The following is a 242,592-nucleotide window of genomic DNA, read 5'->3' on the forward strand; positions in this document are numbered from 1 at the left end:
GAAAGAAAGAAAATCCCTCTTCATAGAAATCTGCAAAGAAACATCTGTGATATAAACCACCGTGATAACAGCTAAGCTCCACCAAAAGGCTGTTTTCTTATTAATCATCATGCTTGTGTCTCTGTACGGGAGTCTGCCAGGAATGTACAGTACAAGACGGCTTTTGCAAGAGCGACACGGACGTTCTTTGTCAAACTGGATATGTCAGCTTTAAAACAGCCTCTAAAAAGAAAAGAGACAGCTCCTGAGAAGATCTCTCCCCATGTGCTTATAGCCAGACTGTGGAATTCTGCTCCCAGGACTCCCAACACACACACAGAAAATAGATGAATTGTCCCCTTGTTCACCGCAAATTCAATGACATTGCATGAAACGATACATTATTTGTAAATCATACAATTCCATTATGTGACCATACAAAATACATTTTGGGGAGACTTTGAAACATGATGCACATTTCCGCATAGAACATCATATACATTTAGAGGAACCACGTTTATTCAGAGAAAATCATGAACCCAATACAAAGCAAGTCTCCTGAATGCAGATGCGGTTCTGGGCTCGGCCCGGCCTGAATAGTACTAGACCCCTGACACGCTGGCGCTGTGGTCATGGATACAATCAGTGTGCACCGGGTGTGCTGAGTGCCAAAGTGCCATACCCGCAAACGCCTCCGGTTCCCATCGGCTCCCTCCGCATCAACAGCACCGCATCCAGGTTACAGGACCGCTGGAAGGTTGTTCAGTCGGCCCATTATATTTCTAATGAAAGAAACCTGACATTGATTTCCAAAAAGCTCCAAAGCCGAAATAGGAAGAAATAAATGGGCTCTGTATTAAGCTTCTTCGTCTCACAGCAGGCAGAGCTGTCTCATTGACTCGCCTGCTTAGAGAATCCTCCTAAACTCAGAACTCCTCTTCCTAATTACAGAAGGAATAATGCATTTAATCCAGTTTTAATGAAGAAGGGCATTAGTGAGGGAGGGAAGGGGGTGATAGAACATTAGGAACTAGGATAATCAACCTGTTTAATGTTGTGATCCTGTTGGCGCTAATGCCACTTGTTGTTTCCAGTATTTCCATCCTGTTGTCAAGAGTCACAGTATTCTTTTTTATTATGCTTTCATTCCTTTGTTACCAGTCAGTCTCTCTCACATAAACATGCTCTCGTTATTATCAAAACCACACAAGGCCTAGCACGATATTTGTCTTTTGAAATAAACTGGACCAACATATGCAAATGCCCTGGATGGATTTGAAACATATGCTGGCTATATACACCGAGATATGATGATGATAATGTATGTATGTGTGTACAGTATAGTAGGCCACCTGACTGTATGTATAGGACGCCCCGCAGTCACACATCATGCCGCATACACATACTGTATCCTACATATACACATACACACACTCATCTACACACACACTCTGCATACTCCCTGAATACTGACCGCACTACATTTGTACATTGTTCTTTTATTAACTTACCTTGTCCAGTTGTCACTCCCTCCCTCCCTCTTTCCCTCCCTCCCTCTTTCCCTCCCTTCCTCCGTCGTGTTGTTGACCTGCAGTTCTATGTTGTCACCACAAAAGGCAGTGGTCCCAGAATATCAAAACAAAAACACTATGACACCATATATTTTCCAGATCCTTGGTGGTGTAGTGGGTAGTTTGTCTGCCTCCCATACCAAAAGTTGTGGGTTCAAGCCACTGTGTGGATGATATTTTGTCACTGGATGTTATAGAAACTATGAAAAAATGTGGTTACCTGATGGTGCTATGTCAGTTATTGAATTTATTTGCAGTAATTGAACATTTGAAATACTCCTGTTTTGATAGTATAGTATAGGTGTCTCAGTAATTACCCATTATATATTAGGCTATACTTTGCATATATTTACCGGGTAAATGTTTTGTTTTTTCAGACGGATGGAAGGCCTTCCTAAACCCTCAGACCCCTCGGTGGTGTAATGGGCTAAGCACTAGACTCCCACGCTGGAGTCCAGGATATGATTCCCGTTCGGGGACTTCTAACCATGACATCTCTTTTCCTCCTCTCTGTTCCCCTGTTTCAGAAGGATGGAAGAGAATGTACGTAAACAAAAAGCCCAGACCGTCCCAAACCTAAATATCTGACTCCCATGCTAGAGACCAGGGTTCGATTCCCGGTTAGGGATGTCAAGAACAATGGCATTCTTGGTTCTAGCCTGGACTAGGGAAAACTCACAATTCTTGCTTTCTTTTCTTTTCCTTCCCTTATGCCCTGACCCAGTTGGTTTTCTTAGTGCCTTTTCGACTGATAGATCTTGGGACCCAAGAACAGCTATTATGGCACCAAAAACCATCACTCCCCATTGTCTGTTTTTTAATTCCCTTTGATCATAGAAAAAATCAAAAATATGGAATTGTTTAAAGACATGGACCTGTGCCAATTCGGCCGGAGGTCCGCCAGCTCGTCCATCGGGGACCCGCTGTAGGTCCACTAGCCTTGTGTTATATTCCACCGGAGGTCCGCCAGCTCGTCCATCGGGGACCCGCTGTAGTTCCGCTAGCCTTGTGTTATCTGGGTTTATCCTTTACCTTTATCCAGAAACAGAAATTGAACCAATTGCAGCAAAATAGCTAATGTTACAGGAATCATCAGTGTAACTGCTTTAGCTACTGACCGCTACCATTGGTATTATGGAAGCTGCTGCTAGTTGTTGTGAGCTCATGAGCTAACTGGCTATCCCGCTCTTATTGTGCTGGATTAGCATTGGAAGCATTGGAACTGATGTGTCCAGGTGACAAGACCCATCTTAATTTATCAGACATTATTTCATGTCATTTCAATTCACAGCTATTTCAGTGGCATGACTAGCTTCCGTCCTACCAGTCCTGAACAGAAAGCCAGCCATGCACATAAGCCAGGCTGGACCTGGCCTGTTTTGCACTAGCTTTTGTACTTGCCATTTGCACTGTCCTGTCTCGTTCCTGCACCCTGTCCAATGTTGTGTAAATGTTATGCACCTTGCCGGAAAGCAAATTCCTAGCACGTTGTAAAACTGCATGACAATAAACGGTTTCTGATTCTGATATGAGACTGGAGATGCCTGAAGTAGCCACAGGAGTGTCACTCTCTTGGGTCAGTTTGAGAGATAAGCCTACCTCAAGGAAGCAGCTCCATAAATTGATATAAGGTGATGGCGAGCCAGAATAACAAGACATTTAGAATTTAACTGACTCTAATCAGAACTGACATATGCAGAGCAAACCCTGGACCCCCTAATATCATTTATATCACATTTTTACCCGCCCAGATCATCACATTAGAAACCCAGGCAAAGGCAGCAGCATGTCAATAGTGAAAACACTTTGAGCTTAAAGCAATACATTGCGATATTTGGACCTTTACAAACATGTCTGGTGCTAATTCTCCAATTAGATTTACTAAAAGTAAGCTGAATCGTCCAAACAGTCTACTCAGAAAGATAATACATTGACATTTATTACCTTTTAAAACTCGCGCCCTCGGGACGCAGCATTCAGTCGAAGTGCGCATGCACAATGTTGTCCTTAAACATACAGTAGTAGCTAACTATTCCGGCATCTATGGATATCATTTTTAGCTCAATGATATCATGGCGGAGGTGAGAAAACCAAAGCGAAACATCACGGAGGAAGCCAGAAAAATAAAAAGACAATCTGATAACGTTACGACAGTACGACAGTACACTTTCTCGCAGAGCCTGTGGGGGCGCAGTTCCGAGAAAACCGGAGAAAACGCTATGTATTGCTTTAAGAGAGATTTTAGCTGATTTGTAGGTGCTGTGGATTTGGAAGGAATCCAATAAGCAAAGAATGCAACTCACAACTGAAGAGTCCGAATCAGATTGGTTCATTGACATTGTCTGCATACACAAGGCACACAATCTTTGTAGTTAACCAATCACCAATGGGAAGTTGCTTGATACCATAAGTGTGGTGGATGCTGTGGATGTCTCTAGTGTGTGAACACTGTGCAGGGCTCGCTGAAACACAGCAGGCTTCATCCCCAGAGGATGTGCTGCTCATCCTGCCACATGCACAGTTTTGGCCCAGCCTGGGATAAAGACAGTGACGGAGAATAAAACTGACTCACCTGTTTGCATTCTCTTTAACGAGTGAGGCCCCAGGTGGCAGACAAGACCTAGACCTCCCAGCTGTGGCTCTCCAGGATCCAATACAGGATATGTTAGACATACTGTAGGCCTGCATTACCACAGTTCTCCTAAGGGATGCTGACAGAAGCACTAACACAACTACCACCACAGCGAGCAGGTCTGCTCAGCAACTCCTAGTCTAGGCCTATTAAAAGAGGTGAAGTCAGGACAGAATGGTTTTAAATGGACAACTGACTTTAAAGGACTGGCCACCCAACCACACACACCAAAAAAACGGGTGCAATAATTTCAGTTTGCAATTGGGGCACATTCTATTCAATCAGACGGTACAATCAAGAAAGGGATGACCGAGCATTATTTCGTTCCTGTTGGGTCAGTCTGTGGTGTTCCTGTGGATTACTGATGACATTTGCGAGAAAACTTGGAGCTGATCCGAAACTATTGGCCTACTCCACTTCCAGTCATCCATCTTAGAGTCATCGCTCTCCTGCCCCAATAAAGACCTGTCTGTTCCAGTGGAGCAGCGAGCTTTTACAGTAGAAGATTCATTAAACTCCAGCCGGCCGGTGCTTCCCTAAGGGAATGGACTAATGTGTGATAACCCACAGAACAGTATTGGGTTAGCATCTAATCGATCATGAAGCAAATCATTTGTGACCTGAATCGTTGCGTACAAAGCCTTCCAGCTATCATTAGGCCTATTTTTGACTTGATTGTATTGCTTTGCTTTACTGTGTTACAGGGTGCAGTGTACTGTAATGTATATGGTTTGCTGGACATCGGATCCAATACCAGTCGGTCAAACTCGTGTCTCTTTGAATACACAGGACACATCATTGATATTGGTTCTACCTGTTTGACAGATCTATCAACACAATGCCATCAAGGGAGACTGAAACAATATTCAATCAACAGATAAAATATGGAGAAAAAAAAACGAAAAAAAAACTATTTGATGAAGTTTTTATTGTTCATGTTGGTCGACACAGTTTTACATGTATTACTGTGGATACAACTGCTGTTTTTGTGGGGCTCAGCTGTCAATAAGATGGTAGAGGGTAGCACAGGATATTACATCATCCAGTCATATAACACTTACAGGGTCTGGGCAATGGCTGCCATTTAATGTGTAGGCACTAATGTCATTAAATACTTCCTAGGTTAAATAAGGCTACGTGAGTTAAATCATTGAACATAAATAGTCTTAGATTAGATTATATAAATATAATATGACAACATAGAATGTGCTGATATTGATCCACAATTCTATTCACACCAATCAGTGTTTCATGCCTTCTGATTTGATTGTTTGGGGCAAATCAGAGAAATCGACGAAGATATTTGGGAATTTGGCAAGCAATAAATACATTTTAACATTACAGATGCTTTAGTAATATCCCTTTTGTTATGTATCAGGGCATCTTCATACTCAGTCAATAATTGCTGTGTTTTTATGAGCTATATGAAGAATATTATCAAACCAATCATGCACTGTCAAAATATGCAAAGTTGAAAAGCTGCTTATCACTGATATTACTGACAGAAGGAATTCCCAAAAGAACAACAATACGCCTGCTCATAGAGGCAGTAGCAACATGGAGAGCACTGTTGACTGAAGTCATTCTCTCAGTGTAGATGATGATCTCTTCCCTTGGTTTAGGTAGTTTTTTTCCCCCAACATGCAGATACGTATGCACCCAGTGAGCCAGGAATGTGACATAGCCACTCAAGATGTCCCACCACTTTGAAAGAAGCCGCAAATTTGAATCTGCGAGGGGGTGTTCGATCTCCAGCTTTGAGATGCACCATTCAACAAATGGTGTACTCTCTCTCTCTCTCACACACACACACACACACACACACACTTGCACATACACACGCTGTCACACACAAGCGTACATACAGTACAGTACAGTACAGTACAGTACACACACACACACACACACACACACATACCCACATGCCCAGAGTGTCTTTGGTAGTGCCCAGCAGTGCGGACCTAGAGGTTCCATCCCAGGCCAATGTGAGTGGCCAGCAGGTAGCACATTCCAATGGTGCACGTCATGAGCATCATGGGAAAACCTAGCCTGTGAGAGGAAACAGAACGAGGCTGTTAGAAACCATGCAGACAGAGAGTGGTACAGAAAGGACATCACTGACCCGCTGTGACATGCTGCGGTTATATAAAATCTCACTTCATTTTCATCTCATCATTACACCAATGAGATGGTCTTAAATGGGCCACCGCTTTTTGAAAATGGACCATTAGGGGTAGTTAAAGGACTGTAGAAGTGCTGATTGGCCTCAACGCTTTGGTGGAAACGGGTCTGGGAGTAGTGGAGGCCTGATGATCTCGCTGGGATCCCTTCGACTGACATCACTGCTCCCTGCCAGCTTCAGTGCAAGCTTCCATTACCTCCACGCCTTGTTCTAATAGAAGGCTTTAGGGTGCGTGTCCACCGGCAAGCTGTATTTTTGAGCTGACGCTGTTTTCTCGTAGTTTACAATGGGTAATGGGCTCTAGGGCGCTACACAGATGAGAGCTGTGTCCCAAGTGCTTTTTAGCGCTATAGCGCCATGAGCTCTAGGCTTTTTTTTTTCCAGTTGAAAAAAGTTGAACTTTTTGGGCTAGAACGCAGGCTATAAAAAGCTGTTCTGATGACGAGGACGTTTGGTTTTTGGCAAAACGGCAGAGACAGCGAAAGTTAGCACTAGCTAGATATCGTAACTTAACGTAGCTTAGTTAAAGGGGAACGCCGCTGTCATAGCAAGTTTAGCTCAAATGTCGCTTTGTCCTCAATGAAACCGATCCGTACACACAAACATTTAACCGATCCGTGCAGTAGCAAGCTAGCTCCTTTTTCCTCCGTGCGCGTACCCCCTTTATAATGGAGGTCTATGGGCCTCTGCTAAAAACAATGATAAACATGCATTTTCAAGGCATTTGAGCTCAACTTGCTATGCCAGCGGCGTTCCCCTTTAATCTGCAGTCTGCAAAAACATGGCACTGGTTGCTAACATACTTTAGGTGTAAAGTGTCGGTAGCCTAGCCAGCTCTAAACTCCAGCTCTAGTGCAGTCTAAGCAGCTGTAAGCTTGGTGCTGTTCAGCTACATACAGCGCTCCGGTGGACACACAGCCTTACTGACTATGTACCGGATGTGGGACACGTCCTACACCAGCAGCCCAAGAGTTTGAGCCCTGTGGCCCCTCACGTTTGGCCACGGAGGGGCAGTCGTGGTCCCCTGACCAATCATTAACCGGGCCATTCAAAGGGCGTGGAACCAGGAAACAGATTTGGCCCACACCAGCAGACAGAGATGGCACGCGCCCTTGTGTGAGCACTGTACAGTAAGCAGCTTTCCTGGTTGAGCCAGCTCCCAGAGGGTGACATGTCGGTTTGTCGGCGACAAGTCCTTTATCTGCTTGATTGTACAACATCCATCTGGAAAAAAAAGCTTTAACAGAGTAATTACAGCGATTCAGCCTGCTAATCCCGGGCACCCTGTCAGCGCATATCAACAACCTCCTGACCTCCTGACCTCCTTTCTCAGGCTGCGGTGGCATTGTGCGACTCCACCCCTTACCGGTTAGAAGCAAAACAGCTGTCTGAAAACCAATCAGAGATTGACGTCAGCCAGATACTAGACTTGTTTGTTCGTCGACTCACTGTGGTCTGGTGACAGCTTCCTTGTACGGATGAAATGAGATGGCACCAATTACACTCCTCAAAGAATGTAATTACACTTGAAATGCCAGTAGCAACTGAGTAGAGTATACTCTATATTTAGTTGATACAGTACTTAAAAAAATGTTTCATCTTTCATGTTAGCTGGTTGCCAACACAGGAGGCCATGTTCCTGAAGCCCCACGATTCCCATGACTGCCTCTGCTCCACCTCTCAAACTAGCTGGTCACATGACCGCCTGGTCTCAGTTGTGGTGAAAATTAGATATCTATCCTCCCATTCTCTCCGTCCTGTTCCCTCCCTCTCCATCCTCCCCTTCCCTCTCCCCTTCTCCAATTCCACTCTCCACCCTCCCACCCCCTCTCACACACACACACACCTCTCTCCATCACTTGCACTGAGGTCACACATCCAGTGTGTTATCTGGGAAGTTGTTGTAATCGGACTGGAATGGCCCCGTGGACACTTCTGCAGAGCGCCCCTGACTGGCCTCTGTGATGAGCGTTAGTGTTTGATAAAACGGCAGGGCGCTTAAAGAGAGTTAACCCCACTAAATCCAGTTGGCTTGAGCACACACACTGGACAGATAGCCTGATCATCTGAATGCAGGGCAGGCCAAGGGGGGTTAGCTAGGAGGTGATTAGCCAGCTTAGCAGTTCCACAGACAGAGGGGACCAAGGGGATCAAACAAGGGTCTGTCAATCATAGCGAGAGGCTCCTCAAGTCCTCAAAGGCAGAAGCTAAGGGGGTCAAAGCGAAGAGGCAGCTTGGCAGAAAGAGGAAGTGTCAATGTCAATGATTTATTTGAAACTTACAGGAAGTGTGCTCGGAGGACGACGACAAAAACTCCTATGGTACACATGTACTCAATCACGTCTCCAACTTGTTTGGTCATATATTTTTGGGGGACAAAGCTGGCAAACAACCCCATGAACTAGAGCGAAAGGAATTGGTCTGTACCCCCCGACAGGTGTGACAGACTGCACGGTAATAGTTCATTGGCTGAGAGGGCCTGGTTTGGAGTGTCAAGCAGAGATCTCTGTCATGCTCCGCAGCCCTCTGTCAGACCCAGCTTGTTACCCAATGTTTAGGGTAAGAGTGAGGAAAGGCGTGTGGCAGGCTGATAACGCAGGCAGGCCTGCAATACAATGTGATCCAGGCCATTTGAATCAATCTGCGAGCAGCTGGCTGGCTACAGAAAGCCGGTGCCCTCTGTGAAGTTGCCCTTTACTGGGGCCTGCAGCACTCTGATAGGTACAGTAGGTACAGGAAGCACGTGGGCACTGTGCAGCTGACCGGCACAGAATATGATCATATAGAGAATATGATCTGTACCACGTCTGACTGAGACACAAACGGGAATGTGGTGTAAAGTATATAACGTCCAGTAGATTGTTTACTGTCATAAGACATTACAGATGGTTTCCAGTGAAAATCGTGCATGGTGCGAGAAGCACACTTGAACACTACCGTGTACCATACTGTAGATAACTCAGAGAATCCCTCCAGAACACAATCAGAATGAACTTCTCCAAATACATCATTAAACAGTGGAGATCGCAGTGGTACAGTAGGGTGAGGTTTGGTCTAGGGTCTTTGGATATTATGATACTATCTGGCAGCTAGAAAAGGCTAGCGCTTTTTTTTTTCTTTAACCTTTATTTAACCAGGGAAGTCCTGTTGAGATTACCATCTGTTTTTTGAGGCACCCCTGGCCAAGACAGCTGCAATAAATGTGGAACATCAAACAATAACACTAATAAAATTTCAAATAACATGTTACATTAAAAGCACATAATATACAACACAATGTACAGTAGTAGCAGCATTAACATGTCAACACAGCATAAAACAATATTTGAAGCACATAATGCACAACATAGCAATTCATGGAGACATAATACATATGCCTAAAGAGGAAAAGACAGACAGGAGGAGATGGGATTTAGTCAGGGAAGCCACTACACGCTCCAATTGATTTTGTCTCTAGCCCCTTCACTACATTTTTGAAGGTCCTAACTGGGATCAACTCCCTCTAGCTGTAGGTCTGTGTGCAAGGGGTTCCAGGCTGCAGGGGGGTATGGTCATTCAGACAGACTTGTTAAGACGTAGTACTTGCGCCAATCGTACGTTTCGTCGTTGGTCTAAATTGAACAGACGGATTGGTGTAACAGATTCTCCCGTTTCGTTCCGTCTTTTGAGGTAGTGATATTCCTGCAACGGCCCGACTCCCCTTTTCGTCTGAATGGTGCGTTTCGTCAACACGGAAGACTACTGACAGCATACCTGTCAACACTCTCGATTTCAGCGTGATTGACAGACCTTTGTTTGATCAACTCAGTCCCCTCTGTCTGTGGAACTGCTAAGCTGGCTAATCACCTCCTAGCTAACCCCCCTAGGCCTGCCCTGCATTCAGATGACCTTATAAATAAATATATACCAATGAGTCAGTCTGCGCAAGGCCAATGAAGGCCACTGAACTCTGTCATATAGGGTGCAATGGTGAGTAAGAGCTTTGCCGCCTGTGACAAACCTCGGGGCATTGTGGTACACAGTACCCTGCCGATGCTAGCGCTGGGCGGAGGCATGCCTGTACTGTACCAGATCACCCTCATTAAGCAAGGGAAGGGATGTAGCCTCAACCATTTTTTTCCAAGCAGCATATGAGAAGTAGGATTTTGCTCTTAAAATAAAAACCCAGCCTGAACGCCGGTAACCACGTCAAAAAGGCCATGGGGAAGTCACTAGTTCTTCACACTTGTGGTTAATTTTACAGAAAGACAAACAATAAAATGTTCTCAGGGTAGGATACAAGAGGGCAGAAAGAGACACAATAGGGGAGAGAGAGAGAGACATGCCCTGACAAACCCTTAAGCAACAAACTAGAGCCTCTCCAGGGGGCTGCTCAGCTCCTGTCCTTGCCAGGTCACTACAATAGGTACATGTACTTGTGACACTAGTTCAATCTGACTGCCCTGCAAGGGCATATATGTTGTGTGTGTCTACCGAGATGAAATTAGGCTCCACACGCTCTGGGCCATTGCTAGACTCTGGGACTAGAGAAAAAAGATTGTTGACTGATTAATTGGAGTGTGGACTGGGTGTTTTTTTTTATGTTGATAGTTAGATGTTAGTGTCTGCCATCACTCTGTCATATGTTTTTCCATGGCAGTGCTGCAGATGATTGGTTATTTGGAGCTCCACCATATCCTACAGAACATGGACACATGGTGTCTTGCTGGGCCAGAATTCTCCTGGCTCCTTCTCTCTGAGAGATGGGGAGCTTATGGAGCCAGAGAAACTAGTGAGAGGGAGGGAGGGAGGGAGGGAGGGAGGGAGGGAGGGAGGGAGGGAGGGAGGAAGGAAGGGAGGGTGTGTGTGTGTGTTTGTGTGTGTGTGTGTGTGTGTGTGTGTGTGTGTGTGTGTGTGTGTGTGTGTGTGTGTGTGTGTGTGTGTGTGTGTGTGTGTGTGTGTGTGGGCGGGCGGGAAAGGGTGTGTGTGGGGCAGTGAGCGAGAGAGAGGAACAAATTAATTGGGACCTCATTGAGATAGAACAGTGAAGATGGCTGTCGAGTGCTCCCGCCCCCAATACCTCCCCATCCCCTCCCACCACCCACCCGCCACACTGAGCAAGACCTCTACTTTTATCTTAAGACATTTCCTAGAAACTATTAAGAGAACCTTTTAGCAGTGCCCCGGCTACCTGTGACATTCTCTTTCTCTCTCTCTCACAGTGCTGTACATAATGGTGTCTGAACCCATTTAAAGGACCATTTAGGTGCAACCTTTTCAGAAAACCTTATTCATGTAAAGTATACAGGAAGTTTACAAGCTCTACAAGAAAGAGTTTGTGCCAGTGTGTGTGTGTGTGTGTGTGTGTGTGTGTGTGTCTGTGTGTGTGTGTGCGTGCCTGTGTGTGCGTACCTGTGTGTGCGCGTGTGTACATGCATATGCTAGTGAGTGTGCATGCCTCACACATACTCATATTCACACAATGAACACTACTAGTTTCATCTGTTTGATTTGCATGTGGAGAGGTCATAATATACCCTGTGCATTTAAATGGTAATAGAGTGAAACATTGAGTGGTCCTTTAACTTCAGTCCCAAAGGACAGTTCACCATTCGCACAACAAAGGTTTGATCGGGGCAAATATAGGCTAGACTGATGCACCAGGACGTACGTGTCAGGAATGGGGAAGACGTTCTAATAGAATAGGTGGACGTATCTCTGCTGATGAGTCAGTCCAGCATTTTAACCTGTCATTCACTAGCGCTTATCTCTACGAACGAGGGCAAATAACGTCTGAACCTTTTGCTTTCTTCGTTAAACAGCATTTCGCCTCCTACTCCCTATTTTTGGCCTCCTTGAAGTTCTGTTCCACAAGAAGATTGTGCATTTGAAATACACTACACAAGGCTGTGAAGTGGAGTGTGTTTTCAAACCACCGTCTGTTTTTGAAGGAAGGTTTAGTTGTTACGGCCCTGGCCCTTTCTGCCTGCTCGCACCTTGCTCTCGGTCTGAACCATTAAAGGGCTACTTCACCGATTAGTATTAAGCCTTGTATCATTCCAAAATGTGCAGTATGTTACAATGAATGTGCTTGTAAAGTATTTTTCTGGAATCGGACATACGTAGCTATCTGTATGAACCGGAATACAGCGAGGAAGAGTTGAAACTTATTGAGGAGGAGGCCAATGCAGCTGTGGCCGCAAACTCAGCTCTGTCTGTTGGCGATGTTGAGGAGCCCAAGCAGGCTCGAGCTGGTTTGAGGTGGTGGTGTCGCTGCTTGCGCCAGTTTCTTCTTGAAGAAATTGCTGAACTGGCAGAGGCAGGGGCAACAACCTGTGTAACATTACATCCAAGCTTTGTGGCGCATATGGACAGATGGGTCCTTGAGACCTATTTCAGGATCTAGAAGGTGAACTGGAAATGCCATCCCAAGCCAGCGAAGAGAAACAGACGGTTAAACATGGAGTATGTGTTTTATTACAAGCACAGCAATTTAGAAGTCATCATATATAATAGGAATACTGGGCTCGGTTTGAATTTAGTGAACAGAGGTGAACGTTTGTGGCTAACATGTTAGCTATAAACAGAGAGCCCTTCTGTGATCAACGATGATTTTCGGCTGATATATTTCGGATCTAGTAGCCTACAACAGCACACAGTTACAATTAACAGTGCCTCAGGAATTCAGTTCATTCAATCATACACATCACATTTCTCTCAGTCCTGCATTGTTGTTCACTGCAAAGTACCTTCCCAGACGGTTGGCTTGTGTTTGCCCCTGGACTCTCAGGGCCTGATCTACTAAGATCCCAAATAAAGAGCGCAAAATTGTGTGTGCAGTCCTTCAGATTGCACGTGTAGTTGGAATGTGTTTTGCGGGTGCTCTATCAAAGATAATTGCATGAATGGCAACAGGTGCAAAAGTGTGAAGAACACCCTATTTAAATTAGGGCTTTTGCATGTTGTATCCCACAATTGCACTATGGAAGAGGAGCGCAAACGCAAAAGTAAATTTGACGCAACCGAATTAGAGGTTTTAGTGGACGAGCTGGAGTCAAAAGGAAGGGCTGTAGAAGATACGCGTTATCACCTAAAAGGAACATGACATATGAACTGAGATGATGCTTTGGGTCTGTTTGAGGGGCCAGGTTAACCGACTAAACATTAACCGAACCTAAAACGAAACATCAGGAAAACAGTGGTCTATATGAGACTGGATTCCCCCCTCCCTTGGATCACACACACCCATTCATTTATCCCGACCCACACCTGGGGAAAAAAACAAAAGTTAAACAGGCCTACCGTTGACTGTGAAGCCTGACGAATAAAAAGTTTTGCAAAACGAAATAGTTAAGCCTACTGCAGCGTACAAACATAAAAAGAATAGGCCTACAATTATTCCCTCTAGCATGAGAGCTTGGCTCGGCGGTAACTTTATAGAACCACACCACACACTGGAAATAACCCAGATCTCCTGTGTGGGAAAATGATTAGGCTAATTTAAAACGAATGAATTAATACAAAATAAAGAGCACATAGTAGACTTTGTAATTTTATAGACTCTGGGGAAACCAGCTACCGTGTAAAAGCCTTGCTTGGTTTCGGTCAGTGCGTCCTGGGTACGGGGAAACTTTATATACTGGCCAATCCTGCGCAACATGACATCCAGTACTTGGGAAAGCACAGGTGAGAAACTGTTTTGGGAAATCCCAGCACCGAGAGCTACTGTACGCTGGAATGAACCAGTTGCGAGAAAATGGAGAGTAGCCAGAAGTTTGGTTATTGCAGGTATGGCATGACTTCTTCTTATGACTGGCTCGAAATCAGCCCTTAATTAATCTAATAGCTCCAGAATGGAATTGCTAGATAAGCGATATGTTTGGATTATCCTCTCCTCTGACATCCCAAACATTGTCACATGGATGGAGAACACCCGTTCTCAGCGTGCTCGCCTCCTTTGTCTTCTTCTTATAATGGCCGCCATGTGTGTGCGCAATGGCACGGAGCCAAATAGTACCTGCCCTTCCAAGGTACTAAATTGCAAACGCAAACGCCACCACTCAATTAGCTTTCAGGCTTGATAAGTCACAGTGCGCGTGCTACAATTAGGTATTTGCATTTTCTCCTCCCATATTTTGCACGCTAGGGGACGCACGACCCTTATTACATATTTATTTCGGCTAAACGTACTAATTGGATAGCACGTGTTAATTTGTGCACTTGAAGGACGCAATCCCCCTTGCACACCGTTCATAGAACACCTTGCATATTTCTTTGCGGGTACTAAGGCATTTGCACACGTTTTTATATGTGCAAACCTTTAGTAGATCAGGCCCTCAGCCCCTTTTCCCCCACGCTCGTCTCCTGCCCCGGCCGACCTCTCGCCCCTGCCTCTCCTCCCTGTGACTCTCTGCCCCTGACTACTAGTGTATGGTAGGCATTAGTTACTTCTGCCCCCGAGGGCACGCAAGTAGGGCGTTCACTGCTGTTTGTGTGTGTGTGGGTATATGGGTGGGTGGCATTTAGTTCACACCATAGCTCGAAAACAAATAACCCTATGATGTCCATACATGGTACGTATGCTCCGCCCTAGGTACCCTGGACCTGATTAGATTTTGGATCGGATCTGAATTACAGAGCAGATCCACAAATTATTTTTCTTTTGTTATAAAAGTATACTTCCGACCCACTAGAGGGGAGCAACGACTACTATACCACTCTACATTGCATGCAATTGCATCCAAAATATAACTCATAATCCTATTTCTGTCCATGTGAACAATATTTTTTTCCAGCGGATATCTTAGTTAATACAAGATTGATCAAGGAAAATCAGTTGTGTGTTCATATGTGTGGTATTTATTCACTTTTGGAGACTCCTGTGACCGCCATAAGCAGCACTCAACAAGAAAGTGATTTGGCATGACAGCATGAATTTGCAGATGTTAAGGATCAGTCTGTAATGGAAAAAACAAAATCGGCGAAAATCTTGTTAATACAAGGTTGACTGATCTAGGAAAGCAGGCTTGTGTTTGTTTTTGTTCATGTATGATATTTATTCATTTTTGTGATTGCTCTTGAGTAGCGTGAGGATGGGAACTCCTCTAACAGTGTTAAACAGGAAACCCCCTCTACAGTATATGACATCACAGGCGTTGCTATGAAGACCAATACATTTAGGGGAATACTATTTTGCTGTGCGCAGTGAAAAAAGTAGCGGAGGGGGATCTATTAACGCCATCTCTGAGGTAACAATGTCACATTTTTTCCTAAAAACGTAAATGTAATAAAACCAGACGTTTGGTGACAACAATGTAGCTTACCCTGTAGCTCAAAATGTCCTCTAAACAATTCAGTTTTTCAAATCTAACGGTGTTATGTCGGTTTTAAACTGGGTTGCTAATTTTGATGATAGCACTGCAGTTCGGAATCCTTTGAGAGGAGCTGTATTAACGGCATCGAAGTCATAGACATTATGAATGGAATGCTCTCACAATGACATGGCATCGCCGAGCAACATTTTCAGGGTGACACTTAACAGAATGAATAGTTATGATTTGAGGTCGTTTTTATACAGTTATATGCACATAAAAGATGCCTCTATGTCTGCATCCTTGGGTCCAACCTCCTACAAACCCTAACACTAGTGTGTGTCATGGAGGATGGCTCTCTTCCTAACAAGTGTGCCTGCCGCCCTGGGAATCTCTCTCCCCGGGCACCCCCCCAACCCCTGGACTGCCTGATTGGAGCCACACTCACAGGGACCCCCGCACCCCCCACTCCACCCCACCCCACACACCTACACGCACGCAGTCAATTCAGCTCTTAGAAAGAACTCCCTGCTACGGCTAGAAAATGGGCCTCGTGCCACCTAGCCGCAAGGTACTCACCAGACTAGGCCGAGTTCCAAGACGTCTCTACAGTACACTCGGTGCCAAAACTGAACCTCCCGGGGGCCCATGTAGCTTTCGACGGCTTGTCTCACGGCACCACTGAGGACAGGATGGTAGGGAGTGATGACACTATATGTGGTTGACGCGAGTGAGACCCGGCAGGTCCAAATGAGCTCCGTGCCCATTTGATCCCAATGCCAAGGCGGGGGCAAAACGTGCCCCCATTTAATTACCGCATGACTGACGTGGGGATTCTGGCCAACGTGCACAAGGCTAAACAGCTGAACTAAGAATAGACTGGGAATCTAGGTCATTCCCATCCTCTGTAATAGTGTCCTTGAAAACAGCATAGGAGCCGCAACCTGCTCTGTTCTAATGCATGATTATAGGAGACATTACGGCTAAACTATGCTGTCATACAGACACACAGGCCCACAGCCTAACGATCTGTGTTCAGGGGTCGATATAATGATCTCATCAAGGTATTCATGAGCCACGCATCGTTCGTGAATCAGTAGACAGGCAGTATTACTGAGTGTGGCTCAGTTTAAAGTGTTTACCATTTACATATTGCTTTGCACAAGAAGCCAACTTAAGGCTCTTCTTGCAAAGGCCATGCATCCCCTGCGATATCCTGGACTGCACACACCTCTCTCTCTCTCTCTCTCTCTCTCTCTCTCTCTCTCTCTCCCTCTTCTCTCTCTCTCTCTCTCTCTCTCTCTCTCTCTCTCTCTCTCTCTCTATCTCTCTCTCTCTCTCTCTGTCTGTCTGTGGACACACAGGATGGTTCCTGCCCAGTCAAGAGCCCCTAAACTCTTATCATGGCGCTCCAGACCGAGGTCACCCCCAGACAGGTGATGCCTGTTCTGCTGAGCAGCACACTTTTACCCAGCATGTATGGGCTTTGAAAGGCATGACAAGGTAGAGGACACAGAGGGAAGTACAATGCCATGGTGTCGGATAGGGGGTGGGGTGGGCGGTTAAGGTTCACCTTGGCTAAATAAAAACCTTTTTGATCTCATGCTGTAATTCAATTATGATTGAGGCTGTTTGACAGTCCTGATGTAATGTCCATGTCTCTCCTCAGGTGAGTCCAGAGGAACCTCCAGTACCGCTCTGACAGAGGCCGTCTCAGGCGTCATCACATCTGACCCGCAACCCCACAAATTGAGCATTGGGACTCTGACAAATTGGTCGCTTACTGTAGCAAGTGAACAAATAACAAAACAAAAATAGAGAAAATGCAAGATTCAGTCATTCAGATCACTTCTGTGCCTGCAAATTCACAAGGACATTTTCTTGTGTTGGTCTGGGTACTGAGCAGCGTGATAGCAGATTGCCTCCTGGGCTCGTGTTTGATTTCTTGCCAACATGGAGATAGTGCTCCTGTAGTCCCCCTGCGGTGCACCATTGTCCGCAGCACATGGCAGGCGCACGGGGCTGCAACCATAAATGGGAATATTAATGCAGTCACACAGGCAGACTCCACCGGGGGAGGGGGAATCAGCACTCCTGGTGCACAGGGCGTCTCTCTTCTAAATCAGTTTCGTTTTTGGTCTTAATGCTGTTTTGTCTTAGGTCGGTTTGTTTACTAGGTAAACAATGCTCCATAAATGCCCCAAGAGATCTGCTTGAATGAAAGGAGAAACTATTCTCAGTCCCAGACCATGTGGCCCTGCGCCGTGAGACGTTATCCAATCTATTTACTTACACAGGGAGTGATGAGAGTTTTTACTGTGTAAAACCACAGGACTGTCATTCAGCTCTTGCCGACGTCCCCCACTAGGGACCGTGACATCACCGACACAGAGACCTGGAGACGGATGACACGTAGGGATGACACGTACATCAACAGTGTCAACGTGACCTGTGTAAAAGAGATCACTCCGTCCCCGCCTTGAACCACTGAACCACCGTCACCCCTACAACAACTACCCCCACCCCCCTACAACAACCACCCCCACCCCCCCACAACAACCACCCCCCCCTACAACAACCACCCCCCCCTACAACAACCACCCCCACCCCCCTACAACAACCACCCCCCCCCTACAACAACCACCCCCACCCTCCCACAACAACCCCCCCCTACAACAACCACATCCACCCCCTACAACAACCACCCCCACCCCCTACAACAACTACCCCCCCCCTACAACAACCACCCCCACAACAACCACCCCCACCCCCTACAACAACCACCCCCACCTCCTACAACAACCACCACCCCCCTACAACAACCACCCCCACCTCCTACAACAACCACCCACCCCCCCCCAACAACAACCACCCCCTCCAAAATCACCTCAGCTCAGAAGGAGCACCGACACGGAAGAAAACTCAGTGGAGGAAACGTAACAGATACTGAGGGAGGTGAAAACGTTCAGTTGCAGGTTCGAACTGACGATGCGCTCGCAAGCCGCTTCACCTCGAAGCACATGCAGAGCTAAACCTCGCCCTGAGCCCCCCAGCACAACCACCCGCAACCCCCCGAGGAGACACACAAAGTGTGCGGTCATGATGTGCTCGTACGTCGCCCCCCCCCCCCCCCCCCTAGGGGAACAGGAGTTTATTCAGGGCAGCTCATTATCCCTCATACAGCAGGTACAGGAGGACGGGGTTTGGCTGCCGTCCCGGCGGACCCATCAGAGCACGGGGCGAACGCCACCGCAGTCCTTCATCCCCTCGCCGCGGGACTCCAAACGAGCCCCACGGCTATGCCATCTATCAAAGCAGCGTCCCTGGCCCACGATGGGGGGGGGGGGGGGGGGGGGGCAGAGTGAGGAGAGGAAGGAGCGCCAGCATGCGGAGGGTAAGAGCGAGGCTTCGTCTGGACAGCCCCTTGGCTACTTGGTCCACGCCGTGCCGTGCTGTCTGTCAGCGCAGCCCTGCTGGCATTTGGTATCGGTGATCAGTGGGACAGCCGGCTCCTCCGGCCGTAATTGGGGAGGGCGAAACAGGGAGGGAGGGAGGGGGAGAGAGGGGGGGGGGGGGGTTAATGATAGATGAGCAATTACCCAAACATCTGCTGTCTCCCTGTTTGTTTTTCTGTCTCTGCCAAAAGCTCTTGAGGCAATCCCACCCTCCTGCCCCCCCCCCCCAGCACCACCACCCACCCATACCTCCGGCGCCCCACCTCCTCCGCTCCCCCAGCTGTTCCAGCTACCTGCTCTGCTCCCCCCAGGCTCGGGGAGGCAGTGGGAGGCGTAGGAGACTGGGGGGGGTTGGGGGGACGCCGGGGGTCCTGTGTGTGTGTGTGTGTGTGTGTGTGTGTGTGTGTGTGTGTGTGTGTGTGTGTGTGTGTGTGTGTGTGTGTGTATGTGTGTGCAGCTGTGGAAGTGTGGAAGAAATACTCCAATCACAGGCCTGGCAGAACATTCAGGGTCAGATCTGAGGTTCCGATGGAGAACCACTGCAGGCAGAGTTCTACAGTACTGTATGCCTGCCCTACCACAGAGCTCTGTCTTAAGTGGAACCAAAACAACAAGCCTTACCCCTCCAAAAAACAGGAAGGCTGCCTCTCGAGGTAATCACCGGCCACATCCAAAGCCAGAACGAAAAAGATTGTCTGTAAAGATTTGCCAGGATTGATCATGCCTCATCTCCCTGTCAGCTGATAAATTTAAACCAGGCTCCGGCCCCTCTGTCTGTCACCGCACAGCTCCCTGGCCCTCATTTACTGCCATCGATCTCTCAGAACCTTACAGCCTTCAGGCATCGCTGTCTCAGTCAGGTTCACGTGTCAAGATCACGTGTCATTCAGTCTGAAGCTGAGACACTTCCAGTACAGCCAGTATAATGCTGTATTCTGTACAACAGAGAACAGCATGGAGAGGGGCATTTATTGATGTTTTCTGTGCCCTCTCTACCCCCCACCACTCTCTCTCTTTCTCTCTCATTTCTTTTCTCTCGCTCTCTCGTTCTCTATTTTTTTTCTCGTCTTCTCTCCTTCTCTCCCTCTCTTTCTCTCTCTCTATCTCCACCAATCCTCTCTCTAGAAACACCATAAAAGCAAATCAAAGACTATGCCACCCTTCACAGAGGGCATGTATGGACTAATCAGGTCTATATTCAGGCTACAGTATACCCTCTACTCCATTGGTCTTCTCAAATTGGGGAATGGCAGATCTGATATCAGAGAACCATATGCCAGGGAGCAGGTGGCTACTTGAGAGCAGAGCAAAATCTGCTCCACATGACATACAAATCATGTAGAACATGCAGCTTCCTAACCAACCTGCTTGAAAGAAAATGTGAGGGGTTTTACCATTCATGTTAGCATTTTAACACAGTAAAGGGTTCTCAAATCAAGCCATCTTGAGTCTTCCACTCAGCCCCAATTCAATCAGTCGCATCTCATTCGGCAGATGGTTTATTTTTAAGGGTCCGAGGTATCACATTTCCACACTGTGGCATGCTCATGTTTTGGCACAACACAAAGCTAAAATGCCCCCCATTCAAGATTCACAAGATGCACGTGAACCTGTTACCATAATGTTATGTGCAGTCAATCCCCCACTAGGCCTGTTATTAGTTAAATCCCATATACAGTATTGTATAAAAGATCGCATTAGTTTGTTCCCATTCCCTTCGTTCGAGCAAGGAGCGTCACAGTAAGCAGCAGCAGGAAGTGACAGTGTCAGGCTGCGCATGGAGCAGCCAGGCTCGCGGAGAGTCACGAGGACGCTGACTAACTTTTCCCAGACGAACCTTTAGCCGCTTTCCTGCCTAGAATTGTACTGTAGATCTTTGTGAACCGTTTTTTAACCCAACCTGAACGAACTGCGAGACGACAGAGCTGGCCCAAGACAACGGTGAGGTTGTGACACCGAGCAGGGATGCCAGAGCGGATGACAAACCAGGTAGGTACACTGTCTCTCAGTTCTCCCGTTGGGTTTGCCAGCAAATGTGTGCTTCTACCTAATTGTACCGTGGTGGAGGAAACTGGGGGTCTCAGAATACTTGAATCATGGGCACCCCGGTAGCTCAATGGGTTGGGGCGCGTACCATATAAAAGCTAGTCCTTACCGCAGCAGCGTGGGTTCGAATCCAGCCCACGACCATTGCTGCATGTCTTCCCCCCTCTCTCTCTCTCTCTCTCTCTCTCTCTCCCTCCTTTCCTGTCTGTCCTTACACTGTCCTATCCTAATAGAGCAGAAATGCCCTAAAAATGTCTTTAAAAAGAATACTTGTATCATTCCCCTAGACTGACCTAGCCTGGCCTTTGTAGGTGGTTTCAGATAGCAGGCTAGCCACACGGCATGTTCTGATACAGGAAACCTACAATATTCGTAGACATGTAGAGAGCCAGGCTTGAAAGGAGTCTGTGTCCTCCACTAGCTCAGTCCCATCCTACAGTATATGCCAGGTTGCTGCCTGACTCGGCTAATTGACAGAGTGGAGCGCCATATGCTCCCCGGGGGGTTGGGTCTGGGGGTCGTCCCAAAAAAGCCACGACATCCTGGGCGTGTTCAGACCGATCGATCTGTCTCAGTACTCCCGCCTGTCTCTTCACACACAAACCTCTCTCCTCGCATGTAAATCTCACACACAAACTCCTCCTCACACACAGCCACACACAATCATGCCTCCTCCCGACATACATACCTCTCTCTTCACACACAAACCTCTCCTCACACACAACCACACACAGCCCTCCTCCAGCTAAATTAGGGCTCCAACTCTCCCGAAGGTTGCTGTAAACACAAGCCAGTGGCGAGGACCCTGGGGCAATCTTGCCGTTTGCACTGAGAGAATACATATTTAAATAAGAAAAATATTCCTCCTGTCGCCCGCCCCCCCCCCCCTGATAAACTGATAAACATACAGTACAGTGCAGTAGAGGCTTCCCCAGCGTCGGTATACTCTACACGCACTTGACATGTAGGGTTCAGGGCCACACTGTCCAGAGCAGCATGACAGGCAGTACTCATGAGACCGAGGACACGCTGTACCACAGACACAGCCTCGGGCCGGACCAGTGCCTGAGGACCACTAGATGTAGGAGAAGTAGACCCGGTTGGTCCCCAGCAGGGGCGGACTGGCCATCGGGAGCACCGGGAATTTTCCCGGTGGCCTGGCGCGCCAACTGGCCTGGCCCGCGGTGAATGGCCTGCCCCCCGTCAACAAATCGCGCAGCACCCCCCCCCACCCCGTCAACAAGTCACGCAGCACCCCCCTCCCGTTAACAGGTCGCCCCCCCCCCCCCCCCCCGCCTGTCAACAAAACGAAACTGAAGGTGTTCCATCTCACCGCGTCGGCTCGGCTCTTGGCCTGAGGGGGGCTACATTTCCCGGCAGGAAATATTCACCCAGTCCGGCCCTGGTCCACAGGGTGTCTCAGTATTGAAGGGGCTTTTAGATTCTTGCGGGGAGGGAGTGTGCCTTACCTGAAGAACTCCATGAATGAGAATCCGTAGCCATGCTGCTCAGCGATCCCCGCGCACACCACGTTGGCCGACGCGCCGATCAATGTGCCATTTCCTTCAGGAAAAAAAGAAGTTGTGTGAGTTGTGAGTGAAGGAAAATTCCAACAGTGAAACATCTCTAGTGCCCTAAAAGCAGTCCTTGTATGGTCAGTGTGACCCAATACATCCATGGTGTGACCGCACAGCTCAATACAATCATGAGAGGCAGAATAAACTCTACAACAATGAAGTTAATGTAGGAGACCTTCATCGCGCCGGTAACTGAAAGGGACTTCTACAAAACACATCCTGCTCTGCTGATTGCAATCGGAAACGTTTGTGAGAGTGCAATCACTCCTGAACAGTGAACAAGGTCCTTCGTACTTTACAGTACATTGCTGAGTTTAAAGTGCAATAGTGCATGAGCACTGGAAGCCAAAGCCAGCAGGAACAACTTCCGCCCCTCACCAAACAACCAGCAAAACAATAGGGTTTTGATTAAATTCTGATTAATGGCACAGGGGTTGACAAAACACATGGCAGCACTGTGTATCTTGAGATTGTGACACGCAGATACAGCTGTCATGGTCTGGTACTGTACCCGAGTCCCTTCCAGCCATCACAATAACAGTCAGGCTGGACTGCTCAGCTCTGCTTTTAAGCTGCGTAGTAATTGCACACACACGCACACACATACAAATGCACAGACACGTACACACACACACACACACACACACACACATCAGCTTGCAGTAAAAAAGTGGATGTTGGCAAACCCGGAAGGATAGAGACTTATCTTCTATAGGAGGGTCTGTCCTTCAACTACTCTGTGTGATATGTAATTCTGAAATTGCTGTATTTATCGCTCCTGCATTTGTTAATGCCTAGTCTCTCTCTCTCTCTCTCTCTCTCTCTCTCTCTCTCTCTCTCTCTCTCTCCCCCTCTCTCTCTCCCTCTCTCTCTCTCTCTCTCTCTCTCTCGTCTATGAAGGCCGCGTGACAGAATCATATCGCCGATCGATACAGTCCTGTCACACCACAAATTTGATTGGACCGGAGCGCCGCCACAACTCTTTCGGTGTCCTTCCTTCGCCCACCCAAACAGACCCATGCTGGGCTCCGGAGGCGGCCCGCCCGCCTGGCCGGTCTGTCGCGCAGGCTGAACGAGCCGTGTCTTTACGGAGGAGCTATGGCCCCCACAAGGCTTAAGTTCCTCTCCCCGGGGAGGGAGGAAGAAAGCAGCCGTGCGGTGGTGTAGGCAGACAGGCCTAGCGGGGTGGGGGGGGGGCAGGCTCGATAAACGCTCCTCCCAGCATGGGGCTCCCCGCAAAGGCTGCCAAGCTTCCAAGGAGACCGCCGAACGACAAACAACATCACCGCTTATATAGTGTGTGTGTGCGCGTTTTTGTGTGTGTGCGTGCACGTGTGTGCGTGGAAAGACTCGGATATTTGTTTGTGGTTCAGTATATCTCAGGGATGGTTCAGTCTATCTCAGCCCATTTTCTATCCCCGGTATCCTTCTGCCTGTGTCTGTTATTGGAGGTCAGTGACCCGTCGCCGTGTGGAAGCCGGGATGGGAGGAGTAAGGAGGATCTTGTCACTCACCTCCTAGGCAGGCGCCCATGGCCAGAGAAAAGATGAGCGGCTTCACGGGCAGGTTCACGTCCGCGTCCTGGCTCAGGTTGATGAGGACGGGGATCTGGGATTGGAGTACGCAAACAGGCAGGCAGAGAAATGAGGAAATAGCAAAGACAGCGTCAAAGTCAGCTCTGAGCTTTATTAAGTTACCTCTAATACTGTGCGGTCGTGATATCATATTGAATGTGACCTGTATGGTGGAGGTGTACTGGTATGGTAATTCTGTGCATCACAAGCGCATTATTGTGGTAAACATTCCATCGCTAGGTAGCTGGTGAAAGAAGAGAAGAGAAAGAAGAGAGTAATAAATATCCGCACTCTGTGTCCTCTCTCTCTCTCTTTTTCTGTCTCTCCCTCTCTCTTTCTCTGTCTCTACCATCCCTCTCTCAAGAAACACAATACAGCAAATGAAAGAGGCAGTATGAGGCCTGTCTTTACAGTATGCCACAGAAAAAAAGAAAAAAGAAGGGACCAAGAATGTAATTACTATCCTGCAAACAACAACAACAATAATCATATTGGACTGACCTACAGGGTGATAACAAAAGGAATGGAGACATGAGTGAGCATAAATTAGGTGGGACCGCATGGTTTATGTCCACTCTTGATTAAGATGGATGCATAGATCAAATCTGCCGTGTGAAGGTTCAGCACAGAGCCTGTGTGTTCAACTCTGATAAGTAAACCCTGTCTAATGGGGTCACCATTGTTGTGATAGACTAAGTCACTGTGTTCTCACACAGATCAAACAAGGGCTGTCTGACACACGCACACAGACGCACGCACGCACACACACACACACACACACACACATATTCACATATTGTACTGTACGCATTCCCTGAGAGACAGATATGGAGATGTGGTGAGAATGTTTGAACCTGTCTCCAGCATGAAGCATTCAAGTACAGTATTGCGTGTGAGCCATGCAGTCTCTCTCCCTGAGTCATTTGAGAGGACAAGCCGAACGCAGAGTTTATCAGGAAGCTGCAGGCAGCCTCCTAGCAAAGTGGACTAACTCTAGAATATCCTCCGCATACCCTGGCTGTGGGTCACTACACGCTGGCTGCTGGTCTCACTGACCGCCAGACTTTAAAGGAGTAGTAAAGGGAAAAATCATGTTTAGCCCTGTTTTAAGGTTACTTATGATCATATACAATGGTTCAGATCAAAACGTTGACAAAAGTAACACTTTTGAGAAAGTTGATAATTGCTCTACCACCGTTTAGGTCATACAATGGATGTGGGTGGGCACCGTGAAAAATCATTCAAAAACATGTTAAACTCTCGATTTCAAAGACAAGAAGCTCACCGAGGGGGTAATTGGTGTTTGTTGGTGTTCTGACATCAAAGTATGAATCCTGTAGGGTTTTATTGATCATTTTATGAAATCCATTGACTTGTATTGACGCAACCGTTGTAGATATGTAGATCAATCCGCAGAGGGGATTCAGGAAGCGGAACTACTTACGGTAGCTATTGTTATTGTTTATGTTGCTAGGCTACCTAGTTTGCGGAAGTTTACACATGTATGTGCTAAATAGTTCTATGCTAAATATTTAAAAAAGCCTTTCCAGATGAACTAGAATCTTACTTTATGGCGAATTATATGTCAGAACGCCAACAAACACCTCGTGAGTTTCTTGTCTTTGAAATTGAGAGTTTAACATGTTTTTTTGAATGATTTTTCATGGTGCCCACCCACATCCATTGTATGACTAAAACGGTGGTAGAGCAATTATCAGACTTTCTCAAAAGTGCTAGTTTTGTCAACTTTTTGATCTGAACCATTGTATATGATCATAAGTAACCTTAAAACAGGGCTAAACATGATTTTACCCATTACTACTCCTTTAACGTCAAAGTCATTCCTCAGAGAGAGAGAGTGGTAGAAAGAGAGAGATGGGGAGAGAAAGACAAAGATGGAGAGAGCAGGGGAGAGAGAAAGAGAGAGAGAGCGAGCGGGGGAGAGAGAGAGTGGGCGTGGGGGTTAGAGTGGGAGTGGGGGGGGTAAGTTAACAGCTTTTCACAAATATTGGGTACTCTGAGTCTATAAGCAGGAGTCCAGTGGTAGGGTTCAGCTGTGTCTCATAGCAATCTGCAGTACAATGACATAGCAATTACTGCAATGCCAGCCATAGGGGAACAATGGACAGGTTTTTTTTACCAGAGCCTCGCTGGCCGAACGCTCCCTTGTGGGCACAGCGGTTTGTTTACTTGTTTGTTTACTAGTGCTGCGCACACACTGCCGTGTGCGTAGCTCCAAGTGACAGTCTACCACCTCGTGTCGACATCTAGATAGGGGCCAAACCCCTGTAAGCAAGAGGGGTTGAATAACCTCCTTGCGGAACCCGAACTCGAATGGATTACACAGCGCAACAGCGATCACGTCTCTCTGCCACGCTGACTGCTTGGTTCTTTTGTCTGAACTGTAAACAACTGAGCTCAGAGAATACAAAAAACACCGTAATGGCCTTGCTTTGATGGGAACATGTCTTCTCACAAAGACCATCCACTGCAACCAAGGACACAGGCGTTTGAACGCATGTGAAAATGTTTTACGGGAACAAAGCATCCCTTTCGAAGCTACTAGCCTGACTCATCACGTGTACTATGGAGGGCCTCCGTGAGCACGAACGTCCTTGGACGTGCCATAGCGGACAGCCTCTACTCTATAGCGTCGTACTGTATAAAACAACCTACAGTAACAACCCCACAGAGAACCCCTGAGTGGGTCCTGGATCAGCTGCTTGTCTCATTTCTCATTCCTCCTCCCTCACTATTATGATGTGTTTGCATGTTGTCTCAACGTCATTCCCGCTCAGCATGGTTCAGAATTCATCATGATCAACACCTCTTGATATCCGTACATGCGAGTCTGGACTTCACTGTCACTGTACACTTGACCTGGACCAGATACAAAACTACCCATTTGCGTGCATGGTTGTGTGTGTGTGTGTGTGTTTGTGTGTGTGAAGCAGAAGAGGGTGTGTGTGTGAAGCCTCTTACCATGGTGGCAGTGAAGGGGATGTTGTCTATGAGGGAGGAGGCCAGTGCGGAGACCCACATCACCAGGATGATGGCTATGGCCAACCGCTGGTCCTCTGGCACCGCCTGGGAGAGATTACAAGAGTGTCACATCAGCAGATTAGACACACACACTCACACACACATACACAGACACACACACACGCAGGCACACACGCAGACACACACACGCAGACACACACATTCACACACATAGGCATACATACACACACACACGCAGACACACACACGCACACACACAGAAACAAAAACAAAAACACACTCGCTCTAACAGTGCTAAATCAAACGGGCCAACTAAAGTCCACGCTTTGGACCCGACCCCATCTTCAGAGTGGAGAGAGTAGACTGAGAGGAATAGATTGAAGGGCGCTCCAATGTGTGTGTTGGATGTGTGGCGCGGCCGCAGGTGGAGGCCGGCTCCTCTGGGCTGTGTCACGCCCACGGATTGAGGTCAATCCCCCCCGGGCTGCACGGTGGCCAAAGCACGACGTCGTTTACACTCACAGACTTTTGTGCTGCACTTAGCCCAGGGCTAAAAGCATTCTTAGCCCCAGCCTAAGGGAGCTGTTAGCCCAAGGCTAATAACATTTTTGTAAATGGCATAATCCTGCCATATACTACCAATACTGTCCCTCTGAGCCTGTCTATATACCTACTGTACCTCTGAGCCTGTCTATATTCCAACTGTCCCTCTGAGCCTGTCTATATTCCAACTGTCCCTCTGAGCCTGTCTATATACCTACTGTCCCTCTGAGCCTGTCTATATACCTACTGTACCTCTGAGCCTGTCTATATACCTACTGTCCCTCTGAGCCTGTCTATATACCTACTGTCCCTCTGAGCCTGTCTATATACCTACTGTACCTCTGAGCCTGTCTATATACCTACTGTCCCTCTGAGCCTGTCTATATACCTACTGTACCTCTGAGCCTGTCTATATACCTACTGTCCCTCTGAGCCTGTCTATATACCTACTGTCCCTCTGAGCCTGTCTATATACCTACTGTCCCTCTGAGCCTGTCTATATACCTACTGTCCCTCTGAGCCTGTCTATATACCTACTGTACCTCTGAGCCTGTCTATATACCTACTGTCCCTCTGAGCCTGCCTCTCAGTCCACTCCTGGCCCTGTCTCTATTAGTATAGTCACTGGAGCCCTTCAAGCCATTGATCCTAAGAAATCCACTGGTGAGGATAATTTGGAACCTTATTTTCTTAAACTCTGCCCTTTTAAGGGCAATTAACTTATATGTTTAATCTCTCTATTTCTACGGGGATAATTCCCAAGGTCTGGAAAATAGCTCACATCCTATCCTTGTTTAAGGGTGGTGACAAGAGTGACCCGAATAACTATAGACCAATCTCCAGACTGTCTTGTTTGGGGAAAATTCTGGAATCTCACTTTGCTTTTTTTATGTACTGTATATCTCCAGTACAATATTTTATTAAATTGTCATTTTTACACTGCATTTTATTTGATTTCTTATATTTATCTCTTATTGTGTTTTATCTTCCATCTTTGAGCTGCATTCATTTGTATTTAAGGTGCTATAAAAAATAAAGTGTATTATATAATTATAATTATAATTATAATTATAATTATAATTATAATTATAATTATAATTATAATTATAATTATAATTATAATTATAATTATTGTTGTTGTTGTTGTTGTTGTTGTTGTTGTTATTACTATTATTATTATTAATATTATTATTACAGTCCCCAACATACAGCAGCTCTAGACCATCTGTTACAGTTTCCAACATACTGCAGATCTCTTTCTCTCTCTCTCTTTCTCTCCCTCTCTCATTCTCTTACTCCATCTTTCTCTCTCCCAATCTCTCCCATGCCCCTCTCTCCGTCTCTCTTGCTCTCTTTTCCTCACCCACTCTCTCTCATTCTCCCTCTCTCTCAAAACCAAACAACTTCTCAATGCCACCCCACCCCCCGACCACCCCCGCCCCCACACACACACACTCCCGATCTCCCTCTCGTCTCTTTAGGCTGGTTGAGTGTGAGACAACAGGGACGTTGGGAGGGGTGTGTGGGGGGGTATCAGCACAGCACACACACCAGCTGCCATGTTTTATTACCCAGGTATAAAAGTCCCGGTGTCCAAACACGAGCTGACGCGTACATCAGCGGGTAATTCTCTGCCGAGACGGCTCGACCGCATAATGCACACTGGCTGTAAGATGGCCTGGGCGCCCCCCCCCCCCCCGGCGGGATGGGAGGTGCAGCCCACCGGGGTAGCTGCTACCCCTGGGCCCCATCAGCCCCGCGCAGAAAACACACTTGCATGCAGTAATTGAATTCAGATCTGTGCAGAACTATGGGGTAATATGCATGAAATTCAATAATATCACCATCATTTGTGCACCACTGTGACATATGTCGGCTCCATGACACTCACTCGGTTGGCAGTTTGAGGCTCCGGGAATAAAAAAAGACTCACTTTTATAAGATGGGCCGTCTGTGCGCCAATGTAGTCGATAAGCTGCAGCTGAGCCAGAGCCTGGGAGAAACACAGAGGAGAAATGTATTTAATTAAAATAAGATATTAAGGATCACAGAAGAGAGCAAATGGCTGGCTCAGGTACTGTTTGAGATCTGTGCGCAAATCTGTAAACAATACTGCATTTGGACGGCATATTCCATAATTTTATATGCAGAATCTATTATACTATTATACTGCATATTCACGCAGAAGTGTGGACTTTTCCTTCTGGAAAGCCGTGATACAGTATGGTTTGTTTTTCACTACTGGGCAATCTGAGGCCAGCACAAAGCCCCAGCAGGGTTAAGGGTAGTGTCTCTGTGTGAGATTGTCAACCCTACAAAATGAAGGATTAGAATAGTGAAACAGAACAACTAACAAAGCAATTATTCTGCTGACCCCCCCCCCCCACACACACACACACACACACACACACACACACACACTTAATGGCTTTAGGATGAATCGCATAATTAGGCTAATTCTCCTATTCATAGCAAACAAAATCCCCCCTCCCATCACTGTCCAAAATACAGCCATTACAAGGTAATACTGTTAACTTAACACTTACTTTTACTCCTACTCACTTGGGAGAATGTTATCTGGAGGTGAGGTGTATTTGAGCCACAGTGTGAGCAGAGAGGAGATTCAGAGAGGGTCTCTGCCCTGTATGCATCAACTTAAGTGTTTACATTCAGCTTGGAACTAGGCTTAATATGGGTTTGTGTGTGTGTGTGTGTGTGTGTGTTTGTGTGTGCGTGCATGTGTGCATGTGTGTTACAGGTGTCAGTTTAACTTGATGTTACAGTATGTGTGTATGTGTTCGTGTGAGGGAATGTATGTGTGTGTGTGTGTGTGTGTGTGTGTGTGTGTGTGTGTGTGTGTGTGTGTGTGTGTGCGGGCATGTGTGTGTGTGTTTCCAATACCTCCATGAGAACAAACAGGGCAGCAAAGAACAGCAGAGTGGCCCACTCCACTCGGTGCAGGATGATCTCAAAATCCTGGATGTCAGCCAGAACCAGCAGCCATAGAGCCCCCAGGATGGCTATCCAACCTGGGCCGGGGAACACAAGACAGCACCCTTAGACATTTCTCACTCAGCCAGCCTGCCTAACTTCCTGCTTGTCTGCCTGTCTGTCTGTCTGCTTGCTTACCTGTGTGAATGAATTTCAAGTCTCAACAAAGTGTTCTGTTTTCCCCCTAATCTGTTATTCTAAACTTTGTAGTTCGTTCTCATTGATCAGTCTGTTAGAACTACAAATCCCTCCCTGTGTGACATCACTTCCCTGTCTTCCCCCTGAAACTGTCACTTCCTCTTTCACTGTATAAACCAACGACCCCTCCTCACGTTCTTCACTCTTGCCTGGATTCACTTCCGGTGCGAGGGTCCGACTCTGCAGAATCGTAACATAGAATAAAGTATTGTACTTTGTTTAAAACCAGCTTGAGCGACCACTCAGCGTGTTCTTTGACAATCTAACTAAAATAAGGATAAAAATCCTTCACACCTGTCTGCCTGCCTGCCTGCCTGCCTGCCTGCCTGTCTGTCTGTCTGTCTGTCTGTCTGTCTGTCTGTCTGTCTGTCTGTCTGTCTGTCTGTCTGTCTGCCTGCCTGCCTGCTTGACTGTCTGTCTGTCTGTCTATCTGTCTGTCTGCCTGCCTGCTTGCCTGTCTGTCTGTCTGTCTGTCTGTCTGTCTGTCTGTCTGTCTGTCTGCCTGCCTGTCTGTCTGTCTGTCTGTCTGTCTGTCTGTCTGCCTGCCTGCCTGCCTGTCTGCCTGTTTGACCAACTGAGCATGAAAACACCTTCAAATAAGGCAGAGCTGCTAACAGAAATCTTTTGCAAGTGGTGAGAGCGTGGGAAGGATTTGAAGGCGGGCTCGTAAATGTGAAAATTAATTCTGCAACAGATAGAGTACAGTTCCATCTGTCCTCTTTTTTCTCTTTTTTTCTCAGTTGAAATCACAATTCTCTGAACACACATTTTTTCTTTAAACTATGACGCAGCAATTTTTAATCAGATTTGTTACATCTACAGACTGTAGCTACTGTGCAGTGAAGCGAGCATAACATGTTTATTGAGCTGATTTCAAAGCAGCACAATTATAATTTTCTTCTCTGTGCAATATCTTCTTTTTCATTTTGCAGACATTGTATGTGTTTGGCAGCTTGTTTGGGCCTGCCAACTAGGTCTGAAGAGCGCAACTACAGTAATAGGAAGCGATTTGATTTGAAAATGTCAAACCATATATATAAACCATATAAGTGTCTTCCTACCATGTGTGCACATCCTAAATGTCAGCCTGTGGCCATGGTAAGTAGATGTGACAGGACAGCACTGGGACCAGTGACGCCGTACACATAGGAACACAGAACAGGATTCACTCTACATTATCATTCACTGGATGTTCCTCTTTGGATAGGTGAGGGTGGGGAGAGGTACAATAACATAAGTAGGTTCAGGCTGACTGATAATGTGTGTGTGTGTGTGTGTGTGTGTGTGTGTGTGTGTGTGTGTGTGTGTGTGTGTGTGTGTGCGTGCGTGCGTGCGTGCGTGCGTGCGTGCGTGCGGGCGTGCGGGCGCGTCCGTGTCCATGTGCGTGTGTGACATCCAGAGGATTTCACTTCCATCAGAGCATGCTCTCCATGCTTTATTTCCCAATAATCAGATGGAGTCAAGTGCCTCCACAGAGAGAGTGATGGATAATGTAGCTGGTCAAGCTTGGTAGGTTTAATCAAACACTCATTACCAAAGCATCTCAGATGTAACACACATTCCAGAGTGAGGATTAAATTTGGGCACTGGCATGCCAATACCTGGAATTACCCTTTATCTGGAGAAGGAGGGAGAGTGCACATCCACTTTGAGCACAATTTGATTAAACAGGTGAGAGTAAGTAATTGCCTTGGGGAAATCATTTCACAACTGATGAAAGCTAGAGACAAAACAGGCATGGGAGGGCAGACAGACAGATAAAGGGGGGACGAGAGGGGGAGAGAGAAGGGAGATATAGAGAGAGAAAGGAGAAAGAGTGCACAAGTGAGAGAGGGAGAGAGAGAGAGGAGAGAAGCTAAGAAAGACAACAGACGAAACCAGAAGGTATTAAGGGAGAGGGTTTTTATCTACTGTACATCTTTAAATCCTGCTCAGCTTATGATGTGTGTGTGGGGGGGGTTGTTCAGCCCTGGTGAGGCTGCTCCTGTAGAGACGCTAATTGCAAATTAGGGACAAGGCCAGGTGGTCTGACTCCAATGATGCTTCTGTGGCAGGCAGAGAGGGGCTGCTGGTCTGGAGGCCAGACACACAGGGATTCACAAATGGACTGAGACCAATATTTCCTATGGGAAAAAATATATTTTAACGTTTACCGTTGGTAGATGAAAAAGACAGCTTTGCCTGTTTTTGTCCGCTGTGTCGCAAAATGAAATGTTGTTGGTTTGAGGAGGCGGATAGGATGAATGCGTTTTTTCCAGCTGATTGTGTTACAGAACCTTAAAGCAATACATCGCGATATTTGGACCTTTACATGTCTTTTGTCTGGTGCTAATTCTCCAATTAGATTTACTAAAGGTAAGCTGAATCGTCCAAACAGTTTACTCAGAAAGATAATACATTGACATTTATTACCTTTTAAAACTCGCGCCCTCGGGACGCAGCATTCAGTCGAAGTGCGCATGCGCAAAGTTGTGCTTAAACAACACAGTAGTAGCTAACTATTCCGGCGTCTATGGATATCATGCGTTTTTTAGCTCAATGATATTATGACGGAGGTGAGAAAACCGAAGCGAAACATCACAGAGGAAGCCAGAAAAAGACAAAGACAATCTGATAACTTTACAACAGTACGACAGTGCACTTATTCGCAAAGCCTGTGGGGGCGCATTTCCAAGAAAATCTGAGAAATTTGTCTTTTGAAAAGTGCCTAGAGTAGCCTAGGAAAAACCTTCAGAAAAGGTTGTGGCAGTAGTCTGATCCCCTAGGAAAGTCAACTAAACTCTTAGTAAATAACAATCTGATAGCATTTACCATAAACACTCGAGTCTTGCTACACAGACAGGAGGTAAACAAACTGGGTAAATTCAGTGGGCAGAATATACGAGTCCGGATGGCTGGAGTTTAAAAAAGAAGAAGAGCAGCACGGAAACTTTTGATTTCCTCACTGCATTGATATTCCCTGTGGCTCCCTCCTAAAGTGCCGGAGAAGCTAACGGCAGACAGCGGTCAAAAAGAGCTTTCCAATTAAAACGAGCCTTCAGAAGAGTGTAAGCAGGTTGTGATAGGCTCATTTATCATACACGGGATGCCGGCGTTCCGAGTCAGCAAGTGTGTCGCGAACAATGTCTCATCGCGCTTGTTTATCTAAAGCCACTGTGTTTGTTTTCCGAGCGTTTGATGCGCAGAACAAAGTGGCTGAGCGCAGCATGGCCAGGGCCGCCAGATAAAGCATCATGTTTACCTGAGCATCTAGCTGTTTAAGATTACACTTGTAAGGTCATGGAATGAGTCTCCTTTCTAATAGATAGCAACCAAGAAAGGTAGGGAGGGACTACGGCTGGAGCCTTTCAAACATCCATTTTGCAGCAGGTTAAGGTTTGAACTCCAGCCAAGCTGCGCAGGTTTTAACTGTTTCTCCAGCCAAACACAGAGCAGGTTTCCACTCCAGTAGCCTATTACTGTACAGTTGTCTCTAATTAGGGGGCCAAGCACTGTAGTGCGAGGCATCCTATTGTAATTGGTAGTATTATTATTCTGCAATGGAAGTCTATGGCAGCCCCTATAACGACAGGTCGCTTTTTACGAAACTTTGCACAATGGTAGAGGATCATGCGAAGAGGCCATGGAACAAGTCTTACATCCGATGTAATACATCGATTGGCCAGAGGGCGGAGCTATAGCAACCGTTTGAAATGGCTTTGAACAGGCATATCTCACGCTAGAAGGTTTTCACGATGAGTCTGGACTTTCACCTGCCCAGTAGCCTCGCGTCACCAGTCTCTCCTCAGGGAGAAGAGCCTGGTGTCTATTTACTTCACTGCCTTAAGCCCGACCCGTCATCCGGCTCGAGCCTGTAGAGCCCGCCTCCAACATCCGCTTGCTTTATTTTTCCTTAACCGGTAGTACTCCTCGCAACTTCTTTTACAATTTTTGTCGGTGTTATGCCTGGTGATGCCATCGCAAATGTTATCTACACGACACTTCACCATGTGCAGCCTACAGTAAAAACATTACTACAACTGTTCTTCTTCCGGTCCAGACCGGATGATTATGCGATGCTTCATCGCGCTTCCGCTCTAGCTCACATAGAGGTGTCTGACCTCTTAACGGTTTGACTTCTGACGGAACACAACGAAATGTTGTAGTAATTTTGCATATCACCACCCATAAACGGAGGTTAAATGTCCATTATTGACCCAACCAAATAAAATGGGGGCACTAGAGAGCTCATTTCCACTTTAGGTCTAACCGTTTTTTCCGAAACTGTGTACAGTGGTGGAGGGGCATGTCTAATTTTGATTCGATTCGATTTCGATTAGATTTTTATATCGATGTAAGCAGTTTTGTAAAGTTTCGCTTGTTGCCTTTGTTGCATTCATTGCGCTTGGCCCCCGTTATTGCTGCTTGCAGCTATATTTGATTTTGGACTTTCTCAAACATTCTCTGTTTCTTGTGATTTAAGACGTGCACCAGATGTTTTTATTAGTTAACTACTTTTCAGCACCATCTAGGCCTACGGAGTGACTCATCAAAATCCATAAGAAGACCAAACTACCCAACCCTGGTACTGTACCAGCATGTGAGGAGGGCTCTGTTTGGCATTGGTTTCCTGCCGGGCAGGAAGTGTACGTATGTATGCTGTGCATGCAGCACATGTGTACATCACAGTGATTAAATGACCAGGCAATACTAAAAGCCAAATTAAATCTGGCCATGTCAAGCTAATGAAATTTTAATGATGCTCGGTTTACAAAACATCTTCTGCAAGTGAATAGATTGGGCCCGCAGTGCTCAACCCTGACTGTGACCTGCATGTATTAATGAGGAGTGTGTGTGTGTGTATGTGTGTGTGTGTGTGTGTGTGTGTGTATGTGTGTGTGTGCATGTAGATGCATGTATGTATGCGTATCTGTGTGTGTGTGTGTGCATGTACAGTATGTATGTATGTATGTATGCTTGTGTGTGTGTGTGTGTGTGTGTGTGTGTGTGTGTGTGTGTGTGTATGGATGCGTGTCTGTGTTAGTGTGTGTGTGTGCATGTGTGTATGTATGCATGTCTGTGTTAGTGTGTGTGGACCCCTAGCTCTCCACAGGGAAGGGGGATGTGATGATGTGGGTCATCCCCTTTTAATCAATGTCAGCCAAAGGTAAACTGAGAGAGCTGTGCAATTAACTGAACGTGTCTGGCCACCGCACAGAGGCAGAGGAGGAGAGATGAGAGGACGCGAATGAAGCCATCTTCATTTGTGGACTGAGTAAGCCATAATGGGATAGTGGTTAAAGTCAGCTGCTATGGAAACATACAGTACATCCCAGTCATCCCTGTCAGAAGCATTAGATTGAGGAACAAGATGTAACCCTCACCCACACGCACACACACACACACACACACACACACACACATACAGTAGAGACATACAGTACACACACAAACACACATAGAGACATGTATGCACAAGCACACACACATAAAGGCATACACACAAATACACACATAGAGACATGCATGCATGCACACACACATGCCCACACAGACACACACAAACACATACATACACACACACATACGGTAAAGACATACACACACACTGACAAACTGGATAAAGCCAGACTGCTCAGACACGGCTCTCACTGCACCCTCGGGGACATACTCACTAAGATCATCTGGTACATGCTTTAATTGGAAATCATTGAGAAGTACTATCGGATGATGGATAAGATCTACAGTAATTCAATAGGAAACGCAAAACAAGAACTCTGATTTCCCAGGGAGGGTTTATAGGATGCTACTGTAGATGTCTTTATCTACTGAATATAAGCGTACGTCTGGACACACCATAATATATACGGGTAATGTCCAACGAAAATGTCCAATTCACTTCATATCATCTGTTTCCATACTAGACCCTTTGATTCTCCATCCCTATTCTGCTCATGTAAGTAATTAAAATGATAATAATCTCTAACAATCTATAATAGTAATTTCTCGGTTACTTTGATAAGTGGCAATTATGTTGCTAAATAGGTTACCATGTGGATGTGGACAAAGGCTTGTCTATACTGTAAATATATCACTGTTATTATATTAACAGTGATATATATCATCCACCCACACTGGGAGGGAATTAATTGTATTGTTTCACTATCTCTTCTATCCAAACAAAACTGATTAGTGTACACATAAATTACCTTTCTTCATCTGTAACGGGATAAACACGATATGTTCTTAAGTTAAGCACTTAATGTGACCTAATGGCATGCAACAACACAACGCAGTCCCGAATACAGTGCATAAATATTTGACAGGTCTAAAAGTAGCACGGCCTCCCATGTAATTTCCTGCCTGAATGTCTTTGTAAGGCCATTATTTGAACTCATTTCAAATGCAGTGTGTGAGGAAGGCCTGCCCTATAATTACACAACTGAACCTACAACTACTCATTCGGGGCCTGTGCAAACAATGAGATGATTCTTAATCATTACCCCACTAATGAGACACTGCGCTTACCCAGATCAAGATGGATGCTGGGTATAAAGGAGCTGAGGAAGAACATGAAGATGACGACTCCCAGGACTGAACCACACTTGACCAGGAGGATTTTGTCGGTTATTCTGTGCTGTGAGGGGAAGGGGACGAGGAATTACATCATCATGTGAGTATTCACAGACTAAGTCAACTTCATTAGTGAGATAACGTCTACTTATAGCCAGGCTGGATAACATCGGAGCTACAATGGCTCAGAGATGATGTGTATACTGTAGTGTAAGGGGAGCAGGGGTCTCATATGACATCATGACAAAAGTTTTGAGCGCTCAAAGTACCTTTTTCTGCAACTCCTGAATATTCTGTTCCCAGTTTTTATCCTCCTGGGATATTTGCCTGCAAGAAACGGTGATCGGGGCGTTACTCATCAAGTCTCTGTAAGCATTCATCCACACCTGGGCATCTTCTTTAAGCCCCCCCTGGAATGCATAATCAACCTCTACATCGCTATCACTCGAGCCATGTTTATTGATGATTCTCCCTCCCTACTGGGGAGTGCTTTGCAAGCCAATTCCAAGGTTGCGGTGATGTCTTCCTCAGCACCGTGATAAAATACTGAGAGCTTTAATGGGCTCATTTCACACAACAAGCTCTGCTAATGTAGCCTTTGACACACATAGAGAATATAAGCAGCAATTATGAAGAGGGATGGTTTTATGAAATGGCCGCAGAGGGACGTTGGAGCGAGTCCCCCAGTGATCAATGCAATACGACTGTACTCAGCATGACACACTGGGCAAGAGCCGCCTTGCTCTCTGAAACGTATAATCAAACTTGACCGGCCTGGACCGCCCACTATGCCCAACAGCAGGTCCACGACACACCTGGATATGGCCTGGCCTTCTCTGAGGAAGCCTTGCCTATGCGAGGGAAGGGAGGGGGAGTCTATGTGACAGTTTTCTCTACCTCTGGAAGGTTTTCAGCTTCTTGCGGAGCAGGCTCTCCAGAGTGAGCACTTTCTGCATCAGGAGGCACTTCACGGCCGTCTCCTCTCGGCTGGCCGGGTTGATGCGCTGGGCCGTCTGCCGCCACACCAGGATCTCGTGCTTTAGCTCTGCGGAATGGAGCGCACACACAGACCAGGGGACAGGGTCACACACACTCTCAGTCTCTTACCTGACCACCTGGAACGGCCAGAGGTAGTCCACTATGGTTGTTTTTTTTTGTGTTTTTTGTGTGCATGAGGCTGCAGCGGGTCGTCTTGTCTGGCCCGACACTTTGATCTCAGGCCCGTCCACCATGGCTACATCCCACACAGAGGGGGGGGGGCTGTTTGTAATTAATGCGCGGCTGGCTGACAGCCCCTGCTGGGAGCTTAATCCAGCCAGGTGGTGGTGGGGATTGACTGGCCCTGGAGTGGCCACGGGGCTGGAGCTGAGACAAGGGGACTGGAGGAGGGGGAGCTAGGAATGGGGGGGGTGCGGGGGGGTGTCAGCTGGATGACTGCGTAGGTAGTAGTGGGTGCCATCCGTTGACAGGGAGGTTGCTAGGTTGCCTTTAATGGGACCTAATTGGCGTAGGAAAAACACTCCTGTTAGCGAATATGTGCAATTACCAATCACGGCGTGGGCCTTGAGCCGATTGAGCTGTGTGCTCTCTCTCTCTGGGAGAGGAGAGGAGGCAGGAGGCTCCATAGGGTAGGGCTTTATGGACTTGCTATCGGCCCGGCATTGACTGGTTTCCAGGGAGCCCAGCGGGACACTTCCTCTCAAGGCCCAAGGATACGCTGTGTCCCTGCAGCCTCCGGAAGGCAAGTCTCCCTCCCTCCCAAACACACACAGCCTAATGGTGCCCGGCTCTGGCGAATGCTGCGGTCCTGGAGGCCCGCTGGGGCCGAACTCCTGGGGGGGGAGAGGGGCTGGGCAGTGGGGTGGGTAAATACTGATAAAGATGTGGCGTCCTGCCTCTGGGGGGAGAAGGGGGGGGGGGTTACGATCAATTCTGTAGAAATATGCCCCACGTACTGGTTTATCCATTATCTACTGGCTGGAGGGCTGCAATTTAAAAAAAAAATTGTACCAAATGAGTTAAGCATGGGGGTTACAGTTCCTATCCAAATTAGGCAGATTGCAGACTGTTTGCTAATTAGAAATGATAAGCCCACCTCTGGGCAACATGGTGTATCAATCTGGGTGGTATGAACAGACTCTTGTGATGGAGAGATGAGGGGAGAGAGGTGAGCTGTAACGATAGTTTGGGACAGTCAGGAGGTCGTACTGTAGGCGAGTATGGGTCAATGACGTACATATGTCATTCATTACATTACATTACATTACATCACAGTCATTTAGCAGACGCTTTTATCCAAAGCGTCTAACAATAATTGCATTTAACGTACAGTAGGAAAAGCCAATGTACTACTACTTGCCAGAACTCACAAGTGCATCTCCTTTCTAAAACAAGTGACTAAGCATAATCTAGTGCTGAAGGCAAAGTGCAAGAATAGCAATCTAAAATACAATAGGTGCTTAAGAGGGAGGATAGTTCTTCTTGAAGAGTTTTGAGCCTGCGACGAAAGATGGGCAGCGACTCTGCTGCCCAGAGAGCCAGTGTAGGGAACGGAGAAAGGAAGTTGTGTGGGAGAACTTGGGGTGATTGAACACCAGGCGAGCAGCAGCTTTCTGGACAGGTTCCAGGGGTTTAATGGCTGACGCCGGGGCCCCAGCAAGGAGGGAGTTGCAGTAGTCCAGGCGGGAGATGAGCAGGGCCTGGATGAGCAGGGCCTGCGCCGTTTCATCAGTGAGGATGATTGTAGAGAATGAATCTGCAGGAGCGTGTGACGGATGTGATATGTGCGGAGAACGACAGTTGGTCATCCAGGGTCACACCCAGATTCCTCGCAGTCCAAGTCGGCGTCACCACTGTGTCTTCAATTATGGTGTGAGCCAGCGCACCTAGGATAGCAAATGTCCAGTAGTCGTCCCTCCCCGTGTGCCTCCGTCCCGTTGTTGACCTGCAGTTCTATGTTGCTACCACAAGAGCATTTACTGTTTTTGGCCACAGAGCCCCTGAGTGGGCTAGAGACACACTTGTTTTCACCAGTGGGGGCAGGTGGGTAGCCCGGAGAGGGCTCCAATGCCCCCGACCCAGTATGACACGAGGGGGCGGAGTCTCGCCACCACGCCACGGACCCCACAACTCAGCCCTTGAGTGGGCTAGAGACACAGAGTCTTCACTGGTGGGGGCAGGTGGGTGGTCCGGAGAGAGGTACACTATCCACGACCAGCTCTGACGCGAGGGGGCGGAGTCTTGCCACCACGCCACTGTCCACGCCACGGACCCCACAACTCAGCCCCTGAGTGGGCTAGAGATACATTTGTCTTCACCGGTGGGGGCAGGTGGGTAGCCCGGAGAGGGCTCCACTGCCCCCGACCCAATATGACGCGAGGGGGCGGACTCTTGCCACCACGCCACTGTCCACGCCACGGACCCCACAACTCAGCCCCTGAGTGGGCTGGAGACACACTTGTCTTCACCGGTGGGGGCAGGTGGGTAGCCCAGAGAGGGCTCCACTGCCCCCAACCCAATATGACGTGAGGGGGCGGAGTCTCGCCACCACGCCACGGACCCCACAACTCAGCCCTTGAGTGGGCTAGAGACACAGGGTCTTCACTGGTGGGGGCAAGTGGGTGGCCCGGAGAGAGGTACACTGTCCACGATCAGCTCTGACCCGAGGGGGGCGGAGTCTCACCATCACGCCACTATCCACACCACGGATCCCACAACTCAGCCCCTGAGTGGGCTAGAGACCCAGAGGTCACTATACAGCACTCAATCAGCTCTGACCCAAGCGGGTGGAGTCTCGCCACCACGCCACGGACCCCACAACTCAGCCCTTGAGTGGGCTAGAGACACAGGGTCTTCACTGGTGGGGGCAAGTGGGTGGCCCGGAGAGAGGTACACTGTCCACGATCAGCTCTGACCCGAGGGGGGCGGAGTCTCACCATCACGCCACTATCCATGCCATGAACTCCACAACTCAGCCCCTGAGCGGGCTAGAGACACACGGTTTTCATCAGTGGGTGTATGGAGATTGCCCGGAAGTAACTGCACTACACCTGAACCGCTCTGACGCAAGGGGGCGGAGTCTCGCCACCATGCCACGGACCCCACGGCCAATGGGCCTAGGATATAGACAATTAACTACCAGTGGAATGGTGGTGGAGCATCCATTGGGGACGCGCTGTAGGTCCGCTAGCCTTGTGTTATATTCCACCAGAGGTCCGCCAACTCGTCCATCGGGGACCCGCCGTAGGTCTGCTAGCCTTGTGTTATCTGGGTTTATCCCTTACCTTTGTCCAGAAACAGAAGTTGAACCAATTGCAGCAAAATAGCTAACGTTACATCAATGTAACTGCTTTAGCCACTGACCGCTACCATTAATGTTATGGAAGCTGCTGCTAGTTGTTTGAGCTCATGAGCTAACTGGCTATCTCGCTCTTATTGTGCAGGATTAGCATTGGAAGCATTGGAACTGATGTGTCCAGGCGACAAGACCTATCTTAATTTATCAGACATAATTTCATGTCATTTGAATTCACAGTTATTTCAGTGGCGTGACTAGCTGCCGTCCTACCAGTCCTGAACAGAAACAAGCCAGCCACGCACATAAGCCAGGTTTGACCTGGCCTGGTTTAAAAAAAATTGGTATTCAAAATAAAATAATGTCATTTTTCCTGGGTGATTATATTTCTGCCAGTCTACACATGTATATATAAAAAATGACATGGGAAACTTTTACGTCATTGACCTGTATACATTCCTCTCCTCAGGCCCTTCCATGGGGTGATTTTGGGCGTGGGCCAGGGACGAGCGGACATGTCACAGTCTGTCCAGTGAGCAGCTCTGCTGAAAGCCACGGTGGAGCCATTAGCACTTCACGCTTGACCATGTGTCCACTGCAAGGTCTTCTTCAAGCTTAGCCACAGTCCCTTTACCGGTCATCCCAACTGGTCAACTAATGACAGGCTCCCACTACAGGATTTTTGGGCCGATTTATCCCCGATTCACCCAACAATCTGGTCTGGAACATTGGTCGGTACCGATGTTCGGCCCAGATTATCTTGTAATGTGAGGGGTTTACAGATACAATCTAAAACCTCCCGATCGGCTCGCAGACCCATCGGGGTGGCCCCGATAATATCAAACATGTTTGATATTTAAGATTATTACGTCACTACTTTACAAGCGAGAGAGGGGTTTGTTGCTCCCTCGGGCACGATAATATCCTGCGGTGTGTGATGAGCCATTATTTTCAAATCTTGTAGTGTGTGCATGTTTGAGATTCCAGAGAACATCTGTTAAGATTCTCATGTGCGTGACGCCACCCGTTTCCATATTGGTTAGGATTTTAAATATCCTGTAGTGTGAGCCCGGCATAATGGTCATCAGGATCCCCTGTCTTCTTCTTGTAACGTAAGCTGCAGTTTACTGTATTCTGCTGTTAAAATCCCAGAATTCCAGAGTCTCTGGGTGCATGGATCATAACAACATAAAAAAAAAACATCAGTGTGTGTTTGAGGGAGCAGCACACTGATCACACTATCACACCATAACCACAGACACATCCCTCCCCCCCCAATAGCCCACTTCTCGACACACCATAATATACAGTGACCGGGTTATAGCTGGGATGAGATCATCGGATTAGGTATAATGGCAATAGTGGTCATATTACCAGAGAGGTGGGGGAAGAGCCTAGTCTCTTCGCCACCCAGCGGGCTCTTTAGCATATACGTCACACTGCTGAGCGAGAGAGAGGTCACGGTGCGTAATACCAATTTAATTACACTCTTCCACGGTCGTCGCATCCACCGAGAAAGGTGAGCCAGCAGCTCACACGCCAGCTAAGAGCTCTGATGAGGGTTTAAATATGCTCTGCGGCAATAGTGGAGCTTTAATAAATGATGCTAGATTGTAACACACGCTAGCAGGCTCACCTCTCACCGAGAAGGAGAGAGTGGGAGGCGAGAGAGAGGTCAAGAGGTCAATACCTTACTTCAGTAGAAGTTATCTACTCTTAGTATTACTATATTTTTTACTCCCTATTGCTCCAATTACAGCGTATCTACTGTATTGTTACATGTGTTGTTTTACTGTAGAACAGAAACCTTTTCGTTTGTCAATGAGGCAAAATCCAACAGATTTCGTTTTATTGGATTTGGCTATTGTCCATCCACACTATTTTGTTTTGAAAGGAAAAGCAACTCACCAACAATTTCAATGGATTCTTTGTTGTAGAGTTTTTTGTTCCAGTAGAGCATCCGTAGAAAAGGAAAGGAGGTCAGAAGGACAAGGCATATTCCCAGAAACATATACCCTGTGAAACCAGCAAAATCGATTCCCTGCAAGACAGAAAAAACAACAAGTTATAATCTTCACTTTTATAAACGCTACTAGAAACTATCAGTCCACTTCTCAGTGGATGAGGACTTTTATTTCTGACCAGAAGCAAAGGTCATGATGTTTTAGCGATGTACTATCATGGCCTGTATCTGTAAAGTTCTACTTTGAGATATTGAAATGTTCCTGTGTTGTACAACTGTTCCATCCTGGTAACTCAAGTGTCCTCTTCAATAGGTGACAAAAACAAAAGGCTTAGCACAAACACAATGGTTGTCACTGTGTTTCTAGAACTCATATCACCAGGGGGAGTGTCCGATGTCATTACTGCACAACAGAACATTGAAGTGTGGAACACTAATGACAGTAAATGTCAGCATCCGGCAGCATTAATATGCAATTCAGATAATCATTCTCTTACAGGCCTGGCTAAGAATGGTGATGGTGGATGGTACATTGTGGTAATGAGTGGTTCTGTTTGTAAAATTAGAGATTTATAACTGTACTTCCTCAGGAAATGGCACGGGGAAAGCTATGAATCTCATCAGGGAGACAGTGGGGTGGTGGTATTTGCATCCTTATTGTAATTCAGCTCCACCAAGCTGGGGTTTGGCAGAGATCCAGGTCCCATTTCCAGGCAGGGGAAAAGCTGCTCTTGGGTCCCCTCTTAAAGAAGATCGCACTGCAAATCCTTTAACACAACACCGTCATGCTAGGAACATGATTGAAAGTGCGTACAGCCTAGGTGTCCTTGTGTGACATCATCTACACAGAGTGCCGTTTCTAAAAAGGAAAATAAACTTGGAAGGCTGACAGGTCATTGGTTAATTTGCACTGTGGGGGATCCACCATAACAGCCGTATGGCTTGAGAGATGACATGCAGAGGAAGACTGGCTAACAGTGACCTCTACAGGATGAGTCACTTCTAGTTCCAGTCAGAGGATGAAGTGACCATGGATGGAGAGAGGGGAAGAAGGAGGGAAGATGAAAGCATACAGTATGCACTGCTCAAACGCAAGGTAGCTGGGAAAAGAGTGGAAACGCATTGAGATAAAGAGGAGTTGTAGGGGACAGATTTCTGAAATCAGAACAGTGTGTCAGTGAGTTGTAATGGGAGGAAAACAGCCAAAGGGCTTTTGAATTATCCTGCAGTGATTACAGCCATTTTCATACCACAGCTGGACTGGAGGCACTGTTGTTATGACTTAGTTTACATTTGACGGTAATGATATTAACAATAAAAAGGTCCTAAGCCTTTGAGTACAGTTACAGCTCACGTGTCACTGTAGGTCAGTTCCATGAAGCACTTCATTAATGAATTGAGCCCCATTCAGTACAAAGCCCTGCTGAGACCTTACAAGCTGATTGACTGCGAGAGTCTCCGTTTATAGATTCCCTCAGAATGCTCTACTAATTGCGCATCCCAAACGGCAGGCTCTGTCTCTCTCAGCTTTGTGACCCTTCAGGGCAGCTTCGTTGGGGTGGTGCTGACGCAAACTTGGCAAACAAGAGAAATCTGTCCTGATGAAGGTGGCAACACCGAAACGTTGTTAAAAAGATTAAAGCAGAGAAAAAGTGTGTGCGGGAGTCTTGTATTTCTCATTTGAAACAAGAGAGTGAAATCATCATCTGTTGTTCCTGCCCCACTTCCAGCAACAAGTCAACTAAAAAGAAAAAAGAAAAACTAAAATAAAGTGGTTTGTATAGTAGCAGCTTGGTACTGTATGTGTAGTCAGAGTTGTCTGCCACTTCCTGGGTTTGTGTATCAGTGTTCAGCGGCCCAGAGGAGTGACGCTCTGATTGGCTGCTCTCGTAGCACCCGTTGATGGCAGATATGCAACAGATGCTCGGGGACATGACACCCATATGAGCCAGAAACAAAGTTTCTATATGCTATCATCTCCCTGTACACACAGTCCATCCTACCAGGACAACCAACCCCCTGCCCATCCCACTGCCCCCCACCCACCTCTCTCTCTCTTTCAGGGATGACCCAGATGACCCCTAAATCCCTACACAAACAAACAAACAAACAAACACATTGCCAAACACACACGCGCGCACACACACAAGCTGTCCCTATCAGAGTACAGTCACGACTGAGCGGACTCCTGTGTCCCTGCTGCTGGTCCGTCGCCTGGGAAACCCGGCCAAGAGGAGCTGGCGGGGGGGTTGGGGAGGGGCGTGGGCGACAGGAGCTACAGCAGGAGCCCCCATGGCAGAGACCGCGTCCAGCTGCACCCACACAGACACTCTAATGTCACTCACACAGTCCACACACACAATTTATTTATGTCCACACAGAGACAAATACATACAGGGACACAAATACTAAAGGTGCAGACAGTATACAATCGAAATTCCTGGATCAGCGGCATAACTTTTTTTTCCACACATCTTTCAAGGGTACAAATAGCAGCGTCTCCTCCATATATGGCGCCTGCCTATGACAGAGCAGTACTTAGCAAAGCATTTAGCCCTCTTTTTGGGCATTCCAGTTGTTGGAACCCTCTGACGACCAACCTAAGTGTATGTCCTAGGTTTCCAAATATGAACACAAGTAGTCTGCATCTGTACCCTAGCTCTGAGATGGTATTCAGGTGGTTTGTACTTAATGACCTTGGATCATGAAGACTTCCTCTAGGCTAGGGTCTAATGTGCAGGCTACCCCCAGAACAAAAACCTCTCTGGGTACTTCACTGATAACAACATCTGATCTTATCAGAGCAGATAAGTGTCTAAAAGTGTCCGGGTTACTGTAGAGATGGAACATGGTAGGATTGACATAGGAATGTTTGTACTGAGGTTGTTAAATTAGATATGTATTTTACTATCAAGTCCACTATTCCATCATGGCGTGCTATGTACATTCCTTTGTAAGCATAACAGCCATTCAAGATGTGACATTGACTCGGTGACCTGTTTTCCCTGAAGATTTAGTCCAGTCCAGTGTTGTTGTTGTAGATCCATGGTTCGCCTGGCTCCTGCAGGTGTTAGTAGGTGACTGTGTCCACCATATGAGGCTGTTGCCTTGACATGCATGTGGGGGTCAGTTATAATGTCCTCTGAGACCCTCACAGTCCAAGAGTCAGACCACTCCAGGGACACTCCTGTGCGGACGCAGAGATCATTCAGATCTGGCCAATCTGACCAGACCCCAAAACCAGCAGAGCAGGTGTCCAGTTTCCCGTTGGGTTTCCTCCTGAATCAGTTCAGCTTGTAGGAAAGAGAGAGGATTTCCAAGAGGATGTGTAGGCTATAGATAGATAGTGAATGGGAGGGGCTGATGATGATGTAATTTTGGGCGGGTTATCGGTATATCGGTTTGTGTTTCTGGACCACTCCTTGAATCTCTTTGTTCCAGTTCTCACAAGGTTAGACATACCTGTAAACTTACAATTACAATTACTTAAATGCATTTGGTCTCTGGAATATTTGTTCAAAGATTGACCTGAAACCATCAATCTAGAACTAGACTTTTGAGGTCAAGAAATAATCCTTAACAAGCTCTGAAAATGTCAGGTTTTGTTTTTATGTTTTTGACGACGTATCCCAGATCTAAAAAGGCAGAGGTTTTTATGAGAAAGAAGCCCATTTGACTTTTGAGTCCTATGCATGGACATTATTTAGGTAAGAGTTATACTGCAATGTTCTCCATCCATGGGTGTACAGAGGGAGTTTGCTTCTCTTCTCGTCAGAATGGAAGATGTGAGTAACGGCCCTCTACACTGTTGTTTCTATCTTCACTGCAGGAAACACCTGAGTGGCTTAGAGAGCAGGCAAGGTGCAGCTCTGACACTGTTGCCGCGGTCTCAACCCCAAAGATGGTCTGGCTGCCTCAGATTATTATCAGAGAGCTGGAAGCGATGTTTGGGTTGCGTGGTTTCCCAATCAGTTGCATCATCCTACCAGAGCGCCATGTCTCACCCGCTACTTCAAACGTCTCCACGTCTCAAAACATGGAAGTCGTGACAATTAAAATGGAACTCGTTGACATGTCAATTTAACAGGTAAGTGGATAAAGGAAAAGTTCTGTGATTGGCATGAAGCAGGAGTCTCTGGACTGGCAGATGGGATTTCTCTTGTGTGTGATACTGTACATGTATGTTTCCTTCACACACACATACTGTATAGCTTGTTCTCTGATTATGGAGCTCTGCTTACAGTACAGTAATTAGTATACTGATAAATGGCATAACAGGGTAGGCAACAGTACATGGTTATGTTAATCATGTACAATGGGTACAAAAACATTTTCAATAAAAAAAAGTGACTATGGGAAAATTGCTGAACCTGTGTATCACAGTGGTGTTTTGAAACAGGGAGGTCATGCTGTTGTTGCTGTTTTGACACTTTTAATTCTTATGATTTATGATGGCAGCTGCAGAAATCTAAATCGGTCTCTGCTATTACCTCTCCATTCATCACCTGGATATCAACACAAACAGTGCTGCCACAGTATGTATGTGTGTGTGTGTGTGTGTGTGTGTGTGTGTGTGTGTGTGTGTGTGTGTGTGTGTGTGTGTGTGTGTGTGTGTGTGTGCGTGTGTGTGTGTGTGTGTGTGTGTGTGTGTGTGTGTAAACACACCGAGAGGGGTGGTGTGGAGCAGAGATAACCAACAGAGGATTGAAACTGTGGATAGTGTATTTAACATATTGTATGCAAAGCCCTGCGTGATGAGCTTCTGTGGATGTGTGTGCAAACGTTAGATTAGATGCTACATGCTTTCATACTGCATCCTGTGCATCGATGAATCTGAAGCACTTTGTGAGGTGAACTCTAGGGTTAGGCCAGGACACCTCGAGCCCACAAGCTACCCACTGTACAGGACTCATTAACCTTTATTTATACAAACTAATTAAGAAAAATGGCTTATGCACAATCACAACCTACAGTATTTAAAAAATAAAAAAGGGGGCAAAATACTATCTATATACAAAATTCATTCAACAGATTCATGCTGCCTACACAGTAACCAAAATATTCAGCAGTTGGTTTTGCTCAACAGGCACCCTGACTTCTCTTTGACCTCAATCAAAGAACATAAATACTAACTTTTGACTTTTGACATGGTCACCATCATGCACTGACACCTGTTTTGTCCACCAAGGACATGTTCTTCTCATAATTCTCAGTAGAACTCTGAATAACCTTTAGTTTAGCCCAGTCTTAAGAAAAATCATGGTCTGTACTGTCCTGAGGCCATTTTAGATATTTATTCGATATATTTAACCGTGCCTATGTTCTAGCTATTTAACCATGACTATGTTGGTTAATCTCTACCACACCTAAATCTTAGCCCACAGCGACGACGGTCTCAAACATGGTAAAGAAAGCCACAGCATGAAGGAAGGTGCCACCAGCCAGACGCACAAGACAGACAAATCAGACCTGCAGCTGTCAGTATACAGACATCGACACACACGTTTGAGAAAACATGTATATTTCCTCTGACCTGTGACATTCTCCACCGCCATGTCACCGAAAACAAATCTCCAGTCACTCAGATATACATGAATGCGCCTCCGAAGCAGCAGCAATCTAAGATCTAAAGCCCCCAGACATCTGGGGAGTGTGTGTCTGCAGAGCCTGTGCTGTCCTCCAGCCCCTCTCCTAAGCCCTTGGCATCACGGTCTGGGAAGTTTACGAAGCTCAAGAGCTGGAAGCGCAAACATGGTTCATCCTTCCTGCAGCCATTTTATTGTCCAGATTAAGAATTCACGACCTCTTCACATGTGTGTCCGTGTGTGTGTCCGTGTGTGTGTGTGTGTGTGTGTGTGTGTGTGTGTGTGTGTGTGTGTGTGTGTGTGATGAAAGATGAATGAATGAGAGAGAGAGAGATTTCAGCACAAGTAAGTACCATGGAGAGAGTTTTATCTGGGACTGGTCATTCTGGAGAACTACGCACCATGTGCCACTGATGTGGTGAGTGATCTATGCTGCTTGGTAATGTGTCACTCTTTTATACATTTTGGGGGTATCGATTCCATTTCCATTAGGGGTAAAGAAATATTTCATTCAGGAACATTCACGTCAGAGGTTGGTTACCATTTATTGCCACAAATGGAATAGTTAAGTTAAGGCACTGATGGCTCCGCTCTAAATGGCTCTCTGGATTAGCCAAGCAGCATTCCAATCTAAAACAGGGAGCAAGCTACAGTACAAACCCACATCCGAATCATGGGGTGGGTCCATGAGCTGCCCAAACATGGCCGGCCATTTACCTCCATTAATGAGGTGCGTAATGAGGTGAACACCATAAAGCATAAAGCTCTCGACCTAATGAATGCAGCAATACCAACATGTCCTGCTCCAAGAAATGCATACATGGGCGGAGTGGTATGATGGTGTCGATGTGTTTCATTACTAGTTTCTCTATGCACTTCATGTTGCTGCCTATTCTCCCCACCTGTGGTCTGTCCGTGAGGAAGTACAGGGTCCAGTTGCATAAGGAGCTGCTTAGGCCTACACCTCTCAGTTTCGGGACCAGGTTAATGGGTAGTATGGTGTTGAAGAGAGAAATGTAGGCCATGAATATCATGTGTTTTTCTTGTCCAGGTGCTCCAGCGCGAAGTGTAGGGCCAGTGAGATGGCATCATCCACAGACCTGTTGGCTCTGTAAGCAAACTGGTGTGGGTCTAGTGAGTCTGGTATGATGGTGTCAATGTGTTTCATCACTAGTTTCTCCATCCACTTCATGACCACTGGACCACAGGTACGTTACCTTGTTTTTTTGAGTACTGGTGTTATTGTAGTCATCTTGAAGCACATGGGGTCGACCTGCTGTAACAGTGATGCATTGAAGATGTCCATGAAGACAGGAGCCAGCTGTGTGGCACACATTTTGGTGACTCAGGGTGGTATGCCGTTGGGACCAGCAGCTTTGCGGACATTCACCCTCCTGAAGGACTCGCGCACCTCAGTCTCAGATAGTTACAAAACCATGTTTTCAGGTTCCCTGAGGTCCTTGGCTGGTGGGCTCTTGTTCAGTGCATCGAACCTTGCATAGAAGGTGTTGAGCTTGTCTGGGAACTCTGTCAGCTGCTGCGATGTCTGCGGGCCTTACTTTGTTTGTAGTTTGGTCTGTGATGGTGATGGTCTGTATAGTAGGCCCTGCCACAAGATCCTGGTATCCGTGCCACTGTACTGGTTTTCCAGTCTGTCCCTGTAGTTCTTTCTACAGGGACAGTTCTGTGCCGCCTGACTGGTGAGCAGTCCTCCCCTTCATTTTTGTCCTGATGTCTTTATTCATCCATCATGTCCTGGTGGGGATGCAGCTGTTAATGCAGTCCCTGACATGGTTGATGGCAGATCGTGCCTATCCGTTCAGGTCTGGGGTGGATGTTTTGTAGTAATCTCAGTCAGAATTGTCCATGCTTACTTGCAGTCTACCCTGGTTCTCCTCAGACCAGATTTGGCTAGTTCTGAGGGTGAGCAGAGCCATCTTCAGGCTCTGCTTGTAGGCTGGAAACAGTGGCACAGAGGCGTGGTCTGAACTCCCGAAAGCCGGACGCGAACATGCGTGATATGTCCCCTTGATGGTGGTGCAGCAGTGGTCCAGTGTTTTGGTCTTCCTGGTTGCACAGGACACATGCTGAAAGTACTTTGATAAAAAATGTTGAGGTTACAGTAGTTGAAGTCTCCAGCTATGATAGACACAGTCTCTGGGTAGAGGGACTCGTAATTGGCTATCACTCCCAAAGTTCACATAGCGCAGCTTCCCCATCTGCTCATGGGTGGATGTTTACAGCGGTGACTCCAGCTGTGAACTCCCTCGGTGCATAGAATGGCCTGCATTTGATGATACGTGCTCCAGGTCTTTCGAGCATGAGCTAGACAAAGTCTGTAAATCCCTGCTCCAATCAGTTTATCATGAGGCACACGCCCCCTCCTTGTGTTGTCCCCGTGGCGGCATGGTCCTGTCCTGCCTGTGTAGGCTGAAACCGTCTGGGCAGGTCTTGTCAGGAATGTTCTCATTAAACGACGTTTCTCTCAAACACAAGGCAGAAATGTCTCTGTACTCACGTCCAGAAAGGCAACACTTTAGTTCTTCCATTTTGTTGTTAAGGGAGAATGCTCTTTTTTGATAACCTGGACCTTATTTACGGCATATTATAAGACGTTTGACTCACCGAGATAACTTTGGTGTAATTCGGAGGCCTGTAGAAGAAATTTAAAATCCAGCGTGAGCAAGTATATCCATGTAATGGCGGCAGACGGGGCACCGAGAATGCAGCTTCTAAAAAAATTATTTTCTGCCGCAAAACGGTTGTTTTCATCAATCTATTTTTATGAATCGCTAGTTGTGCTTCCATAGAGCGAGGGCTTGTTGTGGTTTTCACATGCCTCTGTAATATGATCTTTAGAAACGTCTTTAGAAACAAATAAAGCTTCCCCACTTGCCGCATGTCCTCCCCTCTCTCTCTCTCCCACATTTCCTGTCTCTCTCAACTGTCCTATAACATTAAAGCTGAAAATCCCTAAAAAATATCTTAAAAAGGAAATACTGGAACAGCAATGACCTGTGTCAGTGTCCCATGTGCAAAATTACATTTGACAGGAGACCAGATCTCTTTATCAATGCCTTTATTACTGAGATGGCCACCCGGTTCACAAAATCAGTTCAAGCTACAGGTTCAGACCAATGCCCAAACCTGGAGAAGTATTGTGTGACATCTGCACTGGGACAAAGATACAATACAGGCCTACGTCCTGAATATGTCCTGCTTGGCGTGTCTGACCTCCTTCTGTGAAACTCACCTGGAGCCTCATAGAACCTATAGAGAACCTGGAGAACAGGATGTGTAAGACACATGAGAGACTCCTAGAGCTGTTCTGTACGACTGTGCAGACATATGTGTCAGTTCTGCACTGAGACAGACCACAAGACCCAGGTGGACGTGACTCTGGACCCTGACACAACACACCCCAGTCTCATTCTGTCTGAGTGAGACATGGAGACAGAAAGAAGAAGGAGAGGTTTAGATGAGTTTACAATGTCCTGGGAAAGCAGGGCTTCTCCTCAGGGAGGTTTGCTATGTTGTGCAGGTTGAGGGGATAAATTGACTGGGTTATAGGAGTGGCCAAGAGAGTCCATGGGCAGGAAGACGAGTACCCACATGGAGCCCTTTAGACAGAGTCAGGGCCATACACCTGATGGGTTTAGATGAGTAGACCCAGATGGTAGGGGTGCTTGTGGATAATTATGAGGTGGGTCAGGTCTCCTTCTATGATGTGGAGGCCAGGTCTCATATCTACTCTTAGACTGGCTGCACCTTCACTGAGAAACTCCACCCATTCTCCAGCCTTTGTCATAATGGTGTGATAAAGGTACAACCTCTGCCCCCCTGACAAACCCATAACAACAGAGTGCAGAAGGAGAGGAGGGTCCTCCTAAATAATTTGATGACAAAATTAAAACAAAAACTAAACACACCTTATACTGTTTGTATATGTGGCCAATTCAATAACAAACAAATTATCTGACTAATTTTAGCAATAATTAAAGTTTGATTTTGTCTTAACTGCATTAGTACAGTAAGCTACTGCACAGAGGAGTTTTTCAAGTGATGTCAACAGCGCCCCCTTGTCTAAACACTCAGGCAGGCCACTGTACTAGTTAGGCGGGTGCCTCTCAAAACCAGACTAGATCTATGTGCATTCTAAGGACTAGATGGACACATTGTAAAAATGCCAGTTGATGGATATTCTCTGTTACATTCAGATTGAAATGAGACCTTTTTCCTCCAATCAGAACTCACAATGATGCTTAGAGCAGGGAACTCGGACAGCGAGCGCTCGATTGTACTGTTGTTATACTGAGCTGTGTTCTTCCATAGTGTTTTTGTTCAGCGCAGCCTCTATATGTACTCTAAAGGCTGTGTCTCCTTCTCTCCCTGCGAAGTCCCCACCTCCCGGCGGCAGGTGACACCAAGTCAGTGTCCGGTAGCATTGGCCTCACCCTCCATCTCCTAAAACCCTGAGTAGATTAAAAAAAAAAGTGCTTACTTTCTTGCGCAGGGCCTGATTTGACACTATAATCACGTTAGGTGGATCTCCGACAGCTGTGGCAGCCCCTCCGATGTTGGTGAAGATTACTTCTGCAATCAGGACATGTCTGGGGTCCAGATTAAGCACCTCGCACAGCCTGTCCAATCAGAGAGAGAGAGAGAGAGAGAGAGAGAGAGAGAAGTCCTTTAACTCTGATTAGATTGAGAAAAATTGTTTATTTATTTATTGCAACTTGATTTGAAAGCACTCAGGCTACCTTAAGAGTCCCGAGTCAGACAGACAGTTGCAGGTGTACTCAAACATGTCTGTCTGGCTACTGCTGTGGCTCCACAGGCCATTATTGGCCAAAAGTCCAAGGGGGCAACCAGGCTGTTAAAGTCTCTGTTTGACTTTCCCAGAGGGAAAGTTTGAAGGAGGAACAATGCTCCATTGCCCTGACAGCAGTGAACATGTTCAGGCACAGGAGAAGAGCACGAAGAGAAACACCAAGACAAAGGAACGCACATGAACATATCGCGAAAGAGGAATCTGCAAAGGTGTTTGCTGCTATTAACAGGTGAAAGAATAGCTAGGATTATCTAAGAGGATTAGATAATAATAGTTTAATAATAATACACTTTATTTGTATAGCATCTTTCATACATAAATGCAGTTCAAAAGTGTTTTACAACAAAGAAATTACATGCATAGAGTGCTTCCCATTAAAATGGAAATTAAGATGGAAGATAATACTAGAAATGGCGCTCCGAGAGCACAGACCTCTGCCCCCGAATCCATTTTGTGGATCTGTGCACACTAAAATGGAATGGATTCTATATTGGCCCATGCTAAATCCCTCCACCAAGTTACATGAAAAGCAATCTGGTAGTTTTTGCATAATCCTGGTTCAAACAAAGAATGGAGTTCATTGGACGGCTGTTTTTGGGCAGCCTGTGGACCTGACCCGTGGTTCGGATCTGCTCCAAGATTTAATGGGTTCTAAGTTGGATCATGTTACACCCTTTCACCAAGCTTCGTGAAAATCGGTCCAGTAGTTTTTGCGTAATCCTGCTAACAGACGCACAAACACACGCACAAACGCAAGCACAAACGCATGCCACCAAAAACATTACCTCTCACCCTGCACTGTCTCTTGGGCAGAGGTAACAAACAAACAAACACATCCCACTGAAAACATTACCTCTCTGCTCTCGCCCTGCGCTGTCGCTGGGGTGGAGGTAATGAAGTGCGTGGAATCATAAGATGGAAAATAAAAAAAACTAAAACCCACGCCTAATTAATGATAGATTTGTTAGTAATATATTTCTCTATTCCCTGAATAGTTTTTCCCATCCCCCAAACAGTTTTTCCTTTTCCCAAAATAGTTTTTCTATTCAAAAAACTATTTTCTCCAGATAAGTTGATTCCTGAGACAGGTGTGAGAAAGTTATACAATAAAGAAATCAAGTAAAATACTAGTTAAAGGATAAAGTGAAGAGATATGTTTTTATCCTTCTTCTAAAACTATTTAGTGAGCTAGTGTTATGATTTAATTTGATTTAGCTCCCCTGCATTTTAATCATCTCATAATATTGTAATCATAATCATCATATGGTATGATTGTTTTAGACAGCCACAACACCAAAATGTTGCAACAGAGATCTGCTCAAGAGTAATACCAGATGTGACCACTAGATGTAGCAATAATAAACTGCTCAATAGTAATATCAGATGTGACCACTAGATGTAGCCATAGGAAACTGATCTGTCAAAAGTTGAGTTATCTACTGCTGAGGCTAGCAGTTTACGGCTGCTGGAATAGTCTACACTCTCCACTGACCGCTTAAATTCCCCATATTTGGGCATAGGCCGGTGCTGAGTCGGTATATTGGACGCCATTGGATTCGTGCCAAGTTAGGGGTGGGTTTTGGAAAATGGGTTGTGGCCAAGATAGAGGCGGGGATTACGGTAGGCTATATAAGACAGTGCACAGATGACAGAGTTGTTGTATCGTCGAGGGGCCCCTGAGGACCAACCGGTTTTTGATGCTGTTTTCATTGAAGGAGCAATAAAAACCTACTACAACGGACTCTGTTTTCTTCAAGTGCCTTTTTTAGTTGGACTCTAAATTATGTTAACTTCTGATGGAGAACTTAGATATTTTTTACACAACACTAGCAACATTTTAAAATAAGTAAGTGCAAAAGGAGCTAGTTAAAGGCTAAAGTGAAGAGATAGGTTTTTAGCTTTCTTTTAAAAAATATCTAGCGAGCTGGCTTCCCTGAAATCTACTGTAGCTAGTGGGTTCAATAGCTTTGGAGCATAACTGACAACGGCTGCACTCCCGATTTTCTTTTGACTGTTGTTAGCCTATGCGTAATGTATATGTTTTAACTGTACGCTGTCCCTTTTAAATAAATAAATGAAATAAAACCTCTAATAAACCAGCAGCAGATTATCGCAGTTTTTTGGGAGGCCAGTGAAAAGTGCATTAATTGAGTCGGCTTGAAATAAGGGCATGAATCGGTTTTTCAGCATCGTTTTTATTTATAAATGGTCATACTTTAGCTATATTTCTAAGGTGGAAAATTATGTTTTCGTCACCTTGTTAATATGGGACTTGATGCAAGACTTGTAACCTCAGGTTACAAGATGTCAGAATGTCATCGTATCTAGGATGTCAGTTTCCCCAGAATATTAAACAGCATTTCTCTTTTTGTTTTATGGACGATCAGTAGGATTTCTGTTTTGTCCTCATTTAGCTTTTAAGAAGTTATTGCTCATCCATTTATTTAATGCTAGAAGACAGGTAGTAATGGGGTTTATAGCTGCAGCATAATTTGGTTCAACAGAGATGTACAGTTGTGTATCATCCGCATAACTATGAAAACATACATTGTGCTCTCTAATGATATCCCCAAGTGGCAGCATGTACAGTGAGAATAGTAATGGACCAAGGCAGCCCCCTTGTGCAACCCCAAAGCAGGTGTCAATGTTTCATGTTTCTCAGACACATGATCTCCAAGCCTGACGTAGAACTTTCTCCCTTTGATGTATGTTCTGAACTCTTTCAAGACGATTGATTAGAATGTCATAGTTGATCGTATCAAATGCTGCTGTTGAAGGGGGGGGGGGTCCTGTGCATCGCTTCTTTCACCAAAGGCACTGGGGTTTTCTCAGAGGAGAGAACCCTGAGGATTCCTTTCAGAGGAGATTATATTTTCAAACATGGCAGCTAATTTAACGTATAAAGAACATTTAATGCTGTGCACAGTTTTCATCATATTCTGCAAATTGGACTAATGAGAGAGAAAAAAAATATGAAGATAGACTGTGCTGTGATCCTGCAGTACTGTATAGCTAAATTGGTTTGTTTGTCTCCAACTAAATGCCACATACCACAAAGACTGCCATGTACCACAGAGAGCTCTGGCCCCAAGGTCAGAGCTCTACTGTATCTGTTCTGAACCTTGGCTGCTGATGCTCTTCTAAGCAGCCATACAGTTCTTAAACACGAGTCCCTCATCTCAACTGTGCTCTTCTCAACTGTGCATAAGGAACAGCACATTGATGAATAGACAAGTAGGAGACAAATTTCACTTGTTTGACCCACATAACACATGACAATAAAGTTGTATTGCATATTGTATTGTGGCATACCTACCTTATGGTGACAGGGGTGAAGAGCATCATGGTGGTAACATTGTCCAGGAAGGCAGACAGAATCGCTGCGATGAGGCAGAGGATTGTGATCATGGGCCACACCCTTCCTCTGGACATCTGGTAGGCCTGCAGGGACAAATACACACACGCATGCACGCACGCACACACACACACACACACACACACACACACACACACACACACACACACACACACACACACACACACACACAAGTCCCAGACAACATAGCTGAGAAACTGATGTAAAAACCATTCTCTCTGTACTGTATGTGACAGATGATGAAAGCTAAGGCAGACAAAGGATTCTGTCGCAGGGGTTATTGAGACTGAGATGTTGTTCAGATACAGTATGTCAGGGTTGTTTTCTAGGATTAAAGTATTTAGACTTAAATACAGTAGTAAAACATAATTTTGTCCCATTGAAGGAAAAATCAAAAGCTTCAATCTAAACCACCAAAGGGAATACATTGATTAAGTCTCATGACCTAAAGTTAATGAGTTTAATTAAGCTTTAATGCTGCCATGAAAAATAATGAGTGAATACCGGAGTTTGGTTTTAACATCTGTACATACTGAATGAGTATTTATGGAGCCTGCAGTCCAGAGCCCTGCTCTGGAACACCTGGCTGGGATGACGCTGTGCTTTAGAACTCCTCCTATGGCCATAAATCATCCCTGGATCATTACTGGTGGGTCCTAGGCCTCTGGAAAATACTCTCTCTCTCTCTCTCTCTCTCTCTCTCTCTCTCTCTCTCTCTCTGTCTTGATTATAACTCTAACAAACAGACCACACCCGATGTCCATGGCAACCACTATCAGAGGACCCAGAGCACAGCTTCAATACAGCACGGGGAAATTTGCTAGGCTGGAGGTGGAGGATGTGTAGTCATCCTTTGCCTTCTCTCCCTCACCCCCCCCCCCCCCTCTCTCTCTCTCTCTTTCCCCTTTCCTCTCCCCCCTGTCTCAGGAGTGGCTGGGGGGGTGTTCACCCTTTGAATGTAAAAGCACAGTGTCAGAGGCAGCAGGCTGTCTGTCTGAGAGAGATATTTTAATTTGAGGTGGCCGCCCTTGTCCTAGAGCCACTTAAAATTCATGAGCCCCCATGAACCCTGTGTCCCCCCTGGTCTGGGAGCTACTGTAACTGAAGGACACTTTCCTCTGCACTCCCTCTCTCCTTCCCTCACACCCGTAATAGTGATTAAAAGAGGTGAAAATCACTATTACTCTGGCCATGTTGAGAGCTGCAGCTATGCGAAAGGAGAGTTAGTCGGTTCTGTAAGAGCTGGCATGCGAGATCGGCTTTACAAGGTTTTGGTGAGTGTAAACGGGTGTAATGTCAGCCAGCTAATATTAGCTAACTTTTTTTTATTATTTTATTAAACCTTTATTTTACCAGGGAGTTCCTTTGAGAACAAGTCTCTTTTTCCAATGAGCTCTGGCCAAGAAAGCCGCAATAAAAGTTACACCAGATTAAACAAGGTTAAAACAACACATAACATACAAAGCCAATACAGTGACTCAACCAAAATAAATACAATTAATAAGTACAGAAAGAAGAAAGAAAAGAACACTAAATACAATACACACCATCAGAATGCAAAAACATAATTTTGGAAACAGGTACAGGTAACTTGTGAGTTAACCGAGTAAAATGTATGTTTTAAATTGACAAACATCATATGTGATGTCATGGTACAATTCAATCGGGATCAAGAAATTATTTTTCTCATGCTGTCCACAACCACTTATATTTTTTCCAATTTAAGGTCCCATAGAGGTTTTCTCTTCCTGCTTGCGCTTCTCTCGTAAGTTTTGAAGGCCATTGTTTAATTTTGTTTTATTCAGGTGATGATTTTGTGATTTCTATCAGGTAGTCCTGCATTGTCTCTGACATCTAACTCACCTTGACGGCACAGTAGTCAAAAAATCCAGTATCAGAAAAGATGGCCACCAGAATCATCTACATGGAAGAGAAGGACTATTCATTATGAAGAATGAGAACAGTTCAGCAAATCTCTGCCATGGCACACTTAGGAACAGTTTATAATCCATTTATAGATATTAGGTGCCTGTCACAAGTAAAATGACTATAACCTTTGTGTGAAAGTTATATGGACCAACAGGGCTGTGAGTCATGAATAGAAACATGTCCCTGACAGGCTCTGAGAAGCTTTACACGACTGAGCCGTGACCCCACTGCTTTGGAGAGCTCATCCTCTTCTCTTCCACACGGCTAACCCCTCCCCTGTGAGTCAACTTTCACAGGGTTTCTGTATTCCCCTCTCCCTTTCTGCCTCGGACACTCTAATTACTACAATTTATGACAAGATGCCAAACAGCATCGTAAGTGAGATCTGACAGGTCTACAAATAACAGTTATGCAACTGTCTGCCAGGTCTGCCGAGTGTCACAGGCAATTCCTAAATTGAAACACTCTCAGGGCCAAGGTGCACTGTCACATAAAAAGGATGAAATATGAAAGATGAATGGAATATAAGACGACGTATCGTGATGATTCATGCACAAGGAGATAATATGAATATTTCAGTACATGTTAAGGTTAACAACATTCTAAAAATACATCGCTTTTTGAGATAGATGTTGCTTAGAAGTGAAGATACTGTACATATTGTGTGGTATAGCAAGACCCGCCTACAGTCTATTCAACACATTTTTCAATGTGATTACAAAGAAAAAAGCTTGACTACAGCGTTCCACCAACCCTAGTGAAACATTGTTCTGTCTATTGTATTGCAGATTCTTTTGTGTTACCTACTTTGTCATAAGTGTGGCATTCTGCCACTGTGCCATTCTGCCCATCATCTATTGCTTGTCAAACGCTGTTCTCTTTAATTTGTTCTCTTTAATTTGTGGCGTATTCAGTCATATTTCATGATAACTTAGTCTCACAAAGTCTCTCTGCTACTTTACATCAGACTTGATTAGATATGTTTGTTTCCATGGAGACAGGCAGGATCACTAAAGACTGGCTACAGCCATAGAAACTGGATTCTGTCTGCGGCTACAGCAGGGAGAGGATGTGGACATGGAAGGATACAATCGTATAGTGGAAAGGCCACGATATGGAGCTTTGAAATGTAAAAGAAACACATGTACTGTACATCTCATTATATCACCTCAAGTATCAGTGAAGCTTATTTTAGCTTCTTTCTGCACTGTATCACCCCGAGGACTCCTAATGACAACAGCTGAAGTGAAGCCCGGTTGCGAATGGTGGGCAGCTGGTCAGTGGGTTTGATTCCAGAACACAGCAGGTGTCGGTCACTCACCATGCCAAACAGGAGCGCCAGGGTCTCATAGTCGATCCACTCCACCACTGTCTTCAGGCTGGGCCTCTGGGGGGATTCAGGGCCACGGAGAGGAGGACAAGTAAGTAACAACACAAAACCTCTGTCCACTGGGAGACATCACACTCTCACTTAAGCAATAAACCACGAGAGGCCGTGTGTTATAGTGATTTTATAACAGCTAGGGGGCGTTGTTAGGCACGACACGAAGCAGAGTGCCTAAAATCCCCCTAGCTGTTATAAAATCACTAAAACACACGGCCTCTCGTGGTTTATTGCTTTTATACAACGGTTACTACATCTATTAGTGTAAAATAAACACACAGCAATGTAAAATATTAAGATTTATTTAAAACGAAGCATCATTCCCTCAATTCCGCCGAGCAAAATAGTTCCCCTAACAAAAGGGTTGCCAAGCAACAACAACAACTACAATGCATTAGATCAAATGGGAGGTGCATTAATACTGAAAATGGAATGATATGCGGTCCCAGGTGTGTGTTACAAAGTATTTTAACACGGCTTCCAGCCAATCAGAATCAAGAACCAGAACTAACCGTTGTATAAAGCTGTATGAACAACATACTACACACATACTACACATGCTTTGTGGTGTGAGGCTTATACTATACCGGGGTCAGTTTTAAGTATTGATACTTCACACATACAGTTGTGTGCAGCTCACTACAGCAGCTGAAAGTCATACTGTAAGCGATCCAGGAGGGCGGCTTACATCTCCGATGATGGCCAAAGAGGCTAACGCAGCTAGGGAGCCCAGCATGGCAGCCAAAGTACGGTGGACAATCTGAAAAACAAAAACACATACGGGTTGACCTTGCCTGTAGAGGAAGGAATAAATATCTTGCTCTAATTGAGTATAGTGGTGGATCTCATGTTCTCAGATGGGGGAGGCTTAGTTCATTTAGCATGGAGCGGATGACAAGGATCATTCAATCAACATGAGTACGGCGGTGAAAAAAAGAATGGATACACTAGAACTGGCAAATTTAACAATTAATTCTCTCTAAATTTCTCTCGCCCGCTGTCTTTATCTCTCTCAATTTAATTCAACTTATTCATTCATTCTCTCTCACACACACGCACGCATTAAGAGACATAGCTAATCATTACGTGGAGGCCATGCAGAGAGAGTGAGGGTGGATACTCAGTCCTGAAGGCAGGTGAATGAAAACAGCCTCTTTATCCCTAATCATGTGTCAGTCTTGTCATCACTGCATTCTGCTCAACTAGGGGACAGTTGTGATTAGAGGGTTGTGTTGCTGGGACTGAGACTCCAGGATTAGACAGACAGGTTACACACACACACACACACACACACACACATTTCATCGATAAAAAACATATGCTCCGTACTTCCTGGATTTGCATGGAGATTGAGACTGTGATTTCATCTCATCATGTTTGTTGGTTTGTATGCTTAAAGCTACACTTTTACTCAAGTAAAAAAATGTCTCCATGCTTTGGTCCCAAACATTATAGTCAGGATATCTGACAAAAACTACAGCCTGAGATTAAAACTGACAGTTACGCATTGGCCCTTTTTCCTTGCGTGAAGTAAACAGGAGCGTGCCTATACAGTACGAGGAAAAGAGGGTTCTGGAAAAGATATTGCAGACAATTTATTTCCCTGGGTTCTTTGGAGCCGCTCTGATCCAGCGGGATTTCCCACCACAGTCATGTAGTATGATGCATCCATTATTAAAAATGGAGGACTAGGATAAGTGTGTGTGGGGGGTCAGGGTGTATGTGTGATTGTTTGTGTGTGTGTGTGTGTGTGTGTGTGTGTGTGTGTGTGTGTGTGTGTGTGTGTGTGTGTGTAATCATTCAGTAAAGCCTCGCTGCTTCCCAGACATCTTTATTTCATCGCAATACATGTCAGGAAAGTAGGTCACCCTGCATAGACCACTTAGAACCAGGGGCACTTGTCATTGGTGAGCAGGTGAGGAAGGCAGGTGGGCGTGCTCGGTAAGGATCTCGGATTAGGGGCTTTGACCTTTACCTTAATATCAAACCAGATGTATAGGGCTACTGGGGGATATACAGAAGGAACTCTCAGACTCTGCCAAGTCCTATGCATGACAGTTATTGCATTTCACCAGAGTATTGTCTGTGGCAAGGTCCTCACGATGCGATACAGGGGTCACCATACGATACGTATCATGATACACTGCGATATGATACGATACAATACATACAGTACTGTAATACATTGCGATATTCTACATAATGTACTGAATTTTTTAAGATACAGCTGAAATCTATCTATCTATAATCTATTCCCTGTCTCTCTGTGTTTCAAAATTGAAATCAATACAGTATCTCGGAAAAAAAATATTGTGATGTACTGTATTGCTGTATCGATTTTATTGCACAACCCTATTCACAATCAACTCTCTCTGCAATGCAATACTGCAGAAGCACAAAGTAACCTGAAGTGAGAATAGCCGACTTCAAAGACAAGCATGGAGAGGAGAGGAGTGTCTGAGAGAGTGGAGGTAGAGAGGCAGCACAGGGTGTGAGGTATGAGTGTGAAGAGCAAAGAGTCCAGAAGGTAATCCAGTCCGTGACCACACTGCATTGTGGTCGACAGTTGGGACATAATTCATCCCGGACCTGCTCTCTCTATTTGCCCTTTAAAATAAAGGCCGTGCAGACGAGAGCGCTGTGTTGAACTCATCATTGCCTCTCAGAATTCTTCGCCACTTCACTGGTTTTTAGACATTTGTGCTAATTTATTAAAAATCGAAATGTAAAATATCATATGTACACACGTGTGTACACCCTTTGTTATGACACCCAAAAGTGAGCTGAGGAGCATTTTGTTTCCACTGATACTGCTTGAGATGTTTCTACAACTTAAGTGGAGTCCACCTGTGGTAAATTCAATTGATAGGACATGATTGGGGATTGCCAACACCTGCCTATATAAGGTCTCACAATTGACCTCAGATGTCAGAACAAACTCCAAGTCATGTGGACAAAGGAATTATCTGCAGACCTCAGAAACAGGATTGTATCAAACAGCATAGATCTGGAGAAGGGTACGGAAAAATGTGTGCAGCTTTACAGGTCCGAAAGAACACAGTGACTACTGTACCATCATTCAGAAATGGAAGAAGTTTGGAACCTTTGGACCTGGCCGTCCGGTGAAACTGAGCATTCAGGGAAGATGGGCCTTTGCCAGGGAGGTGAGCAGGAACCTGAGGGTCACTCTGACAGAGCTCCAGCGTATCCTTGTGGAGATGGGAGAACTTTTCAGAAAAGCAAACATCCAGGCAGCACTCCACCAATCATGCCTTGATGGTAGAGTGGTCAGATGGAAACCACTCCTTAGTAAAAGGCGCATGACGGCCTGGTACATGACGGAAAGGTCTATTTGGTTGCACGGCTACAAAGCTAAGAGCCTCTGTCAACACTGTCTGTGCAATCACGTCTAGTATTGAAAGTGCCTTTTATTTTTCAATACGGGACAATCCCGTATTAACGGCAATGACTTGCCTACATTACCATTGCAAACGTGGCATTGCATAATGTAAACAAACCAGACATGTTATGTTTAGATAAGTTAGGGTTCAAATAATTCTGTTATCAATTTGTATGCAGCAAGTGCACAGTGGGCCAAATGCATGATCATCAGTTCAGGAGGTTGAAGAACCAGCCATCAGGATAATCAGATCTGACTTAAGATGTACTGTATGCTTTTTTATTTTATATCGTGCAAAAAAAATTCTGCTCGCTCACATTACATGTCCCCACCAAAGCTTTAATCAGAAATATACCCTTGCAGCATCATGATGTGGGGATGTTTTTCAGCAGCGGTAACAGGGCCTCTAGTCCTGATGGAGGGAAAGATGAATGCAGCTAAGTACAACGAGATCCTTGATGAAAACCTGCTCCAGAGCGCTCTGGAGGTCCAGAGCGCTCAGACTGGGGCAAAGGTTCACCTTCCAACAGGACAACGACCTGAAGAACACAGCCAAGAGAGCGAAGGAGTGGCTTTGGAGAAAGTCGGTGAATGTCCTTGGGTGGATAAATAGAAAAGGATAATCGCACAGAGAGCGCCGGATAATCGCACACTCCCAACAATTTATTTAAGCGACGTTTTGACCCACAGGGTTTTCTTCAGGCAAAATGTCAACATGACGTGTGTGTGCGTGCGTGTGTGTTGAGCCAGTGACATCACATAAATATCACTGTCAACCAATTAAGTAGGTCATGCTAGGGAACAGGAGATGCAGTAAAGCAAGTTAACAAGTAAATTTACAGACATATCACAATCCATAACACACATAACAAGGGCATAGGGGAAAACATGATAATAAGTGGACAATATAATTACATTCTCATATCAAAACACATCAATCATGATCAAATAGGCCACTTGCTACTACAGCTGTAAAAGTGTTGGGAGCTATAATCCAGTGTGCGTTATCTTTTTTTCCATTTATAGATTCACTTTTTTCTCCTGCACCTGGTCTAAAATATAGGTTGGATGTGCACATACCAACTTCACTTTAATGTCCTTCAGTGCCCAGCCAGAGCCCAGACCTGAATCCAATTGAACATCTGTGGAAAGAGCTGAAAATGGCTGTGTACCGACACACCCCATCCAACCTTGACAGAGCTTAAAAGGATATCCAAGAGGAATGGACAAAAATCTCCAGAAACAAGTGTGCGTAGCTCCTTTCCTAAGACGCCTTGAAGCTGTAATCACTGCCAACGGTGCATCAACCAAGTATTCAGCTAAGGGTGTGTACAGATATGTACCCCATAAATAATCTATCTTTGTCAGTAAAAAAATATATATTTTCTAAAAACCTGTTTTCGCTTTGTCATTATTGGCTATTGTGTGTAGATGTTTGAGGCAAAAAATTGACAATGTATTGTAGAATAAGTCTGTAGTGTAATAAAACGTGGAGAAGGTGAAAGGGGTGTGCAGACTTTCTGGCTTGACTGTACCATTTATTACAGCATTTCTTATTTGTATACATTTACATAATGAGTACAATGTTATCTCTGTTTTGTTTGTTATTTAATTAGTTCTCTGCTTTCGCAATATTTACGTACTGAGTATTTCCTACCAATAAAGCTTATTGAATTGACTCAGGCAGCCTCAAAGCACTCCTCTGATGAACTCAACCAGGATAATGGACGAATGAGAACAAGTAACCTTCAGTGCGTATAGCTCAAAAAAAGAGGAATAATTTCATGATAGTCATCTGAACTTCTTACAGCACGGATAGACCTCCCCATGGACCAGAAATAGGCTACAGGCTGTGATGGTTGGGGCGGGGGTGAGAGGGAGACAGAGAAATGACTGTTAATGTGTCGTGCTCCATCAACTACTTAAGAAACAGTTAAAAGGGGCATACATAACATTCTAATAGGTAGAAGATACTTCCTTTTCACCTCAGATTTCAGTTCAGTCCATGGGGTTAAGTCCTCTGAGTGAGGAGGAGACACAGCAGGGAGGAGGGAACTCCTACATCACAGTGGAGCTAGAGGAGCTCCCCCTAGTGGACATCTAAATAACTGCTCTCTGACATCTACCAAGGGCAGAACAAAACTGAGAGCATCTGCTTCTTTGTCTCTGCTGTTATACATTATTCTCCTACTGTCCCTGATGACCAGTAGACCCAAAGACTGTATGGATGTGTAAAGGCAAGTGTCTGCTGGAAGGTGTAAAGCTTAGCCTCTTCACCCCTATAGAGGACAAGCTAGCTAGGGAGGGATAGAGCAGGTCTGTGATGTCATTGCATAGTGCCTGACCGCTGTGGTGTGGACACCTGACCTGTGGTGGCACTGTCCCATCCAGACCGGATTAGAGGCGTTCCCCAAGTAAGGATCAGGGAGATGAGCCCTTCTAATTTAAACTACACACACACACACACACACACACACACACACACACACACTCTTTCTTACACACGCTGGAAACCTACTGAAAATACAGGACAACAGTACGAGAGGGATTGAAATGTATATAAATAGGCTGCCTATTGATATAAATAGGAAGTGTTTATATTTGGTCACTGGCAGAGATATTTCTGAGCACCCACACACAGAGCCGAGCTAAATATATGTCCCTGTGTGGGTGAGATGGTAAATAAAGCAGTCGGGCAGTGCGGGCTGCATCTCTCCTGGGTGAATAAACAGCATATGAAACAACACAGCATTGGCTGAGACAAGAACCTGAAGGGTGAGTGGGGGGGGGGGGGGGTTGAGGAGACAGAGAGCGCCAGAACAGCACACAGAGAGGTTGACGTTGCACCAATTACCTCGAAGATGATGAGCACGTAGACGCCCGCCAGGATGACGGCAGCGATGACCACCTGGGTCTCCACGGTGACGAGGAGCGACTGGTGGGTCATGGAGAGCGGCACCACCTGGGTGTCCTGGAGGAAGGCCTGCACCGTGATCAGGATAGGCTCACTGGCGGGGAGTAGGGGAGGGGGGTCACACACAGCAGCAATGTGTCACACAACATTCTATGTCTTTAGGCCTATACCTCCATCAGGTGTTACAGTATAAATTACAACTGGTGACCTGAACCCTGACACAAAGATATTTCCTGAATATCTCATGGTCTTAGATCCACGTATGAAATGTAATATGAGGTCTGTTGGTTTACTCGTGTGGGTAATTGGCATGGAGTCATACATGGTGTGTGTCTGCTGTGCTGTGTGCTGATATAGGGACCACAGTGTTCCACAGGTTACCTGCTTCGCATCTCAAATGTTCTTGTCGTCAGAATCTGGTCACTCCGTTCAGAATGAAGTGGGATGGTCCAGTTATATAACACCTGGTCAAAAACAATACATTAATGGCAATAGGATCTTTGTACAAGCTCCACTACTTACTGAAATTCTTCAGGCATATTTATTTCCTGTCCTATACCATTGGATGGAAGTGATTAATCAGGTGTGATCAGGTGTGCCGCACACCTGATTAATCACTTCCATCCAATAATATAGGACAGGAAATAAGGATGCCTGTAGAATTTCAGGAAGTAGTGGAGCTTGTGCAAAGAGCCTATAGTCACACATGTCACAAACACCTTTGTATTCAGCTGCGAAACACAACTGCCCCGATGTATACTGGGTTTGCCTATTTTGTATGTCATGGCAAGACAGTGTATCCACTTATTAACCACAAGATATTAGTATACCCACTATATTAGTGCACAGTATACAGTACACACTTTCTTAAATCAGCACTATGCCAGTGAACACATGCAATGCGAAGTGGGATAGGGAAGGCCCCAGATCAGGCCCAGAGACAGGAGTGGAGCCCGTTACCTGCTGGGCACGCCTCCTCCTTGGCCCCGCCTCCTCATTCTGCTCCACCTGGATCAAGATGTACTCCTGGTCGGTCAGATCCACCATCCCTCCAGCAAAGGGTCCTCCCACCTGCAGCTTTAGTAAGGCGTTGTCACGGAAATCCGTCAGGTTCATTGCTATTGGACAGAACTCTGTCAAGGGAAAATTTTCAGCTTGAAGGTGATATTGGAGTAGGTTCTAAATGAGTAATAAATGATCTGGTATTCAACAAAAAGGTGTGCTATCAGACAGGACAATCGGTTTGACCCCAGGGAATCTGACTCTGTTGTGTGCTCTGATCAATGAGTGAGCAGGTGACAGGGCAGATATTGTTATGAAAGCTCAGAAATTAGTATCATTTGGCAGGTTTAGAGTCAGACCGTAGTATAAGATACTCAGATTAGTAGATAAGTTAACAGTACCAGTCCCTCCCCCTGGCCCAGGATAGTTTTGTCACCCAAAAGTGGTTTATATACCATTTGTATTGGTTCGGTAATTCTTTATTTTCATTTTTTTATTGGATTGTGAAGCGAGACGTCATCTTCAGACGCTGCAGAGTTGTATATTGTTTCTACACATGTGCTTTTCCCTCTCTTTTCTCATGGACTCCAATGACAATAGTCAGAGTGGTGTTTGTATACAAGTGCCTACAAGAAGACAGCTAAGTACATTAGCTAACAGTTTATTTGAGTAACTAATAGTTCAGACAGTTAGTCTTTAGTTGCTTACAGTCAGAGTAATGTGGAGTGAGTTAAGAGCATATAAAGAAGTTTGTAGCAATCTCGTTATAACTAATTAGCCAACGTGGATTTGCCATGTATTTGAGCTAAGAAGACGTTCACTTATTTTGCTAGCAAGAGCATGTAATTCGACGTGCAAATAGTGGACTTGGACCCAACATTTGAGATAATTTCATGGGTTCATCATCCAAGAGAGCAGCCTATGTGACCGTCTTTGATCAAGAAGAGGACATCAGATTGCCATTCTTCCGCCTAGACCACGTGCATAAGAGCCAGCAAGACCATCAATTAATCATCATTCATCATCCCCACATTCGGGCTCCCCCCATAAAAGAGCGCTCCAACTGGTACAATTAGCTATAGGATTTAGATAGGAATTTAGTATCAGACATTTTAGATTAGTTTTTAGGCCAGTTTAGGAATTATTGTGTTTAATTTGCGTATTAAAGTGCATTATCATTGTTCCCATGACCATTAGTTATTATTGTCCACATAATTGTTAAGGCTATCGAGGGCTGCCTGGTGATGGTGGCCAGCCACTTTAGTTTAGTTGGTATAGATATTTAATATTAGTTTAAATAGATACAGAATAGGATTCTAAATGACAAATTCTTCTATTTGTTGCCACGGGTACAGATATGATACTATATGTACAGCTTCACCCTTGCAGCCTCAAAGGGTCACCTAGCAGCAACTATGTAAATACTACATTTAAATCAATAACGCCTGGGACCCTGTAGTACTGTGGTGCATCAGAGCTGAGGTGATGCCAATCCCAACTGTACAGGTCAGGATACAGAAGCTCTCTGTGGAAGTCACTGCTAGCATCTTCCAGGGGTTGTCTCGGTCAGGATACATGCTGAAGAACAACTGAAACCAACACAGACTCCAATCACATTTAGAGATATCCACAGCCACATCAACAGGTATTGGGCAAGGCCAATTCCCTGTTCTTTTCAAAGTGGGCTAATATGAATCGAAATGGAGGGTGTATGGGAGGTATGACAATGTCTAATGCATTTATCATGATATAATTCTGCTACATATACACAAAGAATCACAGCACAATTGATCTACTTACAGAAGACAGGACAACTACGCCAAATATGCAAGCTATTTTGAAGAACCTCAAGCAGCATCTGAACGAAAAATAATGTTTGTTGTTGTTAGAAAGGCCCACAGCAATCTTTTACATGATCTAGAACATTCTAAATGGGGTTACATTGAGAGTCATCATAAACAAATAAATATTATCACAATGCTATCGAATCATTTTACACAACACTGTCTATCAGCATCCAAAGCGCATTGGCGAGGTCTGACTGTAGTGATATTATTGCTAGTATTGGGCATCAGCATTGGAGTATCGGAGAGAGAGAAATCACCTCATGTTACTGGAAAGTTTGAAGTTCAGATGGTCTAGAGGGTCATTCTTCTCAGAGGAAGAAGACAGACCGTTCACTTCACTGCCCAGACGACACCTCCTCTCCAGTTCTATGGAACTGCAGTCCCAAGGCTCCACCCCATCCCCAAACCCCTGGTCCTGCATGGTCCTGTTGGAGAAACCAGTTTCTCAATCATCACCCATCTCTGTGAGTTGGTCAAATGTAAATGTCAATAAATACATTTTTAAAAAGTGATGACATGCCATGATAAAACACATTCGCGTTATGTGAGAGATGTAAGATCCAGGACATATAAAATGCAGGTCATTTGGGAAGTGCAACAGCAGTTTAAATCAGTTTTGGATGGACAATCAAGATGGGGTTGGTTAAATAACAATGCCAACAATTAAATAAGATCACATTATTTTTTGATTTGTCTTTGTCATTGTCATTGCAGATCTGTGTTGATTGACCCACCTGTCATCTGAAGTGAACATGAGCAGAGGAGATTTCTCTGTGTAGTTGGCCTGGTTGGTTTTCCCCTTGAGAAAGTTAACCGTGCTGAAGTTGTGTCTGAAATAAAACAGGGATGTCAGAGTGGTTGCAGTGATTGTTGAAATGTTTGGAGTGATTGGAGACATATCTCCCCTCACTTCACCAACAAGAAAGGGTGCTCCTCATCTGTGAACTTTGACCCTGTCTGCCTGCCTCTCAGCAGCCCTCCTGCCTGCTGTCTATCTGGTCCATCACAGGGGCTCAACAGTGGGGGGGGGGGAGACAGGCGGGGGAGGGTGTCACGCCCCCTGGAGCACAGGGTACCAGCGAGGTGGGTGAGCAGCTGGTCACCCCTGGCACCCGAAGAGATCATTAGAGCATCTGAGTCACCCCCTGCTGCTGCACACAGTCCTGAAAGGCTCCTGCATGCTCCCGACGTCTGCCCCAGAGCATCCATACAGCTGGGGCCTTCTCTCACACTGTAGGCTCAGACATACAGTACAAACCTTTGTCTGCTTCAATATTAGTTTATTCGTCATGTATATGATTTACACATACTAAGAATTTGACTTGGATAATGGTATATGCTGATGAAGATGACATAGGACAGGGTGCAGGACAGGACAAGACAGTGCAAAGACATGATGGTGCAAATGCAAATACAAAATACAGTGCAAATACAAGATACAATATGTAACCAAATGCAAATTACACAATATATGGGTCAATGACGTATAAGGTTTTCAAAGTAGCAAAAATTTTAAACTGAAATTACACTTCCCTAAAATGATTTTTATGTTCATTAGCGTGTTACCTATGCCCTTATATTACTTATTTTCAAGAGTTAAGACAATAATTAATTTTTATTGTGATTCATATGAATGTACCCTCATAAAATGTAATTCAGTGTTTTTTCAACAACAAAAAAAATGTATGCCCATTTTTCATAACTTTCAAAAAGTTTATATATCCATGCGTAGACTGGCAGAAATATAATTACCCAGAAAAAAATGACATTATTTTATTTTGAATACCATATTTTTTATGTCATGGGTACAACTGAACATTTTTTACAAAAACTTTCAGCCGTAAAAAATAAAAAAATATATAAAAAAAGTGAACATCTAGGAACATATCTTTCACCTCATCCTTTGAGATTTATTTTTGTCTCTCCAAGTAAAAACAAGATTTTTGTATTTTAATATAAAATATGACAATACTGTGTTACACTGAGTGACACATAGCCTATTACTACTGCCCATAAATATTGATTAAATGTGATTCCTTCAGCAATAACAATAATGTCCCTATGAAATATTATTAGCTTCAGCCAAAAAAAAACAGGATCAGATGTTTATGTGCATGTCAGCACTGCGCCATAGTGTCCCAAGATGTCCAGCAGATGGCGGCAGAGTGCACCGTACTTGGATTTTGTGGACTGATTTGGGCTTGGCTCACCCTAAGTGGGTTCACCTGTTTGGTTGCTGATTGCATGCACCTGTATTTAAGAGGTGTCTGTGTTTTGCCATGCATTCGAGCCTCATATGTTTCTAGGAGACTCCTGTACCTTTGTCACCCTTTGTGGGACCTTCTTTTGGATTAAAGCAAGTTTGTTTTTGGCTCCTATGCTCAGCGTCCTGTACTTAAACTCAGTACTCTTAAGTTAGCATCGTGACAGTAGGCTCGAATCATCAACATGAGTTTAACAGGCGCTGAAGGAGCGGACATCAGCCTATCCCAAGTGCTCGGAGCTTTGAAGACCCAAGGATCCTCAATCCAGCAGATCCAGACCTGGATAACACAGCAAATGCATCAACAGAACCCCCCAGGCGGCAAGACATTCCTTCAGAAACCGGAGCGGTATGATGGCATCCCAGAGACCTGTCAGGGATTTTTGACTCAATGTGACCTGTTTTTTGTTATGCAGCCAGATCAGTTCCCCTCAGAAAGAGCTAAGGTCGCTTTTATGATTTCTCTGCTCTCAGGTAAAGCTCTAGTGTGGGCTACTGCCCTGTGGGAGGCTAGTTCCCCACTTTGTGCTAATGCAGCAGAGTTCTCTAAAGCACTACGCCAGGTTTTCAACCATCCTGTGAGTGGCAGAGAAGCAGCACGCCGCATCAGCACGCTCCGCCAAGGGGCCAGAGCCGTTTCTGAGTATGCTATAGAATTCCGCACCTTGGCAGCTGAGAGTAAATGGAACAATGAAGCACTTTTGACCACTTTTTATAACGTCCTGTCTGAGGCGGTCAAAGATGATTTGGCTAGTCGGGAGTGGGGTGCCACTTTAGATGAGCTCATTACCACCTCTATCTGCCTCGATCAGCGCATACGCGAAAGGAGGCGTGAGCGCAGGCTTCCCAACTCCGCACAGCCCCAAGTGTGTTCGCCACAGAGCGCGTCAGCTCCCGCTGCTCAGCCCACTCAAGCGGAGGCTATGGAGATAGGCAGGTACCGCATCACACCTGCTGAAAGAGAGCGTCGCCGCAGAGAGAGATGCTGTCTTTACTGCGGTGAGGCTGGTCATTACAGAGACCGATGCCCCCAGCTGCAGGGAAACGAAAACGCTCATTAGGGGAAGGGGACAGCTTAGTGAGCAGTTTGGTCCGATCTCAGTCCCCCAACCCAGCTAAGCGCCTATCCCTGAGTGCTCAACTCACCTGGACCCCAGAGAACCCTGAGAACATCCCAATCACTGTGCTGATCGATTCCGGTTCAGAGGAGAATCTGATGAACTCTGCTCTGGTCACACGCCTCGGTCTACCGGTCATGGCTCTTCCCAATCCTGTGAGAATACAGGCACTCGACGGACGACCCCTAGGCTCCGGTAAGATCAACTACATGACGCGCCCCTTATCGCTACAGATTGGTTCACATAAAGAGACTATCTCTTTGGCTTTAGTCGAATCCCACCATGACATGGTGGTACTAGGGTTTCCCTGGCTCCAGAAGCACAACCCCCTAATCAATTGGTCCACTGGGGCAATTTTGTCATGGAGCTCAGAGTGTGTTTCAGCCAATCATTTTACACCTGTGATGGAGTGTTCCGCTGCCTGTTCATCTCCTGAGCTCACTTCAGTCCCTGCCGAGTATCATGACTTAGCTGAAGTGTTTAGTAAGACTAGAGCTACAGAACTACCCCCTCACAGATCTTATGACTGTGCCATTGACCTGTTGCCTAACACTATTCCCCCCCGGGGACGATACCCTCTCTCCGTCCCAGAGACTCAGGCCATGGAGGATTACATTAGTGAGTCCCTTACCAATGGGCTTATTAAGCCCTCGACCTCACCCGTGTCAGCAGGATTCTTCTTTGTACCCAAGAAAGATGGTGGTCTACGACCATGCATAGACTACCGAGCACTGAACAACATCACAGTGAAAAACAAATATCCGTTGCCACTCATGTCTTCTGCTTTTGACCTCCTTGGAGGAGCTACAGTGTTCACCAAACTAGACCTGCGGAACGCTTACCATTTGGTCCGCATCAGAGAGAATGATGAGTGGAAGACTGCATTTAGCACCCCTAGTGGACATTATGAATACTATGTGATGCCGTTTGGTCTGACTAATGCACCCGCTGTGTTCCAAGCCTTTTTAAACGACGTGCTCAGAGACTTCCTCAACCGCAGTGTGTTTGTTTACCTCGATGATGTGCTCATCTTCTCCAAGTCCCTTACAGAACATCGTCAGCACGTCCGGCAGGTCCTACAGCGGTTACTGGACAATCAGCTGTTTGTCAAACTAGAGAAGTGTGAGTTCCATGTTACACGCACCTCCTTTTTGGGGTATGTCATCTCCCCTGACGGTGTGATCATGGACCAATCCAGGGTGCAAGCAGTACTGGACTGGCCGGTTCCTACCACTCTCAAACAGGTACAACGTTTTGTGGGATTTGCTAACTTCTATCGTCGTTTCATCCGAGGTTTCAGCTCCATTGTAGCACCCATCACAGCAGTGACCCGTGGAGCACCGACCAAACTCAGATGGACCCCAGAGGCACAAGCGGCATTCGAGCACCTCAAGGCTCAGTTCACGTCGGCTCCCCTGCTGAGGCATCCTGACCCTACCCTACCGTTTGTATTGGAGGTGGACGCGTCCGGTTCTGGAGTTGGAGCCGTGCTTTCCCAGAAGTCAGGTATGGACAATAAGACTCACCCGTGTGCCTTTTTCTCTCGCAAGCTCAGTGACGCTGAAAGGAACTACGACGCCGGTGACAGGGAGCTGTTGGCCATCCTACGGGCGCTTGAGGAATGGAGACACTGGCTAGAAGGAGCACGCCACCCATTCACTGTCATCACGGATCATAAAAACCTCCAGTACATCCGTGGAGCCAAACGCCTGAACCCCCGACAAGCCAGGTGGGCTCTGTTTTTCACCCGATTCAGGTTTATCATCACGTTTCGCCCTGGAACCAAGAACGCCAAGGCTGATGCCTTATCACGACAGTATGACATTGATGTTACTGACCCTGTCCCCGAGTGCATCATTCCCCCCAGCTGTGTGGTGGGACAGGTGACGCTTGCCCTGGAGGACGCCATCCGGCGTGCGCAAGAGGAGGATCCGGGTCCTGGTGGAGTACCCCTGGGCCATCTGTATGTCCCACTCAACGCCCGCTCTGATGTTCTACAGTGGGGGCATGACTCACCAGTGACGGGGCATCCGGGGACTGCCCGCACGGTAGAGCTAGTTAGCCGCCACTTTTGGTGGCCGCGCATGAGAAGCGACATTGAGGAATATGTCCACGCATGTACAGTCTGTGCTACACAGAAGTCAGGGAACCAAGCCCCGGCAGGCCTGCTTCACCCCCTGCCGGTCCCATATCGACCATGGTCCCACATTTCGATGGATTTCATCACAGGCCTACCACCTTCTGATGGCAACACTGTGATTTTTGTAATCGTGGACCGGTTCTCTAAAGCTGCCCACTTTGTCCCTTTACCTAAGCTGCCTTCAGCGAAGGAAACCGCCGATGTGGTGGTCCGGGAGGTGGTGCGTTACCATGGCATCCCAAGTGACATTGTCTCTGATAGAGGCCCCCAATTCATGTCCAAGTATTGGTGTGCATTTTGGTCCTTGTTTGAAACATCTGTCAGTCTTTCTTCAGGCTATCATCCCGAGAGTAATGGACAGACGGAACGTGTGAACCAGGAACTGGAGAAATACTTGCGCTGTATGGTCTCATCCAATCCGGGTGCCTGGAGTCGGAAGCTGGTGTGGGCTGAAATCGCCCACAACCAACTGAGTGGGTCATCCACCGGTATGTCCCCTTTTGAGGTTCAGTATGGATTTGTCCCACCGTTTTTTCCCTCTCAACAGTCCGAGTCTGCGGTTCCCTCTGCGGATGCTGCTGTGGCCAGGTGCCGCCAGGCCTGGAAAAAGGCCCGTGCTGCGCTTACGCGCACCACCGAACGCCATCGAATCCAGGCCAATCGCAGGAGACGGCCTACCCCGACGTTCCGCCCTGGACAGAAAGTGTGGCTCTCCACCAAGAACCTGCCTCTGCGCACAGCCACCAAGTTCACTCCCCGGTTCATCGGCCCGTTTCCTGTGGAGAGGAGGGTTAACCCGGTGGCTTACAAACTCAGACTTCCTAGGACTCTCCGGGTGAGACCGGTGTTCCATGTCTCCTTATTGAAACCTCTATTCTCCTCACCCTTGTCCAGGCCTGCCCCGCTGCCGCCCCCTCCGCGGGTCATCGCTGGTGGCCCGGTCTACACCGTCCGGAGGCTGCTGGATTCCCGGCGGTGGGGGCGGGGCCTCCAGTACCTGATAGACTGGGAGGGCTACGGCCCGGAGGAGCGCTCATGGGTGCCCTCCCGGCACGTCCTGGATCCTGGCCTCATCCGCGCCTTTCACCGCGCCCACCCTCTCAAACCTGGCCCACCTGGAGGTGGTCGTCGGGAGGGGGGCACTGTCAGCACTGCGCCATAGTGTCCCAAGATGTCCAGCAGATGGCGGCAGAGTGCACCGTACTTGGATTTTGTGGACTGATTTGGGCTTGGCTCACCCTAAGTGGGTTCACCTGTTTGGTTGCTGATTGCATGCACCTGTATTTAAGAGGTGTCTGTGTTTTGCCATGCATTCGAGCCTCATATGTTTCTAGGAGACTCCTGTACCTTTGTCACCCTTTGTGGGACCTTCTTTTGGATTAAAGCAAGTTTGTTTTTGGCTCCTATGCTCAGCGTCCTGTACTTAAACTCAGTACTCTTAAGTTAGCATCGTGACAGTGCAGGCTTTGATTCCATTATCCAGAATAATGTGCCTTGAAATACTGTACCTATCTGTTCAAAATGACAGTATTCAATATGGTAATATTCAGTATTCATACAGGGGTTTCAAGGTTATTTGTCACCTTGAATACATTGCTAACATCAGAAGACAAATTATAAACCGTGGTTACAATAGTTACTGTATATAGCTGGCTATTACCAAGCTAATGTTAGCTTGCTAGCAACTAAAGCAATAACTCATGAGAGGGTGTGGTATATGGCCAATATACCACGGGTTGTGCTGCGGTCATATAGGCACGATCTCAACCCGTGGTATAATTAAGCAAATGACCATGAGAGGCAGTGGGTTACACAGGATTTTCCAACAGCTACGGGGTGTTGTTAGGCCTGAAGCGAGTTATTGCTTTACGGTTACGTCATCAGTAAACATTTATGGGATAAATACCTACTATTTCAGTGTCTTAGGCTGTATTTCAAACCGAAGGGCTCATCCCTACGGCCTACACCCTACGGAGTGTCTTCCCTTCATAGTGAGCAGTGTGAAGGGCATAGGGAGTAGCCTAGGGTGTCAAAATAACGCCCGTTTGGAATTCCCTTCAACATCATTTTCAGGGCTGACGCATGTGTCAACAGCCTGTCACAAGCTATGGCTAACCATAAGCATTGTTAATGAATGAATCCTATTTTAACTGAAGCTAAGCTTTTGGTCTGGAAAAGTGATGTGTCCTGAATTCAAGCTGTGTCCGTGATGAAATCACAGAGTCTGGAGGTGTTTGCCTCCCACTCCACACGCCAGATGTGGTCCGCCCATCCTGCCTCGTTGATGTTAAGATCTCTGCATTGCTGCAGGAGATCCTGTGCAGCAGGCACAAAAGGGTGTCTCGACTTGAGACGCCGGGGAGGCTCCGCTGTTGTGGAGCAGGTGGTAAGTTCCACGGCCCGGCAGGCGAGACGTGCTGTGCACGTGCACGTGCTGTGGTTCTTGTGCGGTGGAGGCATGGACAGATTATGGGGTGTGTGGGCCCCTAGGCCAGGTGTCCGTGGAGGGCCCCCCCTTCCCTCCTACCCACGACAGCCCAGTCACAGCATTTTTCTATAAAATTATTATTATTATTATTATTATTTCTCACCAGGATTTAGGCTACAGCATCAAAATAAAAAATTAAGTAACACTATCGCTACACAACACAAGAAGGTAACAGCACTGTGACTGCAAGAAAATTAACTGCTTGTGTCACATAAACATAATAAATAAATCAGCTTCAGTACGCAGTCTATGCGTCCAGCACCAGTAGACATTGTGTCATGCAGGATTTATATGATATGTTTACAGCATATTTGGTATTAATATTTGCTTGTAATTGACTATTATACAACACCAAGACAAAAAAGGAGAGAAAACTGTTTTACAATATTTTTGGTCGCTGGCAAGATACTGAATAAATGTTGCCTCTTGGCTTGACATAATGGTAACAAGGCAATCAGGTGTTCTCCTACCACTGACAATTCGAACTTGATATTGTCATATAGCCGAACAACTGCACTCAGGCCGGCTAAGCAAGTTAAACAAATTGATGGAGAAAGGCAGTACTGGAGGGAGGTTTTAAGAAGAGTTGTGGCCATGATACAATTTTTAGGGGAAGAGGGCTTGCTTTCAGGGGGGATGATGAGCTACTGGGTTCATCTCACAATGGAAATTTCCTGGGCATCCTAGACCAATGGGAAAGTTTGATCCATTCTTAGCTGAACATCTTATTGCTATGGTGGACAGTCTGGGGCTGGACCTGTCCAACTTTAGGGGCCAGTCATATGTTAATGCAAGTAACATATCTGGAAAGTACCATGGGGTCCAAACACATCTTTAATGAAAAAACCCACTGATCCATTATGTCCCATGCACAACGCCTGAATTTCTCCCTGAATTTAGTTGGCGTCAATTATAGACAGTTTGGAGACATTGTGCACAACTGAGAGAGGTCAGAGGGCTTTTTAGGAGGGCTAGGGGCACTAGAGCCCTCTGACTACCAGGGCCCCTGGCCCTCCTATAAAGCCCTCTGACTACCAACACCCCCGGCCCTCCTATAGGGCCCTATGACTTCCAGGGCCCCCAGCCCTCCTATAAAGCCCAGGGCACCTGGCCCTCTACTGCATTGGTCTCCAACCACCGGGCCGCGGACCGGTACCGGGCCTCGGCACAGGTGCTACCGAGCCTCGGAAAGTATAGCCTAAAATTAAAAATGAATTTTTTTTTTTTTTTTTTTGTAATACATGTATTACATTGAACTGTGTTCAGTCTGTTGGTCATTTTTTCACCAGTAACCACTATCTGTGAAGCCCACAACAATTTACTTTCCGACCCGGAAGTTCCAAATAAAGGAGCACTTCCGAGTTGATCTTGAGCTAGCCATGTGAACTGTGTCTGTGTGTTGCCTGCCTTGGTGCTCTTAGCTAGCTAGCATGGAGAAAAAAAGACATACTTCATTGCAGAGCTTCTTCGGAGGGGGTAGGGGGGAGAAAAGGCCCATTGAAGAAGTGCAGAGACAGCAGAGCCCGAGACTGCAAAAAATAAGAAAGCTGAGCCCGAGACTGCAAAAAAGAAGAAAGCCTCATTCAATAGGAAATACGACGGGTCCTATCTCAAATATGGCGTCATTGCAACAGGTGATTTGATTGCTCCTAGTCCCCTGTGTGTAGTATGTGGAGAAAAGCTGTCTAATGAGGCAATGAAGCCCTCAAAACTCTTGAGTATTTTGAGCGAAGAAAATGTGAACAAGAAGGACAGAAGAAAGTATTGAAAGCCACCACATCAACAAACATGTCTGCACTGAGAGCATCATATTTAGTGGCTAGCCGAATTGCTAAAGCTAAGAAGCCTTTCACTATTAGCGAGGCGTTGATTCTACCTGCTGCTAAGGATATTTGTCGTGTCGACACCATCTTTGCCTCGCTGAGCTTCAATTTCCATTTCCGGAGGTATATCGCATGTCCTGGCTCAGTGTCTCCTCCACGGCCTGCCAGTCTCCAGCTGAGTACACCAGCGCAAGGTCGTCTGCATACGCATACTTCTTGGACACTGTGGTCGGCAGGTCGTAGGTGTAGAGGTTATTAAGGAGGGGGACCAGGACAGATCCCTGGGGGACGCCGTTCTTAAGGCGTCGCAACCTGCTTTGCTGTCTGCTACCAGTGGTGAGGGTGAAGCTGCGGTTTCGGACAAGCTCCATGATCATGCTGACCATGTGCCTGTCCGGAAGCAGGCGGAGCAGCTTGCAGGTGAGGCCGCGTTGCCAGGCAGTCGTCCGGTCTATAAAGACGGCTCCAGCCTCCTTTTTAGCCGAAAAGCTGTCCTCAATGTCTTGAGTCATCAGAGTGACTTGATCTACGGTCGATCTCCCGCGTCAGAACCCGGCCTGCTCCTGTGGGAGCAGCAGGTCGATGATTGGTTCAACACGGGCGTAGATGAGATGCTCGAGGATCTTGAAGAGGATACATAACAAAGAGATGGGGCAGTAGCTCTTGGGGTCCCCTTCAGGCTTGTTCAGCTTAGGGATCGCAACAACTAGGGATCTTCTCCAGATTTTGGGGATCTTGAGTTGGCACAAGCAGGAAGAGAGGAACACTCTTAACCAGGACTTCAAGGCAGGTGCGGCATGGAGTATAAGCTCCGGGCAGATAGAATCAGGCCCCGGAGCTTTCCCTGGCTTTACATGCTGGAGTGCAGCAGCGAACTCCTCCGGTGTGAATTGCCCGGAGATGTTACCGCCGCTAGGAGCTGTGGCCTTCCAGAGGTCAGACACTTCTTTTGCCACGAGACGTGACAATTCGTGGGCTTTGCCCTTGTATGTCCCACTTTTCACAAATTGTGATTTTGTTTGCAGAGATGGGGCAGTGACGGGCGCGGTGTCTAGACCTACCAGTGAGGTTGTTAAGTATGCTCTATGCCTTGCGGCTGGAGTGTGAGAAGTCGATGGAGTTAATGGCCTCTTCCCAGCGTTCTTGTCTCCTTCGGCTGGTGGTTACAGTTAATGTAACCACCGTTTTAGATGTATTTTGATGTTGATAGCTATGTAGCTATGTCTGTGGACAGTTCTAAATGGACAACCAGCAATGACATTCAAGTGAAACAATACCTTTCTTTTCTTCTGACTAGCTAATCTTTCCTCACTAGAGACTGGATCTGCATGTGCCGTGCAGCCCTCTCCTTATGCTGGCTATCTGGCTATCTAGCTACCGTAGGCCAATAAAGATAATGTGCCTTGAAATACCGTAAAATGCCATAGCTAAAATAGTTTAAAATGACAATATTATAGTATTCATATAACACGTAAATATGAATTGCATGATTAAATGTTGCAAACTAGTGAAAATGTGTTATAACAAAGCTACTGTCAGCATAATGGGTGACATTGAGGTATAACATGAAACTTGAAGGACTAAAGCGTGATACTGAATGACAGATTTCCTACATAAACATATTTAACAGGCAGTTCCTTGGCCACCTATATAAAGTAATGACCTTGACCTATAAAGATTATCATTACCTTTCATATTTAATATGGCTTTTTATAAAATATTAACATTAAATGTATGCTTTCTGTGTTGTACTGAATTACATGTATTTTTGTTCCAAAGGTTAGAAAGTGAAGAGGTGAAATCATCAAATATTTCAGTGAGATTTTCTGACCGCATGTACATTGATAGAGGGACTTCCAGGGTCCTTCTTTGAGATACCAAACACTAGGCTATTACATGATAACCATAATGTGATATGCTTTAAAATAGCTTTTTTACCTTTGTTATACTGAATGACATTGATGAAGTGAGAAATTTAGGGACAAAAGTTATTCAAGTTTTTAAATATTTTTAGATACAGTATATCACCATTTTTCTATGTTTTCTATATCTACTAACACAATTATGCCATGGGTGTTCATTTAAGTTTTGAGGATGAATTTATACATTTTAATATCACTTTTGTCATTATTTTTTTTACCGGGACAGTTATACTGAATAACATTTTTACACTTTAGAGCTCAATAGCTCCCTTAATTTAATACTTTGCAACACAAATATTTCTGGATCAAAAGAAGGGTAAGAGTTGAGTGATTTACTATTATATTTACATATGTATCTTTTTATGTTAAATTGATGGCCTCGGAACAGTGTGATGAGTGTAGTGTGATAGATGAGCAATGTTTTATATAATGTGTGCAATGTGTGTGCTGTCTCATCATGCGTGGTGGAGGTATGGCTCCTCTTGGCCCTGAAAACAGCCCGTGACTCACAGGTGTTCCAGTCCTGACACTGACAGGAGGGCTGAAGAGACTACCAGAGGCACACCAGAACTGTCAGATTAAAATGCTGAAGGAGGAGAAACTAATATAAAAATATATTGGAAGTTACTGTATGATATGATGATAAATACATAAACATTGATGTTGATGAAATACACTTACACTTATAGTATACTCAATTGTGTATTAGTCTTAACTTTTCAACTGGCACTGGTGGAAAAATGCTGATTTCAAACATTTCTCAAGGAGCTCTATCATGACAAAGGAGCTCTATCTATGACGTATTTTGTCTTAAATCCCTTATATTTTCTCTTAAAATGCAAGGCTTAGTCGGTTAAAGCCCTTTAGCTTAAAGTATGTGTTGTTAGCCTATGTATTGAACAGTATTATTGTTATTGTAAAGCTAAGCCTTATGGGTAATCGCTTTCGGCAGAGTGAAAAGTGATGCCATGCATGTACAGTAACATGCCAAACTCTTAAACCTCTTTGTTGTTATCAAACACATTTCTCAGTCTCTGCCTCGGTTCCCCTGGGAGTATATGTCTAAAAAGAGTACAGACATAACAGTATTAGTTGAGTTCAAAGATGAATCACTCGTCTACCTTCACCTATCTACTAAACAATAGGGTACTGTAGATACAGAGACTTACTCTGAGTTGTATCTATTTAAAGCGTTTTATCATGCTGAAATAAACTGATGCCATAAACTATTTTATAGGGCCTTTTTCAGGCGCAGATTTAATCCCAGTCCTAGATTTGAAAACATATCAATGCAGATTACTCATGGAGAGAGGGCCTTCCCTTTAGACTATGCATCTCTTTCTAGAAAACCTCCGTTAGTCTTTGGTTAATTCACTTTTACTTGGAGGCTTCTAGATATGGACAGCTTGGACAGTCATTGAGAATGACTTGGTCAATTCTTGAATATAGTCATTGAGAATGACAGACACATTATGAAATAATCAAGCTAAAAGCACAATTAGATTAACATTTTACAAGCTATAATGAAGGCCAATTAAAAGTCCCTCTCGGCTAATCTGTTCATCCTGAATGGCTTTCATCCCCTAGCTGTCAAAAGGAATGTATTGAAATGAATTTTTATTTGATGTGAATGCACCTAGCATTTGTCCCTAAATCTCTGCCTCTCCTATTAGATCTGTGAACTGCATCACCTGTAAAATATGATGCATTACAGTATATGATTATTCCATTCAATACTACAGTCATTTAGATCTCCTGTGCCCCTTCTACTTCTAGCCCAGCCTGGCTCTGTGCAGGTCAGGAGGACTAGAGTTGTGTTCCTCTGAACTTATAGTCACTAGTGCAGTGCCCATTCTGGACTACGTGTGCCTGTGCCCATACAACTCCTAACAAATTCCTTATAAAGGTTTTTGCAATACTGTATTACACTTTTCTTAAATGCACTAAATAAAAATAATTTACTCATACAAAAAGCTACTTAAAAAAAACTCCCCGTTCTTAATAGTCTTTTGAGCAAATAAACTCTGATATTTTTCCCAAGTCCATTCAATTCACTCGATACCACATGTTTGTAATGTAGGTATCAAACATATGCTGTGTTCTATTTACCGCGGAAGTCGGAGCTGGGAAAGACGCCAAACCTGAGTTTACCGCATTTACAAACGGTCAGTTCGCTCGGACAAGCCATCTCTTCAGTCAGAGCACCCAGTGCAATTCCCGAATGACCAGAGCGCTCCGAGAGCATTTCTAGCAATACCATTTCTACAGGTAGCTAAGTTAGCCATTGTTAACACAGTCCCTGATTGGTTCCCGTAGATGATGACTCCTGTATTTCGCGTCAGCATCTACAGGAACCAATCAGGGACTGGGGCCAGAACAGCAGTTAAAATGCAGTCTCCTGATTGGTGCCCCATTTTCTGGGAAAACTCAAATCGCTCGGGCGGCTGAAAGTCCAGACTCATAGTGAAAACGTCAACAACAACAAAAATTGGTTTACCAGGCTACTGTCCACTTCCGTTGTAAAGAAATTTGAGTCAGAAGAAAATGTCGATCTAGAGTGATCAGTGAAATGATGTTCTCTATGTTACCGCAAATAGGACAAAATGTCAAAAATAGACTATGTGTTTTTTTAAATGACACATTTACGCCTATTTCTCTTCGTTATGACTCGCATATGATCATTTTCCTCAAAATACAATCATTTTAAGCCTCTGGTATGATACTTCAACATTTCCCATCTGTCAACAGTGCTGAGGCAACTGGAATCCAGCATCACATGACAGCCCTCACAGACAGCTGGTTAGCTTTGTTAGCTTAGCATAAGCACAATTTGTTATTTGTATACTTCCCTCTGAACCTATTCATGAAAATACACATTCATACCAAGTATAGTATATATAATGTCTGTTACCTAGGTTTCCCCACAATATAGTAAATACACATAGGCTATAGCTAAACACTGTTTTTGTAATCAGCGCCAGCTAGCTTAGCTACATAGCTAGGCCTACCGTTAGCTAAAGCAGATTTCTCACAAACCGCTCTGGGTCCTAGACCCACTTCCTTGGGTCCTGAGCAATTACCTGCCAAATGTCAACTTCATACAGCACCCAGTTTTTGAGATAATCGTGCCGGAGACATCGACAGACAGAGGTTTGTGGCCTTATAGTTAAATCACCATCATCTTTTTTTTATTTACCCTTTATTTACATTTGTATTTATATATTTTTTTATATACCCTATTCAGTACTGTAATGAGATTTACTGCCAATTCCAAATCTTTCCTTGTCCTGACTATCTAACAGAGGTGAGAGGAGAGGCGGGGATGGGTGGAACCACTCATTAGAATGCAAAAAGCACAACAGAATAGGAAAGAGAAGAATAGTACAAGAAATTACCTTATGCCAGACACCATGAATGTTTACTAAGCTACACCACATCTAAGAGTAAATAGATAGTAGTTTAAATGTATTCAGCAGCCTATACAGTAGGTCACCTGATGCCATTACACTTTCATCTAATCTTTTTTTTTTCTTCCTTCAGTACCTGCTGGCTTTGTTGACCAACAACCTGACAGCATTCCGACTAGAAACATACTTCATGCATCCCACACAGAACAGCTGATTAGCCCCGAGTTGAATATTTCCACTTGACTGAACATGGCTGTGAGGTCTCACCCCCTGAAAGGCCTCTGCACGGTTCTCCATTCTGAGTAGAACAAAAATTCCAGAATTAACTCTCAATAAAGTCACAGCCACAGGCCAGAGATTAGCAACCCCCCTCCATCTCTCACAAACACATGCACACTGGGATTTGACAGAGTACTGTAGGTGTACAGTAATGTGATTTTGCATGTGAGGTAGGAATACTTCCTTCCACTACCGACACACAGTTTCACCCTTTAGTGCTCATAAGTAAGGGAAATGTGAGTGAAACGTAAAAGATATCATGCCCAAGTATCCGCTTCCCTATAATTTGTGGCCTATCTGTGTACGTCTGTACAAGAGGAGAAATAGAGATCCCCCTCCTGCATCATTTCTGAGGGTTTACATATCCAGAACCAGACCCAGCCCTGTACTCGACAGAGCCTGCAAATTTAACTGCAGATCCAGCCTTGTACTCTACAGACCCTGAGAACGTTACTGCCCCAGACCCAGCCTTGTATTCTACAGGTGTGCTTCCTTTCTTACCCGTCTTCCTGGTGCACCGGTACCAAGTCCTCAGCGCGGATCACACAATTCCCAGGTGGCAGGGCCGCAGCCTGCTGGAGCTTCTGGGCCTCCCTCCTCCCGGAAAAGCTCTGCAGCAAGCGTAGCGCGCCGAAGTTCCCCGCCATGGCCTCCGAGGCCCTCAGAGAACTCCTGGCGGGGTGTCCCTGAGCGGCCGTTTGAGACAGCTCTAAATCCAGGTTCCCCTTGTTCTCCAGATACATGCTGAGACAGATATGTCCACGCCCGGCCTAAACTGAGAGGGATTGAGAGGCAGATTTGGATGCAAAACTTCAGAGTTCATAGTGTATATTGAGAAAGCCTTGCATTCGTGACTGGTCTGCATTCTGTACCGGGTTGGTTGAAGTCGTACCGTGTACAGCACAGCATAAAATACACAACGTGTAGATAATAAGGTTCATTCTATTGTGAAATCGGCGTGTGTAGAGACAGTTGGTTCACGATGGCCCCTCCCAGACAAGTCTAGTGTAACAGAGAGGCCTGCTGTGTAAAGAAGAGAGACATCCGTTCGATATGTCCATGGTCCACCTCCTGCTGACCTCTTCCCTGCAGTGACAGATTGAGAGACCAGAGATCTCTAATGGATAGTCAGCTGCTCTATTTGGACAGAGACCTGGTCTATCTATCTATCTATCTACAGTATACATCTAGTATGTCAACCAATCCAATGCGTGTTATTGTTTGTGAATACTTACTCCAGTTAATGAGGTACAGTACATCACATACTGTAAATGTACATATTTATATCTGAATACTTAACCACCCCAAGGAGTTAACATAGATGTGAATACGTGGCTGGCGACATCAGCGTGGTGTGATGCTCATAAACTGGTGCATGATGGGATATGTACAGTATGTATTCAAACATATGATGGCCACCATCACATCACTCGCCTTTCCCTTGTGTTAAGCTCACATTCTGTGAATTCATCAAAGGGATTAATGTTCACGTGTCGACAGGCTATAGGGTCATTCACGTGCACCGAGCCCCTTTCTACTCTGCTCTCACGAGGAACAAGGCTCACAAACTGGTTTGGGATTAGCTAGCCTCAGAGGAAGTGATACCAGAGCCAAGGGATGAACTGACCAAGCTATTGTATTGTTTGGAATGCAAGACCATGATTCAATATTTCTGAAAGCCCCCGGGCCTTTGAGTTATAAGACGGTATCAGTAATATCATTTTAAGGAATTACTTTCTATTTGATAGAAGAGATGATTCATAGATGTCTGATAAAGACTGGCCAAATTGGATGCTGAAGGCTATGCCCTTACCCCCCCCCCCCCCTTAGAGATCACACCCAAAGTCAAGGAGTCGCATGTGACATCCTTTTCCTCACAGTCAAGTCGATCTTTTAGCTGGCTGGTCTAACCTTCATTCTGGTTGTTTCTATTATCCTTATCCAATCATTTACATGTACATCTTTTTCAGATGGATAATTGTGTGGCTTGTGGTTGCCTGCGTGTGTGTGTGTGTGTATGTGTGTGCGCGTGCCTGTGTGTGCACATTTTTCTTCCTAACAAAAGTGTCTTGCCTTGTGAAAGAGATGCACTGTAACTCACACTGAGAGGTCTACAACGCTACAAAGAAAGAGACAGATTAAGGCTCTTCATTGTTTCCTTTGTAACAGGATTAGTGGGGAACTGTTCATAGATTAAGCTAGCAGGTCATATAGTTATACAGTGACCTGTTGTATAACTGGGGGGGGGGGGGTTAAATGTGTCAGACAACCGCCCCCAGAGATATATGTCACGCTAGAGGTGTTTATTTGATTCCAGTTTGTGATGTTGACCAAATCAAATACATCTCTCTGTGTTGAGGAGAAAACAAGCCTTGAGCTAATCTCCTGCGTAGAGAGACGGATAATTGATCCATTTAAATGTGTTTCACACTCAGTTGACACACCCCAACAGGACAAGTCAATGAATCACCAGTCCTTTTTTTTACTGATAATTGTCAGTTGTTGTTGAAAAGTATCACAATAATTATTATACTAAAGTGTTTCAGTAGTCCCTGTTCATTAATTGTACATCTCTCTGCATCCATCATGGGAGTGAAATAAAAGGTTGTGTGGATGCTGAACCCACAACACTCACCCACAACACAACTTCAATCCACAACACTCATTCACTTGTGCAGTGCATTCATTGACTTGTGTAAATCCTCCCTTTCAAAGAAACGAAGGAAGATAAATGCTAATTGTCAAATATTGTTTCCTTAGACCTCACACAAGTTAGTTCATAGTAATTTCATAGAAATGCAAAAAATATAAATTCAGATATCAGCATCAAGACAATGATCAGTAGCTCTATACTGTATGATTGCTATGCATTTCTATGCAAGTGGAATCTAAGCAAATAAAAATAACTTACTTTTGAAATTCTTTGCAGAGTGGAACAGATGGTTTTGATGATGATGATATAGAAGAAGATGAAGAAGAAGAAGAAGAAGAAGATGATGATGATGATGATGATGATGATGATAATGTTAGGCAATGATGATGAAGGTGACTGCTAAATCTTACAGATACTATCTGGTCTGTCTTATGGAATATCAAGGCTATTGTGATGTGAAGATCAGGGATCTGATATTCCTTGGAGTCGGACGGCTCTGTCACGTATTCCTCTAGAGAGAGAGAGAGAGAAAGAGAGAGAGAGAGAGAGAGAGATGGAGGTCCTACTGCAGGAGAAGTTGCTCAGCAAGGTCTGCAGTTGGTGGGAGTGGCAAACTCCTTACTCTCCTCACTGTGTGGAGCTGGGCAGAGAGATGGTTCCTTTCCTCCCACCCCCACTTCTACCCTCCCCTTCAAATCCCTGTAGTCCCATTTTCATTGCCAGGCTTGTAGAATACAGACACACCCTCCCTCCACAGCCACACACACGCACACACACACACACACACAAAGCCTGGTCTGTGATGGCTTAGTTACTGTAGCTGCATTGGTCTGAATTGTTAATGCTTTAAAGGTGCTATAGAATAGATCATATTTTTAGATATAAATCATAAAAAACTAAACAACAAAAAAACTCAATTTATTATTTAAAAAATGTTGACGGGTCCAAAATTAATGTTTCGTTTATCTGTCTGAGATGTCTGAGGTTCAGTTCCCACCTCAAACTAGGCTTGTGAGCCAATGGCATTACGCCTCCCGACACAGAGATACCACGTGGTACCAACGTCGTAATACTACTGGCTTACAAGCGTTGTTAGAGATGGGAAATGAATCTCAGACAGATAAACAAAACATTCATTTTGGACCTGTCAATATTTTTAAAATAATAAATTGTAATCAATAACTTTCTTTTAATGATTAATTTACACAAAAATGTTCACCTTTAATATCTCAGAGTATAAGGGAACCTTTAATATCTCAGAGTATAAGGGAACCTTTAATATCTCAGAGTATAAGGCAGCACCCCAAACAACAACACTGAATTTCATGGGAAGAAAATGTACAGTATGTATTACACCGCCATGTCATAGAAGGCATGTCCTTGTATGCCCCTTGGCCATAACCCAAAATGTTCACTCTGAGTCACCATTTTGATTTTCATATTTTTTGTTCCTTACTTTTTAATTAATTAATTTTTTACTTTTTTTTTACTAGCAGTAATCAGGACTCTGTCTCCCCCTCCATGCTAAAGTACTGTGCTGATCAGCTGTCCCCGGTGTACACTAACATCTTCAACACCTCACTAGAGTCATGCCATGTTCCAGCCTGCTTCAAGACCTCCACCATCACCCCCGTCCCCAAGAAATCAAGGATCACTGGCCTCAACGACTACAGACCCGTCGCCCTGACCCCTGTAGCAATTGAGGTTTTTGAGCGCCTTGTTTTGCAGCATCTCCAATCCATCATTGATCCCCTCCTGGACCTCCTGCAGTTCGCCTACAGAGCCAACAGGTCTGTGTACTACACAGTTAACATGATCATTCACTACATTTTCCAGCACCTTTTTTAAACAATATATCATAATTTGTATATTGCACTGTATTTTGTGTTTGTACTGTTTTTGTACTGCATTTGCACTGTCATGTCTTTGCACTGTCCTGTCCTGCACCCTGTCCTATGTCATCTACAACAGCGTGGGCCTACCCTAGTCAAATTCCTAGTATGTGTGAACCATATACATGGCAAATAAAACGGATCTTGAAACTGATTCCCTTGATCTTGGTTAGGGAAGCATAGATGTAAAATCCAACCATCAACGTGTTCTCTTTTGATGATATACACATTGTAGACTGGTGTTTTCTCATGACTAATGACTGGATGCAGCTACATTTCTCGTGGTGGTTCCTGTGGGCCATTATCCTGTGCATAGTGCTCTAGGAAACCATTTGTGACAGAACTGATCGCCTCCACAGATTTAGGGTGTGAAGAGAGGTCAGACAGGTCAGAGACGACAAAGCTTAAAGAAAAACTCTGGCATCTAATGTCGTTTTTGGCTTAAGGCCTGAGAGTGACCCTAATGTCTTGGAGGTATGTAAGCCATTCTCTCGTCTGATTTAACTAATTATTAGGTGGGCTAGCTTGCAAAAGCTAGCCCAACTTGTGATATTCCCACTATTTCTTTCTTTCTTTCTTTCTTTCTTTCTTTCTTTCTTTCTTTCTTTCTTTCTTTCTTTCTTTCTTTCTTTCTTTCTTTCTTTCTTTCTTTCTTTCTTATTATTCTCCCCAGTTTTTGTCTTCTTAACTACTTCTTCATACTTTGTGCTAGAAACTTCCCTATGTTGGGTGCATGGAGATTGCCCGGATGTCAGTGCACTGCCCCCGACCTGCTCTGACCGGAGGGGGCGGAGTCTCGCCATCATGCCACTATCCACGCCACGGACCTCACAACACAGCCTCTGAGGTGACTAGAGACACACGGTCTTCATTGGTGAAGGCAGGTGGGTAGCCCGGCATGGCCTACACTGTCCACGACCGGCTCTGACCCAAGGGGGCGGAGTCTCGCCACCACGCCACTGAACATGCTACGGACACCACAACTCAGACCTTGAGTGGGCTAGAGACACACGGTCTTCACCGGTTGAGTCAGGTAGGTGGCCCGGAGAGGGGTACACTGTCCCTGACTGGCTCTGACCTGAGGGGGCAGAGTCTCACCCCCACGCCACTATCCACGCCACGGCCCTACAACTCAGCCCCTGAGTGGGCTAGAGACACATGGTCTTCACCGGTGCGGGCGGGTAGGTGGCCCGGAGCGGGGTACACTGTCCTCGACCAGCTCTGACCTGAGGGGGCGGAGTCTCACCACCACGCCACTATCTACGCCACGGGCCCCACAACTCAGCCCCTGATTGGGCTAGAGACACATGGTCTTCACCGGTGTGGGCGGGTAGGTGGCCCGGAAAGGGGTACACTGTCCTCGACCAGCTCTGACCTGAGGGGGCGGAGTCTCACCACCATGCCACTGTCCACGCCACAGACCCCACAACTCAGCCCCTGAGTGGGCTAGAGACGCCGGTGGGTGCATGGAGATTGCCTGGTCCGTAGTAGTTCTAGCAGTAGCTGTTACATACAGCTGCAGCAGCTAGCCCACCTCACATTTTCTCCAGGAAATGTACTTTCTAGTTTAAAGTATAATTCGATGTAAGGGAAACCACATCACACCCATACCAATTCTTGTCTTGGAGAGTGAACTTAAACCCAGCCAGCCTGCACCATTGTCAGCCTATTGACTTAAATGATCTTGCGAGGGGACATCTTAGTGGTGGTTGTTAATGACACGAGTGACTTATCAAATGGCCTTCATGGTAAGGTCCATAAGAGAAGATCATGATGGATAAGCTGAACATTTGGCACCTCCCCTTTCTGTCTCACCTTCCATCTCTTGCATTGCATTATTGATCCTGACTAATGATGACAGGACAAAACTAGGATCAGGATTTGAATGAAGGTCAGTTAACCACACTGACAGTGCTGAAGTACAAGTGACTGTCAGGAAACCCTCTGGCGTCTACGCGTTTCGCAACCCAGTTTAGCGATAACACCATTGAGTTTAGGGTTAAGGAAGACCCTAACCCCTAACCTTAACCTAAACCCTAACCTTAACCCTCACCCTAACCCTAACCCTAACCCTACACTTGACCCTCACCCTAACCCTAACCTTAACCCTAAACTCTATGGTGTTCTTGCTAAACTGTAATCTCGCAACCCTCTGGTTCTACAACACATTAACATTTCCATTGTGTACCAGCTTTCTAATGGCCAAATGTTAATTGTAACAGATATACTGTATCTCTGTGGAGTAGCCTACTAGCAGCACTCTCATTCATGCTTGTTGGGTTTGGCTCAGATCGCTGCAAACACAATGCCCCCCTTTCAGCTGGAGTCACCTGGTATGCATTTATGACTGCCTCTGAGACACAGAGCTGTGATGAGAGGATGTCCAGCGGGTACTTTGCTCTCTGATTCTATGGGTTTTACAGAGACACCAAGACGCAAGACGGTCTCATGCTTACTTGGGTCTGGGTGAAATACTGTTTGCTAATAGGTGTGCGCCTGGTTTATCTTACCCAGTGAAATTAAAGCAATGGACTGGTCCCATAAGTGCCGACTGAGAGGCAAATCAAATGCAACCTGTGTCAGCAGCATCAACTCAGACAATTATCCATAATCAAAAAGTTTAAAAATAGTTAAGAAAAATCCATAATTCAAACCAATTCTGAGACCTGTTGTCTAAGGACAATGCTATTAGCAGATGCACAGTGGCACGGTACTTTGCACTGTCACCTCACAGCAAGAAGGTCCTGGGTTTGAATTAGGGGGTGGATGGATGTCGGCACTGGGGAGATTTCCTCCCCATGAATGTCAGGTACTCCGGTGGGGTATCTCTTGGGCTCTGTGTTTCCTCCCAAGAACCCCAATATAAAAACATGCAGAAGAACAGTTTGCTCTTCGGTCTTGTCCCTGACCAGGACCTGGACTGAGCACTTGGACTTGGACCCCGGTTGCCATTGTCGTTGGCTGCCCATGGCTCCTGGCAACCCCTGGAAGAGGACAGCTTGGATGGATCAAATGCAGGGGACACATTCCACTTGCGATCGCTGGAGATGCGTGTGTGTGTGTGTCATTTGCCGCGTGGCTAAGATCCTCGAGGTCCTGTAATTATTGTGAATTGTATGAGTGTGTGCTTCAGTGTGACCCATCACAAGGACCATGGGAGTGCAGCTCAGGGTGAGAGAGAGAGAAAGAGAGAGAGAGCAGGACCTCAGGGGTGAGAGGTGGAGGCAGCACACCCTCCTGGTCTGATGCTGCATGTGATTGCATATGATTGCGTGTGTACAGCTGTAGACTCTACAGTGTGTGTGTGTGTGTGTGTGTGTGTGTGTGTGTGTGTGTATGTGTGTGTGTGTGTGTGCAGGTGTGGACTGATTGCGTTATCCCTTATTTCTAAACCACAACTCAACGTTAGATCTTAGGTCAGCCGGGATTACCTTGGCTGTCTGCGTGGTACTGGGGCGGACTACTCTTCATAACTGGCGTACCATACAGATCCAAGCTATGCGCAAATCTCTGGCTGGAGACTGTGAGAGCCAGTGAACAACACTAGTACTCATTCCTGGAATGAGGAGTCTTGTGAATGCTCTAGGGGTGGAGGAGTGAGGGAGAGTAGAGTGTGTAGTTGGGGACTGGGGTGGGGTAGAGTGAAGGAGCAGTAGGCTACAACAAAGCTGGGATTTCTGTACTTTAGACAGCACATGACCGCTGGAATCTGGCACAGTATAACAGCCCCCCCCCCCCCCTCCCCCCTCCACCTCCTCGGTTAGGTACTGGGGCATACCGGTCACAGCCTCAAGCTCAGCCTCTCTGGAAACTGGAAAAGTATGTGACCTACAGTAAGTAGAATTCTTGAATTCTGGTGCTGTTTCTGTCCGATGGACAATGGACTGTGAACGTATGAGCCATCTACTTGGGTAGACGCTCACTCATGTATATACAAGAATGTATATGGACCCGTTAGAAAGCAGCAAGATACCCCAACAATAACAGTATTATGAATTAGAATACTAGTCTTTATTGTATTCTGTAATTTTATTATATTCTAAAATTAGATTATACAGCAAGCACTAAAACTAGTGATGGTACAGTCAGATATCGCTGAATGGTGGATAAGTGAAATGGCTAATTACATAAATGAGCATATAAATATAGTAAGCCTGCTCCAGAGATGGGAGGGACTAAGTGGTCTCCAGCCCTCACTCCCCTCTCAGCCTCCAGGGTCCAGAGCTGCATGAGAGCAGCACCTGACTCACCAGCCCCTGATTAATGCTCTGTGATTATTTGAGAAAAAAGAAAAGAAAAAAGACTAAGACTACAAAGAATGCATTTTTTTTAAGCCAGAGTTAAGCCGTCATAGAAAACTTTTTTTTCTTCTCGTGCTAAACTGTAAATAATCCTTTGAACTAGACGAAACGTGTATGATTTCACGTTTTTGGGTGAAGGGAGAGTAGAGGGGGGACCGGGGGGCTCCAGACGCTGACTACAGACGGGTAAACAGAAATGCTTGTGAAGGATCCCAGACGGGGTGTGCAATGGATCTTAAAGAGAGGCCCATTTTCCAGCACATGAGGGGGGACATTCCTTTATGATGCTGGGGGAAGCTGGAGCAGGGCTGGGCTGGAGAAGGCTAGGGACAGAGCTGGACTGGGACAGGGACGGACAGGGACAGGGCTGGGACAGGGACAGGGACAGGGACAGGGACAGGGACAGGGACAGGGACAGGGACAGGGCTGGGCTGGGCTGGGCTGGGCTGGACAGGGACAGGGACAGGGACAGGGACAGGGACAGGGACAGGGACAGGGACAGGGACAGGGACAGGGACAGGGACAGGGACAGGGACAGGGACAGGGCTGGGCTGGGCTGGACAGGGACAGGGACAGGGACAGGGACAGGGACAGGGACAGGGACAGGGACAGGGACAGGGACAGGGACAGGGACAGGGACAGGGACAGGGACAGGGTTGGGTTGGGCTGGACAGGGACAGGGACAGGGACAGGGTTGGGCTGGGACACGGACAGGGACTAGGGTGGATTGGGACTGGACTGGGGTGGAGCTGGAGCTGAGCTGGGACTGGACTGGGATTGGGGCCAGACTGGGGTGGGGTAGGGCTGAGGCTGAACTGGGATAGGGCGGGGCTGAACTGAAATAGGCCTGGGGCTAGACTGGTGTAGGCCTGGGGCTAGACTGGTGTAGGGCTGGGGCTAGACTGGGGTAGGGTTCAACTGGAGCCGGGGCTGGGGCTAGACTGGGGTAGGGTTCAACTGGAGCTGGGGCTGGGGCTAGACTCGGGCAAGGCTAGGGATGGACTCTGGCTAAGCTTGATGAGGCCCCACTTAGGTAATTATGAAAGATTATGAAATATGTTATTAATCCTACAGGGTTTAAGGGAATGTCTATCACTAGCATCACATAATCAGTTTACCACTATGGTGCCATAACCAATTATGACATAATAATATGCTATCAGAATACTTTTAAAGCCTATTTTATTATTTATTTCCAGTGAGGAAGCCCCACATACAGAGCACAGTAGAGCAGCAACCCTAATCCAAGCTATAGCCATTTATGGAAACAAAAAGCTTTGTGATGCCCCCATTTATTAATCCATGAAAAGGATCAGCATTTCAAAATGAAACCTCATTTCACTAAATGTATTAACAGCATAAATGTTTCATTAACATATATGCAGAAATGAGACCTTTCATGAATACATGGCTGTTAGGAAGTCAGACCAGAGCGGCAATGAAGTAAGAGGCAGATTGTTTAGATATAATAATAAAAAAAGGTGGTTTATTCACCACAAAGTGACACCGGCGGGGTAACCAAAGACTTATACAAAAACCAAAAGGAAATAAACAGTCAAATTGGCTCAACTGAACAAAACTGTACTCAAACTGTCACTTAACACTACATCATATGCACACAGCTACACTCTGATGCCCAAAAGTAACACAACTTAAATTAACATCCTGTCATGTGCACACATCTACACAAACATCTTACCCTCCTACAGCCAAACAGCACTGCTTAAATAGCCCCTTAATCAATCAGTAAGCCAATCATGGTATGCTATACCATCCCTGCAGGTAAAACCCCTGCCTCTCCTAATCACGGATAAGTGATAGTTATTAATTACTAACCTGCTCACTTAAACCAATTCACATAGCTAGCAATACTGCAATATATATTTGTCTATATGTATTAGTCTATAAATATAGGAAGAAGTGGGGCGTGTCCTCCTTTTGTCTCTGGCCCATGAGTCTGGTACATATGGTGAACACAGAACAATTAACTCATCGCAATGTTGCAAAGTACCGACACAATTGGGGACAAGTGGTGTGCTCTCACCCACTTTGTCACAATGGCACAATCATATTATACATTATTTTCATAGGACAGTGCAGCACATGTGTTTGTGTGTGGGGGGGGGGTGACCCTCCAGTGGGTTCTGATTGATAAGTGTAAGAAAACACTGACTCTTAAGTTAACTCGCGCTTCTGAGAGGCCATGTGACTGAGGGAATTTCTACTGACATCTGTACTGCGTGCATTTGTCCATCAGAGGACATTAAAAACATAAAATTGCCATCGCTGGAGATGCATGTGTGTGTGTGTCATTTGCCGCGTGGCTAAGATCCTCGAGGTCCTGTAATTATTGTGAATTGTATGAGTGTGTGCTTCAGTGTGACCCATCACAAGGACCATGGGAGTGCAGCTCAGGGTGAGAGAGAGAGAAAGAGAGAGAGAGCAGGACCTCAGGGGTGAGAGGTGGAGGCAGCACACCCTCCTGGTCTGATGCTGCATGTGATTGCATATGATTGCGTGTGTACAGCTGTAGACTCTACAGTGTGTGTGTGTGTGTGTGTGTGTGCAGGTGTGGACTGATTGCGTTATCCCTTATTTCTAAACCACAACTCAACGTTAGATCTTAGGTCAGCCGGGATTACCTTGGCTGTCTGCGTGGTACTGGGGCGGACTACTCTTCATAACTGGCGTACCATACAGATCCAAGCTATGCGCAAATCTCTGGCTGGAGACTGTGAGAGCCAGTGAACAACACTAGTACTCATTCCTGGAATGAGGAGTCTTGTGAATGCTCTAGGGGTGGAGGAGTGAGGGAGAGTAGAGTGTGTAGTTGGGGACTGGGGTGGGGTAGAGTGAAGGAGCAGTAGGCTACAACAAAGCTGGGATTTCTGTACTTTAGACAGCACATGACCGCTGGAATCTGGCACAGTATAACAGCCCCCCCCCCCCTCCCCCCCTCCACCTCCTCGGTTAGGTACTGGGGCATACCGGTCACAGCCTCAAGCTCAGCCTCTCTGGAAACTGGAAAAGTATTTGACCTACAGTAAGTAGAATTCTTGAATTCTGGTGCTGTTTCTGTCCGATGGACAATGGACTGTGAACGTATGAGCCATCTACTTGGGTAGACGCTCACTCATGTATATACAAGAATGTATATGGACCCGTTAGAAAGCAGCAAGATACCCCAACAATAACAGTATTATGAATTAGAATACTAGTCTTTATTGTATTCTGTAATTTTATTCTAAAATTATGGACATTAAAAACATAAAATTGCCATAAATTCTATGGGAAATAAAGTCTACTGCAACGGATGTCTACACACCTGGTGAAAACTCATGATCAAAAAGCAGACCAGTGAGAGGCTTTGATCGTTTTAATTTAAATTTATTAACAGAAATGTTTTATTAACATAATATGCAGGAATGAGACCTTTCATGAATACATGGCACAATCATATTATATATACATTCTTTTCATAGGACAGTGCAGCACACGTGTGTGTGTGTGTGTGTGTGGGGGGTTGACCCTTCAGTGGGTCCTGATTGATGCGAGCCGAGTGAGAAAACACACACACACGTGACACTTAAGTTAAAAAGGTTCTTATAAAGAAACACTGTTAAGAAGAAAAAAAAAATACTACCAATTTGTCGTACACCCTTTGCATTATACAACAAAATACAGACATTTCACACAAACCAACGGGAGGAGTCGACCACAGTGCTAGGCTAAAGGCCTGGTTATCTTACCGCCGTAATGTACATGACTTCAGGAAACAACGACCACATGTGCAGCTCACCTCCCCATCATTTTGTTTTTAGAGACTAAATGAGAGCAAGACCTAGAGTTCTTCTCCAGCTTATAGAGTGCTTTCAAAGCTAATTGCACATATCACATTTTTTTCTCCACATAATGTTTAGTCTTAGTAGAATGTGTGTATATGTATGTATGCATGGATGGATGGATGGATGAGATTAAGGTGAGATTAACACAGTTGTCTTTGATTCAGTCTTTGCATGGCAGTTTATTACTGGGCCCCTTCCCAAAGCCAACCAGCGAGCGGCCTAGAGTGCAGGGGTCAGGGATTAGGGGTCAGGGAGTCAGGGTCAGTGCCCTGTTAGGTAATCCTGGGTGGAGTCGGAGGCGAAGGAGTCTGCGTCCTCGTTGTCCGAGTCCTCGCTGCTGTCGTCGGCCGCGGGCTCCCCGGTCAGCGCGATGCGGGCGTAGTCATCCGTGTCGATGGACTTGCAGAAGTGGATGGCGTACTTCAGCTTCTCCTCCAGAACCTGCTTGCAGGAGTACCTGGGCAGCTTGAGCAGGAAGAAGCAGGTGTAGGACTCGGGTAGGAAGTGGTCCGGGGGGTTGTACTTATCCAGCACCTGGGGACAACACAGGATCACACCTGAGAACGCTGATAATCACGGCTGATGGTACTGGAGAATGCTTTACACCAAGAAGGTTCCAGCTGTTCTTCTCTGCATTATGTCTGCCCAAGGTACCCCTACTGAGTCTGAGGCCACATACAAATACATAGATATCATATCATCTTTTACATTTTATATTGATCACCTTGTAAAGCTACATGAGATATCTCGGCACTTTGGCGGCCTCTCTGGTTGTGATAAAATCGGCACTGTTTTTTAAGAACCACACTTTCCACAATTCCCCACTCACTGGCTGTAATGATGGGAAAAAAATATGATAAATGTGCGTGGAGCAGACTGGATTGGAAGATTGTAGCTATTTCAATGGACTTTCTCGAAGGATGGCCCCAATGCAGGTAAATAATTCATAAACTAATACCAAGTAAAGGTGAATATTGAATTATAAAAAGGTTCTCATTGAGCTTTAAAGAAATTGAAATTATTATTATTTTTTATTTAAGAACAAATCCTGTTTTTCCTTAAATGCCAGCTTGCTTCTGTCACTTTCTTGCCTCTCCGGCCCAAGCACCTGGGACAGGCCGGAAAGGTAGTAATAAATATTATAAGCGGATCCCTCTAAAAAAACGGATGGATGGATGAATAATGAATGGTCCACACACATGGAACTGACAAGGGCCCAGCTAGCTCTGGGAAAGTGATAAGAACCCCCCTCCCCATCCGGTCCAGGCCTGGTGCTTATCAGAAGTGCAGGAATCAAAGGAGCTGTGCTGGAACTGCCTGAGAAATAACAACAGCCTTTAGTGTGTAAAGATGCGAATAATAGGCTTAAAAGTAGAAGATGTAATCAATTAGTAACACTGCTTAGAATTGAATATAATTTATTGGAAATGTAATCACTTAAAGTAGAAGTAGACATAAGTCATGTATCTGTTCTTAGTCAAGATCAACTACTGTATGTAACCTTGTATACGTGTGAGACAGTAATGACAATGTAATGATTGGAGAATGTATCCATGTATCAACTGTTTGAGTATATAGGTAATGCTTAAAGTAGGATATTTGATAAGCAGTTAATTAGACATTTACTGTATTCTGTGATGTCCTGCTGTGGGTGAGAGCGAGATAAGATGTTGAATGCAGGGATTGTTACAGTATGCCAGGGAGGAGAGAAGGACTGTGTTCATCCGAAGAGACGTGACGTCAACACCCTGCCCTCCTGGAAGGGGGTTCAAAAAACAGCTTGCGAAGAGGGAGAGGCACTTCTTTCCATCAACAGAGGAATGGAGGAAGTCAGACTTTTCTTTCCACCAACAGAGGCGTGGAAGAAGTCATTGGCTGGAGGCCTAGGAACTATTCTCTTTCATGTTTTTCTTTTGTAACCTGTATTTTTCATGTAACTGGATTATCTGTATAACTTCACCAAATTTTATATAAAGATTTTTACCCTTGCATCTGATATTTTCCCCTCACCTTTATTGGTTTGGTGAGTATCGATATATCTTGCTTGAGTCATTGAATTAATGATAGAGATTTAGCTAAAATGTCTTACAGCAGGGCGATTGGGCCCGCCAGCCCAGGCCAGGAGAGAGTCTGGTCTGGGCCTTTCCTCCGAAGAGGGAGGCTGAAGAGGAATACGTGTGTGTGAGTTGACACTGAGGAGTTGACCTTTGCGCTGTACAATAAGCACGTCTAAATCAAGTGGCACCGCTCTCACAGAGGAGAGCGCATTGGGAGCACACACATTTGGGAGAGAAAATTGGGAGAAGCATTTTAAGAGAGGCTGTGACTGATTGACTCATGTGATGGTAGTTTAAGCAAGAACATTAGATTCATGAGCCACGGATAACAATAAAACCTGGTGGTGAGTGGAGCTGGTGATGAGGTTCTATAAGCCGTGGTAGGGACTTCACATAATAAGCCATCACCTTGAGGTCAATAGGTCAGTAGCCTACTCTTGAACAGTCATCATTATCCATGCGCAGAACTCTGTACTCGCATCTTTTCATCTCACAAATCCATCCTTACTGCCCACTTATTTATCCACTTACATGTCACAAACAGTCCTGCCATAGCTCACGCTCAGGACATCACTCACCATCCCCTCAGTCCATACAGAATTTGGCAAAAAGGCCCTCTCCTTCACCCCCTCAACCTGGAACATGCTACAGCAGGAACTGAAGCTGTCCAGCTTGATTCAGGGGATTTTAAACTACTTTTAGGAAAACTGGAGAAAGTGCATGGGCACAGTTTTGGTATGGCAAGGTATAGCACTCTCCATACCTCGTCTTCTAGACACAATTTTAATTTAAAATCAACCTGAAATTCGTTCCGTTTTTTTATGTGAGTTTATCCGCTCCACAAAGGTAACTCTAAATCCTCCTGGCTCATCCTCACTCTTAGTAGGCTACGCCACAGTCCAGCTGAGCCCGAGGTGAACGGGAGACATGGCTAGCAGTCTGCAGTTCCTCAAGCCAGAGACGTTAGCTTTAAAACCTTGTCTGTGATTCTCATTAATTAAAGGTGGGTTATATAAACTGTATAATACTGTTGATTCAACAAGTCCATGTCATGTTGTGTCACTATGAACACAACAGACACGTAGCTGGGGAGGTAGAGTGGCCGGCTGGGGATCACAAGGTCCCCGGTTCAATCCCAGCTCTTGGCGTGTGCCGAAGTGTCCTTGAGCAAGACACTGAGCCCCAAAATACCTTGTACTGTAGCTTCACAGCAAGAAAGTCTCCGGGCCTTTCTGTGGGGAGTTTGCATGTTCTCCCCATGTTCACAAGGGTTTCTTCCCAAAGAACCCAAAACAAAAAACATGGAGAAGTATGGTCTGACCAGGACTTGAACTGAGCACTTGGACTTGGTCACAAGTGCATAATAAAGGGTTTATTAACCTTAATAAAGCACTGTTCTCACTTTAGATCTGGTAGCTGCAAAATGCATAGTAATGTAAATAAGTGCATAATTAACGGATAATAAGTATGTATAAGAAAATAAGGTTTTTATTAACATTCTTAAGCAGTTTATAAACTTTAGTTTCTTATGTCTTCTAATCTAACAATAAATGTGTTTATAATGCTATTAATACTTATAAATGTCTAAACACGAATTTTAATAAGCATCTTAAGGACCTTATTACCCGCTAACTAATGCTTAGTAATAGGACCTTAGTATAAAGCATTACCGTCATTTCTTTATTGTTCCCTTACCTGTACAACAAAGTCCCGCCCCCGGAAGTCTGCGATGGTCCTGGGTAGGCGCGTGCGTCCCCAGACGAAGCGGAGGAAGAGCGACCTCTCTGTGTTGGAGAAGGACTCCATGACCTCCCAGAACCAGTGGATGAGCGACGCTGTGGGCTCCACCCCCTTGTAGGTGGCCACAGACTTCAGCAGGTGGAGGGGGATGTCTGGGCTCCCACACACCTAAAGAGGAGGCCCCACAGACACACAGGACATCAGCTAATAGCACCGGGCTAGGACAACGCACACACGCACGCACAATCCCAGGGTCCAGAGGTGCTTGGTGCCCTTACCATGGTCTCCAGCTCATAGCCGGTGAAGAGGGAGAGCAGGGGGACGGGCACAACGCGAGCCATGCCCTCTCGCACCACAGACACCTGCTCATCAAACTCGTGGAGCCTGCAGGGGACAGAAGAGCAGTGGGGGTGAGTACAGCAGGCTGCACGCACGCACGTGCACACACACCGGGGACGTTCATTTGATTTGTCCTCTCACCTGTAGTTTATTGCGAGTCGCACATACTCCGCACGGTTCTCCAGGGTGATGTGGGAGTACTTGGAGCTGAGCTGGATGTCTTGTCCACTGGCGTTGGGCACGGTGAAGGGCAGGGTCATGGCCTCAAACTCCTCCGCCGTGGCCTCGTTGTCCCGGATGTACATCAGGCCCGGGATGAAGTCTTTATCAACCTGCAGGACAGGCCGGACTCAGTCATTATGCTGGACTTCTAATGCTGTGTTCACACCGTGCGCGGCGAGAAAATTTGCGCCGCCCAGTTCGCCCAATCGCGGGATCAATGGGTCCAAAAATTGAACTTTTGCGAATGTCGCCGCGTGGCGAATCCTGTCCGCCGCGCCGCCGAGTTCGGAGATTCGCAATAAAAGCAGCTTTACCCAGCTCGGTTTTGACTCAAGGGACCTCAACTCTGTGGGGAGGACTTGCTTTTTGGATTTCTCCCCAAAAGAGTTGAAGTCCCCATATTGCATGGAGAACTCAGCCCCTCAAAAGGACTATAAACACTCACTTAAAAAGTATCATGATGGTTTCTTTCTTTTGACGTCTTCAAAATGAACAGGCTATTCAGTTTTTCAGCAAGATCTTTGGGGCTCTGTTATTGACAGCAATGACTAAGCCCTTTAAGACAAGCGACAAGAAACGCAAAGGGTCCCCTGAGCTCTTGGACCCCTGGGCCTGGGTCTGGTAGGCCCGTTCGGTAATATGTCTTTGTATCGGACACCCAATGGAATGCATGGCCTGACGGTTGTGGATGACAAAACGGTATATCCGGGCACGCCTCCCGGAGCCATGTTACTGTTTCGCATTTCTTGTAGCCCGAGTGACCCCTCACCCAGGCTTGGGGTGGCAAAAGGATAGCCCCTCGGGGGGGAGAGGACACAACATCAAACCTACACGAAGAAGAAGAAACAACCATTCTGTTTAGAATTCAATTTGTTTTGGGTAGTATGTGCAAGGGAATGAGCACTTTCGCGTTGTGTGTGTGTGTGTGTGTGTATGTGTACGTGCCTATGTGCATGTGCTTGCTTGTGCCTGTGACTGTATGCAAGTGCTTGTGCCTGCGTGCGTGTGTGATGACTGCAGAATAAAGCGTGCCTGTGTGAGGTTGAGAGAGTGATCCTCCCTGGCTATAGTCTTGTGCTGGATGCTACTCCTCCCTAACCTTTATGATGACTGCAGGCCAGAGCAGCAGACAACGGCAGCTTTGTGTCACAATAACCTCCTCCCACATTCACGTCTCACTCACAACACTGTGGAGAAGCTCATGATTCCAGCGTGTACGCAGGAAGAAGAACTGACGTACACACACACACAAACACACAGTCTCACTCGCACTTCGCTAGGAAAGGATAGAGTTCATAATGACAAAACAATAGAAAGGGGATTCATTTATATACTACAGTATATGTGAGGCCAGCAAATCAGCTCTTGTATACACACACACTGCGGGAATGAGTTCATATTCTTGTAGAGAAAAGCCGCTTAACTGTGCTACTATGAAGAGAGGAAGGTCACTCACTGTGACCCTGGCTCCCCTGTGCCAAGGCATCAGACTACATAACTGAGCTGGAAATGTACTCATTCAATTCATCCCATTGGTTATATGATTTAAGATTAAGTCAGGGTTACAGATGTCTTCACATAATCGCAAACCTTAAAAGATACACATATCCCTTTAAAGAAAAATTAGTTGTGTAATGTAATTCCCTTTTTCGGTCTGCGTAACAAGAGCTAAAAAGGGCACAGGACATCTAAAGTCTACCGTCACACTGGCATGCAAACTGTGCCCGAATAAGGATTCCGTTTCTAAGCTGTTTTTGCTCTATGAGAAAAATGAATGCGATTTCACATGATCTCTCCTATCAAGGTCTGTGATTAACACAGGATTTATCTAGATGTACATTCTGCCCTACATAAATTCCTCTTACAACTACAACTGGATCTTTTGAATTGGACTGAATTGTAGGAGAAGTAATATGTTTCCTACATGTAAGATGACACTTCGGCACATGTAATTACCTCTGCCCAGAACAAAGTCCAGGGGAGAAGTTATGTTTTCGGTGCTGTGTGTTCATTTGTCAGCAGAACTACGCAAAAACTACCAGACCGATTTTTATAAAACGTGGTGGAGGTGTGTGGTATGGGCCAACATAACCCATTACATTTGAGAACAGATCCAAATCATGGGGCGGGTGCACAAATCATTTTTCATGGTCGCTAACATTGCCAGAGACCATATCGGCACATACGGGTAGGCTACTTTGCAATGTTTAATACATCCATCGATGGCTAGAATAACGAAGCTTCTAGCTAGGTAACGTAATCAATAACATGCTGGGGAGCATTGATTCAGAAAGCTAGCTACCTAGCTCTTTTGTGTGTATTAGGACAAATTATTTAATCATGGCTTGATGGCGAAGAACAACTGCTCTGAATTAGCTATATGTTCGTAGCTATCTAGATTACTGCTGTCGGCCCCATGCGGTCGGTCGTGTTACATCTAGCTAGCTAGGTAGCTGAGATGCATCAGAAAGCAGAGCTTACCCATTCGGCCAAACCAAGCTGTTCGTAAACTGCAATGGTAATGTCACTGTACATGCTGACGACATGCAGCAATGGCCGGAGGTCTGTGCTCACTGTGTGCCCTTCTGGTTGATGTGACCACCAAGGTCTGCACTCATCAGGGTGAAGCTACTACGCGCTTGTTTCACTGCTGACATATGCCGTATATATATATATATATTGTTGCATGCTAATAAATGGGTCAATTTTGACTGAAGTGATCTTGACTGAATAGCGGTTCGAATCCCGGCTCCTCCTGACTACCTGTCGAAGTGTCCTTGGGCAAGACACTGAACCCCGAATTGCTCCCAATGAGCAGGCTAGCGCCTTGCATGGCAGCTGCCACCATTGGTGTGTGAATGTTTGTGTGAATGGGTGAATGAAAGGCCTTCATTGTAAACACTTTGGATAAAGGCGCTATATAAGTGCAGTCCATTTACCATTTACCATAATGTCAATTTGTTTTTATAGCTATAGGACCTATCAATTTAACAGCTTTTTGAGTTTCATCCTTCTGCCATCGAAGTCGCAGTTTGTCATTTCCCTAGAAATGTACTTACACGTGGGTCGCTGCACAAGCGCACATTTTCCGACGTTCTCACATAAAGTTAATGTTTTTATACCAAAGGTTGCTTAGAAAGTGCCGTACGCATGCTTTTGAACTTGAACAGTGTTTATAAATGAGGCACCAGGTCAGGTGGCTTTTCAGGAAACTCTGTGGTGTGTGAAAAGTTCACACATGACTTGCTAAGACTCAATTCACGAGACAAGGACTTAAGTCACACGCGCACACGCGCGCGCGCGCGCGCGCACACGCACACATACGCGCGCACAGCATAAAGGGAGATATGCATACACACGGCACACGCAGAGACACACGGGCAGAAACACAGACAAGAGGAACAGACACACAGAGGAGTAGCTGTGCACCTACCTCACTGAGGTCAGCGATGGTCAGGTTCATGCCGGCCAGCTGTTTCCAGACGGGCTCTGCCAGATTGAGGCTCAGAGGGCTGCCCGTGCGGATGGCGATGCCTAGGAGCACGCCTACACACCACAACCACACGGGGCAAGAGACACTTCTAGTATTAGGAGGGAAAGAACAATCTTCAGCCCTCCTACCGAGCGCAACCACACAGCAGCAGCAGAGCACTCGCAATCCAAGGCCCAGATTAACTAAAGCAGCTACAGCCCACAATACCAGTGATGGAGAGGAGATCAACCAACCAACCATGCACAGATTCAGGGGACCCACCATGAACAGGTTAATTATGGCAAGCTACCAGACAACATCATAGGCTTAATAACAAATTAAAAACTTCATAACAAATTCGGTACATTATTCAGTATACAGTAGCCCAGTAGAGTCCAACTGGTTTAAGAACTGCAGAGAGCCCAAGTACACATACATGTTGACCATGTCTGCCTGGTCACTGTGATAGTGGTGGGTGGAGACGGTGAGTGTGTCATGTCATGTATCCATATAGTGGGCAGTACGGTATCCATATAGTGAGCAGTACGGTATCCATATAGTGAGCAGTACGGTATCCATGACAGCTAACAAGAGGACGTACCTAGGAAGCGGAACATGTTCATGTGCAGGGCGGACTTGGCGGCGGGATTGAGCAGGAAGCAGTCTCTGTTGGCGCCGGACTCGTCGCGGCCGTTGGGCGTGACAATGAGGAGAGGGGTCAGGCCGTTCTGGAGCTCCTCGCACATCTCCGCTATGGACTCGCTGTAGCCCCCGCCGCAGTCGTCCACGGACTCCCCTGAGGACACACACACACACACACACACACACACACACACACACACACACACACACACACACACACACACACACACACACACACAGTAAGACCTGATTCATACTCCATGCAAGCTACGCTGGCGCTGGGCTCTGCTCTGCGAACCCTATCGGTTCGCGCGAAATAGCACTTGCGCTCGCGTAAAGTCACAATTTTTGCTTTGCTACGTAAGGACGTATCAACGTCACCTCACGTAGCCCTGCGTAGCTCGCGCTAGCGTAGCTTGTGTACAGGAACAAGACTGGGCCTTAAGGAGGGGGGGGGGGATTCATTGCACTGCAAAATAAGGCCCACTGGGTACGAAGAGCAACAGAAGATAGGACACTACGACATGCGCCCCTTACCCACAAACTTGACCTTCCAGACGCGGTGGGGCAGCAGCAGGCTGTCAGGGCTGAACGAGCTCATCTTGGCACACATCTGACCAAACACCGACTTGGTCCCGTCTGGACCTGCCAGACCCCCTTTGCTGCGAGATCGCTTCACCTGTGTGGGTGCAAGGGGGGAGAGAGGGAGGGAGGGAGAGAGATGTAGATAGTTCCATGTTTGTGTTTCTCCACACGCCGATTCTGTAACAGGTAGGAAGGCAGCACTGATGGGTTGAAAGAGACAGCCCTCTGCATCGTGGGTACGGTCAGAGCCTCAGGGGGCCTGGCGAGGTGCAGTGGCCTGGATAGAGGCTCTGTGTGGGGGGAAAGTCTACAGCTCAGACCAGGAATCCCCCCCCCCCCCAGCAGGAGCACCAAACACACACCATACTGATATCCCCTTATGAAACACATCACATGCAGCACTGAGACCAAGCGCTGTCTGGACTGGAGCCGAGCCGAGGAGAAAGAGAGAGAGAGAGAGAGAGAGAGGGAAGGAGGGAGGGAGGGGGAGAATGAGAGAGAGAGAGAGAGGGGAGGGAGCAGACGGATAGCAAGGGGTAATTGTGCAATGGTTTGGAAGAAGCCGCTGCTTACTGAACTGTGGGCCTACATTACATTACCAGCTGCTACAAGAGTTACAGTAAGGAGGCTGTATAATAACACGAAGACACCCATTTTGTATGTGCAAAATCAGGCGCGCTAAGCTGACACAATATTTCAAATAGACTGGAATTCTACATGTCGGGGGTGACGCTCAATTTACATGCGAGGCTCATAAATTGTCCCGACTTGTGAAGCCAGACTGCAAACAGAGACATGGCGGTTCACAGGCAGTATTACTGTAGGTGCATTACAGCAGTCAGAAAGGGGGCCCTGGACCCCCCCCCCCCCGCCCCCCCCGGGGAGCGCGCTGTACCTGGATCCTGTTGAGCTCCACCACGGGGCCGTGCTGCCTGTCCCGGACCATGGTGGCCTGCACCACCTTACGGAAAGCAGCTTCCTAAGAACACACGCACGCACGCACGTGCACACACACACACACACACACACACCCGTCGTCAGACGAGATCGACGTTCCTCCTGTCTGTTTGAGATGAGCTCTGTGGTGCCGTGACACGTCTGTGTCAGAACATGATAGTGTGTGTGTGTGTGCGCGTGTGTGTGTGTGTGTGTGCGCGTGTGTGTGTCTGTCACTTGTTCCTATAGGGGACCTTAATCAGAATCTGAATTCAGAATAGGTTTTTACACATACTAAGAATTTGTTCTGGTCAGTTGGTGCATAACACAACTTTACTGACGATGACTGGACTGTGCGGTCGGTTCACTTGATAAAATGCACTTATTGTCAGACGCTAAATGACTAAAATATAAATATAAAAGTAATGTAAATGTGTGTGTGTGAGGGAGTGTGTGTGAACATGCGCTCTAGAGACAGTGCTCTCGCCCCACCTTGCCCTGAGAGATAAGGATGCCTCGGAGGGTGTGGAAGCCCACCGAGGGTCCGTGTCCGGTCTGGCCCAGCCGGCCCTCCAGGTCGAACATGGGGATGCAGGGGCAGAAGAGCTCCGAGATGTGGTGCAGCAGCAGCAGGCGGTTCCTCAGGGCCATGATGGGAATCTCCTGGACGTGGTTGTACTCCATTGGCACCTGCAACACGCGCACGCACACACACACCACACACGCACGCACGCACGCACACACAGGGACCAGTAAGAGACTGCTACATGGAAGGCCAAGGGGAATTGGAATAGGTTTCTCTGTTGAACAGCCACACTGCCATCTAGTGTTGGGGAGACCAAACACCACCGTCAGTGACGTCCTAGTCAGTCCAGCTACATCACCAAGAGAGCTGTCAGGCCTTTTTGTTGCCATAACAATGTGCCCTGGACAAAAGTGGAACTTTTTTTGGGCACAAAAACACTATAGTCTGACATGAAAAAGGCTCTGTGGGAATTGTTAAATGATAAATGGACTGCACTTATATAGCGCTTTTCCACCTTAGCGGCACTCAAAGCGCTTTACAATGGCCTCTCATTCACCCATTCACACACACATTCACATACCAATGGCGGTAGCTGCCATGCAAGGTGCTAACCTGCTCATTGGGAGCAATTTGGGGTTAGGTGTCTTGCTCAAGGACACTTCGACATGTGGACAGTCGGAGCTGGGATTCGAACCACTGACCCTTCGATCATTGAACAACCCGCTCTACCAACTGAGCTACAGCCGCCCCCCAATTGTTATTGCTGAGGCGGCAGCCATTCATAACTCTAATAATATAAACCGGGTTGTGTCAGTGTGGGCCACAGTCTAAGAGCGCCTCGACCTGTTCCTACTGCTCCCTTACCTGGGCTGGCAGTTTGCCGGCGTTGGTGGGCTTGCTGGTGGACCAGGCCAGCGTGTGGGCGGAGCCACAGGCCACCCGGTTGATCTTCTTGCCCTGCAGCGCAGCGACCAGCCGCGGCCGCTGGATGGCGTTGGTGGTCCCGTCGCCCAGCTGCCCCTCATCGTTGTCCCCCCAGGTGTACACTTCTCCTGAGCCAAACAACACAGCAGAGCTATGGACACAGCTACTGGACTATACACACAGCTACTGGACTATACTGGACTATGAACACAGCTACTGAACTATACTGGACTATGGACACAGCGACTACGGAAAAAGCTACTGCGGACACAGCTACTATGGACACAGCTACTTACTGGACTATACTGGACTATGGACACAGCTACTTACTGGACTATACTGGACTATGGACACAGCTACTAGCTGCAGATACGTACTGTTTGAGCAATTGGAAAGGCGCTACATACTTACAGTGTGTAATAATTGGACTGTGTCTATTTGTGTCTATTGTAACAATCTATCAATCACAGACAGAAAGCTATCCCTACCATCCTCGGTGCAGCACACGCAGTGCAGTGACCCCGTTGCTATGGCGATGACCTTTTTCCCCTGAAGCCCCTGGACCTGTCTGGGTCGGCGCACGTGGTCGTCGGAGCCATGGCCCAGGCGATGGTAATCCCCTTTACCCCTGAGGGGAAACGCACACCAGAGAGTCACGTAGCGCCATGAAGCGAAGGGGCAGTCGGCCCGGTGTCGGGCCTCTTCCGGTACAGTGGGCAGTACATACCAGGTGTAGACTGCTCCAGACTTGGTGAGAGCCACAGAGAACTGGGATCCACACTCCACCTTCATCACTCCCAGACCGGTCAGAGAGTCAATCTGCGTTATGCCAGAGAGAGAAAGAGAAGGACGAGAGAGAGAGAGAGAGAGAGAGAGAGAGAGAGAGAGAGAGACGGAGAGACAGAGAGAGAGAGAGAGAGAGAGAGAGAGAGAGAGAGAGAGAGAGAGAGAGAGCACCAGACAAGAGATCAGGGAGAGAACGAGCACCTTCACTCCAGCATCATCACCCAAAACAGCTGTGTTGAGATACTAGTGTCATTAAGCTACACGTCTCATAAAAAGCCATAACGGAAACGTGTGGAAAAAGACATTTAGAGCCCTTGAGAGTGGCATTGGTTCGAGGTTCACCAGAATGTCCCAACTAGCTAGACAGGTCATGCGGTACCGCACCTACCTTCATGGGCACCTTGCAGCCGTCGCTGCCCCCCCGGCCCAGCTTGCCGTAGTCTCCGTCCCCCCAGGACCACACCATGTCGTCGTCGGTCAGACACAGGGTCTGGGCGTCGCCGCTGCCGCAGGCCACGTCTATCACCCGGTGGCCCTGCAGCGCGTCCACCTGGAGACGCCGACGCACACGCGCGCACGGAGACACACACACACACACACACAATCAGCATCCTTGTCTCTGTGTCTTCTGGGTCTGCTTCTTAATACTTGAGGCATGAAACCCATGAGGGGTGGGGGGGGGGGAGAAAGAGAGAAAGAGAAAGGAGAGAGGGAGAGAGAGAGTCATCCAGACATTTCGGGGGCCCCGCCAGATCTCACCAGTTTGGGTTTGAGCTGGTCCTCGCTGTCCCCGTGCCCCAGGCGGCCGTAGCGGCCCTTGCCCCAGGTGTACAGCTCCCCGCTGGCCGTGATGCAGGCACTGTGGGCCCCGCCGGCCGCGATGTCCACCACCTCCACCCCCCGCAGGGACTCGATCACGCGGGGACGGTCGCAGGGGCTGGAGGTGTGAGCAGACAGGGTCCATATGAGGACACGGGCAGTAGACACAGTCCATCCGAGAACGCAAAAAGCAGTCAGTATAAAAGCAATGATGAATTTTTAAAGGACCATTTCCATGCCACAGTACAGTACAGTATAAGGGGCTACGTATATGTGGCAACAGCATATAACTCTTGGTGTGACGCGAGAGTCGCCTATTGTGCTTAAATGTCACCCGCCTCTGGATCGGGGACCATGTTGGAAACAAGTGCTCACACTTTTACATGTTTATCCCTCCTTGTTAATCCCCCATACTGTTAGTTTCTTGTCTTTTTGATATCCAATAAAGTCAATCAATCAATCAATCAATCAGACCTCCTGTTCCCGTGGCCCAGCTTCCCGTCCTCCGCCTCCCCCCAGGAGTACACCTCTCCCTCGGACGACAGCGCCAGGCAGTGCTTCCCCCCGGAGTTCACCGCCACCTTCCTGATGAAGACGTGCTGGATGGACTCCAGCAGAGTGGGGGTGGACACCGACTCGGTACCTCCGATCCCCAGCCGGCCCCCAGCTCCGTACCCTGTAGCGTACAGCTGAGGGAGGGGGGGGACAAGACGACTTGAGACCACTGCTTCATCTGAAGCGGTTTACACACAGAGCCACAGCCACAACAAGACGCTAGTCCCAAAAAGTCCGCGTGGGAGTCTCTAACCTTTCCGTCCGCCGTGACGGCGAACAGCGTCTGCTCCCCTCCGATGAGCTGGACCGGCCGGAGCGTGGCCAGGGCCTCGGTGGGGGTGGGCACCTTGACCTTGGCCCCCTCGATGCCCCCCAGCTGGCCGCGGTGGTTGTGGCCCCAGCCGTAGATGGCGCCGCTGCCGCCGGCGGAGAGCGTCCAGTCGTCCGGCCGGCGGTTCATCCACTGCACCAGCTGCTCGTCCTGCTCCCGCCTGAACAGGTCGTGGCTCTCGTGGAGGGAGCTCATGCTCTCGTGGTCGGCCATCAGCTCACGGATCTTCTTGGTAACCTTTGTAAAAGGGTAGAAAGATCGATTCTTTGTACTGTATATTTTTGGTATATATATATATATATATATATATATATATATATATATATACACACACTTTTTTTTATTTTTTTTATTTATATATATAATAAGTTATCTATCAAAAAATATTTTTGTAAGTATATAAACTGGATGCTTGAGCAAGTGAGGAGAAAAAAGTGGTGACGATGCCCACTTGGGTTGTCTTGACACACACACACACACACCTCGTCCAGGAAGGGCCTTGGCAGCGGAGTCCTCTTGTCCAGAGCGACAGCAACTCTGGAGGCTGTGCAGTATCTACGGAACCACGCCCACTTGTGTGTTTCCGCGCAGCAGGGCAAGGTGTCCAGCTCCAAGTCACACGCCAGGGCCACCAAAACCTAGAGGCGTGCGTGCGCGCGCACACACACACACACACGTCAAAAACACACAACATTATGAAAGGCTAATTCCCAGGCTTTACCATCCCTTAAGAAGTCCTATGCACCCCAAGCAGGACCGGCAATAACCTACCTTGAAGAATGGACTGTGGAGCAGTTGCTTCCCTCCTCTGACAATGGGGTCCTCATACTCAAACTGCCTCTGCAGCGCCTCAGGTAATCCCTTGACCAGGGCGGCCAGTGCACTGCCTGTGAAACTCTAAAACAAGGTGAGGGATACAAAATAAAAAAGTTTCAGTTGTGTGAATTGGCTCTGTATCCAGTAATCTTTTTGAGATGTACTGTATAGTTTGTATTAGTCCAGTACAGGTGGTCAACTCTCACCATGGAGCGGGCCTCTCCCTCGCTGTCCCCCAGGAGCCTGTTGATGTTGATGGACTGGCCGTACTCGGTGGTCAGCAGCTTGCGGAGCCTCTGCAGGGCCCACATGCGGTGGCCTGCCGCTGTCGAGAAGACACAGAGAGACGGGGGGTCGTGAGGATCACCACGACGGAGATGGGACAACTGTTTCAAATGATTATTATGTTAATTATTAACAATTATTGTCTGTAAGGTGCTTTTTTCCCCACAACTTTTACATCAAAAGCCTGTAAGCCTGAATCAACTTTGATGTTGTTTCTATGAAGTCAGGAGGAGCGAAGCCTGACGTCCTCCTACCCAGGGCACTGAGCTGGGCGCAGGCGGCCAGTGAAGCGGCCAGCCGGGGCACGATGCCCCTGTTGGAGGCAAAGTTGAGCCGAAAGTCCAGCAGGCAGGTGACCAGGTCCATGGAGGGGCAGGAGAGGATGCAGCGGTCAGACAGGAGGTCTTTGGGGCCTGTCGGACACAAACACACCATGAGTGCCACAGTGTGTGTGTGTGTGTACGTCTTTTTTTAGGACACTCACTGCTGTCACATAAAACCAAATAAACACACCTCTATGTGTATGTGTGTGTGTGTGTGTGTGTGTGTGTTAGTTAGACACTTACCGGCAGCAGGCATGATGGGGTAGACGGTGAATCGCCAGCCCCAGCCGTTAACGGAGCCGTCACTGGTGAACTTCCACTTCAATTCATCTCCTGGGATCCTCAGCTCACTGGACCAATCAGACCACTCCCTCCCTGGACACACAGACACACACACACACACAAATAGAAGGGAACAGTCAGAAACGTAACCATTACCTGACAGCTATGAGGAAAAGGCACCTTCACTTTAGATCACATGAAATGTTTTAAATTGGAGATTGTTGGACCACTTCTGCAGGAGTGGCTTCTCTTGAGGTCACCTGATCGAACAGAGACGATCCTATTGGCTCCATCCATGATGGTGAGGGGGTCATGGCGCCTCTCAGTGGAACACTGGCGGTCGAACTCCACCCTCAGTCCCTCGGCGCCTACGACACGCACAGACCACAGTGCCAGGGTTAGAGCAAGAGACTAGCTCCACACACGTGAGCGTCACTTGAGCAGAGCCCTATGCCAGGACTGTGTGTGTGTGTGTGTGTTTGGGCATCCTCCCTGTGGCTGGGGGGCGGGAAGCTGCCCCAAGAGCACACCGAAAGGCAATCCCAGCACAAGACAACCCCCCATTCAGCACCACGGACAGCGTGGCCAGGCAGGTAGTGAAGGAGTCTACCAGCCTTTCCTAGTTACCACGGCAACCGGTTGAGTGATCAGGCTCTGCAAGCGAGAGCACCAGCTGAAGCCACTCCACTAATGAGCCACACGCACCCACAAAAGCCCAGTCAGGGAAGCAAACAGCAGTCTTGGACTCCGTGAGTATAGGCAGACTGCGTAGCTGTCGACACTTTTTTTTTTGCTAAGCGACTCACTTTTGCTGTTCTTTCTACTCTTTCAGAGGGTGCCGCAGTAGCCCGACCCGGACTCCACCCAGCACAGCTGAGGACACTAGGATACTGTGTGTTACCTGGGATCTTGACCGCTCCACTGGTGGAGGTGTCGTCTGTGTAGGGGTGGCTGCTCTCCACCACCACAGGCTGGGAGGTCAGACGGCCGCTCTGGGAGTCCGTGGCCACGTCCTCCAGCTCCGTCACACACAGCTCCAGCAGCATGTCAGCCACCTGGACGGACACACACACACACACACGTTCATATCGTAGCTCAACACTGCATAGATTCGGACACGCTCTGACACTAGTCTCTCTTCTACAGGTGCATCTTAGAAAATTAGAATATTGTGAAAATGTCCATTATTTTCTGTAATTTAATTCAAACAGTGAAACTTTCATGTCTTCTAGATCCATTACAAATAGTGGAATATTTCAAGCCTAATTTCTTTGCACAAATTACTGCATCAACGTGGACCGTGGCATGGAGGCAATCAGCCTTGAAATATTTCATTACATGTGTAATGAACCTATAAATGTATGAAAGTTTCACTTTTTGAATTAAATTACAGAAAATAATTAACTTTCCACAATATTCTAATTTTCTGAGCTGCACCTGTATATAGTACTAAAGTGGAGGTGCGCAGTGTGCTCTCTACCTGTGGGTAGGCGGTGCCCATGCCGGACAGCACGGAGGACAGCACCTCTCGGCCCTTCTCCCCCGAGCGCAACGACACGGCCAGCTTGAGCAGGTCCACCATCACCCGCGTGTCGTCAGGCACCAGCAGGCTGGTGAACTCATCCAGGTACTGTGGCTCCGGGCCCACCACCTTGCTCTGATTCTCAGAGTCCTGGGGATAACGCAGATCAGCTCAGATTCACCATGCGTCTAAACGCGAAGAGTGAGATTAACATTACGCAGTGCCGTCGGTAATATCGGCTCCATTTGTACTCAGGGGCGCTGAGGGGGAACACTTGTAAAAAGACACTTGTCTCAATGTCATTCCTGTTGAAAAAAACATTCATGAATAGGTTCTGACCTCTTTAGTTTTGGTCATGGTCTCTGCGATGATGCTGGCCGCCCCGGGGTCGTCGGTGACGGGGATGAAGGGGCGGGAGGAGGCGGCGGCGGCAGATGGGGTCACTGCTGACGAGGGGGTCACGGCGTCCTCCGAGTTCGCCTGCAGACACAGGAAACACAGGACGTACAGGACGGACGGACTGGCAGGGACTACAGACGTTTTTTTGTCATTCACAATCTGGAGTGATCTGGGCGCCATCCTGGGCCAGATGGCTAAAAGGGTCCAGTCGGGTTATCAGTGCATCTCACCTCTCCCTTCTTGTCCTGCCAGGGGTTGGGGCTGACCCTCTCTTCCGCCTCTGGGGGGATGGGGGGGCCCTCTGCCTCTGAAGGGCTGGAGGACGAGGAGGATTCTGAGGGCGGCACCGGGGAGCTGGAGGGGCACTCCACCGGCAGCATCATACAGGCTGGCATCAGGGCACCCACCACCGCATCCCTAAGAACACACGCACGCACAAACACACACCTATGAAAGGCTAAATCCCAGGCTCTACTGGCCTACCACACCAATCGTTCATAACACACCTACAGTACATGAACGTACACGGAGAAGATTCTCAACTCCAATCAAGACTACCTGGATTTGACCAGCCCGGTACTCAAGAGTGGGCTGGCGGAGCTCTTAGCCTCTTACCTGGCATACATGATCTGCAGGGCTGAGAGCACGTGTGACAGGGCCTGCTGCTTGGCCAGGTTCCCGTCCAGGGACAGCAGGATCTTGGCCAGCGAGGGCCGGTTGGGCTTCACGCTGCTCTGGCCGCTCAGCTTGTTACTCACCGCAGACGAGTCGCTGTCCGACTGCACACCTGCGCCGCAACGGGAAAAAGTGTTATTTCACAGAGATCATATTCAGTTAGACATCTGATAAAACATTACCCAAACAGACGGCTTATTCTCGTTTTAATATATTAATTGGATTTATTTTTCCATAATATCTACAAACATATCAACAATAATACAGACAGATGATGATAATAATAATAAATAATAATAAATAATAATAAATAATAATAAATAATAATAAATAATAATAAATAATAATAAATAATAATAAATAATAATAAATAATAATAATAAATAATAATAATAACAACAATAATGGACAGCTAATAACAATCTCCAGATGGCTTATTAGGCATTAGGTTCAAGCGTGAAACCAGGCCCTTGTCCGACCTTCAACAGTGGTTGGAGAATGGGAGATAACCCTACCCTTACGCAGGTCTCAAAAGCCTCTCCCCGTGTGAATAAAAGACTAAATAAAAACACAAATCAACGGTTTACCTAGATACGAGGCCCCCAGCGAGTCCCTGGCGGTCTGGAACAGGACGGGCTCGTGGACAGAGGGCGTGGTCACGTCCACGGTGGTCCACGCCACGCTGTGGGAGGAGCCACAGGCCACGCGGGTGATCTTCTGGCCCTCCAGGCCCTGGACCAGGGTGGGCTTGCGGTTCACCGTGGTGGTCCCGTTGCCCTGCTGGCCGTGGTCGTTATCCCCCCACGCGTACACCTGGCACGGGAAGTGACCGGACAAGACAGGGGACCATGAATCTCCGCTACGACTCTATATGGAGATGTATTTTCAATTCGATTACGAGAGACGGGACCCGGCAGTCGGGGACCATGAATCTCTGGTTAGTGAAGTCTGTACGTGGTGTGAATGAATCTTGGAAGTATTGCGTGTCCTGTGTGTGATGACGTTTCCTAACTGAGGTGAGGCCCAAGAGACCTTGTCTGAACAGTCTATACACAGGAGAGGGATCGGCACTTAGGGATTATAAATCAACATTATAGACTCCAAAATAAGTATTTTCTCCCCAGTGTCCTTAACCTCAATTTTGTCCAAAATGGTCTCCCCTGAATATATGTAGCTGCTGTGTTGAAATATGAGCAACACACTAAATCTCTCCATTCAAGTTCCACAAGAAGCATTTCCTTCAAGGACGAACGGACAACATGGCCCAGATGGAAGTAGTGCTGCTGCTACATCATTAAATGTGTGCTGAGGGAGAGTGCGGTTTAAGGTGAAGAGAGATGAGCGCGACTGAAGGTCAGTGCCGCCGGGGGCTGCAGGTTGAAAGCACATCCATCTAGCGACAGGACGAGGCCCCCGGACCTTAATAACACCTGGACGGATGCCATGACAGTACGAGTGCGTGAACGGAGAGCGCGTGCGTGCGCGCAGTTTCTCACACACACACACACACACACACACACACACACACACACACACACACACACACACACACACACACACACACACACACACACACACACACACACACACACACACACACACACACACACACACACACACACACACACTCCAGGGCCGTATGCACACACCTGTCCAGTCTCGGTGACAGCCAGGCAGTGCAGCGCCCCGACCGCCACGTGGACGATCTTCTTCCCCCTCAGCCCCTCCACCATCTGGGGCTTTCGCACGTGGACATCTGTCCCGTGGCCCAGCCGGAAGTAGTCTCCTTTGCCCCTGATCGGAACAGACAAGGTTGTCCATGAAAATGCATAACGTCCATGATGACAAACAGCAACAATGTTTTATCTTACCAAGATGTTTTCCCCTTGATTGGAGTGAATAAGGTTGCCAATAACATAATAACACATCACATTACATGAAGACAAACAGGAACAAAGCGGTCTAGCGCTATTTTAGGTTAAGTGTAACTAAGATGGCCAGCTCACCAGGTCCAGACCACGCCAGACTTGGTGAGCGCCAGGGAGAACTGGGCCCCGCACTCAATCTGACACACGCTCTGCCCGTTCAGACGCTCGATGTTCTGGGGGATGTTGCAGCCCTCGCTGCCCCCCCTCCCCAGCTTCCCGAAGTCTCCGTCGCCCCAAGAGAACACCAGGCCTGCAGGGACACACGGCAGACACGGGGTGCAGTCAGGCATCTTCACTATTCATCTCACTTGGGTTAAGTGCCTTGCTCAAGGGCACAACAGAATGGGAAAATTAAGTGTTGAGTGGCCTGGCCCGGAGACCTTTCGCTCACTGGTCGGACGCTCTAACCACTGGACTACCTACCTACTAAGATGTCTTAAAACATCTTGTACTGTATTTGTACTGTACCTTCATCAGTGAGAGCGAGGGTTTGAGCATCCCTGCTCCCACAAGCCACCTGGATGACCCGGTGGCCCAGAACCACCTTCACCTGTGTCACAAACAGGGAGGGAAAGAGAGGGCGAGGGAAAGGGAGAGGGAGAGAGAGAGAGGGAGAGAGAGGGCGAGAGTAGAAATCCCCATTTAGAGACGCAGTACAGATACTGTATCTCCTGATCAATGTTTCCATATCAAGTCTGCAATGGTGTAAAGTACACTGAAAGAGGGGAGAGAGCACTCGCAGAGGGGAAATTCATAAAAAAAAATATTTTTCTTATCGTCTCAGATAAGGTCCGCCTAGCAAACAGATTTCTGATGCCATGATGGTGACACTTTTGTTTTGTTTGGAGGGGGGGGCTTGACCGGAGACGACCAGTTTGAAAGTCTGGGGACATGAGTAGTGTATGCATGTACTGACCAGTTTGGGCCTGAGCTGGGTGGTGTTGTCCCCGTGGCCCAGCCGGCCGTACTCTCCCAGGCCCCAGCTGTACAGCTCCCCGCTGGAGGTGATGGCCGCGCTGTGGGAGCTGCCGCAGGCGATGTCCCGGATGCGCTTGGTCTTCAGAGCCTCGATGAGACGAGGCTTGTCACAGTTCCTGTAGTCGAGACGCACGGGGGTCGTTAGGACCGTTAAGGGACGACACTAAAAAAAAACAGCCCTGGGTCATCCTGAAGGGCAGCCCAGTGTCATCCGTTCGCCAATGCACTGATTAAAAGCCAGAGTTCTTCCAAACTACCCTGTTTAAAGAGTCCCTGATGAGCTAAAGTCTGTGGACGGTGTGAACCGCACACCCAACATGCTCCGCTAAAATGCTGGCGGTGATTGGTGGACACACACGAAGAGAGGAACCTACGAGGTGAGATGGGGAACCTACATCCGGCTGAAGTGTCCCAGCTTTCCGTCGTCGCCCTCGCCCCAGGAGAACACCTTCCCATCGACGGTGAGCGCCATGGCGTGGCGCCCCCCGGAGTGGACCGCCACTTTCTTCACCACATAGTTGCTGAGGGCCGTGACCTGCCGGGGGATGGGGATGGTGCCGCTGGACAGACCCAGGCCCAGGCGCCCGTTGGTGGCCTCCCCGCACGCGTACACCTTCCCTTCTGCTGTCACTGGAAGAGGGAAAAACACACACACACACACACTTCTGGTGCTTAGTAAAACACACACGCACAAACTTCTCCAGGTGGGACCTTGTCACCCATTCACCTGCAAAGAGGCTCTTGGATCCTCCAGCCACCTGCACCACGTTGAGCGCAGAGAGGGTCTCAGAGAAGGATGGCACCTTGATCTGGGGTGGGGGGAGGGAGGGAGGGAGAGTGAGAGAGAGAAAGAGAGAGAGAGAGAGAGAAGCAGACTGAACAGTTGGAGAGGAATTACCTAGCAACATGACATAGTAGCTCAAGATTCAAGAAGCTTTATTGTTCGTTTTTGGTGTACAAATGGAAATTTTCCCTTGGCTTCCTTGACCTCCTTGCAAGTAGCCAACAGGAAATGCAACAGACACGGGACCAGGGTACAGTCAAGTAACAGAATATATTCAAGATGGAGCCGGTCCAGTACCTTGGACCCTTTGAGTCCTCCCAGCTGGTCCTTGTCGTTCAGGCCCCACACAAACACTTTGGTCCTGATGGTGGCTGCACACTCCAACCCTGAACACTTCTTCCTGGCCAGACTGGGGAGCAGAGAGGGGGACACGCGGTGAAGATCTGGATTCAACACAGCTACAGGCTTAGTATGTGTCAATGTCATTTTATAGCACCATTCATACAAATGAATGTAGCACATAGTGCTTTACATAAAAGGAGAAGGATAAAAAGATAAATCATAAAAACACAGTAAGAACAGATAGTATAACTCTGTTCCATCAAACCAGGCCAGAGGACAAGGAGATGCTCTGATCCCTGATGGGATTTAGTCGTGTGGAGAAGAGAGCCAGCATGATGCTGCCAGAGCAGGATTCTGATCTGCCTCGATTAAGGGGATTTGACCAGGGAAAAGTCCCCCATTATCTCTCGTTCCAAAATCTACACCCTCTCCCACTGTCAATCCGCCAGCATGCAGACCTTAATAAAGGGCAGCCAATTTGGCTGGCGGAGCACTGGTCTAAAACGCTGAACAGAGCCAAAACAGTAAGCCTAGCTGACGGAGAGACAGAAGACCCGTACACATCAGAGGCCCCGCTAGCGCATACACACACAAACAGCCTCGGAGCTCGGTAAACAGAGGGTTCGGACGCACACTTGTTTGCTACTGGAAGAGTCTGCTGGTGTGTGACCGTGAGCCCATGCCCTGCCTCACCTCCCGGTGGCGGTCTTGTCGTCGTCCTCCTCCTCGTTGTCGGACGCCAGGAAGGGCACCGTGGCCAAGTCCTCATCCTCGGCTCTGATGCGGCCCACAATGCCGAGCGCATGGATCTTACAGTCGATGCCAGAGCTGCGACACTGTTTGATGGCGACCTCTATGTATCTGTGGTACTGGGGGGGAAGGGACACAAGGCACACGGCTCATGGAACCATTGAACTTCCCATATGGCAAAAGAGAGGCAACATTAACACTGTATAGCCCATGTGTAGTCTCTGTAGGTAGCTGATGTATGTGGATACTAGTGTGAACCTATTGTGATGTGACTTTTCTGTGTCTGTTTGTGTTTATATGACAGTTTATTGTGTCCGACCGGAGCAAAACTAATTGTCACGTTGTGGACAAAGCCTATTCTAATCCTCTAATCTAATGCTCAGAGAACCAACCTCAGTGCAGTCATTGAGGAGAGGGACGGTGGTGTCCGTGGGGTTGATATTGATGGTCTTCAGCTCGATCAGGTTGTTCAGGGAACTGCCGCCTGTGCAGGAAAAAGCACATGCTTAAGAATAGTGCTAACACAAAACCAGACAACAGTACTAATCTAAACATTGGCACCTGAATGTGCAAAAAGGTTGGCGGTCGTTTACCTGACACCACCACCAGTGAGGGCATGTAGCTGCTGTCTGCTGGGTCCACCGTCATCTTCAGCCTGTGGACCAGGACGTCTGGGAAGAGCTCCAGACGAATCCAGTGCTACAGACACAGGCAGACAGACAAACTTCATTAACAAGAGATCATGTGTATGGTTTAAACCCTTACACTGCAAATTGTTCTGTGCTTGCCAAGATTTAAAATCTTAGATTTGGAAATATGAGATTAATTATCTTGCTTTAAAAGTTATTTACTAGTTTCTTATCCCTATCTTATTTCTAGAATCAATCTAGCTTTTTAAAAATGTATTTATGATCAAGTGAAATTATCTTGCTGCATGGACAGATAATTTCACTAGTGTTAAGTAATTTCTCCTCAAATTCAGTATTTATTTCTTGTATTTTAACTTATGCTTTTGCAGTGTATTTACTGAGGCAAGTTCACCCTTTATAGCAGCGACGGCCTCGAGGTGGGGGGGGGGGGGGGGCACACAGACGGGAGGTGACTTGCAGGTGCGGAGAGACGTACACAAACACATCTCCCCCCGCAGCGCTACGACGTCACCAGAACATCGCCTCAGGCCACACTAGACCGGCGTCGCCGGCCCTCCATAACTTTCCCTGGGTTTCCATACCTTTCCCTGGGTTTCCATACCTTTCCCTGGGTTTCCATACCTTTCCCTGGGAGCCGGAGGACTGCCAGCACTGCTCGCTGCAGTCCATGAGGCGCGCGGCCTGGTTGACGGAGGACGACACGTTGAGGCTCTTGACGGCGCGGGACCACTCGTCTATCAGCATGCCTCGCTGGCCGCTGTGATGCTTCTTCAGCTGCTTCCCCGAGCGACCGCAGAACGCCGGGGACTGGCCTGGCGGCGCAGAGACGAGAGATGGACAGTCACCGAATGCCGGGCTCACACTACAGGATATTTACAAATCCTAACCGATTAGGAAATTGTGTTGCATCACGCACATAAGGAGAATCCTAACAGAGGTTCTTCTCTGGAATCTCAAACATGCACACACTACAAGATTTGAAAATAATGGCTCATCACACACCGCAGGATATTATCGTGCCCGAGGGAGCAACAAACCACTGCCTCGCTTGTACAGTAGTGACGTAATAATATAAATATCAAACATGTTTAATATTATCGGGACGGCCCCGATGGGTCTGCGAACCGATAGGGAGGTTTAAGATTGGATCTGTAAACCCCTCATTTTACAAGATCATCTGGGCCTAACATCGGTACGGACCAATGTTCCAGACCAGATTTTTCCTCTGATTGTCGGGAGGGGTAAATCTGAGATAAATCGGCCCAAAAATCCTGTAGTGTGAGCCCAGCATAAGACACACACACACACACAACGTTTTTATAGATGCAGCTCAGTTTGCACAGGGTCACTGACCTGGCTCATTGATCCTGCCAAAGGAGTGCCTGGCGTTGTGTTTCCGGGTCTTGAAGCAGTTCTCGCAGAAGTCAAAGTCATCACAGTTCCTGCATTTGAACCTGGGTCCGTTGATGGGGAACATCTGACACCCATCGCACCTGAGGGCAACAGCGAGGGTAGTTAAGAGAAGAACCCGAACAGGTTCTGAACAGTACTGAACACAATCCAAATCAAACCGCATCAGATCAAGTGAAAATAAGCAGTACTCTAGGAAATTATACATTTGATAAGTCCTACCTGACTCCAGGATGGACACTGGGCACTAGCTCCATCTCAGAGAGCAGGCCGGTCCAGTGAGACTGCTGGGGGAAGTCCACAATCACGTCCTTCCCGTTGGCACTGAAAGCTGAGAGAGAGGCACGGGCCCAATCAGCCAAGGCCACAGTGTTAGCCACACAGTGACCTACTGTATTCAGATATTCGCATTGAAAACACAGATGAATTCTGGATCAGAACAATCAAACGGTCCGAATCTTGGCAGCAAGGGAGGCCTTACCTTTCACCACCCCCACGCTCCTGTGTGTGACCGAGCCCCACTTGTACTTTGGCGTCGTGACTGTGGGCTTCACTCTCACTTTGTCACCGATCTTTATGTGGGAGGGTGAGCTCTGTGGTGGGAATCCTGGACCAGACACGAAGAAACACAAATGTGACTCGCTCAACATTCACGTTAAGCATCATTCTATGGACAGTACAGTAGCTCACATCTGAGTAGTACAGCTAAAAAAAAAATACACAAGCATCCTCTGTGTGACCCATGTGTGACACACAGGACAGGTGAATCTCTGTGCTTCACACACACACGCACACACACACGCACACACACACAAACACAGCTCTGAAGGAGGCCCAGAGCACCTTACCCAGCAGCTCGGTGTGGATGTAGCGGACCCAGTAGGTCCCTCCTTTCTGCTGCCAGTCACACTGGACGTTCAGATCGTGGAGTCCGTCCCGGTCCAGCTTGATGACCTTCCCTACGTCCCCCTCGTAGACTTCCTCATACGTACGACAGCACTTCACCATCATCCCCACCTGGGGTTAAACAGGGGTCCGGGGGTCAGATGTGTATGCACGCGCACGCACGCACGCACACACACACCTTGGGTGTATTTCACAAAGCTGGCTAACTGAGTAAGCCAGCAAAGTACACAAAGTAACTTTTACTTCAGTCCATGTTCCAGACTTTCCAGTTTTTATTCTTTTCAAAAGTCAGGCTTACTCCATTTGTGAAATACCCCCCTGAAATACCCCCCTTCCTAAACGCTGCACTGACCTGGATGTTCTCCCTCACATACACGGCGTAGTCGTCGTTGCTCTGGAAGTCAGACCTCTTCTTAAACGTCTGGCTCTCCGTCACCACGGCCCCTGTAGTCTGTGGGGACGGACAGGAGAGGGACAGAGGGGGGGGGGGGGGTCACAAGCTGAGCAAGTTGTAACATGACAACTTACGAGACGCCCCTTGCAGTCATCGTTGTCTGTACCGCCAGCCTGGTGTGTGTGATCAGCAGGGGGGGGGGGGGGGGCGTACCACGGGGAAGACGGGCTCGGCCTCCTCCAGCTCCTCCAGCGCCTCCTCGTCGGTGTACTCGTCCGACACGGTGTCCGCATCCGACAGCTCGGTGGCCGGGACGTCGGGGTGGTCCAGCAGCCAGCCCACCAACGCTTCCACACCTGGGGAGAGACGGGACAGGAGAGGACGGCTGAATCTCTGTGCTTCGCACGCGCACACACACACACACACACACACACACACACACAGGAACATACCTGGTACGCCAGAGGCAGTGCCGGTGGTCCCAGACAGGGACTTGAGGGCGAACTCGATGTTCTTCCTCTGGAAGCCCATCTCCATGAGCTGGAGGACGATGGGCAGCGGGGCCACGGGCGAGGCCTTCTGCTTCTTCTGCCTGGGGGGCCGGACGTGCGGGACGGCCACCGGCGTGGTGGCCTCGCTGGAGCTGCTCTCCTCAAACGACGGGGAGGACGGGTGGGTGGACTCCACCGCCAGGTACTGACACACTGCCAGGGCGGCGGCCTGCACACATAAGCGCACACACGCGCGCGCGAACGTACGTATACACACACACACACACACACACACACACACACACACACACACACACACACACACACACACACAAACACACACACACACACACACACGCACACACACAGAGTGGGTCAACCCAGATCAGGTCGATTCCACGTGCTGACTAATTTGATTGCAATATACACACACACACTGAACTAATGGGATTTTAATGGGGTTTGAATCTGTGGCTTAAACAGATGATTAAGATGCGCGGGAGGGGGGGGGGGGGGGGGGGGGGGGTGCTCACCTCCAGCTCCTGCCTGTCGAAGACGGCCTTGATGGGGGAGGGCTGGGTTGCGGAGGACAGCAGCTGCTGGAGGAGGATGAGGGGGGGCAGGGGACCCTCGGGAGACAGGTCGCCCACGTCTGGAGACAACACCACCGGGTCCTCTGCACACGCACACACAAACACACACACAGGGAAGATGGGAGTTATGCCGGCTCACACTACAGGATTTTGGGGCCGATTTGTTGATTGACAATCGGAGGAGAAATCTGGTCTGGAACGTTGGTTGGTACCGATGTTCGGCCCAGATTACAGTATCTTGTAATATGAGGGCCCCGATAAGCATGTTTGATATTTGGACTATTACACCACTACTTTACAAGCGAGGCAGTGGTTTGTTGCTCTCTCGGGCACGATAATATCCTGTAGTGTGTGATGAGCTGTTATTTTCAAATCTTGCAGTGTGCGCTTGTTTGAGATTTGCGAGAAAAATATCCGTTAAGATTCTCCTTATGTGTGTGATGCAACCAGATGGGTTAGGATTTTTAAAATCCTGTAGTTTGAGTGGTGGGGTGATGCAGTGAATAAAGAAGAAACCGGCACTTATGAGACAGTCTTTAAAGTTTTAATAGGCAAACGAATGCATTTTTCGGCCTTAAGCCGGCTGATGATGGCTTAAGGCCAAAACACGTCCGTTTGCCCATTAAAACCTCTTCTCTTCTTTATTCAAGATATGAGTAAGAACATCGCTATCAGTTCAGACATTCAGCAGTTTGCTTTTTAAGAGAGCATCTAGAGGGTGGTGTGATGCTTCATCTCTCTCTCTCTCTCTCTCTCTCTCTCTCTCTCTCTCATGGCCGAACGACTCCTGAGAGAGTCCCTCCTCCTCCGGCTCAACATGGCGTCCAGCCACTGAGGGTCGTCCCCTCCAGCCCTGCGAGGTGCGCACGCCGGGGCAGGCTCATGAGTCAGCATCCGCCCACATGGCGCGCCTTGCTGGATCTTAACGGCCGCTGCTCAGGCACAGAGCCCCGTGTACGCGGCTCGGCTTCAGTTGCAGACTTCCACCCAACCAACCACTGCCCTGTTAACTAACCCTTTCTGCTCAACGCTCTCCACCCACGCAGAGACAAGGGGGGGGGGGGGCAGTTATGGGGAAGAGAGAGAATATGAGAAAGAGAAAGAGAGAGGGAGGAGAGGCAGGTCACTGTCTGATTAGTTCTGCTTCTGGCTACACCTGAGCTCTGGGGAATAGCTCATCCATCCATGCTGACTGCCGTCCCCTGGGGGGGGGTTCTAGAGGGCAGCACGGCGCCTCAGTCTGCCAACTCTGCTCTCTGATGTGGCTTAACGACTCCTCTGACTGAGTAACCTTGCTCGCCTTGCTCATCGTGAGTCAGCTCGTCCTCCAGCAGAGATGTCTGTGACTTGGACTCCAGTTGCACTTAAAATCACACTCACGGTGACTTGAGACTCGACTTGAGACTCGTACTCAAAAAGATTTTAAACTGCACTCAGACTCCGGATTTGGGACTCGGGAACAATGTTTGTTTTTATTTGTTGGGACGCATTACAACTAAGGAAATACTAGCATCCTACAGCATCTCGAAGCCCACTACACCGAATCCTTTGCAAACGGTCGTATGTGGCGTAGGCAGGCCGTCTCTGGGTGGGGTTGAGAGGTGTTGGGGCAGGCCGTCTCTTGGTGTGGTGATGGGGGGGGGGTCTTACCGCTGGGGTTCGGGCCCAGGTCCAGGACGGCGGCCTGAGAGAGGATCTGGCGGAGCTTGTCCTGGTGGGAGAGCAGAGCCCGCGCCGCCTTCAGGATGTACAGCCTCAGCTGCTGACAGCGCAGCAGGTGGAGGTCCACCTGGTCAGCTGGGAGGACACACACACACGGAAGACAGTTACACACTGTTCCTTAACACCAGGAAACACACACACACACGTGCGTACACCACCACATTCCGTACACTCGGAACAAAGCCGCACGGCTACACGCACGTACGACAGCTGGTGATCAACAGCCGAGCAGTGAAAATGTGGCTCGGTAGCCTGGTACAGTAGCCGAGCCACTCAGTGGAACACAATTATTCAGTGAAGCACAGAACCGACCAACAGGGCCGGGGACCGGGCCGGATGCACAGCTCATTAGGGTCAGAACGTCCGGTTTAGAGGAAAGCCTGCTGGACCGGAGAGAGAGCCATGGGGAGGCAGAAATGGGACTAAAATGGGCCGTGTGTGTGTGTGTGTTTGTGCTTGTATGCATGCACGCCTGTGTGTGTGTTAGGGTTAGCATTCCTCATGGTCTTGGAGAGGAGTACATGAGGTGAAATGAAATGCGTGCCCCCCCCCCATGCTTATACATCTAGACACAGTAAAATAAGTTACAAATCAGGAAAACTATACACCAGGAGCACGACCTGTCACAGAAAATGAGCGAGTCGTGTGTGCGTGACCATGTCTAGTCGGTGTGTGTGTGTGTGTGTGTGACGGAGACGGTGTGGACACGGCGCCGGGAGCTACCTGTCACCCCTCGGCTCAGGCACGTCTTCATGCGTTGTTTCTCCAGCTTGCTGCCCGCCAGGTTGACCAGCTGGGCCCACACGGCCAGCATGGGCTCGGAGAACGGAAGGTTCTGCACGTTGAACGCCACCACCGGCAGCTGGGGGAACACGCCACCGACCACACCACTCAGTTCACCTGTACTAATACCCAGTCTTCATCTGGGCGTGTGCGTGAATGCGTGTGTGTGTATGTATCAGAGTGTGAGTGCGTGCGTGTGTGTGAGTGTGTGTATATGAGAGTGTGTGTGTGTGCATGAGTTTGTGTGTATGTATGAGAGTATGTGTGTCCGTATATCAGTGTGAGTGCATGCGTGTGTGTGTGTGTATGAGTGTGTGTGCATGAGAGTGTGTATGCGTGTGTGTGTGTGTGTGTGTGCATGTGTGTATGAGAGTGTGTGTGTCAGTGCATACGTGTGTGAGTGTATGAGAGAGTGTGTATGCATGTGTGTGTGTGTGTGTGTGTGTGTGTGTGTGCACATGCTCACCGGTTTGAGCTGGCTGAGCAGGCAGACCCTGCAGGTCCTCATCTGGTGGAACTGGACGGTGATGCGTCCCTTGGGCGTGATGCGGGTCACCGTGCCCTCCCCGTACTCCTCGTGGACCACCTGGCCCCCCAGCCTCAGGCGGCCGTCGATGCCCCCGATCACCGCCAGCACCGCCATCAGACTGCCCACCCGCGGGCCCTCCGAATCTGGGAAGTACTCCTCCAGGAGAGACTGGGGGGGGGAAGAGAGAGAGAGCGCTTGTGATTGTGACTAGTATTGGGGTTGAGGAAAAAGGAGAAAATGCACACTGTAGTCTTGGAGAGGAGCTGGTAACGGGTGAATATATTAGAAAAAGAAAAGAAAACGCACACTGAAACGCTCGATGCTGGGTGATTTATTCAGACAACATGTCGGCCTTGAAGACTCTGACAAAGGCCGCGAGGCCGAAACGTTGCCAGAATAAATCACCCAGCATCTAGAGCTTGAGTGTGCAGTTTTATTTTCTTTTTCTGTGACTATTCTTGAACATGACAACAACAACAACAACAACAACATCTCCTAGGCCAGGGGGATATTTCACAAAGCTGGCTAACTGAGTAAACCTGACTTTTGCAATGACTAAAACCTGAAAACTCAAATCTGGAACATGTACTGTAGAAGAAAATAGCTTTCCGGGTTTTAGTCAGGCTTACTCAGTTAGCCAGCTTTGTGAACCCCCCCCCCCCTGGTGGTGCCTACCGCTTCAGAGTGCCGGCCTGCCATGACGTCTCCGATGCAGCCGAGCTGGGAGTTGATGTAGTCGTTGATCAGGGCGTTCCATTGGCCCAGGGAATGCAGTGTGCGCAGCACGGCGACTATCTCCTCGGCCAACGTGCTGCTGTGAGTGGCCGTGAGAGAGGCCTGGGGGCGGGACTTCCTCCGCCGTAGGGAGCCCTCTGTGAAAAAAATAAGCAGTAGCCGCTCACTCAGCTCCAGCGCAAAATATATATATTTTACAGACCCAACGTTTCAGGCTTAGCCTTCGTCAGAGTACTTGTGACAGGGGACAGGAACAGGAAGTAGGTTACAGACCCCAGTCACTAGTTCATATTCTCCATCCAACATATACCACATCATACTGTATGAACAAATTTGTAGGATGTTGTGTAAACGGACAGCAAAATGACGATTTTCATCTGCAAAATTGGCCAATGAATTTGAATGGCAGGCAGTCCCACGGCAGGACGCTGAGAAGCCCAGCGTTGGACGGGGCCGTACCTCTGAGCAGGGGCAGGTCGGAGGAGCAGGTGCTCAGCAGGCTGCCCAGGAAGCCAAATAGCTTCTCCACCAGGAACTTCATGTCCTGAGAGCGCTCCGTCTTGTCCCAGGAGGGCAGCACGGCCTGGAGCAGACGCAGGGCCAGGATCTGGGGGAGCACAGGACAGGACGGGGTCAGGAGATACCCTCCATCATCATCCGTTTTTTATTTATTTAAAAGTTTGTCAGGGACGATGCAAACAACATTGTAGCAGGTTAGAAACTTGAGTTGCATATAGGATTTCTAGGCAAGGCTAATTTGCAATCCCTGTTCCTGGATCATCATCATCATCATCACCCTCCGTCATCCAGTCACATCCACCCTCCTCCATCACATCCACTCTCCATCACATCCACTCTCCATCACATCCACCCTCCTCCATCACATCCACTCTCCTCCCTCCATCACATCCACTCTCCATCACATCCACCCTCCATCACATCCACCCTCCATCACATCCACCCTCCATCACATCCACCCTCCATCACATCCACCCTCCTCCATCACATCCACTCTCCTCCCTCCATCACATCCACTCTCCATCACATCCACTCTCCATCACATCCACCCTCCATCACATCCACCCTCCATCACATCCACCCTCCTCCATCACATCCACCCTCCTCCATCACATCCACCCTCCTCCATCACATCCACCCTCCTCCATCACATCCACCCTCCTCCATCACATCCACTCTCCTCCCTCCATCACATCCACCCTCCATCACATGACCAGGACTTGGGACTGAGCACATGGACTTGGTCCCCGGGCGCCCCTGAGGGGGACAGCTTGGATGGGGAAATGCAGGAGACAAATTCCACCGGCGAACCCCCAAAAGCTACATGCGTGTGTGTGTGTGTGTGTGTACGTTGTGCGCTGCGTCGCCGCTCACCTGTGTGTACCTGCGCGTGTCACCGTGTGGCTGACCAAAAGACCCCCTCGGGTCATGCGGTCAAACAGTTTTCTGAATCTGCATTTGCTGCGCGCCCCCCACCCCCCAGCGTTCCCGTCCCCACCCCCAGCGTCCCCGTCCCCCCCACCTGTCTCTGCAGGGTGACGGCGTTGAAGGACTGGTGTCCCTCCACGATCCTGATGAGCAGGCCGATCCAGGCGGAGGTGCTGAGCGTGCTGCACATCTGGGGCATCAGGGCCACGCTGCGGACGAAGCCCAGGGTGCACCAGCTCCGGTACTGCTCCAGAGAGACCAGCCTGAAAGACGAGCAGCCTGGGAGGGAGGGAGGGAGGGAGGGAGGGAGCAGTGTGGGGAGGGAGGGAGGGAGCAGTGTGGACGGAGGGAGGGAGCGAGGGAGGTAGGGAGCGAGGGAGGGAGCAGCGTGGACGGAGGGAGGGAGCGAGGGAGAGAGGGAGCAGCGTGGACGGAGGGAGGGAGAGAAATAAAAGGGGTGGAGGGGTGAATGAAAGGAGAGGAGGAGGGATGAAGGGAGGCGAGAGAGAGAGTTGGGAAACGAGGGAACGGAGGAGGAGTTAGGGAGTGAAGGAGGAAAGGAGAGAGGGGATGGAGGGAGGGAGAGTAAAGAAAGGGGCGGAGGCGAGGAAGGAAGGAAGGAAGGAGGGAGGGAGGGAGGAGGGAGAGGAAAGGAAAAGGAGCTGGAGGTCAGAGTGAGAAGGATAATGGGAGATCAATGCACTGACATGGTTAACCAGGCAGCGCCGCGGTGCCCCTGGACGGCGGCGGCGCTCGTTACCCGTCTTGTCGTTGGCCCCGCTCTCCACCAGCATCCTCAGCAGGCCGCAAAGGGTGCGCGTGGCGTCCGTCTGCATGACCTCGGAGTGAATCCCCGCAGAGAGAGACAGGGTCTTCAGCAGGTTCACCGTGCTGGTCAGCATCATGGCCGTGGGGTGGGTGCTCTTCTCCACCGGCTCCCCTTCTAGAGCCAACCGGAATGACGTCTTTTAGTGTGTGTGTTGGGGGGGGGGCTGTTCAGCTGTAAGCCGCCAGACGTGTGTGTGTGTGTGTGTGTGTGTGTGTGTGTGTGTGTGTGTGTCTTTGGACAAAAGTGTGTATTGTTTGAGTAGTGTAATGTTTGAGTTAGCACAGCAAGTACACTGACCAGTGTCGTCTTCTGTGTCCGAGTCCTCGGTGGTGGGCTGGGCGGCCGGCGGAGGCTCGGCCAGTTTCAGGTCGTACTTGCCCTCCTTGCCCATCCGGTAGGAGTTGGTGCTGCTGGTGTCCCACTGGACCCGGATCCAGCCGTCCTCCCCCAGCTCCCCGATTACCCGGCCCAAGCCTGGCGCCGGACCATCCTGCCAGAACACACACACAGCGTCAAGACCAACCCAAATAAGTCAGAATGACCCAGAGCAAGATTCAAGGGAAATCAAACCGGCTACCAGTGTTGACATCACATGGGCTAGTGTCAACACAGAAGACTACATTCAAATGACTCAAGAGCAATCAGCTCCCACACATGAGCAACATGTACAACATTTCTGTTGATTAAAATGACAGGCGCAGCAGAACGACAAGAGTCAAATCAAACCAGAGAAAGACATGAGCAATCCAACCAGCATTCACAATATCCACATGTTGAACTGAGCGTAATACAAAATCTGTCTTTTGTCTGCAAAAATGTATTTTGTCTGCAGACAGCCCTGTCTAGATACCCTAGTTAGTGTCTAGGGACCCTAGTTATGCTGCTGATTCAGATTTGAATCATTGAATCATGTGAAGCGGTGCCGTTGGTCACCTGATCTCCCCACTTCCAGTCCAATCCCCTCATGACCCTGGTGCCGATCTTCATCATGGCCGCCAGCTCGGGGCCAGAGGCGGGCAGGGGGGCCGGGGCGGCCTCCTTCCGGGACTCCTCCAGGACCGTGGCAGATCCCCCGTGGGCCCCGGGGCCCAGGTCCTCCTCACTGCTGTCTGTGCTGGGGCCTGAGTCAAGAGAGAGAAGCGTGAACTGTAGAGAACAGGTTCAATGTGTTTGAGCTGCTCTCAGCTATTTTCGTCTACTCTACAAAAAAGGTCTACCTCTAGCTCTACTCTACATAGCTCCACCCTCCCCCTACCTTCACCCCTCCCCCTCTCGCCCCTACCCTCGCCCTTCCTCCTCTCGCCCCTATCCTCGCCCCTACTCCTCTCGCCCCTCCCCCTCTCGCCTCTACCCTCGCCCTTCCTCCTCTCGCCCCTACCCTCGCCCTTCCTTCTCTCGCCCCTACCCTCGCCCTTCCTCCTCTCGCCCCTACCCTCGCCCCTACTCCTCTCGCCCCTCCCCCTCTCGCCTCTACCCTCGCCCTTCCTCCTCTCGCCCCTACCCTCGCCCCTCCCCCTCTCGCCCCTACCCTCGCCCCTACTCCTCTCACCCCTACTCCTCTCGCCCCCACTCTCGCCCCCACTCCTCTCGCCCCTACTCCTCTCGCCCCCACTCCTCTCGCCCCCACTCCTCTCGCCCCCACTCCTCTCGCCCCCACTCTCGCCCCCACTCCTCTCGCCCCCACTCTCGCCCCCACTCTCGCCCCTACCCTGGCCCCTACCCTGGCCCCTACCCTGGCCCCTACCCTGGCCCCTACCCTGAGCCGCTCCAGCTCAGTGTGGGGACTCGGCAGGCCTTTACATTATTTTGACTAATTTGGGTCTTGTTAGTCTTCTCCATCTTGACGCTTTTAAATCTGTTCTCACTGCGTTTTTTACGATTTATATTTTTATCCGTCTCTTTTTATGGAAAGTACTACACGCTAGATTCATTAGTATGAATGGTGCTGTGTAAATACATGACGTTGACACTTACCGATGAGGCGGAGGATGCTCTGTGTGAGCGCCAGCGTGCCGGAGTTGAGCAGCAGGCTGAGGCTGTTGGCGCCGTGCTTCAGGGACAGCATGTGCAGCATGGCCAGCAGGAAGCGGGCCTGGGGGATGGTACCGAGGCTCGGTCCGGCCGGGTTCTCGTTGGTGATGGTCTGCAGGGGGACGGGCTGCACACCTGGTTTGGAAGCCGGGGATAAAGACACAGAGCGGAAGGAGGGGGTTGGCTTATGGTGCGGTACTAGGGACGTTAACGGTTAATCGACTACCGATTAATTGCTGATAAGAATTTGCTTGAGTAAGATTTGGTTACTCGATTAATTGCTTGATGGAAGATAACTTTTTTGTTGTTGTTGTTGAACGACCGTTATCAACGGTAGTTGAGTGAAATGTAATCCTGATTTAAGGTCTGACTGCATATGAGGGCGCCACGCCACGTAGTGAAGGCTAATTGGGATGCCGGGAAATTTCAACGACACCGCAGAAGTCACAAAAATGAAGCGCGCAAAGCGCAGTTCAGCGTGGGACGTTCTTATCAATTAATCGACTATTGTTTGTTAAGGTTAAGTCATCGATTAATGAAACTCCTAGAAATGTGCAGCCCTATGTGGTACGTGACACGCATTCAGATTACACTTCCCCTCCTGAGTGTTTTTGGTTTTGTGTGCATACATGCATTTATTTATGTATGAATTCCTTCAGAAGGATCCTCATTAGAGGCCCTCACCCTGCTCCTTGAACCTGGTGCTGGCGTCCAGCAGGATGTTGCGGATGTTCTGGATGGCCCAGGCGTACAGCTTGCCGAAGGTGACCTCCAGCAGCATGCGGTTGAAGGGAGGGATGAGATCCACGTCCTTCAGGCAGTCGGACAGGGGCTCCCTGAGGGACAGACATGGACACACAGGACACACTGTAACTCATACAGGACTAACCCCCGGACCCAGGTACACCGGACTAACCCCCGGACCCAAGTACACCGGGGAGATTACGAGACCTAGGTCTCTTTAAAGAATGCCATCGTCGACTGCGTCTGCCAATTCCCTTTAATGCAAAATGCGAATGCGTCCGTTTTTTGGTCCACTTAGCCACATGTCCTCAAACCTGCCCACATACCCGATGCTGGTCCCTTCGGGTATGACCCTCTGCCAGCCGCAGAGCATGGCGTACTGCACAGAGGGCAGCAGGAAGCTCTTGGAGGCCAGCTTCAGCATGGTGTCGATGCCCTCCAGCCTCACCTCCGCCCGCTCCAGCTGCCAGGCACCAAGGTCAGAGTCAACACACCCGGCACACACACCCTCTCCCTCTCCCATACCCAAAACACATGTTCTGGAATTAGTTTTTTGGAACTTCAGTTTCAGCAGCTTTTACATGACATGCATTCAGATCACAAGCAATTTTGTCACATCAACAATTTTGTTTTTCCATGATTTCAACTGTGCATTATTAGCATTTGTAATTTACAAATAAATTACATTTAAAAAGAAAAAGAATTAAAAGGAAAAGAAACGGGGGTGGAGAGAAAGGGTTTGGGGGGGGGGGGGGGGGGCACATACGAGTGATGGTAAATGTCACGCGTGCTTGTATAGGCCTACATACACAGATAAGGAGATGAGATGGTGAGACAAAGATACACAAATGAATGGATCAGAAAACGTCAAATGATTCACTGTATTAAAATAGCCATGAGAGGACTCCACCTTTTAGTAAATATATCTTTTTGTAGTGTTTGTTCTGTACTTTAATCCAAAACGATTATATACTCCTTTCTCTTGATGGGCTACCTCTTCCTGACTAATCACACATCTTCTCCACGTCTGGCACAGCCCTTCATCGAAAGACTGCTTAAAATGACAATACCACTTTCTTCTCTCTTGCTACATATCAACCCAGTTTCTATTTTCTCTCTCTCTTTCGCCAGCTGTTGGCCTCTACTCCTCCAGACTGCTGCTGGCTCGTCACACCCCTCTTCTCTCCTCCCTCTCTTCTCTCCTCCCTCTCTTCTCTCCTCCCTCTCTTCATTCCTCCCTCTCTCGGCCCGGAGAGGCACCATCTGCCCCTCGTTCCCCCGACCTTCCTCACCTGCTTGAGGAGGCACTTCCTCATCTTCTCCACGTCCAGCGGCTCCTCCTTCAGGGCGAACTCCACGATGGTGCCCATCAGGCTGGACGTGGAGAACACGCCCTGGACACTGTGCTTCAGCCACTTGTACTTCTGAACGCTGGCCACCGTGTTGAGCAGGGGCTGCCACTTGTCCTGCTGCTGTGTCACACACACACACACACACACACACACGCATACACCACACGTGGACACACACAAATAAATAGTCAAAACTGGTTGTAACACAGAATGCACAGGATACATTACAACAATATGCTTTACATTACATATACATACTGTAACATTAAATTTCTCTGGCAGTTGCAGCCAACGGCATACAGCCATCTACTAGCTAAATGACACAAAGCCACGGCCTCGACTAGGGATGAAGTAAATCTGAACCCATCAGCTGAAAGAGGTTAAAAAAAGACGACAAAATCAACACAGTGGATGTGAGTGAGACCGATCACACTTCTACATTAGCTAGCGGAGAGATTACATTAGTTCTGTCACACACACAGCCTCCATTGTTTTCTATTCCAGTATCAATAGAAACACACAAAATGCGAGGTGAGATAAATGGGGGAGAGAGAGAAAGGGGAGGGATGAGAACATCTGTGTGTGTGTGTGTGTGTGTGTGCGTGCGTGCGCGTGAGTGAGTGAGTAGTGAGACAGAGATACTGTAGAGAAGGACAGAGAGAGAAACAGGGGGGAGAGAGAGAGAGAGAGAGACACAGACAGAGCAATAAGCACCTTCGGCGCCTTGTTAGTGGGCGACTTCCTGTCGGCGGGGGCGGCGCTGATGGCCATGCACAGCTCCTCCTCATTGGTCCCTTCGTTCTCCAGCTTTGGCTCTTCCACATCAGCAGACTCTGACTTCTTAGGCGCTGGGAAGAAACATTCATGCAAAACGATACCATGAACACCAGCATGGATCACAGAGAAAACATGACGTGAAAGAACGCATGAGTCCCAGCATACAGCTTATCTGCAGGATAACAGTGGATGTTAGACTAGCTCTGAACCCAACATATTATTGTTTATGTCTAGCTTTTCATGCTGCTATTTTGGCCAGGTCTCCCTTGTAAATTACTGTAGATTTTTGGGACCACCTGGTAGAGTAAAGGTAGTCTCAACGCCAGACCCATGAGAGTTCTTACGCTGATACACTACATAAGCTACGCTAACTACGTTACTGCATGCTGCACCTATCTCTCTATGGTTCTGGGACACTTCCGGTGCTCAAATCCTGGCAATCATTGGTTTCGGAATCCATGTGACACCAATCAGTGACGACTTTCGCGATCAAGCTTTCCCACCTATAGACATGCCCCGGCCATCTAATCTGGGCTAGCATCTCTCATTTGCTGCTACGACCTGTCACTCTCAATTTTGAACCGTCGATACGCCCTCAGAACACCAGCTTGGGCGGCGAAGTGGCACAGACTCTATTAGGTAGTATGCGGAGCACAGCGGTTCAACGTCATATTTGAGTCTGGAGAGAGACTACAGTAAAGGTTACTTTTTTTCTTCTTCTTAGTTTTTTTTTTAACCGCACCTCTCTTTTTCCTACGGTCCCTGATCATCTTCTGGGTGATCCTCTTCCAGCGGGGCTGGGCGCTCAGCAGCTTCAGCTTGGACACGATGGAGAGGTCGTTGCTGACGGCAGGACGCAGCTCGTTGAACAGGAAGCGCAGGCGCTCGATCACGGGGGCGCACACCTCCTTGTAGGAGCGGCCTTGCTCCTGGTGGGTCTGAGACAGGACGGGACACGGAGGAGCAGCGGTCAGAAGTGTAACCTCACATTATTAACTGCTGTTCCTTTGATTCAAGGGAGGCACAATATTCACTACAGGTAACGGGACAGCTGTTGAAGTGAATTGTATCAAAACATGTTGGTAGCATAAAACATATTGGTAGTATAGAAGAAGAGTTTGCCTCTCAGAAGAAAAAGTAGGAGCACCCGCACACCGTCTCGCATGCTCAAAACTTTATTATTATTAAAGAAAATACGTGTGCCCTTCGTCAGGTAGGGGTGCCTCTTAGAAGAAACAGAGAAAGTAGGCATTGAGTAGGATAATCTGGATTACCTGGGATATTGTATTGCATCAAAACATATTAGTTCCGAAAATGGTTGTCTCAAAGAATAAACTTTTTTTTTTTTTGGGGGGGGGGGGGGGGGATTCATGATGATAATGTAGATGCTGGATGCGACCATCAGAAAGAATGAATCCTACCTTGATTAAAGAGCACTTGGCCTGGTACACCATGCGACAGACATCAATCACAGATCTGGGGAGGGCCCTCTGTTTGGCCTGGTCCACGCCCAAGGCACATTGATTGACGAGCGAGAGAGCGACATGACCTAGGAGAGGACGAGCGAGATGGTCAGTCTTTACAGGAAGAGGTATAACCATAGCAGAGATGAATAATAATCTGTAACTCGACGACTCCAAAAGTGGCCCTGATGCTTTTCAGCTGTGAAATCCTACTGGGAGACGTTCATTACGAAGGCATTAAAGTAAAACGTGCTTTTGATATGTGCATAAGTTGTTACGTAACAAACACCACACTCTGTGCCTGCCCATTTCAACAGAGCTCATAAAGAGATGCAATATACATTTCAAAAGGCACAATAGCGGCTAAAATTAGTGCCTGTTAGCGCTCTCCCTCCCCTCCCTGCCTCTCGTGTCGCGAGGGCGGCTGCTGGTTTACCGAGGTCCTGGTGTTTGAGCAGGCAGCAGAGAAGCAGGCGCCCGACTTCCTCCACGGGGTGCTCCAGGGGGAAGGTGATGGGAGTGATGAGGTGGTACTGCTTACAGCACCGCTCGATTTGGCATAGGAAGTCCTGCAGACGCGCAAACAACACACAGGGGGGTGGAGATGAATATCGACTCCTTCTGTGCCTCCACCCCTCTCCCAAATACCGTCTGTGCCTTCCGACTCAGACTAAGAGAGATAAACAGTGCCAGAGCTGGAATTAGTCAGTAGAGTTGAGGCTTTGCTGGAAGGAAGGAGACGTTATCGTCAGCGTAGTCAATGAGAGCAACAAAGTATGTTAAGAGACATCTCACGCCCGCATTCTGCCCACTCGATGCAAATCAAAATGGATGGTGAACGCACTCTATACTGTACATTCTGTGTTTGTTTTCTGACCGACTGGTGTGTGGCCGGGGCCAAAGAGAGACAATTAGCGTTCCTCCAACAGTCGTCTGCATTGTGTTTCTGGTTTGGTTGACCCCGATTGATTCTCCAGGGCGGGACGCGAACCTGGGGACGCGAACCTACAACCTTGCGCTTGCAAGTCGGATGTGCCAACCACTACGCCAAGAGATAAATCCCCTTCGGCAGGGTCGTTAGCACATCCTTTATACCAGTGGAGTGAGTTTCTCCCACTACTCGCTACCACTACCTCGCAGGACTACACTCACTCCACGAGGGTTCACGAGGACTCACGATTCACTCGGTTACACACACATCCGCTCACTCCAGCGAGGGGCCGTTACCTTGACAGTGTGGTCCTGAGTGGTGTTGTCGGCGATGGCCTGCAGGAAGGGCTGCGCGTGGTCGCTGAACATGATCCTGCGGGAGTAAAGCTTGGCCTTGTCAGGTGTGGTGGAGCCCAGGGAGCTGCAGTGGTCCTCGTCCTTCTCCTCGTTGTAGTTGTAGTGGATCTGACTGGTCTGCAGACCGCCGGAGAAGATGGACGACTGGAGCCATTCTGACGAGGCAAGAAAAATAAAGAAATGCATTTCACACAGCGAACGCACCTTGATCAGCACTGCTCCAGAGACAACAGAGGGGGGGGGGGGATTTTCTGCTCATGGCAATGAGCAAACCCATATTAAAAGATAATGAAACAGATTATTTCCTCTTTAGAAAAATAATGAGATTTTTTAATCTCAAGACCTTTTAGGTAATTCTCCCTTTTAATCCAGGTTTATTGAGGCGTTTGCTGCTCAGGGAGAGAATCTTAGACTGGAACAGAATCCTAGACTCACTGGCACATTCTATCTCCATAGGCGAAAGGGGAGTGCTCATGGCCAGGTAGGAGGCATGCAGGCCCAGCAGGAGTCCCAGATTCCTCTCCGTGTCGATCAGCGGAGAGGACAGGCTGCTCAGGTCTGGGGTGGTCACCGTCTCCTGGTTAGGCTACATACGCACACAGGACACGCCGTTAGAAAGGCCATGAACAAAAAAAGGACATAGTCGAGTAACGGTTCCATGAGACGTTGGAGACACACACACCTCCATGTACTGTCCGACACAGAAAGCCTGCATGGACTCCCTGGTGTCCTCAAACTGCAGGGCAGCTTCTAGAGCGACCACGGGGTCTTCTCCTGCAAACTGGGCTGTGAGGGTGGAGAGGCTCTAGGTTAGACCAGATGGACAATTCAAGTCATAATGCGCAGTTGGTGAACCAGGGCCATGCAGTCCCAAGCTTTGAGAACGAGCATTGTTGTCATTCAAAGGCACCTGTTGTTGATGTTGCACTACCACAAACAGCAAGCCAATTATGCAAACTGCGTATTATTACTTGGCGAACAAATCAGATTCAAAACATAAAAACATTCGCCGTAAAAACTGGCCCTTCCGTAGGGATCTGGGAGAGCCCCCTTACCCAGAATGCTGTTCCCTGTGAGCGACTGGGCCTGGAAGTCTTTGATATCATAAACTTTGCCCTCGATGACGGTCCAGAAACCCCCGTCCTTGTTGTGGTTCTCCAGGTCCGCCTTGCGGATGAGGGACACCTCCTCGTTGTTCTTGGAGCTCTGCCCTGTGAAGAATGAGCCTGCCGCAGCAGAGCGTGGCTAGTTACATTCTAACCCACAACACACTAAAACTCTCCAAACGGCTACCCCCATGATTCACCGTTAAAAAGGAGGATTGTAGCCTCATCGGAGCCTAGATTAGGTGTATTCACAACGCTAATTTATGGATGCCATAGATTATTTATTTTTTTTCTCCCCCGGTGCTATACCCATGATGCCGGGCCAGGCCAGGTCTTCGTTATCGTCCCTCTCGTGGCCGGGAGCCAGGTGGTTGAAGCGGTCCAGGTGCTCCAGGAGTCCGGCCAGGAGAGGGATGGAGCCAGTCTCCTGCATCAGGCCAGCGTCTAGGGTCAGCAGCAGCACGATGGACACCACCAGCTCAGGCAGAAGCACACCTGCAGGGCGGCAAAGAGCACATCCTGAAATGCTGGGCTGATCCGATCACAAGCCCAGCAGAGAACACTTCCGGGTGGGCTGGCCACCGCAACCCAGCAGGGAACATTAATCCAATCACACAGGAGAGAAGTCTTCCTCCAATATGAACCCAGTATAGAACACTTTCTGATGGGCTAATCCAATCAAAACCCAGGAGAGGTCACTTCCAAGAGACAAGGTACAAGCACAGCTTTGAAGACCTGAGACAGAGAGAGGCTTACCAGTGAGATCTCCCTCGATGACGCGAGACACTTCGGCGAAGTGCCGATGGCCAGTAAAGGCGATACTGGTGGCCACAGGCAGGATGTCCCCGATGTGAGTACACAGCAGGGCGATGTACTTCTTCAACAGGGAGCCCACACCCAGGAGCTCTGGGTCTGCAAGGAGACAGGAGCCAAATAATCCTTCAATGAGCACTCCCTTTACCTTTTCATCATCCTTCCGTTAAAACAAAAAACCTGTCTGCAAAGCTATGATAGGACAAAATTAGAACGATAACATGTCTCTGGACCCAAGTCCCAAGGGAAAATAAATCATGAATAACTAGCTCTTTTCGGTCCTGTACTCAGGGCCAACATAAAGAAGGTTGGATGAGCTGGTATCGACAGTTCCTTATCCCACCATAGGGAAATGTCTTTAATTAAGTCTCTTGGTCTGATCGGCAAAGCAAAGCTTGTAAAATAAGCATCGCAGAGTTATTTCAAATGGACTCACAGTGGCACAAGGGTTTAGAGAACACGGGCGGTGGGTTTTGAAAGCTTGGCCCTGCTAATAAACATCTTTTATATTTTTCTATAAGAAAAAAACTCTTCAGTGTTTGTTTTCTAAAGCAGTTCTGTCCACACATGCACACCACCCATGGCACAAATGCAGAGGAAGACGGCCATTGTCTTTTCAGAAAACAATTTGGCAAACGTTGTAGTTAAATATTTTTAATATTTAAAATGTTTATTAGCAGCGTCAAAACCCACCGGCCATGTTCGTTAAGCCTTCGCGTAAGTCTACTTTCTCTGCGACACTTATTCCATGAGCTTTGCTTTGCCGGTCAGGCCAAAAGGCTTAATTAAGGACTTGTCTACAGTGGGATAAGGCATTGTATATGGCGGAGAGCGCCAACTCGTCCAACGTATGTTGGCTGTACCTACAGGACCGAAAGGAGCTAATGAATAACTAGACCTATCCTGGGTAATACCCAACTGCTCCAGACAGGTTTCCCTGCGCGGTGAGCGTCAGCCGGGCTAAACTAGACATGCTCCATGCTAACTCTGGACTCACTGAATCCATTGACGTGCTCGGTGCCGTTGACCCCCAGGTAGAGCTTGCTGACCAGCAGCCTCTGGAAGCGAAGCAGCAGGTCCAGAGAGGCTGAGCGCTCCTTGCTGACGTTCTCTGCGTCGAGGCAGTTTGAGATCCTCCGCGCCACGTCCTTCAGCCTGGCGATAGTCTGAGACGCTATGTTTCTGCAGAGGACAAACGCCGCAAACTGTGTAACTCGCTGTGTAAACCAGCTACAGAGATGGCGATGAACTGATCTGTGCACTGAAGTTGGTTTTGAGTTTATTAAAGCCTAGTTTATACTGTATAAGACAAGCTATGCCTCACAGCACCCTGAGCCGTACAGTGCTTGTCTTATACAGTATAAACTAGGCTTGAGAGAGAGAGAGAGAGAGAGAGAGAGAGAGAGAGAGAGAGAGAGAGAGAGAGAGAGAGAGAGAGAGAGAGAACCTCAGCAGTTGCTGTACGAGCTGCACTAGAGGCAGGCTCTGTTTCCCAGCGGACTGGTAGATCCCGGTGTTGATGAGGTCTTTGTCCAGAGTGGTGCGACAGCGGTGCATAGAGGAGGCGTTGGCCTCCTGCTCGTCTATCTCCTTCTCCTTCTGGGCCTCCTTCTTAGCCTCAATATCCTGGTGAAGGAACATCAAGGCAATCAACCACAAAGAGAATGAGAAGGAGAAATCAATGTTTGAGCTTTAATTATTTATGCTTCAGCATTAATATATTCTATTACAAGCAGAGCCCCATGCATCTTTAATCATACACTTCACCAGAAGTTCTATTATCAAATGTCACATTGAGAGTCTTTTACATGAACCCGGTTCATTGAAATGTCAATGGTCTGGCAAACTTGCGAGACCAGTTAAGCCTGAAATGCTCTTGGCATGCAGCGGCGGCGGTCTCGCCGACTTCCAAACCCCCAGAGCGCGTTTTGTCCTCCGCTCGCCCCGTCACGTCCGGCCCCCCGGCTCCAACCACAGAGGGCAGAGTGCTCGGCCCTTGAATAAGTCATGCGTCGGCAGCAGAGGGGCGCCCGGTGCCGAGCCACGACTTGGCGTATTAAACTTGAACACTGACCTGGATCTCCGCTGTGATGGCGGCGTTCAGGGCCGACTCCAGCCCTCCGTCCGCCATTAGGCTGCTGACCAGCAGGTCGATCATGAAGCGGCGCCCCGGGCTGATGCCCATCTCGTTCCCAGAGGCTGAGAGAAACACACACAATTAAGTATAAAGTGGGAGCATAATTCCGGTCAGTGCACAGACACTCTCTTGACTTTCACACAGCCTTTGCCGGTCTTACCCGCGTTGGGCAGGAGCGAGGACAGCGCCCTGGCCCGCTCCTCCGCGGTGGGCAGCAGGATGGACCAGCCACTCTGGAGAACAGCCTGGGCGGCCGACTGCACCGTGTTGAGCACCCCGGCGTTGCTGGCCAGAGTGACCACCGTCTGCTTCAGGTTGTTGAGCAGCCCGCTGCCCAGACCCAAGCCCAGCTCCTCTGGGTCCACCTGGTTGCTGATGGCCGCGTGGAGCTGGAGAAACGGGAGGTTTGAACGCGTCAGTGTGGTGGACATGCTGCGTTTCATCTTTTGAATCAAGATACTACGGAACAATCATCATAACCTTTATTTCGTTTCTCGGGAACACAATTGAGGGGTAGGCCCTCATTTTCAATGTAGCCGAGATTACAAAACAAGCAGAAACAAAAAAAACAATGTTATACAATAAGATGGCATCACAAATAACAATATAATTTAAAATTAAACACAATAAACCAGTACAGATAAAGAATATAAAATAGAACAACTTGTGACAATCAGTAGTCAGTCCGTCATTAAAAACAGCTACAAACAGAGGCAGGAATGTGCAAAACCAGGCCATTAAAACTGCCCAGAGAACTCATTTTCTGCGCTTTTTGAAGCGCATTCCATGAAGTTGGGGCACTAAAAGAAAAAGTTGATTTCCCAAGTTATGTCTGGGCATGAGGGATTTTAAGAAGCAGCAGGTCACCTGAGCGGGACAGATAGGGACTAGAATTCCACTCCAACAATGAAGAAATATAAGGAGGGAGCTTTCCAATGATCGCCTTAAAAATAAACAGGTACCAGTGTCTTTACGTCTCTCAGCCAAAGAGGAAAGGCCTGCCTTGTCATGAAGGACACAGTGGTGAGGATCATAACTGTCACCAGTGATAAATCTAAGGGCAGAATGATAGACTGTGTCCAGGCGTTTAAGAGTGGATGGAGCAGCAATTATACAAGTAATATCTCTATAATCTAAAACAGAGAAACTGCGCACACAAAAAAAAGGGAAACCTGACCCGTTTCAAAAAAAAAAAAAAAAAAGGCAATTTTTTGCCTCAACTTGGAGATGAGGTCATCAATATGGTATTTAAATAAAAAATAATAATCTAGCCAGATGCTGAGATATTTATACTCAGTGACCCTCTCAATGTTAGAACCATTTACAGCACATATACACAGACTACCATAATCAGTGGTTTTGGCTCTGGAAAACAACATAAATTTAGTTTTGTTGACATTTAGTACCAGTTTAATCAATCATGACGCAGGCTACTTTCAGTGGAAATGTTATGGAAAAAACATCAGGACCTAAGCTACTTTCAGTGAGCATCCTAGGAGGAGGCGAACGAGGGAACCGTGCAACACGGCAGGAGGAAACACTATAAAGGGTCTGAATGGAGATATTACTTTAAGCTAGTTTCAATGAGAGTCTTTCCCAGGCCCCTAACTCACCTGGAGTCTGAGCAGGTTGAGCGTGGCCACCACCATGCACTCCTTCTCCTGCGGCGGCGGCCAGTCGGAGCTGCTATCCATGCCCTCGCTGACCTGCCTCAGCAGCAGGTCCAGCTGCTCGAAGGTCCCGGGGCACACGTCCACCACGAAGGGCACGCGCTGCCCCACTGACCACTCCGAGCACGAGGACCAGGCAAAGCTCTGCAGCCGCGAGAGACGGTCGGTCGTCAGAAAACACAGGTCTGAGCACACACACACACTGTAGCTAACTGGGCTCAGAGCAGGGCATGAGTCGGGCTACGCCAGGTCCCTCTGGATGTAGGTCTATATGGATATGGGATATGTTAACTGTATGTATATTTACATGTCTTGTCATGCTGTCGTGTTACATGTTTGTGTTGAAGATTAGCCGTATGGCAGGAGCTAATGGGAATACATATACATAAATACACACATCTATAGCTACTGTATGTCACATGAACAGTACCAATGTATGTCACATGAATACCTAAGAGAAGAGAAGCAAAATGTCCTCCGATTTACCTGTCCTGGGCCACACGAGATGCCCACGATGTGTTTGGCGTTGAGTCCGGGCAGCGCCTTGGGCTGCTTCTTGTTGGAGAACAGCGTGTCAAAGTGCTGTAGTTTGTCGTTGCTGCCCCAGCTGTGCACCTCCCCCTCGTCAGTGAGCGCCAGGCAGTGTGTGGAGCCCACGGCCAAGTCCACCACTTTCTTACCTGAGTGTAGAAAGAAAAGAAAAAAATGGAGAGAAGATAAGAGAGCTAAACCACTATTCCTCTTTTTTTTGCTTTTTATTCTTATTCATTCTTATTTCGCAGACTTTTTCCCATTGAAGTATAAAAATATTATATAAGTATATAAAATATTTTTTCTGTAAAAGCACTTTTGGTCTCTACCTTGAAAAGCGGTAGCTACATAAAGATATTATTAAATATCAACATCGTATTCTAAATGTGTGAGCCGAGCGGCTGCAGGGTGAGCGTGGACGGGTGTGGGTGCTGACCCTGCAGACTGTCCAGCAGCCTGGGGTAGCGGACGTGCTCGTCAGAGCCGTGGCCCAGCCTCTGGTTGTCTCCTTTCCCCCAGGTGAACACCTGCCCGTCCTTGGTGAGCGCCGCCGAGAACTGGCTGCCGCAGTACACCTTCACCACGTCCAGATCCTGCAGCTTCTCCACCAGCTTCGGCGTCTTGCAGCCGTCGCTGCCCCCCCGGCCCAGCTTGCCGTAGTCTCCGTCCCCCCAGGACCACACCTGGCCTGGAGGGGGACAGACAGGGGAGAGCAGGGGGGGGGGGGGGGTTGGTGGATGGGCAGTAACCACGGCTATGTCATGACAATAAGGTAAACGTGGAGGGTTTATGCGATCGACAGGTCAGCTATTTAAATCAGGAAGATGAGGGGCTGACGGACAGACCAGGAAGACGAGTCCTGGTGATTGGAGCCCGATCTCTCTCACCGTTCTCTGTCACAGCCAGGGTCTGAGCATCGCCACTCCCACACGCCACATCCAGCACCTTCAGTCCCTTCAGAGCTGTCACCAGCATTGGTGTGGTCTGGTCCTCGCTGGAACCTAGGACAGCGGAGGGAGGGGCAGACGAGTGTTCAGCCAATCACACAGCAAGAGACATGACAAATAAATTACTTACGATTTCTAACAAGAGATACGAACCAGATACTGTATACCCTGTCTTTTTTTATTCTTTTTTTCACCAAATATTTTATTTTGGTTTTCAATTAGTAGGCAAACATATGCACACAACCACACAATATCATTCCAAAAACAGACATAGTACAGTCCAGGCATTCCAAAAATAACACTATCATATGGGATGGGAGATTCTCCACGTAGTCAATAAAGGGTTGCCATATTTTATAGAAAACGTGTATCATATTGCTGAGAGAGTATGTCAACTTTTCCAGAGGAATACAGCTGTGCACTTCATTTTGTTTATTTTCAACCAAGTTTGAACTGAGTGGATGATGCAAGGGTTACGTGTCGTCATTTTAGACCTCCCTCTATCTATAGTAAGTTTGCCTAAAGCGATCCTTGGGGATTTATTTTGCCATATATAAACCGTCTGATCAGCTTGTCCAGTGAGGGAGTGAAATGCAGAAGGGATATGAAGTGGAAGGGATGTCCCCTCGGTCTCACCGTGGCCCAGTCTGCCGTAGTTGCCCCGGCCCCAGGTGTACAGCTCCCCGTCGGCCGTGATGGCGGCGCTGTAGGTGCTCCCGCAGGCGATGTGCACCACGTGCTTCCCGGTCTGCTTCCCAGTGAAAGCTGTGATCATGGTGGGCTCCTCCAGGTACCTGAGGGTGAGGGGGCCACAGTGGGATCTCCAGACAGGGTCTATGGTGTGCAGCTGGGAAGCTCGCGATCTAAAAAAGTCACTTGTGTGAATGTATGCGTATTCGGTGCGGCCGACTAGATGTCTGCGCTCGCGTCAGGTTGGTTGCAGGCGTCGCGCTGTCTGCGGAGCAGCCGACTTACGTGGTGTCCCCGTGTCCGAGGCGGCCCCCGTCTCCGCAGCCCCAGGAGAACACCTCCCCGCTGGTGGACAGGGCCAGGTAGTGCTGGCCGTCCGGGTGAGCCGCCAGCCTCAGGATCTTCCTGGAGCTCAGGGTGTGGACCAGCATGGGAGCCTGGAGCAACACAGGTCAACCTCCTGATCAGCTCACACCAGGTACATTTTATAGGCACTACAGTATAATAGGTATATGTAATTATGCCTTATATAAGCCTTGATGGCGGAAATGTTGCGATAAAGGTGGGTTTACAGACATGTCGGCCAACAATTAGAATGCTGTAGATGATCGCCGTGACGTTTAATTTATACTCCCCGTCCTGAGACATGAAAATTATTACACTTCAACCCTCTCATAGCATCTGTTGCTGTGATTACTTGTTCTATGGTTCCTCAACAGAATGTTTGTTTTTTGTTTGGTCACATTCTTCTCCAAAATTAGCCATGATATCAATATTAGCTAACTGGTTTAGCAAAAGCAACACTTAGTAGACAAGTTGTCTTAGAAGCAACTCTGCACATGTTTATCTTGCTAGCAGCTACAATTAGGCTGGTGAACTTTCTGTGGAGTTTTAGCAAGTTGCATGCAGCCATCTACTGATAGACTCTTACAGTGTTTCTACAGAGTCACGTCATGCAGTCATTATGTGTGACATTGATGGTGTTGTTGGGACCCGTCGGCCGATTGACCAAGCTAAAGAACGGAGAGCTATCCCGGTGTGCAGGTGTCTCCTTCACGTTTCCACTTATGCCTATTTTTCAAAACCCAGCACCTGGCTATGTACACTACTCTCCAGCAGGTTAAAGTAGGTGCCATGAAAAGCGATGAGGATTCAATGTAAAAGCAATGATTATTTTCTATAACAAACTCTTCCCACGTGGTTTTATGCTCCTACCAGAGTTGTGCCCTTGTAGTTCTGGGTATAGACGGCCCCAGTGGTGGCCAGGAGAAGGAAGCCCTTCTCGGAGCAGACGATCTGGGACACTCCCAGGTTGGACAGGGCCTTGCACTGGATGGGGCCGTTGACATTGGCGTAGACCTTCCAGCCCAGCAGGCCCCAGCCGATCACCTCCTGCAGACTTCCCTACGGGTGGACGAAGTGGGGAGAGATGGTTAATGTGGGAGGGTCATTACTGGCGCCTTCGCAGTTTGATCTAGCCTGTGTGTAGGAAAGCCAACTGACCATATCAGAGACACTGATAAAAGAGCTGCTGCCAGAGGCATACCGGAGCTATTCATAGATTTGCAAGAAAGCCATCAAAGGCAGACTATATATTTATTTTGATATCAGATGTTTTCATAACACATTTCCCTGTGGCCAAAATCATGAGGAAATTAACATTTAAAAAAAATCCTAAATAATCCTAGCTACATTTGCAATCCAAAATATTACATAAGCCTCATTACATAAACACCTCATTAAATTGTGATGCTACAACAACATCGCCATTCATATTTCAGGGAACATCTGAACCTTTGTTTACTGAATAGAAGCAGGAGCCAAGCTCCTAACCAAGCTCCTTCATGTGAATCATTCTCACGTAGGAACGACACTACGGACTAGACCAGAGGTCTTCAACCTGCTGCTCCGGAGCCACATGCAGCTCTTCTGCCCCTCTCCAGTGGGCTCCAAGTCTCCCATACATTTTACCCACAATGCATGAAATGAATGTCTATTTCGGTAGTAAAGGTTGCAGACCCCTGGACTAGACCATTTTAAAATGATTTAGAATGAATCTGTTTTATTCCATAAAAGTTATCAGTAACAACACTGAATAATACCCACACAGCCCTCGGACCAGCTGGGGAATGTTTGACTCAGCAAATCACACCCCCACACAGTCAGATGGATCTATAGGAATCCCCTAGAGACTTTTGCAGACAAACAACAAGTAGTGGCGCTGGAGTGAGAGCCAGCTCATGCAAAGGAAGGAGAGAGCCTAGAGGGAGGTAAATTACCTGCACAATGCCATGGTCCTCCCACAGAACGTAAGTGACAGAGAGAGTAATTAGTAACAGCAGGACCTAGATTTTCAGGCCTTCAATTAAACACAACACAGCTTATCACAAATTCTCAGCAGTAATTGGTCTACACTGAATTAATTCCGTCACCCACATCACGGCTTTTTCGCCATTTTCTAAAAGCTTTGTCCGAGTCATTAGTCAGTGCTCTTGAGAGCTCTCAGAAAAGCAGCGGAGATCAACAGGTCAGGAGCAGAGGGGGGCCGGGCGCGGAGCCGGGTGGGGGGGGGGGTGGGGGTCGGTACCTTCTGTGACGTGGGGGAGCTGCACTGTGGGGGGCTGCAGGGGGACGCCAGCCGGTCCAGGTGGGCCATGATGACCACGGCCGTCTGCCGCAGGTCGATGGCCAGCTCGTTGTCCTGCGGCAACGTCAGGTAGCGCAGGAAACTCTCGTTTGGGCTCAGCGGTGCCGTGAGAATCTAGAAGGGGCGGGGAGGCGACACGTGAAAAAGACGCCGGACGGCCGACGTGAGAACAAAAAGACGAGACGACGCCGTGTTCTAGAAACGCGACCGAGCGGACGTTCAGGCGGCGGCGCCCGACTGACCTCCTCCTCCACCTCCGGGACAGGCTCCTCCTTGCTGCTGTGGATGTTGTGGAAGCGCTGCAGCAGGGGGAGGAGCGGCGCGCTGGTCCCCTGGGTGGAGCGCTCGTTGTCCATCTCCCGCGTGCCGCTGTCCCACAGGCGGAGCAGCAGCAGTACAGCCGAGAGCAGCTGACTGGAGACCGGGGAGAGATGGAGGTGTTAGCATGTAGAGTGAGATGGGGACAGCAGGGTTGCAGTCACAGAGGGACGTGGCATCTTGTTTTATCAATAAAGTTATCCGAGGTGTGGCTGGTCAGCGGGGGGGGGGGTACCTGAGAGTGCCCCTCTGAACTGCCAGCTCCAGGAGGATGGCCAGGGCCAGGTGCTGGTCCTGCAGAGGAATGTTGCCTTTGGCACTCGCACTCCCGTGCACATCGCTGTCCACACAGAAAGAAACGTTAAGATTTATCACCGCCAGAGAGAGAAGCCTGTCAACACGAAAGCCCGGCGCAGTGACAGACCGACCTGAGGAATTTGGTGGCCCTCTCGACCACCTCCAGCCACACGGACGACACCGTCCCTTCGTCAAACAGGGTGGCCTCTGGGAGAGCGCGCAGGGCGTCCAGGGACTCCTGCAGGAGCTCACTGCACAGGTCCGCGTCGTCGCCTGCACCACAACACATGGGTCACGCTTTATTAGGGAAGCATTGACATACTGTAGCAACAGGCACGCATAATGTACCCATTAAAGTGACATGATGGTATTTTCCCATCCTGTAAGAACATTACACTATAGCTACACTGTAAATGGGAGATTTTTAAAAATGGGGTCGTCATGTCAGTCACACAATCACAGATAGCTTAATAGTTTCCTATTAAAAAAAAAAAAAAAAGGCCACCAGCTTAGTGACCTTGTGGTTAGAGTGGTCTGAGATTGGGAGGTTGGGGGTTCGACTCCCCAGCTGAGTCATACCAAAGACTATAAAAATGGTACTCAATGATTCCCTGCTTGGAACTCAGCATCAAGGGTTGGATTGGGGGTTAATCCCAGCGACATACTAGAGTCATGTCCAGGGGGTGGACTACATCAAGCTGCCTCCCGCTAAGGAATCAGGAGATAGGCTCCTGCCCTCCTGCTACTCATAAAATAAAGTGAAATCATTTAGGGTCAGCCTTTTCCCATCATTACAGACAGACGGATTACTGAGTGACTCCAGGCTGGGCGGAGGTTTAGGCGTAGGACTAGCCTGGCTGTGTCTCAGCTGTGCGCGCGCTGCTCGGGTTTCAGGGGTTTCAGGCTGGCAGTCGCTTTGTTCCCGCCCTGCCCCGCGCTGCCCTGCCCCCCCCGGGGGCCGGCTGCATTCAGCATCACCGTCAACAGTGTGCATAGGAAATAGGAGCATCTCTCATTTCCTGGAAAGGGATTTTAAGCGTGGAGAAATAAAAAAGCTCCTGCTGCCGTACCACAGGGTTTCTCTCTTCTTCCAACATAAATAATTTCTACTGTGAATGTAATCTCATCCCATACACACTTGGTAAACAGCACAGCCCAGGAGGACACACACACTGGTATCACTTACAGAACACAAATAGTCCGAATCCAAAAATGAAACCCCCTGTTTGCCCCCCAACATCTCTGTGGGGACAGAGTGTCCAGTCACACGTGATCCAGAGGGACTGACCGGGCCCTGGCTCAGTGGGGGGCAGTGAGGAGCTCTCTCATCCCGAATCTAGCTAGCTATAGTTGGATTCTGAAACAGCCCTGTTACGCAACCTACCCGGTAGATTTGACCTTGATGTCTTCATGGAAGCTTTATGAATAGACACCCTAACCCTAACCCTAACCCTCTTGCCGACAGAGACTCCCGCACCCTTCCCTCTCTCCCTCCCTCCTTTCCTCCCATCCCTCACTCCCACCTTTCCCTTCCCTTCCCATCTCTCCCTCCCTCCCTCCCTCCCCCTCCACCTCTGGTCCTGTCCTGCCAATGAGTCATCCTGATCTCTCAAGCTGACCTAGGCCTACGTTAGTCAAATGCGGCCAATTGCGCAAGGTGATGTGTTGTTTACCCCGGGGCAGTTTGTAAGATGGTGAAACACCCTGAGACAGCTGTTCATCCCGGCTACCTCAGCCGCCATCGCTGGCTGCCAGTCCCTCCCTCCACACTACGCGCTGAGCAGACTGCTTATCCACCATGCACCCGCACACCCCTCCTAACCCTAATCCCACCCCTCCCAGGGCTGTACATTAACTTTTTTAGCACATAGAACTGGTGCTACTATCAATGGTGTTGATAGTTCTGTAGCACAAAGCCAGAAAGTTGTAGCACAGGTATATAATGTCCATTATCACCTCTACTGAACACAAGTTATGCAGTCAACCGGGAAAGGTTCAACGTTAATTCAACTTTTGGGACAGGCATGCGTGTGGAAGAAAAAAATAATCCTATTCCTTCCTCTAGCGCTGATGTCACTTGTTCTTATAGAAGGCTTTCCTGATGGTGACGGGGATGTTGGCTCACATACAAAATGTGCTTATAAATCGCTTGGGATAAAAAGTCTGACCTAAACGTAAATGTGACGTAAATGTTCATACTATGAACATTTTCATTACATGTACATACATTTGGCCCTTCGTTTACAGTAGACATGATTGAAACCATCACTTTGATTCATGTCCTGTATTCAGAGGCAACAAAACAATTCTCTCCGGCCATGATTGTTCAACATTACCACTGAGGACAGAGAGCTACTGTAGACACTCGACAGTAAGCTGTGTCATCCAGTCTTGTGTGCGGCGGCCATTAACCGACCGGCTACTGGAGGCTTGTCGGCAGAAAGTTATCGTCTTACCTGACCTCCAGGCTCTGCGGAGGAAGGCGAATGCGAAGGACAGCGCTGCCCTTGAGCCGACTCTGGCCAAGCCCTCCACTCCCTTACTGGCCGGACGAGGGCTGCAAGCGCAAGCACAAACGGGCGCACGCACACACACACACAACCTTATGAATGAACAACACAGGACTAGACAAAAAAAACATTGAATTAAAGGATACCTAAGAATGTTTCACATTAGAGAGACTCAATGGTGCGATGGTACAACAGTGGCGATGAGAGCGTCAGAGCTCCTTCCTGTACCTCTTGTTGTCGACGGCGGGCGCCGAGGGGGTGGGGGGGCTCTTCCAGCGCACCTTGTACTTCTCCTGCATCATGCTGTGGCTCAGCGAGATGAGGTAGCGCTCCAGGATGACCAGGCGCTGCCGCAGACGCAGGGCCGACAGGGTGCTCTTGGCCGTCTGGGCGGACAGCTTCTGCTGGTCGTCCACCAAGACCATCAGGCAGTCCTTCAACTCGTTTTCGTCTGCGCGCACGCACGAGCACACAGTTGCGCGCACACACACACACACACACACACACACACACACACACAGCAGGGGCAGTGAGCAAGGAAAATACAATTACACATGGATACCATATAATCAATAATATATAACATAATTAATAAATAATATTATTAAATTAAATTAATAAAGAATAACATAACATAACATAATCTACATTTCATCATCAAAATACAACATGTTAACAAGTCATGTTTTAAGTGATTTTCATATTGTTTTTAAGTTGCCGGCCAAACGGACTCACTATAAAATGCCTCAGCATGTCCGTATATGACATCACTGAAGAAGACAAGACTAAAATAGCAGATCTGAAATCCACTTAAGCTTTGTAAGCCAGACAGGCCTCACCCACTCCATAGCCTGGAGGGTTGCAGGCCGTGCTCTACAATCAGCTGCCCTTGAACTTCAGACAGATTACCGTGGCAGAGTCAATGTCTCCAGCTAGGCCTAGGCCTATACACACCTTCTAAATAAACTAAGGCTAATGAATTTATTTTCTGTTATTCTCTTAGAAAATATGAAGATGTAATTTAAATGACATGAAGACGAGTAGCAGAGTCTAGGTATCAGAATGGGGTTTAGCCTTTAAGTGACCTTCCCATTCTGACCCAGAACGGTTCATGGATCCTTATTGTTCAGTATGACGCATCTGCCAGGTTAACTGCCATAGGCCGTCACCTAGACACAACACTGGACCAAAAAGCCAATCCCATGGCAGAGCAGGAAGTAGGCTATCCAACGGTTGAAATCTGAGCCTCCGTGACAATGCACTTAAGCATAAAAGCAATCCAATTACACCCACCACTCAATCCAGCACCCCTGCAGACCAGCAATTGCACTTCACACAGGCGTAGCACTACGTCATAGAGAGGTGTGACTAGCAGGCCCAATTGATGAGAGCATGCTAGGGGCCTGGGTGCAGAGAAGGCAAAAGCTCCCAATCAGTCAGGACCCACCAACATCAGGCAGGCCCTCGATCTGCTTATCTCCTGCTGCCACCTGCCACACATCAGCCCTGCCCAGCACTGCCTGTAAACACAGCCTATGGCGTGCAGGACTGCCCCACTGGGGGGGCTCGCTACCCAAATTACCACAAGACTGTAGAGGGGTAAAAACTAACTGCCCTGCCGGCAGTCATTTTAGAGACCCCCCCCCCCCACACACACACACACATCTCACGTGCCAGGAGAACACATACACACATGCATACGCGCACACTCGCGCACACACACCAACACACACACACACACACACACACACACGAGAACACGCATGCACGCGCACACACACTCAGGAGCTGACTCAATGTTGATAGATGAAGGAGGGCCATATGTTGAAAAGGTTTGCATTCCAGTACCTCAGACACACATGGACGTGATAAATCAATCTGCTGCCAGCAGCACTGCCTCTGACAAAGTGGCTCCTCTGTGCTTGTACAATAGTCAGCAGGTGGGATTAAAACGACACAATAGCACCCACGAAAACAAAACCATTTCGTATTTAGAAAAACAACAACACTTGTATTATACTTCTGTCTGAAAATGTTGAGCCAGCAGCTGCCCTGATCTCAGCTCTGAGGAGTCGGAGTTGAACCCACTCACCTGGCTGCGTCCCCCAGTCCCATGTCTCAATGATGGAGTGATGGACAGATGTCGATGGGTCTTCCTCTTCTTTCTTCTCCTTATCATTGGACTCATCTTTTTTCTGAGCACCAAAGCAGTCAGCGCAGTCCTCTGGAAACAGGTACAGAGACAGACATGTGGACCATATCACTTCAGAGGCTGTGGTTAATGTACTAGTAGTCTCAAACTAAAGCTGCTTTTCCACCACCGGCTCAACTCGACTCGCTTTTGGTAGCAGATAGTACCCCCTCACTGTAGCTTTGTCACAGCAAGGACACAAATTTTGTTCAGAAGAGGCTGAAAGCAGCAAGACAAAAGACTGCTGAAAAAAAACAGTTTAGGATATTCAGAGGTCAGACTACGAGACGACAGGCTGCTCAAAGGCGATGCAAGAGTGTAAGCTAACCTGATGGCTAACGTTATCATGTGTTTAGGGTCACAGACTGTCACTATATACAAATAGGCCAGTGTTACAAAGTATTAAATTAACTTTAGCTACGACTATTACATACTAAAATGTGTATGCTGTGTATGTGTATTTCAGATCTTTCACTCAAAGTTCAAACTTCAAAGTTGCGACCGCAGACCATCTGTTTGGGTGTTCAACCGAGCTACCGAGTGGTGGGATGTGATTGTTGGGATCCAGCCAATGAATTGTATTGCATAGAAATCTTTTGTACCATCTTTCCTGTTCCTTGTCGATCAATCAGTAGCCTGCAGTGTTTTCACGTAACCTTTTGGTATCGCCTCAGATCACTTGGAACCTTGACAGAGAGGTTCCCAAAAAAGTACCTACTATCCACAGCTTTTGCACCGAGGAAAAAAGGCAAGTTCATGTTGAGCTGGTAGCATGTGGTGGAAAAGCGGCTTAGAAGACAATTTCCAGGTATTGTTCGATTCAGAATACCACTAGGCTTGGTACAATGGCAACATCTCACTCGGCTAAAGCATGATTAAGAAACAAATTGGGTCGATGGAAGTGAATGAAAGTTCTAGCAGGCAGAAAGCTCCCTACCTGTGTGAGTGGATTCCTCTCCACCGAAGGTAATCTCCTCATCCTTCACCATCTCATTCCACATTTCACTCAGTCCCTCTGGAGAGAAGGCTCGCTGTCGAAGAAAACAAAACACCATCAGCTGTGTTGCAGAGATTAATGGTGCTTTTGCGAGCAGTCTTGTTAGAGGCAATCCCTCCTTTGGTCACATAACACAGCATTACCATTACCTACTAGGCCTCTCAAGGGTATAGAACAGAAGAAAACATACCACAACTGTAGACTAATGTTCCTGTGGATCGAAGCCTTACCATGAACCTGGATCTGGAACCTTCAGTCCCTTTTTTTTAAACAACAAGCTGATCCTCTTCATAACCAGATCCTCCTGAAGCCCAATATCAACCATATGTCTGTATATTCATTATATCCAATAGGACTAAGTACAATAATTCCCAGGAAAAAAAAAGCAGGCCACTTATACTGAACTCCTGATTCATTGACATACCCACACACACACTAAACAACATTGCTCCACGAAGAAGTTCTGACGAGTACTTAAGCTTTCCAGAGATCCCGGTTTCAAATGTCAATAACATGGTAAATTGATCACAACACCAGGCATGCGACATCGATGTGTAGGGCAGGGAGGGAGAGGGAGAACTCTCACACTAGAGCAGTCTAATTATGGCAACAAGCATCTATCAGAATTCTTGTGCAATACTAGGTCAAATATCTGAAACCAAACACACAAGCACATACAGTACATACAGACACACAAACTAATCTGTCATCTCACTCAGCTATATTCAAAAACAGTTAACAAAGAGCTCCTTACAACATAGGCCTGCTCTGTCTCAACCACTCAACTGATGACTTTGTGGACCTCACTCTTTAATAAGTAATATCTTATGCCTACATGACTATATGCTAAATTACAAGTAAACAATGCCCTTCAATCTGAACAGGATACATTCCACTAGTTAAAAAATCTAGGAAATATCAAATAGCATGGCTAGGTCTTTCTAGCTTCAATACCTGCCAAATATAGCCCCCTCGTACCGCAAGTCAACTTACCTGCAAGTCTATCTTCAGCCATTTGTCATGAAATCTTAGCTGGGCGTCGAGGGTAAAAGTTGGAGAAGGCATCTTTTCCTCCTCTCTCCTGACTGCAATCGCAGCCAACCCTGTAAGAAATATGACCTGGTGAAATTTGTGTCCACAGATCTGAATGGTAGCCATTGTATCACCAGAAGACAGCGGACAGAGCTCTGATAAGACATGTCAGAAGAACAGTGTCGATGCGGTCATGTGGATGAGGCTTATATCCATCAAATAATAAGAGACTGAAGTTGTTAGCAAGCTATACAAACAATAATACTACTGTGACAAAGCTGGCAATGCCTTGGTGCACATCAGGCTTTTAAAAACATCTCTCTCCCAAGACATTTCTACTGACCCCAGGTTTAGGCTATTCTCTTTATGTACATCGTTTAGTCCATTTGACATACACGAGTCAATTAACCAATCACAAAACAAGATACTGACTCAATTGACACCTGAGTCAATCAACAAAACCAATCACAAACAAGACAATGAATTGAACAATAACTGAATGGGTTGAGACTGGTAAGCGCTACAATTAAGTTTGAATGAAGATTAATGAAATAACACAATACACATAAACTACACCTGTTCAAAATAAGACACCGATACTAAAACTAGAGTGCAAATTCTCAAGTGACACAACAAACAAGATCAGCTAGTGCTACAGTAGCTATGTGATCTTGCTTTCTGAACTGGGCCAAGACAGCTAACGTGAAGTCTATCAATATAGCTAGCTACATCTTTAGCTCAGGTCAATCACACACCCAAACTGAAGGATATGTTCTCGGTAACGTAATGTCTTACTCCAAAGCTTGACTGTTGGATTGCTAGAACAATGTATTCTAATTAGCTCCTACCTTATGGACACTGCATCAGTCTAGCGTTTAGCTAGCTAGCTATGTTAGCTAACCCGCAGATGATGCAGCAGCCAAGCTTGCAGCTAACTAGCTAGCACTAGTACGCTAACCAGCTCGCGAGCTATGACAGCAGGTTAACGGAGAAAACAGTACATTTACTGAAGCAATACAATAGACAATGTTTTTTGCATTATGTTTATCTAGTTGACAAATGCACAAAATATGTTAGAAATTACCTGCGGGCTTTCGTATTCTATTCTCGTATCCTCAGTCCTACCACTGGCTCTGCTGCTGCATTAAAAGTCGTCCATGTTGGAGTGACCATGATTGACAGGTCGAACAGCCAAGACGAGAGGCATGGAAACAGATGACGTGGCTTCATTATGCATATGAGGTGATCAGTGGGAATTAAATGGATTTAATGTGTGCAAACATTAATCGAACATGATCGACACGGGCAAACATTAAATTTGCAGACTCACATTCCACAATTCCCACACTGTATAGGCCTTTTCATGATCAGTCAGATTATCATCATTCCCTATGATCACAATCACATACTATGATGTATGAATATATCATCAATATGTCCATGTTTTCAAAGGTATTTGATCTGGAATGTTTTATTCATGGTGAATCAGAAAGCAAGCATTCGCCCAAAGAGGGCGCACTGCAACCACCCATTCAGATCTGCTGTAGTCTTCCCCCCTCCCACACCTCCTTGACCAACACTGCCTTGACTTTCGAGAGTTTATAAAGAACTTGCCTCGTTATCGCACCTGTGTTTCAACCTCACAACATTAGGCCAAGCTATAGACTACGGTTGATGCAAATGATCAACAAAAAAGTCAGCAGTAATAATGACAGTAGAGAATGGAACTTCTTCGCTGCCAGTTGTCGGGATATGCATCGCGGTGATATCTAGCTTCATCAATGGATCGACGTTTGTGCTCCAAAAGAAAGGGATATTGCGAGCCCGTGATAGAGGTAGCCGCAGAGATTGATGGGAAGTTTTCTCCCTACTGGTGTGCATGGATGTTGACAACTGATGTTCATTTTATTATCCGAATATGAGTTGACAGCAATTTAGTAGTATATTGTAGCCTACGATTACGAGGCCACATCACTGCACATTACATCTGAACAAAAGTAGGAATCGTGGTTTGTAGTGGAACTTCAATGACTTGCATATCGTTTATTTAGGTGGGTCCTATTTGAAAGATGGCGTATGGTGGGGCGGTACACTTGCGAGTGAGTATGGCGCCACCTGTATTTTAGAAACTGAAGTACAGTGCATGTCAAGCTACTGTATCACTCACTGTTGAGTTAAGTCTCTTAACTGGTGTTAACTGGTTGACATGGCTCCTTCCACAGTGATAGCGGGCCAGATTGGGAATTTCCTGGCATATAATGCAGCCCCTGCTGTGGTAGTGACACCTTTAGGAGCCCTTGGTGTGCTCTTTGGGTAAGCAATTTTACCTGCTTCTTCCATTTTCTTATTAAAATGCCAGTTTGATTGCCATGTGCTTATGCTGCTTCTCTGCATGCCTGTGTGTCTCCTTAAAACTAAAATGTGTGCATTTTTTAAATACAGGGCTATACTGGCTTCCGCCATTCTTCAGGAGCATCTGAATGTCCTGGGGAAGTTCGGCTGTGTGTTGTGTTGTTGTGGTTCTATTGGGATCATCACTCACTCCCCAAAATCAGAGAGTGTAACTTCCAGAGTGGAGTTAGAGGAGAGGCTGACAGATCCAGGTGTGTTAGATTGGGAGACTTACAGTATATTATAGACCTTATTCAGGCCTTGTCTTAAAATATGTCCTGGTTCACAGTCCTGCTCACCTTTTATTACGTCTGATTCATTGTCACACAGATTATGGACCACCAGAACACAAGGTCTGCTCAGTGAATACTATCTCCTCCTGTCAATGCTGACCGAATACTATCTGTTCCTTTTCCTCATGCAGTGTTCCTTACTTATGCCTCATTGGTGGTCCTACTGCTGGTCGTGCTGATAGTGTGGATCGCCCCAGCCCATGGCACATCTAACATCATGGTGTATGTGGCCATATGCTCCCTGCTGGGAAGCTTCACAGTGCCCTGCAGCAAGGGCCTTGGCCTGGCCGCTCAGGATGCCTTTGGTGGGGGGCCGTCGGGTAGCAGGGCCCTGGTCGTCTTCCTGGGCTTACTGGGAACACTGGCGGTCAGCATCCTCATACAGTTCACTTTCATCAACAAGGCCCTGGAGAGTTTCAGCTCCAATATGTTTGAAGCTATATACTATGTGACATTCACGTCAACTGTGATCGTTGCCTCTGCTATTCTCTTTAAGGAATGGACAGCCGTGGGTATAGTGGACTGTATTGGCATGCTGTGTGGTCTAACAACAGTGTCTGTAGGGGTCCTCTTGCTTCGAATATCCCAGGAGGCCTTGCTCACCTGGAAGCAGTCAGAGGGGCGGGAAAAAACGGATTGATCTGATTGATCACGACTGATACTTGAATTTAAAAAGCCCATATGAAATATTTTAGTTGCTCACTTGCATAATTGCAGTTATGTACTTAATTGTATTGCGAATGGGGTGGGGTTATGGGTACTTAATGTAAATATTTTACTCATTTTGTGCAAGTATTTGTATCATGGATTTCCCAAAAAACTAATTTACATGGTCAAATGAGAAGCACTGGACGGGAGGCAGTGAAGTGTCAAATTATGAGAAAAGTAGGCTATACAAATAACAAGGTATAGAAAATGTGCTTACATAAATTATTCCACTTCAGAAATTCCTACAGACAATGTGGGCCATTTTCCTCCTGTGTTGACTGAAAGCAAATGCTGCTTAAGCACTTTCTTAACCATTTTGTCTGAGAAATGTTTGTACTGTATATGTGTGGTGAAAGTCAAAATAATTGCTTAAGTCATCATATATGACTGAAACCCTGAATGCAAAAAGGCCCGTTTTTGTGTGTGTCTTTCCTTTTATATGCATACCCATGACAGCCATCACGGAAGAGTCATATTTCACTACAAGAGTGCTTAGCTTAGCAACAGGCTAGATCAGAACTCTCAACTAGCCTATGATGATTCCGTTTTTTTTCTAGTTTACCTTACTTCAGATTCCACAGGCTATGCTATTTATTTTAAGCCCAGCTCCATGTATTTACACACTACGGTACTGAGGCGTTTATGAATTATTCAGAGTAATTCGAGGAGCAGCCACAATAGCAGCGCAGGTGGTGTGAGTTTTACACAAACCCACACCACAGTCCAAACTGTCTTGTGAAGACTCCATTGCTGGATAGGGAACACAGGTGCATTTTAGAGGTAATGTTGAATCATTTCTAACTTCCTTGTTGGGTCAAAATAGTATTTATTAAGTTTCCCTTTTTTGCACTGTTAACTTCGACATTGGGCTTACGGGAGTTTAGGTTACATAAATGATTCCTTCATAATAGAACGTGTGCTGAAATAGTTTCGAGTACATATTTATTTTAAGCATTGTGAAAAAAACCATTCGTTGTTATCTCAATAGTACAGAGTTGGTTACTATGTGTCAAGGTCCAGTATGACATACGAGGCTACTTTATCGCATGCGCAGAGAGAACTGCTGTCATCGTGTTGATCGTCACCTTGCCCAAGCCAGCGGGGTCGTTGCTGGCTTCCACAATGTGAAGACCACTAAAAAAAACACTAGCTAATTAGCTAGCTACCGTCTTCCTGTCTGTTGGGTAACCCAGAAATCTTTCGCCAGGTATTTGGTATATAACATCCGCAAATGTTAATTTTTTATTTTATATTTATTGATGGCAAGCTTAGAAACAGCTTATTTTCAAGCTAACGTTAGCTTGCGAATGTCTATCTAAGCGACGTTAGCTAGTAGCTACGTATGCTACGCGTTAGCCAAGATATTTAATTAGCTAGCTAAGTTAGCTAGCCAGCAACATGTATTGCGTGGTGGGCTGCTTCGCCAGATATCTAGCCAGATATCAAGCTTCATATTCAGTAACGTTAGCTTGTCCAGCTCAGTTGTAGCCCGTCCGTAAACCTATTCACTGAATCAACTAGGCTAGTCAAATAACAGGCCTAGCAAGCCCGCTAGCCACTTCCTGAGTGCTAGCAAAGTGCTGGGGAGGAGGGGTGTGTGTGTGTGTGTGTGGGGGGGGGGGCAAGAAGAGTTGTTGGGGACTGCGGAAGTGGGAGGTTGTGTTCATATAACGTACTGGGGAAGTGGGAGGTTGTGTTCATATAACGTACTGGGACTGCGGAAGTGGGAGGTTGTGTTCATATAACGTCCTGGTTGGTGTACGCACTACGCCGACATTTAGATGTGTCTCTTGTATGATGGAGTCATTGATACGGGATGAGGGCTTTACGTCAACTAATGTAACATGTAGTAAGGGTAAGATTTAAAAGCCGTGATATGACTCTAGATAATAGTAGATACTAATAGCTACTATTGGTTTTGCTATTGAGTTAAACTCAATTAACTGTTTATTTGTTTTGTTTATTTTCAGGGACTTGGGTTGGTGAGAATTGCTCCTCGGGTCAGCACCTCCTGTGTGTGGTCGTAAATGTGACGGACAGTACCAACACATCCAGCATCACAATGGGTCAGGACCGGGGGAAATATGATTTCTACATCGGGCTGGGATTAGCCATCAGCTCCAGCATTTTCATCGGAGGGAGCTTCATCCTCAAAAAGAAAGGGCTACTTCGGCTGGCTAGGAAGGGGTCAATGAGAGCAGGTAGTCTCTTTATATCTTAATGTCACAACAACATACTCTGTCAACTTGCATTGTTGTTGTAAGGTGGAGTAGGACTCGCTGTAGAACTTGAGCAACACGGAAGCCCCAGCTTAGCTGTAAAGACTGTATGGGAAGGTTTAGTCTGCATGATTCACCCTAGATTTCTGGCTTGTCCAGCTTTGCACGTTCTAGCCTTCTCCAGGCAAGGTATGCCTGACTTGTCATCACTGGAATGCTGTTTCAACTTTCAAGTCAACGCCTATCTAACACAGCGTTCATTAAACTCCTATGAAACCACAATGTAACTAACAAGTAGAAAGGACACTCCCATGACAATTTGCAAGTTTGAAGGAGTGTCTTCTTTGGCTTTGGCTGAACCACTGTAGGTTCTTAGATATGACATTCTGTGAATCATTTAGTTATATTGAACTGTTAGGCCTTAAGTTTTACTTCCTTGAAATATGGCTATACTGTAACTGTTCAGTGTTTAAGACAGGATGTGACTTTCTGCCAAGCATGTGTGTGTTGTGTGCTGTGTTCGCCGCACAGGCGTGTAATAATCATTGTCACTGGGTGGCCAGTAAAAAAGACCCTTGAAGTCCTGGGATTTGAAAATAACCATATTAACTAGCCAATTTTAATGTACTTTGAAATCATTATTTTTCCCATATTCTAGGCCAGGGTGGCCATGCATATCTTAAAGAGTGGCTATGGTGGGCTGGCTTATTATCAAGTAAGTAAAGAGATACAGTCCTTTTTTATTTTATTAGCTTTTTTTTTTTAAAGCAGAGGTTCCATTGAGAAGGGTATCATACAAAACATTTACAGTAAAATATTGATACAAAAATACAATTTGAAAGACTTATACTCTTCTTGGGTTTATCTTAGAATTGAAGCAGTCACCTTGTTGTCCTGTGTCGTACACTAATCCAATTCTGCCGCTTCATTGTTTTGCAGTGGGGGCTGGAGAAGCTGCCAACTTCGCTGCCTATGCCTTTGCCCCTGCTACTCTAGTCACCCCTCTGGGGGCCCTCAGCGTGCTAGTGAGGTACTATAATATAGATGTTTTTAATTACAGACATGTTTTGTTTTCATTCTATGGGTATTATCAACCGAGTTTGATTCTATCCTGTGTGATGTATTAGTGTCAGAAATTAATATTGTATGACTGACCTTTGATCTCACATGGCATATTCGATTTGATTTGAAACCTTTATTTATTCAGGGAAGATGTTTGAGAGCAAGCTCTCTTTTCCAACATCTCCCCGATTACATGCAAAATAACACATACAGTACAAAATACAAATAGATAGGTACTGTATGTACAAAGGGTATAGTTTATTGTAGTGAACAAGCCAAGGTGTTTAGGCCATAAAGGTGCTAAATCTGTGAAGCTAATAAAAAACATAATCCACTGTTATCGCAACTGGTAACTGCAGCAACAGATGCATTCGTTTGACAACAGAGCTCATTCTCAAAGCTAACTCAGAGCTAGCTAGCTGGGGCTGCATGGTGCCGTTTCACCCACACTGGATTATGGCTTTAACCAGTGTGGTTTGAATGTTGCCGTTATGTTGCCTGTTCATGTTGCCTGTTTATTTTATGCATCAACAGACCAAAGCAAATTCCTTGTATATGTGAAAACCTACCTGGCATTAAACCTGTTTCTGAGTCGGATTCTTATTCTGTTATTGCAGTGCGGTCCTGTCTTCGTACTTCCTGACGGAGCGGCTGAACCTGCATGGGAAGCTGGGCTGTTTGCTCAGCATCCTGGGCTCCACCACCATGGTGATCCACGCTCCACAGGAGGAGGAGATCAGCAGCCTAGAGCACATGTCTAGGAAGCTGGTAGACCCAGGTAACGGACGGATACAGCCCTGACCCACCTCAACAGTCAAGGGGAATCATATTCTTACTTTGTGCCAGATAAGAAATAAGGCTAAGCTAACACTCCCTCTTTCTTTCCCAAGGTTTTGTGGTCTTTGCCACGTTTGTCATCATTGTGGCTCTTATCTTCATCTTTGTCGTGGGCCCGCGTCACGGCCAGACCAACATCCTGGTTTACATCACCATCTGCTCGGTAATCGGAGCGCTGTCCGTGTCGTGTGTGAAGGGACTGGGCATTGCCATCAAGGAGGCCATCGCAGGGAGACCTGTGGTGGGTAACCCGCTGGCGTGGATCCTGCTGCTGGGACTGGTGGCCTGTGTAAGCACCCAGATCAACTACCTGAACAAGGCCCTGGACATCTTCAACACCTCTCTGGTGACGCCCATCTACTATGTGTTCTTCACCACGTCAGTGCTCACCTGCTCAGCCATCCTCTTCAAGGAGTGGGAGCACATGGGCACGGGCGACGTCATCGGCACCCTGAGCGGCTTCCTCACCATCATCGTGGGCATCTTCCTGCTCCACGCGTTCAAAGACATTAACATAAGCCTCTCCTCTCTGGCCGTGTCCATGAGGAAGGAGGAGAAGGCCGCTCCCACAGCCAACGGCCTGGCCCCCCACAGCACCTATGAACTGCTGCACAATAACTCCTCAGACGACATGGAGGACAGGGAGATGGGCTTGCCCTTCGACAGCATCTCCAGGAGGAATGGTGCGATGACGTCCTCCTAGGGACCATAAAGGAGCTAGCTACTTGGACTATGGAACCATTGTGTTGGTGTGCGGTTTTGTGTTTTATTTGAAAAACCTTGAGACAATCAACTCTAGGGGGAAAAAGTGACTTGGATGGACCAACCGATTGTACTTCGTTTTAATTTGCCTTATTTTCTCAGAATATGACTTGACTACATGTTAGTTCACTTCATCTCATTCCCATGTAGCGTTGTAAATGTTCTAGACGTTTTTTTGAAAAATCTTTTGTTATACTTAATGTACAGAGATCTGCCTATACATGCACTGAGTTGAGTTTCTTTCTACAAATCAATGGATCTATTACTTGTTTTTTTGGTTAAAGAAAAAAAGAATATATCAATCCCTTCTACAGATATGAGATCCTACTGAGTATGGCCCTAGCATTCGATATACTTGCCGTTTAACAATGCGTACATACACTGTAGACAAGCAGTATTTTGGGGCGCGTTAATCTGAGGACCTGCACAAAGGAATGCAAAAAACACCTGGTAGCCATCTGCCATACGCGAACGTGTAGTTAAAAGCAAGTATATCGCAGCCTTTAGGGTCTGTCACCAGTAGTTGAACCCTATAGACAAAGAACCATGTTTTATCTTCAGATGAGTAATGATCTTATCCATTTACTATAACATCCAAACTGTTTAAATGGAAGTGGAGGGCACGTGTTACCCGCTTCGGTTGTCTTGGTTTATTCACTTCACTAAGCTCCCTATTCCATAAATTATGGTTCTTTGCTCTAAGGATTCAATTGTTCTTATGTGATACTTGAAAATAAGAGATGTTGAATATCACCGTGAACTTTTTGTATTGTTTACATAAAAGCCCTCTCAAAGAACCGACCCAGATTTGTTACATATTTATTGAGTTAAAATGATTAAAACAATTCAAAGACAAAAGGCACAGTGAATAAATGCTTATCATGAGTAAGAAATTGGTTACTTTCCAGAATTTCCTTGAAGATAATAGGTTGTAGCATGCAAATGTTAAACATAACATAACTTCCAACACCACTCGGCTACGTTCACCATTGATATTTCACCACTGCAAATCTTAAATAATAATTTGATAAAAGTAATATCCCCTCCCTGGTCAAAAGTTGTCCATAAGTATAAAACAGAATGTAGAGTTTATAACAACAAAAATCGCTTTTCATTTTGATAAGGCACAAGTGAGTACAAATAATAATGACAGACAATTTAAAGAAAGTTGGGCGACTTAGTATCATGGTCCACTGCTGCTCAAGACTTAAGGGTGCAAACAGATAGAGGAATATTTTTGGCTGGTATGGTCTAAGTGGAGGATACTATTGAAAATATGCTGGTCCAAGATGGTGGATGGTCCTGTGCATTTCTAGTCTCAATTGCTGGCCAGGGATTGGTGGATGGGTGGCTGGAAGCATCGGACATGCTCCACTGGCATGTTCTCACTATCCCCTGATTTCTGGTACTTGTTCAGAATGGCGAAAATCTCATCATTGAGTACTTGGAACTTGCGGATTCTGTCCACCATCTTCTTTAGAGGCTGAGGGGGTAAAGAGAAAGGCGTGGCTTTAATTAGAGGCTAATGAGGCTTTTCTGTGACATACAAGTTACCCAAAAAAACACCGGAGATCCATGGCACCCCATGGAATGTTAACGTTTTGAGATGGTGGGTCCGTGTTAAGTGGAAGATTTGCTACCGACCCTCAGCCTGTCACTCACCACGCTCTTGATGATCTCGTCCTTGCCGTCATGCTTCTGCACCTTGAGAAGGTGGTAGCTGAAGTCCAGGATATCGAAGCGTCTCTGCTGACCCAGGAGGGCGATGATCATGCAACCGGCCCAATGGAGGCCGTCCCCAAAGCACTGCCTGTGAGACACAACAATGGACCAGGCCGTTAAAGGGACAGAACACGAAAAAATACTAATTGACACTGAATAAACCTTGTCTTGATTGTAGCTGATTAAACTGTCACTTTAGCTGAAAATGATTGAAAATGTCATACTTTTTTATACAGCACACTAAGCCATATATTATAGAATTATCCTTGTCTTTGCCATAGCTGATTAAACTCTGCATCACCCTAAGCCATATAAAACCTAATTTTATATGTCTTTTAAAGCCACTCTCAAAGCCCAAGTTTGCTTATTGTCACTCACTCCACAGTGAACTCGTGGGCGCCCACAGGGATGCAGTAGACGAACTGCATTGCGCTCCAAAGGCGGTGGAACTCCACACACTCGTCCACGTGCATCACACCATTGCTGGGCAGCGGGCCGCGCCAGATAGGGTCGTCCAGGTAGCCTCGCACACGAGTTAGGATGACCTCGAACATGGACAGGCCACAGCACAGCCTCTCTTTGGTCAGCAGGTCGCCCTCACGGGCAATTGCAATTTGCTACAGGGAGGGAGAGGGGGGGGGGGGGGGTCGGATCAGGATATAAGGAAGAAGATGGAAGCATGCTAATCCAAGGAATGAGCAAGTGAGCAGGATACTGTCCCGATGTTAAGGTGAAGGAGGTGATAACTGTCCTGATGCTGAGGTGATAACTGTTCTGATGTTAAGGTGATAACTGTCCTGATGTTGAAGCGTTAAGGTGGTAACTGTCCTGATGTTGAGGTGATAACTGTCCTGATGTTGAGGTGATATTTTGCATTAAATATTTAGCATAGAACTATTTAGTCGCAGCCCATAAGTGTGTAAACTTGAACTGATTCCAATCAAATTCATACTCTTCAAGATCAGCCATTTTGATAAGCGTTTTCTGAACTGTAGCCTAGGGCTTCCTTGTCTGTGAGCGAAAGAGTAGCGTGAGCAGTGAGCAAACTAGCTAGCCTAGCTAACTTTAACAATAACAATAGCTACCGTAAGTTGTTCCGCTTCCTGAATCCCCTCTGCGGATTGATCTACACATCTACAACAGTCGCGTCAATACAAGTCAATGGATTTCATAAAATGATCAATAAAACCCTACAGGATTCATACTTTGCGGTGAATTTGATGTCAGAACACCAACGGACACCAATTACCCCCTCGGTGAGCTTTTTGTCTTTGAAATCGAGAGTTTAACATGTTTTTGAATGATTTTTCACGGTGCCCACCTACATCCATTGTATGACCTAAACGGTGGTAGAGCAATTATCAACTTTCTCGAAAATGCTAGTTTTGTCAACGTTTTGATCTGAACCATTGTATATGATCATAAGTAATCTTAAAACAGGACTAAACATGATTTTCCCTTTACTACTCCTTTAATTGTCCTGCTGTTGAGGTGTTAAGTTCGTAACCGTCCTGATGTTGAGGTGTTAAGGTGATAACTGTCCTGATGTTGAGGTGATAACTGTCCTGATGTTGAGGTGATAACTGTCCTGCTGTTGAGGTGTTAAGGTGATAACGTCCTGATGTTGAGGTGTTAAGGTGTATACCTGTGGGGTGCCGAGGCGCTCGATCAGAGGCACCAGGTGCAGCGCTGTGTATTTGGCCTCCAAACGCTTCATCTTGGCATCAAGACGCTCTCCCTCTACACAGAGAATACAGTTTTATCTCCAGAAACACATTCATATACACACACACACACAGCACAGTATGAAATCCGTAACGAACACGTACCTTTGACATGGACCCTGGGGAGAATATTCTGGAATGGTGCCGCGTGAAGCAGATCGCAAACCTCCTCCTGAGACTGGAGGGAACACAGGAAATAAAAGAGAGTTCAAACATGGAGTCAAGATCCTGTTTCCAACTGGCCATAATGACCTATGGCCAAGAGGATTGGGAAGGCAGCTGCTTATGCTAGCCTCAGGTCTGGTACATTGCAATGACGTTTTCTTCATTCATCAGAGTGTCTGCAGACTGATTATTTATTCTCCCCAAGCTTTGACTTCTTAAACCCTGCCCAATCTCCTGACTGCTGTGTCTTATGACCTGATTAGACAGGCAGATGTCAAACAGTGGTCTGGATTAGAATGCTGATGAAGCTGACCTGGATGCAGTACCAGTAACCGGCAAAAGATGGCACTGATAAGTTGGAAACAGCTCATTTTCAAACTGGCTTTGTCTTCCAGAAGCTTTTGACACACAATACTATATTCACGGATGGTGGTTGAGGTGCGTGTTATGCTGTTGTGTTGGTGCTGCCAAACTGATTAATGTTCGCTGCTCGAAACAATGGACGACCAATAAATACTTGTGTAAATCATCCAAAATCCCATTCGCTCTGCTTTTCCTTCTGGTGAATTCTGTGTGGGTTCTGGGTTGTTCGGGGTCCGTACCAGGCTCTGCTCGCTCAGCAGGCAGAACAGCATGGCGTTTCCCACCTCCCGCAGGTTCTGGAAACACACCGTTTTCAGCTCTGCATACTCCACAATGTCCTTCAGCTGGTGATGGAAGAACTCCAGGATACCTGCATGGCCGAGAGAGAGAGGGAGGGAGGAAGAGAGAGAGGGAGGGAGAGAGGCGTGGCACACACCATGTCACACAGCACAGCAGCACAGGTGAACACTACCACTCACTCCCACCAATCATGTAATGAATGACAAGAAAATAGGTGGAAGGCAATTATGGTTGGCATTTTCCTATTCTGAAAGCACAATACATATAACCTATATATAGTCCTTTCTCTGTCTCTCTCCCCTGCTCCTAGCAATTACACTACCATGGCCAAAACAAAGCTGGAACCTGGAGGCAGATCGATACGGCCGGAGCTACGTTTAAGTTAAGTTAAAAAGCCTTTATTAAGATATGCTGCTATACGCGAGGGTAGGCTCCCCAGCTCAGTTTGTTCCCGACCAAGTAGCTCCTTCATCACACCTGTCTGAACTTCCCAGCACTCCTGCCCTTTTCTTTTTGAATAATATTCTCTATTTAATAATCGAATTCAGTCCTAATGTTCCAATATAGTCCTTAGAATCAGTTTATTTTATGTCCTTCATCCATTCCCTCACGTTATAGCTCCCATAATATGACGAGAGGTAGGCTATTGAATGGGTTTATGTCAGCAATTCTAATCTGTAATCATTGAACAATAGCCTAGGAATTGTTTTGTTTGCGTGTGAGTAATTGATCAAAAATCAAAATAGGAATTGAATATGGAGTTTGGATAACTGGAAAAAATGAAAAGAGGAAGTTAGGAAGATGGGAGGCCCGACTGTGGATGACCCGATGATGTGGTGAACCAAGTAAGGCAGGCCTGATCTATCTAGCTGCGCTCCAGGAAGTTGGGTGAATGGTTGGACTTAATTTAGTCTTCTTGGTACAGTTGATTGCGCTCAAAAACATGAAAGAATAAAACAAAAAATGCAGCAACACAAAGTACATGAGATGGTGGTTGGGAAGCAAAGGGAACTGTTTAAATTAATGGCAATATACCTGGCTGAGTTCATGGAGTTTACAACCATACATCTCTTATTCGTCACAAAAAAGATGATTTTAAAAGCAAGGAATGCGCACCAGACATGGAACACAAACGGGGATGGAAATGTATTGAGATGAAAATGTACTTTACTTGTACGTTGGATGGCTCGACAGCTGCATTTTAAACTCACAACATTATAGACTATGCTACTACTAGCCAAGAAAAATATACAGCAATAATAATATTGCTGTAGCTCAAACTCGTAAATCGCCTGTTTGATATGCTCTTTAAAGGTGGTGTGATATGCGTTTGCAATTTCACATGTAATCGCGGATCGTTTTCCCCTTTCAAAAACGTAGCCATGGACCTCGGCGCTAGTGTGATCCAGGCCACAGAGATCCGCTCCTCCTCACCTGGGGAGCCGTACTCATGGCGGGGCAGACGGCAAATCTTGGGCATCACCTCCATCAGGGTCTTCACATACTGCATGATAGTACCCTGGAGCTGCGCAGAAGAACACAGGTTTAAACAAGGTTTCTGTTGGGTTTAAAGGACAATGCTCGTTTTTGACAACCTGGACCTTATTTACGACATATTATAAGACGTTTGACTCACCGAGATCACTTTGGTGTAGTTCGGAGGCCTGTAGAAGAAATTTAAAATCCAGCGCAAGCCAGTATATCCATGTAATGGCGGTGGTGGGGGCAACGAGAATGCAGCTTCTAAAAATCTATTTTCTGCCGCGAAACGGTTGTTTTCATCAATCTGTCTTGATGAATCGCTAGTTGTGCTTACATAGAGAGCATAGGCCTGTTGTGGTATTTCACATGCCTCTGTAATATGATCTTTAGAAACGTCTTTAGACACGAAATAGCTTCCTCACTTGCTCCAGCACGCATGCGCACAGCGTGCTGGAGCAACGATTGCGCGCTGTGCGCATTAGTGCTGGAGCAAGTGAGGAAGCTATTTCGTTTCGAAAGACGTTTCTAAAGATCATGGCATGTGAAAACCACAACAGTTATGCTCTATGTAAGCACAACTAGCGATTCATCAAGACCGATTGATGAAAACAACAGTTTCGCGGCAGAAAATGCTGAAAAGAAAAAAACGCCATTACATGGATATACTGGCTTGCGCTGGATTTTAAATTTCTTCTAAAGGCCTCCGAACTACACCAAAGTGATCTCGGTGAGACAAACGTCTTATAATATGTCGTAAATAAGGTCCAGGTTGTCAAAAACGAGCATTGTCCTTTGAGCCATACTGGGTAGGACCCCCCTTTGCCTCAAGAACAACCGGAATTCACTGTGGCATGGATTCAACGAGGTGCCCTTCTGTACACCACTGTAGTAATCATCTGATATTTGAGCATTTGTGACCTTTATGTTAGCTTGAACGAGTCTGGCCGTTCCCCTCTCTCATTAACCAGGTGTTCTCTTTATCACATCCTTATCTGTAAACTCTAGAGACTGTAGTGCAAAATCAAAATCCCAGGAAGGCAACTGTTTCTATGATGCTAGAACCATCACGTCTGGTACCAACAATCATACCATGGTTAAAGTCACTTAGGTCACTTAGTCTCTCCCATTCTAATGTTTCATCGAACAACTAAACCTCTTCACGTTTGGAGGAGCAGGCTATTTGCATCAACAAGTAGGTGTATGTAAGTAGGTGGCAAGTGAGTGTGTGTGTGTGTGTCTGTGACAGTATAGTACATACAGCGGAGAAAGAGAGTGGGCATTTCCTGTAAAGAAATTAAAATGGGATAGTTCAACTGTCCTAAAATTGCTAATAAACATGTTTATCTTAGTGCATCTTAATTGACTTCTGGCAAACTGCCTTAAAAATGGTCTTCTTCCGCGGTGGCGCTAGCGAGTGCAGTGATTGCAGGGCACACCACCAATAACAAACGCAGAAGAAGGCGTTCTATATATATATGGGTTTATTCTAATTATATGGTTTGACCAGTCCAAAAAACACTGGGTTTATCGTCAGGGAGCAGATGAGGTCACATCGACCTCGCTCACCAGTTTCAGGAACTATCCTGTTTTCTGACGCCATGGCAACAGGAAGTGCCTGCTCTCCTACTCCGTTGGCTGTTGCAGGATGTGTCCCTCCCGCCCTCAGTCCGCCGCCCCCCCCCCCCCCCCCCCCCCTCCTCCCCATCCGACTCACCAGGCTCTTGACCACCTTCAGCAGCTCCTCCATCACCACGGCGATGCCCTGGTAGCCCAGCAGCCTGCACATGGCCTTGATATGAGGCGGGCCCACAAAGTTCCTGTAGAAACCGAACACGCTGCTGTACGCCAGGTTCAGGGCCTGCGACCACAGACAGACAGACATAGAGAGAGAGAGAGAGAGAGGGACGGACGTAAGACACGGACGTGGATCTGTCAGGAAACTCACACATTAGCGTCCCTGCTAACGCCACATCATTTACAGCTAGAGCACCACTTCTCACTGGCAGCTGGTAGCCTATCGAAAAGGGTGGGTGTGGGTGGGGGGGGGGAGTCACACCCAGGCGGCGAAGTAAGCGTCACGGGTTTATGAGCAATCTCTACTGCTCCTCTGCTGGTGCGCAACGGTATTGGCTACTCCAGACTGGCCTAAAATCTCATGCTACGACGGACACGCGTCACAAGGCAGCTGCACCACGTAACGAGATAAGGCCATCTGGGAGAGGACCAGAATGATTATTCCCACTTCGCTGGGTGGCGTGATGGAGGCTGACGTTTCGAGTGTGAGTAATGCATGAGTGGACCTGCTGGATTCTGGAGTGGGCGCGGATGGAGTACGCTCATCATCCTGTCCCTGTGGGGAGAGCTGAGGAGTATTAATGATAGCATCGGTCTGGTGACTGACATCCACCCAAACACATATGTCACCTGTGGGAGATGATGACGACACAACATCACACCACAGGAACAGAGAGCACAGAGGACAAAGGGAATTGTCTTTGCACAATAATTAAGACTGTGAATCGGACGTTAGTACATGCACGTACATGCACATTAGACACTAGTACATGCACAAACACTACAGCCTCCTCCCACTCTCTCACACACACACACACACACAGCCTCCTCTCTCTCCCTCTCTCCCTCCCTCCCTCCCTCCCTCCCTCCCTCCCTCCGACAGAGCAGGGGAAGCGTTCAGTCCTGGCTCAGATCATGATAGAGCAGCAGATTCGGACAGGCGGACCTGGGAGCGACCAAGCCACCGAGCAGCCAATCAACACCACTGCCTATATATGGACATGTCCACGGTAGGTCTGCCCCGCTCCTCTCTAGTTCTGTCTGTCTGTCTGTCTGTCTGCCACGCTCCTCTCTAGTTCTGTCTGTCTGTCTCTCTGTCTCCACGCTCCTCTCTAGTTCTGTCTGTCTGTCTGCGACGCTCCTCTCTAGTTCTGTCTGTCTCTCTGTCTGCCGCACTCCTCTCTAGTTCTGTCTGTCTGTCTGTCTGCCGTGCTCCTCTCTAGTTCTGTCTGTCTCTCTGTCTGCTGCGCTCCTCTCTAGTTCTGTCTGTCTGTCTGTCTGCCGCACTCCTCTCTAGTTCTGTCTGTCTCTCTGTCTGCCGCGCTCCTCTCTAGTTCTGTCTGTCTCTCTGTCTGCTGCGCTCCTCTCTAGTTCTGTCTGTCTCTCTGTCTGCTGCGCTCCTCTCTAGTTCTGTCTGTCTCTCTGTCTGCCGCGCTCCTCTCTAGTTCTGTCTGTCTCTCTGTCTGCTGCGCTCCTCTCTAGTTCTGTCCCTGGTTCAACTGTGAACAACGCATGTTGCTATGGGTCAGATCAGTGTCATCATCTCTTTTCTAACCCGATGAGTGTTTTTTTTTTTCCTTGTGATATCTGACGTGTGTAAAATAGTTGAGTCGTCCAAACTCTTTAGCCGCATGCTGGGCATCAAAAAATGGCATCGCAAGAAAATGAGCATAGAATACCACAAGACTGGTAAAATACTTTGTCATACTAATGTCTTAGTTCATTGCAACGTTTCGACTGTCAAGGCATGCGACGTGGGCGCTGAGTCAGAATGTTGCAGTGGGGTGTGCGTCCTGTTAAATCCAATGCAACGATGTTAGATGAGAACCATTTCCATTCTTTTGCCTACAACGACGTCACGCGCTTCTCACCCATTATATGGCAATGCGTCGGCGGTGCACACAAACCTGGTTTGGAGGTGCAAACGGTGCTACAATGGATTTCTATGTGGAAAACCCCCGTACGGTATGCGTGCCTCAAACAATAAACTATTACTACACTTATCAGCAGGATATACATCTCAATAACAGACTCTGTCATGAAACCTCCTCCCACAATAGAAAACCCAAGCTTTGCTACGAAACGACACGTACTGGGATTTATAGAACGAGGCAAACAAGCCAATGTGCAATCAGAGACAACCCCATATCAGCCACTCAGGCTAGCTCCAGCACTGGCAGAGCTGATTACAGTTTATTTGGTTTTTGGCTTAAGAGCACTCAAAGCAATCTCATCACAAAATCTGGGCGGTGAAATCTGTGCCATCAACCATTATAGTCAACAATGCAGTGTCTGCAGAGCGTGAAAGGTGAAATGAAAACATCTTTCTGCTTCTCTCTCCCCGCTCTCTGTCTGTCTGTCTGTCTCTCTGTCTCTCTCTCTCTCTCCCTCTCTCTCTCTCTCTTTCTGCTTCTCTCTCCCCACTGTCGTTTCAGAGCTGATTTCTGAAGACAAAAGCGGGGAGGGGGCAGGGGGGGTTGGAGATTGCGCAATTCCAAGGCCGATCCCACGCAGCAGCTCCGCAGGAGAAGCTCCGCGCAGACGAGATGGCGATCGCCGTGCAGAACATCTCCGCCACCTCTGCCAGGGTGAGCTGGCCCTCGGCCTCCAGCTGCCTGGACACCTTCTACAGCATCATGTACCACCCCCACTGGAACAGCCTGCTGATGGGCTACACCCGCAGAGGCTTCCTGAGAGAGCACCGCGTCCCGGCCAGCCAGACCAGCGCCCACCTGGCCAACCTCGCCCCGCAGACCACCTACATCCTGTGTGTGACGTGCCAGGCCGCCAGCCCCGGCAGGGACCAGTGCCAGGTGTTCAGCACCCTGGGCGAGGGAGGCGACGCGGGGCAGGACGTCACCGGCTGGGAGCTGGCCATGTGCGTGTGGATGGCCAGTAGTATCCTGCTCCTGGTCATCGCCTGGCTCCTCCTGTTGGGCTGCCTCCACTCCATATTCCCCTTCCTCGGCCACGCCGACGAGGGCTGCCCCGGGGCCGCCGCCGCGCCCCAGACGGGCGTCCAGGGGAGCCTGGGCTGCCTCTACACTCCCAGCCACAGCGAGGAGGACTCCAAGCAGGCCACGGTTGCAGAGGACCCCTCCGTCGCGGCCAAGACGGCGGGCCGCAAAGACGGCCCGGGCCACGAGCTCGGGACACTCACTGGCCAGTCAGATGGAGAGCAGGTCCAGCCCCGACAAGATTGAGGTCGCGACCCTGCTCTCGCAGGGACTTGTGGAGGGTTGTGTAATGATCGCTCAAAGAGGGTTTTCAAATGCGTCTGCAGGAGAATGACGGTGCTAAAAAAAAAAAAATAATAATAATGAAAATGGACTATTGAGCGAAAATGGTTTCTGATGGGATGCCACCTGTGCTCGGATCATACTTCTCCTGACCAGGATTGAGGGGTATATATTTACTGCAAAACCATAAGCTCCTCTTCATCCGTGGTTGACTAGATTTTGCTTTTCAAATTGCCAGGGTTAAACGTTTGTCTTTGGCCGCCAAAACAACTGCTTATATTCACCCACTGTTTAAATGTATTTGTGCTATTTATAACCCTCTTATCTGAAAATGTTCTTGTAATGTATTATATAATCAGACATTTCGTTTTGACTGTTTACCGTGATGCATTATGTTGCTGTACTGTACATTATATATACATTATATGGTGTATCCTAAATGTAGAATCGTACATGTATAAATAGATTCAATTCCAATATCCCTTGTGATTGTTTGTCTGGGACACACTCTTTGTGAATGGAGAGGAGGTCAGAGTGGAGTTTTACGGACCCGCACACAGAGGGAACTGGACACTGCTCGGTGGAGTGTGCTACCGCTACAATAGGTCAGTACAGATCATGCAATCTCATTAGTAAAAATGTCCTAAGATCGCCCCCCCGACACCAAACCTACATCTCTGCAATCCCAGACTGGCTCATTGTGAGAGAACAGATGGGAATGAGGGTGTCTCTACTCACCTTTGACCCATACAGGTACTGAGGCTGGGCGTTGGGGGGCTTGTCCCTCTGGAACTCCTGGGAGAAGGGCAGCACGGTCCGGACAAACCTGCAGACGGAGAGAGAGAGACACAACAAATGTTTCATTCTAAAATGTTAATTATGATGTGCATGTACTATTACACTACTGCCAATAAAGCTCTTTCTTGATGCCTAACAAAGCCCTGAGGAATCTCTCCTCCATCTGCATGCCCACAGCCCAGTTCAGGAACGAGCATTTCATTTGTGCATTTCTTTTTGCCTGTATGTATTGCGTCTCAGAGGGGGCACACGTTGGATGGTGAAAACTCATCTCTATTTCAAACATAACGTCAAAGGCAGTACCGGCGAGAACCGAGGGACATTAGAAGGCATGAGAGGACAGGAGCGCATCAAAAGCAACCTTAATTTGCACTTACAAATAATTCAAAACACATTCTGGCTGCACTAGCTTTTCTCTCCCCAGCTGTGAGGAGAATATAAAGAAGGATAACCTGATAAACTGGAGGGCCAAGACTGAAAACAGTCTGTCTCACAGAGCGCTTGTCTGGCCGTGGTAGGATTCATCTCACTGCTGCCCGATGCTTTCTTTAGGCAAGGTTTTTCATTTCCCCCTTGAGGTCCTGCAGGTCGCAGATAGCAACCGACGGTAGCCCACCTGTTGGTGGAGCCGTTGTAGCAGTAGTTGGGCAGGAAGTCGTAGTTGAGCTCCCAAAAGACGTGGAGCGTGATGCGGCCGTATGGGGCGGAGACATTGTGGTTGGCCTCGCGGAACATGGCGTCCATGCTGTCCAGGGTGAGGAACTTGCTGAGGAGCTTGTGGGTCATGCGGTTGATGTCCAGGAGGCCCTCCAGCTCCTGATAAGAGGGGGGGAGATGGAGAAACTATTCAGAAACACGTTGGCCAACTAAGTTCACACACTCTTGGTCTCTCACAAATACATACACAACACACAAACACATAACTCTCTTGCAAAATGGTCTGCACTTATATAACGCTTTTTATCCAAAGGGCTTTACAAAGGCCTCCCATTCACCTATTCACACACACATTCACACACCAATGGCGGCAGCTGCCAGCTGCCTGCTAAAAGGGAGCAATTTGGGGTCAGTGTCTCGCCCAAGGACACTTCAACATGTGGACAGGAGGAGCCGGGATTCGAACCGCCAGCCCTACGATCATTGGACCCTAACCTCCTGAGCCAATGCCGCCCGCAAGCATCCGCTCACGTGCACTGACACACACCCAAAACACGTGAAGAGGGAAACATTACAGTCATTTAGCTGACGCTTTTATCCAAAGTGACTAACAATAATTGCATTTAACATAAGAAAAGCCAATGTACTACTACTTCCCAGAACTCACAAGTGCATCTCCTTTCTAAAACAAGTTTTGAGCCTGCGAGGAAAGATGGGCAGCGACTCTGCTGTCCTAACGTCAGTGGGTAGTTCATTCTACCACTGCGAGGCCAGGGCAGAGAAGAGCCGTGACCGCGTCGATCGACCGCAGGGGCCTCGGAGTGACGAGTCCTTACCATGATGGAGGTGAGGTCCTCGCTCTCGAACCGGTTGATGGCCAGCTCCAGGGACTTGTAGAGGGCAGCAGACACCCTCTGGGTGATCAGCCTGTTCAGGTCAATGGAGCGGCCCAGCAGCTGGAGGAATGAGGCACACAGAAGAAATACAGCTTATAGATTCAACTTCTGGATGGATGTTAATATATAGTGCTTATATAGTGCTTTTATCCAAAGCGCTTTACAATGACGGCCTCTCATTCACCCATTCACACACACAATCACACACCAATGGCGGCAGATGCCATGGAAGGTGCTAGCCTGCTCATTGGGAGCAATTTGTGGTTCAGTGTCTTGCCCAAGGACACTTCGACATGTAGTCAGGAGGAGCCGGGATTCGAACCGCCGACCCTACGATCATTGGACGACCCTCTCTACCTCCTGAGCTATACAGCTGCCCCAACTTCTGACTTCAACACTCAACTGACACTACAGAGTGGTAGAGTAGAACGGCACAATCGACTACACACATACACACACACACACAGCTTGAGGATATGGTTTGGTCTCTCCTCAGCTGAGGACGTGGGGATCTAGTGAGGAAGAGGGGAGGTGGAAGTGTGGTGAGGAAGAGGGGAGGTGGGAGTGTGGTGAGGAAGAGGGGAGGGGGGAGTGTGGTGAGGAAGAGGGGAGGTGGGAGTGTGGCGAGGAAGAGGGGAGGTGGGAGTGTGGTGAGGAAGAGGGGAGGTGGGAGTGTGGTGGCGGCGGCGGGGCAGTGAGAACAGGGGACAGTTACCTGGACGTGGCGCTGCTTCAGAAGTGTCTCGTAGCGGTTGGAGGACGGCCAGGGAATGTTGGCGCCCTGGTTCTTGCAGTCGGCCCTGAGGCGCTTGTCCAGGAGCAGGCTGAGAGAAGGACAGAGGACACCATCACCACCTGGTCAGTTTACAGCTCGGATACTCTCAACTGGTCAGTTTACAGCTCGGATACTCTCAACTGACAACAAATGTACATTGTCTTATTTCACGTCTTATTTAATCGTACTGCTACTGTTGACTTCACTCCATTCCATGAAACGACAATGTTTTTTTTTCAAACGGTATTGAGTATTAAAAAAAATACAAGGATTTTACACACCTTCCAGCTAGAATCTTGTAATAGGCGAATATCTGATCAGCAAGCTTGTAGACGAACTGATCAAAACAAAGGTTCACCTGGAATGACAGGTAGATCATGTTGACAATGCTGTTCTTACAGACAGGAGCAGGAATCCAAGGCCGCGTAGCATAGAAACATAACGGTCACACTTGTGAAAAGGACACTGACGTGCAACTTTTACAAGTTGTAGACTAGCTCCAGAATATCTACCATATCTAGAGCGCTTCTGGGACAGCGTTGTTGACAGCCCTTTCCAAGGCCCTACAGCTTTCGTCGGCTAATAAATAAGCTGAAGAGGAAATACGAGACTGTGAAATACCTCCGCTTCGATCTCGTCGTAGAGGAACTGCTTCTTGAATTTCGTGAGGGCGTAGTGGGCGCTGTCGTTGTACAGATCTAGAGGGTAGAGCACATACCTGCCGGGAGACGGACGGACAGAGACGTGTCACTAACAAACACCCAGTGTCCTACGGGACGTCCAGCGTCGGTTTTACTCCTCGGCTGATTCTTCTAACGGTTAAACAAATGCACGTGTAGGTTTTCAAGAGCAGTCGAATGTGACGAGTGTGTGTGTGTGTGTGTGTGTGTGTGTGTGTGTGAGGCCCTCACTCCATCATTGAGGCCTCCTTGGTCTCCAGGATGTGGTCGGTGAGGATCCAGGGCATGGACATCTCGATGGGGAACTGGATCCTGCGGCCCATGGTCAGCTCCAGGAAGAACTCCCGGAACCACAGCTGGGACAGGTCACAGCACTGCTGCAGGGTCTCTGGGGAGGAGGGGGGTGGGGGTGGGAGGCAGACAGACAGACAGACAGACAGACAGACAGACAGACAGACAGACAGACAGAGAGACAGACAGACAGACAGACAGACAGACAGACGGGTGGGGGAGAGCAGAAAGACAGGTGGGGATGGACAGGAGACAGACAGACAGACAGACAGACAGACAGACAGACAGACAGACGGAGGGATGGAGGCACAGACGTTAAGAGCAGAGATCACTCAGCCGGCAGTGGCTATAAGAGCATGGCGTACAGAGAGGGCTCCGGAGCTCCGGGAGCTCCAGGAGCTCCGGGCGTGGCCTCGGGTGTCCTACCGCTGAAGTTGAGCAGGTGGGTGTAGAAGAAGGACTCGCGGTGGAACTTCTCAATGTCCATGATGGTGGGGCCTTCCAGGCTGCTGCGCAGGGTCTTCTTGGAGCCGCTCTTGTCCGCGATGAGGGACTCCAGCATGGTCCTCACCATGTAGAGCTGCAGGGGGGAAATACACAACACGAGGAGGCAGGGGAGGGGAGGGAGGGAGAGAAGGATAGGCAGCAATGGCAGATGTTTATAATCCAAACCTGCGCTCTTCCACACGCTGTGTACAACATCGGCAGTAGTCACGAACGTACAATTTGTGCACAGAAACAAGTGTAGCCTACAGCAGTAGGTAGACGTAAGTATAGTAGTATGTAAACGTACAAATGCTTGAGAGCCAGAAATCACATTCTCAACCATGATCGCTGACATCAGTTTAGTTTAGTTTATTTCATTGATAATACATAGACAATGTGCACAGACATTAGTTGTTTACAAGAACCAAAAAGATGGTTGCACCAGATTTAGCAAAATGCTCATTTCCACCACGCTTGGTCAGCTTCTCGTACCAGAAGATATCTTATATTTGAGACTACTTCTGGTACTGCACACAGTGTGTGGCATACGCTGCTTGGCATTCATACCCACATTTTCTGTTAAAACGGTGCATATGTGGATACTGTTTTTGTGATTTTTGTCCCCTTGTGAGGGAAGTGACAAGTGAGGTGAAAAATTGGAATCTATTGTTTACATCTGTGGCTGCCAACCGCAGAGCAGCACTAATCCTTCATGCTGTCTACAGTCTGATTACTGGCGTCAAACACTGATGAAGGCAGGAGCGCTGAAGCACGTCCGTTCAGTACCTGTTGTATAGTATGTGCATTAAAAGCAGTTAAACCTTTTCAGAGAGTGCGGAGTGCTCTAGAATCCGCACGCGTCGAGAGTTCCAGGACCTGTGGGGTGAGTGTGCCGTGTGTCCTCTTGGCTACTAGGCTGACAGACTGTGAATCAGCACACATATTATCTCCCCGGCCCCCATCAGAGCCTGTGAGCAGCCAGGAAGCTGTGCCAGAAAAAACACCTCCAGACGTTAGGGAAATAATTCTTTGCTCACTGTAAGGGCCAAAAAATTGTTCTTCGCTTTTGAGAAATGACATGGTTTTTCACCAGCTCTACCTAAACCAGACTAGCAAACGTGAGTGAAGTTGCTACAGAAAGCTTTGCTTTAATTCTAACCTCTAATTCATCTTTTGGTGCTCAAGAGTGATTGCAGAGTAAAATCATAGATCATGCTCAAACAAACCACATATTTTCATGTAAACACCTCAAGAACTAGACGACTTATTTTTATAAACTCATTCTTATTCTGGCTGCTTTGCACCAGCACAGCCAAAAGTCATCTGGCAAGACTGATTCTAGATGTGCTTGGTTGAACAGAGCCTCTGGGGCAGGGATTTGTTGTTAGAGCCCAAGATTGAGCTGATTGGCTCTTTAGCTCATACCACACAAATGTTCCCCTCCATACCACACGCAAGTTCCCCTCCAGAGTTCATCTGTGATATAGACAATTTGTTATCGTGATTACAGTCATTATATCTCAGATAAATAACACAGTTAACAGCCTCTACCACTACAGGCTGAGGTGATCAAAGGGACATGGATGGACTGTGTGGAAGACTGTGAAGGTCTTTGGGGACTGGGAGGGTATGAGGTGGGGTTAGGGTATGAAATAGCAGGGAGCAGGGGGGGGGGGGATTATGTGGTGGTTTTAGATTGGCAGGAGGGATGGGAGAGCTAAGCTAGTGAGTAGATGGGGGGCGGTAATAAGGGTGTAGTACTGTAGTACAATAGTAGCGGTAGTAGTTAGGATGTGAAACCTGTGTGCTGGAGGGGCCCACGGCCCGACGGGGGACTTTGATGTCGAAGCCGCCCTTAGGGTCTTTCTCTCCGCGGAGCGCTGGGTCGTTGTGGGGCTCGCGACCCGTCTCCCAGTCACAGATGGTCTTCCTGATGGCCTGCAGGACACTGCGGAGAGAGATGCCAAGATTACATTACGTTAGCCATTTAGCACACACTTTTATCCAAAAGCGACTTAATTATGATTGTGATCTATCTCTCACACACGCATTTACATTACATTAGTCATTTAGCAGACACTTTTATCCAATGCGACTTACAATAATTGCATTTACTGTAGGTAGTCAGTGTACCACTACTAGCCAGAACTCACAAGTGCATCTTCTTTTTAAACAAGTGACTAAGCATAATCTAGTGTTGAAGTCAAAGTGCAAGAGCAGCAAAATAGCAGCAAAATAGGATCCTGGGAGTACTTCTTGAAATGGTGATATTTGAGCCTGCAGCACAAGATGGGCAGTGACTCCACTGTCTTGACAGAAGTGGGCAGTTCATTCCATCACTGCGGGGCCTGGAACAAAAGAGGGTGACCCTTGACCGGATCAATCACCCCGAGGGGCCTCGGAGCGACGGGGCAGTCAATCTCCTCGCAGCAGCAGGGTGTAGCGGTCGGTAGGAGATTGACTGTGGCCTGGAAGTAGGAGGGAGCTGTTCCTTTCATTGCCCTGGCCTGAAGGCAAGTAGCAGAGTTTTAGAATGGATGCGAGCTGCTAGAGAGAGAAGGGAAGTTGTATGGGAGAACAAGGAAGTTGTATGGGAGAACTTGGGGCAGTTGAACACTAAACAAGCTTTCTGGACAAGCTCCAGAGGTTTGATGGCCGATGCCGGGGACCCAGTAAGGAGGGAGTTGCAGTAGTCCAGGCGGGATATGACAAGGGCCTGGATGAGCACCTGCGCCGTTTTCGTCAGTGAGGAAAGGGCGAATCCTCCTGATGTTGGATGTAGGAATCTGCAAGAGCGTGTAACAAATGCGATATGTGCTGAGAACGACACTTGGTCGTCCAAGGTCACATCCAGATTCCTCGCCGTCAGTGATGGTCAGGTCACGGTGTGGGTAACCCTTCCCCGGGAGGAACAGCAGCTCAGCTTGAGGTGGTGTGTCACTATCCACTCCGAGATGACAGCTGAGAATGCAGCAATGCGTGCCTACCCTTGTGCGTCAGAGGGTAGTAATGACAGGACCAGCTGGGTGTCATCGGCATAACAATGGTAGGAGAAGCCATGCAAGCGAATGACAGAACCCAGAGATGTAGTGTAGAGGGAAAAAAGAAGAGGACCCAGGACAGACCCTTGCTGAACTCCCGTAGTTAGACTGTGTGGTTCTGACACACGCACGCACACACAAACACACACACACACAAACTGACTTTGCTGTCTACATGGGTCCCCATTGAAAGGGACTGTTAATTAACCACTATTGCAGAGGAGAGAGAGGTGAGTACAAACTCGGTGGGAGGTCCTAGTATTTTTGGCTGACATCACATTTCATGTTCGGTCACATCCGGGGCTTAATGCAATCACAGAGATGTCTCAAATGATCTAATTTGCAGAACGATGACTTGTTAGGGGTGTGAAAACAGAGGAGGCTGAATTTGCCTCTTGTCTCCGAACCAGCAGGATAGGCCAAGGAGTTTCTTCTCAGGCTTTCATGCAGCCCAGCATGGTACCATCAATTATAGAACACAGCGGCTTCTCTGTGTGAAGAGCACCACTGCTGCCCACGGTGCTCTGGACCATTCAGACAGAACAGCAGGACGGAGGGTTATCTGCAGGCACCAGCCAAACTCTCCCATTACCATGTTTTTTGGGGCAGATTTTATCGGCTTTAACTCCACAGGTGGTCCTCTACTTGAGCTCTTTATTTTATCCATCCTTCAGGCACTGCACCTCAGCTCCAGTGGTAAATAAGATAATGAAACCACCGCAGAATCAGGACCGAAGGCGGCGGTGGTGTGTTGGTGACTGAGCAAGCAGGTATTCTTCAGTAGCTAATTTGGAGAAAGTGTACAGTTTTTACCTCCGAATACTCTCGACTGCACTTGGCACCGAGATGGATGACTTGTGAGATTGGGTGTGGTGCCGTTTGTCCCATGTGGCGCCCCCTTACCTCTGGATGACGTTCTTCTTCTTCTTGATGGCCTGGCGCAGGGGGTCTCTGAGGGTGAGTTGGGCAAAGTCCTGCAGGGCGGAGTAGATGGTGTGGCGGATGGCGTGGTTGAACACGCTCTCCATGCGTGCCATCAGAACCTGTAGGCCCTTTATCATGGCCATCACCTGCCAGGGCAACAGCACATCGCCATGGCAGTCAGCAGGGGAGAAAGTCAAGTAAGAAAGTGAAGTCAACCAACCATTGACCCAGTCTGCCAGCTAGCCAGCCAGTCAGTCAGTCAGCAAGCCAATCAGTCAACCAGCCAGCCAATCAGCGAGCCAGTCTGCCAATCAGTAAGTCAGTCGGCCTGCCAGTCAGTCAGCCAGTCAGTCAGTCAGTCAGTCAGTCAGTCAGTCAGTCACAGCAGAGTTTGAAATACAAGATGTGCTTGAAAGAGTTTTATTGTAATTGAGTGTATAGTCTCAGTAGATGGGGCGGAGGCTGACCTCTACTAGGGCGAACTTCTCCTCACTGGTGTAGTTGTATCTGGTGGCCCTCTCATACTCCTCTGCATTGTCGGGACACTCTTTGTTGGAGTACTTGTCGGTCGGATGCACCAATTTCCAGGAGTACTGCAGGGAGAAATAGCTATTCAAGACAGCTCTGTACAACCATTTTCTTGTTACCTTGGAAACCATCAAAATGGTTCTTTCTCCCTTATGAATACCTGGACAATTGGGAAATTGGCAATTAAGTATTCAATTATCTATTGTCTTGGAAGAAATTAGCCCTAGCCAACTTCTACACTTCCTTATTCGGCACATTCAATTGTCTTGTCTTATTGGACGGACCAATTTAACATTTGGCTGCGTTAATTAAAATGCCAACTTTTTGGACAGTATTGGTTGGAGGCATCACTCTTCCCTCCTACGGTTTTCAGCAGATGAAACACATTTTTACAGACTGCCTCTACTGCAGGGCAGACAGACGAGACAAGGCCTTGGGCTGCATTGCCTATGAATGATGAAACACCGAACCGCAAGCCAACGATCACAATACATCAAAGACAAACATTATATATTATTCTACATTCTTCCTCATGACATTGGGCTATCGATATTCTATATCTGGATGTGTTTCTGACGGGGCTGGCTTGCAGTCAACCCGGTAGTTAAGGGCTCCACTGAGGGCCTCCTCGGGTGGACTCATGACGCTCACCACTTCCATGACATGGGCGCTCCACTGGGAGAGCAGCTGCATGCCCTGCAGGGCCAGGTCAAACAGCTTCCTGTACTCAGAGTCCGTCTTCTGGGACTCCTGGCGGCCCGAGCCCGTCACCACCTGCAGAGAGACCGACGGAGAAAGAGAGACAGATACGAGAGAGAAAGGTGAGAAAGAGAGAGAGAGAGCTTTACATGCCTTTCCCGCCTTTGTCACGCTGACCACAATACGGGTCACGATACACGAGTGCAGCCGTTCTGCTAAACATTCAACAGTATGACAAAGAGAGTATCACAAAGAGCCAGACGGCCATTGTAGAAGAGTCCGGAAGGGGCTAGTGACGGAAAGCTGTGTGTTGTTTTGTGTCTTTTTTTCCCCACAGAAACATTTGAGAATGGCCTATCTGGAAACATCAACGGCATGAATTCTATAGGCACCTCGTCATCTCAAGATTGGCGTGGAAAGGGAAGGGGGGCCTGAAGGACTCATTTGTTTTACCACCTTAACGTGTCATTGTCTGTAATCATCCTTCGATTTAAATATTTTTTTTAAAGAAAATAATGTGTTCTTAACCGATCTGCCTGCTTAAATTTAACTGGCACAAAAGCAGAAATACTGCAGCACATGAGAGAAAACCATTTTGATACTTTACTTTCTCAATCTATCACTGCTTTCTCGGGCAGAGAATCTTCAAAGGCTCTGCTTTCACTACCGCAGTCAAACTCAAGCTCTTATCCATATTAATTAATCCCAGTGAATTTTCTTCAGAACCCTTTGTGATAACCTGTCTTCTGAAATGTCAGCGGGGACTGATATGACAGAGGCTGGAGGCTGACAGCTAGGGAACATCTCTAGCTTAACAAGCGAGCATGAGGCAGCGTTCAGAGGAAAACACCCACAGAGAGGACAGGCTCAGTGAACTCAGTAAGGAACACGACGACCACCATAGCTTCACATGGACGTTCTCTAAATTGAAGCTACATGCTATGGGGAAATATAGCGCCTGCAGAAGTCAACCGGAACCTTCTGCACTAGCTCATTTTGATTGGTGTGGAGCAGGGAGGGGCGTGGCCTGGGTGGCGGCGAGTGGGGTCGTCTTGCTGGGGGTCTGGACGGACCCTCACACACTGACCTCGTTGTTGCTGTAGCGAGCCAGCTCAGAGATGAAGCGCATGTGGTCCTCTCGTATCTGGATCATCTGCTCACAGATGTTATACTGGGGGCTGCTGCCTGTGGAGGTGCAAGACCATCTGGAGAAAGGAAGAGAGAGAGAGTAGGAGGGTGAGAGAGAAAGAGAGAGAGAGAGAGAGAGAGAGAGAGAGAGCAAGTTGAGATAAAAAGTGGAGAGAGAGAGAGGGGGGGATGAGATATTTAAAAAAAAAATAAAAAAAAAATGGAGAGATAGTGAGAGAGATAAGAGAGTGGGAGAGAGGGGGGGTTGAGATGGAAAGCAGAGAGAGAGGAGTTGAGATGAAAAAATGGAGGGAGAGACAGAATGTCAGGGGGTAGAGAAAGTGAGAGAAAGAAAGACAAAGAAAGGGAGAGATGAAGGGAAAGAGAGAGAGCATATCAGGAGACAAAGATTTGTAGTGCAAAGAAAGCAGAGAGGGCCCAATGAGAGAGGGGGGGGTGGAGAAGAAAAGGGAAAACAAGAAAGGAATAGCTGACATGTCTCCATGCTCAGATAACAGAACCTTTTAACGAGTGTTTCTTTAACCCTGGCCACAAATCACACACTCACCTGGACTTGTTCTCTTCAAAGTGAGCACTGGTCTTGATGTACCTGGAGAGCTCTATCTGCATGTCACCAAACAGAGGGACCACCTGGAGTTGCTGGGGTGGCAGAGAGGTGGAGAGTGTGGAGACTGTCAGAGTCTCTCCGTTCATACAACCCTGAGGTGAATGACGGCTCTTTGTTGCGTCAAATCCAATGGGAGGTCAGGAGGTCATCACGGGAGATGATCGTAACATACTGTAACCATGATTCCAGGGGCCGTGCTACAGCTAAAATACTAAAATAATGAGGGTAAGACAGGTCAGTGTTTCAGTGTGCAAGGACACGGTGAGCTAGAGGTGTACCTCCTACCCACACAACCTCCTACCAGACACAAACACAAACACACAATATTGCTCCTAACCTTGAAGAATTTGTCTATCTTCGTCAAGTTGATCCTCTTCTTGGCGTCCAGTTTGTAGATGTTGCTGTTGTTCCCGTCGATCAAGTACAAGCCAAAGCCCATCACCTGAACACAGAAACCATACTATCACCTGAACACAGAAACCATACTATCACCTGAACACAGAAACCATACTATCACCTGAACACAGAAACCATACTATCACCTGGACACAGAAACCATACTATCACCTGAACACAGAAACCATACTATCACCTGGACACAGAAACCATACTATCACCTGAACACAGAAACCATACTATCACCTGAACACAGAAACCATACTATCACCTGAACACAGAAACCATACTATCACCTGAACACAGAAACCATACTATCACCTGGACACAGAAACCATACTATCACCTGGACACAGAAACCATACTATCACCTGGACACAGAAACCATACTATCACCTGAACACAGAAACCATACTATCACCTGGACACAGAAACCATACTATCACCTGGACACAGCACAGCTACACCCCACTGAGCAAAGACATGTCTAAAAGACGTCTTTTAGATGTCTTTTCTGTCTTTTTCGGACGTCCAAAGACATCCAATTAGGAGTCAGAATGAAAGTTTTTTTAGACGTTCAGATATTGAACCCGTTCTGCACGTCCACAGACGTCTTAGAGGGGTCCAAGCCAGACGTTTGAATATCGAGGGGTCCAGCAGACGTACAAACGGGGTTCTGGACCGACGGACGTTATTAAGACATGATCTGAACGTCTCCCTGACGTTGTGTGTTTGCTGGGACATCAGACCCTGGGAAACCATACTATCACCTGGACACAGCACAGCTACACATCACACCCTGGGAAACCAAGCTATCCGCCAGCAACAGCATGGATAGAGTAGAAGAATAGCCCCCCTTGAAATGGGAATGGGATTCTGTTTTTAATTGAATGTGTGATGTTCAGGTTTTAGCTCTGAGGTTTAGTTTGTTTTGTTTTTTTGTTGTTTTTTTAACTAATGTGTTTGTATCAATGAAATGTATGTTTTTGATGTGTCTTAACAGCTCCAGGACCATGACAGAAATAAGTGTTCACACTTTCTCATGTTCTTTTTTCTTTCTTTTTGTGTGTTTCAATCCAATAATAAATAAATGAAAAGAATGGAAAAAAAAAAGAAAAGCAGTGTTATTATCAATTGTGGCAAAAGGAGGCAGTCAATCCGAGCCTGCTGGCAAGTGCCTACTTTGAGCAGCGTGTGCTTCTCATTAGGGGTGAGGTACATCTTGTTGTCATAGTAGTCCACACACAGGTTCACGATGTCCGCCAGCAGCTCGTCATAGCCGTTGATGACCTCCAGCTGCTGCTGAAGGGACTGAGACACACACAGAGAGACAGATACTTTGAGACAGATAAAGCTGCAGTGTGTCCAGAGAATCCGGCAGTGGTTCTGTCTTGTCTGCAGCGATTCTGCCGAGGTGAGATGATGAGATGATGAGATGAGATGAGATGATGAGATGAGATGAGATATACTTTATTGTCCCCGCAGGGAAATTTGTCTTGGGCAAAAGTGCAGTTGTACATCAACGTTTTAAAAAACACACAGACAATACACAGTAGCAGCAATACACAGTAGCAGCAAGTACAAAGTAATCAACATAGTTGATTAGGTGTCACCTGGGTGATCTTGTTATGGTTGGCCAGGAACATGGACAGGTTCTGAGACTCCTGGATGGATGAGGGTTCTGACATCTTTCTGAGGAACTGGGCGGCTCTGAGGGGCGGGGCGGGAGAAAGAGGCACAGCGAGATATTGGGGGGAGATGGTGGAGAGAGACAGAGATAGTGGGGGGGAAGAAAGAGAGAGAAAGTGAAAGGAGAGAGAGGAAAGGTATGAAAGTTTTTCAGTCCGTCATTTTTAGCTCATCAACACCTTACCATCTGCACAGTGTTTCTCGGTGCCTATTTTAGCAGACTTTCTTTTACTAATTAAACTGACAACAACTGTCGAGTCACATCCCAGCCTGCACAGCTGGCAGAGTGAGCGAGATGAGAGGAGAGAGAGGCGTGTCTCAGGAGAACAGAGCTGGGGGGGAGCTGTCTGATACTGCCATCTAGTGCGCAAGCAATACTGTGTTTGTTTAGGATTTTCATGTTTTATCCACGTGTGGTTTTTGTGTGCGTCTGATTACCGTTTGTAGGCGGAGTGGTCATTCTTGACGCTGCACTTCATGTTCTTGAGCTCGTCCAGCACGGCAAACATGTTGATGAACTTGCCGAGGGTCAGCAGGTAGGCCTCGGACACAAAGTCCTTCCTGCGCTCGGTGTGACACAGGCGACGCACCTCTCCACAGAAGCGGTCGATCGCCGTGCGCTGAAAGAGAGAGAGAGAGAGAGAGAGAGAGATAGATAGAGAGAGAGACAGAGAGAGAGAGAGATAGATAGAGAGAGAGAAAGAGAGAGACAGAGAGAGAGAGAGATAAAGAATGAGAACAAGTCAGGGTTATAAACCAAACCAACAGAAGACATTATTTTTAAGATGCTACACTGGACAGAGGAGTATGGGTGTCTGACTGGTTGGGAGTCACCTGGAAGTACATGAAGTTCATGAGCTTGGTGACCTCCGGCTCCAGCACCTCCACTGTCTTCTCGTAGATCTCCACTCTGTTGGGCTGCTCGTTGCACTTCACCTGGGGGAGGAAATGCAGGTGGGGTGGGGGCAGTGGAGGCGTGAGTGAACAAAAGAATGAGAATATCAGTAATAAGGCACGAACGACTATGAAATTTTGCGGTACAGTTGGCCGACTGGAACTATGAGTAGTTTTTTCATGTAACTGGATCGTATTAGATGAGACACGTATATTTGCGGCGGGTCAGGTGCGCGTCTGAAGACTCGGCGCCCGGCCAGGCCGTTACCTGGGGGATGGCGCGCGAGCAGCTCCTCCACGTGTACAGCATGACGGCGTACTCCTGGCCCTCCTCCAGCATCTCGTTCTACGCAGGGACACGGAAAACAACACTCAATCAATCAATCAATACTTTATTTATATAGCACATTTCCTGCAAATTGCAACACTCACACGCTCACACACACACACTTCAGTTTCTCTCTAAAACTGTTTAAAAAAAAAAGAAGAAGAATCTACACATCCTGTACAGACGCAGGCAAGCGTGCGGCACGAACACACGCGCACGCACACACATATCTAATGTGACCCAGGCAGACTCTCAGCGTGTGTCGCGGAAGCGCCTCAGTGCTTTCAGGGCAGCTCCAGCTGCATACAAAGTGCTGATTGATTCAGCCCCAGGCCTGTAGAACAGCAATTATCCCTCACTAATTGGACACAAAGCAGCACTATTCCTGTTTGTAAAGCTTCAAAGCACCCATTTTGTGCCTGAATGATATTCGAAAGACCTGGTCCTCCCTGGACTGGGTCCTGGGTGCTGTCTAAGGGACAATGCCCAACGCTTGGTGGGGGGGGGGGCAGCCAAGTCTTCTCATTTTCCCCCTATTGATGCTCTTCCAGGACCCCTATCTCCAACAGGCCTTTGTTTCTGTTCTAGATGCTGGATTTCCCAGGAGGGAAAAGACTGGAGAGGAGGAAGTAAACAGGATGAGCTTGTTGAGCAGAAGCGAGGTGATCCCGCTGAGTTACCATGCTGGAGTGCACTGTGGCCTGCTCGATGTATCTGGCGATACCGGTCACAAAGGCGTTGCGGTCCTCGAAGTTGGTGTTGAAGTTGGGCTGAGGAGAGAGTAAAGGAATGTTACAGGATAGGAGTCAATCATAATTATACTAGCTAGCATTTTATTTATACTGTGTATATATCCATCCATCCATCCACTATATCTGTCTTAATGCATCAATGTAGACCAGGAAAGACCTGGGTCAAAATATTATGTGAAATACTTTCATTTAGTTTTCTGTGCATGATTGCTCTTGTTTGGCACGATGAAACCAATGGGATGTTCCCAAATATGTATACCCCACCCATCTGACAACAAGCAGACTCACGTAAACGCGTAAAGGATTAAAAGTATTTCAAGTAGTATTTGAACCCAGGTCTGGAGCAGAGAGCAGCATCCAGTTCCCTGAAGGCCCTTCGGGGCTGAAGGTACGAGGTCAGGTGGAGAAGGGGTGGAGTAGTCAAGTCCTCTGGAGGAAGAAGGCGGAGGGAGTGGTCTTACCTGGTACATGAGAGAGGAGGGCAGGGGCTCGATGCAAGGCTGCTGGTCGGGGAGGGGCAGCTCCTCCAGCAGGTCCACGTTGGAGAGCGCATCCTCCAGGGTAACCGTGGACGCCATGCTGCTGCAATGAGGACAGAGACCTCTTCATCTGATCTGTCGTCGTCTAATCAGAGGAGCCTCTAGATGTTACTGACAGGAAATGTCGCAGTGACACTCCAAATAATAGGAAGTTGTGCTGCCTCCACGGCCCGTACAGCACACCACATCCTGAGGTCATTTTCTCTGCTTCCCGTCAACCACAGAGCTCTAATTCTGCTACTTGAAATCAGACCTCATTAATATCACCGCAGGTCTTTCTATAGTGAGGGCGAGGCTATGACGCTTTGCTTCCCATTCTCTCACAACTGCTGATTGGGAGCATCATTTACAAAAGAAACAAGCATTCACATCGAAAACAAACAAAAAAACACACCGCAATCAAAATAGATAGTGATTGAAACAATCTGTCGTGACTCAGACCACCATCACAAAGGACTGTGTGCGTCCACGTGGCCAGGATCGGCAGGGGCACAGCGGGGGGGCAAACTGAGCCCCTACCCAGGGGAGAGGGGTGGCGGGTGCAGACGTCAGCAGGGAGACCAAGCAGGAATGGGACAGCAGCCATCATGGTGATGGACACAGAGGCACAGACATCAGACCAGGATCAAAATACTATTTAAAACAGCCTACATCCATCTTTCATTTACTTTTCTACGCACCACTGCTCGCCTGGCACAGTGGAAGCAATGGGCTGACCCCAAATAAGCAAACCCCACCCACTTGACACAGCCTCTTGACACATGGAGATTAAAGTAAACGCTTAAGTGATTGAAATTAGGCTATTTCAAATAGTATTTGACCCAGGGCTGGTTCACACACCAGGGGCCTCATTTATAAAACCTTGCTCAGGATTCACGTACTAGGGGTTGCGGACATCCGCAAGTTCCAAAAGGTACGCACAACGATTTTCAGATTTATAACGAAGTCCGTATGCATGTCCCACACCGGTTCCCCATTATAAATCTCAATCAACTCTAAACTTGGCACACGTGATCGCGCGTTTTGTCCCACCCTCTTAACGCCCATAAATGCCTATAAATGGCCAGTGAAACACCTCCAATTCACAGAAATCGATACAGCCCAAATCTAACATGACGGCAAACGTCATTGGCCACTAGGTCTTGCCCGTCACTGAAGACTCGCTCTCTCCGAATTCCTTCCTCCACATCATCCAACAACATAGGCCTAAGGCAGCCATTGTGAATTATAACGCATTGAAATTGCATACCTTTTTATATCCACCCACAGACATGATTATATGGAACAGGTGCGATTGTCATTGACAATATACAGTATGAACCACACACGTGATTGATTGGTTGACTGGTTGATTGATTGATTGATTGATTGATTGATTGATTGATTGATTTCATTTCTGGGTATAGGAGACAATACAGGGATGACATGTTGAGGTGAGGGCACTTATTTCCGACAATGCTGGATGTCATGAAAACAGGACACATAACATCCATAACATCTAAGACAATTAACAGCACTCTTATCTGCCCGACTGAGGCATCGAACACGGGGTCAGTTTAGCCTATTTCATTCATCAAATATGCATGGCGATTTCTAAATAGCCTAAATATCTTATAATAATGGGTGCCCTATGAATGTGGATTTCTGAGTCAAACAATGAGGCAATGAAACACCACCAACAAACACAGCCTATTTCTGTGTAACACCTTACAGTGAATCATATTATCCTTATAACATATTAGCCTACACATTGCCTGAGTAACCATGTCATGCACAACAGAGCACACTTGGAGATTTCTTGTTGCAGAAGGCTAGGCTGCATGTTGGCACTGTCATTTTCCCCGAGGTGAGAGGGGCTTCTCTACGACTAGAGTGATTGTTGCTCTACCAAAGTTGGGATTCACATAGCAGTGTAAATATGAAGGCCATTCACAAGTTATTAACAGTATTTGAATTATAGTGATTGCTTTGAGCACATAGCTTACGCTGTCCACATGATTATTTGTGAGAATAAATAAATAAAGGAATTATTTATGAGAATAAATAAAGGAATTATTTATGAGAATAAATAAATACAGAAATTATTTATGAAAATAAATAAATGAATCAATTGTTTAGCGATGACAGTTCCAATTGTACGCATGGATCAGGGTGTGCTTGGAGGTGAGCACATTCTCCGCCATTCTCCCGTCAAGTTTGTGGGAGGTGAGCACATTCTCCGCCATTCTCCCGTCAAGTTTGTTTTTTATAAATCCCGAAGTTCTCTCAGGAGTGGCGTACGCATTCTTTTGTGCGCACGCGAGCTTTATAAATGAGGCCCCAGGGCAAGAGGAGACCATGTGAATAGAAAGAGTAAAAAGAAACGCACACAGGCACTCCAGACCAGCTAGATGGAGAGATGCTTTATGTTGGAGAAACACAGTGGGTCATAGCCGGAGCCCAAACACACACAGCTGCCTGGTGTAGGTAGAGACCTACAGCTGCCTGGCGTAGGTAGAAACCTAACTACAAAAAAGATGAGTCACACACACCACAGGGCAGCTGCCTAGAATGTAGCAGAAGGTTGGGCATTGAAGCTCTTAAACCAAAGTTGTGAAACGAGCCAAGGAGAGGGGAAGACAAGAGGGCCACAGGAAGTGCTATGAAGACCTAAAGCATTCTGAAGCCTAGGCCTACAATTTGTACTTCTTTTCTTTCAAACAGCACACACTCAGCTGAAGTAACTGGCCATAAATCAACTGTGTATGCTGCAAGAGATAACAGAAGTATGAATCGTAAGAACTCCAGGCTAGAGAAATAAGCTGGTACCAACAGCACAGCCAACAAGACAGTACTGTACATCTACTGTACTCAAATACAATGTTTAATAATTATCATCCCATAATATCATCCACATTTGGAGAACATGACCATGGGAGATGGGCCTGATGCTATCTAGCTCAGACTCAGTAAAGAGAATTAGGCCTGATTCATAGTCGACGTAAACACGAAAGCTACGTTGTGAACGCAAGCTCCAACATGACTCGAGAGCTTGCGTTCTGTGTTTTGTTTTGTGGAAACGCAAGGAATTGCACTACTGCTTGCATCAAGTGACAAATTTCGGCATGACACACGCAAGGACGCAACGAGATCTTGCGTGGCCTTGCGAAGCTTGCGTTGCTTGCGCTTATGTAGTTTGCGTCGACTATGAATCCGGCCTTAGGCTACACGAGGAGGAACCTCTGCGACTTTCGCTACTGTGTTCAGTTCCTCTTGAAGACTGCAAGGTCAAACATTACAGAGAGGGGGAATGAGGCGGAAAGATGCTACTTTCGACAAAAAGAGGAATGCCAGTCACTTCTGGCCTTTTCAGAACACTAGAATAGAGAGTACTGACTGCACTGTTTGCTGGCTGGCAGGATAGGCTGCTGCTACTACAAGGCTAGCTCGCACCAGGAAGCCATGCGCTTCCACCTCCTCAACTGAAGCCTTTGGAGATTAAAATGTCCACTAGCCGCAAATAGGTGGACAGCACTTAGACAAGAAACCTGCCACAGGCAAGCATGCTCTGTGGAAAACAGAGGGAGCGAAGGGGAGGCTTTCAGTCTCTCAATTTGGCAAGTCTAGTCTCGCTGGAGGCTTCAAAACTCCGCCTCAAGCCCAGTGTTACAGGTCACAAAATGCAGCCTTACATTTTGATTGAGCGACTTGCTTCTTATTTTAAATAACCTGATCAGCTTTCAATGTGTTGTTTAGATTTTCTAACTGACAGAACCCAGCAGGTGTTAGTGAATGGACACATGTCCAACAGTATGGTCTCAAGCGCAGGCTCAACCCAGGGCTGTGTCCTGTCCCCCCTCCTGCTCATCATACAGATAGCTGCAGGAGTCCCAAGGAGGGCGGCTTTTTTGTTAAGTTCTCCGATGACACCCCCCTACTGTCTCTTCTCCAGGGAGCAGAGTCTGATCATGGTCATGCCCTACCTACCTTTGTGAAATGGTGTGATGACAACTACCTTGATCTAGATGTATCAAAAACAAAGGAATTAATTATCGATTTCAGGAAGAATCGTAGCAAACCAAAGGCCAGCATAATACATGGTGAGGACGTTCAATTTGTCAACACATATACTTTAAGTACCTGGGAACAGTGTCCGACTCTAAACTGGCTTCGATGCCAGACAGACGTCAAGCGTGGACAACAAAGAATCCACTTGATGAGGAAGCTCAACTGCCTCCATGTCTGTGAAAGCATTCTATGCAACTTCTATCAGTCATTCATCAAAAGCCTTCTGACGTTCTCTTTTATTTGCTGGTTCAATGGTTCGTCTGTGAAGGACAAAAATAGGTGAAATGGTATTGTAAAAGTCTGCTCCAAGATAATTGGAGTCAGGCAGAGGGACTTGGGCTCCCTTTGGGATTAACAGGTGGCCCAGAAGGCAGAAAAGATTATAAGCCAACCTGACCACGTTCTGGCCTCGGGTCAGCGGTATTTAGCGCCCCCCAGGAGAACAAGCCGCTATGCCAAGTCCTCCATTCCTTCTGCCATCAGACTACAAAATGCTTACAGTAGCCACTAAGGTGTTTTGAAACTGTGATCTATGTACTACTATGCTACTTATGTTGTAGTTATTATATTATTGCTGCTGTACCGCCCCTGTCTAGGATGATGTGGATCTTATGTCTCTAAACATATAACTTGTTTTTTTTGCTTGTGAATGTTTTTGCTGTGTTTTTATCTGTGGATGGGTTATGGGCTGCAAATAAATTGCCCTTCTGGGACCAATAAAGTTGTCTGAACCTGAATCTGAATCCACCAGGGTCGGGTTCAATTCTGTTTCAATGTAATTAATTCAGAATTCAAACTGAAATACAAATTCCAGTGTCTGTATTAAATGTGGACTACGAAATGTACATGTCTATACTATCTAAAGGATTTTAAACATTTATGACTGACATCATAGACGAGGACCAGACCAGTTTTATTAACCGACAGACAGACACAGGATAATATAAGGAGGATGATACACATTGTAGAGGAGACACAGAGGAAAAAGAATAGCACTATTTTAGTGAGCATAGACGCAGAGAAAGCCTTCGATAGTGTGAATTGGACTTTTTTATATAAAGCATTGGAAAGATTTGGTTTTATTAAGGATTCAGTCAAATGTATTAAGATGTAAGCTGGCATGTCAGGCCTCATCCAATAATATTTTGGGATAGCTGTCAAAAGTTCTCAACTGAGTCATTTTGGCGTGCTAGGCAAATTGCAGAAGTGTAGCCTACCAAGGTTGCCATTATCACTTAAATATGTTGCCTTATTTAAAAGTATCTAGAATTATAGTCATTCTACTCTATTATACCTGTATGATAGATGTAACCAATACAGATTCAAGATTTTGAATCTAGGCTTCTAGTGTTTGAGAAGCAGGATGCAGCTCTACGAGGGGAGCAAGGTGTGAAATTTCACAGAAATCTCCCTGCAAAGATATTCTGAATCGAGTACCAACTAGCCTGCGTCTACACAACGACAGTGAGTCCATCTAGGCCAGATCTTGCACCTCAAGGGATAAATGATGTGTATGGACTGTCCCCCTACAGTCCCTTTCTGCAGGCCCACCCCTATGATCAGAGTTCAGCTGTCACCATCCCCCAACGCTCAAGGTTTCATTTCTCCTAAAGCAAGTAAGAATATATCTGTGCTTGAGTTGACCAGATTGAGGAGTTAGGTCAAAAAGATTCAGTCAAATGTATTAAGACGCTATATCAGGAACCGACAGCCAGGATAACTCTTAATAAATAGTAGTCTCACGAATAGTATTAGACTGGAGAGGTCGACTAGGCATGGCTGCAGTCTGTCCCCAACCTTTTTGATATATTCATAGAGCCATTGGCAGCAGCAATCAGACAGAATCAAGACAACAAGAGGGTGGAGATCAGAGGCAGGGAACACCAGATAGCTCTGTGGTAGCCTACTTAGAGCAAACCTGTCTTTCCCCATGTTCATGAATCTGTTGCAAGAATATGGCCGCTACTCAGGATACAAACTTAACATTAACAAAACACAGATTTTAGCCATGAAATACACCCTGACACCAGAATTACAAGACACATGTAAAATTCAAAGGGAGTGGATAAGTTATATACAGCAAATTACATACAGATAAGTCAGGAACTCCAATTTGAAGGATAGAAATCATTTAAATGAATGTAATGCCAACTGTATCTGTTACAATCGCAACCAGTAATGATTCCTCAGAAACAATAGAATGGGACAGGTGGATATCAAGGATTATCTGGAGGGGAAGGAGACCGAGGATCTGACATGGGACTGTGACTCATAAAGAGGTCATGGGAGTACCCAAACTGCAAAACTATTTCTATGCTGCACAGCTCAGAGCCCTAACGTGTTGGTGTAATATGGTATAATATAAATGTGTAGCCAGATGGAAGGATATAGACATGGGGGGAAAGGGAAGTCAGGTACAGATATTAATGACGTAGACGGAATTATTTAGGAGGGAATATGGATTGTTGCAGAAAGACACACAGATCTTGAGGTGGATAACACATGACGAGATTTGAACCGAGAATAAATGATTGGGGCTTTGAGAAATGGGCACACAGGGGTATTACAGCTATGTACAATGGTTGAGAAGGGGGAAATGATACGTTTTCAGGGTTTGAGGAATACTTTTGATTTGGAGGCGAGGTATCTTTCAGGTGATGGATTACTACATAAAGGAGATAAAATTGGACAAACCTAACGAACAAAATAAGAATTAAAATAATGCTGGATGCATATGATGGGGAAAATGTAGGATAGCCTCAGCTCTATACCAGGCTCTTTTGACTAGTAAAGGGAATTCAACTCTGTACATTAAAGAAAAATGGGAGAGAGAGAGAGCTTGGAACAGAGATAACACTAGAGGAATGGCATAATGTGTGTAAAGTACAACACTCAACCACTAGCTTTAAGATATGGAGAGAATTTGGGTGGAAGAACATTACCAGGTATTTCATAACACCAAAGATAAAGGGGAGGTACCCCCCAGATCAGACATAATGTTGGAGGTTATGTGGCTAAGCAGAGGCAGACCCCCCCCCACACACACACACACACACAGACACAGACACAGACACAGACACAGACACAGACACAGACACACACACACACACAGACCACACACGTGTGTTTTGGAAATGCCAGAAGATGAAGGAATATGGAGATGGGGTGTGCAGGGTACTGAGTAAGATACTAGGATATGAAATACCCAAGTCCTCTCTGGTATTGTACTTAGGGGACTTAACACAGGATGATGTACAGGGAGGGGATAGATACTCTGTGAAAATATTAGTAGTAGCCATTAAAAAAAGCAATAATGAGGGCATGGTACAAGATAGACCCCCCAACCAAGGAGTAGTGGCAGAGTGTTGTATAGGAGATAATGCTATGGAGGGGTTCACACATATATTGAGGATGCAGATGGCAAAGTCTGAAGGGAAATGGGAAGTATGGATAGATTGTAGAGGGAATGACACCACTGATATTAAAGTTTGAGTATAAAAAATAAGAGTTGCATTAGGATTGGATGAAAGAGTCCATAAGCTATTGTTTAACTTGTTTAATGTGGTTTTATTGCATTATGTGTTTGTTTTTGTATAAATGGAAAATACCTATAAAGATTAAAGTTTAATAAAAGAAAATAGAGGCTAGGCCTACACTAATTTGAACAGTAGCCTACACATCTCATTCTCCTATGATAAAGGAAGTGAGGAGCTGTGGTACACAGCTGTGGTATGGCTACACAACATGAAATGCCGTGACTTCTGATAGATACCATGTAGTTTCCTGGGCTGAAGGGCAGGAGATAAGCACCAACTGAGGACAAGCACAATGTGGCTGGCATGCAGGATGCAGCTCTACGAGGGGAACAAGGTGTGAAATTTCTCAGAAATCTCTCTGCAAAGATATTCTGAATCGAGTACCAACTAGCCTGCGTCTACACAACGACAGTGAGTCCATCTAGGCCCAATCTTGCACCTCGAGGGATAAATGATGTGTATGGACTGTCCCCCTACAGTCCCTTTCTGCAGGCCCACCCCTATGATCAGAGTTCAGCTGTCACCATCCCCCAATGCTCAAGGTTTCACTTCTCCTAAAGCAAGTAAGAATATATCTGTGCTTGAGTTGACCAGATTGAGGAGTTAGCTAAAGATGCAATGAAAAAGATCTATACAGTTCATTTGAGCATAAGGTAATGAATTAGACTCCATGGATGGTACAGAGAACAACCTATAATTCAGTCTACTAGCATCTGAATCTCCTTGATGGCACTCTGACTATCAATATCAATGCATTCCACTGAACTGCTTCAAATAACTGATCAGGCTAGCTATCTTCAGAGTACAGACTACAGCTAATTTCGCCTACTTTCGAGCAATGGTCTCTAATTGACTTCATTTGGATGTGTCAACATGATTGAATGCTGGAATATTTGAGTCTACTGTCACAGCAGGGCGGACCCACAGTCCCGCATTCCTTTGATAAAAAGCCTGGTGGTGCGTTTGCCAGGAGACTCATGTCACACAATCGGGCCTACGAGTAAAGGGAAACAACCGAGTTGCGGCGAAACAAGTTGTTTTCACTCAAAATAAAGACCACTGCTACTTCCTATCGCCCACATTCAATGAAAATATGCATTTGTTGTTAAAAGCACAACGGTTAACCGGGGACCAAAGCTATCCTACAAAGACAACACCCAAAGAAACATCACAAAGTTTTCCTAGTGCAGCGCACAGCTGAGTTTGAAGCCAACTTCGCGAGCCGACTATAGTACTCACCCGGATAAATCCTGTGAAAATTGGTCAGTTCACAACTTTAGAAACCCATTTAGGAACAAAATCCGGAATATGAATTCCTTATGTTAGTACTGGTTGCGGATAAAGCGAGTGGAAACTACGTTCTACGCTTTTTTTGGCCGTACAGTAGGATCTTCCCTGAATCGATGTTATCACAGGCGAACAGGCGGGGAAGTCTAGTAGGGTGTTCCTGTCCCACTGAATCAGGGAAACTCAACAGGAAACTCCAGAGCTGCCGTGCTAACTTCATCCACTGGGGGCATCAGGGAACAACACATCAAAGCAGTCAAAGAATATTCCATACAGTCCGTCATCACGTTCTCTACCTATTATTTATTTAATTTTAACAATAATTAAATATGGAAAAGAAGGTGGGGGATGGCTAATGTGGGCACTTAATCAGCTCAACTCCCAGCAGCATCCATTTAGTCTATACTTTGTAAAAATGTAATAATGTTCATGTAGCGAATCAAAAATAGGCAAATCCCTTCAAAAGCTGTCACAAAAAGACAGGTGAGTATAACACAGCATCAAAACATGCCGTATACAAAACATACGCTTCCATGATTGTGCAGGATTTATTGTGCATTTATGTACATACATGGATCACATCCAATGACATTCACTCTCTGAATGGAGCATCCCTGATTTCAGGGACTATCAAGGGTGACTATGCTACTACACAGTCCATCCTCTTGAAGTAAGTTTCTACATCAACACAAACTGCGACAGCATCATCAGTCTCATGTGCTATGATGCAAGTTATCGTTGGACAACAACAGCAGTCGCAACACCAAGGACAGTTCACTACACAGCTGAATGTTGAGGATGGGACAGGGCATTGCAGGGACAGAGGAACCAGGTTCTCTCCTCAGCACTGCTCAAAGCCATAGGCGATCAGCGATAGGGCAAGGGACTCCACTATGACAGAGAAAAACAGAAAAACAGAGGGTCACAATTTCATCATTAAAATCCATTGCCTTAAAATAAAAAAGGCAAACAAGAACCTCTATATTTCCACCTGCTAGGGACTGTGAATAACAAACACTGGTTATAAGGACAGATCGTGAGAAGAGATCAACATGCACTCAAAATATTTGTGGTGCTGGGAGTTCCCCTTAGATATGATAATTTTCTAATAAAAAAAAATTGCATACTCCTGCACACAGCTTTCTCTGCATTCGTTCCTGTCTACGTTTCAGTTAGACCTCCATCAGCACAATGTTATTTTTATGCAGGAGTATGCTTTTTTTTTTTTTTTAAATAAGGACAGATCGCCCATGTGGGCAAATTTCAGGATTGTTTTTACTCACAGTGGGGAAATGAGCCTCGGCACACAGCCTTGTTCAGTATGGTCACTAGGAACATGTGACAGTTTTTGAAATCGGATTCCATCTTATCAATGGACTCAATCCTGGAATGGAGAGATGTGCATAATACAGACTTAAAACAGACTTAAAACATTAAGACAATGTCCATCCAATTCAGGTTTTGATTATGTTATTTCCTGGATTTCCTCCATGACTCACTTCCAAGCTCCGAATCCAGCTTGCCATCGGTCAGAGAAGATGAGGACCAGATTGAGAACCTTCATTATTGCCTCCTTCACAAAGCTGACCTGAGGAGACAAGATCACATGACTTCAGAGACCAAATTTAAACCTCTACACAGACACTCACAGGGCAGCACCAAACATAACACCTTTCTCATCCAGCTCTCTTTGACTGCATATGCCTACCAGTTTGGGGTCAATTCTGTTTAATTTCAGTCCAAGACACTTTTGATGCAAAAAAAACGTCTGCATATACAAGGCATCTGAAATAATTATTCTATAATGGAGTTGTTATTTCAGTTACAATCATGACGTCAAACCCTGGATTTGAAACTTAATTAACCGCAACCCTGATGCCCACCTTTTCTCTCAGGAGGCAGCGGTCATGGATGGTGGACAGGTATCTGTAGTGGATCTTGATCAACTGGTCCAGATCCTTGGCCTCCTGTACCTGGTGCTGAAACTCCAGGCCGGTGCTGTGCAGAATCTAGCAAGAGTAAACAGTAGACAAATATTTACGCAGCCTTCCAATTAGGAAGTGTATCCAAAATCCATATGTACACAACCCCTCTTATAGTCTTCACTCCCGAAGTAGTAGTACATTGACTACCTACATTAAATGCAATTATTGTTAAGTCGCTTTGGATAAAAGTGTCTGCTAAATGACTGCAATGTAATGTAATAATGTTCCTTGTGCCTATGATGAATCTTACCCTGGTCATGATGTAGTTGTGTAGACTGTTGACAAAATGCATCAGCTTGACACGTAGCAGGAACATGCGGTGGATCTGTTGGTTGATGGGCTCTTTGGTAGTTACATCCTCTGGCAAAACTCCTTCCAATCGTTTAGTGGCCACGGTCAGATCTATCGAAGGGAATACACCGTCGGTCAGTATAACACTTCAGCAGCCATGGGGGTGAAAGGGGGATTACTGTATGTAGGAGAGAGAATCTGCTCACACCTCTGAACCAGAGAGTGTCCAGGCTGTACTTGGCCCATTTGATCTGCAGGAGGAGGAGGAACACTTGATTGTAGATCTTCTGACACTCAGAGCTGATCACTATGTCAACGGGCCAGGGAACCTGTGGGGCGACACAGCTCAAGATCAGTTCTGTGTTTAAGCATGATGAGTGAATCATGAAAGAGGCATTCCTCGAAGATTGCCTGCCTACCTTATAACTGAGGGTGAGGCTATCCAGATTGTTAACAGGCTGCTTCTTCCTAGCAGGGTCAATGGCTTCCAGGAAAATTAATAATCTGTAAAACGCAGGCAAATTGAACACTTATCGTGGAAATGATCTTCAAGGAGAATCGACACTGGCTGACACGGCAGCATATGAATTCACGGCTAAGAGAAGTGCAGTACCTGCTGCTGTCCTCTGGACAGCGCTGTCCCACTGCCTCCTGCAGCTGCACATTGAGGAACGACAGCTGCTGCCAGCTCTCCTTCTCCCGCACCTTGTCAAAGATGGCGGTGTAGAAGTCATACATGGTGTCTCCAGCCTCCAAGAGGAAGTAGTTCCTCATTGCCTGGAGGTACTCCAGCAGTCTGTGGAAGAGGACAGAGGAAAACAGCGAGGTGATAGTGCTGTGCTGGTAAACCTGTGAATAAATGCACACATGACTATCCACAGACATCCTAGTTGGGGAAACAATGCACATAAATCAATGTCTAGTCTCACATAACCAAACCTTTCACCACACTTCGTTTCGCGCTGTTCCAGTGCTGGACCCCCTTACCACTCAGAGATACAGCGCTGTATTTATTTCAACCAATCACAATCGCCTTGGGCAGTGCTAAGCTTCTTTTTTTTTTAACAGTGCCCTTACCCTTGTGTTGAGGGATTGGATCTAATTGAGAGGCTTACCTCAAAAACCTACATCCGTTGAGCCAGACTGGTAAATGCCCTAAGTCATCACGCATTCCTCATCTAGTAAGACGTGCTAAGGAGACCTGTACTATATAGATAGACTGTAATTAGGTAGTTAAGCTGAACAATGAAGTTGAATTCTAAACTATTCACGAAGAACGACCTGGAGAACAGAGACACTCACCTGTAGTCTTTCTTCAGGGTCCTCATTAGGTTCCCACAGCATTCGATGTACCTCCTCTCAATGTGGGGGTAGAGGCAGGACCGCAGAGTCAGCTCAAATGTCTGGCAGGTCACAGACTCTGAGGAACGGTCCACTATGACATCACCACCAGAGAATCTCTCGTGGAAGTCGCTCTGCTCCAGGTACAGCCTGGGGGCCGGGGGGTCATTAGTCACTAACACTGGGTGGGGCTCTCTGGAGCTACTAAACAGGTTACTGAATTAAGTCTTCCAGACCTGGGTCAAATACTGTTTGTAAATACCTTTGTTATATTGTGATTTGTAAATACCATACAGCTTACCTGGCGAAGTTGATGGCCAGCAGGGGGTCATGGATGTCATCCATCTGCAGATGCTGGACCACAATAGACTGCATCTTGATCAGGCTCCTCTTGGTGGCCTGTTGCTCGGAGACCGTATCCGCGGGTGAGTTTTCTCTGCGCCGGAGGCGCGACTGCACAGACTCCAGGAACAGCGTGTACAAGCTCTTCCTTTCCGCATCTGAAACATGGCGCTCATGTGACTCAGGACACAGCAACTAACTGAGGCCCCGGCCTCACATTCACACATGGGGGCACTCCCTGTAACTATCACATTCACATGACTGGGGCTCTGCCTGTAACTATCACATTCACATGACGGGGGCTCTGCCTGTAACTATCACATTCACATGACGGGGGCTCTGCCTGTAACTATCACATTCACATGACTAGGGCTCTGCCTGTAACTATCACATTCACATGACTGGGGCTCTGCCTGTAACTATCATTCACATGACGGGGGCTCTGCCTGTAACTATCATTCACATGACGGGGGCTCTGCCTGTAACTATCACATTCACACATGACAGGTGAGTCAGATACTCTCTGTCTGCACCACGGTGCTTTCTACAGGTGCCGTTCCAACACTGACCTCTAGAGGAGCCGTCTTGCGGCTCCATCTCCTTGCAGTCCAAGTTCTTGAGCAGCTGCATGGACTTGCCGGCCATGATGATCTGCTTGAGGACGGGCTTGAGGAAGGACACCATGGTGAGCTGTCGGCCGCCGGAGCCCTGCTCTCCTCCGGAGCTTCCGCTGGCGGCGTCGCTCAGCTTCTCCTCGCTCTCCACCGCCTCCGATATGCTGTACAGGGTGTAGGTGGCGTACCAGAAGTCCCGGTGGTTGACGGGCACGTCCTTGTTCCTGGTTAATGTAACACCGGCAAAGGTCAGCTCAGGGTCGATGCTCGTAGACAGGCGTCTTGTTCGCGAGCGCTTTTGAGTAAGGCTCCCCTTGCATCTGGTTTCAACGAGCAGATTAGGTTTCCTTTACCTCTGAATGATGAACTCTTTGGCGGGGTCAAACAGGTGGCCATGGACGATCCACTCATCCACTATCTCCAGGTACGGTCTGACTGTCTCCGTCCAAAGGGAGAACAACAAAGCCACCTAAGACAGCAGGCGGAATGAGATACATGAACAACTAGACACGTCTCCATTTAGTGTTATACTGCTTGTACTGCTGCTACCACTGTATGCTGTGTGGTATGTGCTTTTAATGTTGCTTATGTTGTTTGACATTTTATTACGGTTGTTGTTTGATGTCGTATGTTGTTTGAAACTTTTGCGCCTGTCTTGCCCAGGGCTCCTTCGAAAAAGACATCGTAATCTCAACAGGACTTCCGTGGACAAGTACTTAAGAATCATGAGATAAATTTACAGCGAGTACTCAAGAATGAGATACATTTACAACTAGTACTCAAGAATGAGATACATTTACAACTAGTACTCAGACAGTCAGTTTCCCTGTGTTTTAAGCCATGCTCAAAAGAACACAGTCAGGGTCCAACTCACCGCCTGCTCCGAGGCCTCGCCCACACTGTCGTACTCGATGATGGCCTTGTAGAGCGTGTTCAGCAGATGGGAAGCACGCACCACGTTGGGTGTCTCAGGGGGAACCTCAGCTACCCCTGTACAGAAGACCTTGTGCAGCACTTTGATCTGCGCCAGGTGGGGGGTGAGTCTCTCCAGCACAGCTGACAGGGTTACTGTCTCGTCTATAAGAGAGAAGTTAAATCACAGCTCAGGCCCAAAAAAAACCTCCTATAGACAAATCAGCTACCGTATGAAATCATACGACAGACCACGAAGAAGAGCCATGCACAACAACAATGACACCTGCCTTTGCAAATGATATCTTTCTCTATAGTAGTGAGCTCCTTTTTGAAGCTGGCAAAGAACTTGTAGAGGGACCAGACAAAGGCTTGGTAGGTCCTAAAAGGCGGATCGGTGCCCTTCTTGGAGGTGTGGGAGGAGCCAGACCCTGGCGGGCACGGCTCACAGTTGTACCCTGTCACTTCGTCTATGAACCTCTGCAGCCGGAACACAGCCTGTCCGTACACGGCTATGTGCTCCAGCACAGAACGCAGGCAGTTCTGCAAACAGAGGGGGGCGGGGTGACTTGTTATCAACTAGCTTTAGATTGAGTGTACTGACAGACCTCTCAGCAACAACAGCCATGTTATGTTATTGCTAAAAGTGGAGTAGCTCATTATCTATCTGTATCTAGCTTTAGTGTAGTGACAGATCGTTTTGCAATAGCAGTCATGTTATGTTAGAGGTAAACTATCTACTTACACTGGTAAGGTGAGTGACCACCACATCATTCCTTACTAACACTTTGCCATCCTGATGCTGAAATATTACGAGTTTCTCCACCCCAGACAGAAGCCTAAAACCAGAAAAGGATTTTTGGTCAATTACAAGCAAAAAGAAAAAGATCCGGGTGGAATAATCAGTCCAGTAAGAAGGTTCAAATAAGGAAGGAAATGTCTGTCATCATGAATGCAGTGTTATGATACTGTAGGAGTGGAGACCATCTTTGCAGAGGGCAGAGGTCTCAGTAGAGTTATCTTACCACAATGTCTCTCGAATCACTTGGGTCTCAGTGACAAAAGATTTCTCTTCGGGTAGATACAATGGATCAGTGTTGTACAGATGTTGGTCCCTGAGAGACAACAACTCAGGGACATTAGCACTCGAGCAATCATATGTCTGAACAAGTTACTGTGTTGACTTAGCCTATAACTTGCCATCATGCACAAATGTCCATTTGGCAGCCATGGTGCAGGTGTCTTACCAGACGTTGAGCAAGTTGGAGTGTAGATGGAGGCTATGAGGGAAACGGGGAGCGTGTCCCACCCAATATGGTGTCACTACGTGCTGCTCCAGCCAAGCACGGGCGTCAGGCTCACCCACTGCCATAAAAACAGAAATAACATAAATTACTGAAACTAATCATAAGAACTTTTTCAGCTCTTCTACAGACAACAGCATGCAACATCACAAAAACATCCAGATATCATCAGGCCGTTTAAACAGTTTCTAACACAGCGGCAGTTTTGTTCAATCATCTGCACCTGTCCATGAGACTGGCACCGCCTTATTGGAGTGTCCCTGATCGTCCTGAGGGGTTCTGTCCACCTGAATTCCGGAATCTTCTCGACTGAGAGGCTGCTGCGTGTCGTCCTCCTCACTCTCCTCCTCAGACCATTCCTGTAAAGGAAAGCAACGAACGGTTTCAGACCTCCAATCCTGGTCAGCCCACAGGCTACTGTAATTATGGCCAATCTACTGTCCTGCTTCAGACAGTGAAGGCCAACCAACAACAATTTAAAATGTTTTTCAATTTGGACTTACCGGGGTGTCTGGAAATGGTCCATTGTCAATATCCACTCCTTCCATCAAATATGCTGCCCAGTCAAAATCATCTTGTTTTTCTGTTAAACACAAAGACATTGGTCCATCTGAACGTTGACAAGTAGGGACTGTAAAAGGTAGAGAGGTAGCTGACATTAGAGAAAAGTACAGTGCACTCACCAGTCTCCCTCAACCTGGGTCTTTCACTGAAGTTTGAATTTGAAGGAGAGTCTGACAGGAATAGCAACAAGGCCAGCACACTGTGATGTGCATCAGTCTACATAGCAAACACAATAGAACACAAAGGTGATATGCACATACATGCACAGCCAACTGAACAAGGGTAATAGCAATATCTTATTGAATATGACGTCTGCACGGTCACTGAATTAATAGGTAGATCTAACATTTTTAGCTACCTTAGTGCCATCGGTGTTGGGTAGGGGTGAATTCAGGAACTCCTGAGTCAGTCTTGTCCAGCTCTCTGCTTTGCTTAGGTCTGAGTGAACCATCAGTTTTTCATAGATCCTGTATGTTATATAGACAGAAAAGTAACTAAAATGTGCATAAATTGGCAAGTACCAATACTAATAACCTCGAAGCTGGGTAACTTACCCACTTATACTGCGTTGAACCTTGTGACTGTCAACATCGAGGTAGCGGTGAAACCTGAAAAAAAAAAAAAATGTCAATAGACATACAGTTGTTTAGCTAGAAAAGGAGCATCCGCTAGCTATCTAGCACCAGCTAACATTAGTGTAACATAGAGTACCAGATTAAGAGTTACCTGAAATTCGACCAAGCAAATTTTAATGCCGCTTGGTAGTTCTGGTCATCTTCATCTTGGATCCCAGTGAGACAAGCAATAATGTTCTTTATTTCCTTCTCAGTCTCTTTTTCGAATTCAGTCCAGTGGGACATTTCAGCTGCAGCTAACGAGGCTGGCTGGCTAGCTACGTGCTAGCTAGCTACCAATACCATGTAACTAACAGTGATGATACACTGTGGGGCTAGCACGCTTGCTCAGCTGTATTGCTACCTTGAGGTAGCCTAGACGAGTTATATTCGATTTGCTGTTATCGTTATTGCATCCATTGTTTTGTTTATCATCTCTACCGGTAATAACAACCATAGGGTAACAACGTTCCCGCCCCTCCTGAAATGTGAGATCACGTGACAGCTAGCTTAGGTCAAGAGCCTGGGGTCAAGAGCCTGGGGTCAAGAGTAGGCTACCCAAGCCCCCAGCCCAGGAACTTTTTAAAGCAGAAATCAAATCTTAAAAAAAAAAAAAATTGCCGAGCTCCATAGTAGCCTAAAGAGTGCAGAGTTGAATCCTAATTGGTTGAGTCCTGGTTGAACCCGAATTTCCAACACCAAAAGCAACCACTTGCTGCCTTTTCCCTGCGCAAGATAGAAGTATTATTAAGTATCACTATAATTAATTGAAGTTTAAGTCTAAATTGTTTGAGCGATCTCCGCTCCATTCGTGCTTGGACACTCTTATTTTGACACGATGCATCCAGGGGGCGTGGCGATTCTTTTGATCTTAAAAACTTTACTACTGGTGGCCACTGCGCTCACAGAGCGGCGCTAATTCTCTAATGAAGACACAATCCTTGTCCGTCACGCAAGCGGGGAAATGAAGAGGAGACTACAGAAGAAATATTTGATTATAATTTTAGGATATTCCGTATTACTCCTTTTAATTCCATATATGCTAGATTACAGGAGTAAACCTCAACCTGTTAAACATGGACAGCAACAACTCAGATGTCCTGACTTGGAGAACACGATGGCTCTATGGAATAATGGGGATAAGATCAACAACACCGATAGGATTGAGGATGCTGTCATCAGGAACCACTCCAGAATACACATCTACCTGCATGCTACTTGGAGGACAGGGTCTTCTTTCTTAGGGGAATTGTTCAACCAACACCCTGATGTGTTCTACTTATACGAGCCCATGTGGCATATATGGCAAGCTCTCTATCCAGGGGACGCAGGCAGTCTTCAAGGAGCCGTCCGGGACATGATGAACTCTCTCTTCCGTTGCGACTTCTCTGTCCTTAAACTTTACGCAGGAACTCAAAACATCACAACTTCTTTCATATTTGGATGGAAAACGAACAAGGTTATATGTTCGGAACCTCTGTGCGATGCGCACAAGAGACATGAAATCGGACTAATACGCGAGGACCTTTGTGGAAAATGCCAAAAACGAGACATTAAGGAATTGGAGAGGGAGTGCAAGAAGTATCCTGTCATGGTAATCAAAGGTGTCCGCATTTTAGATCTCAGTGTACTCGTTCCTTTGATGAAAGATCCCGCACTAAATCTTCAGATCATTCAACTGTTCAGGGACCCGCGAGCTGTGCACAATTCACGTCTTAAATCGAAACAGGCGCTGGTCAAGGAGAGCATACAGGTGCTGAGGAGTAAGAAACAGACAGACAAGTACAAGCGTCTTCTAGTTCCAAACAGTAGGGTAAACCGTGCAGAGAGTTATGTTGCGAGCGCTATGGAGTTGATCTGTGATAACTGGCTCAATGACATGATGCTGGTCATGAACGCACCTCCCTGGGTGAAAAGGAATTATATACGAATACGCTATGAGGACTTGGTGCTGCACCCTATGGACGAATTGCAGAAGATGTATCGTTTCTCTAATCTTTCGACCTTTCCCGCACTTGAGAAATTTGTGTTGAACATGACACATGGGCATGGGTACTCATCGGACAAACCATTCCTCATATCTTCAAGAGATGCTAAAGAGGCAATTTTCGCCTGGAGAGAACGGTTAAACGTCGAACAGATCAGTCAAGTGGAAGCCTACTGTAGTGAAGTCATGCGTCAATTGGGTTATCAGAAAAACACTGTGGATAAAAGATAACCAACGTCAAGATCGAGGTATGGGGGCAGCTATGACGATTTCGTTTAAACTGTATGTAGGGCACTGTGGACGTATAGCTTAGGCCTAGCTTGCAAAAACTGACGCAGGAATGGAATGCAATCTAGTGGTATGATTAGTCACCCATGCAAAATAGATGATTTGCATATCTTTTACTGTTCAAAACCATTATCGCACTCCGCCGCCTATCACAGTGGTCTTTTTTGAAATGTGTGTAAAGCCAGACTGAACACTAGCTACCCCAGTGATCGAGGTAGGCTACACTGAGGGATCATAAGTCCACTTTCACACATTCGTGGCACCTGATAGTGAATCTTCCTTGTATTGGCTAATATTTCATACTGTCACACAATATATCTCAAGATCCAATGAACAAGCTGAGAGACACACTTGCATGCCGAGTGAGTGTATGATTCAATAGATGGTCTGGCCAGTCTACTATCTCTGGCCAGAGAAAATTCTAAAGGAACTTTGAAAAGATCAATGCAATGTTACCATCAGTGGAACACACACGCACTATAATACCTGTTAGAATCATCACAAACACCCCAAGGAGAGTTCCTCACAGGAAACGTGAGGGAAATATTTCTCCCCATCCTAAGCAGAGACGTATCTGGGATCTAATAGAGGGCTCGTTGTTTACTCCCTGGCTGGCAGTGATGGGCTCCTCTCGTTGGTAACTGGGCTGGCAGAAAGTCACAAGCTCCAGGCCTTACCAAGGAACAGGGGAACATTGTATATCCGTGTCCATGAAGGGACAGAGCTCCCTGGGTCTGACCTGTCATCACCAGCCGTGACAAGCAGACCCTTCAGTGCCAGGGAGTGAGGCCAGGCTGCCTGCAAGCCGGCACCAGGCACAGGGTGGGGTGATTGAGGGCTTGGTGCCTTTCTACTGGGGGAGGGTTTATTACCTGTTAACTATCAGCCGAACACAAGCCTGCTGATAGAAGGGTGTCAACGTCTGGAGCAGCGCTACAGTCCTTCCTCAGGGAGACGGCCAGGGTTGTTTTTCTAGGTCTTTCATTTCAAATCATGTCGCAATTCCATAGAGGCTAGCTCAGTTGAAAGTGATGTAAGATGTAAGTCGAAACGTTCACTGAACCTTCTGTCTTCCATTACAGGTGCCTGGTGTTTAGGCATGAAATGACTGGGAGAAACCATGATCGTAAGAGTTGGAAACCGGTCCAGAGGGCAAAGCAATGGACAAGAGAGACTTGTTGGTCCTCTCCCCGACCAAGCAAATCCTGTTCGATGACGACGGGGAGAGGATAAGGCAGAGTTGTCGGCCAGACCGTCAGAAACCTTATAGAGATAAGGAGCCAAAGGAAGTTTGGCATCTTCGGGTCCTAGAGGACCTGCCACCAACATGGTCCCTATGGAGAGTTCATGAGTTCAAAGACCACACCAACAACAGATCGGTAGTTAGTTCGACCGATAATGACGTTTACTGAACTAGATTGTACAGAATGGATGATAAAACAGTAATGAATGAATGTGAGCAATTAGTTGTATCCAGGCAGCAGACTACGGGTGTGTGGCGAATAAGCCCTCTGTCGGACGTCCCAGAGCTCGGCAGATCCGGTGCACGGAACCTGGGTAGCACATAGAGGAGCATAGAAGCAGAGGAGGAGATGGGGTGGGATGCAGAAGTAGCAGAGCACATGTACGGGTGACAGGGAGATCAAGAGGGTGTTTTTTCTGTCATGTGTTAGCAGGATGAGAGGGGTTGTGATGTGGTCTTCCATCTCCCGAACCTCAGTTAAATCTAACTCCAAAAAGTCTACTCTAGACTAAAGAACACAAGTCAACTAAAAAAAGAGTAGAGACCAGGTGAGTTAATGCCACCATACTAGGCCTGGTCCTGTGCTTCCATTCTGTCATCAGTGACACTAATCTCTCCTCAATCCCCAGCTGGCCTGGGCCATAATCAGCCCCAGACTAGCCTAGTCTGGTCTGAGAGGCTGCTACCTGAGCCCAGACTGTGTAGCCCTGCCCTCATATTTAGCCTGCCCTCATATTTAGCCTGACCTCTGAATCTCAGTTCTGACCTAGTCCATTTAATGAGTGATATTCCTAAAGGTGTTTAGACTCAGAGGTCATCTTGAGCGCTGATACTTAACTACTATAGTTTGCTCATTCTATAGAGAGGGAGGGTGAGAAACTAGATAACCATGCTAACGCAGAGCTTTGACAAACTGTACTGTATGATGAGAGAGGAGAGACCTGTGTGGAAGGCTGTAGTTCCACCACCCACACCCTTCTGGAATTCACACAGCTGCAGCTCTCCAACTGTTACTGACGACACACTCACATTAGTGTGAAATTCCCTGATATCCCATGGAAATGCTTGGAGGAACCGCCTTCTCCATCCTTGCCAAGACCTCTTGAGCAGACAGTCAATGGTGACCACAGCAGGCTCTAACATGGCGTCTTGAGAGATGTGCAGTGAAAAACAATTAACACTATTTTACGATTCCTATCAACATCGTTTGACTGGCCTACGCGCAATGTCAGTATTTTCATATTAAGCTCAAGAATTTTTGTTTGGTGTTCATTCAATTTCTGGAGACAAATAAGCTAAATAAACACCATTGAATTGTGGATAAAAGGAAAAGCTCCAATAAAGAGATGGTTTATAGTAAATACTATGCATGTTTTTGGTTCCATTAAGCTAAGACGACTGAAGTTAATCTTTAATAACATTGCTGACACATGGTACACACAAGGTAACAAAATGCTCAATTTTTTGACTTTATTTCAACAGATTTAATTGACATGAACATGCAAAACATTGCAGGTAAAACTTGGCAGCCAGTTGTTGCTACTGGAGACAACAGGTGCACGAATTATATTTACAGTTAGCTACATCTCATATTTTTGAGGGACAGGCAGCATGGATGGCTAGTCAGCCAGAGCTACAGACCCGGTGATATACTGAAGCATGATAGTCTGCAGAAAGAGAGGAGACATGAAGATCATGCAGGCCCACAAGTGTCCTCAGATTGGAGCAGAGTGCCAAATGCCACACCTTTTGTCTGTAGGCACCGTTTTAAGATGTTCACAATGTTGCCACCCATAAAGTGCAGTCTCAAATCTAAAACAAAACCACCCCTTTTACTCATCCAATCCCTATCCTACAGTACTAGGCCTTGTCTATAGCTGCAAGGGTTTTTATAGGTTTATACATCTTTGCTTATTTAGTTGCTAAAACAGGCATTGTGAAAAGGGGGAAAAAATATATACATTTGACATGGGGTTTCAGTTCCAGCGCATTGTGAGGGGCAGGCAGTTTGAGGCATATGCGCACAGCCATTTTAACACTTGACTGACTCAGTTTCACAGGGAGACGAGAGGGTGACGTTCTTTCACATTTCTAGATATGACTGATGGCTAATAACAATGGCTCTTTGAGTCATGTGGTGAAATACGTCTGTTAACAGTGGCCTCCAGACCCAGGGGTGCCTCCACACTGCTGCGATGGCACATTCCTAACAGAGCATTATGCTAAACAGCTCCTACCACGGCTTCTTACTGCAGTTGAATGCCCCATAGGGTGGATTGCATAACTAGATTCATTTTCCCTCTGAAATCCCTGCTGGACTGAAATACTTGTGAGAGCCCCCCCCCCCTCCCCCCAACATGTGTCCATCTCACAGGCTACAGCCAGACAACTGTGGCATTTATTCACATGCTTGTAGGGCCCTGTGCAGACCTGGGACCATAGTCCACATTCTGCAGGTTCTGCTCATAACACTTCATAGTACATTTGGTCAGAACCGGTAGAACGTGGACCAGCCTGACACATGTTCACTCACGCTCACACGCATGCACGCACACACACAGAGCAGATACATAGAACCATGTGTTACAGAGAACACCAACGTGAAAAACAAATAGTTCATTTTGTTAGTTTTCAAAGTTTATAATATTATGTATGAACACATGAAGCAGATGGGACACACTCCCCCCCCCCCCCCCAAGGACCTGCTTGTTCAAACCGCAGCTCTATTGAGCTAAAGTGCTTTGAGTTCATATCCTGTGGTGCACAGCTGGGCACATCCCATCACAGCTACGCAGACCCATTGAAGAGGCGAATGCAGCTGCCTGATAAATTGCATTGGTACTATTTACAGTTGTGGGAAGGGAGCCAATGACCACATTTTTTTCCCAGAAATAAAACCAAAGAAAGCTGTACCAGGAATGCAGCGGGAGACAACGTGTGGATATGACAGTATCACTGGAGGAGGGCCTGGGGATTCTCTGCATACAGGGAGAGATATACCTCAGGTTGGAGAGTCTACTCTACTACATCAAATGCTACTTTGTAAAACAGTAAAGCTTCCAGCAGTTCACATGGTGCCACCTCTAGAGTCACAGGGTTGGGGTCAATGCCATTTTTTTCAAAATGAAGAGCTGAATAACCATTCAAAAACTATCAACTGTTAAATTGGAATTTCTATTTACTTGAACTAGAATTGATCAATCACTTGGCCCTGGAGTGCTTGGTTAAGACAGTGCAAAGTGTGAGAAATTGGTGTAGTTTGTAAAGTTTGAAAGTCGCACACATTCTAACCTTTGAACAGGATGAGGATGTCATCATTTTAACCTCAGGCTTAGTTAAAACATGTGCAGTACAGTACATGCTGTGCTAACTGCTATGGTTTGAATAGTTTCTTCAAAGAAATAACAGGACACTGTTGATTATTGGCAGAACAAGAGGGGCTGGATTACTGTATGTTTACAGTCCAGTGGAGCAGCATCAGTCCTCGTGGAGATGGCGGTGGTCCTTCTAGCTCTTTTCAAGACAAGTTAAAATTGAGCCGAGCTCAGCTGAACGCATAGGCCTAAACTAATACTGAACATTTTTCCTCCATTACAGTTGCACTTACAGTATACATTTTTAAATGTGGAGTGTGGAGAGATTATGTACGATTTTCATAAGGTTTATATCATAGTAATTGAGCAAACAGACAACTTGTGTGTAACATTCTCACACAAATGGCATTCTTCATTGTTGGCATGAGATGTAATGCAATGAAAGCGGCGATTGTATCTGGAATGAGACAAAGGTAGGCATTGTGAGAACATGCTGTCACTCTTTTCACCCACTCTGGTGGTCATCTTTCACAGACTGCGACGGTAGTTAGAAGGTGGAACGTTCTCCCAGCCAATCACACTTTGACACTTTGACAGACTGCCTGCGCTACATAGCGTGGCTCCAAGCCTCCCGACACACACCAGGCGTTCTGTGAGGGAAGGCCTTTCATTCAGCCCTGGTGGGAGTTATGATCTAGAGATAATGTCATACAATATACCTACATAGTTCTGATTCCCCATCCAGATATCATGCAGGAGGGTAGGAGTGGGGAGTGTGAATGAGGTATGAAAGCCTGGGGTGCTTAATGGGATTGTGAAGAGCAGCCATGGCCACTCAGCCTTCATCAGCGACGACTGGGAAACAAGAGATACTACTGGACCTGACATGACAGCACTGCGACTGACACCATCCCACTCTTCAACTCCCATTGTAACACACAGAACGTGACCAAGCCGCAGTGCATCCACTGCACTTCCCAGGAAGGTCAGTTGTCCCGCAATTCATATCATGAAAAGGGGTTTCTCTCAAAAGCAGGGGAGAGAAAAAAAAAAGTATAATGGAGTCACAGTATCACAGCGAGGGGTGTTGTCCTCAATACCCCCCACCCCCCTCTCTCTTTCTCTCTCTGAGGGACTAGGTGACACAGGTCTCAATACTCAGCTGCAATTCAGTAAAGACGATGAAACGCTCCTTCATTTCTCTGCTCCTCAGTCAGTCCGCAAACAAAAATCAAGATGAATCCCGAACCCCTGCAACCCCCCCCCCCCTCCCTCCCCCCCCCCTCCCTCCCCCCCAAATCTCTGTTCTGAGGGGGGCGAGGCGGCATTGGCGGAGGGGGGGGGGGGGACAGTCGGTGGGACTGTATCGAAGCGGGCGGGGTGGGGGGTGGGGAGGGGGGGTGTGGTCAGGCGTTGTCCTCGATGGGGAAGACGAGGCGCGTGCCGCGGCTAAGCAGCTCCTGCTCGCGAGAGTCCAGCTCGCGCTCCAGGGCCTCCTCGGACGTGCTGCCGCTCCTCCTGACGCCGGCGCCCCCCCAGCCAGGGACCCCCCCCCCCACTGCCGCGTCAGCGCCGCCGGACCCGGCCCCGTTGGCGGTTATGGCCGTGTCGCCGTAGGTGAGGGTCAGGTCCCCGTCGTTAAGGATGAGGTCGGAGTCGTTGTCCCTCAACTGCTCATGGTTCTGCAAAACACACCATAACAAACATGAGGGGAGGAAGACGCAGACGTTCACACACACACGCAACAAATTCTCAGACACGCTGCCATAAACAGTAGAGAGGTTTATGAGGGACACTGTGGAGTCATACATACAGACAAAAAGGAAACCTCCACTTAGTTCTTCGTAGATCAAGAGATTAATCCCACAAAAAGTTGGAACACACATGCATCAGATCAGACACACAGCTGTAACCGACCATCCCCAACAACCTGCTGAGTTGCAACCAGGATTGTTCTAACATAAAGCAACACTCACTCTATGGGCATAGAATGCATTAGGTTGAGTCGGGGTTCAATATTATCTCAGCTCTGATTGGGTGTGTCTAGGAATCAACGGTCCCAGTGCAGCCCACTGCTGCCGACCTCCGGGTGTTGGGTTAGTGCGCATAGGTTTACGCAGGGCCAACACAGGGATTACTCTGATGACAGGGATCAAACTAAAATAATCATGATTACATAACCACTCTAACAAATGCAGAGAGAGAGAGAGAGAGAGAGAGAGAGAGAGAGAGAGAGAAACAAAAGGAAAATATGGAACCAAAACCATTGGGCTGTAAAAGTCGATAGAGATTGCTGGAGTTGCATTCGTAAATACAGAGTAGTGCAGAGTAGTGGAAGACTACCCCAATCCCAAAGTCATACAAATCTTATTTTTTAGAGCTTGTGTTCAGGAAAAAAAATGTAACGGAGACATCCTAGATGGCCCGAAAGCAGTTTCGTCCATGGGCCACATCACCCCCTCCGGTATCACTCCACATCTCAGAATGTCCATGAAGAACAAGAAGACAAAGAGCTCCATTTAATCATTCTCTCTCTCTCACACACTCTCTCTCTCCTTCTCTCTCTCCAACACAAACCATTGGACTGTCCTGATCATGTTGACAATAACCGGGATTCATAGCCTGTGAAATCTCTGCTGGCTCGAACACAGACAAAATCAAAGAGAGAGAGAGAGAGAAAGAGAGAGAGAGAGAGAGGAAGAAAAAGAGGAGAGAGAAGAGAGTAGAAATAGAGAAGGTACAAAGATAGCAGAACCGAAAGAGTGAAAGAGATGATTATGAAATGTTGGCTATCAATGTTTCACAACAAACCATAGATTAAACCCCAATGTTAATGGAAATCTGCAGTAAAAAACTGGATCAGAGGATGGGTTAGTAATGCAGTGGAGGGCAGACCATTCAGAGAGCCGGAGAACATGGGAAAGACAAACATAATGGCTGATTGTGAGACAAAACAGAATCCAGCCCATGTGATGAGTCTTAGAAATGAAGTGAATTGGGGAATTTGCCAAAGGGAAATCAAGTGTGACCGTCCCTGTGAGAAAGGCTGTTCTCTGTGTTTGAAATATTCGGACACACAACAGATCATCACGGTACTGTTGAATGGGCCTTTTGTAGCTACAGCCTAATGTAAAAAGCTTCTTCCTCCATTTGCTCTCATGCTGAAAGCCTTGGCGCCTTCGTGTTGTGCTTCCAGGCATTCTAAACACACATTTAGAATGTAGTGATTGGACTGACAGACTACAAAGACGACACACGCAAATGAGGAACTGGGCTAAAGGCTCCAAAAAATAGGTCATGGTATATTTCCACATCAGAGCTTCTAGATGTTCCAAGCAAGCAAACATGCCTATTCATGAACAAAAAAAAATGCAGGCCCACTCATGTGGCAGTTCAATGACTTATAGTAAAATACTTATAGTAATTTCCGATAAGGAATTCAGCCTATAGCACTGATTTCAACAGTCACTTGTGATGTTCGCTGATGTGCCCCCCCCCCACTCCCATGTTCCACTTCTGCAATCCTGTGTCGTCTTCACTCACAAAACTCAAACTCTCTCCTGTACTTTCAGTTCTAATGAAAGTAAAAAATAAAAAGGTCACAAAAATAAACACGATGAGGATCATTATCAGAGAAGCCTCCGAGATTTGTATTGAGTATGTTTGTGAGAAAATGGATATCCTCACACTGGATTATAGCTATAACCCAATATTATATTCCCTATTATAGCAACGTTCCAACCCATCATCTTGTTGCCGATTATTATGCTGATTTTGCTACTTTCTGTATAATCCCCTCGTATTCCTAGTATTTCTCTAATACTTGCACCCGTTTTACTACATTATGGAATGACTAATGTGCTATACTTAATTAGCTGACAGTGATATCAAAGCAATGTCATCGGCTCACTGCCTATATATACACCCCGCTTCCTATCGCCTTCCTGTCCTGTGAGTCATTTTGCCTGATGGAGACCCTGGGCTGAAACATTACCATAGTGAATATTACTAGGAACTATAATCCAGTGTGCGGAAGTTAATTTCCCTCAAGATTTCTTTGTTCTTTTATATCCTGCACCTGGCCTAAAGACAGGTTGGATGTGCAGCTACTCTATTATGAGCCTATTTGTGGCATCAGTATGGGCCTGTTTGTGTGTGTGTTGTGTGCGTGTGTGTGTACATGCGCAGTACCCACCTCGTAGGCCTGAGGGCTGGTCAGGCATCGAGCCAGGGGGCCACAGCAGGCAGGCAGGGTGGTGGTGAGGGGGGGGCCACTGTGGGTCAGGATGGGTTTCAGGTAGCTGGGCTATCGTCAAGGAAACCAAAAACCTTCGAAACTTGGGGAGTTTCAGTATCGTTATTCACTTCTGATTCTTCATCAGAAAAACAAATATCACACACACACACACAAGCAGGCTGGCTGGCTGTCGTGTTGTTGATGTACCCGAGTACAGTGGAGAGTTTCTCTCGAGTCAGCCAGGGTGCTACGGCGGCACGTCAGCCTGAAACGGACCCCTCCACAGAACTCTGCTTGCCATTAATGGACTTCACACCTCGCCCTCCCCCTTTAATATGAGCGGAGCAGAGGGAGGATTAGCCGTCTGCTCTGAGGCTGGCATGCCTCCACTCTCTCAGGGGGGTTTACACCACCTGGTCTGACACCCAGGGACAAAGAACCTTTAACACCCGTAGCCAATGTGTGTGCCTAACGCCAGTAGCGGCGCCCTGTGGTGCACGCACACATATATACACACACGCGCACACACACACACACACACACGCGCACACACACACGTGCACACACACAACTTCTCCCAGAGGGAACCCAAGAGAAATGACCACTCCTAATAACTAACCAACTAGCTCCTCCCACATCACTCGGCTGTGTCTGGCACGTGTCACCATGGAGAGAGTCCCCACGGAAAAGCACCGCTGCGCTCTTCGAGAATCATTAGACGACGTCGACGACCCGGGAGACCATTGTTCCGTTGCAGAGGAGGAGGGCGGGAGGAAGGAAGGAAGGATGGAGGGGATTAGGGAGGAGCGTTTGAGAGACACTTTCACCAGGGACTGTTATTTCCAACACCTGTCTCCCAAGTACGGGCCTGCTCTCTCTTCCGCATCCCCCGGGTGGTGAACGAACACGCCGTTAATACGAGCGCCATAAAACGGTATCCAGTGTGGTGTTTTCACAGGCGTGCACGCAGGAAACTACAGCTTGTGACGGCCAGTCGGCGAGCGACCCGGCGCAGGGCGGGGTGGTGGGGGGGGGGGGGGCGGGGGCGGCATGGCAGAGGAAGGATACTTGTGATCGAAGGTGTACCACAGTCTGAAGAGCCAGGCGCTCTCCTGCTTGGTCTTACTCAGCCCCTCGGGCTGGGGACCGTCCTGGGGAGACACAGGGAAACACACATCACACACACGCTGAAGGACCCCAGTCTATGCCCCCCCCCCCCAAATGTCTCTCTCATCACCGTGTACTTGTGGCTCGTTAAAGATCCACCCGAGCTCTCAGGAAGTGCTAGAAGAAACCATCGCCGTGTACTCGGGATATCTTTGCATTACAATGTCTCTGGGACGTCGCTGGTAGGAGACCACCCATGTGTTAAAAGCCGGTCGGTGGAAAACTACTTAGCAGAGGGTAAATATATCAGCGGGGGGCGAGGACAAGAGATGAGACAAAGACGGGGGCAGGCTGGCCAGAGTTAAGCCTCTGGAGGTAAACACACAACAGTGTGAGCAGTAACATCTCCCTCTGACTGACTGGTGGACAGCCCTCCCCCACAATCACCATCACCACCCACACCCAGCAACACCTCACCCCAACGACCAGCCTCCCGCCTCCCCCCTGGTCTTAACCCAGGCTCCTGCTCTCTCAGCAGAGAGGGGGGGAACGTGACACTGTACAGGTGTGAAGAATTTTGAGAGCCAAGTTCGTTAGGCACATTCATTATTTAGGCAACTGGCTGGAGACGCGTTGCCGTGTCTGATGCTGTGTGATTACAATATAGGATATATTTGCATGGCTGGCAAACTAAAGTAAATAGCTGTTATAACAATGCACACCAATCATGCGCTTTGTTAGCCCATCAGTGCAGTTCAGCATACGTTCATCTTTTCTTACTGCATCTAACTACTCCTCTCTGATAAGAGTGTTTCCGTTCTGAAAGTCAGCAGTTCCTGGACAAAACCTGCATCTGAGTCGGACAAAGTTTAAGGTGGAAGTGGAAGGTGATGATTACACTTTCAGAAACCCACAGCAAAGGAACCAGCTCAGATCAGTGGCTGATGTGATGACGGTTAGCCTGCGACTGTTAGGAACTGCTGTGCTCAACCACCCCAGTATTGTACCAGTGTTGTACCATTACTGTACCAGTGTTGCACCATTATTGTACCAATATTGTGCTTAGATGGTTTAAATGATGACCTGTATATTTGTACTGATTGTATATTCCATTTGATTCCTTTCTTGGTCTTGAAAAGGAGATTTGTAATTCAATGGGTTGGCTGGTTAGATAAAGGCTAATAAATAAAGGCAAATTGGAGTCTAATCCGCTAATGACGTCCCCACGGTCGGTTGAGGACCTCCATAGACACTTGATTGACAGGCCAGGGACCACCCACCCCTTGAAGGACCATGAAGTTATCTCCACTGGGCTGCAGGTCCTGGTCTGGGTCCACTCCAACCCTGCATAGAGAGAGAGGAAACAGGTTAGAGGACTGTGTCTGTGTGTGTGCGTGTGTGTGTGGAAATCCATGAAGAAAACACTAAATACTGTACAGAAAGCATTAGTTCTGCAAAAGCCTCAAGCATGAACAAACAGGATACAGTCCTGTTGATACAACATTAAGAGAGGATTATGCTAGGGTTCTATCTTCAGTTCTTCATCAGCGCTATTGGCCTCTCTGGAATTTCACATTGGTGTCTTTTTCCCCAACTAGCGGTGGATTAAAATGAACCCGACCTGATCCAGTGGAAAAGGCTAAAGCACATTCAGTCACAGAGGCACTATTGTGTATACTGGGGACAGTTCATTTTGAGCACAGGTGAAATGTGTCAAGAAGTCAGACCAGTCTACAGTACATGGACAGAGGCCAAGGTACAGAAGTGGAACCGCACATGCTTATATTTTTGAGTACCCGATCTGTTGTGACCAAACCGCATGGCTGGGTTATCTGATAGGACACATATCTGCCCGCATCCCATTACACTGGGGTTTTTGGTACCTGAATCTAACTACGGCAAAACAATGACATCTCTCAGCACCTCTGTGACATGTCTTAATAAGCTCTTCTGCATTTCCAGTCAGCAAGTTGAGGACAGTAGTCTCCTTTGCTCCGTTTCCAAACCCAGGAGTTAGCTAGACAAGGTTCCAGAGCGCAGGAGTCCAACTGTCCAAACAGACCCTGACACTGAGGGGGGGGGGGGGGGGGGGGGCTGCTCTCCAGCACAGCTGAGGGAGGGGGGCTCTCCAGCACAACTGAGGGAGGGGGGGGGGCTCTCCAGCACAGCTAGGGGGGAGGGGGCTCTGTCCAGCACAGCTGAGGGGGGGGGGGGGGGGGGGGTGGCAGGGAAAGGGCTGGGGCTGGGGAGGAAAGAAGATACGAGGCCTGCTGGAGGACAGTCGGGGGGGCTAGGCTGTGGAGGTCGGAGGCCCTGGCAAGACAAAGACGTGTAAAGTCCACGGAGGTGGGGGCTGCCTCAGGAAGGATCCAGAAGAGACGCTCGGGGGGGGAGATCCAGGCCCGTGACGGAGACCAGACAGAGAGCAGCACGGCCACAAACTTCCCCTGATAAGATACTGAACTCTAACCGGATCAAGTTCACACACACACATTATGAACACACACACACACACATGCATAACGTGACAGAAAATGGATTTTGTAATAGTGAAACTTCTCTACTTCCCTCCCTGCCAGTTCTCCATGTGTTGCCCTCTACATCACCTTGCTCCTCCTCCCGTGCCCCGCTGCTCCCCTCCCCTCCCTCCACCCTCCTTCCTGTTGGAGCTGCTCTGCTCCAGTCACGCCAACCTGCTGCTGCCGGCAGTTTCCAGAGAACGCCGAGCGTGATTCCTCCCGGATGCGGTCGTATGAAAACCAGAGGGGTGGCTGGCAGAAGCGAAGCAGGCTCAAGCCGTCACTGTTACTCTCCACAGATTCTCCACAGTGACCCCCCCCCACCTCCCTCCCTCCCTCCCTCCCTCCCTCCAGTTGAGAAAGCCCCAGGCAGACACACAGTAACAGCAGCACCCACAGCAACCAAAAAAAACACCTCCACCAGCACCCGCCTTCCCTGGGACTGTGTGCATCATCATCAGCGTCGTCGTCATCATCATCATCGGACTGTAATTACGGCTCGAGGGCTCGAGGCCGTCACGGAGGCCGTCTCGCATTTCATTTTTCAAAGCTATGCTTACAGTAAAAACCCACACATTATCGTCAATTGCTAGGGCCAGGAGTCTGCGTTTCTGGTCATGTGATCAGACCAGTAAATGATACCCCAAGGCTCTTATTATAGCCTTGTTTATTTACAGCCAGCTCACCTGGCCCCAACCCCTGGCGCTCATTATTATGGGTTGTACTATATTGTAACACACTCCCAGGTCCAGACAGGCGTTGAGCGCAAAGTAGAACATTCAGCCCAGGGAAGAGTGAGGTAGAGTGAAGAGTGAGTCACCCAATGTTAGCCACCCGGAACACAGACTGGGGTACATGGGGGGGTTTGGGTAACCCTTTCAAATGTCACCTGACATAGCGCCACGGTTGCTCCTCCTCCTCCTCCTCCTGGGACTCTGGGTCTTCCCCAACTCTGCCTTGGCACAAACAGGGTACAGCAGACTCGTCATTGCTGCCATTTGAACTGCTGCATGAATGGGAAGCGCTCTGTGCGCTGTACGCTTGAAAAGTGCAATAACAAACGGAAGTTCTTAAGTGTTATTATTATCAGCAGAGAAGAGTGAGAGAACTGACACCCGCCTCGCTGTCTGCGCCACCAACAAGAAACAAGAAAACCAAAAGTAGAATATCCAGCATGTACATAAGTTGAACGTTTCGAGAATGCACCTCAGGTTCATGGGAACTTAGTACTGAAAACAGTACCGGGGGATAATGGGGCGTTTATACTTCACAACACAATGACTGCGGACATCTGTCCCCCTTTAACTTCTGGAACTAAACGCTTCTCTGTTTCATGCCATGTTTGTCATCAGAGTCATAGGAGCTCTGTTAAAACACATCCGAGTCTGTCCACATGCAGCGAGGCCTGGATCACATGTTCTGTGTCATGGGGCCCCAGCCGGGAGATTATAGGCATGACAGGTCTGGACCAGACCCCTGGGGGGGGGTCATCATCAGGCACACAAAACATTAACACAGACATGTCAGCCCTGCCCTGTCCCCTCTCTCTCTCTCACACACATACACACGCAAGCCCTGTCTGTGCCCTCTCACACAGACACACATACACGTCAGCCCTGCCCAGTGCCCGCGCGCACACGCACACACACACAGCCATGTGAGCTAAATCATTACCAGAGAAACCTATCCAAAGGGGCAGGGTGGGGAAGGCTCACAGAGACAGCAGCAGTTTCAAACGTTATTTATGCAGCACTGTGTACGAGACCGATGCTTACTGCAGGGATCTGCTGGAGGATTAGACAGAGAGGAATAATCACCGTAGCTCCAATACATTCATTGGCATCGGTCTCAGTCTAGCGTGATCCTGTGTTTTGGGGGCAGAGACAGATCCTCTATCCTGGCAGCGACACACAGCAGATGTTCTGGGTTAAACTAAAAAACTGGGAAGTATAATTGTCCCCATTCGTATCATCTGGCTTAACCCCAGACTTCACAAAAGGTGCCGTGTCTACTTAACTAGCTTGCAGACTTCGTCATAATGAATCGTCATAATGCAGAATATTTCCGTTAAGAGTGGCATAGAGGCTGGAAATCGGAAAGTTTAATATTAAGCCCCCCCCCCCCCCCACACACACACACACAATCTAAACATCCATTCGTTTTGGCTACTTGAATCCCTCGAACATATGACTCCTAGGCTGCGTTCCGAATCGCATACTTCTACTTCTTACTACCAGTACCTACTACAGCTGCCCTTAGAAAGTACGTACTTTGCAAGCAGTAGGCATCCAATTGGGACATATTACCTTGTCATAACATTGCGCCTTGAAATTTGCCCACATCCGTCGCTGTCCATAACGCGACATTCGTCTACAGCTGTCAACTCGCGCATGTGACGCACATTACCGCTGCGCAAAGGATTGTGGGTCAGAATAGCCAGAAAAGCCTGCTGGCGTGCATACTGCAAAATATGACCGGATGTAGTAGGTCATCCTGGTATTTTTGCCATACTGCATGTGGCATACTATGTATTGGGACATACTACATTCTGTTTTGGCATACTATATAGTAGGGTAGTAGGCGATTCGGAACGCAGCCCCCGTCTCTGTAGACACAAAAAGCCCGTAACCATTTGAGTTAATGGCCCAGGGGGGATAATCTGTAGTGTTCTGGCAGAGGAGCCCGGTGACCTAGAGTTCTGTAGCACGGCGGAGGAGAGTCCCTCCCTGAGCCAGACAGCATGACGAGAGGCAGGAGGCCCGGTACCACACTAGAGACTGTCAAACAAAAGCCCGGTGACAGAGACCAGCGGGCTCTTTTCCGACCCCCTCCCCCCCCCTCCCCTCCTGACTGTACAGTGCACCCGGCCTCCTGGCTCCTCCCTCCTGGCTCCTCCCCCGCCGAGGCTGAAGACTGAGCCCACCTGTCCCGGTTACGGCGGGGGGGGGGGGGGGGCGAGTCAAGAGACCCTCGCCCCGAGCAGAGGACTTCTTTTCTCCCTTCGCAGTCAGACAAGGACGCCCTCTGGCTGCTCCTGGTCACCATGGTGATGGGTGAGAGTGTGTGTGTGGAGATTTTCACACCCCTGGTGAACAACCCTCCCGGAAAAAACAACCCGACAACAACGCCTACCACTCAGACCCAGCCAACATTGCTCATATTAAACTGAGCTCTTCAGCCACAGGCAGCTGCTTGCAAACACAGCTCTACCCATAATCCTCTTTTATTATGAAGAACAGCAACCCTGGCAATCTCAGCCTTGGACGCTCACGGAGCGAGGCAAGACGAGTGACAGGCTGACACCTGGGGCTGGCCAAGCTCCTCCAGACGGCTCCGTCAGTCGGTATGACATCACGGCCGTTGTCGTCAGCTCCCCGGCGGCTGATGTTACCGTCCAGGTTAGCTCCTGTTACACTTGTTGGCTCGGTGTCGCCTGGCACTAGCGAGCGCCTCTCCTTGGCTCAGAAACCATAGTCATTTTCGAGTGGCGGGCGGGTGGCGCTGGCAGCGCTCAGGGTGAACGCTGAGGACTGGAGGGCTTCCTACAGTTCCCATGGTGACAGATGGAGGGAGCCAACAGACGGATATGAAAGTGTAAACTTGCCCCATCTCCTGGACAAAACCAAAAACTCCCCCCGCATCCATAGCAGAAGGTAATGAGAGGTATACTGATTGTTACGGTTGTAGTGTAGAGGACTCGTTGCTGATAGATCAGTAGAGAGACAGACAGACTGACAGAGAGAGAGGAGGAGAGAGATGAGACAGAGTTAAGGAGGCAGACGCACGGAGCCGTAGCGAGGGGCAGACCTGATGTGCAGCCAGGACAGCATGGGTGTGGTCCCGCCGCCAAACACCCAGACGGTGAAGAAGACGATCAGCAGCGTGGTGGTGAACATCATCTGCCGCGCGTAGGTGGCCGTGTCCCGGATGGCCAGGGCGAACGCCATCGCCCCTCTCAGCCCTGCCAGGGTGGGGGTGGGGCGGGGGTTTGGGTGGGGGGGGGGGCATTACCCACAGTCATCAATACAGAAGAGGTCTTACATACATAAAGTCAACTCTATTGAATGGAAAGACAGCAAATCAGTTAGATGTGTTGGACACCGCCCCCCCCCCCCCCCCACACACACACACAGGGGCTCAGTCACATTGGGGTCACATGTTGTCAACACAACGTCAACAGGTGACTGATGAAGGAATGGCATAGGGCTGTCTGACATGAGACAACGGGGTCCATATTGTTGCTTTTTTTCGTCATTCGTCATTTTTTCGATAAGCCCATAAACCATGCTAATTCCCGAATGTACTTTAATGCACTTAAAGGCTATTGACATGTTGATGGAGAAGATGAACATGATAAACATGGCCGACGGTGGTGGCACACCTGCAAACATCATCATGTGCTGAAAGTTCCCTCTGATCTTGTGTCTGCGGCCCAGGTTGAGCAAGAAGGAGAGAGGGTAGATGTTGGACGCCCTTCCTATAAAGATGGCAATCTGACGCAAAGGTCACCCGTTAAGGAAGTGAATTCCACAACTGAGGACAATTAAAAAAGGGTTTTCCTGCCTCCATTCATTTATCAACAATGAAACAATACAGAAGACCTGACCCTAAGATGTGCATGGACCGACTGTCCAGGAACACCTTGTTAGTCAGTGTTGGCACTGCCAGTGGGGAAGTGGGGAGTGAGGGGAACCGAGCTGGACTCAAAAGCCCAGGGGATTTAAAGGGTTCTTCAGTTCAGGCTTAAGTGCTAAATTCAGCTGTAGTCATGAGGATGGAACGAGCCTGGGCAGTGGGCTGGTCAGGTAGATCACCAGCCTGCTCCCAGCCTCTACCTCCCCCCCAACACCAGCCTCTACCTCCCCCCCAACACCAGCCTCTACCATCCCGCTCAACACCAGCCTCTACCTCTCCCCCAACACCAGCCTCTACCTCTCCCCCCAACACCAGCCTCTACCTCTCCCCCAACACCAGCCTCTACCTCTCCCCCCACCCCAGCCTCTACCTCTCCCCCAACACCAGCCTCTACCTCTCCCCCCACCCCAGCCTCTACCTCTCCCCCAACACCAGCCTCTACCTCTCCCCCAACACCAGCCTCTACCTCTCCCCCAACACCAGCCTCTACCTCTCCCCCCACCCCAGCCTCTACCTCTCCCCCCACCCCAGCCTCTACCTCTCCCCCCAACACCAGCCTCTACCTCTCCCCCAACACCAGCCTCTACCTCTCCCCCCACCCCAGCCTCTACCTCTCCCCCCACCCCAGCCTCTACCTCTCCCCCAACACCAGCCTCTACATCTCCCCCAACACCAGCCTCTACCTCTCCCCCCACCCCAGCCTCTACCTCTACCTCTCCTCCAGCCCCAGCCCCAGCCCCGGTCCAGGTCGGTATTGTATTCGGGGCTATACCCCGGTATTGCCCTGCCAGGGACCATTCATTGCGCCATTGGCTTTTTTCAATTGGTCTACATTACTGGATCTATACACAATATTATTTTGTTACTCACCAAAGTGAAGAAGAAAGGCGAAAGATGAAAGCCTTTTCTCTAAGGTGGCTACAGTTGCAGCCCCCCACCTTTTATATAAAAAGCACTTTTTGCACTTAAATATCACACATCCACCACTATCCACTAGCCTGGCTTTGCAACCCTGATCACGTGATCTCTCTCCACCATACTGAAACAGTACGTGAGATCACGTTAGCGATAGCGGTGGATAAATGCTATTTCAGTGCAAAAAGCTGCATTTTAAATAAAAACTGTGGGGCTACAACTGTAGTGAAAAAATGTATTCACTTCGGTGAGTAACAAAATAATATTGTCTGTAGATGCGCTAATGTAGACTGAGCGAAAAAAGTCGATGGCACAGACTCCCCCAGCCTCTACCACTGCCTCTACCACTCCCCCAGCCCTGCCCTGCCTCTACTACCACTCCCCAAGCCCTGCCCTGCCTCTACTACCACTCCCCCAGCCCTGCCCTGCCTCTACCATTCCCCCAGCCCTGCCTCTACCACTCCCCCAGCCCTGCCTCTACCACTCCCCCAGCCCTGCCTCTACCACTCCCCCAGCCCTGCCCTGCCTCTACTACCACTCCCCCTGCCCTGCCTCTACCACTCCCCTAGCCCTGCCTCTACCACTCCCCCAGCCCTGCCTCTACCACTCCCCTAGCCCTGCCTCTACCACTCCCCCTGCCCTGCCTCTACCACTCCCCCAGCCCTGCCTCTACCGCTCCCCCAGCCCTGCCCTGCCTCTACTACCACTCCCCCAGCCCTGCCCTGCCTCTACCATTCCCCCAGCCCTGCCTCTACCATTCCCCCAGCCCTGCCTCTACCACTCCCCCAGCCCTGCCCTGCCTCTGTTCCTCCCCCTCTCACAGCCCTTGGATACAAAAGCCCCCACGATGAAGATAGGGCTGAAGATGTGGTTCTGGAAGGTGAACAGAGCCAGACCCATGTAGGAGAAGATGAAGTTCTCAGCCAGGAAATGCAACACCTCGAAGAGCTGAAACAAAGCAAACACAATTACAGTAAACTAATTACAAAAATGTATATACCTCTGCCCCGGCGGTTGCGGAGGCAAGAATAAACAAATGACAAAGCAATAACATTATTATAATAACACAACAATAAACAAATGACAAAACAATTAAATTATAATAACACAACAAGACTGTGTAGAAATAAATCACTCTGAAAATGACTGTGCTCTTCAGCAAACTTTCAGAAGAACATAAGTCAATACATGGAGTCTCTAGTCAACAGCTGGGGTTTTGCAGACTGCCGATCAGGTTTCATTCAAACACTGGAAGTTCTTTTTTTTCCCCAGTCCTTCACAGTGAAAACGTCTGTAGGGCCCTTCCTGAGTCAAGCTCCTCATCCATTCCCTCAGAAGTGAGCAGAGGCTTTGATTACTGGAGTGTGTGGATCCCTGGATGGCGTGACTACGGAGCTGGACACATCCATCTCGCCGTAGCGCAGAACGACACACAGACGACACTCTGCTTTCTCAAACAAACACATCACACAAAACACACACACACACACTCCCCTGACAGTTTTAACCTTCAAATATGTCTATCCTATCTGATTTTCCAGACAAGTCTTGTTGCCATTCAGTCTGCTCTCTCTGCAGCTTAGTATCTGTCTGCTCCTCACCAGCGGCCCCGCCCCTTTCTGTCACGGCAGAGAAGATGTCCTCAGACAAACCTGATTAAGGTCACAGCAGGCTGATCATTTGAGCCATCTGGCACTACAACACAAGTACACTTTTTAAATTGTCACGGCAAAAGAGGTGTCGTGGCAAAGCTAGGGAGCAGCAGAGAGCAGAGGGAGCTGGATAGCCTTCTCAAACCATCTCCTACCTGCTTGGTGCGCTTGGTGGACTCTTCAGAGAGGTTGTTGTAGGTGTAGTGAGCCTGGGTGATCCCACAGAACAGCACAGACACCACACCTGGGGGAGAGCAGAGACTAGTGATGAATACAGCACTGCTAACATGCCAACGAGGACACAGAATAGATCAGGGTGGCCAGGGAGTTACAATATAGATTTAAAAAATACAAAAAAATCACACCCAGGTGGTGAAGTAATGATTTATGAGCAATCTCTACTGCCCTCTGCTGGTTGATTGGTGTAAATCTCATGTTACGAACAGACATGGACAAACACATGGACGGACAGACACACGGACAGTAGCAGCTGCACCATTTAAAAATCAGAGACTCAGAGTATCACAGAGACTCCATGAACTATAGTGTGTGCGCACGAACACGCGTGCACACACACACACTCCCACACACACAGGATTACTGTGTCTAATCCTCTTATGAGTTTAATGTTGTGTTCCTCTCCATTTTTCTTTAGCTGATTGTCTAGCAAACACAATCTGTGGGCCTATTCATGTCCCTGTATCATGCTTCACTAGCTCCCACACTGCAGCATTGATGAAAATGACCTGAAATGGATGATTCACAAGACCTGTCCATGAACTAATTAGGCCTAGTCAGTCATTCCTTATTACAACTGAAAACATTTACAAGATAAGATGCACTGACCACGCCTGTACATCCACTGTCTCTACATTATTGACCCCAATCCCTCCAAGTTGACCCTCAACCCCTGACCCTCACCTGTGAACCCGCAGGACTCAGCCAATAGAAAGGTGCTCCAGGACATGAGGAAGAAGAGGGCGGTCTCCAGCAGAGGGAAGCAGTGCAGCTTGGTGAACTTGGTGACGTGGGAACTGAGTTAAAGAAGCACTCCATTTTGATCAGCATGCAACACACTTCAAACTCACAAGACAGCAGCTACATTTTCTGGTAACCCCATTTTGTAGTTCCAGGAGACTCAAGTTACTTTAAATTCAAGTCAAGTCAATTGTAAATAATAGAGGTGTTCCGTTATGATTATGTAGACAGTAATAGTCTTTCAGTGAAGGATATGAGGGCAGTGACTACCCCAATGGCCGCTCCCATTGCAAACGAGCCGCTGAAAATGCCCAGGAAAATCCCCACGGACTTGAAGAAAGCTGCGGCGTCAAACGTGTGTGTGTTGGCTCCGCTTGGCTGGTAGGACGCTATAGACCTGAAACGGACCAAAAAACATCTCAACCCTCATCAATCACAAGTAGCCTATACTAAAGGTGTCGCATACATTCATATGATCATATGATTGATTCATATCAACAATGTTTACCTGGTAACAAGTAATTACCATTATAAAACTACAGAGAGAAATGTCAGACAAAGTCTACTCTTACACTTTGGCTTTAGCACTAGATTATGCTCTTAGTCACTTGTGAGTTCAGGTGAGTATTAGTACACTGACTACGTATGTTAAATGCAATTATTGGAAGTCGCTTTGGATAAAAGCGTCTGCTAAACGACTGTAATGTAATAATGTAATTTAATGCAATATGTTCAAAATCTGTCCAGTAGGGGGTGGCAGAGCACCACTTCTCTGGGACAGATACACCGCATCCGTAATGCAGGACTGTGCTGCCCTGTCTCACACCACAGTGCGGAATTTCAGCACAAGGGGAAAAAGGAGAGATTGGGAACTTTGCCCATTAACAGAGACTTCTCTGGAAGAAAATAAGGGTTTTAGTAGGGTTTCAGTTACGGCCTGACCGTACAGGCTGGAGACGTGGAGTTAGCTGAGGGGGAGACCAGCAATGAGGGAGTGCCCACAGTGACTTACGAGGAGAGGACAATGGCCACCGCGTCATTCATGACGCTCTCTCCAAACAGCAGGGCATACAGATCCACATCTGCATGGAGCTCGTTAAAGATGGCCAGGACTGTCACTGCAATCGCACACAAGCGGGCGCACGCACACACACACGCACGCACACACGCACACGCACACACACAAACACAAACACACAAGCAAGCAGACACACAGACACAAACACACACACACACAAACAAACACACACAAACACACACACACAGACACACAAACAAGCAGACACACAGACACGGATACAAACACACACACACATACAAACACACACACACACACACAAACACAAACACACACACACACAAACAAACACAGTATTAACCACTGTGGGTAGCATGGCATCAAAAAATAATACTCATGAAACAGTTCAAATCTAGTGGAAGGTTGCCATGATGTGTAGTTTCAGGCTTAACGGCAAATGAGGAGTGCAGAAGTAGGCCCTGGTTCTGGTGACCTGGACCCCGGTGTGATACCTGGGTCTGTAGCAGAGATGATCGCTCCAAAGAAAAGGCAGTCGGTGTAGTAGAACTTGTCGGTGAGCTGCCCTACGAGCTGCATGAGTTTGACCACGCCGTACATGAGGTTCCTGAGGACAGGGCAGATTGCCCACAGAGATCAATGAGAAAAATGTAACCAAACCAACCTGCACGGTAAGGTTATGCTGTTTCATAAATACCTTGATCAAAAATAGACTTGTGGCTAAACACACACAAACGCACGCACACACTCACCCAATGACAAAGCATGACGTGGCAGTTCCCAGGAAGGCGTACATTATTATAGAGCCCAGATTCCTGAAGAAGTGTCTCTGAGGGAAGAGAGAGCAGTATATCACATGCACAGCACTGTACATACTGTATGGCAGCACTGTATGTGTGAAAGGTCATTGTATGTGTGATGTGGCCATTCCTCACCGAGCCATTTCCCTCAGTGCATCAGATAAACTAGCAGCTACACAAGACTGACACTCAAATGCCACGAGAAGCACACAAGGAGACTAATCAGAGTCAGATAAACCACAATCACATTTGAATTGATAAGCAGTTATGGTTTCTGCTGATGTTCCTTACTGAGGTACAGTATTGGCTGTTTCTGTAGCTGTTCAGTAGACTAATCCTCTATTTTTTGAGGACATTATTGCTCCCTGTGATGCGTGCGCTGCCGTCTACCTCACCGCTCCAACTACATATGTTTTCTCATTGAGATGCTAGACACCTCCCCCCCCCCCCCCCCCTGCTGACATGGCTGACCAAGTTATTCTCTCTGAAACGCGGGTAAACACACAAACACACTCACCCTCCAGGGACTATAACTGGCTGCAGAATAAACAATGGCTCATGACAGCCGGTACAGAGAGCATTCTCTCACCAGCTCCGCTCCTCATGACCCCTGTGTGGTCGGCCACAGCTGAAGGGCTCACAGGTGTAAGATATATTTTATAAACGGTTCGGAGGATGTGATTCGTTCTTGAGTACGTTTATAATATTAAAAAAGCAAAACGCTGCATTACTACTCATGGGTCCGGATGGAACGCTCAACACATTAACCTCAGCGGAACAACACCGGCTGCACCCAGCGCCACGTCAGTCTGAAGAGAACCTCCACACTGGCAGCGCTGCACCGATGTCTGTCCACAGAGAGACGCTTCGAAAAAATCTGCGCTCATGTTCTACCTCAAAACAGGAAGTAAAGCAGAACAGAGATCAGGCTTGTCAAGGACAAAACATCTGTCCTCTGGCACACCAGGCAGTTACATCAGCTGAGGTCAGCTTTCTGGCAGTTTTTTCCCCACTCAGAAATACTACCATGCTTAAAAAAAACTTTCTGGTCACAGGGCATTAACCATATGTAATAACAGATGTTTAGAACACTGTTGTTGTATGCAGATCACAATTCTACGCTGTGCACAGCTATCAGCTCAGGTATGTGCTATGAATGAGATTTTTTCTATAACCTTTCTTTCCGCACACATGACCTCCACGAGAGATTGAATGCACTCTGTGGGCAGCAGATAAAGAAAATAGTTGTACTGCTTCCCCATTTCCTTAGACCCCTTAACTGGCTCAGCAAATTGCACAATTCAACATGAACTCTCGGGAATTCCTGAGGCAGCGTCCCTTTATTTCAACAGGAAACAGATGCAGTCTATAAATCAACATACTGTACTGTACAGGATCATACCAAAACAACTGCCTGTCATGGTTCACAGACATATCTCATTGTCAGCAGTAGTTGATAGCAAAATGTAGTTTGCTTGTTTATTTAAATTGCAGTTCTTCATGTTCACCTCTCCTTGCTCTGTGACACAATGTGCTTTTCTCAACGCTCTACTGCCATGTTATAAAAAACACAAAGCAGGTCTCTAAGCGAGAGCACCAGAGGTCACCTCTCACTCTCCCCAACCCAGTATTAAAGCCAATACAAACAGCAGGCTACACACCCAGACTGCAAGGGTCAAAGGGGTCTGGTGTTTTGCTTTGCTCTGGGAAATTAGGGGTAGGATCAATATAGGTATACCCTTCCTTTCTTTCTGTGAAGCAGATTGTGTTGTATGAAATCTGCTATATAAATAACATTTGATTGATTGACTGACTGACTGACTGACTGATTGATTGAAAGCACAGGCAGGAATCCCTGATACATGAGCTTCACCTCAAGAGTGATGAGTAGATACAGTGAGAGAGAGAAAACAACCAGACAAACCTGATTGCAATATTTGGAGATTCAAATATAAATCCAAATATGTAGTGTTTATGCAACAACCCCTAAGTTCAGAGGAGCCTACTGTGTGCATGAGTCAGCCACGGCAGCATACTGTCTGTATGCAAGGGTAACCTAAGAAGGGAAGTGAAAGGTATCTCGTCTGGACTGCATCCCAAAAGACCTATTCATTTTCTGTAAACAGTCAATGCTCTCACAGCCTGACCAATGAGAGACTGTCTAAGGCCCCCTTCTGTCCACTTAAACAGACAGTGTTGGCAGCAGATATGCCCAGCTGAACCTTACTGCTACAGGCCACATAACCAGACTCCAGAGCATCATGCCGAACCCTTTGATGTCATTACCATTTTGCTGCAACAGAAAGAGTAATGGAATAAAGAATAATTCTGCAAATATGACAGGTCAATCTATACACAAAATTACACCACGCAAATCAAAACTTTTTTTGGAAAAACAATACATGTTAATGTGATTTACCTTTTTCAGACTGTATCCTGCATGAAATATTATTGGAGGTAGCAATATGTTGAAGAAAACTTCGGGATCAAAGGTCACCTGTGGAATGAATTGAAAGAGGATGATGCAACTTAATGAACACGGGACCACTATTGGGGCGGTGGCTGACAAAATAGCTCTCTCATAGGGCACTCGCCACCAAAGCTACTTTTTAGCCTGGAATCTGAGCTTAATCTATACCTGAGGACATACTCAATCTGTGGTAGTGGGTAAATGGGATACAGAATACAATGACATATGAAAATCCATCTTATGTTCTCTACTATCTGTCCGTGTTCTGGGGATGGATCACAGTGTTGAGCCCTGAGAGTACACCGATGTGTGGCGGCATTACCTTGCGCAGCATATCGTTCTGCTCCACGTTGTGGATCTCCCGAGAGTTGATCTCCCCTTTGAGGGTGTACTCAAAGAACTTGCCGCTGACATTGAGCAGCAGCGTGCTGACCGGCCCCTGCTTCAGGGTGCAGCTAGGGGGGGTCTTGTTGTGGTAGCTGGTGGCGGGGATACCGTAACGCAGGATCACACCGACCAGCAAACCTGTGGGGGGGGGGCGGAGACTGGTCAAAATGGCACATGGAAAAAACTGAGGAGTATACCGACAAGTAATGCGCACACACCCACCACTAATAAACCAACAAACACTGTTCACACTGTTCCCATTGTTCGTTTTTTCACATTTACATCTTCCGGTTTCGATCACCCTCCAGCCCTGCTTACAGTACCCTCGCTACAGGAACTGAACATCGTCTTCCATGGTCCTTCCACAGCTACACTCACTACGCTACACTGCTCCAGACTCGATAGCCCGCAGGCTACACTGACAAGGGTCCAGGGTGAGAATCACAGCCAGTACAATGGATCTAGGTTTGGGATCTAGGAAATATTCCTAGTCATCCAAAAGCTGTATTGTAACTAGGCCAAGCGAGGCAGCACAACAGATACTGTAGTACTGAAATTAGAAAATTTGCCACAGTACTGTAGTTTCTCTCCCACAGACAGAAGGATCAGGCAGCACCAAAGCCATGGAGGCCTAGAGGAGTGGGTGGTAGAGTATGAAGGAGGAGGGAGGGGGGACAGAGAGAGAAAGAGAGAGAGACAGAGACAGAATGAGAGAGAGAGAGAGAGTCAGAGACAGAATGAGAGAGAGCATGAGAGAGATAGACGGAGAGAGAGATAAAGCTAGGGAAAATGAAAGAGGCAGCCAGATACAGAACATAAATCCTCTGGTAAGACAGTATCATCAGCAGGAAACAGGGCAAGACTGCCAGCACTACATTCACCGCGCGCGCACACACACACTCTCCCTCACACACACGCACGCACACACACTAACCAAACAACAGCCCAACTCCAGCAGGTAAGGACCTTCAAAACCACTAACATAATAAGGAAGTTCTCATTGTGGAACAAATTCGTTGGCATCATCAGGAGAACACCTTTATATCCAGACATTGGTCTTAATCCAAAAGCTGTAATATGAAACTGTACAAACACGTTAAATGCACACACACACCTACCTATGTTTCTAACTTCAGAGTGCGTTTATGAACCTCTCCCAGATAGAGCACCAGATAATTGGAATGTTGCACACAATATGCTTCCTTACAACAAAATGAATAAATATAAATCATTTGTAAAGGTGAAAATAAACAAAGTCTATCTCCTCCATCAGCATTCTCTGGTTAATCAGTGAAGGCAGTTAAATTGTAGAACTGGGCCATTCAGATAAGCTGAAAGAATAAGAATGAGCTTCCAAAAAACCGAGCAGAGACTGCCTTCATTATCAGCTCATGGCGGTCTACTTGAAATCTTAAACAAGTGGCCAGACGGCCGCCAAGTAGCCTATGACACTATTTGACCCAGGTCCCTACGATATGGGCCTGCCTGAATCCTGAGTGTAGATGTAAAGATTAATACGGTGCCTTATTCTAACCATGTCCTATCTTGAGTGGAACAGTCCGCGTGTGACCTCATGGTCAGGTGATTTTTGCATTGTAAACCTAACTACGCCACTATCGCGAGTCAGCCAGGTAGGCACACTGAACCGTGACTTGTGTCAGCAGACTGGTCAGTCATTTCCAGAATGAAAGAGAAACTGATAAGGATGGGAAATAACTAGGCTATAGTGAAGCCAGCTTTGATGGACAACATAATTTGACCCAATGACTGACATTAAAACGATACAGGTCAAATTAAGGGGAGAGATAATACTGCGACTGCAACTGCTTATTATCCAGATGCATAAAGTACAGCCCAAGAAGCTACACTGTAGCACGTTCCAGAGTATAGACGTACGTTTTGGTGCTTAGGGACAGCCGGATCTCTGCGAGTAAGAAGAGTGCACCATATTTTCAAACTATTCTTTATAAATGTTATTACTTTGCGAGACAACGATTACCTTTTTATCTATTTGAGGCCTGTTTTACTCATATATAATACCACGGCCACCGGAGTTTCCGCACTAGAGCTACACTAAGCTACTCCTCACAGCTACGTAGGCTACTGTAGCATACTAGTTTGGACCAACGCCGGCGTACAAAACGTGTGGACCCTCTCTCTCCCCATACCAATTAGGTGAGCGAAGCATCACATAAAATCGGCTACCCTAACGCAACGAACTACGATAATAATGCGCAGTATTGAGTTGACGGCCGAATATCGGTCCACAGTTAATGCTAATAATAGCCAGTAATTTCACTCATGCAAGAACTGAGGACATGCGCTGTTTCAAATAGCTTATAGCCTCATTCTCACCATAGATCATTGCCAACCCGGTTTCATGAAGAAAACGAACTCTTCTGTGTTTAAACAGCCATATGGTAAGAATTGTTAAGGTCAACAGTAGAATGAATGTTAATAAATTAACGCTATCCTGACGATGACTTTCTTCAGCCTCTTTCTCAGTTGCAAGTTCCTCTATACCGCCATCCTGTGCGTTCATTTTGGAGGCCTTCTGTATCAACAAGATGAAAATGGGAATCAGCATCTTCTTGTCTAAGGAGAATCTCCATGCCTTTGGTTTTCTGGCCGTGTCCATGGTGCAAGATGCTGATAGCGAACCGCCTCTATTCCGTTGTAGCCTACTGCGCAAGGTTGATGACTAGGAAAACAAATTAGAGCACAGAAATCGTAGTCTTGTAGTTCAACCTTTTAAAGGCACACTGCGCCTTTATGAGGACTCGCCGCAGCCAGAAGTTGTACTAGTGCCCCTCTGGAAAGGGATGCATATGACCACACAACTGACTGAGTTAGGCTACATGAACTATTTTGGTCTTAATATTTTTTTCAAACAAAAGTAGGGTATATGGGTTTAGATAAAGCTTTGAGTTTAGATTTTAAAAAGTTCTGGTTTAAAATCTCACCTCGGGTCATGAGACAGGAAATGCACATATCCCATATCCTTACTCATCAGTGGTGAGAGGGGCCTAGCTGGTTTCCTTTACAACTGAAGAAGTCATCAGATTTATTGCTGCTAAACATTTCCACTACTAGCCAGGCTGTAGCGTATTGGCAAATGGCAGCTGGGGTGCCTGCTTGTCCTGCAAAGCGAGTCCTACAGAAGGCCCTACATTCTCTGTCTATACGAAATTACACTTTCTGGTAATACTCTTCGGATCCATGGTAGGCCTATAAGCTGTACAGCTCCGACACAGCAAATAATTAAGACTACTGCACCTCATCAGTTAAGGTGATTGAGAAAAGACTGGGTATACTTGGTCATCAACCCATGCTTCCACAAATCAGTCATATTGGTAATGTAATCAGTCCAGCTGGTGGTGTCTGCAGAAACACTAGACACAAAGCATATACAGAGGTGCCGTTGTTTCTCTTCATGGCATCAAAATTCCTCTTTTTGAGATTCACTTCACCTCATAAAAAAAGTGATTCTTTAACACCTGAAGATGAGACCAAATGAGAATATATCCTTCTCCATTAGTAGCAAACAAAATAGTGTAACTGGGTGAAACATGAGAGTAGCTGGTGAAACTCCTCAAAGGCCCTGTTGGCGCAACTGTCAGTGTGTCCGCCTTACAAGCTGGAGAGCTTGTCAAATGTGAGTTCAAATCCCGCCTTTAACAAGCCCATGGATTGAATCGTTGAACACCACAGATTAGAGTACGATGGTGAAACTCACTCCTCAAAGGAGCGCTGACAGTCTTTCCAAAAAGAGTGTCCCTATTGGTGCAACTGTCAGCGTGACCGTCTCACAAGCGGGAGAGCTTGTTGAACTTGGGTTTGAATACTGCCCTGGGCAAGCCCTTAATATGGGTCGAAATGTAGCACACAACGCAGACAGGAGTACAACGGTTACAGTATAGCTACAAGTTCAGTCCTTCTACCTCACACTTTTGTGCATGGCTGGAAGCCAGCACCATAGATAGCATTTGTCGGGTTGTCACTCCCTCCATTACTCCGTTGAATTTTGACCTGCATTTCTCTGTTGGCACCACAAGAGGCAGTAGTCCCAGCACACCAAAATAAAGAAGGACCACCAAAATCAACCCGCCGATCTCCACTGCACAAGTAGAGTTGCGGTGAAAGTGATCTCCACTGCACAAGTAGAGTAGCAGTGAAAGTATTGGATGGGGATAATTTTCTGGGACTATACCCCAAACCTCCACATGTTCATCCTTTCACTCCAACCTTTTCCCAGCTAGCACAGATATCGGTCCTCCATCTGAATCAGAGCGACAATCCGCTGGAGTGTTTCTACTGGGAGGTGTCTAGAGGGGCACCGTTGTTAAACAGCTGGAGAATTTCTGCTGGCGAGTTGGTAGCGGTCTCCGAGCAGAATTCCACTCGCATTCGCACGCGCTGAGATGGATAACAGTGTGAGGGATAATTATATTTGAACAAGTTGATGAAAGTGTACTGGTTCAATCCCTTAATGGTGAGATCCACAATGTTTTATCCTTAGAAATCCCCGGTAGATTAGTGTTAGCCCTATGTTGCTAGCTATATTAGCGTTAGCCCTGTGTTGCTAGCTATGGCTTCGGTAGGGATTTTGATATCTTCTTCATACTATTATCATGTAATCTCTGGTTATAGGCTATCGGTAGCTAAGAGTAACTGTACTTTGTTTGATTTTCATGTTCATTAGGTTCTGTTGTCCAAGTCCACGTTCTTGTTAGTTGGCTAAAACGTGTATTACTGGTGATAGACTGCATTTACCGTTTTCGGTCACGGGAGGGCAGCAACAGGCTTAGATAGACTGTGTTCCTTGTTCAGTTCCAGCAATTCAATGAGTATTTGAATTAGGCTATTTAGTTAGCTTTCAAAACCCGTCGTTTGTTAGAATAGGCATTTCTGCTTTGGTGAGTGGCTTTGAAATGTTTATTTGACACTTTTAAATATGAGCGCCAAGCGCCGCCAACTTCGCAACTATTTAAAAGTCAAAATTTCCTATGGTGGTCGAAAGGACTGTGGTAGCAGATGCTACGTCATCAGTGCACTCACAGATCCTGAGAAGGGCTACCGTCCTACCAGTCATGAACAGAAACAAGCCAGCCATGCACATAAGCCAGGCTGGACCTGGCCTGGTTTTTAGCTGTTCTGCGTGAGGTGCTATACGGTGCTAGTGGGTGCTGGATGTGGTGGCGCCATCCCGCGTTCAATGAAGGAGAATGTAACAACGCCACAGTGGTTTATGCGTGGTGGACCATGGTTAGTCTCGCGATGCCAGACTGACTCGTGGGTCTCACCGGTTCACTTATCTGCCACACGCAAAATTAAAAACTTTACATGCCCACATACTTTGTCTTTATTATAGCACATGTCCCAGAGAGCAGATCATTTGTTACTGTAACAATATGTAATGTCTGAATGTTGCATTAATGATCTGGGCCAGGTTTTGTAGTATGTCTCTTCATTGTGCATGCATTCCTTTTTCCCTTTTTTGTGTGCAATACATTTGGCCAAGCAGGCACATATTTTCAGCCTAAGGGGCTGATGACATGTTTCACAAAGTCTGTGTAAATATGTATTAGCCTATTATAAGACTGGACTTAGTTTAAGTAATGAAATCACGCTGTTGTGTTTTATGCTTAATGTTTAGTAGGCTATTCACGATCAGACTTTAAACGTATTTCTCATGTTAGCCA

At 47.3% G+C, this 242,592-nt stretch overlaps 9 protein-coding genes across 12 annotated transcripts; 4 read left to right on the forward strand and 5 right to left on the reverse strand.

Moving 5' to 3' along the window:
• Window positions 1–6,093: 6,093 nt before the first annotated feature.
• oca2 (oculocutaneous albinism II) lies at window positions 6,094–86,301 on the reverse strand (the record flags this gene model as incomplete). Its single annotated transcript, XM_084444018.1, has 23 exons — window positions 6,094–6,231; window positions 22,625–22,718; window positions 24,247–24,340; window positions 27,289–27,393; window positions 29,786–29,845; window positions 30,754–30,881; window positions 37,549–37,657; window positions 37,863–37,920; window positions 38,491–38,638; window positions 43,796–43,928; window positions 53,937–54,075; window positions 57,583–57,707; window positions 59,506–59,562; window positions 60,893–60,958; window positions 61,644–61,715; window positions 67,210–67,363; window positions 67,651–67,733; window positions 68,230–68,387; window positions 69,788–69,860; window positions 70,072–70,129; window positions 70,376–70,543; window positions 70,853–70,948; window positions 86,060–86,301. 23 exons carry the CDS (start codon window positions 86,299–86,301, stop codon window positions 6,144–6,146), a joined length of 2,508 nt encoding a protein of 835 aa, XP_084300144.1. The 3' UTR covers window positions 6,094–6,143.
• Window positions 86,302–97,840: 11,539 nt separating this feature from the next.
• Window positions 97,841–158,466, reverse strand: herc2 (HECT and RLD domain containing E3 ubiquitin protein ligase 2). Its single transcript, XM_084444083.1, has 91 exons — window positions 158,380–158,466; window positions 157,257–157,366; window positions 156,204–156,297; window positions 155,168–155,299; window positions 153,304–153,526; window positions 153,022–153,122; window positions 150,697–150,838; window positions 150,504–150,608; window positions 150,193–150,364; window positions 149,891–150,064; window positions 148,519–148,707; window positions 147,589–147,740; window positions 147,250–147,407; window positions 146,554–146,667; window positions 146,103–146,354; window positions 145,622–145,815; window positions 145,079–145,279; window positions 143,626–143,854; window positions 143,403–143,527; window positions 142,776–142,954; window positions 142,326–142,510; window positions 141,272–141,427; window positions 140,825–141,010; window positions 140,465–140,620; window positions 140,092–140,195; window positions 139,845–139,995; window positions 139,350–139,564; window positions 138,559–138,691; window positions 138,081–138,208; window positions 137,402–137,597; window positions 136,597–136,730; window positions 135,823–136,002; window positions 134,857–134,993; window positions 134,471–134,622; window positions 133,730–133,921; window positions 132,689–132,876; window positions 132,053–132,245; window positions 131,687–131,869; window positions 131,021–131,205; window positions 129,940–130,087; window positions 129,421–129,617; window positions 128,683–128,913; window positions 128,157–128,295; window positions 127,362–127,508; window positions 125,652–125,794; window positions 125,080–125,347; window positions 124,841–124,983; window positions 124,586–124,684; window positions 124,176–124,344; window positions 123,809–123,934; window positions 123,550–123,658; window positions 123,271–123,410; window positions 122,539–122,729; window positions 121,861–121,966; window positions 121,660–121,751; window positions 121,211–121,386; window positions 120,473–120,584; window positions 120,119–120,200; window positions 119,787–120,021; window positions 119,330–119,507; window positions 118,882–118,963; window positions 118,492–118,663; window positions 118,135–118,279; window positions 117,073–117,298; window positions 116,426–116,597; window positions 116,041–116,227; window positions 115,751–115,891; window positions 115,370–115,561; window positions 114,791–114,944; window positions 114,150–114,257; window positions 113,851–113,982; window positions 113,539–113,697; window positions 113,206–113,324; window positions 112,955–113,080; window positions 112,666–112,821; window positions 112,106–112,420; window positions 111,772–111,986; window positions 111,238–111,415; window positions 110,867–111,028; window positions 110,420–110,511; window positions 110,181–110,320; window positions 109,633–109,820; window positions 108,735–108,932; window positions 108,202–108,285; window positions 107,259–107,400; window positions 106,681–106,875; window positions 106,041–106,153; window positions 102,527–102,717; window positions 102,325–102,430; window positions 102,002–102,214; window positions 97,841–98,783 (listed from the first exon to the last, which is right to left on the reverse strand). Exons 2-91 carry the CDS (start codon window positions 157,326–157,328, stop codon window positions 98,511–98,513), a joined length of 14,469 nt encoding a protein of 4,822 aa, XP_084300209.1. The 5' UTR covers window positions 157,329–157,366; window positions 158,380–158,466; the 3' UTR covers window positions 97,841–98,510.
• A 537-nt stretch (window positions 158,467–159,003) lies between these two features.
• Window positions 159,004–160,958, forward strand: nipa1 (NIPA magnesium transporter 1; the record flags this gene model as incomplete). Its single annotated transcript, XM_084444440.1, has 5 exons — window positions 159,004–159,130; window positions 159,347–159,394; window positions 159,518–159,608; window positions 159,738–159,898; window positions 160,111–160,958. The coding sequence occupies 5 exons, from the start codon at window positions 159,004–159,006 to the stop codon at window positions 160,617–160,619; spliced, it is 936 nt and encodes a 311-aa protein (XP_084300566.1). The 3' UTR covers window positions 160,620–160,958.
• Window positions 160,959–161,180: 222 nt separating this feature from the next.
• On the forward strand, window positions 161,181–166,332 carry nipa2 (NIPA magnesium transporter 2). 2 transcript variants are annotated; one of them, XM_084444864.1, is made up of 6 exons: window positions 161,181–161,467; window positions 162,658–162,888; window positions 163,565–163,621; window positions 163,846–163,936; window positions 164,586–164,746; window positions 164,859–166,332. In XM_084444864.1, exons 2-6 carry the CDS (start codon window positions 162,750–162,752, stop codon window positions 165,506–165,508), a joined length of 1,098 nt encoding a protein of 365 aa, XP_084300990.1. In that variant the 5' UTR covers window positions 161,181–161,467; window positions 162,658–162,749; the 3' UTR covers window positions 165,509–166,332. The 2 variants fall into 2 exon arrangements, with proteins under 2 accessions (XP_084300990.1, XP_084300989.1); XM_084444863.1 differs by lacking the exon at window positions 161,181–161,467 and adding an exon at window positions 161,781–161,894 and having other exon boundaries at window positions 164,859–166,331.
• cyfip1 (cytoplasmic FMR1 interacting protein 1) lies at window positions 165,677–201,467 on the reverse strand. Of its 2 annotated transcripts, none has more exons than XM_084444862.1 (31): window positions 201,308–201,467; window positions 192,408–192,525; window positions 191,875–191,964; window positions 191,135–191,212; window positions 190,807–190,908; window positions 190,411–190,592; window positions 189,897–189,993; window positions 189,466–189,594; window positions 188,225–188,329; window positions 187,828–187,919; window positions 187,219–187,336; window positions 186,084–186,206; window positions 185,372–185,497; window positions 184,884–185,050; window positions 182,740–182,887; window positions 180,880–181,033; window positions 180,394–180,550; window positions 180,104–180,200; window positions 179,764–179,840; window positions 179,423–179,531; window positions 178,648–178,767; window positions 177,771–177,970; window positions 177,095–177,182; window positions 173,038–173,181; window positions 171,276–171,366; window positions 169,781–169,911; window positions 169,119–169,191; window positions 168,935–169,029; window positions 167,668–167,906; window positions 167,230–167,377; window positions 165,677–167,050 (listed from the first exon to the last, which is right to left on the reverse strand). In XM_084444862.1, the coding sequence occupies exons 2-31, from the start codon at window positions 192,522–192,524 to the stop codon at window positions 166,886–166,888; spliced, it is 3,762 nt and encodes a 1,253-aa protein (XP_084300988.1). In that variant the 5' UTR covers window position 192,525; window positions 201,308–201,467; the 3' UTR covers window positions 165,677–166,885. The 2 variants fall into 2 exon arrangements, with proteins under 2 accessions (XP_084300988.1, XP_084300987.1); XM_084444861.1 differs by having other exon boundaries at window positions 192,408–192,528.
• Window positions 175,664–176,320, forward strand: fndc9 (fibronectin type III domain containing 9; the record flags this gene model as incomplete). The annotated part of the gene is made up of 1 exon (XM_084443808.1): window positions 175,664–176,320. One exon carries the CDS (start codon window positions 175,664–175,666, stop codon window positions 176,318–176,320), a length of 657 nt encoding a protein of 218 aa, XP_084299934.1.
• A 656-nt stretch (window positions 201,468–202,123) lies between the features above and the next one.
• On the reverse strand, window positions 202,124–209,732 carry tubgcp5 (tubulin gamma complex component 5). The gene is made up of 23 exons (XM_084443966.1): window positions 209,435–209,732; window positions 209,263–209,316; window positions 209,067–209,175; window positions 208,828–208,924; window positions 208,648–208,727; window positions 208,368–208,503; window positions 208,088–208,205; window positions 207,866–207,955; window positions 207,586–207,679; window positions 207,131–207,383; window positions 206,803–207,005; window positions 206,282–206,397; window positions 205,884–206,152; window positions 205,274–205,472; window positions 204,934–205,122; window positions 204,245–204,427; window positions 204,051–204,135; window positions 203,840–203,960; window positions 203,591–203,742; window positions 203,239–203,364; window positions 202,855–202,943; window positions 202,639–202,739; window positions 202,124–202,246 (listed from the first exon to the last, which is right to left on the reverse strand). The coding sequence occupies exons 1-23, from the start codon at window positions 209,566–209,568 to the stop codon at window positions 202,197–202,199; spliced, it is 3,048 nt and encodes a 1,015-aa protein (XP_084300092.1). The 5' UTR covers window positions 209,569–209,732; the 3' UTR covers window positions 202,124–202,196.
• A 554-nt stretch (window positions 209,733–210,286) lies between these two features.
• Window positions 210,287–211,540, forward strand: chst7 (carbohydrate (N-acetylglucosamine 6-O) sulfotransferase 7; the record flags this gene model as incomplete). Its single annotated transcript, XM_084444441.1, has 1 exon — window positions 210,287–211,540. The coding sequence occupies one exon, from the start codon at window positions 210,287–210,289 to the stop codon at window positions 211,538–211,540; it is 1,254 nt and encodes a 417-aa protein (XP_084300567.1).
• Window positions 211,541–217,503: 5,963 nt separating this feature from the next.
• slc9a7 (solute carrier family 9 member 7) lies at window positions 217,504–239,477 on the reverse strand (the record flags this gene model as incomplete). Of its 2 annotated transcripts, XM_084443945.1 has the most annotated exons (17): window positions 217,504–217,836; window positions 220,350–220,455; window positions 221,460–221,542; window positions 222,779–222,842; window positions 224,907–224,969; window positions 227,825–227,978; window positions 228,399–228,510; window positions 230,402–230,515; window positions 231,375–231,463; window positions 232,141–232,253; window positions 232,451–232,594; window positions 233,210–233,315; window positions 233,728–233,840; window positions 233,986–234,062; window positions 236,453–236,530; window positions 236,826–237,028; window positions 239,246–239,477. In XM_084443945.1, 17 exons carry the CDS (start codon window positions 239,475–239,477, stop codon window positions 217,561–217,563), a joined length of 2,127 nt encoding a protein of 708 aa, XP_084300071.1. In that variant the 3' UTR covers window positions 217,504–217,560. The 2 variants fall into 2 exon arrangements, with proteins under 2 accessions (XP_084300071.1, XP_084300070.1); XM_084443944.1 differs by lacking the exon at window positions 224,907–224,969.
• Between the last annotated feature and the right edge of the window lie 3,115 nt (window positions 239,478–242,592).

This window comes from Borostomias antarcticus (genome assembly GCF_949987555.1).
Source record: "Borostomias antarcticus genome assembly, chromosome: 10".
NCBI lineage: Eukaryota > Metazoa > Chordata > Actinopteri > Stomiiformes > Stomiidae > Borostomias > Borostomias antarcticus.

Coding starts and splice junctions, on each gene's coding strand:
- herc2 (XM_084444083.1), bottom strand. CDS start 157,328: ATGCCTTCTCCAACTTTTACCCTCGACGCCCAGCTAAGATTTCATGAC. Junction 120,585..121,210: donor GACAAGACCGCCACCGGGAG/GTGAGGCAGGGC, acceptor TCTGCTCCCCAG/TCTGGCCAGGAAGAAGTGTT. Junction 118,664..118,881: donor CCTCGCTCTCACTGATGAAG/GTACAGTACAAA, acceptor GTGTCCCTGCAG/GCCTGGTGTTCTCTTGGGGC.
- tubgcp5 (XM_084443966.1), bottom strand. CDS start 209,568: ATGTCCCACTGGACTGAATTCGAAAAAGAGACTGAGAAGGAAATAAAG. Junction 207,956..208,087: donor TCCAACTTGCTCAACGTCTG/GTAAGACACCTG, acceptor GTTGTCTCTCAG/GGACCAACATCTGTACAACA. Junction 202,944..203,238: donor GCTGCCTCCTGAGAGAAAAG/GTGGGCATCAGG, acceptor TTGTCTCCTCAG/GTCAGCTTTGTGAAGGAGGC.
- nipa2 (XM_084444864.1), top strand. CDS start 162,750: ATGGGTCAGGACCGGGGGAAATATGATTTCTACATCGGGCTGGGATTA. Junction 162,889..163,564: donor GAAGGGGTCAATGAGAGCAG/GTAGTCTCTTTA, acceptor CCCATATTCTAG/GCCAGGGTGGCCATGCATAT. Junction 163,622..163,845: donor GTGGGCTGGCTTATTATCAA/GTAAGTAAAGAG, acceptor ATTGTTTTGCAG/TGGGGGCTGGAGAAGCTGCC.
- cyfip1 (XM_084444862.1), bottom strand. CDS start 192,524: ATGGCGTCCACGGTTACCCTGGAGGATGCGCTCTCCAACGTGGACCTG. Junction 185,498..186,083: donor GCGCCCATGTCATGGAAGTG/GTGAGCGTCATG, acceptor TTCTCCCTGCAG/TACTCCTGGAAATTGGTGCA. Junction 180,201..180,393: donor AAGGAGGCCTCAATGATGGA/GTGAGGGCCTCA, acceptor GTCTCCCGGCAG/GTATGTGCTCTACCCTCTAG.